Source organism: Amblyraja radiata, chromosome 45 (assembly GCF_010909765.2).
Source record: "Amblyraja radiata isolate CabotCenter1 chromosome 45, sAmbRad1.1.pri, whole genome shotgun sequence".
NCBI classification, from domain to species: Eukaryota; Metazoa; Chordata; class Chondrichthyes; order Rajiformes; family Rajidae; genus Amblyraja; species Amblyraja radiata.
The window spans coordinates 1,332,277-1,620,634 of record NC_046000.1 but is presented as its reverse complement, the minus strand read 5'-3'; the positions used below and the strand labels follow the sequence as shown (position 1 = coordinate 1,620,634).

The window sequence follows — 288,358 nt, the reverse complement described above, 5'->3', positions numbered from 1 at the left end:
AAGAGAGGGAAACATAGAAACATAAGATTCTATAAGATTCCCCCCTCAATCTTGTAAATTCTAGCGAGTACAAACCGAGTCTATCCAGTCTTTCTTCATATGAAAGTCCTGACATCCCAGGAATCAGTCTGGTTAACCTTCTCTGTACTCCCTCTATGGCATGAATGTCTTTGGGCATTGGGCATTGTGACATCACACGATGGAACGTTCACCAGGTGCTGGTGCTGGTGCTGGTGCAAAGGCATATGTAAATGAATCCATTCCGATTGGACATATGTGAACATTGGGCATTGTGACATCACACGATGGAACGTTCACCAGGGGCTGGGGCTGGGGCTGGGGCTGCTTCTATGGATGAGAAGCCATTTTTTTTGAAATATTGGGGTGGGGGGAGAAGGATTTGATTAAAAATGTGTACATAAACACGACGAAATGTAATCAGGAGTGGATACTTAGAAAGAAAAGTGAAATCTCTACCGAAATGGAAAAGATTCTGCGTCCGGTTTCGGCGTAGCAAGGAATCAAAGGAAGAAAGGCGGCCGGCAGCCGGACGGACGGACGCCGGACTCCGGACGCCGGCAGGCACACAGTTTTATATAAAGATAGATAGATAGATAGATAGATAGATAGATAGATAGATAGATAGATAGATAGATAGATAGATAGATAGATAGATAGATAGATTTTATTTGTTTCCAAGTTCTAATTGTAGTATGTATAATTGGATTTTTATTGTATTTTGTGTTATTCAGGTTCATTGGTGAGAGGAGGATCGCTCCAATATTGCAAGGGGAGCAGTCCTCTCTCTCCAATACAACCCAATCCACCTGTTGGGCAGAATTGTCCAGCAGGTGAATCATATTTTTGATATTCACTGCCCAGTAATAGTACATAAATTTAGGGAGTGCTAAACCGCCCAATTCTTTGGGTTTGCTCAAGTGTGTTCTTTGTATTTTGTGGGATACCAGGGACAATTTATGATAACTAATTAACCTACCACCGTATCTCTAGGATGTGAGAGGAAGCCAGTGTATCAAGGTCACAGGAGAACATTAATATCCAACACAGATATCACTCCTGGCCAGGATTAAACATGGATGGATGTCCAGTTCCAGCAGCACTAACTGCTGTATGAGAAGGCCACGACTGCTAAAGCTCTAAAGTCCCTAGATAAACCAACACTATTTGTTTCCTTTCCACTTCTACACACTCTTTAAGTCCAAGTATTTTATTAATCTGCCATCACACCTTCTGTAATCAAATTGCAGCCTGATAGAAGTGCCCAGCAAGGTTCCACAAGAAGTGGCTGTGGTGATAATGTTTCGGGTTACAAACATGACAGAGTTTTCCAGCTTCAGGCCTCAAAGCTAAGTGTTGGTTGCCCCACTGCACACCGATTTCTTGATGTGGCTTTCCTGGTAACTTCCTGAGCAAAGATATTTAGCAATGACGACCATCAACATAAATAAATAAGTCAAAGCATTAAAGCTCTGCTGTAATATATGACATGATAATGGGTACCAGCAAGACTTAACGCTTCCTTGGAAATAATATGTGAGCCATATCTCAAATGCAACTTGTGTACATATTAAGACACTATGTGCTTGATAGATCATGTGACATCCCTGGAGATGGATAGGTAACATTTCGGGCCGAAACCCTTCTTCAGAATGATTATGTGACACAAAACTTCGGGACGACAGATGGCACAATGGGCTAAGTGTTCGGCTGGCAACCGGAAGGTAGCCGGTTCGAATCCCGCTTGGAGTGCATACTGTCGTTGTGTCCTTGGGCAAGACACTTCACCCACCTTTGCCTGTGTCTGAATGTGTGTGAATGTGTGTGAGTGATTGGTGGTGGTCGGAGGGGCCGTAGGCGCAGATTGGCAGCCACGCTTCCGTCAGTCTGCCCCAGGGCAGCTGTGGCTACAGAAGTAGCTTACCACCACCGAGTGTGACTGAGGAGTGAATGAATAATGCGATGTAAAGCGCCTTGAGTATTAGAAAGGCGCTATATAAATCCCATCCATTATTATTATTAAAACTTGGCAAGTGAAAGGTGGAGATGACAATAGAATAAAATGACAATAAACAATAGACAATAGGTGTAGGCGTAGGCCATTCGGCCCTTCAAGCCACCACCGCCATTTAATGTGATCATGACTGATCATCCACAATCAGTACCCCGTTCCTGCCTTCTCCCCATTCCCCTGACTCCGCTATCTTTAAGAGCCCTATCGAGCTATCCCTTGAAAGTGTCCAGAGAACCAGCCTCCACCACCCACTGAGGTAGAGAATTCCACAGACTCACAACTCCCTGTGTGAAAAAGTGTTTCCTTGTCTCCGTTCTAAATGGCTTACCCCTTAATCTTAAACTGTGGCCCCTGGTTCTGGACTGCCCCAACATCGGGAACATGTTTCCTGCCTCTAGCGTGTCAAAACCTTTAATAATCTTATCTGTTTCAATAAGATATCCTCTCATCCTTCTAAACTCCAGAGTATACAAGCACAGCCGCTACAAAATGCTGGAGTAACTCAGCGGGTCATGTAGCCTCGTTAGAGAAAAGGAATGGGTGACGTTTCCGGTCGGAATCCTTCGGGGAAAGGAGGAGAACTTCTACAAATTAGGCATACCTTGAGGAGATTTCACAGTGGAGCAGACAAAATGTGTAGGAATAATTGCAGCTGCTGGTTTACACGAATGATAGACACTCTGTGCTGGAGTAACAGCGGGTCAGGCAGCATCTCTCGAGAAAAGGAATACGAGACATTTCAGGTCGAGACCCTTCTTCAAGGTGATTAAATGGTATAAAACCTGGTAAGTGATAGATGGACACAGGTGAAGGGGGGGGGGGGCTTTGATTGGCAGATGAGTGGACAACATCCAGAAGTGAAAAGAAGACACATGTCTGTGCAAAAATAGAGAAGAGGTGAGAAAATGTGAAGCCATTGGAAGGGAACTAGTTGGAACTGGTCAGGGCGTATGAGAAAAATGGGTGCACATCTTGGCGGGGCTCCCAAGGGAGAGGGGCAAATAAAGGGAGGCGGGGGGTTGTTGGCTAGTTACTTGACATTTAAGAATTCATACCGATGGGTTGTGGGCTAACCGAGTAGAATATGAGGTGCTGTTCCTCCAGTTTGCATGTGGCATCACTCTGGTGATGGAAGAAGCCCAGGATAGAAAGGTCAGTGAGGGAATAGGGATGGGAGTTAAAATGGTTAACAACCTAGAGATGCAGCAGGCCTTGGTGGACCAAGTGCAAATGTTTAGCATGTTATTTTCAGGTCAAGACTCTTCTCCAGACTGATTATAGTTGTGGGGGGTGGAGTGGGGAGGAGGCTGGAAGAAAGGAGAGGCAGGACAAAGCATGGCAAGTGATTGGTGGTTAGCAAGTCTGGATCAGAACACAGTCGTAGAGCAGGAGAGGAGCAGGAATTGCAGAGGGGGTCCCATCAGACAGAGGGGTCCTATCAGACAGAGGGGTCCTATCAGACAGAGGGGGTCCCATCATTCAGAAGGGGTCCCATCAGACAGAGGGGTCCCATCAGACAGAGGGGTCCCATCAGACAGAGAGGTCCCATCAGACAGAGGGGTCCTATCAGACAGAGGGGGTCAATAGACAATAGACAATAGGTGCAGGAGTAGACTTTTCGGCCCTTCGAGCCAGCACCGCCATTCAATGTGATCATGGCGATCATCCCCAATCAGTATCCCGTTCATGCCTTCTCCCCATATTCCCTGACCTCTATTTTTAAGAGCCCTATCTAGATCTCTCTTAAAAGCATCCAGAGAACCTGCCTCCACCACCCTCTGAGGCAGAGAATTCCATAGACTCACCACTCTCTGTAAGAAAAAATGTTTCCTCGTCTCCGTTCTAATTGGCTTATCCTTATTCTTAAACTGTGGCCCCTGGCTCTGGATTCCCCCAACATCGGAAACATGTTCCATGCCTCTAGCATGTCCAAACCCTTAACAATCTTATATGTTTCAATGAGATTGCCTCTCATCCTTCTAAACTCCAGAGTGTACAAGCCCAGCTGCTCCATTCTCTCAGCATATGACAGTCCCGCCATCCCGGGATTTTACCTTGTAAACCTACGCTGCACTCCCTCAATAGCAAGAATGTCCTTCCTCAAATTAGGGGACCAAAACTGCACACAACACTCCAGGTGTGGTCTCACTAGGGCTTTGTACAACTGCAGAAGGACCTCTTTGCTCTTATATTTAATTCCTCTTGTTATAGAAGCCAACATGTCATTCGATGTCTTCACTGCCTGCTGTACCTGCATGCTTACTTTCATAGACTGATGTACAAGGACCCCCAGAACCCGTTGTGCTTCCCCTTTTCCCAACTTGACGCCATTTAGATAGATATCTGCCTTCCTGTTTTTGCTACCAAAGTGGATAACCTCACATTTACCCACATTAAACTTCATCTGCCATGCATCTGCCCACTCCCCCAACCTGTCCAAGTCACCCTGCATTCTCATATGATCCTCCTCACAGTTTACACTGCCACCCAGCTTTGTGTCATCTGCAAATGTGTCCCATCAGACAGAGGGGATCCCATCAGACAGAGGGGGTCCCATCTTCAAAGTGGGATTTCACAGTGGAGCAGTAAAATGCAGTCACAAGGAACTGCAGATGCTGGTTTATAATAAAAGACATAGAACTGAAATAACTCAGTGGATCGTGTAGCATCTCTGGGGAACATGGATAGGTGATGTTTTGGGTAATGTCCCTACTTCAGATTGATTGTGGTGGAGGTGGGTGGAAGGGGGGGGGGGGGGAGCTGGAAGAGAAGAGGGGCAGGACAAAGCCTGGTGAGTGACTGATAGAGGTAGGTATGAGGAGGTGTCCAAACGTGACACATGGACTTGGCACAGTGGAGGTTAGACTGCTAGACTACTTTCTAGGGCACCTACCTTGTTGGCGGGTTTGATAACAATATATGGATTGAGCGAAGGGTGTGAGCTTGGGTAAGGGACATGAAAAAGTCCAGATGGTTGATATGGCACTACCAGTTGGAAACATAAAGGTTCAGAGATGGGAGAAGGCTGGCAGGGGGAGTCCATGATGAGGAGATACGTTGGTGACGGAAGAAGGAGTTGTCACTGAAAGGCGAGGACTCCTTGCCAGTGAACATTCCAGAGTTGGAGGCGACGGAAGAGCTTAAAGGGCCTGTCCCACTTACATGACCTTGGCACGCAAATTACGTGACCCCGTGGTCGCGTTGAGGCGCATGGGCATCGTATGGCCATGCGGGGCCGGTCCCACTGAGAAGCGCGGAGGGGTATTTAGTTGTGCGCGACATCGCGCGGGGCTCCGAAATTTTTGTAGTGAACAAAATCTTCACGCGTAACTGACGGCCAAAGTGGGACATCCCCAAGACCCTGGCGTGACGCAACATCTCACCTGCAACAGCAGCAGAAGCAGGCAAACGATCGCCTAACTCGGCCTGGGACTCACGGTCATTGCGGCCCGGATCCGCCCCGACTTCTACTCCCAGAGCGGGGCCAAGAAAATTGAAGATGGATACAAAATGCTGGAGTAACTCATCGGGACCCGCAGCATCTCTGGATAGGAGGAATAGGTGACGTTTCAGGCCGCGACCCTTCTTTCAGACTGAAGTAGAGTCTCGACAAGAAACAACATCCATTCCTTTACTCCAGAGATGCTGCCGGTCCTGCTGAGTTACTCCAGCATTTTGTGTCCATCTTCAAATGACGTCATGCGCTCCAGACGGCTGTGCGGTCGAATGAAATTGCTTGCGACCTTCGCGGGACCGTCGCGGCTCAACGCGACCACGAGTTCGCGTAATTTGCGTGCCAAGGACACGTAAGTGGGACAGGCCCTTAACACCATGTTGGGCTTGGAACTCATGGAGGTGTGGGGATTGGTGCACAAAGGTAAGGTCATTCTGCACTGGAGAGGGGGAGGCTAGGGGATGAGTGAAAACTGTAGGACTGGAGAAACACACAAAAAGCGGGAGTAACTCAGCGGGACAGGCAACATCTCTGGAGAGAAGGAATGGGTGATGTTTCGGGACTGGTCTCAACCCGAAATGCCAACCATTCCTTCTCTCCAGAGAAGTTGCCTGTCCTGCTGACGTACTTCAGCTTTTTGAGTCTTTCTTCGGTTTAAACCAGCATCTGCAGTTCCTTCTTACACGGGGGTTAGGACTAGAATCAGACACAGGCTCTGAGGAGGCAGAGGGGCTAGGGGGGCTCAGGTGAGGGAGAAGATGGGGGCTCAGAGAAGAGGGGGTTGTGAGGGGTGGAGGAGGGGGTAGGAGGTGACCAGGTTGACTTGGGGAAATACAATACAATACAATACAATATTTATTACATGTCATTTGAACCTCAGTGAGGCTCAAACGAAACTCCGTTTCCACAGCCATACAAACAAAGACAATTTCCTACAGACATACACACAATTCAATTTACAGAAACATCCATCACAGTGAACCTCCTCCTCACTGTGATGGAAGGCAAAGTCTTTTCTCTCCCCTGTTCTCCATTTTTTCTCCCGATGTCGAAGCCCCAGGCGGGCGATGATAAGTCCCACGGCCATTTTAGGCCGTGCCGGGCGATGTACGGCCCCGCTCCCGGTCTAAATGTCACAAAGTTGGAGCCCCCGGCGGGCGCTGGAATGTCCCGCGGCCATCAAGCCGCGTCGGGCGATGTACGGCCCCGCTCCGGGTCGTTCCAACCCCGCGGCACGGGCTGGAGAAGTTGTGTTACGGGAGCTCCGGAAAGCGGTCTCCGCCCGGACCCGCGAGCTCCCGATATCCCGACAGTCCACAGAAGCTGCATTGCTGGATCCTCCGAAATCCAGAGTCGGGCCGCAGCAGCGACGGAACCTCATTGAAACATACAGAATAGTGAAATGCGGTTAGAGTGGATGTGGAGAGGACATTTCCACTGGTGGGAGAGTCTGGGCCTAGAGATTATAGCCTCAGAATTAAAGGACATTCTGTTTAGGAAAAAGATGAGGTGAAATCTCTTTGGTCAGAGGGTGGTGAATCTGTGGAATTCTTTGCTACATAAGGCTATGGAGGCCAAATCAGTGGATATGTTTTAGGCAGAGATAGAAAGATTCTTGATTAGTACGGGTGTCAGAGGTTATGGGGAGAAGGGAGGAGAATGGGATTAGGAGGGAGGGATGGAACAGCCATGATTTAATGGCGGAGTAGACTTGATGGGCCAAATGGCCTAATTCTGCTCCTATCATTTATGATCTTATGATCTGTTGTTGAATCTACTTTGAATTCTAGGGCTTAGGAATGACTTAATTTATTGGAAAAAAAGCAGTCTCGTGAAACAGATATAACTTTAGAATCTTAGTGTTAAAGAGTCATACAGCGTGGAAACAGCACTGAGGCCACAACCATCAAGCATCCAGTTATACTAATCCTACACTAATCCAATCATTTAACTTTTGTTTCCCCACTCTCACAGAAAGTCATAGATTCATACAGTATGAAAACAGGACCTTTCGCCCAACTTGCCCATGCCAACAAAATTCTGCTAGTCCCACCTGTCTACATTTGGCCCTTATGCCTCTAAAACTTTCCTATTCAAGTACCTTTCCTATTCACATCTTTTAAATGTTGTACCTGCCTCAACTACCCCCTCTGGCTGCTCATTCTATATATCTATGTGAAATTGTTTCCCCTCAGGTTCCTCTTAAATCTTTCACCTCTCACCTTAACCCCGATTCTTGGTTCCCCTACTCTGGGTAAAAGATAGTGCATTTACACTTTCTATTCCCCTAGTGATCTTGTATGCCTCTATAAGAACACCCCATCATCCTATGCTCCAATGAATAAAGTCCTAGCCTGCTCACCCTCTCCCTATTGTTCACACCCTTGTCCAGGCAACATCCTCGTAAATCTCTACACTCTTTCCAGCTTTACAACAGCCTTCCTATAACAAGATTTCCAGAACTGAACGCAATATTCTAATTGTGGCCTCAACAATGTCTTGTACAACTGTAACATAACATCCCAACTACGATACTCATTAGCCTGTCTGATAAAGCCCAATATAGTGAAGCCCTCAGTCTGAAGAAGGGTCTTGACCTGAAACATCACCCATTCCTTCTCCCCAGAGCTGCTGCCTGTCCCACTGAGTTACTCCAGCAATTTGTGTCTATCCCAATGTACTGAAAGCCTTCGTCATATTCATAATCATAATCATAATTGTAATTTATTAGCCAAGTATGTTTTGCAACATATGATGGATTTGACTTTCCATACAGTCATACCAAAAAAGCAACAAGCCACACAACTACATAAACATTTGACATAAACATCCATCACAGCAGCTCCTCCATATTCCACACAGTGATGGAAGGCAATAAAGTCTTATCTTCTTTCCTCCGTTCCTCTTGCAGTCGGGGGAGTTGAACCATCCACAGCCAGCGATCGAGCTGTCGCGTCGGGGCGGTCTAAGTTCCCGCATCAGGACGGTCGGAACTCCTCCTGCCATTTGGAGTCCCTGAAATTGGCCGCTAACCAGGGACCCAGAGCTTCACAATGTTAAAGTCCGCAGGTCTCGCAGGTTGGAGCACCAAAGGCCGACCCCTGGCAAAGGGATCGCCCGCTCCGAGATGTTAAAGTCCGCAAGCTCCGTGGTTTTGGAGCTCTAGAAGTCCCAGCAAGAAGCTGCGAGCTCCACGATGTTAGGCCGCAGTGTCGACGGAGATACGACACGGAAAAAGTTGCATGTCCGTCGAGCAAAGAGATTATTAAGGCGTCTCATGTTCACACTTCCTTCCATTTATCCTGCACCTTATCATGCAGTTCCTTCCCACCTCCTCTTTCTGCTTAGCCCCCCTACCCACTCTGTGTCCTCAACACCCCAACTCCCCATCTCCCTCTAGTTCAACCATTCCGTGCTCACCAAATTCTTTTTTATTGGATTTCATTATCTGCAGCCATTTGTACTTTGTTTTCTTCTTTTACAACCTCCAGTTTTGGTGACTATCTCCACCTATCTCTCAGCTGACTCATTTGGCATTCAACTCCTAAAATGTATGCGGGGGTGTTCCGAGGAAGGGGACTTCCAGTAGGCCGTGAGGGCTTTCCCCCGATATGAGTACATCTGGAGTCGGGAGGGGGTTTCTCCTCCGACAATATAGAGGGCTTTTCCCTCCGATATGAAAGTTAATCCTGAGATTCCCGTGGAGGGGACCTCCAGTAGGACGGGATATAAATATATATGCCGGGTGTCGGGAGGTTTTTCCCCCGATATACATATAGAGGCTGGGGTTCCTGGGTAGGAGAATCCAGTAATTATGCGCGTTTCAGACCGCAGGGGTCCCCAGGAAAGGGGTTAAACGGACCGGAACGGTCAACCATGGGGCCGGTAGGGGTTTTCCCTCCGGTAATATACAAGGGTGCTGGGATTCCCGGGGGAGGGGAAATCCACCAGCTATGCGGTGCCCAGACCGCAGAGGTCCCCAAGATATGGGGGAAATCGATCCAAGTGGTCAGTCCTGGTGCCGGGAGGGTTCCTTTCCGGTAAAAATAAATAATGTGGCAAGTTGGCAAGGATGGAGTCCTATTGAGAGGAGGCTCAAGATAGATACACCCTAACTTCAGGAGATATGGCAGTGTTGGGCAGATGGGGAGCCCTTGCTAGCAGCGCCTTGTAACAGGGCTGCATAATGGGGATGCCGAATATATGGCAGTGTCAACGTATTGCTCTAAGCCGTGTCAGCAGCGTCTTGTATAGGGCTGTTTAAATGTATGGCAGTAGCACCTGGAGAAGGGCTGCAATGATGTCTCCCTCATGGAGGAGGTGAGCTTACCGGGGCATTTTCTGACCCTGAAGGGTGGACCTTGTGGAGAGGTCATGCCAGCAGCGCCTTGTAGTAGGGCTGCTTAATGTCTCCCTTATGGAAGAGGACAACATGCCGGGTCAGTTTAATCTGATGCCGAGGCTGAGGGTATAGCGTGGAGCATACCTCAAGGAATGAAGGGCACATGTCAGAGGTACGATTCTGGCAGCAAGGTTGTCATTACAACAATGCAGTGAACACCGCTATCAGGGTAGTTAGAGCCTCCCGCCGAATATTCTATTCAGGTGAGATATTCCACAGGTAAAACCTGAAAGGGAAGCACATAGTTTAGGGGGAAAACGAACCCCACGGCTTCATCGGCAGGAAGCGGTTCACTGAAGCTGGTAGCAGCATTAAGCTGACCAGAGTTACTCTACAACTAAGTGACCACGAACAAGTTGGTAAGATTTACAATTGGTTGAGCAACACACAAATAACTGAGACATTGTCATCTACTCAGAGGCATTTTAACCAGGTAACTGGACAATACTAGTATTCCAAGAAGGTTGGAATTTGGCCAGAAGAGTGTTGAGCCAGGTCCAGTAATTTTAGCCAGGTTGCCTTCGAGACAGGCTCGGAGTTATGGGGAATTGTCTTTCAAGGCAAGGTCAGAATAATGGCAAGAGTTGGCTTGGGACATGTGAGAATTATCAGAATCGGGTCAGAGTTGTTGTCAGGGCAGACTCGAAATGATGGCAGGTGTGGCCTGTTCATTAAGAAAGAAGGGTGATCAAACTGATTTCCTAGGTTTTTTTTCCATGTATTGTATTGTATTGTATTGTATATTTTTATTGTTATTTTCCTGAGTACTCGCATACCCAGAGGAAACAAAAAAACGTTACTCAAACCAGTGTCCATTCAGTGTGCAGTAAAAAATAAATAAATAGAAATAAAAATACATATATACAATGATCATAAGAGATGTTTGAAGGCATTGTTATGATGAGACAAATTAAACAGTATGATAACAATAAATCATTCAAAGGACTACCCAGAGTTAAAAAACAATTGTGATGTATTGTCTGGATTATATTTTGATGCTGTATTTGACTAAAATCCAATCAGTTTCAAGCTAATTGAGGAATTGGTTTCTCCTATCCAGTAAATTAGGTTGTTATCAAATGGATAGTTGCCATGTGACTCCGCCCTGGGCAATAAATTGGAATCAATAGAAACCTGGAACAGCTTTGTGGTTATCAAGGAGTTCCTATTAGACTAACTGGCAATGTAATAGATGTGATGCAGCTGTGCATTTGGGAGAACTGATAGCATGCTTAATGACAAACAATAAGAGTCATGAAGATCATTGATAATACAACTTGCTATTGCCAGCTGAAGCTAAGAAAGCCACTATGATGGACAAACAGTATTCAGCATTGTTCCAGTAGTTGATCAATAAATATGTCATTATATTGCAAAAAAGATGCTATGGCTTAAGGTGGGAACATGCAAATGTCATCTCTAGTTGGAGGTGCAGGAGATTTGCAATGAGTTATTAACTCTTCAGTATTGGTATCAACTATCTATCTAAGTGCATTATGGGTTAAAGAGTGATTGAGTGAATATGCATAGGTGCATGCTCAACTTCAGGTTGATGCACTATGATGTGGCATATGATAAGCACGAGGGTGCAATCAGGGAAAAAGATCCTGTAAAAGGTACATAATCTAATTTGCCACTGGAGTATCATTAAGTACAGATCAATGACAACACAGAATGGGTGTTGGACCATGCAGTAATTATGAAATTCTGATTTAATGCAACACCAAATATAGATATATTGTTTTCATGCTAATTAAAGGTTGCAAAAATGTGTGGCATAACAGTGGCGAAAGATACATTCTCACTACAAGCATCCTCCAATTTGCTTTATGAGTCAGGTCTTGAAATAGAATCATCAAGAGTCGCTTTAGGTTCCAGCTGTGGAATTGGTCTATGCAGTTTGATTTCCGATTTGTCGGGAATAATAATAATGCAACATTATATGGTTATTTAAACGTAACTTGCTGATCCAGCTTGCGGCTTGAAAGATCAGCCGTTGCATGATAAAATCAATATATGTTCTACAGATTCTCAATAGACTGCTTACGGCTTGGGGTGTCATGCCTATTTTTTTGTATGTATTCACAGTGCTGGAATGGTACCAAAACGGTACTTTGCTGCTTCAGGAGATGGGAAGCGCTCGTGTTATATTTTAAAATGGTACAGATTCTGAGTTTTTGCAGTTCATTTAAATGGTCTTTGACAATATTGAATTATAGGATCATTAGCTGTGCCAAGGGGCTTCCATCAGACTTACTGCAGCTAACGAGGGCCAAGTTGTTGAGTTCACCTCGGATATCGAGTTAGTAAAGGATATCTGTTACACAGGTATCTCAGGACAAGTACAATGCAGTATGGGAGCTTGACATTGTGTAACACTATTTGAACCAGGGGGTTCCAGCTATATTCTTAGCTTTGATCGGACTTCATTAGGTAGTTATCCTCCTGGCGCTGGTTAGCGCAACAGGTCACTCGCTACATTATTGTAACAGGCGAGGATGATTACATCTGCAAATATATGTTCAGTATTTTATGCTATAATTAATTTAAGCAGAGCAGCAGAGGTGTCGGGTTTCAAAATAACTCAAGACATACCCAGGGATTTCTCGTTATGTGGGGACACGCATATACAACAATACGTCAAGGTCACCAAGAGCCTTTGAGACTCTGAGCTAAAACGGAGTTGAGGTATGCAGGAGTACTGATCTGGATCTCGCTCCACCAAGGCTGCTATAACAACAGCAGGAAGGGTTAATTACATTCCGCTTGACCACATCATAACGGCTGTAGTGTGGTCAAACAAACAATATTTCAAACATGTTATAATAAACCGTTGCTAGACCAGAGGTATTCTCAATTTATTTTATGTTGTGTTATAGGTTCCATCCGGATGAGAGGTGTGACTATTGTTATTGTTTATTTAACAGCATAAGCATGTTCAAATCTATGTCATGACTGTGTGCATTATGAATGTTTTCCCTCATTTTGTCAATGAAGCAGTTGTGGTTGTGTAGACTTGTTTTCTCACGGCATGAAATCACAGAGCTTTGAAATCTTCACGTAGTCACTCACGTGACTCCGAAGTAAAATAGTAAGATTAAACGAGAACTTACCAGTTTGAAGTTTGATCTTTATTTTATGAGGAGTTACGATGAGGGAATACGTGCCCTCCGCTCCCAGCCCTCGTTAAGCTCATCTGGTAGTTCTAGTCTTCTTTCATCTTACTATCATACGTCAGTCACTGTTATTATTATCTGTGATTTCACACCGCTGCTTTGAAGATTGACGCACGTGTGGCTGAACGGGCCTTCTTCACGTATTCCCTCACTCCTCATAAAATAAAGATCAAACTTCAAACTGGTAAGTTCTTGTTTAATCTTACTATTATTAGTATCAAAGTTACAATGAACCACTGGCATATGAACATTTAAGGCATTCTACTGAACTTGCTTTCTTTATTTAAAATAAAAACATTAATTTGTTTGAAATAACAAACTAGAGACAACATTTACAAACAGCCAAGTTACATAATCCTTCCTCAGTAGTCAATCAAAAGATGTAAATCAATTTAGTTGTTTTAGTTTAGTTTAGAGATAGTGCGTAAACAGGCCCTTCAGCCCACCGAGCCCGCACTGACGAGGGATCCGTACACATTAACACTCTCCTGCACACACTAGGGACAATTTATACATACACCAAGCCAATTAACCTACATACCTCTGTCTTTGGAGCATGAGAGGAAACTGAAGATCTCGGAAAAACCCATACTGTCACGGGGAGAACGTACAAACTCCATACAAACAGCACCCGTAGTCGGGATCAAACCCAGGTCTGTGGTGCTGCAAGCGCTGGGAGGCTCTTGCCTGCACCACCGTGCCACCCAGAAGTTCCTTACAGAGGTTCTGTGAACCTTAAGGGCCTGTCCCACTTACGCGACTGCCAGCACCCGTCATAGACGCCGAAAATTTTCAACGTGTTGAAAATTCAGTGGCGACCAGAAAGACACTACGACTCTTTGGGTGACTAGGAGACTACTCACGACCATACAGGCGACATTCTGGCGACATGTGAATCCTGTTTGGTCTTGAGTAATCGTGAGTAGTCACTCAAAGAGTCGTATCTTGTTTTAGTTGCCACTGGATTTTCAACATGTTGAAAATTTTTGGCGACCTGTAAAGACCTATGACGGGTGCCGGCAGTCGCCGAAAAAGTCGCGTAAGTGGGACAGACCCTTTAAGTTGAAGACCATGTCCATTTCAACCTTGTTCAGCTTTGCAAGCATTTCCAGGGCCCTGGAATAAAGCAATGTAGAAAGATGTTGTAAAGCACCAAAGGTGTATTGAAGATCATGTTTTCCATTCCTTACACATTAATTGAGGTTAGAAACATGAATAACATTGTAAGTTTAATAGAGTTAACAGTCCTGCTCTGCATAATCAGGCTGGCATGGGATATAATTTCCATTCTTATGCTGTGGCAAGAAGTTGAGCTTTTTTTCAGGCTAACAATAGCTTGAGCCAACTTAAACTAACACACATTTAAACCACACACTCACTGCAATTATATTTGACACCTGTTAATTATAAACTATTTATAGAGTACCAGATGGTCATCATTATGTTCTCTCTGACTCGCCCAATTCATTCATCTGCAGGATTTGACTAGCTTTGACTAGTTTGCTGAAAAAACAAAGCTGTCCCTGAGGAAATATATAATAAAATTGCTCAAATGATAAGTTCTTAAGGAACTTGTGTTAAGTTGCAAGAGAAGGGTTTGGAGTTGGGACTTTCAGAAATACAGGCCTCCACAAAGAAATAAAGAACAAAGAACACACACAGGAGAACAGATGGCTTATCATAACATGGAAAGGTTGATCTGAATAGGCATATCTTTATTTATTGCTTTGAAGCAATAATCATGCTGTGAAAAGTTGTCGTTGGTTTAGGTTGCTGTTTATAATGGAAGTTGTAAATGGGATCTTTCTCCATGACATGGGCACCATCCTTCTTCCTTTGTGACACATCTCAGAGTTTGGCTGTGTCATTTAAGGTGATTTATGGTTGCCTATGTTGGATTGTAGGCACCAAGGGTAGATACTATGTGAGATCGTTTGTGCTGTTTACTTGTGTTTATGTTGGGATAAGAGATAAGGCATAGGTGATGGTTGTGTGACCTTTGCAAAAGGATTTCTTATGGATACCAGAAACTGAGAAAGTAACTCTGTTTTGATACTCTTTCATTTGTTGTGAGGAATGCTTTTAGTGAAGAAGCGTTACATTCTTTTCTTCCAGAGATAGTAGGGGGAGGTTGTAATACAGAATGAAATTAGACCCGAGCTTGGGAAGAAGCAATCAAGTGTGACAATTAATGGCCTTTATGTGTCTGTAGTTGGGAATTGTGTGATTAGAACTTTGTCTTTATCACTTTGTAAGAATGAGGCAAAACTCATCTTTAATCTTTGTAATCCATAAGTAACTGTATTTTAACTATGTGGTTGTAAGGAAATTAATTGTGAAGTGTATTGTGTTTAATTATGATTGTAAGTATTAGACTTTGTTTAAATCAGAAGTTTTAGAAATAACTTTCTCTTCCAAAAGTGAAAATATGTTTTGTGTGTATGTGTTGTGTGATTGCTGTATTATGTATATATTCTGAGAATTAGTTGTATATCTGTGGTTTTGCTTTATTGAAATAAAATGATTTTGAGCAAAGAGGTTGAAGAAACCACAGAGGGGAAGAAGGTTGTAAAGGGGCTGGAAAAGGGAAAATCTTGTGACTATACGTGTTGTCAATCAATGGAAAGGATTTAGTTGATTGGTTAATGCAAATAAGTTAAATGTATGGTAAACCATAATGATTGGTTAATAGTTTGCCACTCCTTTTGTACTATCCTTGTCTTTTACCTATATAACGTGTTACATTTATGCCAAAGTCAGTAATTCTTTCGACCTGCCCCAGAGTTTCTAACTCTGTGTTGGAAGGTTTAAAGAATTCTCCAGCGCTGACAGAGTAAAGAACTGATTTTAGCAGCAATGGTTTGACTCAAGTTTTCTTGAATTAGACTGGAAAAAAGAACTCATTTTAACATCCCCATATGTTCATAGTGGGGGAGCTCACCCACATTCAGATATAATAAGGTAGTTTCTGACTACCTGCAATCACTTTCAAACTGCTTTGCTTCTTATAGCAGCGGGGTTGTTAAATGTATGTTTCTCTTCTGCCCAAGGAAGTAGATATTAATATTCTGTTGTTGAGTTTTTAATTTAAGTTTAGAGAGCGGAAACAGCCCTTTGGCCCATTGCACTGACTAGCGATCCCCGCACATTAATTTACACATACACCAAACCAACCTGGACCTCTTTGGAGTGTAGGAGGAAACTGAAACATAGAAAATAGGTGCAGGAGTAGGCCATTCGGCCCTTCGAGCCTGCACCGCCATTTAATATGATCATGGCTGATCATCCAACTCAGTATCCTGTACCTGCCTTCTCTCCATACCCCCTGATCCCTTTAGCCACAAGGGCCACATCTAACTCCCTCTTAAATATAGCCAATGAACTGGCCTCAACTACATTCTGTGGCAGCGAATTCCAGAGATTCACCACTCTCTGTGTAAAAAATGTTTTTTTCATCTCAGTCCTAAAAGATTTCCCCTTCATCCTTAAACTGTGACCCCTTGTTCTGGACTTCCCCAACATCGGGAACAATCTTCCTGCATCTAGCCTGTCCAAACCCTTAAGAATTTTGTAGGTTTCTATAAGATCCCCCCCTCAATATTCTAAATTCTAGCGAGTACAAGATGAGTCTATCCAGTCTTTCTTCATATGAGCCATACGAGTCATATGAAAGTCAGACTGGATAGACTCGGCTTGTACTCGCTAGAATCTTGGAGATCTTGGAGAAAACCCACGCGGTCGCAGGGAGTACATACAAACTCCGTACAGACAGCACCCATAGACAGGATTGAATCCGGGTCTCTGGCGCTGCAAGTGCTGTAAGGCAGTAACTCTGCCGCTACTCCACCGTGCTGCCCATGATACAAATCAATTTTACATTGCTTTAATGCAACAATGTATTCAATCCTTCATTCTTAAGTGTTTTTATAGTAATCACGATCAAGCTCATGAGGAAACAAGGCTATTAATGCTTGCTGGAAAAAGAACTATTCCGTGTGGTGAATACAAGGAGTTAGCAAAAGGTTAAAATTCAGGTTTTAGAGGCTGGTTATCTCTGGATTACTACCGATGGCACTGTGCTAGTACGGGTAGTAATCGGACAGGTCCGATGAATACATAGCGGAGGAGTTGCTGCAGAGAACAGAGATTCTGATTTTTGGACCACTGGGATCTCTTTTGGGGCAGAGGTGTCCTGTTCAAGGGAGCACTAACATCCTTGCAGGGAGATCTGCGAGTGCAACTCGGGGGCATTGAAACAAGAATGCCAGGGGAGGTGGGAGTCAGAGCAGCGGGTCAGCAAATGGAAAGGCTGTTGTGGTTTTGACAAGTAAGTCTCAAATGAAGGACAGGCAGGGAGAGGTTCATGAACATGGGGATAATGAACAGCTGAAGGAAGGGGCAAGCATATTGTGGGTTCAGCTGATGAACTTTGTGCCTGGATCAGTGCTTGGAATGATGACGTTGTGGCCATTATGGAAACTTAGCTGCAAGAGGGACATGATTTGTCAGCTCAGTGCCGGGGTTTTGATGTTTCACACATGATAGAGAAGGAGACCAACATTGGAGGAGTTACAAACAGTGAGGAAGGCTGTCAGAGGATACAACAGAATATATATCAGCTGCAGGAACAGGCAGAAAAATGGCAAATGGAGTTTAATCCAAACAAGTGTGAGGCGTACGTTGGGAGGTTGAATGCAAGGTGAGAGTATATAGTTAAAAACAAGATCCGTAACTGCATTGATGTGCACAGAGATCTTGGACCCAAGTTCATAGCTCACCGAAGATGGCAGCACGAGTAGAAAGGGTGGTAAAGAAGGCATGTTGTTTGCCTGCCTTCATTGCTAGGAGCATTGAGTTTCAGAGTCAGCAAGTCATGATGTAGCTTTATAAGACTTTGTTTTGGCCGCATTTGGAATATTGCATGCATCCCATTACAGGAAGGAGGTGGAGGCTTTGAAGAAGGTCTAGAGGACATTTACCAGAATGCTGCCCGGACTAGACGGTTTCCCAGGGTGGAAATGTCCAACAGTATAGGGCATAGTCATAAGGTGAAATGTGGAAATCGAGATGTGTGGAGCAGTGTTTTACACAGAGAGCAGTGGGGGCCTGAAACTCATTGCCACAGGTGGTGGTGGAGGCAGATATGATCGGGGCATTTCAGAGGAATTTAGAAAGGTACATGTAAGTGCGAGGACGAGAGGGATATGGATCATGTGCAGGCAGATGAGATCAATTTAACCTGGCATCATAGGAACATATAAAATAGGTGCAGGAGGAGGCCATTTGGCCCTTCAAGCTAACACCGCCATTCATTGTGATCATGGCTGATCGTCCCCAATCAATAACCTGTGCCTTCTCCCCATACCCTTGATTCCACTAGCCCCAAGAGCTCTATCTAACTCTCTCTTAAATCCATCCAGTGATTTGGCCTCCACTGCCCTCTGTGGCAGGGAATTCCATAAATTCACAACTCTCTGCGTGATAAAGTTTTTTTTTCTCACCTCAGTCTTAAATGGCCTCCCCATTATTCTAAAACTGTGGCCCCTGGTTCTGGACTCGCCCAACATTGGGAATATTTTTCTTGCATTTAACTTGTCCAGTCCTTTTATAATTTTATATGTTTGGCGCAAACATTGCCGGACAAAGGCCCCATTCCTGTGCGTACTGTTCGAAAGGTACGTGTTACTTTGCTGAGTGACACCTTGAAGTCTCACAAGACAATCTCTCCATGAGTGGCACTTTGCGAAAAAAATCATTATCCAGCCAGATTATAGAGGAAAGTTTTATAATGTACCTAGAGTAAGTGGGACCCGTTGGGTCCGGGTCACATCGGTGGCCTGGTCCCCCAACGCAACCCATTCCCCAACGCAACCCATTCCCCAACGCAATATTCCACCACTCACCTGTTCGCCCAACGCAATATTCCACCACTCACCCATAGCCCCTAACTGCGCAGGCGCGGCTCATTTGCCCTCATCCACCAGCATTCCCTCCCACTCCCTGTGTGGGAGGGGAGGGAATGGGGGTGTGTGCGGGCAGGGGGTTATAGGAGGGGGGGAGAGCATGGTGTGGGGCAGGCGGGGTGTGGGGGAGGGGGGGGGGGGGTGGTGTGAGGGCGTGGAGTAGGAGGGGAGGTGTGTATGTGTCACGTCTCTTGTCGCGGGGAGGAGAACGGCTTCAGGCGGGGACTGTCGGGGGCTGGTGGGGGAGGGGGGAGCACTGCTGTGGCCTACCGTTTGTAGGACCCTCTCCCCCCCCCCCTGGCCCCCACCGCCCCCCACCAGCCCCGCCTGAAGCTGTCCCCAAATGCAGGATGCTCCCCCCCCCCTAACCCCACACCCAGCCGTTCCCATTCACAGCTGCAGGATGCCCTCCACAGGCTTCAGGAAGGGACCGGTAGGGAGAATCCTGCGGCTGGGGATGGGACGGCTTCAGGCGGGAGCCAGTGGAGCGGGGGAATCCTGCTGCAGGGGAGGGGGATGTCATCAGGCAGGGGCTGTCGAGAGCCAGTGGGGATGGAAGCATTCTACAGGCAGGAGAGGGGGGGACGGTGATGAGCGGGAGCCAGGGGGTGTGGGGTCGTCCTGCACTCACTCCATCCCGCTCAACATGCCCCCCCCCCCCCCCATCCACTCTTCGCAGCAAAGATCCCTGAGCTCCTCTATATATCTTTGCTTCGCAGCTCTCTGGCGGAGCAACCATTCCCACCCATAGGGTTCCCATTGTGACGGAAAACACGCAGACAATTTAACAACTATTTAAACGTTAAAGATGAGATGTATTCAGTCAATTCTTTCTTGTGGCGTCTCTTGTTGCGTTCTGCAGCCAGGGGAGGGCGACGGCTTCAGCAGGGGCTGTTGGGGGCCGGTGGGGGATGAGGGAAGCATCCTGCATCCGGGGAGGGGAATGGCTTCATGCGGGGCCTGTCGGTGGACGGTGTGGAGTGGGGGGAGCACTGCCTTGGCCCAGGGTTTCCTATCGCTGTTGTGGCCAACCGCTGCCGCTCCCCATCGGTCGGGAACAGTGGATCCTGCAGCCGGGTGCGGGATGGCTACAGGAGGGGGCCAGTGGGGGGAGCATCGTGCAGTGGAGGAGGGGACGGCTTTAGGAAGAGGCTGCCAGGAGCCAGCGGGGAAGAGAGAGAAGGGAGAGAGAAGGGAGAGAGAGAGAGCGAAGGAAGAGAGAGAGAGCGAAGGAAGAGAGAGAGAGAGAAAGAAGGGAGAGAGAAAGAAGGGAGAGAGAGAGAGGAGGAAGAGAGAAATGAGAGAGAATGGGGAGAGAGAGAAAGGGGGAGAGAGAGAAAGGGGGAGAGAGAAAGGGGGAGAGAGAGAAAGGGGTAGAGGGAGAGGGAGAGAGGGAGAGAGGGAGAGAGAGAGAGGAACGATGGCACATTATAACCCGTAGCCGTCCCATTCTGACCGCCGGCGAACCCCTCACCGCATCATTGCACCCTTCTTCATGGCGGCCCAATGATGTCTCGGCTCCGATAATTCGAGGATCTAACCGGTAACAACACTATGAGCAGCCTTGGGCCGCCGTGCTCACCGACTCGAATCTGAGCTTACAACATCTTGTGATGGGTTGATGTATCCCTGCGGGCCACATTTTGGAGACTCCTGCCTTACAAGAACAAAAACTAAAATGTACAGAAGTACAAAAATTGATGACTTTATTATTGTGATAAGTATAGATCTATTTAAAAAAATCGACTAACTTTCTAATGTACCGACAAAGTCTACCTTCCCAATGACCGTTTTTTTGCCGAGTGACATATCTTGCTCTGCTCTATGATCTTTGGTCAGCGCCGCCAGCGGTGGAATGTAGTGCTGCGCTGTCGCTGCTGAAGCTAGCTAACGTGGAGGGAGAGTGAGGTAGCGTCAATTATGTGGGCTGAGCCTACCTTCCTCCACTGGGCTCAAGACACGCCCCCTTGTGAGGCAGATGTGATCACTGCCTCCCCTGGTGCATTTTCATTGCAGTTCTATGTGAGACCTGCGAGCACAAATTTAATATATTTATATGTGAAATAAGTTACCTGGACAATGGAAGGAGAAGACATGTAATGAAGGGGTTTACACACATTACATTGGTGACATCCAGAGAGATAGTAACAGGCACACGCTTATTGCCGGCGCTCCATGCAGTTTTTGAGGGGTTGCGCAATCAGAGGGGAGGCTCAGCTCGTCATTGTCTCACTTCTCATCTCTCCCTGTACTTGCGGCGGAGCTGCGCAAATTTTGCAATTTTGACTATAAAAAATGATTAGAATCATATAGGAATGACATTTATAACACAGATCAGTGGAAAAATCTTCATATTTATTTAATGTTATTCTTATTTTTCTTTACTTTTCTTAACAGCTATTTTCATTGGGAGTATGAGAGGTGAGGCTCTGCCTCCCCTGACCGCACGTCCCTGGCTGGGTATGGGTCCTCGTTCAGCTGCAGACAGGCTGGGTCTACCGAGCAATCTTTGGTCATTTATTTCAACTGGCTAATGTCTCAGGTAGAGGGTGGCATTCTACAATTATCCAACCACCAGGTCTCCAATTGGATATCGATTCAACAACTGAAACGGGAGACATATGCACCCTGACTGCCACTTAATATTTGGAGGAAGAAACAGCAGATGCTGGTTTACACCCAAGATAGAAACAATATGCTGAAGCAACTCAGCGGGACAGGCAGCATCTCTGGAGGGAAGGAATAGGCGAGACTTCGGGCTGAGACCCTTCTTCAGACTGAGGTTCAGGAGAGAGGGAAACCAGAGGTATGAAAAGCCACGGAATAGATCAAAACCAACACCAATGGACAAGGCAAGGCGGAGCCCACAATGGATCGTGTATGGTCGTGTGCTGAACGCTTCTCAATAATGAGGCACACCTAACAAGACCTATGCAGCTGATGTATATATTGGCTTTAATAAATATAGATCTCCCTTGCATCTACTTATGAAATCAGCATGATCAACAAAGGATACATAACATTGATTCTGCTTTTCATATTTATTCTGTTTACTTTCAAGGGCCTTAGCGCAGTACTAGGAGGGCCCTGCTCCTGAAGATGTAGCATCAAGGGCCTGTCCCACTGTACGAGGTAATTCAAGAGTTCTCCCAAGTTTCCCCTGATTCGAACTCGGAGAATTACGGTAATGGCCCTTCGTAGGTACTCGGGGCTCTCGTGGACATTTTTCACACTGTCGAAAAAACTTCACGAGCTTACCGCATTTCCCGAGTACCTGCCGTTGGCGTTACTAGCCGCTAAGAGACGTCCCGAGCTAAGACGTACCCGCTACATACATTCTACGTACACCACGAGTTTTTTTTTTAACTCGGGAGAGCTCTTGGGTAAATACGTGTAGTGGGACAGGCCCTTCACTCATCCTAGGCCAGCAGCAACTCTCGAAACTGGAAGCTGCTGCTCCCCAGAGAACAGGATCATTGCATTGTCAATCACCATGTCCAGGTATGCAAGGTTTAATTTAGGAGCGAGAATGTTACAAGTACATTGGCTATTGTAGCGACAAGATCCTACATTTATTCATCAGCAAAGAGGAAGATACCAGTTGATGAACAAGGCAGAAAAGCAAGCCAGCCAACACCAGTGAGCATGCAATCAAATAGCTTACAATAAGAAAATGTTTTGCTCCAACCTACACTGTGCATAGACACCACTGGGTCAAATTCAGTTCATTAGTATCCCTCTGGGACTCACAGCACATTGTATTACTTAAAGGCATTATATAAAGACAGCACCATTCACACAATGACGTTTCTGTCCTGGGCCTCCTCCATTGCCAGAGTGAGGTCAAATGCAATTTTGGGAAACAGCATCTCATATTTTGCTTTGGCAGCTTACAACTCAATGGTATTGTAATTATGCTCCTAGAGCTAACCCCCCTTAGTCTAGTTCAGTAAAACACTGAGTCAAGCACTGGACCACTAAACTTTATTTTATGAAACAATAATGAACTCCCTATACAATACCTAACAACCGTGGGAACAATCCTTGTCTCTGTTTGTCCAAGCCCTTCAGCCTTGTGCACGCAGATACCTCCGAAAGGTTACGCAGTTCCAAGCGCCCCTCCAGAAGATCGACAACGATTCTAGTGGGGATCACTTTTTATAGGCCATCGGACCCCGCGGGGCACAACTACAATGGGGTGGCAGCCCCTAAAAGCCAATCACACATATCGATCACCTTATGCAGTGATTGACAGTTCCCCAACCCAATTACAAAACACCCCAAATCAATGTATCTACAGAAGCTTCTGGAAAGAAGTCAGTTGACCCAAGTATTGCAACATTCTCCCAGGGAGTATAAACAATTCCAACAAGGCTCCATTCTACAGCCAATCATCAAACGGTAACACAAACACCTTGCAACATTAGTAACAGTATTTACAACCCTTCTGGAGTCGACCAATCTTGATAATGCATCTGCAACACCTCTGAGCTTCTCTGCAAAGTCCTCATATATTTTAACAATGGGGAGGACATCTGGAGCTCACCTTATCTGATATTTCAATCTAGGACCTAGACTTTCTGGCACTGACTCACAGCTTGTAGCTTTACACAGAAAAAGACCAAGCAGGCCCTGCAGATGCAAAGATCCTCCATTATATAATTTAGTCAATATTAATATTATGAATATTGATTTCTCTAGCTTCAAGTAACTATTGTATTCCCTCTCTCTACATCCCTCCCCTATCCCAGTCATCTTACTAGTTTCACTGTCGTCCTGTTGAGTTTCATTGTCTGTTTTACTCATTATCACTTAGCCCACAGCCAACAATGGACCATTGTGCGCTCCACCATTCCTTGATCATTGTGGCTTTTTCCACATGTTCCATTCCACTGTACCTTATATCTCTGATTTCCCTTTCCCCTGACTCAGTCTGAAGAAGAGTTTCGACCCCAACCTCCCCTATTGCTTTTCTCCAGAGATGCTGCCTTACCTGCTGAATTACTCCAGCATTTTGTGTCTGTCTTCAATGTAATCCAGCAACTGCAGTTGCTTCCTACACTTGTTAGGATGGCCTCATGGTTTCAGCACACAACCATAGATCTGATCATCCATCCAGGCCTATCAATCTTAGTTCCACATGACTGGCATGGACAAAGGGATCATTGTTTGAGCAGTGCAGTCTTCTCTTTGGTGACATTTCTGGTGAGAATGACTTGCTACCTGGCACTGGGTACTGAACTGCAGGATGTGCTGCCTGTGGTTAGAAATAAACTGAACGTTGAGTGAATGGAATTCTTTGTGCTAGTAAAGAGTGTCACGACCGTGATGGTGAACACTCTCAGATAAATCTAAAGCATCTTACACCTTGGAGACGACCCAAGGTGCTTTATTCTTGCCCTCTGATCCCACTTCACTTTGTCCATTAGGAAATAATTGTTGATTCTCCTGATGTAGAGACCTTGGTGGCCTTCCAGTTACAACAGCATGTTCCAAATTGTGAGGCATCACTACTGACACTTGAAGCCTGAAATTAGCACTGCACACTAATTAGGAGTCTCAGGAAGGTTAACCGTGGTTCAAATACCATCAGTTACAATTGTTTCCTCAGTGAAATGATGGCAGCTTAACCAATGTTTTTTTTATCATAGTTTAGAAGGAGAAATGATCCCTGAAGAGCTACTATGTTTAAGATGGAACTGCGGATGCTGAAAAATCCAAGGTAGACAAAAATGCTGGAGAAACTCAGCGGATGAGGCAGCATCTATGGAGCGAAGGAAATAGACGACATATCGGGTCGAGACCCTCCTTCAGACTGAAGAAGGCTCGACCAGAAACGTTTTCTATTTCCTTCGCTGCATAGATGCTGCCTCATCTGCTGAGATTCTCCCGCATTTTTGTCTACCTGAAGAGCTACTACATGCCTTGATTCCTACATAGTACCCGACAATTCCCTCACTCCCAGTTGCTACGTCTCCCTCTTGCCAGGTGCTCAGGCAACACTAACTCGTACCACTGTTCCACATCAGAGGTGTGCCTTTAGAATAGGATCAGTTATGGTTACCTTCAACTGATGTAGATTTGGGAGCAACAACAGCAGCAGGAGTTAAGCAAGAGATACGACTGATTGGCTCTAGCCCAAGTGGGAGGAGAGAAGTGAAAACAGTTAAAGTACAGGTCAAGGACAGGCAGACTTGACTCAGAACTGCTGTAGATTTGGGAGCAACAACAGCAGCAGGAGTTTAGCAAGAGATACGACTGATTGGCGCTAGCCCAAGTGGGAGGAGAGAAGTGAAAACAGTTTCAGTGCTGGGAAAACAGTTGAAAACTGAGGAATTTGGTTTGTAAATTGGTAAATCAGGCAATTTATCAGTCAATTTACGCAAGACTGCTCTTAGCGAGCGGCAGTGAGTGAGCGGCCTTGTGAGGGAAGTGCCCTGTGAGAAAAGTGTGAGTCTTCGGCAAGGAGACGAAAGAAGGAGATGTCAGGCAAGCTGATTCAGTGCGATGCTTGCAGTATGTGGGAGGTCAAGGACACCGCCGGTGCCTCTGGCTGCTACAAATGCGAGAAGTGCATCCAGGTAGAGCTCCTGAAGGGCCGTGTTGGGGAACTTGAGAAGCAAGTGGATGACCTTCGGTTCGTCCGAGAAACGGAGTCATTCCTCGACAAGTCCTACAGTACGATTGTTACACCTAAGGTACTGGAAGAGAGAAGGTGGGAGACAGTGAGAACGGGAGGGAAGCATGGAATGCCAACTTCCCCGGGTGTTGTACCTCTTGTGAACAGGTTCACCCACTTAGAAGCTGTCGGGACAGAAGAGGTGTTTACACTGGGCGACGGACTAGCTTGTGATGCGAATAGGGCTGTTGAACCAAAAAGGCCTAAGGCAGGCAACGCCATTGTAGTGGGAGACTCCATTGTGAGAGGTACGGACAGGGGTTTCTGCGGCAACAGACGGGATGCGAGGATGGTGTGCTGCCTTCCTGGTGCCAGGATCCAGGATGTCACGGACAGAGTGCAGAAAATCCTCAAGGGCGAAGGTGAACATCTGGAAGTGGTAGTGCATGTCGGCACAAACGATGTCGGAAAGAAGGGGATGAATATTCTGCAGCGTGACTTTAGAGAGCTCGGAAAAATGCTGAAAAGCAGGACCTCCAGGGTTGTTATCTTCGGTTTGCTTCCAGTTCCTCGTGCTGACGAGAGCAGGAACAGGGAGATACGGGACCTGAACGTGTGGCTGAGGAACTGGTGCACGGGGCAGGGATTTAGATTCTTAGATCACTGGGATCTGTTTTGGGGTAAGGGGGAACTGTACAAAAGGGACGGATTGCATCTTAACAGGTGTGGGACCAGCATTCTGGCAGGCAGGTTTGCCACTGCTACACGGGTGGTTTTAAACTGAATAAGGGGGGTGGGGTGTCGAATGGGCTAGTGGAGGATGGAGTTAAAGGGAAAGGGTTTCTTAAATGTGTGAGCGTAGAGACAGAGGGGTGTAAAATGAGGGTAGAAGCAATAGGTAGCAAGGTGAAAAGTAAAAGTGGCAGGCCGGAAAATCCAGGGCAAAAATCAAAAAGGGCCATTTTTCAACAAAATTGTATAAGGGGTAAGAGTGTTGTAAAAACAAGCCTGAAGGCTTTGTATCTCAATGCAAGGAGCATTCGTAATAAGGTGGATGAGTTGAATGTGCAGATAGCTATTAATGACTATGATATAGTTGGGATCACGGAGACATGGCTCCAGGGTGACCAAGGCTGGGAGCTGAACATCCAGGGATATTCAATATTCAGGAGGGATAGAGAGAAAGGAAAAGGAGGTGGGGTAGCGTTGCTGATTAGAGAGGAGATTAACGCAATGGAAAGGAAGGACATTAGTTTGGAGGATGTGGAATCAGTATGGGTAGAGCTGCGAAACACTAAGGGGCAGAAAACGCTGGTGGGTGTTGTGTACAGGCCACCTAACAGTAGTAGTGAAGTTGGAGATGGTATCAAACAGGAAATTAGAAATGCATGCGACAAAGGCAAAACCGTTATAATGGGTGACTTCAATCTACATATACATTGGGTGAATCAAATTGGCAGGGGTGCTGAGGAAGAGGATTTTTTGGAATCTATGCGGGATAGTTATCTAAATCAACATGTAGAGGAACCAACGAGAGAGCAGACTATTTTAGACTGGGTATTAAGTAATGAGGAAGGGTTAGTTAGCAATCTTGTTGTACGTGCCCCCTTGGGCAAGAGTGACCATAATATGGTTGAGTTCTTCATTAGGATGGAGAGTGACATTGTTAATTCAGAAACAATGGTTCTGAACTTAAAGAAAGGTAACTTTGAGGGTATGAGACATGAATTGGCCAAGATTGACTGGCAATTAATTCTAAAAGGGTTGACGGTGGATATGCAATGGAAGACATTTAAAGACTGCATGGATGAACTACAAAAATTGTTCATCCCAGTTTGGCAAAAGAATAAATCAGGGAAGGTAGTGCATCCGTGGATAACAAGGGAAATCAGGGATAGTATCAACGCGAAGGATGATGCGTACAAATTAGCCAGAAAAAGCAGCATACCGGAGGACTGGGAGAAATTCCGAGACCAGCAGAGGAGGACAAAGGGCTTAATTAGGAAAGGAAAAATAGATTATGAAAGAAAACTGGCAGGGAACATAAAAACTGACTGCAAAAGTTTTTATAGATATGTGAAAAGAAAGAGATTAGTTAAAACAAATGTAGGTCCCTTGCAGTCAGAAACAGGTGAGTTGATCATGGGGAACAAGGATATGGCGGACCAATTGAATAACTACTTTGGTTCCGTCTTCACTAAGGAAGACATAAATAATCTGCCAGAAATAGCAGGGGTCCACGGGTCAAAGGAGTTGGAGGAATTGAGTGAAATCCAGGTTAGCCGGGAAGTGGTGTTGGGTAAATTAAATGGATTAAAGGCCGATAAATCCCCAGGGCCAGATAGGCTGCATCCCAGAGTACTTAAGGAAGTAGCTCCAGAAATAGTGGATGCATTAGTAATAATCTTTCAAACTCTTTAGATTCTGGAGTAGTTCCTGAGGATTGGCGGGTAGCAAACGTAACCCCACTTTTTAAGAAGGGAGGGAGAGAGAAAACGGGGAATTACAGACCAGTTAGTCTAACATCGGTAGTGGGGAAACTGCTAGAGTCAGTTATTAAAGATGGGATAGCAGCACATTTGGAAAGTGGTGAAATCATTGGACAAAGTCAGCATGGATTTACAAAAGGTAAATCATGTCTGACGAATCTTATAGAATTTTTTGAGGATGTAACTAGTAGCGTGGATAGTGGAGAACCAGTGGATGTGGTGTATCTGGACTTCCAGAAGGCTTTCGACAAGGTCCCACATAAGAGATTAGTATACAAACTTAAAGCACACGGCATTGGGGGTTCAGTATTGATGTGGATAGAGAACTGGCTGGCAAACAGGAAGCAAAGAGTAGGAGTAAACGGGTCCTTTTCACAATGGCAGGCAGTGACTAGTGGGGTACCGCAAGGCTCAGTGCTGGGACCCCAGCTATTTACAATATATATTAATGATCTGGATGAGGGAATTGAAGGCAATATCTCCAAGTTTGCGGATGACACTAAGCTGGGGGGCAGTGTTAGCTGTGAGGAGGATGCTAGGAGACTGCAAGGTGACTTGGATAGGCTGGGTGAGTGGGCAAATGTTTGGCAGATGCAGTATAATGTGGATAAATGTGAGGTTATCCATTTTGGTGGCAAAAACAGGAAAGCAGACTATTATCTAAATGGTGGCCGATTAGGAAAAGGGGAGATGCAGCGAGACCTGGGTGTCATGGTACACCAGTCATTGAAAGTGGGCATGCAGGTGCAGCAGGCAGTGAAGAAAGCGAATGGTATGTTAGCTTTCATAGCAAAAGGATTTGAGTATAGGAGTAGGGAGGTTCTACTGCAGTTGTACAGGGTCTTGGTGAGAACACACCTGGAGTATTGCGTACAGTTTTTGGTCTCCAAATCTGAGGAAGGACATTATTGCCATAGAGGGAGTGCTGAGAAGGTTCACCAGACTGATTCCTGGGATGTCAGGACTGTCTTATGAAGAAAGACTGGATAGACTTGGTTTATACTCTCTAGAATTTAGGAGATTGAGAGGGGATCTTATAGAAACTTACAAAATTCTTAAGGGGTTGGACAGGCTAGATGCAGGAAGATTGCTCCCGATGTTGGGGAAGTCCAGGACAAGGGGTCACAGCTTAAGGATAAGGGGGAAATCCTTTAAAACCGAGATGAGAAGAACTTTTGTCACACAGAGAGTGGTGAATCTCTGGAACTCCCTGCCACAGAGGGTAGTCGAGGCCAGTTCATTGGCTATATTTAAGAGGGAGTTAGATGTGGCCCTTGTGGCTAAGGGGATCAGAGGGTATGGAGAGAAGGCAGGTACGGGATACTGAGTTGGATGATCAGCCATGATCATATTGAATGGCGGTGCAGGCTCGAAGGGCCGAATGGCCTACTCCTGCACCTAATTTCTATGTTTCTATGTTTCAACTCCAGCACCAGACTAAACTTCAAAAGCAAACATTAAATATTTTAGACATGTACGAGTTAGAAAAAAATCTCTAAAATAATGTAGGAATCAGATATATACAATGTTAGATCTGAAATATATATAAGATAAAATAAATAGAGTTTAATTCATATTGAAGGATATCTTGCCAATTTTTACAATAACATTGGTCAGAGGCACCTGGAGTTCATCCACATATTTAACATTTCCATTAACGGTGGTGCAGTGGTAGAGTTGCTGCCTTACAGCACTTGCAGCATCGGAGACCCCCAGTTAGATCCCAAGTATAGGTGCTGTCTGTACGGAGTTGGTACGTTCTCCCCGTGACCTCGTGGGTTTTCACAGAGATCTTCCATTTCCTCACACACTCCAAAGATATACAGATTTGTAGGTTGATTGGCTTGGTGTAAGTTTAAATTGTCTCTAATGTGTGTACGATAGTGTGAATGTGCGGGTATTGTTGGCCGTGTGCTCGGTGGGCCGAAGGGCCAGTTTCAGCCTTGTATCTCTAAACTAAATTAAACTAATGAAATAGACATATTTTAACGAAATAAATCCCAGGAAATAAAATACTAAATGCTTGCACTCCCCACAGACACTGGAACCTATACATTCATACTTCACAATTATACTTGCTTTAATAAATCGCTCCTTTATTGATAGTCTAATTATCGGTTGCTAAATAGCACTTTGGTTTGGAGGAGTGCCGTTGTGGTAGTACAGTTAATCGCCTGCTTCCAACTGGCATATTATTATGCCTGATGGAAGACAAATGCAATGTTGTTGTCTAATTAGCTGGCATTATTTTCTGCTGCATAACCTGACATGGATAAACAAAGATAATTATACGGCATCCTTTCTCCATTTGTCAAGACGTAGAAATTGCTGCAAAATATACACTTTGCACAGACATCATTTTTCTTGCGGTAATTTTTCTATTAAAATCTTTGGAAAATATTTATTAAATATGCCTCATCAACATTCCATTAAAATACCTGCCAGAGATAGCATTGATAATCATGCTCTATGACAAGAACAGCTAAAAGTTTCTGCATGTAGGATTTAAAGCTTTACATAAGCAACTTTCTTCAGCATATTGGTTTTAAATAAACATCATTAGCTTCAGCATTGTTAGTTGTGACAGGTTCCGATGATATTTATTTGAACAGAGGCTTCGTCTGAAGTGAGATACAGCTTGGTTGGATCTTTCCACGGTTCAAAAGTATTATTTTGTAAAAGGACACAAATAAACCCGTAACCATTCCACATCGCCATGATTTAACCAACAGATGAAAAAGTTCACTTAAAGGATAGACAAAGTACAAATTCTTAAGACCATACAAAGCTTTAATTTAACGTCTGACGGGTGTGAACTGAGAGACTCAGAGGCAACAATTTCACGTCTGAATCTCCAGCAGCAAACACAAAGAAATACCAGAACACGCAAGTTTATATACATACTGAAATAAAATCAAATGCATGATGTAATGTACAAAAACCATCATCCACCTCCAAATATGGAGTTGTTTTTCACTCTTTGCCAAAAGCCAGTCACCCCAATGGAATCCTCTGGGCCCCTTCTTATCTGATTAACCTCTTCAACTTACATTAAAGAACCTTGCAAGAGAGCTGCGAACTTTTCACCTTAAGTAAATAAAATATCTTGTCACAATGGAAGTTGTCCAAATCCCATCATGCATTACAATTGGCCTTTTACAACAGGAAAGCTTAAATATGACAACAATCAATTAATAACTAACTATTTCATTCCTCCCTTTTATCATATAAATGATAACACTACAGTCCTTGGTTAGTACATAGTAAAGGCTTCAGATATTTCAGTACATAGATTAATATAATGATCAGCAGTATAATAGATCCATAATGTATTATCATTCCCCCATATTCCTCCAAACATGCAAAATGGCCACCATTCTACACCTTTATTAAAGTTATGCATTTCCTCCCCAACCTCTGTAATCTTCTTTATTTCTGCAGTAAGATGTGCTGCTAAATCTATAATGTTAGAAGATTCATCAGGGATGTAAGTGCAGCATTCACACCCTAAATAGCACTCCATATTATCCTATAGGGATATATGACAAAGTGCATCCATTTCAGCCATAATGGATGAAAGGGCCTTTTACTTGTAGATAAAGATGTCCACTATTTAATTAAACAATTTCTCTAATCCAGGGGACATATTAATTAATTTCCGTGATAGACAGGCTATCCCATACAGTGGGAAAGCAATCATCCAGAATTGCTCTGACTCTGATATACATCATTTAGCCCTCATCGGGAACATACAATTCAGTTAGATGTTACACAGTTCTCACGTGAGGGACAACAAATAACAACATCCCCTTCAGTTATAGGTTGACCTAATCAACCTTTCCCAGTTCTTCTCATCCCCAGGTACATACCAGGTAACTATGGGTATGCCCAGAATCCACATACAAAATGCGTCCCATTTATTGGACTCAGCGGCCATTAACACTAACCTTGGTGCAGGTGCTGTTCCTCAAGTATACTCCGTTGCTTCTTCTGTCACAATAACAGGTAGTATTAACTGGGCTCTGGGGCAACTCACTAATTTAAGCCATGGTATATCCCAAACCCTGGTCTCATTTACCTTCCATCCTGTCTTAAAAGAGGCCACATACTTTGGTGCCACCTCCTGCACCCACACACAACTGACTGACTTCATCCACTTCACCACCAACTTCCATCCGGCACTCCAATACACCTGGACGATTTCCGACACTTCCCTACCATTCCTTGACCTCACCATCTCCATCGCAGGGGACAGACTCCTGACCGACATACATTATAAACCCACTGACTCACATGGCTATCTGGACTACACGTCTTCCCACCCTGCCCCCTGTAAAGACTCCATCCCCTACTCCCAATTCCTCCGCCTACGCCGCATCTGTTCCCAGGATGAGACATTTCATACTAGGGCATCGGAAATGTCCTCGTTCTTCAGGGAACGGGGATTCCCCTCCGCCACCATAGATGAGGCTCACACCAGGGTCTCATCCATACCCCGCAACACTGCTCTCTCTCCCCATCCCCGCACACGCAACAAGGGCAGAGTCCCTCTGGTCCTCACCTTTCACCCCACCAGCCGACAAATACAACACATAATCCTCCGCCATTTCCGCCACCTCCAACGTGACCCCACCACTCGCCACATCTTCCCATCTCCCCCCATGTCTGCCTTCCGCAAAGACCGCTCCCTCCGCAACTCCCTCGTCAATTCTTCCCTTCCCTCCCGCACCACCCCCTCCCCGGGCACTTTCCGTTGCAACCGCAAGAAATGCAACACCTGTCCCTTCACCTCCCCCCTCGACTCCATTCAAGGTCCCAAGCAGTCGTTCCAGGTGCGACAAAGGTTCACCTGTATCTCCTCCAACCTCATCTACTGCATCCGCTGCACTAGATGTCAGCTAATTTACATCGGTGAGACCAAGCGTAGGTTGGGCGACCGTTTCGCCGAACACCTCCGCTCAGTCCGCCTTAACCTACATGACCTCCCGGTGGCTCAGCACTTCAACTCCCCCTCCCATTCCCAATCCGACCTCTCTGTCCTGGGTCTCCTCCATTGCCAGAGTGAGCAACAGCGGAAATTGGAGGAACAGCACCTCATATTCCGTCTGGGATCCTTGCGCCCTTATGGCATCAACATTGAATTCCCCCAATTTGGCTAGCCTGTGCTGTCCCCTCCCCTTCCTTCACCCTCTAGCTGTCTCCTCCCATCCGCCCGCCCTCGGGCTCCTCCTCCTCCCTTTTTCCTTCTTTCTTTCCCCACCCCCCATCAGTCTGAAGAAGGGTTTCGGCCCGAAACGTCGCCTATTTCCTTCGCTCCATAGATGCTGCTGCACCCGCTGAGTTCCTCCAGCAATTTTGTGTACATTCTTTAAATATATATCCTTGACTTTGCCGTTCTGAACGCACCCATTAGTTGCTTTTTTTTAAATTGCGAAAACTGTGCAAGGCCAGAATCTCAGTAAGGTTAAGGAGTATTGTTATAACCATATAACCATATAACGATTACAGCACGGAAAGAGGCCATCTCGACCCTTCTAGTCCGTGCCGAACACGTATTCTCCCCTAGTCCCATCTACCTGCGCTCAGACCATAACACTCCATTCCTTTCCCGTCCATATAACTATCCAATTTATTTTTAAATGATAAAAACGAACCTGCCTCCACCACCTTCCCTGGAAGTTCATTCCACACAGCTACCACTCTCTGAGTAAAGAAGTTCCCCCTCATGTTACCCCTAAACTTCTGTCCCTTAATTCTCAAGTCATGTCCCCTTGTTTGAATCTTCCCTACTCTCAGTGGGAAAAGCTTATCCACGTCAACTCTGTCTATCCCTCTCATCATATTAAATACCTCTATCAAGTCCCCCCTTAACCTTCTGCGCTCCAAAGAATAAAGCCCTAACTTGTTCAACCTTTCTCTGTAACTTAGTTGCTGAAACCCAGGCGACATTCTAGTAAATCTCCTCTGTACTCTCTCTATTTTGTTGACATCCTTCCTATAATTAGGCGACCAAAATTGAACCCCATACTCCAGAATTGGCCTCACCAATGCCTTGTACAATTTTAACATTACATCCCAACTTCTATACTCAATGCTCTGATTTATAAAGGCCAGCACACCAAAAGCTTTCTTTACCACCCTATCTACATGAGATTCCACTTTCAGGGAACTGTGCACAGTTATTCCCAGATCCCTCTGTTCACCTGCATTCTTCAATTCCCTACCATTTACCATGTACGTCCTATTTTGATTTGTCCTGCCAAGATGTAGCACCTCACACTTATCAGCATTAAACTCCATCTGCCATATTTCAGTCCACTCTTCCAACTGGTATAAATCTCTCTGTAGACTTTGAAAATCTACTTCATTATCCACAACCCCACCTATCTTAGTATCATCTGCATACTTACTAATCCAATTTACCACACCATCATCCAGATCATTGATGTACATGACAAACAACAGTGGACCCAACACAGATCCCTGTGGCACCCCACTAGTCACTACCCTCCAACCTGACAAACAACCATCCACCATTACTCTCTGGCATCTCCCATTCAGCCACTGTTGAATCCATCTTGCTAATCCACCATTAATACCCAACAATTGAACCTTCTTAACCAACCTTCCATGAGGAACCTTGTCAAAGGCCTTACTGAAGTCCATATATACAACATCCACTGCTTTACCCTCATCAATTTCCCGAGTAACCTCTTCAAAAAATTCAAGAAGATTAGTCAAACATGACCTTCCAGGCACAAGATCCTTCTCGAGTTGGCCAATGACATTAGTGGTGTCACAACAATCAGGGTTGGGGCACAAACGTCTTACAAGTAATGTCACCGACTCCTCTGAATATTTAATTACTGAACATTGATGATGCAAAGAGAAGTTGTAAAGTACATCGTGAAGGGGACTTAAGGATACAATGGAGTGTATCTAGGTTAGGTAAGTGGGCAGAGATCTGGCATATTTTATCCTCGATTTTGCTGTATGTTCATTCTCTATCAGACAATCTTCAGTTCAAACGAGCTTGTCATCTCACAAACACTGAACTTTAATTTTCCACAAAAACTTTAATATGAATCTAACCAAATGCCTAATGTATATCTGTGTGCTTTCTCCTGTGCTGCAATACATGTTACATCAAAAAATTAGGGCACATTGTATTGGGCGTAGAGTGCTGACATAGAAACATCGAAACATAGAAAATAGGTGCAGGAGTAGGCCATTCGTCCCTTCGAGCCTGCACCGCCATTCAATATGATCATGGCTGATCATCCAACTCAGTATCCTGTACCTGCCTTCTCTACATAGCTTTAGCCACAAGGGCCACAACTAATTCCCTCTTTAATATAGCCAATGAACTGGCCTCAACTACATTCTGTGGCAGAGAATTCCAGAGATTCACCACTCTCCGTGTAAAAAATGTTTTTCTCATCTCAGTCCTAAAAGATTTCCCCTTTATCCTTAAACTTTGACCCCTTGTTCTGGACTTCACCAACATCGGGAACAATCTTCCTGCATCTAGCCTGTCCAACCCCTTAATAATTTTGTACGTTTCTATAAGATCCCCCCTCAATCTTCTAAATTCTAGCGAGTACAATCCGAGTCTATCCAGTCTTTCTTCATATGAAAATCCTGACATCCCAGGAATCAGTCTGGTGAACCTTCTCTGTACTCCCTCTATGGCAAGAATGTCCTTCCTCAGATTAGGAGACCAAAACTGTACGCAATACTCCAGGTGTGGTCTCACGAAGACGCTGTACAACTGCAGTAGAACCTCCCTGCTCCTATACTCCAATCCTTTTGCTATGAATGCTAACATACCATTCACTTTCTTCACTGCCTGCTGCACCTGCATGCCTACTTTCAATGACTGGTGTACCATGACACCCAGGTCTTGTTGTATCTCCCCTTTTCCTAATCGGCCACCATTCAGATAATAGTCTACTTTCCCGTTTTTGCCACCAAAGTGGATAATCTCACATTTATCCACATTATACTGCATTTGCCCACTCACCCAGCCTATCCAAGTCACCTTGCAGCTTCCTAGCATCCTCGTCACAGCTAACACTGCCCCCCAGCTTCGTGTCATCCGCAAACTTGGGGATGTTGCATTCAATCCCCTCGTCCAAATCATTAATATATATTATAAATAGCTGGGGTCCCAGCACTGAGTCTTGCGGTACCCCACTAGTCACTGCCTGCCATTCTGAAAAGGACCCGTTTACTCCTACTCTTTGCTGATGCTGGCTTGGAGAGGAACGGCCACCACCCTCCTCTGCACTCCCCCATCGACGATGACCTCCACCCTCATCTCTCCCATAGCCATAACAACACCAGCTCCACTGTTTCCTCCCATTATGATTTTCCCTATGAATTGAAGAAACAGGAAAAAGGTGGCATTAAACTTGCATCTGTGTCTATGATGCCCTGCCCACGCCCCATATCAGTACCATCGCCACGTCACGGCCGCAGGGAGATAACAACCAAGCCGAGGGCGCCACAGCCCCCCTCCTGTATTGATAGCAGTCCTGAATATTACTGAGACAAGAAAGGGTTCAGCCGTAGACACATTACGAAGGAAGTTCCGCATAATCAGCTGAACCCAAGGTCGCCTACGTCAAACTATGGCATCTTCTGCATTCCTGTTGTGACTACTAAGAGAGTAAACAAAGGGAAACTTAGACACACTGCTAACCTAACAAACCTAATACCTATTACCTCCAAACCAAAACCAACCATAAAGCCTATCAATAATACCATCAGGATGGGTCTGCTTAATGTTAGGTCTCTTAATAACAATTAATTTTTAGTCAACGATTTTATTACTAGCAATGTTACAAAATTTTGAGATTTTAAAAATCAAGTCTATAATTTATCCCATCAGATAAAGCATAAAAATAAGTTTAATTTGACACCTAATTCACTTTCATATCTCAAGTATTTAAAAAGTTATGGCCATTTTCATACTCGGAAATGAGCATCTTGTTCCCTATTGATTTTCTATGGACATAACAAAAAAGCTGTGATCGTGAACAGTCAAAAGCCCATAACTTTCTTAAAAATTAAGAGAACTGAATGAAATTTTCAGTTATCATAGATTGAAGCATTCTGAAACAAATATAAAATAATCTTACTTGGATGACCTGAAATTAAAGCATATAATTAGTTAGTTACCTAATTGTAGCTAATTTCAGACTTCAATTACTAGATCTAAACATCTATCCATTTCTTAATAAATGATTAACATTTTTAAATAGCCTAAATGTCCAAATAATATTCACAAATAATTCACAATAAAACATGATTTTTAAATCTCATTTACATTAATTTATAGACCAAATGGAAGGAATTTAGTGCTCAATTGCTGTAAATAAATGCCCATTTAAATCAGCTTTCTAGTGGGTCCCTGTGGAACGCGCTGGTTTAGAACGTTCACATTGCGGTAGATTTGTGCCCCAAATGCCCAGAAAAATACTGCGCGATATAATGGGCCCAAAATGAGCTACTCGCAATATTAAACTTTGTATAAAGGGATCTTTAGAAGCCCTTTTTAATGTAAAAATATACAGCATACCTTCAGCTGTCTGCTTTATGAGACCCTGCGGTTGCTGGCGGTCGCGGGTTTAGAGATTGATTTTTAAACTACTATAACTATTATACGAGGCCTTTAAAACTAATAATAGCTTTTGCGACGGGGTCTTCCAGCGATTTTTCGTTAATAATTAACTAGGCTGAACATCTTCGATTTGAACAGCCTAGAGAAAATCGCGTTTTAAACCCGCCCCCTCTAAACGGCGCCAAAATCGCGCACACCCGTAACGGCAGATTTTCAACGACGCTTCAGGTAGGCTTTGCAACATACCTATTATTACCACCTCTAAACTGGATTTTATGTTTTTAACTGAAACATGGCTAGAACAAAATAACAGTGCAACCATTCTGATCGAGACAGCTCCTCCCAACTATAACTTTTTTGATGTATGTAGATCTGGAAAAAGAGGTGGAGGGGTTGCTGCTATATTTTAAAATGTATTTCAGGGGAAACAGATGTCACTTGGTGATTTTCCATCATTCGAATACCTTTGTGCTGTATTGAAATGTTCCCCCAGAGTTCTCCTATTAATTATTTACAGGCCACCTAAATATTAAGCACATTTTTTCGATGACTATACAGAATTATTGTCTAGCATCTCCACTGACTTTGACTGTCTAGTTATAACTGGTGATTTTAATTTTCATACTGATGATTTGAATGACAAGGGTGCAAAATAATGTTTTACTATTTTAGACACATTTGAACTGGCTCAACATGTGAAAGAGGCTACTCATTGTAAGGGGCACACCCTGGACTTGATTATCACAAAGGGTCTCATTGTTTCTGATATGTTCGTGACTGATCCTTCATTGTCTGACCACTTCTGTGTTTTCTTTAATATATCTTTTATTCCCGACATACAGACACAATCAAATACTGTCAAAAAAACGGTATATATATGAACATTTTAATGTTCTCTTTAAAAATGCCATCTCCTTGTTACCACCTCTAAACCCATGTTCTGCTGATGATCTTGTAGATAACTTTAATTACAAAATTGTGAAAGTTATAGATGTCATTGCACCTGTTACGGTTAAAACGATTTCTGGTAAGCAAAAGGCACCCTGGAGAAAAGCTGCTTTTGTAACAGCCCAGAAAAGAGAATGCCGGAAGGCTGAACGCATCTGGCGGAAAACAAAACTTCATATTCACCATGACATCTATAAAGAGAGCCTCCGTGCCTACAATTTAGACTTAAAAAGTGCTAGAGAAACATTTTTCTCCAATATCATTAACAACAACACTAATAAGGCAAAAACCCTATTTGCAACTGTTGACAGACTGACCAACCCCCCAACACAAATACCACCTGAACTCCATTCCACGCAGAAATGCAATGAGTTTGCATTCTTTTATACTGATAAAATTGAAGGCATCAGACGTGCCATCAATATCTTCGCTTCAAACAAAAATGTTGGATCACCACCCTGTTTAGGCAAAAGTAACGTGGCAATGATGACATGCTTTAATGTCATAGACTCTAAAACTCTTGTGGAAACGGTGACACAACTAAGGCCATCCACCTGCTGCCTTGATGCTTTACCTACCAACTTCTTTAAGAATGTTTTTGACTGCCTAGCAATAGACATACTGCAAATAGTTAACAGCTCTCTTCAATCAGGTAATTTCCCAAAAGCCTTGAAAACTGCAATTATTAAACCTCTTTTAAAAAAGCAGAGCCTAGATGCCTCTATTATTAACAACTATAGACCAATATCAAACCTATCTTTCATAAGTAAAATCATTGAGAAAGTTGTCCTCCAGCAACTTAATCACTTCCTGGCTTCAACTGGCTGCTACGACAACTTCCAGTCAGGATTTCGACCTCCTCATAGCACCGAGACCGCCTTTATTAAAGTTGTAAACGACATCCGTCTTAACACAGACTCTGGCAAAGTTTCAATATTAATGCTATTAGACCTCAGTGCTGCATTCGACACTGTTGATCACTCAATACTTTTGGACAGGTTGGAAAAATGGGTGGGGCTTTCAGGCACAGTCTTAAGTTGGTTCAGGTCATATCCACAAGATAGGAACTATTTTGTTTCCATTGGCGACTTTGTATCAGAACCAACCAACGTGACGTGTGGAGTACCGCAAGGTTCGATCTTAGGGCCCTCTTTATTCAGCATCTACATGCTCCCACTAGGGCAAATCATGCGAAATAATAATATTGACCACCACTGCTATGCCGATGACACTCAAATCTATGTAGCGCTATCACCAAATGACTATCGCCCCATAGATCTGCTGTGCCAGTGCATTGAGCAAGTCAAAGACTGGATGTGCCAAAATTTCCTCCAACTAAATAAGGACAAAACGGAGATAATTGTTTTTGGTGCTATAAAAGAAAGGCTTAAAGTAACCCAACACCTTCACTCTCTGTCCCTGAAAACTTCAAACAAAGCCAGAAATCTTGGGGTTATTATGGATTCAGATTTACATTTCGACAGTCACATCAAATCAGTAACAAAATCGGCCTACTATCACCTCAAAAACATAGCAAGACTAAGAGGACTCATGTCAGCTCAAGATTTAGAAACGTTTGTACATGCCTTTATTACTAGTAGGCTAGATTATTGTAACGGTCTCCTTGCAGGTCTTCCAAAAAAAAAACTGTCAGGCAGCTACAGCTTGTTCAGAACGCTGTTGCTAGAGTTCTAACAAAGACCAAAAAATTTGAACACATTACACCAATTCTTAAATCCTTACATTGGCTCCCTGTATGTCAGAGAATTGATTTCAAAATCCTGCTGCTCACCTATAAATCACTACATGGTTTAGGACCAAAGTATATCACTGACATGCTTCCACTATATAAGCCTTCTAGACCGCTAAGATCTTCTGAAACCAATCTGTTAGTGATTCCCAGAGTAAATACAAAACATGGGAAAGCAGGATTTAGTTACTATGCAACAAATAGCTGGAATAAACTTCCTGAAGATTTAAGACTTGCCTCAACTTTGACCACTTTTAAAATAAGACTGAAAACTTTTATGTTTACTTTAGCTTTCAGCTAAATCTTAACTACATTGCACTTTTAACTTTTGCACTTTTTATAATGCATTTTTAATTTTGCTTTTCTTTTCTTTTAATTCTTCTATTTTATTTCATTTTATTATTTCATTTTATTGTATGACATGTTTTTATGTGAAGCACTTTGAGTCTGCCTCGTGTATGAAATGTGCTATATAAATAAAGTTGCCTTGCCTTGCCTTGCCTTCCTGTCTGCCAGCCAGTTCTCTATCCACATCAATACTGAAACCCCGATACCGTGTGCTTTAATTTTGTATACTAATCTCTTATGTGGGACCTTGTCAAACGCCTTCTGAAAGTCCAGATATAACACACCCACTGGTTCTCCCTTATCCACTCTACTAGTTACATCCTCGAAAAATTCTATAAGATTTGTCAGACATGATTTACCTTTCATAAATCCATGCAGACTTTGTCCAATGATTTCACCACTTTCCAAATGTGCTGCTATCCCATCTTTAATAACTGACTCTAGCAGTTTCCTCACTACCGATGTTAGACTAACTGGTCTGTAATTCCCCATTTTCTCTCTCCCTCCCTTTTTAAAAAGTGGGGTTACATTAGCTACCCTCCAATCCTCAGGAACTACTTCAGAATCTAAAGAGTTTTAAAAATTATCACTAATGCATCCACTATTTCTGGGGCTACTTCCTTAAGTACTCTGGGATGCAGCCTATCTGGCCCTGGGGATTTATCGGCCTTTAATCCATTCAATTTTCCTAACACCACTTCCCGGCTAACCTGGATTTCGTTCAGTTCCTCCTTTTCATTTGACCCCCGGTCTCCTGCTATGTCCGGCAGATTATTTAAGTCTTCCTTAGTGAAGACAGAACCAAAGTAGTTACTCAATTGGTCTGCCATGTCCTTATCCCCATGATCAATTCACCTGATCACACATTTTTCTCTTCACATATCTATAAAAACTTTTGCAGTCAGTGTTTATGTTCCCTGCCAGTTTTCTTTCCTAATCTATTTTCCCTTTCCTAATTAAGCCCTTTCTCCTCCTCTGCTGGACACTGAATTTCTCCCAGTCCTCTGGTGGGCTGCTTTTTCTGGCTAGGGGGAATACATTTTGATGATCTCACATATCAGTGGAAATTACAGCCCTATACTTTCATGTGGTTCATAGTCAATCTCCTTCGCTGCTTGGGAACAAAACAAGAATCTGAATTTATTTCTCACAACTGAATGTCTCCAGTCCAGGCAAGATGCTGGTGAATCACCTCTGCACTCACTCCAACCCAACCACGTTCTTCCCATAGTGTGGTGACTAGAACGGTACACAATGCTGCAGATGTGGATGAACTAGTGTTATGTAAAGTTTCAATTAAACGTACCATTACTTATATTCCTGCTCTAACCTCGATAGGGAAGCATGCCATAGACCTTCAGCAGCCTGTCTACTCAATGCAACGTTCAGGGAACTGTATACTTTAACCTAGATATACTCCATTGCATCCTTAAGTCCCCTTCACAATGTACTTTCCAACTTCTCTTTGCATTATCAATGTTCAGTAATCAAATATTCAGTCTTCAGAGGTGTCGGTGACATTAATTTTAAGGAGTTTGGGCCACCAAATTCAATTTCATAGCATTTCAAGCAGAGTGTAGGCCACCAAATTCTATTTCATAGCATTTTGTGCAGAGTGCGGGCCACCAAATTCAATTTCATAGCATTTCAAGCAGAGTGCGGGCCACCAAATTCAGTTTCAGTGCATTTCATAGCATTTCAAGCAGTGTGCGGGCCACCAAATTCAATTTCATGGCATCTGAAGCAGAGTGCAGGCCACCAAATTCAATTTCATAGCATCTCCAGCAGAGTGCAGGCCACCTAATTTAATTTTGTAGCATTTCAAGCAGTGTTCGGGCCACAAAATTCAATTTCATAGCATCTCATGCAGAATGCAGGCCACCTAATTTAATTTCATAGCATTTCAAGCAGAGCTTAGGCGACCAAATTCAATTTCATAGCATTCTCGTACACGACCCGGACCTGGCTGTAGGCCCAGGCTTGTCCTTGGTTCAAGTGGCAGTCTCCAGCCGTCAGCTCAGCCGCCGCCTGGGCTCCATTGAAGGTTCCGACTTCACCGTCCCTGACCATGAATAGACCCAGGCTCGTCCTTGGTTCCACCGGCCGCTTCTTTCTCGGTCCCGGTCACTGCCCCATCCCAAGCCCTGGGCTCGGCCCTCACTCCAGCTCCAGGCTCGGCTCCAGCCCAGGTCCAGTCGCCGGGCTTGGCCCGCGGCAGCAGCCTCCATAGCCCAGGCTGGCATCCGCCGCCACTCCTCGTTCACCTCGAGCGCTGGAATGCCTCTCCCTCCCGGAGTCTCCCTACCTGCCTTATCAGTGCATTGTGACGTCTCTCGGGCGTAGGGCACCGGCCCGTGAGCGCTGGAGTGACCCTCCGTCCTGGAGTGTCCCGACCTGCCTTGCCAGTGCATTGTCACATCGGTCGGATTTTTTTTTCTAAAAAAGTGTGAGATTGAGCTGTTTTTAATATTTCAAGGATCAAAAAGTTCAGAAATATAGGTGGAAATTCGACGGGAAGATCGCCTCCAGGGGGAAAATGTAAGATTTGTGAAAATGGGTAGACTGTAGCCCAGCGTTTGGAAGAAAGTAGGAATTAACCAGATTGTGCTCAAATCACACACACACACACACACACACACACACACACACACACACACACACACACACACACACACACACACACACACACACACACACACACACACACACACACACACACACAAAGATTTCTGGTAATATACATTTTCTCAATGGCAGGATCACAATCAAGCACATGACTAAGCAGTGACATTTCTGGAGTTTCAATAACCCTACGACCTTGCTACAGGCTAATCTACAGTCAGCAACCTGTAAAGTTACTGTACTGACACTTGGTCTGCAAACCTACTTTGGCAGGCTTGTATTGGTTGTCGGAGAGGAATTTGCTCGGACTGCTAGCTGATGAAGAAAAATCGTTCCCGCTTCCGTTCCAGGGTTTTTTTTTTAATTTGCTGGACTGAAGTTAAAAGTGACTTCTAATGTCTTCAACAGCTTCAACATCACGGATCGCAATATCAGGACAAAACAAAAGGTATGTCGATTATTTTACATATTGTCTTTTTGGTGTGGCTTCTGAGCGAAAATTTTTATTTAGGCCCACATTCGAATCGGCCGTGTCTTGCCTGCCGATACGGGCTTAAAATGAATGGCAACGGCAACATTCCAATCGATCACATTTCAGAAACATCCACTCTCAAGGTAATCAAATTCTTTTTTTTTCGCACAATCATGTCATAAGAACATCTAAATCATCTATATGTTGTGTTATTGTTTATCCATGATCAATATTTTCATACTAAATATCCACAGCACAGTTTTAGTCAGATGTATTGTTCAAAAAATATTGATTTTAATTTTCTTGAGAGTGGATGTTTCTGGATTAATTTATGGGAATTAAACATTAAATTCCTTCCATTTGGCATATAAATTCATGACAAAGTGAGATTTAAAAATCATATTATATTGTGAATTCTTGTGTGAATGGGATCATTTTGTTATTTGTTATTTGGATACATAGGCTATTTAAAAATGTTAGCCTTTTAAATGGATAGATGTTTAGATCTAGTACGTAATTGAATTTAGATGAATTTGATGATTGATTAGATGAATTTAAATGAATTGATTTGATGAAACTGATGAATATGAATTTTTCTTGAGTATTTATCATTTGTTTTAGCGTTTAACTTTATCGGTTCTACCTTTTTTTTCTAAAACTGAAAATAATAAATTGTTTCTGTTAATGCTGTTCAGTGTTTTATTTTTTACATTTTAAGCAGATGTCTCCTCTTAAAGGGAACAAGATGCTAATTTCCGAGTATGAAAATGACCATAACTTTTCAATACTGAAGATATTAAAGTGAATTAGGTATCAAATTAAAGTTCTGTTTATGCTTTATCTGATGGGATAAATTGCAGGCTTTCTTTTTTAAATCTCAAAATGTTGTAACATTCCTACACACAGCGCTCCAGCTGTGGCCTCAGCAACGTTTTAAGGTTCACTCAAAATACCTCGCACCCACTCTGGTGTAATTCTCCATTATTAGGTTCACTTTACACAGTATAGGCGCTCACTTTCTTTACATGTTTCTGCCATTTAATCTCAGCAGAACCGATTACTGTCAGCAAAATTCCAATGTATTTCTTTGTAAATTATTTTATGAATTCCTCGTTGATTTTAGGTGTCGATGAATTATTTTGCTTCTTTATTTGCAAATTTTACACCGAAATGTCCCTGTGAACTAAGCCCCTGTGCGGCTCCTCTGATTGACAGCTCCATCTGCCTCTCGCCCGGGATCACGAGACGCCCTCACCGTGCCAATTGCGATCTGACGTCACAGAGATCTGGCTGCGTCGCTGACGTCGTTCCCACGGCAACGGACAGCGAGGCCTACGGAGGAGGATCGGCCTGGCCCGGGGTGGACACGAGAGTTGTCGAGGCTTCGGTGCCCGAGCGCGATTCCAGCGGTGGAGAAGAGAAGAGAAGAGAAGCGAGCGGACTGGAGCCGGATTCAAACATGGGTCCGGCCGCAGCTGTCCCAGGATGGACGTGAGTGTGGGACCTGGTCCTGATCTTCGGCCCGAGGATGCAGGAGTCACCGTGGGGTTTATTCCACATCCTGAGACCAGGGGTCGTGGGCTGGGAAGGAGAAGCATTGACTCGACTGAACTGAAGCTGTCGATGCAGAGAAACTATTCCCTGCAGCAGGTAAGTCTGCGAGCGGTCGACAGGCGCTCCCACTGAGAAATAAAGGGAGAACATGTTAGAAACACTCGCCAGGCCGGTCAGCATCTCTTGGAGAAAAACATAGTTTCGGTTCCAGGTCTCAGCTCTGTTTCTCTCACCACAGTTGCTGCCTGGGCTGCTGAGAGTTCTCAGCACGTGTTATGTTTATCTTGGACTTCTACAGATTTTATTTTCTTCCCATCAAATGGAAGCTGAGGTTAAGGACTGAACTGAACTGGGGTTGGTCTGTACTGCTAAAGTTTAGAAGAATGAGATGTGATCTCACGGCTTCTCTTGTGGTTTGTAGACTGACCCGGAGGGATGAACGAGATGTCGATTGCATCAAACGTGCCATTCCCATGTGGATCTGGGACCTGACTATTGGATTCTTGTGGATCTTTGGACATGAGCGCTCCTCCACTGTAGACATCGGGGTCTTCTCTTCTTGACTGCCGGTGAGTGAACAGTGAGTGTGTGTTGGTACCTTACTCCACCAGTCCCTGCTTCAGGTTTAACAATGCCATCCTCGTGTTCAAATCCCTTCTTTGCCCTCACCCTTTCTGTAATCCCCTCCGCTCTTCTGGCCCTCTGAAATCTATGCTCTCCTCCACCTGTGGCAATGTCATGTCCCTTCTCTTTTCAGATTGGGGGTCTCTGACCAGTGGTGTGCTGCAGGAATTATTACTTGGTCTTTTCTTGTGTGTAAAGAACTTAATTCCCCTGCTCCAATCCCGACCTGAAACATTCCCTCCACAAATGCAGCATATTCCTGTTGAGTTCATCCAGCACAGCACGTAAAGGTAGAACTGTTGGTTCATAAGTTCGGAGACAACACCAAAAGGGGTCAGTGAAGATAGTTGTGAAAGTATACAGCAGGATACAGATCACTCAGAAATGGATGGAGAAATGGCAGATGGTGTTTGATTGGAGCAAATGAAAAGGGTTGCACTTTGGAAGGTCTAATGTAAGGGGAAAGTATATAGTTAATGTCTGGACCCTCGACAATATTGACGTGTAGGGGGATTTTGGGGTCTACTACAGCAACTTAAAAGTGGGATCACAAGTAGATAGTGTGGTAAAGACAGCACTTAATATACTTTGTCAGTCGGTGTATTGCGTAAAAGGGTCAGGAAGACAAGTTGCAGCCTTGGTGTATTGTCTGGTCACCCCATTACAGGAATGTTGGGGAGAGTGCAGAAGAAGTTTACCAGAATGTTGCCTGGATTAGAAGGCAAGGTTGCATAAAAATGGATTGTTTTCTCTGGAGCAACGAAGCCTGAGGTTGAAGTAGATATAATTAGGAGGGGCATATACTATGGATAGTCTGATCCATTTTATCTGGCTGGAATTGTCAAAAACTAAATAGCTTAGCTTTTAGGCATATAACATATAATAACCATATAACAATTGGTTATATGGTTATTATATGTTATATAATACTAATAGCTTAGCTTTTAGGCATGAGACACAAAGTTTAAAAGAGATGTGTGTGACCGCTGATTTACACAGGATGGCATGGGTGCCTGGAATATGTTGTCTGGAATGTGCTGCCTGGGAGATGGTGCAGGCAGATAGAATATTGGCATTTGAGGCTTTTGGATAGACACATGGATATAGAGGGATATGAATCACATGCAGGCAGAGGGGATTAATTAAACTTGGCATCGTGTTTGTTTAGTTTAGTTTAGAGATACAGCACGGAAACAGGTCCTTCGGCCCATCGAGTCTGCTCCGACCAACGATCCCCGCACATTAACACTATCCTACACACACAAGGGACAATTTACACATACACCAAGACAAGCCAATTAACCTACATACCTGTACGTCTTTGGACTGTGGCAGGAAACTGAAAATCTCAGAGAAAACCCACACGGTCATGGGGAGAACGGACCACAGAAGTCCACATTGTTCCAGCTGTGGCCTCATCAAAGTTTTAAAAAGTTCTAGTAAGACGTGTGTTCTGACTAATAAAGACAAGTATCCCACAGGCCTTCTTCACCACCCATCCTAACTGCTGCCACCTTCAGGAGTATTTTGCATGTCCATCAACATCTCTCTATTCCACAATATCTCCTCAGCCCATGGTACATCTGACTCTTCTTTAACCCTGCCAAATGCTTCACCTCACATGTATCAGGACTATGTTCCATTTGTCATTTTACCAGCTAATCCATATCATTCTATAGTCCAAGACTGCACTCCTCACTGTGTTATCTGTAAACCTGTCAACCATACCTCTAGAATTCACATCTGAATTGTTAAATAAGATGGCAAACAGCAAGTGACCCAACACTGATCCCTGTGACACCACTGCTGACAGGATTTCAATCACAAAGGTAACCTTCCACCATCACCTTCGATCTCTTATCACCAAGCTACCTTTGGATACTTATGGCCACATTGCTTTGAATACCATGGGTCTAACGTTTTGGACCAGCCTTCTGTGTGGGACCTTGTCAAAGGCCTGTCTGAGGTCCATGTGAACCACATCTACCAAACAGCCATCATCAATATATTTAGTTACTTTGTCATAAATCTCAATTACATTCGTCAGATTGGATCTCCCACCAACAAATCAGTGTTATCTGAACAATCCCTGCCTTTCCAAATGCAGATTATTCCCGTCACTCAAAGCTTTTTCTAAGAATTCCCACACAAGTGCCCCTAAACTAACTATCTGGTTATTGTCTGGCTTATCCCTGTTGCCCTTCCTGAATAAAGGTGCCTCATTTGTTGTCTTCCAGTCAACCAGCATCTCAGCTGTGGCCAGTAAAGATATAAATATCCCCGTCACTCCATGCCCAACAAAGTAGCCTGGGATATTTTTCATCAGTCCTGGGGAATTATCCACCTTTCTGCCTGCTACGATATGTGAGTGATCTTGAGAAATTCAATTAACACTTAAAATCTCCAGCCACAATGAATTATAAATGAACACAGGTGAGAACAAACACATAATCCTCCGCCATTTCCGCCACCTCCAACGTGACCCCACCACTCGCCACATCTTCCCATCTCCCCCCATGTCTGCCTTCCGCAAAGACCGCTCCCTCCGCAACTCCCTCGTCAATTCTTCCCTTCCCTCCCGCACCACCCCCTCCCCGGGCACTTTCCGTTGCAACCGCAAGAAATGCAACACCTGTCCCTTCACCTCCCCCTTCGACTCCATTCAAGGTCCCAAGCAGTCGTTCCAGGTGCAACAAAGGTTCACCTGTATCTCCTCCAACCTCATCTACTGCATCCGCTGCTCTAGATGTCAGCTGATTTACATCGGTGAGACCAAGCGTAGGTTGGGCGATCGTTTCGCCGAACACCTCCGCTCAGTCCGCAATAACCTACCTGACCTCCCGGTGGCTCAGCACTTCAACTCCCCCTCCCATTCCCAATCCGACCTCTCTGTCCTGGGTCTCCTCCATTGCCAGAGTGAGCAACAGCGGAAATTGGAGGAACAGCACCTCATATTCCGTCTGAGGTCCTTGCGTCCTTATGGCATTAACATTGAATTCTCCCAATTTGGCCAGCCCGTGCTGTCTCCTCCCCTTCCTTAACCCTCTAGCTGTCTCCTCCCACCCTCCCATCCGCCCGCCCTCGGGCTCCTCCTCCTCCTCCCCTTTTCCTTCTTTCTTTCCCCACCCCCCATCAGTCTGAAGAAGGGTTTCGGCCCGAAACGTCGCCTATTTCCTTCGCTCCATAGATGCTGCTGCACCCGCTGAGTTTCCCCAGCAATTGTGTGTACCTTCGATATTCCAGCATCTGCAGTTCCCTTTTGAAGACCTGATTCTTTCCCTGGTAACACTTTTGCTCTTAATCTATTTAGCAATCTTCCTGAGATTTTCCTTGATCTGAGCTGCCACGAATTTTCCTGATTCCTCTTTCCCTCCTGAATTTATTTCACAACTACCACCTTCTCCCCCCAGCCCCCTCTCTCTATTCATGAAGTCTCTGCGTGGGACCTTGTCAAAGGTTGTTTGATGTCCATGTGAACCACATCTCTCTTTACTACTTTCCTTAATTTATCTAATCAATCCCTCAACATCCCTCGAGATTCAGGAATCCCTGGACTTTCTGCCCTAATGGAGCACGTTGGACATGAACTCTGAAATAACTCCAACTTCCCTGTACATGTACATTTCCCTGCAAGTCACATCTCCCCATCCACATTTGCCAGGTTGTTTGTAATGATCATGAAGATTCAGATTCAGATTCAATCTTTATTGTCATTGTGCACTGTACAGTACAGAGACAACGAAATGCAGTTAGAATCTCCCCAGAAGAGCGAACATAGAATAATGAGCAATAAATATATATACGTACATACAGTAGTAGTAGTGCAATTTTTCTGGGGGAAGGAGTGTCCGGGGGGGGGGTGACTGGCAATCACCGAGGTACAGAGTTAAGTAATGTAACAGCCGCAGGGAAGCAGCTGTTCCTGGACCGCAACGGAGAGACCTGTAGCGCCTCCCGGATGGGAGATGGGTAAACAGACTGGCTGGGGTGAGAGCAGTCCTTGACGATGCTGAGCGCCCTTCGCAGACATCGCTTGCTTTGGACAGACTCAATGGAGGGGAGTGAGGAACCAGTGATGCGTTGGGCAGTTTTCACCACCCTCTGCAGTGCTTTCCGGTCGGAGTCAGAGCAGTTGCCATACCATACTGTGATACAGTTGGTAAGGATGCTCTCGATGGTGCAGCGGTAGAAGTTCACCAGAATCTGAGGAGACAGATGGACCTTATTTAGTCTCCTCAGGAAGAAGAGACGCTGGTGAGCCTTCTTGACCAGTGTTGAAGTATTGTGGGTCCAAGAGGTCATCGGAGATGTTGAACCCCAGAAACCTGAAGCTGGAGACATGTTCCACCTCCGTCCCGTTAATATGGATGGGGGTGTGCGTGCCGCCCCTAGACCTTCTGAAGTCTCATAGAAACATAGAAAATAGGTGCAGGAGTAGGCCATTCGGCCCTTCGAGCCTGCACCACCATTCAATATGATCATGGCTGATCATCCAACTCGGTATCCTGTACATGCCTTCTCTCCATACCCCCTGATCCCTTTTGCCACAAGGGCCACATCTAACTCCCTCTTAAATATAGCCAATGAACTGGCCTCAACTACCTTCTGTGGCAGAGAGTTCCAGAGACTCACCAATCTGCGTGAAAAATGTTTTTCTCATCTCGGTTGTAAAGGATTTCCCCTTTATCCTTAAACTGTGACCCCTTGTCCTGGACTTCCCCAACATCGGGAACAATCTTCCTGCATCTAGCCTGTCCAACCCCCTAAGAATTCTGTAAGTTTCTATAATATCCCCCCTCAATCTTCTAATTTCTAGCAAGTACAAGCCGAGTCTATCCAGTCTTTCTTCATATGAAAGTTCTGCCTTCCCAGGAATCAGTCTGGTGAACCTTCTCTGTACTCCCTCTAAGGTAAGAATGTCTTTCCTCAGATTTGGAGACCAAAACTGTACACAATACTCCAGGTGTGGTCTCACCAATACCCTATACAACTGCAGTAGAACCTCCCTGCTCCTAGAATCAAGTCATTTTGCTATGAATGCTAACATACCATTCGCTTTCTTCACTGCCTGCTGCACCTGCATGCCTACTTTCAATAACTGGTGTACCATGACACCCAGGATTCGTTCTATCTCCCCTTTTCCTAATCGGCCACCATTCAGATATAGTCTACTTTCCTGTTTTGCCACCAAAGTGGATAATCTCACATTTATCCACATTATACTGCATCTGCCATGCATTTGCCCACTCACCCAGCCTATCCAAGTCACCTTGCAGCCTCCTAGCATCCTCCTCACAGCTAACACTGCCTCCCAGCTTCGTGTCATCCACAAACTTGGAGATGTTGCATTCAATTCCCTCGTCCAAATCATTAATATGTATTGTAAATAGCTGGGGACCCAGCACTGAGCCTTGCGGTACCCCACTAGTCACTCCCTGCCATTCTGAAAAGGACCCGTTTACTCCTTCTCTTTGCTTCCTGTTTGCTAGCCATTTCTCTATCCACATCAATACTGAACCCCCAATACCGTGTGCTTTAAGTTTGTATACTAATCTCTTATGTGGGACCTTGTCGAAAGCCTTCTGAAAGTCCAGATATAACACATGCACTGGTTCTCCCTTATCCACTCTACTAGTTACACCCTCGAAAAATTCTATAAGATTCGTCAGACATGATTTACCTTTCGTAAATCCATGCTGACTTTGTCCAATGATTTCACCACTTTCCAAATGTGCTGCTATCCCATCTTTAATAACTGACTCTAGCAGTTTCCCCACTACCGATGTTAGACTAACTGGTCTGTAATTCCCCATTTTCACTCTCCCTCCCTTTTTAAAAATTGGGGTTACGTTAGCTACCCTCCAATCCTCAGGAACTACTCCAGAATCTAAAGAGTTTTGAAAAATTATCACTAATGCATCCACTCCACTCCTTGGTTTGCTTGGAGTTAAGGGCCAGGTTGTTATCAGCGCACCATGCTGCTAGGAGCTGGACCTCCTCCCTATAGGCCGACTGATCGTTGTTGCTCATGAGGCCAATCACTGTTGTATCATCTGCATATTTGATGATGGTGTTAGTGCCATATACAGGTGTGCAGTCGTAGGTGAAGAGGGAGTAGAGGAGGGGGCTCAGCACACAGCCTTGTGGAACGCCGGTGTTCAGGGTGAGGGTTGAAGAGGTGTGCTTGTCTAACCTAACAGACTGGAGTCTGTTGGTTAGAAAGTCCAGTATCCAGTTGCAGTGGGAGGGGTCAATGCCCAGGTCGCAGAGTTTGGTGATCAGTTTTGAGGGGATGATGGTGTTAAATGCTGAGCTATAATCGATGAACAGCATTCTTATGTAGGTGTTTCTGTTGTAGAGGTGGGAGAGGGTGGAGTGAAGTGCCGTTGAGATGGCATCCTCCGACTTCCTGTTCTTGCGGTAGACGAACTGATAGGGATCCAATGTGGGTGGTAGGCAGCCTTTGAGGTGTGCCAGGACCAGCCTCTCAAAGCACTTGGTGATGATGGGAGTAAGTGCAACTGGGCGGAAGTCGTTGAGGCTTGCCGCAGTGGAGTGTTTTGGCACCGGCACGATGGAGGTGGTTTTAAGGCACGTGGGGACAACTGCTTGGGCAAGTGACAGGTTGAAGATGTCAGTCCAGACGTCTGTCAGCTGCGCAGCACAGGCCCTGAGGACGCGCCAGGGGATGCCGTCAGGGCCAGCAGCCTTGCGTGCATTAATCCTGCTCAATGCTACGTATACGTCGTAGGGTGTGAGTGTGATGGGCTGGTGATCAGCAGGGAGCACAGCCTTGATGGCTGTCTCTAGATTGTCCCTGTCAAAGCGGCCATAAAAGTGGTTCTCCTCAAGGAAGGAGGCGTCGCTGGATGTGGGGGTGGTGTTGGTGGGTCTATAGTCCGTGATGGCCTGGATGCCTTGCCACATGCGTCGGGGGTCGGAGTTGTTATTGAAGTGCTCCTCAATCCTTAGCTTATGGCAGTGCTTGGCCTTCTTGATGCCCCTCTTCATGTTAGCCCTGGATGAACTGTAGGCTCGAGCATTGCCTGACCTGAAAGCGGTGTCTCGTGCTTCCAACAGTAGCCTGATCTCGCTGTTCATCCATGGCTTCTGATTCGGGAATATGGTCACCCGTTTGAGGGAGGTGACACTGTTGATGGTGGAGTTGATAAAGTCCAAAACAGAGGATGTATAAGAGTCAATGTTCGTGTGGGAGTCAATGGTGGCCTGGGCTGCAAACGCCTTCCAGTCAGTGTTTCCAAAACGCTGCTGAAGTGTGGAGTCCGCCTCCTCTGACCAGACTTTAACTGTCCACACTGTGGGTTTAACACGTCTGATGAGTGGGTAGTACTTTGGGAGCAGGAACAATGAGAGGTGATCAGACTGTCCAAGGTGGGGGAGGGGGATGGCTTTGTAAGCTTCAGCCATGTTTGTGTAAACTTTGTCCAGTATCTTGTCTTCTCTAGTGGCGAAGGAGACATGTTGGTGGAATTTGGGGAGTACAGTCTTCAGGTTGGTTCCTCAAAATGGTTCTTTCTCCAATTCAGACATTTAAGGTCCAGAAAACACTTCTCATTTTTCCATAACTACTTTGTAACTTTGAGTTGCTCTCACTATCCCAAAAGTGATTGCACACTGACACTTTATCCACTTGCCCAGCCTCATTGCCTGGGATTGGGTCCAGCATTGCCCCATCCCTAGTGATTGCACACTGTCAAGTCAAACTGTAATGAAAGGACTAATGCTAAATTAAAATCACAAGCGCACGATAGTAGGAAAAGAGCATATACCGTACAGGTGAAATTTGGAAACAAGTGGAACAGCACCAAGCAAATGGTTTTGAATTGGCGCCAAAAAGAAAAAAGGTAGGAACGGGAAGCAATAGCTCAGGGAAGAGCTAGGAAAACAAGCAGGGGCAGTAAGGGTCACCAAGCACGGTGTCAGCTTACCTGGAATGTATCCAGGGCTGTGCAGCCCACAGCCAAGCCCAAGCAGCAGCCACAGACGTCGGGTGGGGGCCTAGTACCGTGAAGGCCACGGACAGGTCCAGAGAAGCCACCGACAAGAGGACAGTGGAAAGGAAGTGCTTGGTCATTGAGTGAAATCCAGTTCATCATTTCGGGGTGGATAAATCAGATCCCTTTCAAGCGGGGAATCTGCACAAAAACATTAGAAGACTTGACAGTGAAAAACCGCTGTAACCAGGAGATCTGGAAACCTGGAAAAGAGACAGTTAAGTCAAGATAAATCATGGCTGATGAAGTTACTGGAAAGTCAGCTGAGCAGCTCAAGGTGGAGAGGACAACAGCAAAACGGGCATTTTCTTGCCTTGTTAACAGCGTCATTAGGAACCATAAAGAAATGTCTGAAGAGGAGCTCAGGAACAATTTCAACAAACTCATGCAGGTGGCCGAAAAAGTAATGGAAGCCAATGACGATGTGGAGGCTGGACTCATTGCAGAGCTGGAGGCGGAGCTGGACGCAGATGAGGAAACTGTGTTAACTGAACAGCAAAAAGCCGACCTGGCAAAGACTGCAAAGGAGTGCGAGTCGAAACTAAAAGAGGTCAAAGGGCTCATCCAGGACTCCATGGGCAAACTTTGGAAATGTTGAATTATCCACCTCACTACAGACAGCAGATGGTGCATGTGAACTTGCTGCTGCCACCGTACCATCAAATAGCAACCAAAAAGCATATGAATTCATGCTTAACCACCTGCAGAAACTGGTAGAGACTGCAAAGGAGACGTACAGTCGGTGGAAACGTTGGGTCCCTCTGGATGAGCAAGAGAGCTTCCAGAAACACCTAAGAACACTCGAGCTTCTCGTCCCCAAGCTGGTTTCCAGGAAGGCTGACTTCATACAGGCAAGAATAAAGAAGGACGCTGAAGGATTAGCACAAGCGGCGAATGCTTTCAATTATCCTTCACCAGCCATCAGGCTGAGACCCACGGCCCTTCCTAAGTTTACTGGAAACAAGCGTGACTTTTATAGATGGAGGAAGGATTGGGAAGCACTGCAAAAGCAAGGTGAACCCACTGGATCAAATGAGGTGAAGAAGGTTCAATTGCTGGACAGTCTGGAGGACAAAATTACAAGAGACCTCCGCCTCACAAGTTATAACACTGCAGATGATATCTTTCGTGTCCTAGAGAACCGGTTTGGAAATCAAACAGCTATTGCTATTGAGATAGTGGAGGAGCTTCAGAGAATCCCACCTGTCAGAGAACATCAGCCACGTAAAATAGTGGAATTAATTCAAGCTGTGGAAAAGGCGCTTAATGACTTGAGCGATCTCGGAGACACAGGCGCTATTAAAAATCCACTGATGACAAAATAAATTGATAAATCAGATCCCTTTCAAGCGGGGAATCTGCACAAAAACATTAGAAGACTTGACACACACTGACACTTTATCCACTTGCCCAGCCCCATTGCCTGGGATTGGGTCCAGCAATGCCCCATCCCTAGTGAGACTAATAATGTACTGAAACAAAGATTCTCCTTGATGCACTTTAAAAAATCCTACCTCTGATCCTTCATATACCAAATGCAACGTCTCTTATTTGTTAAAGTTAAATTCCATCTGCCCTTCCTTGTCCCACCTTCCCAACTGCTCTAGATCTTGTTGCAAACGTGTGGCCAAGGATGGTGCTATCCCAAGAGGGATACAATGGGGTAAACTGTGGATCTGGTTGAACGACTAATGCGTGATGAGGGCAAAGGGAGAGGGAGGAGAGTGCTGGTGGAAGTTATTTAAACACAGAGAATCACTGTTCATACCGCTTCACAAGCTAAACATCGAGTGCTGTTCCTCCAATGTCCAGGCGGAAAGGTAAATTGTTGCCGGCCCTGATATGACCCGGTCTATTCTCGCCTCCAACTTTCCACGCCCTCCCCACCCCACCCTCAATTTCCCCACTCCCCCTCCACAATTTCAGGCTGAAGAAGGGTCCCGAGCAAAAACATCACCTATCCCTTTTATCCTGAGATGCTGGTTACTCCAGCACTTTGTATGAACCAACATCTTATCTTGTGTCTGAACCAGCATCTTCAGGTCCTTATTTCGACCAATTCAACACAGGGATTAGCGGGGGAGCTAAATTTAAATTCTATTGTTGATTGATGGTTGAGAATGGGCAGTTGCAGAAAACCAAGTGCGGAGCTAGAAAATGAGAGGCGTCCCTCTTTCTGTCTGTCACTCTGATTCTCCCTTTTCCCCTCCTCGCCTCTTTCTCTGCGTTTCCCTGGCAGGTCGGGGCGCTGCGTATAAAAGGAGACAACAACAGTTAGATTGTCACTGAGCATCGACTCGAGTAAAGCAGCATCTTGTCTAGCAGCAGGAAACGAGGCAAAGGACAGGGAGAATGCGGAGCAAAGCGGCACCGGAAATTGCTTTGCGATAACATCCAGGGCAATAGACATAGACAACAGGTGCAGGAGTAGGCCATTTGGTCTCTCGAGCAAGCACCTCCTTTCAATGTGATCATGGCTGATCATCCACAATCAGTACCCCATTCCTGCCTTCTCCCCATACCCTTGACTCCGTTATCTTTAAGAGCTCTGTCCAGCTCTCTCTTGAAAGCATCGAGAGAGCCAGCCTGAGTCAGAGAATTCCACAGACTCAAAACTCTCTGTATGAACAAGTTTTTTCTCATCTCCGTTCCAAATGGCTTACCCCTTATTTTTAAACTGTGGCCCCTGGTTCTGGACCCCCCCAACATCGGGAACATATTTCATGCCTTTAGCCTCTCATCCTTCTCAATTCCAGAGTATACAAGCCCAGCCACTCCATTCTATCAAGATATGACAGTCCCGCCATCCCGGGAATTAACCTTGTGAACCTGCGCTGCAAGGAGCTCTTTGTTCCTATACTCAACTGCTCTTGATACGAAGGCCAATTAGCTTTCTTCACAGCCTGCTGTACCTGCATGCTTACTTTTATTGACATGAACAGGGACCCCCAGATCCTGTTCTACATCCCCTTTTCCCAACTTGACTCCATTTAGATAATAATTTGCCTTCCCGTTTTTGCCACCAAAGTGGATAACCTCACATTTATCCACATTAAACTGCATCTGCCCACTCACCCAATCTGTCCAAGTCACTCTGCATCCTCATAGCATCCTCTTCACAGTTCACACTGCCACCCAGCTTTGTGTCATCTGCAAATTTGCTAATTTTACTTTTAACCCCTTCATCTAAATCATTAATGTATATTGTAAATAGCTGCAGTCCCAGCACCGAGCCTTGCGGTACCCCACTAGTCACTGCCTGCTGTTCTGAAAGGGACCCGTCAATCCCTACACTTTGTTCCCTGTCTGCCAACCAATTTTCTATCCATGCCAGCACCCTACCCACCAATATCATGTGCTCTAATTTTGCCCACTAATCTCCTATGTGGGACCTTATCAAATGCTTTCTGAAAGTCCAGGTACACCACATCCACTAGCTCTTCCTTGTTCATTTTCCTTGTTACATCCTCAAAAATTCCAGGAGATTAGTCAAGCATGATTTCCCCATCGTAAATCCATGCTGACACGGACTGATCCTGCAACTCTTATCCAAATGTGCCGCACTTTCATCTTTTCTAATTGACTCCAGCATCTTCCTCACCACCGATGTCTGGCTAACTGGTCTATAATTCAGTTTTCTCTCTCCCGCCCTTCTTAAAAAGTGGGATAACATTAGCTCCCCTCCAACCCACAGGAACTGGTCCTGAATCTACAGAACATTGGAAAATGGTCAACAATACGTCTACAATTTCTAGAGCCACTTCCTTAAGTACCCTGGGATGCAGACCATCAGGTCCTGGGGATTTATCTGCCTTCAGTCTACCCAACACCATTTCCAGTCTGATGTGAATTTCCTTCAGTTCCTCCGTCACCCTAGATCCTCTGGCCATTTGTACATTAGGGAGAGTGTTTGTGCCCGGGCATCACCAAGCCAGCTATCCGCGCCTGGCTCTGGGGTCAAGCGCATCTCGAGTCTGATCTACGAGGAGACCCGCGGGGTGCTGAAGGTTTTCCTGGAGAATGTGATCAGGGACGCGGTCACCTACACCGAGCACGCCAAGCGCAAAGCGGTCACTGCCATGGATGTGGTGTACGCTCTGAAACGACAGGGCCGCACTCTCTACGGGTTCGGCGGCTAAATAACTACCCCCTTTATTCCAACACAACACAAAACAAAGGCTCTTCTAAGAGCCGCCCACAACCTCACAGAGGGAGCAGTGATCAAAGGTCTTATCTTTGGCAGTGATCACGGGAGCTGATTAATTATAATTTGTTATAGGTTAACTGGGGCCGATGAGATTTTCAACAAATTATATTGCATCCTGCAGCAGTAAATGTGTTCCCGGAAATAAACGTTTTGTTCATTGGTGATCGGTTGTAGTTGTGGAGTGGTGGCCCCGCCTGTTAAACACCGGTCTGGTGTCGAACAATCTGAGCGGCATTAGGTCATGAAGAGAGGTGTTGCTACATGGAGACACACAGATACGTGTCGGCGAAATGTCGCCTATTCATTCCCTCCACAGATGTTGTTTGTCCTGTTAAGTTATTTCCAGTACTCTAGAAGTGTCGGCCTTTCTGAAATTCCCCAGCTCCCCCTGCACGGAACCCGTTGGGAGAGAGCTCCATGAAACTGACGGAGAATGTGGACTGTGGAGGAACCCGGACAGCTTTACCCTACACAGATGTTGGCTTTAATCATGGGAGCTGGGGGAACGCAACGGCGAACTTGAGTCATTCCGGATGTTTCATACCAGAGCGGATAAACTGAACGTAACCTCCCTCCCCTCCCACCTAGTACTCAGCCCTCCGACAGACACTGTGGGTGGATCTGAAAAGAGCCTTTGGGTCATTAGATTGATGTATTGGTAATCTACTTGCTCTCAGTGCCAGAGGCTGCGCTGGTTTTCTTGGGCAATAACACAGCCTGGATATTGGGCAGCACGCCGCTCTGAGCGATGGTCACCCCTCTCAGCAGCTTGTTGAGCTCCTCGTCGTTGCGAAGGCCAGCTGCAGGTGTCTGGGGATGATCTGGCGTATTGCGTACAGTTTTGGTCTCCTAATCTGAGGAAAGACCTTCTTGCCATAGAGGGAGTGAAGAGAAGGTTCACCAGACTGATTCCTGGGATGTGAGGACTTTCATATGAAGAAAGACTGGATAGACTCGGCTTGTACTCGCTAGAATTTAGAAGATTGAGGGGGGATCTTATAGAAACAAACAAAATTCTTAAGGGGTTGGACAGGCTAGATGCAGGAAGATTATTCCCGATGTTGGGGAAGTCCAGAACAAGGGGTCACAGTTTAAGGATAAGGGGGAAATCTTTTATAGAATAGAATAGAATATGTTTATTGTCATTGCACAAAACTGAGCAACGAAATTCCATTTGCTTCTCCTCCGTTAAAAGAAATACAACACAACAACCAATACACATATGTACAGTTAATAGTAAAATAATAGATACATTTTTTAAAAAGTTTAAAAAAATTTAGCGGTATTCCGCGAAGTTACTTCTTGCTTCCCAGTGTTCACTATTGGAGTTAAGCTCTTTTACCGCACATAGGTAGAAACTATTTTTTAGTCTACCGGTGCGAGCCTGCAGAGACCTGAGTCGCCTCCCCGAGGGTAGCAGAGTAAAAAGGTGGTTGGCAGGGTGGGATGTGTCCTTCTTGATATTTATGGCCCTGCGCAAGCATCGGGCCTTGTATATGTCATCCAATTTTAGGACCGAGATAAGAAAAACATTTTTCACACAGAGAGTGGTGAATCTCTGGAATTCTCTGCCACTGAAGGTAGTTGAGGCCAGTTCATTGGCTATATTTAAGAGGGAGTTAGATGTGGCTCTTGTGTCTAAAGGTATCATGGAGTATGGAGAGAAGGTAGGTACAGGATACTGAGTTGGATGATCAGCCATGATCATATTGAATGGCGGTGCAGGCTCAAACGGCCGAATGGCCTACTCCTGCACCTATTTTCTATGTTTCTATGATGCGGGTCTTCTTGTCCCGGGCCGCGTTGCCGGCCAGCTCGACGATTTCAGCCGTCAGATACTCGAACACAGCAGCCAGATAGACCGGGGCTCCGGCACCCACCCGCTCATCTTAGTTGCCCTTTCTCAGGAACCGATGATATTTAAGAGGGAGTTAGATGTGGCCCTTGTGGCTAAAGGGATCAGGGGGTATGGAGATAAGGCAGGTACAGGATACTGAGTTGGATGATCAGCCATGATCAAAGATCTTATAGCGGATCCGCTATAAGATCTTTGGCCATGATCATCAAAGATCCTAGATCTTTGATGATCATATTGAATGGCAGTGCAGGCTCGAAGGGCCGAATGGCTTACTCCTGCACCTATTTTCTATGTTTCTATGAACACGGCCCACGGTGAACTGCAGTGCGGCCCGGGACCAGCGTGACTTAGGCTTAGCCTTGGCTTTGCCGCCGGTTTTCCCTCGTCCAGTTATTTCCACAAACCTCTACGCACAAAGAATGAGGAAATCCTCCCGCACTCGCCCTTCTTGTAGCTTCTGGAGGAATGCGGTGGAGCGCTTCCCATTGGTGGCGCAGCGCTTCATATCATTGGTGATTTCAAATAGGCCAATCGTACAGCTGCCTCTTTCTCCAATGACCAGACACCAACAGCGTCTCTGGATACATTCAGGAGTGAGCTGGATAGAGCTATTAAAGATAGCGGAGTCATGGGGATATGGGGATAAGGCAGGAACGGAGTACTGATTGGGGATGATCAGCCATGATAGAAACATAGAAACATAGAAATTAGGTGCAGGAGTAGGCCATTCGGCCCTTCGAGCCTGCACCGCCATTCAATATGATCATGGCTGATCATCCAACTCAGTATCCCGTACCTGCCTTCTCTCCATACCCTCTGATCCCCTTAGCCACAAGGGCCACATCTAACTCCCTCTTAAATATAGCCAATGAACTGGCCTCGACTACCCTCTGTGGCAGGGAGTTCCAGAGATTCACCACTCTCTGTGTGAAAAAAGTTCTTCTCATCTCGGTTTTAAAGGATTTCCCCCTTATCCTTAAGCTGTGACCCCTTGTCCTGGACTTCCCCAACATCGGGAGCAATCTACCTGCATCTAGCCTGTCCAACCCCTTAAGAATTTTGTAAGTTTCTATAAGATCCCCTCTCAATCTCCTAAATTCTAGAGAGTATAAACCAAGTCTATCCAGTCTTTCTTCATAAGACAGTCCTGACATCCCAGGAATCAGTCTGGTGAACCTTCTCTGCACTCCCTCTATGGCAATAATGTCCTTCCTCAGATTTGGAGACCAAAACTGTACGCAATACTCCAGGTGTGGTCTCACCAAGACCCTGTACAACTGCAGTAGAACCTCCCTGCTCCTATACTCAAATCCTTTTGCTATGAAAGCTAACATACCATTCGCTTTCTTCACTGCCTGCTGCACCTGCATGCCCACTTTCAATGACTGGTGTACCATGACACCCAGGTCTCGCTGCATCTCCCCTTTTCCTAGTCGGCCACCATTTAGATAATAGTCTGCTTTCCTGTTTTTGCCACCAAAATGGATAACCTCACATTTATCCACATTATACTGCAATGATCACATTGAATGGCGGTGCTGGCTCGAAAAGGCCAATGGCCTACTCCTGCACCTATTGTCACGAGTCAAGAGAGTTTTATTGTTCAAAAGGGAACTGCAGATGCTGGAATATCGAAGGTACACAAAATTGCTGGGTACCTAAGAGAGTTTTATTGTCATGTGTCCCAGATAGGACAATTAAATTCTTGCTTGCTGCAGAATAACAGAGTATGTAAACATAGTACTGAAAATAACAGTCCCCAAAATAAGTGAAATTTGAAAAGCCCGCACAAAAAGAAAATATATTTTCAACAATACCTTAGACTTTAAAAAAAACGATTACACATCTGTGTGATAATGTATCCCGCATCCCCAGTTATTCTATGTTGAACTACCTACAATACACATCCAGTGTGAATTAGTTCCAAGGTGAGGGATTCCTAGGAATGCGTTCTTACTATTTTAAACCGCTCACCTATCGGGACAAACGCGATTCAAAGAACTTGTTAGAGATCGCTCATTGCATAACGCTCAATAGTCTAATGACTCTCTGAGCCGTCGCAGCAATGTACACTCTTGTACACGCCGCATATTCAGTTAATTTGATCAAATTAGCCGTCCAAACCACAGTATAATCCAAGACGGCGCTCTGCATTCCTGCCCACTGCAATGAAACGGAAGCTTCACCCAACTTCCCCGTTAGTTAGTGTTTCTCAATCTTCATACACTTCTCTCAGTGATCCATCCCTTCAGATTGGACACTCTTAAAGTGCACTCTTAAAGTGTGTTTCTCGGATAGAAAACGGGACTCACTCGTTCAAAACAACAGACTGCAGTCACTAAAAGTCAGTCACTTCACAATTAAAACAGCAGCAGCAACAACGCACAGGCATTTTGTTTACATTAATTTAATCTGAAGGGATGGATCACTGAGAGAAGTGTATGAAGATTGAGAAACACTAACTAACGGGGAAGTTGGGTGAAGCTTCCGTTTCATTGCAGTGGGCAGGAATGCAGAGCGCCGTCTTGGATTATACTGTGGTTTGGACGGCTAATTTGATCAAATTAATTGAATATGCGGCGCGGATTTACAGAACGGATCCCTGTGCAAACGGAATTCAGCTCTGCTCGTGAGTGGAAATAAGCGATTGTTACCCAGGGAACGGTTCCGATACGATCTTGGTCGAGCCGAGTTGCTGCATTATTAATTAAACTGACATCGCCTTGTGTATAATCTTTTACTGTCGGCTGTCGATATTCGTTGCATTTCTAACGACAGCGGTGATCAAGCTACACACTTTTATGTTTAGTGGTAGAACTAGTTTCATAAACATAGAAACATTACAAAACACATTACAATCTACATCTACTCACTCCATAGTCAGCAAAGACCCCATATCTTTGCTAGTCAGTGCTCTCTCTGTGAGGTTGTGGGCGGCTCTTAGAAGAGCCTTTGTTTTGTGTTGGAATAAAGGGGGTAGTTGTTTAGCCGCCGAACCCGTAGAGAGTGCGGCCCTGTCGTTTCAGAGCGTACACCACATCCATGGCAGTGACCGTCTTGCGCTTGGCGTGCTCGGTGTAGGTGACCGCGTCCCTGATCACATTCTCCAGGAAAACCTTCAACACCCCGCGGGTCTCCTCGTAGATCAGACCCGAGATCCGCTTCACCCCACCACGCCGAGCCAGGCGGCGGATAGCTGGCTTGGTGATGCCCTGGATGTTATCGCGAAGCACTTTGCGGTGCCGCTTTGCTCCGCCTTTGCCTAATCCTTTGCCTCCTTTTCCTCGACCAGACATGATGCTGCTTCACTCGATTCGCTGCTCAGTGATAATCTAACTGGTGCCGTCTCTTTTTATACGCAGCTCCCCGACCTGCCCGAGATACGCAGAGAGTGAGAGACGGGGAGAGGAGGAGACAAAGTGACAGACAGCTTCCTCTCATATTCCAGCTCCACGCCCCAGATTCCTGAAAACATTTTTCAAACGGTTTGCCCACAAACCACCCGAAATTTAGCGCTCCGGCCAAACTTTCAGACAGACATTCCGTGGTAAAAGTCAGTCAGTGATATTACCGCTGTCAAATTAATTTGTCTCCTTCCGGTTCATCCTCGGTGCCCGTTCCCTCTGCCGATATCGCCCACCCCACAGCGTTCAGCAGCTTTTAACACGGATGATTTGGCAATATTACTGAGTTGATGCATGGGCTCTGAGGCGGGGATTTTGTCAGTGTTATTGTCTCACTGACAAGGAAACGGCTTTGAACTCAGCTTGAAGCCAAACGTATGCCCAGTCCGAGTGAGGTTTAGCCGGGACATACCATTTAGTTGTATTCCATATACTGGATACCGGGGGGAGGGGTGGGGGGTACAGCGAATGTCAGTGAGTTACAAGGAACCCCCGGTAATTTAAACGAGTCCCCACTGGCACTGAGCTTGTCTTGGGACAGGGATCGCTTGGGTCTGGATCAGCTCTTTCCTGAGAGATGTGGGTGGCTCTGAGAAGAGCCGTTGGGTTCAGGTCTTTACAATGTGCGCTTTATAATTCACTTTTTGGTCACTGCCTTCTTGGGTTTCGCCGATTTGGTCTTCGCCTGGCCTTTTACCGGCTTCTTGGCCGCCTTCGCCTTTTTGACTACGGCCTTTTTTTGTTTTTTCGGCGCCGCCTTCTTGGGCGATGATTTCTTCGCCGCCATTTGTTTAAGCGCTGGTTTCTTGGCCACAACTTTCTTGTAGGGAGATCTCGATGATCTTTTGGTGGTATATTTTTTTGCCAGTAATTTCTTGGTCGGGGTTTTCCTGGACGTTGATTTCTTGTTCTTGGAGGTTTTGGCTGCTGGAACCGTTTTCTTTGCCGACTTCACAGCACCTTCTCCCTGACCGGTCTTGAAAGAACCCGAGGCGCCCACGCCCTTGATCTGAACCAGGGAACCGTTTACTAATTTCCTCTTGATGCCCGCCTTGATCAGGTGGCGGCACTTCTCCACATCCACACCCTTGGCGGCCAGTCCCTTCTTTATCGCATAGAAAGACATCCCTCGGCGATCGTGGCAATCCGCCACAATGTTGTCGATCTGGTCGCTCAGCTTCGGACCGGCTGCCTTCTTCCGGGCGGGCGCTTTCTTCTTCTTGGGAGCCTTGGTTTGGGCGGCGGGGACGGCTTGAGGAGCCGCTTCAGCGGCTGCGGTCTCGGTCATGTCGGTGACTCTGCACAAACTCTCTCTGACACTCAGGACCAAAGATCTTATCGCTATAAGATCTTTGCTCAGGACTGAGTGAGAAATGAAGCGAGTGGCGGCGGCACAGCGCAACTTAAAGGCAGCGAGCGGACGGGGCGGAGACATCCTGCTCTCAGATCACGGCCCCTTCGCCTCGCTGTGTTTCTCTGTCTTCAAAAACTCTCCGATTCCAATTAAAATCAGATATCTCGGAGACCTAAACTGGCCTCGGTACATCTCTGAGACCGGAATGTTTATTGTCCAGTAGATTTGATAGGAATTAAAGGCATCGCTTTCCATTTCGCCCGGTTTCACTGCTGCACTGAGGGCGTTCTCTGCCCCGATCGCTGACATGCCCGCTGCTTATCGTCAGAAATATCGAAACCAACGTAAACTATCCGGTTAATTCCAACTTCAGGACTGAGCTGGGAAATGGGGCGATCGCGTGCCACTGATAGCTTTACATTTTTCACCAGTGGGGCTGGGAAATCCGGCAAAGTGTTCGGACCCACAAACACATTGACATCAGCCTGAGCCGCCCGCCCCTTCAACACACTCTCTGACACAATGTTCACGTCTGCACATTCACAGCTCAGACAGGTGGCCCGTTGCACAGTTCCCAGGGTGGAATTACCTTGACGATCGACCCGTGCTGTGGATTCTCGGGGGTTACGTGTAGTTTCCCAGCTCAGTAACTGTTAAACTCGCTGACTCCGCCGCTCCTCAGAGTCTCTGATCCCTGGAATCGGATTCGCCTCTTTCATACATGAGCGACCCTGTATTTTTAAACAGTCCAACACCCGACACAGACTCCAGTTGTGGTATCAACTCACTATATGTCTGAAATATAATGTATTTACTTGTTTTTTATTAAAACTGATATAATTATGGTCACTGGCTCCGCACTGACACTTCAGTCACTTGCTCTGCCTCATTTACCAATAGGAGGCCCAGTGTCGCCTCCTCTCTGTCAGGCCCTTCCACATATTACTTGAGAAATCGTTCCTGGACGCATTTAACAAATTCCACCCCGTCCACATAGCCTTGAATCTATGGCAGACCCAGTCAGTGTAACGGCAGTTGAAATCACCTACCTGTTATACATACAGCCTTCTGCAACCCCACCCCCTTACATCAGGTAACGTGTTAAGTTCCCATGTATATTAATCCCATTTGCTAGCATTGGGACTTCATCTTCTATGCCTTACATATTTATCCATCTGTCTAAATGTTTCTTAAACACGGTGACTGTATCCGATTCCACCACCTTCTCTGGCACATGATTCAGATATCAATCAATCCCTTTGTAAAAAGAACCCTTCGATTTCCTTTAAAACTCCATGTGCCTTACCTCAAACCTATCGCCTCATGTTTTTGAAACACAGACCATGCTTCTCCAAGCTCCACCCATGGCTAAAGTCCTCCAGTCCAGGCAACATCCTGCTGAATTTCCTTTGTGCATTCTTCCAACAGTCTGGTGACATTTACTGTTCAGCCAAAATGAAAAACTATGCACTTGTTCAAGTTAAGTTCCACCTGCCATTCCTTGGGCCTCTGTCCCAGCTGATTTAAATCCTGTGGCAGTCTTAGTTAACCTTATTCGCTGTCGACTGTACCACTAATTTATTATTCATCAACTTACTAACCAAGGCAATCGCATACTCATGCAAATCATGGACATAGATGATAATCAACAGTGGACCCAGCACTGATCCCTGCAGCACACCACTGGTCATAGGCCAAACTCTGAAACATCTCGACACAAACACGTCTATAGCCAGTTTTCTATCGATTGAATAGCTCACCCTGGATCCCTTATGGTCTAAATTTTGGACCTGTGTACCATACATGACCATTTCAAAGGTCTTGCTAAAGTCCATGTGGCAACATCTACTGCCCTTCCCTCGCCAATTTCCATGGTACCTTTTTTGAAAAACCCAGTCAAATTCTTGAGGCATGATTTCTCATCCACAGAGCCATCATAACTGTTCCTCCTCAGTCTTTGCCTTTCCAAGTGCAAGTGGATCCTCTCATAATCCCCACCAGTGACTTCCCCACCACTAACATTAGGCTCACTGGTCTGTAGTTCCCTGCCTTTCCTGAACAGTCTTTCTTAAGTAAAGGCACCACATTAGTCTTCCGGTATCTCAGCCACGCCTAACAGTAATACAAATATCTCTGCAGAGCCTCTGCATTTTCTTCCCTGGTTTCACACAATGTCCAAAGATAGCCTTGATCAGGCCCCTGGGATTTACTCTTCTTTTTGCACTATAAAACCACCAGTACCTCTTTCCAGATTAAACGTAGAACAGTACGAGTCCTTCAGCCCATAATGTTTGTGCCAAACATGATGCCTGATTTCATCTGCCGATGCATGATCCATACTTCTCTATTCCCTGCACATCCGTCTGCCTATCTAAAAGCCTCTTATACACCACTATTGTATCTGCCACCACCAACGCAGGCAATGCAAACAAGACCCCCACTATGCTTAGTAAAGAACCTGTCCCACATAGTCCTTTATGCTTTATCCCTCTCATCTTACAGCTATGCCCGCTGGTACAGGACATTTGCAACCTGCAAAAATGTTTTAACTGTCTACCTTATCTATGCCTCTCAACGTTGATATGTTACCAGACATCGTAGTTCTCTTCACTGAATCCCTCAGTTCATGTAACATTCTCCATGGCTCTAAATATAGACATCCACATTGATCCTTCAGTGACCCTAATCTCTCCTGAGTTACCTTTAGCTCTTAACATACACAAATCCACCCCTTTTGTAACCTTCTCTGCCAAAGATATCTAGTGTCCTCTTTTTGGTCTTTTGCTTTTCCACTTAAGTTACTAGATTTGCTTCATCTCAGCTGTCTACACATGATATATACCTATTTTTTCCTTCCTCTATTTCCTAAAAGGATTGATCAATTCAGTTTGTTGACAAATACTTTATTTAACTTTTACAGGTGTACAGTTGCATCACGGTCTGGTTTGGCAACTCAAATGCCCTTGAACAAAGAAAACTACGGGGGAGACACGACCAGGTCACTCACAGGTAAAACCTCTCCAACATCTGAGCGATCTGTAGAAGGCAATGCTTTAATTCAAATTCAAATTCAAATTCAAAGCACTTTATTCGTCCCCGAGGGGCAATTTAAAAGGGCGCATTACAGTAGCTTTTAAAAAAAAAAGGGGGACACAATCAACAAACATAAGCAGCACGCATACTGCACAATCACACAACACGCATACTGCACAATCACACAACACGCATACTGCACAATCACACAACACACGCATACTGCACAATCACACAACACACGCATACTGCACAATCACACAACACACGCATACTGCACAATCACACAACACACGCATACTGCACAATCACACAACACACGCATACTGCACAATCAACCAACACACGCATACTGCACAATCACACAACACACGCATACTGCACAATCAACCAACACGCGCATACTGCACAATCACACAACACACGCATACTGCACAATCACACAACACACGCATACTGCACAATCACACAACACACGCATACTGCACAATCACACAACACACGCATACTGCACAATCACACAACACACGCATACTGCACAATCACACAACACACGCATACTGCACAATCAACCAACACGCATACTGCACAATCAACCAACACGCATACTGCACAATCAACCAACACACGCATACTGCACAATCAACCAACACGCATACTGCACAATCAACCAGCACACGCATACTGCACAATCAACCAACACGCATACTGCACAATCAACCAACACGCGCATACTGCACAATCAACCAACACGCATACTGCACAATCAACCAACACGCGCATACTGCACAATCACACAACACACGCACACTGCACAATCAACCAGCACGCATACTGCACAATCAACCAACACACGCATACTGCACAATCACACAACACGCGCATACTGCACAATCAACCAACACGCATACTGCACAATCAACCAACACACGCATACTGCACAATCAACCAACACACGCATACTGCACAATCAACCAACACACGCATACTGCACAATCAACCAACACGCATACTGCACAATCAACCAACACGCATACTGCACAATCAACCAACACGCATACTGCACAATCAACCAACACGCATACTGCACAATCAACCAACACGCATACTGCACAATCAACCAACACGCATACTGCACAATCAACCAACACGCATACTGCACAATCAACCAACACGCATACTGCACAATCAACCAACACGCATACTGCACAATCAACCAACACGCATACTGCACAATCAACCAACACGCATACTGCACAATCAACCAGCACGCATACTGCACAATCAACCAACACGCATACTGCACAATCAACCAACACGCATACTGCACAATCAACCAGCACGCATACTGCACAATCAACCAACACGCATACTGCACAATCACACAACACACGCATACTGCACAATCAACCAACACACGCATACTGCACAATCAACCAGCACGCATACTGCACAATCAACCAACACGCATACTGCACAATCAACCAACACGCGCATACTGCACAATCAACCAACACACGCATACTGCACAATCAACCAACACGCATACTGCACAATCAACCAACACACGCATACTGCACAATCAACCAGCACGCATACTGCACAATCAACCAACACACGCATACTGCACAATCAACCAACACACGCATACTGCACAATCAACCAACACGCATACTGCACAATCAACCAACACACGCATACTGCACAATCACACAACACGCATACTGCACAATCAACCAACACACGCATACTGCACAATCAACCAACACGCACACTGCACAATCAACCAACACACGCATACTGCACAATCAACCAACACACGCATACTGCACAATCAACCAACACACGCATACTGCACAATCAACCAACACGCATACTGCACAATCAACCAACACGCATACTGCACAATCAACCAACACACGCATACTGCACAATCAACCAACACACGCATACTGCACAATCAACCAACACACGCATACTGCACAATCAACCAACACGCATACTGCACAATCAACCAACACACGCATACTGCACAATCAACCAACACACGCATACTGCACAATCAACCAACACACGCATACTGCACAATCAACCAACACGCATACTGCACAATCAACCAACACACGCATACTGCACAATCAACCAACACACGCATACTGCACAATCAACCAACACACGCATACTGCACAATCAACCAACACACGCATACTGCACAATCAACCAACACACGCATACTGCACAATCAACCAACACACGCATACTGCACAATCAACCAACACGCATACTGCACAATCAACCAACACGCATACTGCACAATCAACCAACACGCGTACTGCACAATCAACCAACACGCATACTGCACAATCAACCAACACGCATACTGCACAATCAACCAACACGCATACTGCACAATCAACCAACACGCATACTGCACAATCAACCAACACGCATACTGCACAATCAACCAACACACGCATACTGCACAATCAACCAACACGCATACTGCACAATCAACCAACACGCATACTGCACAATCAACCAACACACGCATACTGCACAATCAACCAACACGCATACTGCACAATCAACCAACACGCATACTGCACAATCAACCAACACGCATACTGCACAATCAACCAACACACGCATACTGCACAATCAACCAACACGCATACTGCACAATCAACCAACACACGCATACTGCACAATCAACCAACACGCATACTGCACAATCAACCAACACACGCATACTGCACAATCAACCAACACGCATACTGCACAATCAACCAACACACGCATACTGCACAATCAACCAACACACGCATACTGCACAATCAACCAACACACGCATACTGCACAATCAACCAACACGCATACTGCACAATCAACCAACACACGCATACTGCACAATCAACCAGCACGCATACTGCACAATCAACCAACACGCATACTGCACAATCAACCAACACGCATACTGCACAATCAACCAACACGCATACTGCACAATCAACCAACACGCATACTGCACAATCAACCAACACACGCATACTGCACAATCAACCAGCACGCATACTGCACAATCAACCAACACGCATACTGCACAATCAACCAACACGCATACTGCACAATCAACCAACACACGCATACTGCACAATCAACCAACACGCATACTGCACAATCAACCAACACGCATACTGCACAATCAACCAACACGCATACTGCACAATCAACCAACACACGCATACTGCACAATCAACCAACACACGCATACTGCACAATCAACCAACACGCATACTGCACAATCAACCAACACGCGCATACTGCACAATCAACCAACACACGCATACTGCACAATCAACCAACACACGCATACTGCACAATCAACCAACACGCATACTGCACAATCAACCAACACGCATACTGCACAATCAACCAACACGCATACTGCACAATCAACCAACACGCATACTGCACAATCAACCAGCACGCATACTGCACAATCAACCAACACGCATACTGCACAATCAACCAGCACGCATACTGCACAATCAACCAGCACGCATACTGCACAATCAACCAACACACGCATACTGCACAATCAACCAACACGCATACTGCACAATCAACCAACACGCATACTGCACAATCAACCAACACGCATACTGCACAATCAACCAACACGCATACTGCACAATCAACCAACACACGCATACTGCACAATCAACCAACACGCATACTGCACAATCAACCAACACGCATACTGCACAATCAACCAACACGCATACTGCACAATCAACCAACACACGCATTTCACAGACACACTGCACAATCACACAACACACACCGCACATCAACATTCAACACATAGTAATAGTTTTTAAAGTGCTTCCTTAGTGCTTCAATTAAAAAGTGCATATAGAAGGTTATTTCATCTCATATGTTCATGAGTCAGTGATCAGCATTAAGAAGCTGGACAGCCCTGGGGATGAAGGTTGCCTTCCTCCTCTGTGTCCTGAGGGGAGCCACTCATACTCAGGAAACAGGATGTGAGAGGGGTCATGAAGAATCCTGCGTGTTAACTTTACAGACTGTTGGTCGCATAGGGCAGTGAGAGTTCGGACGGGCTGCTCAATGATTTTTGAGCAGACCTTGACCACATTCAACAGGCGGTTTCTGTTTTGCAGGGTGATGGAGTGGAACCAGCTAGTGAAAGAGAAGGTTATTACAATTTCAATGAATGCGTAGTAGAATGTGGTGAGAATGTCTTTGTTAATCCCAAATGACTTCAGCTTCCTGAGTAGGTACTGTCTCTGATGGCACTTTTTAAGGATTTCCTCTGTGTTAGAGGAAAACCTTAGCAGGTTGTCGAAGGCTGTTCCCAGGTATTTGTATACCTCCACTATCTCCACTGGCTCCTGCTGGATGATAGTGATGGCTGCCTCAGCCATCTGTCTCTGTTGGGGGGAAAAGGTCACAATCATGTCCTTGGTTTAAAAGGCAGCTAATATTGCTAAAACCCACTACACCCTGGTTGTGAACACATTTTGCTCCTACCAACAGAATGAAAGTTGACGAATCTGAAAATCATGGTCACCAGTTTCAAGAACAGCTTCTTTCCAGTAATTATAGTGCTTTTAAACATGACACAACCTCAGTGATTTCCTGTTCACCAAGTTTTTGGCAGCACTATGGATTTCAGTTGTTGCACAATTTTGGTTACCTCGTAATGTGGTTACTAATTTAATGTACGTTTAATTATTAATTATGATCTGCGTGCTACTATGTCATTTTTCCATTGCGGATACATATGACAATTAAACGTTCTTGAGTCTTGAGAGCCCAAATATCCCTTGTGGACCCATGTTCCCTCATCCCGATGGCCTTTAATGAACTGATAAATTAATCAAAATGGTCAAAACTGGATTCCCTTTCAGCATATGTTGTTATATTCCACATTTCAATCACCTTCTGAGTATAATACAACCCTTAGTTGCCTTCTGACCCTTGCCTTCCTCACCTGATTTTGACTTTCTGTAGGGACATTTCTCACTATATAATAATAATAATAATAATAATAATAATAATAATAATAATAATAATAATAATAATAATTATAATAATAATAATAATAATAATAATAATAATAATAATAATAATAATAATAATAATAATAATAATAATATCTTATATTGTCATTGCACATCAGTGCAACGAGATTTAGTATGCAGCTTCCAACCGATGTCACAAAAATAAAATAAATAAATTAACTGTGACGTGACCATCTGAGGGAGACAGTCCAGGGGGGATGGGGGGCACTCAGCAGGGCCGGTTCAGAGCCGCTATAGCTCTGGGAATAAAGCTGTTTCTGAGTCTGGAGGTTCGGGCGTAGAAGGCCTTGTAACGTCTGCCGGAGGGAAGTAGTTCGAACAGTCCGTTACAAGGGTGTGAGGAGTCTTTATGGATGCTGACGGCCTTCCTGAGGCACCGTGTGTGGTCGATGCCCTCCAAGGCTGGTAGCTGTGTCCCAATAATCCTCTGCGCTCTGTGGACGACGCGCTGAAGAGCTCTCCTCTCCGCCTCCGTGCAGCTGAGATACCACACAGAGATGCCATACGTTAATATGCTCTCTGTGGTGCAGCGGTAGAAGGTAGTCAGCAGCTGTTGGGGCAGACCAGTCTTTTTTAATGTTCTCAGGAAGAACAGTCATTGCTTTGCCTTCTTGACCAGCGCATCGGTGTTGGTGGACCATGTGAGATCCTCTGAAATGTGAGTGCCCAGAAACTTAAAGCTGGACACTCTCTCCACACTTTCCCCATAAATGGAGATTGTGGCGTATTCTCCATTATGGGACCTCCTGAAGTCAATAATCAGCTCCTTGGTCTTGGAGGTGTTTAGTGACAAGTTGTTACGTGCGCACCAATCCGCCAGGTTCTGCACCTCCGCTCTGTATTTTGTTTCATCACCGTTGGTGATCAGCCCAATCACTGTTGTGTCGTTTGCAAACTTCACGATGGTGTTGGTGTCGAATGCAGGAACACAGTCGTGAGTGAAGAGGGAGTAGAGCATGGAGCTTAGTACACAGCCCTGTGGTGTGCCGGTGCTCAGGGTGATAGTGGAGGACAGGTGCGGGCCCAGTCTCACTGCCTGCAGTCGCTCCGTCAGAAAGTTCAGGATCCAATCGCATATCGGCGAGCTGAGGCCTAGCTGATGGAGTTTGCTGGTGGAGCTTGGTGGGGGTGACCGTATTGAATGCAGAGCTATAGTCAATGAAGAGCATCCTCACGTAAGTGCCCTGTCTGTCCAGGTGAGTCAGGACAGTGTGAAGAGCCAGAGATGGCATCCTCTGTCGATCTATTTGCCCTGTATGCAAATAGATGAGAGTCCAGTGAGGCAGGGATGCTGGATTTGATGTGGGAGAGGACCAGCCTTTCGAAGCACTTCATTGGGATTGGAGTTAGGGCAACCGGGCGGTAGTCATTCAGGTTGGTGACTTTAGACTTTTTCGGCACCGGCACTATGGTGGCTGTTTTCAGGCACTTGGGGACCGTTGCCAGAGATAGAGACAGATTAAAGATTCTCGTGAATACCTCCGCCAGCTGTACAGCACAGTCCTTTAGTACCCTTCCCTGGACTCCATCCGGGCCTACAGCCTTGCGTGGATTGATCCTACGCAGATCGCACTGTACCTCCTGAGTGCTCAGTGTTAAGGCCTGTCCCTCTGCCATGGCCGGGGTTATTCCACTCCTGGTGGTGTTGCCAGTTTCGAAGCGGGCAAAGAAGGTGTTAAGTTCGTTGGCCAGTCTGATATCTCCGTGGGGGAAGGCGGGGCTGCTCTTGTAGTCAGTTATGTCCCTGACACCCTGCCACATGCTTCTGGTGTCCGCGGTATTGAAGTGGTCTTCCACCCTTTGCCTGTGGATGCCTTTGGCCTTTTTTATGCCTTTGTTCAGGTTTGACCTGGCAGCACTTCAGGCAGAAGTGTCCCTGGATTTAAAGACATTGTTGCGTGCCCTTAGCAGATTCTGAACCTCCTTGTTCATCCAGGGTTTCCGGTTTGGGAACATCTTTATTTGCTTGTCCACTGTGACAGTCTCCACACAGCAGTTGATGTAGGAGAGCACAGTGGATGTGAACTCCTCCAAGTGTACCTCTGTACCACTGGTTGCCTGTTGTGCAAACAGGTCCCAGTCTGTGCGATCAAAGCAGTACTGGAGTTGTAGGGTGGCATCCTTGGGCCATATTTTGACCGTCCTTATTGCAGGTTTGGTCTTGCGGATGAGGGGTTTGTATGCAGGCAGAAGAAACAGTGAGAGGTGATCAGATTGTCCCAGGGATGGGCAGGGGAGAGCTCTGTAAGCGTCCTTGATGTTGGTGTACACTTTATCCAGCGTGTTTGAGCCCCTGGTAGGGCACTGCACATGCTAGTGGAATTTGCGGAGTGCAGCTCGTAGGTCGACCTGATTAAAGTCCCCTGCAACAAGAAAAGGCACCGTCAGGATGAGCATCCTGCTGCTTACTGATGGCCGAGTGAAGCTGTGCTCGCGCTAGGTTAGCATTAGCCTGTGGTGGGATGTATATGGCCATGATGATAACCACAGTAAACCCCCGAGGCAGGTAAAACGGCCTACATTTAATCACTAGGTATTCCAGGTCTGGGGAACAGTAGCTCTCTACTGTAGCGTGGTTGGTGCACCAGTCATTGTTGATATAGATACAGAGCCAGCCGCCCTTGTCTTTGTTCTATCAGCACGATGCAATGACCGTTTGGTTAGATCCACAGCCCCATCGGGAACCAGCGCGCTGAGCCAGGTCTCTGTGAAGATCAGCACACAGCAGTCTTTCAGGGATCGCTGGGTGTTGATCCAGAGCCTTACCTCATCCAGCTTGTTGGTGAGTGACCGGACATTTGCGAGAAAGACGCTTGGGAGCGATGGTCTATGTGGAGCCCTCCGTAGCTTGTCCTGCACCCCCGCTCGCCTTCCACGTTTCTGCTTTCGCTCCCGGCGCTTGTTCCGTCTCCTGCCCTCCGGGGTGGTGATCCAGGGGGCTGTTCTGCCCAGCTCCATCGGGATTTTGGTGAGGGTGCTGTAGTACTCACAAGCCAGTTTCTCGCAGCCACGTCCGATAATGAGCAGTTCCGTGCGGCTCCATGTGCGACCCATCGGGATTGCAATGTGGGTCCTGGATTTCCTCGTCCTGGAGGTGAGTTTCTTACTATGGTTTCTAGGGGTGCTGGGGTTTCTAGGGGTTCTAGGGGTTCTGAGGTTTTTAAATACCTTATTTTCACAGCCGCGTTCGGTACCGGGCTGCTCCGAATTGACTCGGACTTGGGAGCGCAAAGCCGCTGCGTCTGAACGCGCCGCCATCTTGCATCTACATTAACTCTGCCCCCATAATCAGATCAGTTTTATTTTATCTCACGTTTACTGTTTACACAATTCTGACTGGCTGCATCTCTCACCTCTTTCATTGTTCTTTATCTCTATCATGAATTTTCGTTGATCTTTTCCATTGCTTCTGGCTCGGAAACGATATTATATTTTGTTCACTTTTCTTTTTTTTTTCTTTTTTTTAAAATTTTTCTTTTTTTATTAGAAGTACGGTAAGTTACAATAATACACAACACATATGTCTGAATACATTTTTTGTACCGCTTCATTTTTTGAGCTTTAAGAAAAAGATAGAAGTAAAGGAAGTAAGGAAAGTGCGCAAGAGTCGTGAAGGTGCAGGAGAGTGTTAAGAAAAGAAAGCCCCTTAGAAAAGAAGTTAGAGAAGGAAGTAAAGAAAGAAAGTAGACCCTAGAAAAGAAGGAAACAGAAAGGAGAAACAATCGCTCTATTATAACATTAAACTCCGCAGAAAGGGGACTACCAACCACGTCTGTTTTTGTTGTTTTACCCCCCGTTGCCAGATCCCGGTACCATTTATTTATTTATTTATTTATTTTTAAAATTACTATTGCACCTTATGCTTGTAATAGTTCCAAAAACATAGACCACGTCTTTTGGAAGTGGTCTGCTTTGCCTGCTAAGAGGAATCTCATCTCTTCCAGGTGTAGTGTTTCAAACATATTTGATAGCCACATTTTTATTGTTGGTGTAGGCGCATTTTTCCAGAATTTAAGTATGAGCTTTTTTCCCCATTATTAGCCCGTAATTGAGTAAATTCTTCTGAAACACGTTTAGTTCAGGGTTACCTTCCGATATTCCAAAAATAATCCATTCTGGTTTTGGTACCAGTTTTATTTTAATTAATTTTGTAAAGATATCAAATATTTCATACCAGAATTTTTGTACAAAAAACAAAAGAATGCACTATGGTAGCTTCTTGACACAGGCATTTATCACAGATGGGTGAGACGTTAGGGAAGAGTTTATTTATTTTAGTTTTTGAATAATATAGTCTGTGTAATGTTTTGAATTGGATGAGAGTATGTCGTACGTTGATCGAACATTTATGCACCTGTAGTAAGTGATTATCCCAGCTCTCTTTTGAAATTTTTATAGCTAATTCTTGTTCCCAGTCTCTTCTAATTCCATCAGTTGTGGGTATTTCAATGTTTAAGATGATGTTATATAGGTACGATATTAGATTCGCTGATTCCGCCTTTGTCTTCATTGCTTCATCCAGTAAGTCGGTAGGCATATTATGATAATCTTTTGTATATTTTTTCTGATAATCACGAATTTGAAGATATTTAAAATATTGATTATTTTTCAAATTATATTTCAGTTGTAGTTGTTGAAATTATAGTAATTTTCCCAATTCATACAGATCTCCGAGCGTTTTGATTCCCATTCTTTCCCATTGTATAAATTATTTGTCTATAATTGATGGTTTAAACGATGGATTATTAACTATTGGTATTAAAAGAGATAGGTTTCTTAATTTTAGATTCTATTTTATTTGTTTCCATGTTCTAATTGTGCTATGTATAATTGGATTTTTATTATAATTTTTGTTATTCAGATGTATTGGTGAGAGGAGAGTCGCTCCTATATTACACGGAGAGCAGTCCTCTCTTTCCATTACAATCCAGTCCGCCTGCTGGGCAGAATTGTCCAGCAGGTGAATCATATTTTTAATATTTACTGCCCAATTATAATACATAAAATTAGGGAGCGCTAGACCACCCAACTCTTTTCGTTTATTAAGGTGTGCTCATTGTATTCTATGGGATTTATAATCCCATATAAAATTTGTAATGTCTGAGTCCAATTTTTTGAAAAAAAATTTTGGGAGATATATATGTATTGATTGAAATAGGTATAGGATTTGTGGTAAAAATATCATTCTTATAGCATTTATTCTGCCTATTAGGGACATCGGAAGTGATTTCCAGAATTTAATCAAATTATTTAGTTTCTTAAGTAAAGGATTATAATTGGCTTTAAACATATCATGGTAGTTTCTAGTAATTTCAATTCCCAAATATTTGAATTTTTCTGTAGCTATTTTAAAGGGGAATTTCCGGAGGTGTATTGATTCTTTTGGTTTTATCGACATAATTTCACTTTTGTTCCAATTTATTCTATATCCTGAGAAGGATCCAAAGTCCTCAATTAAATTTAATATGTTTGGTATACTAATTTGTGGTTTTGTGATGTACAGTAGTACATCATCGGCGTATAAGGATATTTTGTTATTTGAACATTTTGTATTATAACCATAAATATCTGGGTGTGTTCTTATTTTTTCAGCAAAGGGTTCAATTACCAAAGCAAATAACAGCGGTGATAGTGAATATCCTTGTCTATTGCCCCTTGATAATTCAAATTTCGAGGATAGTATATTATTAGTTAGTATTCTAGCCGTGGGTTTGTTATATAATAATTTTATCCATGCGATGAAGTTCTCTCCCATTTGGAATTTTTGCAATACTTTAATCATAAAAACCCAAATCTACTTGATCAAACACTTTTTCTGCGTCCAGTGAGATGATAGATAACTCTTGGTCATGAGATTTATGTGAGTGCATTATGTTAAGCAAGCGTCTCAAATTATTGAATGAATGTCTCTTAGGTATAAATCCTGTTTGATCCTCATTTATCAATCTACTAACATATCTGCTTAGTCTTCTGGCCAATGTTTTCGCTATTATTTTTTGATCCGTATTTAACAAAGCAATAGCTCTATATGATCCTGGTTCTTCTATATTTTTATCTTTTTTAAGTATTAACGTGATCGTTGATTCTGCTAATGTTTCAGGTAAGCTTTGCTCTTTAAAAGCATATGTATACATTTTCTGTAAGCGTGGAGTAACTATGTCGTAAAAGGCTTTATAGAATTCATTACTGAATCCGTCTGGTCCTGGTGTTTTTCCGTTCTTTAGTGTGTTTATTGTGTCTTCTATCTCCTTAGAAGTAATTTGTGCTCCCAGTTCCTCTTGTTCCCTCAATTCTAATTGAGGGAGGTTACAATTATCCAGAAATTCTGAAACTTTATTATTGTCTATTGACGTTTTAGATGTGTATAGATTCTGGTAAAATTGAGCAAATCTTTTATTGATATCCTTGGGTAGTGTTAATAATTCCCCTCTATCTGATTTAATCTTTAGTATTGCATTCTCTTTTTCCCGTTTTTTCAATTGGCGTGCTAGAAGTTTGTGGGGTTTGTCCCCGAATTCGAAATGTTCTTGTTTTGTAATTTGAAATAGTGTTATAACTTTCTCTGACAATAATTTATTTAGCTTGAATTTCAATAGTAGAATTTTATTATGTTTATCCATAGTTGGATCTTTAGCATTATCTGTATCTAATTGTTTTATTTGTTCTTCTAAATGTCTTTGTTCTTTCTTATTCTTTTTATTTTGAAAAGCTTGAAATGTAATAATGACTCCTCTAATAAATGCTTTGAAGAATTCCCATAATAGCATGGGGGATATATCTGGTGTATCATTTATCTCAAAAAATAGGTCTATCTGTTTTTTTAGATACATACTCCCTTGTGGGTCTTTTAAAATTTGCGAGTTAAACCTCCAGAATGATTTATTCATAGACATTCCTTCTAATTTTAAAACAAAAGTTAACGGAGAGTGGTCTGAGATCGCATTGATGTGGTATTTAGGGTTCATAGTATGCCGAATTAATTTTGTATCCACTAGGAAATAGTCTATACGTGAGTATGTTTTGTGTACCGTTGAATAAAACGAATAATCCCTTCCCGTCGGGTTTGCAATCCTCCAAACGTCTGCTATATTTGTGTTTTTCATATATGTATGTAAGAGTTCACTGGTTTTAGATTTCATATTACCTCTTTGTTTTTGCATCGATTTATCTAGATAAGGGTCTAAAACACAGTTGAAGTCTCCTCCAATTATAACATTTTGATATTTAAATTCTGCAATTATATTCAGAATTTTATTGAAAAATTGAGGGTTATCAAAATTGGGCGCATAAATGTTTACCAGCGTAATTGGCGTAGTATTGATCTCTCCTGTTACTATAAGGTATCTCCCTTCCTTATCTGATATAATATTCTTTGATTTAAATGGTATTCCTTTACGAATAATGATTGCAGTGCCTCTAGATTTGGAAGCGAATGAAGAGTGACATGTTTGGCCTATCCAGTTCGCCCTCAGTCTCGTCTGATCTTGATGTTTAAGATGCATTTCTTGTAGAAACGAAATGTCCGTGTTGTATGATTTCAACTGAGCTAGTATCTTGCCCCTTTTAATAGGTTCATTAATACCCCTTATATTCCAGCTACATAGTGTGATTCCTCCCATTTTTTTTTGATTGTCGTCATGCATTTTTACCAATTTTAATGACCTTATTTATTGCGGTGCATCCATACCTCAGGACTCTGGTTATTTGGGGGCGTTTATATTATAGACTTCCTTGGTAGTTCCCTTCTGCGATTGTCCTTGAAAAAAAACCACATAGATGTGACATATTGTGATTAAAAAAAAATAGAACAAGGAAATTTACAGTGTCTGAGTTTTCGACACCGTAGTGAGTGTTCCACTCGTCTGTGGGATTCGACATCGATACAGCTTCCGGTGTAGATGTTATGAGGTTAGCCCAGCTGCATTTATTACCCTAAACCTAGGGGGTCGGTACCATTTCCAAATCAGTTCTATTTCACCCAGTTGCAGTATATATATGTTTCATTCTGACTTATCAAATCTAATCATATATTCAATTACATATATTCCTCACTCTTTATCTATTAACTATTTATAATTGGTTTTAGCTTTGTTAATAGTGAGCTGTACGCTGAAAGGGTTAACCAGAGTCAGGCTCTTGGAATTATGCCAGGTGCCTGAGTCTCCTCCCCTCCCCACTCGGGCTGCGGAACACACGAGATTACAGTGTTGTCTGCGTTATATAGCAGGCAACGCATTTTTACAATTTTTACCATTATATACCTCAAGTCAGTTTCCATTGCTGTTTCTATATTAGTATTGTTAGTTATTAATTATTATTAATTCTCTATATTTTGTGAAACTATGTAAGCCTTGTAATGTTTTCCACTTTCAGCTCAGCAGATCGTCACTCCCTTGTTTATCAGTCTTTCCTCGTTTGAACACAGAGTGTCCTTGAGTTGGATTCCACAATGTCCGAGGGGAGATAATAATGTCTAGACACGTCTCGTGGAAAAGCTGTTGCTTTTAATAATTTTTAAAGATTGGTGTTATTTCACTTTACTTCTAATATTCTCGTTGGGGGAATAAGCAAATTAGTATGTTCATAACGTCCTGGTGGCGTGATAATCTTCTGTTCCTACCCTGTGAGTTCTGCCACGATTTCTTGAGCATATTTAAGAGATTCTACCGAATTAGTGAATGTTTTTGAAACTCCCTTGAAAGTAATACGCATCCTGGCCGGATAATACACTCCGCATATGGCTTCCTTGACACCGTAAAGAGCTTCTCTTGTTTGTGAGAACTTGCTTCTCTTTTGCACAATCTCGTAAGGGTAGTCCCATAGGAGTTTAATAGAATAATTTCTGTACATCCTCTTCTCTCCGTGTTTAATTTTTTTCATCAGCTCTTCTATATTTTGTTCACTTTTCTATCGCAGTTACAGTTTCTAGTTCATTGCTCCAGTTGCAGATTTTATAGCGAAACGTATCTGTGATTTGTCTGTGCGCAATGACTGCCCGTGCCTGTGCCTCTGATGGACAGCTCTCTCTGCCCCTCCCCCCGGGCTGCGGCCGCGCCTGTCATGGAATGAGAGACAATTTCACTGAAGAATCCAAGACGTAGCTCTGGGCACCCGCATGGGCCCCAGCTATGCCTGTCTCTTTGTAGGGTACGTTGAACAATCCTTGCTCAAGGCGTGCACTGGCCCTGTCCTCGAACTCTGTCTCCGTTACATTGATGACTGCATCGGTGCTATCCCCTGCATCCAGGCAGAACTCATGGACTTCATCAACTTCACCACCAATTTTTATCCTGCACTCAAATTCACTTGGACCATCTCAGACATCTCCCTCCCCTTTCTTGATCTCACAGACTCCATCACAAGAAATAGACTATTGACTAACATCTATTACAAACCCACTGACTCCCACAACTATCTTGACTATTCTTCTTCCCACCATGCTTCCTGCAAAGACTCTATCCTTTACTCTCAATTCATCCGTCTACACCACATTTGTGCTCAAGATGAGGTGTTCCATACTAGAACATGTGAGATGTCCTCATTCTTTAGGGAATGGGGGTTCCCCTCTCCCATCATAAACGAGGCCCTCATTCCTGTCTCCTCAGTACCCCTTGCTCCCCCTCTCCTAGTGACAACAGAGACAGAGTACCCCTAGTCCTTACCTTCCAACCCATCAACATTCGCATACAACACATAATCCTCTGAAATTTCCGCCATCTACAACAGGATCCCAGCACTAGCCACATTTTCCCATCTCCACCCCTTTCCGACTTCTGCAGAGACCATTCCCTCTGCAACTCCCTGGTTAACTCATCCCTTCCCACCCAAACCACCCCATTCCCAGGTACCTTCCCATGCAACCACAGTAGATGCAAAACCTGTCGCTATACCTCCTCCGTCGACCCTGTCCAGGGACCCGACAGTCCTCTCAGGTTAGGCAGAGGTTCACTTGCACCTCCTCCATCCTCATCTACTGTATCTGTATTTCAAGATGTGGACTCATATACATAGGCGAGACCAAACGCAGACTGGGCAATCGTTTTGTGGAACACCTTCGCTCAGCTCGCATGAACGAGCTGGTCCTTGCTCTCTGCCATTCACATGTCGATCTGCGGCCTGACTGGCAGTTAAGAATGTCATTAAATTGTAACGGGTGCAGAAGAGATGCACCATATGTTACCTGGGCTTGCATTATAGGGAGAGGATGGATGGGCTGGGCCTTTATACTTTGCAGCATTGAAGGCTAAACAGTGACCTTTTTGATGTGTACCTGAAACTCAAGGGCAGGATAAACTGAATGAACAGTTTTTCCCCCAGGGTAGAGGATTCATAAAAAAGGCACACGGTGAAGGTGAAATCAGATAAACTCAAGAGAAACCTCAAGGCAACACTTTTATTCAGAGTGTCGTCCACATCTGGAATGAGCTTCCAGAAGAATCTATAGGAGTGGATACAATTATGACATTGGACAGATACAAGGCCAGGAAGGTTTTAGAGGGATATGGGCCAAAAGTAGGTAAAAGAGACTAGCCCAATATGTCAACTTAGTTGGTATGGACAAGGTTTCCATGCTGTACAGCTCGATCACTTTATGACTTGTATTTTATACAATGACAGATGACTGGCACTCACTGTGTGAATTTAAAAGATTTAGGTTTATTATTGTCACGTGTACCAACAGGAAACAATAAAACTTCCCTGCACTGTACTGCAAGGAGACAGGCCTGGAAAACACACTATTTGACCATCACACCGCACAATAATGTAATGACATGGACCTCACACTTCCCTGTGGGGCAACAGATTTCCAACACCAACCCCTCGTGTACAGATAAAGACAGGAACACCCCCTGCACTACACTGTGAAGTCACAGCCCAGTACAGACCACACAGCCTGTGGTCTGAGAGATTTGCACCAGCCACTCCCAACACTGTAAGGGCACAGACCTGCACAAACCATTTCAGAACTGCGTGGAGACTGCCCAGTACAGCTCCAGCACTGACAGCAGGGAGATGGACAAAGGGAAATCAGCCACAGTCCAAGACCAAGCTCAGGGAACTGGGTCTCTGCACATCCATATGCAACTGTATCAAATTCCTGGGCATGCATGTTTCTGAAGATCTGTCCTGGCCCCAGCACATTGATGCAATCATAAAGAAAGTGCATCAATGTTTCTACTTCTAAGACTGGGGAAATACAGTATGCCAACAAATACGTTATTTAATTTCTATAATTGCATCATGGCCTGGTTCAGCAACTTGAACGACCAGAATCAAAGATGATTGGACAAATGGATGAACACTGCCCAGTCCATAGACACAAAAAGCTGGAGCAACTCTGTGGCACAGGCAGCATTTCTGGAGAGGTTGACGTTTCAAGTCAAGACCCTTCTTCAGGCTGGTTAGGGAAAAGGGAAACAAGCGATATGGAAAGGTAAAGAACAATGAATGAAAGATATGCAAAATAGAAACAATGATAAAATTAACAGACCATTCCTAGCTAAGAAGCTAGTGCGTCTTGTGTGGGGGAGGGATAGAGCGAGAGAGAATGCCGGGGCTACCTAAAGTGAGAAACATAGAAAAAGGTGCAGCACAAGGCCATTCGGATCTTTGAGCCAGCACCACCATTCATTATGATCACGGCTGATCATCTAAAATCAGTACCCAGTTTCGGCTTTTCCCCCCATATCCCTTAATTATTTCAGCCCTACGAGCAAAATCTAACTCTCTCTTGAAAACATCCAAAAAAGTGGAGTTACAGTGTCTACCCTCCAGTACAAGGAACTGATCCAGAGTCGAGTGAAAATTGGAAAATGATCACCAATGCATCCATGATTTCTGGGGTACACCTCCTTGAGTACGCTGGGATGTCGACCATCAGGCCGTGGGGATTTATTTGCCTCCAGTCCCAACGGTTTACTAACACCATTTCTTGACTAATGTGAATTAGTTTCAGTACCTTCCTCTCATTAAATCCTCGGTCCCCTAGTATTTCTGGGAGATTTTTTGTGTCTTCCATAGTGACGACAGAACTAAAGAACTCATTTAACTGTTCTGTCATTTCCTTGTTTCACCATTATAAATTCATCTGTCTCTGCATGTTAGGGACCTATATTTGTGTTCACTAATCTGATACTATTTACATATCTAAAGAAGCTTTTACAGTCTGTTTTTATATTCCCGCAAGCTTTCATTCATGCTCTTTTTGCACTCTCTTAATTAACCCCTTTGTCCTCCTCCATTGAGTTCTAAATGTTGCGGTTCTTCTCACAGTCCTGGTGTCGCTGTTACGTTCCCGTCCTCTGCACTGACACGGAAACTTTATCTTCTTATTCCCTCTCAGCTTGTCTCTGTCTCCAAATATTTCATCCACAACGTTACATATAGAGCAGACTAATATGAACAAGGTACTGCTGTTGATGTGGTTTAATTGCTGTGGTGAACATGATGTATTAACTGTAACCTCCTGTGTTGTAAGTCCCCTGAAATCTCTTCTGATCAAGATCACTACAAGATCTCGGTCCTTTCACTGAACCAACTTTTACACCTAAGTGAGGATTTGACCCCGGTTTATGAATAATAACCTGTCCATAACCTAATCCCCTTTGCATAAAAATCCAACCGCTGTTATGTTCCATGAATCGTATTTGTTTCGAATGGCTACCTGGTGAAATTAATGGGAGGTTACATTCCCAGAAACTCCTATCAGATAATTAATTCACTCGCAGTCTGTATTGTAAATGGATCGGGATCAAGTGAAGGGTGCAGTGGCTAAACCACAGTCTAGTACATTATAAATGTGTGAATAAGTGGGGCCAGTTGGGCTGGTCACCCAAAGCAATATTCCAGCTCACCACCAATTCCAATATTGCTCGCCAGTGGGGGGGCTTTCTGTTGCACTAGTATGGGTGTTGTGGGCCAAAGGTACTTGTTTCCAGAGGGCTAGTATTGACATTGTGGGCCGAATGGATTCTTGGGCTGGCAGCTCAGTCACTGAGGCCTGGAAGTACAGTCACTCGGACATTCCATGCTGGCAGCTGAGAAACTGCCAGAAATTCTGCCCAAAACAGGTGACAGACTGTGAGAGAGAAGGGGGAGAGGGTGGACTGAATAGATTATTGGGCTGGCAGTTCAGTCACTTATGGCTGGTGGGCTGGCAGTTCAGTCACTTACAGCTGGTGGGCTGGCAGTTCACTTACTCACGACTCGTGGGCTGGCAGTTCACTTACTCATGGCTGGTGGGTTTGCAGTGCAGTCACTAACGCCTGGTACGCTGGCAGTTCATTCAGTTACCCCTCTTCCCTTCATCACCACACTCTGCTCCTTGCCATTCCCTTTCCCCCCACACATTCAGTCCATCTCCCTACAACCTCCCCCCATGCACTCTTAGCGGATCTCCCACAGAGCAGCCATTCCTGCCTATTAGGTTCCCATTGTGATGAAGAACACGCAGGCATGAAAAGTGGAAAAATGATTTATTAAAGTTTAAATTGTGAATTACTCTTAAAATATAAGAACAATTAAAGATGAGAATGATTGTTATGTCTTGTTGTGTTCTGCTGCCCACTGCCTCTTGATGGCTATTTGCTGTTGATTAAAAAAAGAGACAATCTTAATATAGAGAGATTGAGCGGTTGTAATTTGTTGTAATTCTCAATCCTCTGGACTCACTAAAGATTTTGTGCAAAACATTTTTTTGATGCGGGGCTGTCGGGGTGGGGGGTGGCTTCTTCTTTCCTGTTGTGTGCACAGCCTAAAGTTGTAGGACAACTTGTCCTATTTGATCTTCTGTTTGTGCATGTCGAGTTGATTGCATTAGTCGAAACAGGACGGACCACGTGAAGGTTGCAATCTTCCACCCCGGGGGTGGCAAACGTCCTGCAGCAGAGAGGGGAACGGCTTCAGGCGGGGGCTCTCGTGGGCTGATGAGGGAGGGGGTGTCCTGCAGCGAGGGATGGGGGCGGCTTCAGGAGGGGGAGCATCCTATAGCTAGGCGGAGGACAGCGTCTTGAGGTGGGGATGCTAGTGGGGGGGGGGGGGGGGGCAGTGAGTGACCCACTCATGGCCCCTGGACTCACTGCCTTGGGACTAACTCATGGTCTCTGGACTGACTGACCAACTCATGGCCTCTGGACTTTCAGACTGAATCACAGCTTGTGGGCTGACTTATGGCCGACTTCTGGAGTCCGACATTTGTAAACTGAAAACTGTGACATCCACATTGAAGAACAGCTTCTTCCTGACAGCCATCAGGCTATTAAACATAACGAAATACTATATTATTTGTACTATTTGTTTTTTGTTGATTACACACACACCCTCCACTTCACACACACACACACACAGACTCTCACACACACAGACACACACACACACCTAATTCACTAATTTACGGCTAATTAGTAAATTAATTCAACCTGGGCCTTTGGCGCTCTTTTTAAATCTTCTTTCCCTTTGACTCACTTACTTCCAGCCAATACTAGCTCTCGCTGCTTCTCTCCTCTCTCCGGCGGTCGGAGCTCAGTCAATCGGAGAAAAGACTGCAGTGTGATTGCCGGGCAATTTCAGTGCAAACAAGAACAGATGCAAATGTTATCATAATATCGTTTCCATCAATTTATATCGATTTTAATGTCCCCATAAATCGTATGCGGTGCGGATTTACTGATCCACTAGCGAAACTGACGGAGTTCAGCTCTGCCCGAGGCTGGATATTAGTCGCTGTTTTCGGAGAGAAACCTTGAGTCGATGTTAGTGTTGCTGCATTAATTGTTCTGTAGGTGAGAGGGAAACGGAGTTGGTTTCGAGGAGGATCTCTTACTGTAGGTCGCTGCCAATGTTCTGAGGAATATCTGCTTAAATGTATCTTCCCGCATCAGTCAACCGCTGTTTCATGTTGTTTTAAGGTACAACGCGGAAACTGACCCTTCGGACCAGCGAGTCCGCACCGACTAGCGATCCTCACACATGAACACTATCCTACAAATGATTAGTGTTTGAAAAACATATATATTTTAAACATTTATATCAAACCAATTAGCCTACAACCCAGGACGTCTTTAGAGTGAGAGGAAACGGGGAGAACGTACAAATTGTGTACAGGGAAGCGCCCGTAGTCGGGATCGAACCAGGGTCTCTGGCGCTGTGAGGCAGTTGGTCTACCGCTCCGCCACCGTGTAGACAACTCAATGCACAATCGGTTTTCGACAACAAGGAACACTTGTCCCGCACTAAACATAATCGATGATCAGCCCTTCCACAGACATGGTGAGTGGCTCTGAAAAGAGCCTTTGGGTCACTATGTTGAGTTTCTCTCGCTTACTTGTTCGCTGCGCCGGTTTTCTTGGGCAACAGCACGGCCTGGATATTGGGCAACACACCGCCCTGAGCGATGGTCACCCCTCCCAGCAGCTTGTTGAGCTCCTCGTCGTTGCGGACGGCCAGCTGCAGATGTCTGGGGATGATGCGGCTCTTCTTGTTGTCCCGGGCCGCGTTGCCGGCCAGCTCGAGGATTTCAGCCGTCAGATACTCGAGCACAGCAGCCAGATAGACAGGGGCTCCTGCACCCACCCGATGAGCATAGTTGCCTTTCCTCAAGTGCCTGTGAACACGACCGACCGGGAACTGCAGCCCAGCCCGGGACGAGCGAGACTTGGCCTTGGCCCGAGCTTTGCCGCTGGTTTTTCCTCGTCCAGACATCTCCTGATGTTTTGTACACGCAGAATGAGAAAATGATCACAGACTCGCCTTTCTTATACCTGTTTTAGGAATCCAGAGAACCGCTGGTGATTGGTGAAAAAGGACATGATCTCATTGGTGTGAAGAATGACCCAATCACAGAACTGTTTTATCTACCAATCAAAACCCACAACAGAAAAGCGCTGAAAATAACTGCCAGTCCCTCCAAAACTCGAACTTTGAAATCGCCGCCAAACTATAAATCTGTATGTCAATACAATTTGCTACATCACATAATCATTGCTTTTTTGATTATCATTTTATATGTAAGCGCATTGCGTTAAGATATTAATTATACTGCTGCGAGTAAGAATTTCATTGTTCCGTTCACGGTACATATGACAATTAAATACTCTTGATTGTTGACCACCTTGAACCCCGGGCAATACAGCACAACACATTTAATTTACGGTTTATTTGGGCCGGTAACCTCGGCATCAATTAGCGATCGGTCACTATGTAAACGGTGTCGGATTATCGACTGGTTCATTTTCACAAAAATCGGAATATGGGCGACTGTGAAATGTTCCTCCTTGAAAGACTGGACGAATTGCCGAGTGGAAATGCAATTCAGTACACTTATTGAGATGAAGACAATAAAACAGCAACTACAGCACTAATCGGCTGGCCGTGGTCACAACTTATGATGACTGGGTAGACAAAAATGCTGGCGAAATTCAGCGGGTAAAGCAGCATCTGTGGAGCGAAGGAAATAGGCAACGTTTCGGGTCAAAACCCTTCTTCTGACTGGCTTATGATGATTGGGACAAGCTGACGTGAGTTTTATTTCTGTTTGATGGACAGGAACGCAACATGGATACCGGGAATATCCCGCGTACATCGGAAAATTTAATCACTAAACAGAACGCCAAACAAAAATATCCTGAAACAATTTTGCTGCGATTCAATGTCGAAACATTAGTACAACTCTTTCTGCGAAAATGTGGGTGGCTCTTAAAAGAGCCGTTGGGTTTTGGGTGTTTTCTCAACAATGTGTGGATCTTTATTTGGAACTGGTGTACTTGGTCACCGCCTTTGTCCCTTCCGACACGGCGTGTTTGGCCAGCTCCCCGGGAAGAAGCAGGCGCACGGCGGTCTGAATCTCTCGGGAGCTGATGGTCGCCCGCTTGTTATAATGCGCCAGGCGGGAAGCCTCGCCCGCGATACGCTCGAAAATATCGTTCACGAACGAGTTCATGATGCCCATGGCCTTGGAGGAGATGCCGGTGTCCGGGTGAACCTGCTTCATCACTTTGTAGATGTAGATGGAGTAACTCTCCTTCCTCGACCTCCTGCGCTTCTTGCCCCCTTTGCCTGCGGATTTCGGCAAAGCTTTCTTTGCGCCCTTCTTGGCAGCTGTTTCCTTCTTGGCGGCTGTTTTCGGCAAAGATCTTACAGCATCTTTGGTTTTCGCAGGATCAGGCATTTCCTCGGTGGATTTCAAACACGGAAGTGACCAGCTCGGAGTCGGAGCGCGGATTATATAGGCAGCGGCGTCACCCTATGCTAATGAGGGATGGAGCAGGAACGGATCGTCATTGGGTGGTCGGTGACATGAATCACACTTCGCTATAAACCTGCTGATTGGATATCTGCGGTGAAACATTGCAATCCCTCGCTCCCCCAATCAGAAGCCGCTTCCACAGCCTACGGTCGCGTCACACCAAGCTCCAGTATCTGTGGCGTGACACTACATTTACATGGATAGGAAAGGTTTATAGGGATACTAGACGAAGTGGGACCAGTTGGGTCCCATGTTCACACGGGAGGGCTGGTCCCCAAACGCAATATTCCACCTCTCCACCAATTCCAATATTGGTGGCCGGTGGGGAGGGGGCTTTCTGGAACGCTAGTATGGGTGTTTTGGGCCGATGGGACTGGTTACCAGAGGGATAGTATGGACATTGTGGGCCGAATGTATTCTTGGGCTGGCAGCTCAGTCACTCAGGCCTGGTGGGCTTGCAGCTCAGTCACTCAGGCCTGGTGGGTTGGCAGCTCAGTCACTCAGGCCTGGTGGACTGACAGCTCAGTCACTCAGGCCAGGTGGGAAACTGCCAGAAATTCTGCCCAAAACAGGTGAGAGACTCTGTGAGCGAGAAGGGGCATTCTTTTCCGTTGCTGGTTGCTCAAGTTGCCAAACCAGGCAACATGCTCTCTACTGTACACCTTTAGAAGTTCGAGAAATTCCTCTGTCACATACCGACTCTCCGTAATATTCTCAGGAAGTAGAGGCGCTGATGTGCTTTCTTTATTATTTCATCAGTGTGCTGGGACCAGGAAAGATCTTCGGAAATATGCACGCCCACGAATTTGAAGTTCCTGACCCTTTTCACCATCTAGTTGATATAAACGGGATTGTGAGTCCCTATCCTACCCCTAAGTCCACAATCAGTTCGAGGATCCAATTGTAGACGGATGCGCAGAGACCCAGATCTGAGAGCTTGGTAACCAGCATGGAGGGGATGATGGTATTAAATGCCAACTTTAGGCTGTGCACATCATACGCAGGAAGTTTGGTTTGGTGGGGAATGACAAATATAATTTAACTCTGACAAATGTGAGGTGTTGCACACTGATATGCAAATCCAGGGTGGGACTTGCACAATAAATGGTAGAACATTGGAGAATGTTGCAGAACAGAGATCTCGGATTACAGGTGCATGGTTTCTAGAACATCGTAAGATTGGATGGTGTGGTGAAGGCTTTGCCATACTTGCCTTCAATGGGAAGGGTATTGAATACAAATATTTGGATATCATGATGCAGCTTTGTATTGGTTAGACTACACCTGGAATAGTGTGTGTAGTTCTAGTTGCTCAGCTGTAGCAGGATGCCATTATGCTGGAAATGGTGCAGAAGCGGTTTACCAAGATGTTTCGGGGACTTGTGTGTTTGAATTATAAGGAGAGGCTGGATAGGCAAGGATTGATTTGGGAGCATAGGAGGTCGAGGGGTGACCTAAATAAAGTGTGAAAAATCATGAGGGGCATGAATATTCAACACTCAGTTTATTTTCCCCAGGATAAAGGATTCTAAAACAAGAATCCTTGGCCCAAGGTGAGAGAGAGAGAGATTTAAAAGGGACATCAGGGCAACATTTTAACTGAGAGTAGTTCATATCTGGAATGAGCTGCTGAGGAAACAGGTATAATTACAATGTTTAAAATATATTTTGACCAATATTAGGATAGGAAGGGATTAGAAGCTGAGGGTCAAATGTGGGCAAGTGGAACTGACCCAGAATGCAGACATGATTGCCATGGCCAAGGTGGACCAGGCGGCCTGTTTCTGTGCTATAAAGCTCTATGACTTATTAAATCTAGAAATGTTCCACAGCTCAAGGGACAACACATCATCTATCACCTGTGCACAATGCAGCATGTAGGACTCTATGCTGAATCCTCGTGTTGATATCAGTCTGACCAAGTTTGCCTGCCATCTATCTTCCTTACACTTTCAGTTGTATTGTCTGACCCATTCAGAATGTACCAGTCGACCAGACTACAACAGATTAGGTGCGTTGGAAGGAACTGCAGATGCAGGTTTACATCAAAGATAGACATTAATTTTGGAGCTACTACGTAGGTCAGACAGCATGTCTGGAGAGAAAGGATGCGTGATGTTTCAGCTCATGACCCTTCTTCAGACTGAAGGTCAGGGGAAAGGGAGTCTGGAGATATCGTGGGGTAAAATTATAGTTCAAAGCAGACGATGATAAGGAAATGTAGAATGGTTCATTGTTAGCTAAGGTGACAAGGAATCATAAGGAAGGGGGAGGGATGGAGAGAGAGTTAGAACTAAACCAAGGTAAGCACATTTGCTTATTTATCTCAGGGGGACCTGCTGACTCCGACCTCGTACTCCCTCACTGTTTATGCTTCCCACACACCAGATCGTTTCCCCTTGTAGAAGAGTCAAGAGTGTTTTATTGTCATCCTAAGTGGGACCCGTTGGGTCCCATGTTCACATGGGAGAGCTGGTCCCCCAACGCAATATTCCACCTCTCCACCAATTCCAATATTGGTGGCCAGTGGGGAGGGGGCTTTCTGGAGCTCTAGTATGGGTGTTGTGGGCTGAAGGGACAGGTTTCCAGAAGGCTTGTATGGACATTGTGGGCCGAATGGATTCTTGGGCTGGCAGCTCAGTCACTCAGGCCTGGTGGGCTGGCAGCTCAGTCACTCAGGCCTGGTGGGCTGGCAGCTCATTTACTCAGGTGTGCGTGTGTGTGTGTGTGCCACGGCTGGCAGTTCACTCACTTACGGCTGGTGGGCTCATACACACACCCCAATCTCACACACACCCTCCATCTCTCACACACACTCATACCCTCCATCACTCACACACACACACACACACACAACATATATATGACAGTAAAACTCTCTTGAATCTACTCATGTGGTTGAGCGTGGCTTCCAGAATGACCGCAACCTCTCCACTGAGCAGGAATTCTGGAGTGAGCGGGACTTCCAAAATGAGCGTGACCTTTGGAGCAAGCACAGTGCAGGCCAGCAACTGAGTTCAAGCACGGTGCAGGCCAACAACTGAGTTCAAGCACAGAGCAGGCCAACAACTCATTTCATTTCCATTTCAAGCACAGAGCAGGCCAACAACCCATTTCATTTCCATTTCAAGTACAGTGCAGGCCAACAACTCATTTTGAGAATTTTAGTAATAGTATAGATGTCGCAGAAAGAACAATGAATTTTTTACTTGCTGCAGCACAACAGAATAACTATATAACTTTGGCTTGTGGGGCAGTTCTGTGTTTTTACATAACTGTATTAACACAAATAGAACTAAAGTGCCTCCCCACCTACATTTCAGACACTTGCCCTATTTCACAAGAATAGTTTAAGCTTTGCCCACCCCCTCTAAGGCTCGATCCTAGTCTATATCCAGAAACGTAAAATCCACTTCACAGCCTTTGTTATTCTTGGAACTTTCTCCAATCTTTCTGCATTTTGCTCTAATTCCCAATAAGATCACCCCCATATTTCAATGTTCCATTCATAAATCCTCAATACTTTCATCTTAGATAACTGCGTGATGTTCCCCCTCATCAAAAACTCAACTACCTCTCCTCTCTTTCTCCTGCTCCATCTCGCCTATCGCACTGGTACCCTGGAACATTAAGCTACCAGCCCGACCCTCCATTAACTATATTTCTGCAGCGGCTGTAATATCCCAATCCCATGTACTTATTCACGTCCAGTGTTCGACGATCTTATTTGTCCGGCCACATTTACTGAAATAAATGTGATTTCATCTTCCCTGGTATCGTGAGCAAATCTGCCCGCCAGAATATTGGTCACCCTCCAGTTCAGGTGTAACACGTCCCTCTTGTGCAGGTCACTGCTGCTGCAGAAAAGATCCCTTTAATCCAATAATCTGACTCCCTGCTCCAACTTTTCAGTTATGCATTCATCAGTCCCATCTCCCTCTTCCTATCCTCACAGAATTTCCTTCTTTTCCCCTGACTATCAAGTATCCTATCACTGTCGCCTGACTGGTCTCATTCATCCCCACTGTGCCACAGAGCCAGTCCTAGTAGCACAGACCTGGATGTTGCTTTCTGTTGCAACATCATTGCTTTTCCCCACTCAACAGTTAAAATTACCCACGACTACAAACACATTGATTTCACATCCTTCCTCATTCAGCCTACATGTCTGGTCTCCTCATGCATGCTGACTATTGAGAGGCAGATAGTATAATCCCATCATAGTGATTGTCCATTTCTTATTCCCAAGTTTTAACCATAAAGTTCCATGAGTCGATCCCTCCAGGATATCCCAGCTCACCCATCTTACCCGTGAGACTCCTTTCATTCAAGTAAATGCAGTTAACCCCACCGGCCCTTCACGAGATTCCCCTCCTGTCTCTGTCTACTCATCCCACTGGATTTTACTGTCCCATTTTCTACATAGCCCACCTGATCAGAGTCACTGTGGATCCCAGCCCCCTGCATCACTAGATTAACTACTGAGTAGTCCTGGTGCAACTATCAGCGAACTTCACTCTGTTCCACCCACTGCCCTCCCAGCCCTCTCTGCTGCTGAGACACATTTCTTTCTTCCTCTGTTCCAATCAAGCATGTCAGAGTTAAAATGTCAACCATTTCTCTTTCCACAGATGCTGTCTGACCTGCTGAGTTTTCCACCATGTCCTACATTTCTTCACATTCACATCAGAGTTGCTGCTTCTCATCAACAGCACGGCCATGACACAAGTTCCCAGTGAGTCCCACTGCCAGCAGCCGTCGGGCACTAAAGCATTTGTCAACAATTGTACTCAATCCTGTCACTGACACAGTCTTGGGATAAACTTGCACGTCACACAGATGCCATGTTTTCACTCCTCAGATCAACCTGATTTGTCACACTATGCGCCAATGTGCAAATCAACCATCTTGGATGCACAAACATCATAAAATATTCAGATCTCGATAAAGCAGTGCGTAGAAGAGCTGAATTACCTTAGCTTCGGCAGTAAATCCGCAACGCATATGATTTATATAGAGGGGGGAGAATTAAAGTGGATTTAATATAAAGTTGAAAGAAACTGATTATTCAGAATAATAAGGAAATGGGTGTAGAGGTAGATCGCTTGCAGCGCCGGAGACCTGGGTTCGATCACGACTACGGGAGCTGTCTGTCGGAGTTTGTACCTTCTCCCCGTGACCGTGTGGGATTTTTTCCGAAAACTTTCCGAGAGAACTGAAAACGTTCAGCAGGTCAGGCAGCATTTACTGGAGTTGTGAAGCACAGAAACCGGTTCTTCAGCCCAACGTCCATACTGAGCAAGGGCCTTCGTGAGAGTGTCACATTTGCCAACCTTTGGCCCTTAATTCTACTTGCCTCTATCGTCTCATCTGTCAGCTTGTCTCATAAACCCACATCCCTTTCTGTTGAAAAATCTTGCCCCTCACGTGTCCCTTAACTCTGTCCCCTCTCACCTTAAACCTTTGCCTAATACTTTTAGATTCTGAAACCCTCGGACAAAGACTGTGTATCCACATTCCCTCCGACCCTCATGATTTTCTGTAACTTTGAGGTCAGCCCTTCAGTCTGCATAGTTTCTGGGGAAGCAGTCCTTGTGAAAGATTAAACAGTGTTAATGATTCAGGCCAGAGATCCTTCATCAGATAACATTCTGTTTGGTTTCCAGATTGGTTCTGTACCTGGCGAATGAGCCGTTGAAAATCAGGCACCAGGAACCCAAGAACTCTCTGAATCCCAGATCTCTGTCATGTCTCACAATTCAGACAACATGCTTCTGTTTTCCAAAAATGGACAATTGCAGAGCGATAGAGTGCTACAGCCCAGAAATAGGAACTTCAGCCCTCTCCGTCCATCCCCACATCTTTGTCCATCTACACAAATCCCATCTGACTGTGCCCTGTAGGTCTTGCCTATTTAACTGTCTAAGGTAGACAAAAAACTGGAGAAACTCAGCGGGTGAGTCAGAATCTATGGAGCGAAGGAATGGGTGATGTTTTGGGTCAAGACCCTTCTTCAGACTGCCTGTCTAAATGCCTCTTCAACATACAGACCGTGCCTGATTCCACAACCTCTCTGGTGCCATGATTCAAATGTCAACCTTTCCCTGTCTAGAAAACCTCTGCTCTCTTGTTTTTGACACACCTGGCATGGGAAATAGATTTTGATGTTCTACCCTGTCATTGCCTCTCACTGGTTTATATACTTTTATCTGGTTAGTAATCAATCTCCTTCACTGCAGGGAAATCAAGACCAGCGGCTCCAATAATTCCTCATAGATAAGGTTCTCCAGTCCATGCCAGATCGTGGGGAATGTCCTCTACACTCTCTCCAGTACAACCACATCCTTTCTCGTGCCACAGATGGAGAAGAGAGGCAGAATGGCACAAATACTCCAAATGTGGATTAACTAGTGTTTTGTAAAGTTGCTGCATAACATCCTATCCATTATATTCTATGCCATGACATAGGAAGGCAGGGATGCCATATACTTTCTTCATCAGCCTATCTACTGCATTGGAATTTTCAAGGAACTTTGGATTTTAACCCCTCGGTCTGTCTATGCATCAACATAACTTAGCATCCTGCCAATGACCCATCTTTATTTTACATCCTAAAATGCATTTGTCAGGATTTCATTCCATCTGCCAATGCTCTACCCATGTTCCAACGGAAATATATCAATGTCTGGGCTCAAACCTCTTGCAATTCCTCTCAATTACTTCACTGAAGAATGAAGGTTGGATTACTGAATTTTACGGATGGTACAAAGTAGGAAAGTACGTAGTGAAGGGGACGTGGGGATGATAAAATATGCCAGATCTCTGCCCATTTACTTGACACATATATAGATCATCGTATCCTCCTTATGTACCCTTCACAAAGTACTTTCCTAGCTCTCTTTATATTATCAGTAATTCAGTTATCAAAACTTTGGTTGTCAGAGAAGTCATTCACATTAATTGTAAGAAGTTTGGGCCTGGGCATTAATCACTGTGACATACCACTCATGTCAGTGGGCAACCAGTGAAAGATTAATTCATGTCCACTCGCTTCTGTTCACACCCACGTCATCTCCCAATCTCTGAACTTTTATTTTCCACAATAACCTTTGATCTGGCATCTGATCAAATGCCTGCTGAGTACACCCACTGCTGCCTCATGAACGACAATACATGTTGCTTATCAAAGAATTGATGAAGTTGATCAAACATGTATTGCCTTTCAGAAAACCTAGGTAACATTGTCCTCCTTCATTATCTTAAGGGGGGAAACCTTCCCCCAATCTGTGTACGCTTGGTTATTTAAAAAAACAAGGCACCCATCTACTCACCAGGCGCTTCTTGTACACCACTGGGATGAAGAGAAGATGACCCAATCACCTGTCAGCGTCAGCTCCAATATGGGGTTTGTAAACAATTCCCTTGGTTCTTGGTTCTTGGTTTCTTGGTCCTCCAAAATATTCCAAATGGAATTTTAACTGGAGGTGCTGGAGGGAGGACTTAAGCCAGAAAGTGTTATTGGGAAGAAAAAGCTACTTTAAATTTAGTTGCATCTGGTTGGGTAACTATAGTAGGGTGGAGATTATTCCATGCTTTAATTGTGCGGGGGAAGAACAAATTGCTGTACACATCTGTCTTTGTAGCTGGGATCACAAATTGGATTGAATGCCCTTGTCTGCTCCTAATTGGTTTGGGTTTGGTGTAGGTCTTGTAGTCTATGTCGAGCTGACCATTTAACATTTTGTAAAAACAGGTCAAACGGTGAGCTTCATGTCTGTCTTGGAGAGTGTTCCACCCCAGAGAATTCAGAAGTTTGGTGACACTTGCTTCTCTCTCATAGGTGTTAGTAACAAATCGAGCTGCCTGTCTTTGGACACGTTCGATGGAAGAAATGTTTTTATTTGTGTATGGGTCCCATGCTGCAACTGCGTAATCCAAATGAGGTCTAACGAGGGTGAAGTGCAGCTTCTCCTTGACAGAAGTTGAACAATGATGAAAGTTGCGCCTCAGAAAATTTAGGACACCTGTTGCTTTCACCGTTGCATGATGAGTCTGACCATTCCAACGCAGATCATCCTGCAATTTGTTTGGATTCTTCAAGGGTGGCACCAAGTATATTGTAAGATGTTTCGCCTGGATTCCTCTTTCTGGTGACACGCATGGTTTCACATTTGGAAGGGTTGAACTGCATGCCCCATTTTTGTGACCATAGTATCGAGATCCTTTTGGAGAGCATCTTCATCATCAGCTGACTTAATTGGACGGTACAGCAAACAATCATCAGCGAATAGTCTGGTCGTACATGCGACTTTTTCATGGATGTCATTTATGTATAGCAAAAATAGATGTGGGCCAAGTACTGTGCCCTGAGGTGTACCACTCAACACTGGATGCCAATTGGAACTCTTTCTGTTCACACACACATGCTAAAGACGTTTTGTCAGGAAACCGGAAATCCATTGTTTCGTGTTGGAACGAATACCATAGAAGTCAAGCTTCCGAAGCAGTCTCTGGTGTGGGATGACATCAAATGCTTTAGAAAAGTCCAGCACAACTAAATCCGTGATTACGTTACTATCAAGGTGCTTGGCCAGGTCATTTGTCGTCAGGATAAGCTAAGACTCACATGATCTATGCCTCCTAAATGCATGTTGGTTGTCAGCAAGAATGTTATGTTTGCTCATGTGTCGCATCAGATTACTATCAATTAAATGATTAGTGTAATTTTCCTGAATTCCCCTCACTTCCAGTTCCTGATCAACAGCCATTTTAAGAGGCTCCTTGCATCCTCTGTAATGACATCTGATGGAGTTGTACAGCACAGAGACAGTCTGTGTGGCCCAGTATGCTGGCCATCAAGGACCCTCTGCACCAATCCCATTTATCATCTGTTGTTTTGTAACAATCTACACCGTAATGCTTCAATCACTCATCCAGATACTTCACACATGTTTAAAGTGTACCTGCATCCCCCACATTCTCAGGCAGTGTCTCACATTGCAATCAGCCAATGGATGAAAATAAAATCCTCACGTACCCTCTAAACCTCTCCGTCCTCCCATGGAAGCGATGCTCACTAGTTTCACATTAGATTAGATTAGATTATTCCTTTAATAATCCTTTTCAGGAAATTACAGTGCCACGACAGCTTCAAGACAAACATAACACCACGCTTTCATACATAACAAGTTAAAATACGTTAAAATACAAGTTAAAATACAATTAATTTAAAATAAGTGCAGTTATTTATGCTCATTATAAAGTCTTATAGCAGCTGGTAAACAGGACTTCCTGTATCTCTCCGTTTTGCACATTGGTGCAATCAGCCTCTGGCTGAAGATGCTGCTCTTGATCACCTTCAGGGCATGGAGTGGGTGAGTGGGGTTTGTCATTATAGAACCTAGTTTATTTAGAGTTCTGGCCTCTGCCACCTGCTGGACCGTTCGTTGCTCAGCCCCGACCACTGAGCCGGCCTTCCTGATTAGTTTGTCCAGTCTGTTTTTATCCGCTATACGGGCGCCATCTCCCCAACAGGCCACAACAAAAAACAGAGCACTGGCCACCACTGAATGGTAGACACTGCACAGTAGGGGTTGGCAGATATTAAATGACCTCAGCCTCCTTAAAAAATACAGTCGGCTTTGTCCCTTCCTGTACACCGCCTCCATATGACACTTCCAGTTCAGCTCACTGTCAAGCTGCACCCCAAGGTACCTGTGATTAGCGACCACCTCCACCTCAGTGCCCTTAATGGTGATCGGCGTTGCTTGAGTCCTCCTCCTCCCCCTCCTGAAGTCCACCACTATCTCCTTTGTTTTTTTGGTGTTAAGATGGAGGTTATTGTGTGCGCTCCACTCCACAAAGTTACTTATAATGTCTCTGTATTCCTCCTCATTGCCCCCTTTAATGAGGCCGACAACAGCTGTATCATCCGAAAACTTCTGCAAAAAGCAGCTGTTGGTGTTCCATTGGAGATCCGCTGTGTAGATGGTAAACAGGAACGGAGCCAGCACAGTTCCTTGTGGAGCCCCTGTGCTGCTCAAGATGGTGCCCGAGACACTGTTCTGTAGGCGCACGTACTGTGGTCTGAGGGCAAGGTAATCCAAACACCACAGTACCAGTGATGGATCCACTTTCATCTTCTCCATCTTCTCCCCTAGCAATCGGGGCTGAATAGTGTTGAAGGCGCTTGAAAAGTCAAAAAAAGTAATCCTTACAGATGCATCAGTAGTGTCCAAATGTGTGTACACCCTCTGCAGCATGTAAATGAGGGCATCATCGACACTGATGTTAGGCTGATATGCAAACTGTAAAGGATCCATGTGATTTGACACACTAGTCCTGATGTAGGAAAGGACAAGTCTCTCAAATGTCTTCATTATGTGAGAAGTGAGCGCTACTGGTCTGTAGTCATTGTAGAGAGTGGGATGGGTCTTCTTTGGAACAGGTACCAGGCAAGATGTTTTCCACAGCCTTGGAACCCTCTGTAGACGCAAGCTCAGGTTGAACAGGTGTGTTAGAATACCACACAGCTCTGAAGAGCAAGTCTTCAGTAGCCTTGGGCTGGTGTCATCAGGCCCCACTGCCTTCCCTGGCTTCAGTCTGTCCAGCATCACCTTGACCTGAGCAGTATGAAGAGTCATGGGTGGGGCTGCCGGTGGAGTGGGAGGTGGAAAGAGGGGACTCCGTACAGGTGACATCTCAGGAGTGATGGAGAGAGGGATGGGAGGTGGAGAGGAAGCAGCAATGGTCAGCAGACCAGGTGGGGGAGGCTGGGGTGGTGTGGAGCCGTCGAATCTGTTGAAGAATCTGTTCAGATCATCAGCCAGACTCTGTTCACCATCAGGCAGTGTACCACCGTTCTGCTTCATGCCCGTGATCTTTCGCATTCCAGCCCATACCTGCTTCACACCATCTTGCTGCAGCTGTCGTTCCAATTTGAACCTATAGGCTTCTTTCCCCTCCTTAATCCTCACCTTCAGTTCCTTTTGAAGTTCTTTGATTTTATTCCTGTCGCCCTCCCTGAAAGCCTTTTTCTTCTCATTTAGTAAGGCCTTCAGGCTGCTGGTAATCCAGGGTTTGTTATTAGGGTAGCAACGAATTACCCTGGGTGGCATGATGTCATCATAACAGAAATTGATGTAATGGGTAATGCATTCTGTTAGGCCGTCAATGTCTTCCCCATACTCCTCACAGAACGCATCCCAATCTGTTGTCTCAAAACAATACCTCAGGGCTTCATCTGCCTCAGGATACCAGTCTCTTGATGTTCTGATGGTGACAGGCAACCTCTTGGCAGCTGGTGTGTAGGAGGGAGAGAGATGTAGCATGTCGTGGTCTGATCGACCAAGAGGGGGCAGTGCAGTACATTTGTATGCATTTTTGACATTTGCATACAAGAGATCCAGCGTTTTATCACCTCTGGTTGTACAGTCAATATACTGTTTAAAAGTGGGCAAAGTCTTAGAGAGACAGACATGGTTATAATCTCCAGACACAACAATGAACGCCTCTGGGTACTTGGACTGGAGTCCCGCTATAGTGGTGTGCAGCACGTCACACGCGACTTCCGCCTTGGCAGATGGAGGAATATAAACAACAATGGCTACCACCACAGTGAACTCCCTGGGTAGGTAATAAGGTCTTAAACTAACCGCTAAGAGTTCAATGTCCTTGTTGCATATCCGTTCTTTGATAGTAGCGTGATTAGGGTTACACCACTTGTTATTGACGAGCAGTAAAAGCCCCCCACCTTTCTGCTTACCGCTCGCTCCGGTGTCCCTGTCCGCACGTATCGACCTGAAGCCGGTGAAACTGATCAAAGAATCGGGCGTGTGTTCCGTCAGCCACGTCTCTGTCAGGCTAACAATGCTGCTCTCCCGATACACTTTCTGGTACCTGACCAGGGTTTCTAATTCGTCTAATTTGTTCGTTAGACAGCGAACATTTCCCATGGTGATAGATGGAAGGGCTGGTTTAAAAGTCTCTCTCCATGTTCTCGTCAACCTCCTCTTGTTTCTCTTCACTCCCGCACGCGTTCCCCGATGTCTCCTCCGTAAGAGTTCCCTCGATATGTCATGTCGAGTCCCGAATATTGAGCCATGTACCAGGCTTAGCAGTTCCTGACGGGTATATATCACGGCAGTTTGCTCCGCCCGTCTGGCCGATATCAGGCACATATTTCCACTCCACTCCCGTTCCCCAGAAAGTATGGTTAAGTCTTGAATACGAACTCAACAACACGCAATAGTTGTAGCTATAACACTTATAAGTAGTCTACTAAAATACTAACTAAGCATACATACTAATAATCCTATATAATACTAAATAAATAAACACTACACACAGCTGCTCGCGACAGGCTGCCGTCTCACCGGCGCCATTTTCCTGGGGGAACACATGCCTTTGTTTATGTCATAGCAGCAGAATTAAACAGCCACATTGAGACTATTCCACCATTCAATCCTTGCTGATCTACCTTTCCTTCTCAGCCACATTCTCCTGCTTTCTCCCCATAATCTTTGACATCCTAACTAATCAGGAAAGGCTTGGAAAGGTTTCTCACTATCCATGCTATCTCTGTCCCTATAATCTTTTACTATATCTTTATCAGGTTCCGCCTCATCCCAGGCAACAATCTCCCCTGGTGAATCTCCCCTGCGTATTCCAGTTCCTCCTGTAGTCTGATGACCAGAACAGCACATAACGATTCCAACTCCATACACAGGAGGGAGGGATTACACTAGATTGGCAGGGGGGTGGGATCTCATGCAGGACAGAGGCACAGGAGAGGCTATAGTTTGGTATGGATGGTGGTGTGGGAAAGGTTAATGGACAGAATAGGCAAAAATCTGGAGAGCGAGGAAGGAGGGTTGGTTTAAAATGCAGGTATTTTAATGCAAGGGGCTTGACGGGTAAGGCAGATGAGCTTAGGGCGTGGATACGTACGGGCGACTGGGACGTTGGAGCCATAACTGAAACCAGGTTGAAGGAGGGGCAGGACTGGTAGCTCAATGTTGCGGGGTACAGGAACTTCAGGAGAGACGGATGAGGAAAAAAGAGTTGGGGGAGTTGCATTGTTGGTTAAGGAGGATGTCACAGTTAGTGTTCAGAGGTGACATTATGGACATTTTGTCTAGTGAGGCTATATGGATGGAGCTGAGGAACAGGAAAGGGATGATCACCATGTTGGGGGTGTATTACTGACCCTCAAATAGTCAACGGGAATTAGAAGAACATATGTGCCGGGCAGCTGGGATCAAGTACATCCTTGTAGGAGTTTCGGGAACTAAAAACTCTGTATTTACCGAGGAGAAAGACAGTAGGACGGAGGAAATTGGAGCAGTAACTGGTAGTGTCATGAGAGCAGTCAGGGTTACTGTCAATAGACAATAGGTGCAGGAGTAGGCCATTCAGCCCTTCGAGCCAGCACCGCCATTCAATGTGATCATGGCTGATCATCCCTAATCAGTACCCCGTTCCTGCCTTCTCCCCATATCCCCTGACTCTGATATCTTTAAGAGCCCTATCTAGCTCTCTATTGAAAGTATCCAGAGAACCGATTTCCACCGCCCTCTGAGGCAGACAATTCCACAGACTCACAACTCTCTGTGTGAAGAAGTGTTTCCTCGTCTACGTTCTAAATGGCTTACCCCTTATTCTTAAACTATGGCCCCTGGTTCTGGACATCCCCAACATCAGGAACATGTTTCCTGCCTCTAGCGTGTCCAAACACTTAATAATCGTATATGTTTCAATAAGATCCCCTCTCACCCTACTAAACTCCTGAGTATACAAGCCCAGCCGCTCCATTCTCTCAGCCTATGACAGTCCCGCCATCCCAGCAATTAACCTTGTAAACCTACGCTGCACTCCCTCAATAGCAATAATGTATTTCCTCAAGTTAGGGGACCAAAACTGCACACAATACTCCAGGTAATGTCGAGGAAGTACTGAAGGTACTGTCGTGTTTGAAAGTAGACAAATCTCCGAGGCCTGATCAGATATAGTCGAGGACATTGCAGGAAACTAGAGAGGAAATTGCGGGAGGCCCAGTTGAAATGTATGAGTCGTATTTAAATACAGGAGCGGTACCAGAGGATTGGAGGGTGGCAAATATTGTGCCTCTTTTCAAGAATAACAGCAGTGAAAATGCTCGGAACTCTAGGCCAGTGAGCTTAACATCTGTAGTTGGTAACTTACTGGAGAGTATTCTGAGGTATAGGATATACAGGCATTTGGATGGGCAAGGGCTGATTAGGGACAGTCAGCATGGTTTTGTACGTGAGAGGTCGTGTCTCACAAATATGATTGATTTTTTTGAAGACGTGAGCAAAAAGGTTGATGAAGGCTGAGCTGAAGATGTTGTGTACATGGTCTTTAGTAAGGCATTCGAAAAAGGTGGTAGGCTTCTCTGGAAGGTTAGATCTATAGGGATCCAAGGAGAGATAGCTGAATGGATAGCACATTGGCTCCATGGAAGGAAGCAGAGGGTGATTGTGGAAGGTTGCTTCTCAGAATGGAGGCCTGTGACTAGTGGTGTGCCACAGGGTTCGGTGCTGGGCTCGTTACTGTTTGTCATCTACATCAATGATTTGGATGAGAACATACAGGGCAAGATTAGCAAGTTTGCTGATGATCGAGTGGCCAGGTGGGCAGAGGAATGGTTGATGGAATTTAATACAGAGAAGTGTGAGGTGTTGCATTTTGGGAGTCGAACAAGTGCAGGACCTATACAGTAAATGGTAGGCCTCTGGGTAGTGTTGTAGACCAGAGAGATCTCGGAGTACAAGTGCATGGTTCCTTGAAGGTCGAGTTGCAGGTAGATAAGGTGGTCAAAAAGGCTTTTGGCACTTTGGCCTTCATCAGTCAGAGTATTGAGTACTTGGCGTTGTAACATAGATTACTGTAGATTTTACTTCGGAGTCACGTGAGTGACTACGTGAAGAAGCACGCCAGGCGCATGCGTGACATTGCGCTACACGCATTGCAACTCGTCATTGTCGGGTGGAAGGACGTTCCTCCCGAACGGCAGGGTTTCGAACCTGCAACGGTAAGGTAAGGGAACATCGTTCTATACTTACCTTTTTTCTACAGAAGGCTGTGAAAGCTGGCGGGGGAGGAGTCTGCAAGCAGCAGGCAGCCAGCAACAGCCGGTGGCACGACAGTCTCCCTTAGCGGGAGTCTGTGCGAATTCAGCTCCGATAGAGAACGCCGACAAGGGAGCCTCCGGAGCCGTCAGTCCGACAAACTCGGACAACAGCCCCTAGGACCGATGCTACAGGGGTCTGTGGGCTGCGGAAATCACAGCGGGAGGAAGGACGTTCCTCCCGAACGGCAGGTTGAAAACCAGCAACAACAGGTAAGAGATTTCCTTACCTTTTTCTTGATTGCAGGAAGGCTCCCGAGCTGCCGCTGAACAGCAGCAGGCAGCCAACAACGGACGTCGGCACCACTATCTCCCATAACGGGAGCGAGTGCCAAACTTCACCCCAAACGGGTGGAGGAAATCGGAGCCAACAACCCACAAAGACAGTGGGTTGTATTTATGCTCTGTCCCCTTTTTAATATTAGGGGACAAAAGGAGATTGCGCTCCTGCCGTGGCTAAGCCAGGCGGAGTAAGCGCAACAGGGGATTACAGCTGCGGCCGGAGTCGGCTCCCGTAATGGGAATAGCTGTGCCCGACTTTCGCTCCCGACTCGCTCCTGCACCGGGCCGGGCGGGAGAGGGAGCAAAACTAATGTTTCCCCGCGCTAGGTCTGTACAGGAGGGGAAGCTGGACAAAGGAGTGTCCACAGTGCTGCTAGTGAAGCTGGCTCGGGGAGACAGCAGCCAAAGGCACGTTTATCTCCCGTTATAAGGAGAGCAGTGCCGACTTTTGGTCCCACGCGGGCCAGAACACCACGGCCGGGTGGGAGACCATTCAAATGGGGCCGTTGACTTTGACAGTCATTAACGGCAGCAGACGGGTTAGAATGACGCTCATCCGTAGCAATGGACCTGCAGGTAAGAGCTGCGGTCTTTTTTTTTGCATTTCTATGCTGATTACAGGTGCAGAAAAAACGGGCTGAGACAAAGCTGGTGGCTAGATGGAATCAGCTGTGCACAGATGTCCTCCACACCGGCCATATCCACTCCACGGAAGGACAGTAAGGACAAAGCTGGAGAAGGAGGACCGTGGAGCAGCGGGCAGCCAGCAGCAGCCAGCGGCACTTGGATCACCCGTAGTGGGATCAGCTGTGCCCGATGTCGCCTCCGCACCGGCCAGATCCACGCGGCCAGGCGGAAAGGCTAGACACAAAACAAACAAGGTCATGGACTCAGAGGATTCCGACTTTGAATCACCGCCGGCGGCCAGCGCCCGAGAGCGCTGGAGCGGGAAGAAGCGGTGTATGGAGCTTTGCTCCAACGTGACAGACTCCAGGACATGGAGTCGGGTCACTGTGGGCCCTATGATAACCCACAGCAGTACCTCTTTGAGGGCTGCACAGTGCTTCTACCTCATCAGAGGGAAACACTGCGGGTCAGTTCTGGGCTGACCTGGAAGAGGGGTCCGCAGAAGAAAGTGTGCAAGGGGTGCAGGAACAAGAGAACCTACTGGAACCTAGCACCCCCACGCACCCACCAGCAAAACTGGTGAAAGCTCGAAGGACCGGTACTCAAAAACATGAGTCTTTTAGGCCATGGCCCAGACCGGCCTTCTCAGAAGATGTGGGACCTCCAACGCCAACTAAACCGTAAATCCAGACCCCAGCGCTACAACAGCGAAGAACCTACAAAAAGGTAAACCTGCCACTGGTAACTATGGAGGTAGGTGGGTCTGGTTCCCTACAAACAGTGGGCACGGAGATTGGGTGGAGATAACACTCTCTTCTGAATGCATGGAGCATGATAACAACCGATATCTACATCTTAAGCAGTATCCATGGATATACAACAGAGTTTATACACAAGTACAGCCCTCCAGTTCAACATATACTGAACCGAATGTTCGTGCTTTCTGATAAAGGAAATCAAAAGCGCAAGCTGAACTGAAGCGGCTTTACATAAAAGGTGTAATTGAGAAAACTCAACACGAACCATTAAAATCCGTGTCCAATATATAAACAAAAAGATGATGGTCATCGCATCATCATAGATCTAACAAAATAGATACCTTTGTTACTGCTTAACAATTAATTCCCAAAGGTTACTTCAATGGCCAGCATCATTTTAAAAGATGCTTACTATTCAGTGCCTATACGAGGTGACCACAGATGTTACTTAAATTCAACTGGATGGGACAACTCTAGCAGTATAAAGCACTGCCAAATGGGTTATCATCAGCCCAGGCTGTTCACAAAAAATTTTGAAACCAGCCCAAGCGTTTCTACGGAAACGTATACACATGGTCATGGCATATTTAGATGACATACTCATTATGTGCAAAAACTTTGGAATTGGCAAAACTAACTAACAGCCACAAAAAAGTTATTTGGGGAACTGGGATTCATTTCATCCAGTTAAATCTAAACTGACGTCTCCCACTACTATGGACTACCTGGGGTTTCGCCATTGACTCAGTTCACATGTCGGTGACTCTGCCTAAGGGAAAGGCTACAGATTTAATAGAGGCTTATAAAAACCTCACTGACATCAGCAAACCATCCATCAGATTGTTAGCCAAAGTAATTGGCATAAAGATGGCTGCCTTTCCAGCCACATAATTTGGACCTCTACATTACCAAAACATACAGAGAGCAAAAAACAAGCACTCTAAATTATGCAGGTCACTTTGACAGATCTGTGAAACTACCAATCATGCTAAAATGGAACTAAAATGGTGGATAGATAACTCTGGCCTTGTTCCTATCCAAGCATCGTCAGTAACCTTTTCCATGGTACTACAAACTGATGCCAGTACAATTGGTGCGGAGCCACCAATACCAATACCACCGTGGTAGCATACATTAACCACAGGGTGGAAACAAATCGACATCATGTGACAATCTGGCCACACAAATTGGCAATGGTGTCTCCAGAAAGATATTTGGATATCAACCATTTATCTACCAGGAAGACTAAATTCAGTGGCAGACACCAGGTCCCAGTTATCAAGTTATGTTACACAGGAACCAGACCCTGGGGCAGCGGCGACAGATGCATTTTTCGCTGCATTGGAGGGGAGGGGAAATTGTTTATTTACGCATTCCCTCCTTTCCTGCCTCATCAGTCGGGTATTAAGGAAATACAACAGACTCTGCATCTGGAATTGGTAGTACCCGATTGGCCTACACAACCATGGTTCCCAGTGATATCAAACATGGAATCAGAGACATGAACATCCCACCTGTTCTGGAATATCTGGCAGGCCTCCACTACGATGAGGGGCTCAGTTACAGCGCCATCAACTGCGCCAGAAGTGCCCTACGACTTACCTATGGCAGGGGACAGACCATTACACTGTTGGAACTGACCCACTGGTACAAAGCCTTTGAGGAGTACCAGATACTCCCATATATGGGATGTGAGTATAATCCTGAAGATGCTCAGGAATTGTTCTCCAGCAACAGTTCTGTCCTTACACAGACCGACATTAAAACTGTCATGCTAATGGTATTGGTCACGGCACAGAGGATACAGTCACTGCAAAACAAGACTGGACAACATGACTTTCTCAACGGAAAATATTACGTTTCATATTTATGAGATAGTAAGCAGAACAGAAAAAGGGATCAGCAGGCCTCTATCTACAATTAGGTCATACCCAACAGATGACCGCCTGTGTATAATAAAACATCTGTGGTTACACATGGAGAAAACGAATATCCTAAGAGGCAATGAAAAGGCACATTTTTTATCAGCCACTAGCAACCACACCAAGAGTGACGGTCCAGACCATCTCAAGATGGCTGAAACAGTTGCTAAACACAGGCTGGGGTGGATACTAAAATTTTAAAAATCTCTTTCCACCAGGGCTGCAGCTACATCGGCAGCGATACAGTTGGATGTACCAATGGACCAAATCCTCAAGGCAGCAGGATGGTCTGGAGGGGAAAAACATTCCAATTATTTGTAATAAACCAGTAATGAAACCTGTAACATTTGCAGAAACAATTTAAGTTCTGTAAATTAATTTAAACCCATATAAAGGGGTTATAAACTTGTGTTAAAAATTTAATGATTTCAATGTCGAATTCATGTCCAAATTATGTTAACACAATCCTCCCAACAGTCAAGGCAGACGTGATGCATGGACTCGTTCCACGGCATTAAATCACAGAGCTTTAAAATCTTCACGTAGTCACTCACGTGACTCCGAAGTAAAATAGTAAGATTAAATGAGAACTTACCAGTTTGAAGTTTGATCTGTATTTTATGAGGAGTTACGATGAGGGATTACGTGCCCTCCGATCCCACCCAGATCATATACTTAACTGGTACCTCTTCTCTAATCTTACTATGTTTAGTCATTACAGTTATCTGTGATTCCACACCGCTGCTTTGAAGAATGACACGCATGCGCCTGGCGGGCTTCTTGACGTAATCCCTCATCGTAACTCCTCATAAAATACAGATCAAACTGCAAACTGGTAAATTCTCGTTTAATCTTACTATTAAATGTTAACTCTCTGCGGATTGATAGTCTGGAAAAGCAATAAAGTAATCAATCAAATCAATCGAACTGTCGGCCTTTCTGAAATTCCCCAGTTCCCCACTCGGGCCCCATTGAACCCGTTGGGAGAGAACATGATACTGGCTGTCCCGTTGAGTTACTCCAGCATTTTGTGTCCATCTTCGGTGTAAACCAGCATATGTTGTGCCTTCCTACATTAATTCCGTAAAATGTGTAAATTGTCCGTAGTGAGTGTAGGCTTGTGTTAGTGTACGGGGATCACTGGTCGGCGTGGAAACTGTATTCAACTGTTTCTGCGCTGTATCTCTGAACTAAACATGTAATTGGCGAACATGAGAATGGGGGACAGTGGAGGAACCCGGACAGTAGTGGATCGTTGTTTGCTGTAGATGATGCTTTTATTCATGAGGACGTAACGGGGAGTGAGAGTTAGCCCGGGTGGTTTATAACAAGACGCGCGAGTGGAGGCGCGTCCACACAAGACATACGAATCGGTCCTCTGAACGGAAATACCCAGCCGGTGCTCAGCCCTTTGATAGACACTGTAGGTGGCTCTGAAAAGAGCCTTTTGGTCGTTAGATTGAGGTTTCGATGATACTTGCTCTTGGTGCCAGAGGCTGCGCTGGTTTTCTTGGGCAACAGCACGGCCTGGATATTGGGCAGCACCCCGCCTTGAGCGACGGTCACCCCTCCCAGTAGCTTGTTGAGCTCCTCGTCGTTGCGGACGGCCAGTTGCAGGTGTCTGGGGATGATGCGGCTCTTCTTGTTGTCCCGGGCCGCGTTGCCGGCCAGCTCGAGGATTTCAGCCGTCAGATACTCGAGCACAGCAGACAGATAGACCGGGGCTCCGGCACCCACCCGCTCACCATAGTTGCCCTTTCTCAGGAGCCGATGAACACGACCCACCGGGAACTGCAGTCCGGCCCGGGACGAGCGTGACCTGGGCTTAGCCTTGGCCAAAGATCCTATAGCGCTCCGCAATAGGATCTTTGGCCTTGGCTTTGCCGCCGGTTTTCCCTCGTCCAGTCATTTCCACCAACTTCTACGCACAAAGAATGAGGAAATCCTCCCGCACTCGCCCTTCTTGTAGCTTCTAGAGGAATGCGGTGGAGCGCTTCCCATTGGTGGCGCAGCGCTTTATCTCATTGGTGATTTCAAATAGGCCAATCGTACAGCTGCCTCTTTCTCCAATGAGCAGACAACAACCGGAGATGCGCGGAAAATAACCGCCTGGCCCCAAAATAACAGGTGGATGGAGCAGAGATGTCACTCACGGTGACCCATCCCTGCGAGTGGCTACAGGTCTGTCAGCACCAGGCGGCTGTTTCAGAAGGTCTGAGGCCGGCCGGGTGGGGTGGGGAAAGCTCGGCCAACCAGAAAGCCTGCCCAAAAAGAAAATGTATTTTCAGTCAAAAAAATAAAAATAATTGCACATATGTGTGTGATACTGGATCCCCGCATCCCAATTATTCTATCCTAACCCACCAACAAGACACACCGAATGTGAATGAATTACCTGAGAGATTTTTAAGAATGCATTCTTACCATTTTAAACTGCTAACTTATGGGTACAAACACTATTCATAGAACATGTTAGAGATCGCTCTTTGCATAAAGGACATTAGACTATTGACGATCGATTGTCTAATGACTCTCGGAGCCGTCGCAGCAATGTTTCTCGAATAGAAACCGGGACGCACACGTTCAAAACAACAGAATGCAGTCACTAAAAGTCAGTCACGTCACAACTAAAACAGCAGCAGCAACAAACACACAAACATCTTGTTTACGTTAATTCAATCTGAAGGGATGGATCACTGAGAGAAGTGTATGAAGATTGAAACAAACTAACGAGAAAGGCGAGGGTGAAGTTTCTGTTTCAATGAGGTGGGCAGGAATGTACTCGCATGTAGATTATACCGTGGTTTCGACGGCTAATTTGATCAAATTACACAGAATGAGTACTATCGCCTGCGAATGAAATATCGAACCAGTTGCATCAATGCGGTGTCCAAATATCAACACAACACTTTCAGTGAGACGGTGCGTGAGCAGAGCCATTAGGATTTCCGTCAGCAGCGTCAGCGCTGTGTGGGTCGTTACTTGGAGTTGGAGTATGTGGTCGCCGCCTTTGTCCCTCCAACCGGCCTCATCAATGCAATACAATACAATATTTATTACATGTCATTTGAACCTCAGTGAGGCTCAAACGAAACTCCGTTTCCACAGCCATACAAACAAAGACAATTTCCAACAGACATACACACAATTCAATTTACTCCTCACTGGAGGCAAAGTCTTTTCTCTCCCCTGTTCTCCATTTTTCTCCCGATGTCGATGCCCCAGGCGGCCGATGATAAGTCCCACGGCCATTTTAAGCCGTGCCGGGCGATGTACGGCCCCGCTCCGGGTCGTTCCAACCCCGCGACACGGGCTGGAGAAGTTGCGTTGTGGGAGCTCCGGAAAGCGGTCTCCACCCGGACCCGCGAGCTCCCGCTATCCCGACAGTCCACAGAAGCTGCATTGCTGGAGCCTCCGAGATCCAGAGTCGGGCCGCAGCAGCGAGTCACCACCGCTCCCCACGCACCGAGGCCGGCCAGCCCCACGATGGTAATTCCGCAGCTCCGCCGCCTCCGTGACTGGAGCCCCCAGGTCGTTCCGGCTGGAGGCCGCTCCACGCTGCTAGGCCCCAACTACAACAGAGACCCGACAGGGAAAAGGTCGGGTCTCCCGTGCAGGGAAGAGATTTTTTTTAAGTTTCCCCCGCCCCCCACATATACACAGTTAAAAACACTATTAAAAACACGAACAACTACATTTAACTTGACAAAAAATAAAAAAAAAGACATAAGACAGTAGGGGCCGCTGCAACAGGTGAGTCGCGCCGCCCGCCGATCACTATGGAGATGGTGTAACTCAGTGTCTGTGGAAGGACTGATCAGCGACTGAGGGGCGCGCGTGGAAAGTGCGTAATAAAGGCGTTTATTGTCCTTGAACCCGGAGCGCGTGAGAAAAGGGGGCGCAGAGCGAACAGGGGCTGGTCGTGTACACACCATTATGAGCCGTGTTGGCATTTACATCGAAACCAGTTACACTTGAATGACTGAAGTCAGACTCCACTCAGCAACAGTGTCTGCGGCATCAATTCAGATAAAAGCCCGCAGAAAGAAGAGAACATTGATGTAAAAGGACATTAGAAAGTCCCAGCTCTTTCTTCTGCCGGATTAGTGGCTCTTAAAAGAGCCGTTTGTTGTTGGTGGAGAGGTGGAGTTTAGGCGCGCTCCCCGCGGATGCGGCGGGCCAGCTGGATGTCTTTGGGCATGATGGTGACTCGCTTGGCGTGGATTGCGCACAGGTTGGTGTCCTCAAAGAGCCCCACCAGGTAAGCCTCGCTGGCCTCCTGCAGGGCCATGACGGCCGAGCTCTGGAAGCGCAGGTCTGTCTTGAAGTCTTGAGCGATCTCCCGCACCAGGCGCTGGAAGGGCAGTTTGCGGATGAGCAACTCGGTGGATTTCTGGTAGCGCCGGATTTCCCTCAGAGCCACGGTGCCGGGCCTGTAGCGATGAGGCTTCTTCACTCCGCCCGTGGCTGGAGCGCTCTTCCGCGCCGCTTTGGTCGCCAGCTGTTTGCGAGGAGCTTTCCCTCCGGTCGATTTACGCGCTGTCTGCTTGGTCCGGGCCATTCTCCTTCAACAGTGGAAGCACAGTGTGAAATACAGGGACTGAATGACGGAGCCGGCTCTGGGGCCCGCTTTTAAAGCGTCGGTGAAGGGCCGGCCCACAGCCTCTGAATGGATGGAGCAGAGATGTCACTCACGGTGTCCCATCCCTGCGAGTGGCTGCAGGTTTGTCAGCACCAGGCGGCTGTTTCAGAAGGTCTGAGGCCGGCCGGGTGGGGTGGGGAAAGCTCGGCCAACCAGAGAGCACGGACTGCAGTATCATTGGTTGTGGGTTGAATTTCAACTTGAATTCAGTTTCTGTCAACTTAATATCAAATCCACTTTAACTTCTCGCTTAAATCATGACTGAATATGCGGCGCGGATTTACAGACCGGATCCCTGTGCAGACGGAATTCAGCTCTGCTCGTGACTGGAAATAAGCGACTTACCCAGGGAACGGTTTGGAGTCGACCCTCCTGTTGCTGCATTAATCATGAGGTATATCGGTAAAAGGGAAACTGACATCGCCTTGTCTTGTTTATGATCTTTTACTATCGGCTTTGCATTCTAATGACCGCGGTGATTAAGCTAAAAACTTATGTTCATTGGTGGAATAACTAGTTTAATAAAACACATTTCTATCTGCATCTACTCTAATTCCCTAGACTGTGCTCTTTCTGTGAGGTTGTGGGCGGCTCTTAAAAGAGCCTTTGTTTTGTGTTGGAATAAAGGGGGTAGTTATTTAGCCGCCGAACCCGTAGAGAGTGCGGCCCTGTCGTTTCAGAGCGTACACCACATCCATGGCAGTGACCGTCTTGCGCTTGGCGTGCTCGGTGTAGGTGACCGCGTCCCTGATCACATTCTCCAGGAAAACCTTTAGCACCCCGCGGGTCTCCTCGTAGATCAAACCCGAGATCCGCTTGACCCCACCACGCCGAGCCAGGCGGCGGATAGCTGGCTTGGTGATGCCCTGGATGTTATCGCGAAGCACTTTGCGGTGCCGCTTTGCTCCGCCTTTGCCTAATCCTTTGCCTCCTTTCCCTCGACCAGACATGATGCTGTTTCACTCGAATCGCTGCTCAGTGATAATCCAACTGGTGCTGCCTCTTTTTATACGCAGCGCCCCGACCTGCCCGAGATACGCAGAGAGTGAGAGGCGGGGAGAGGAGGAGACAAAGTGACAGACAGCTTCCTCTCATATTCCAGCTCCACGTCCTAGATTCCTGAAAACATTTTTCAAACGGTTTGCCCACAAACCACCCGAAATTTAGCGCTCCGGCCAAACTTTCAGACAGACATTCCGTGGTAAAAGTCAGTCAGTGATATTATCGTTGTCAAATTAAATTGTCTCCTTCCGGTTCATCCTCGGAGCCCGTTCCCTCTGCCGATATCGCCCACCCCACAGCGTTCAGCAGCTTTTAACACGGATGATTTGGCAATATTACTGAGTTGATGCATGGGCTCTGAGGCGGGGATTTTGTCAGTGTTATTGTCTCACCGACAAGGAAACGGCTTTGAACTCAGCTTGAAGCCAAACGTATGCCCAGTCCGAGTGAGGTTTAGCCGGGACATACCATTTAGTTGTATTCCATATACTGGATACCGGGGGGAGGGGTGGGTGGTGCAGCGAGTTACAAGGAACCCCCGGTAATTTAAACGAGTCCCCACTGGCACTGAGCTTGTCTTGGGACAGGGATAGCTTGAGTCTGGATCAGCTCTTTCCTGAGAGATGTAGGTGGCTCTGAGAAGAGCCGTTGGGTTCAGGTCTTTACAATGTGCGCTTTATAATTCACTTTTTGGTCACTGCCTTCTTGGGTTTCGCCGATTTGGTCTTCGCCTGGCCTTTTACCGGCTTCTTGGCCGCCTTCGCCTTTTTGACTACGGCCTTTTTTTGTTTTTTCGGCGCCGCCTTCTTGGGCGATGATTTCTTCGCCGCCATTTGTTTAAGCGCTGGTTTCTTGGCCACAACTTTCTTAGAGGGAGATTTCGATGATCTTTTGGTGGTAGATTTTTTTGCCAGTAATTTCTTGGTCGGGGTTTTCCTGGACGTTGATTTCTTGTTCTTCGAGGTTTTGGCTGCTGGAACCGCTTTCTTTGCCAATTTCACGGCGCCTTCTCCCTGACCGGTCTTGAAAGAACCCGAGGCGCCCACGCCCTTGATCTGAACCAGGGAACCGTTTACTAATTTCCTCTTGATGCCCGTCTTGATCAGGTGGCGGCACTTCTCCACATCCACACCCTTGGCGGCCAATCCCTTCTTTATTGCATAGAAAGACATCCCTCGGCGATCGTGGCAATCCGCCACAATGTTGTCGATCTGGTCGCCCAGCTTCGGACCGGCTGCCTTCTTCCGGGCGGGCGCCTTCTTCTTCTTGGGAGCCTTGGTTTGGGCGGCGGGGACGGCTTGAGGAGCCGCTTCGGCGGCTGCGGTATCGGTCATGTCGGTGACTCTGCACAGATTCTCTCCGACACTCAGGACTGAGTGAGAAATGAAGCGAGTGGCGGCGGCACAGCGCAACTTAAAGGCAGCGAGCGGACGGGGCGGAGACATCCTGCTCTCAGATCACGGCCCCTTCGCCTCGCTGTGTTTCTCTGTCCTCAAAAACTCTCCGATTCCAATTAAAATCAGATAGCTCGGAGACCTAAACTGGTCTCGGTACATCTCTGAGACCGGAATGTTTATTGTCCAGTAGATTTGATAGGAATTAAAGGCAGCGCTTTCCATTTCGCCCGGTTTCACTGCTGCACTGAGGGCGTTCTCTGCCCCGATCGCTCACATGCTCGCTGCTTATCGTCAGAAATATCGAAACCAACGTAAACTATCCGGTTAATTCCAACTTCAGGACTGAGCTGGGAAGTGGGGCGATCGTGTGCCACTGATAGCTTTACATTTTTCACCAGTGGGGCTGGGAAATCCGGCAAAGTGTTCGGACCCACAAACACATTGACATCAGCCTGAGCCGCCCGCCCCTTCAACACACTCTCTGACACAATGTTCACGTCTGCACATTCACAGCTCAGACAGGTGGCCCGTTGCACAGTTCCCAGGGTGGAATTACCTCGACGATCGACCCGTGCTGTGGATTCTCGGGGGTTACGTGTAGTTTCCCAGCTCAGTAACTGTTAAACTCGCTGACTCCGCCGCTCCTCAGAGTCTCTGATCCCTGGAATCGGATTCGCCTCTTTCATACATGAGCGACCCTCTATTTTAAACAGTCCAACCACCGACACAGACTCCAGTTGTGGTATCAACTCACTGTATGTCTGAAATATAATGTATTTACTTGTTTTTTATTAAACTGATATAATTATGGTCACTGGCTCCCCACTGACACTTCAGTCACTTGCTCTGCCTGATTTACCAATAGGAGGCCCAGTGTCGCCTCCTCTCTGTCAGGCCCTTCCACATATTACTTGAGAAATCGTTCCTGGACGCATTTAACAAATTCCACCCCGTCCACATAGCCTCGAATCTATAGCAGACCCAGTCAGTGTAACGGAAGTTGAAATCACCTACATGTTATGCATACAGCCTTCTGCAACCCCACTCCCTTACATCAGGTAACCTGTTAAGTTCACTAATTCTGTCTGCGTCTGCATGCGAGAATCATGCACCAGGACCCTAAGATCTGTGTGAACCTCAGGCCTTTGTCATCTCTTGGTTTTTGGAGTAGATTTATTATTGTCAAATGTAGCAATGTACAGTGACAAAGTTATTTTGCATGTAATGCTGGGAGATCGTTCACTCATAAAATACATTAGTGCAAAAATAAAATTAAGTGCAAGGGGCCACACCGAGGTGAATTGGAAGATTGGAAACATATGAAAGGTGTCAACAGTCTGATAACAGCGGGCAAATAGCTGTTCTTGAATCTGTTGCTACGTGATTTGAAACTGTCATATTTTCTACCTGACAGCAGAGGAGAGGAAATAGAATGACCAGGTTGTGAGTGGTCCTTGGATTATGTTGGGTGCTTTCCTGAGGTAGCATGAGCTGTAGATTAAGTTGATGGAGCAGGCTGGTTTGTGTTGGACTGGACCGTTTCCACAACTCTTTGCATTTTTTGCGATACCGGACAGACCAGCAAGCTATGATGCTGCTGGATAAATGATTTCTATAGTGGTGCATGAGCAGAAATTGATAGTCACTGGAGAGCTGCTAAAATGCTTTGTTATTCTGAAGAAGTAGAGGCGCTGTTGTGGCACCTTAGCCCTAGTAACAATGTGGTTGTACCAGGACAAATAGTTGGTGATATGTTTGGAGAATCTGCTACTTTTCCCCACCAAATATGATCATTTTATATTCAGATGGACAGAGTCATCCAGCCAATAAATGGAGCCTTTGGCCCACCGCATTCATGCTGATCTTTTTGCCCATGTATATTAATCCCATTTTCTAGCATTGGGACTTCATCGTTTATGCCTTACTTACTTACTTAGTTATCCATCTGTCTAAATGTCTCTTAAACACGGTGACTGTATCCGAGTCCACCTTCTCTGGCACATGATTCAGACATCAATCAATCCCCGTGTAAAAAAACCCTTCAGATTTCCTTTAAAATCCACGTGCCTTACCTCAAACCTGTCCCCTCATGTTTTTGAAACACCGGCCATGGGAAAACAATATTGACTATTTACCTATTGAACTATTTACCCTTCCATGTGTTTCATAACCTCATATACATACAGCCATCAGGTTATTCCTCAGTCTCCTTCGCTGCAAGGACAACAAGACCAGCCTCTCCAAGCTCCCCCCATGGCTCAAGTCCTCCAGTCCAGGCAACATCCTGCTGAATTTCCTTTGTACTCTCTCCAGCAAAACCACATCCCTCCTGCAGTCTAGTGACATTTACTGTTCAGCCAAAATAAAACACTGTGCACTTGTCCAAGTTAAGTTCCATCTGCCATTCCTCGGGCCCCTGTCCCAGCTGATTTAAATCCTGTGGCAATCTTAGATAACCTTATTCACAGTCGACTGTAACACTAATTTATTATTCATCAACCAAGGCAATCGCATACTCATGCAAATCAGTGGACCCAGCACTGACCCCTGCAGCACCCCACTGGTCATAGGCCAAACTCTAAAACAGCTCGACACAACCACGTCTATAGCCAATTTTCTATTGATTGAATAGCTCACCCTGGATCCCTTATGGTCTAACTTCTGGACCTGTGTACCATACATGACCATGTCAAAGGCCTTGATGAAGTCCACGTGGCAACATCTACTGCCCTTCCCTCGCCAATTTCCATGGTACCTTTTTCGAAAAACTCAGTCAAATTCTTGAGGCATGATTTCTCATGCAAAGAACCATCATGACTGTTCCTCCTCAGTCCATGCCTTCCCAAGTGCAAGTGGATCCTCTCATAATCCCCACCAGTAACTTTCCCACCACTAACATTAGGCTCACTGGTCTGTAGTTCCCTGCCTTTCCCGAACTGTCTTTATAACCATATAACAACTACAGCACGGAAACAGGCCATCTCGGCCCTACAAGTCCGTGCCGAACAATTATTTTCCCCTAGTCCCATCTACCTGCACTCAGACCATAACCCTCCATTCCTTTCGCATCCATATACCTATCCAATTTATTTTAAATGATAACATTGAACCTGCCTCCACCACTTCCACTGGAAGCTCATTCCACACAGCTACCACTCTCTGAGTAAAGAAGTTCCCCCTCATGTTACCCGTAAACTTCTGTCCCTTAATTCTGAAGTCATGTCCTCTTGTTTGAATCTTCCCTACTCTCAATGGGAAAAGCTTGTCCACGTCAACTCTGTCTATCCCTGTCATTTTAAATACCTCTATCAAGTCCCCCCCTTAACCTTCTGCGCTCCATAGAATAAAGACCTAACTTATTCAACCTTTCTCTGTAACTTAGTTGCTGAAACCCAGGCAACATTCTAGTAAATCTCCTCTGTACTCTCTCTATTTTGTTGACATCCTTCCTATAATTGGGCTACCAAAATTGTACACCATACTCCAGAATTGGTCTCACCGATGCCTTGTACAATTTTAACATTACATCCCAACTTCTATAATCAATGCTCTGATTTATAAAGGCTAGCATACTAAAAGCATTCTTTACCACCCTATCTACATGAGATTCCACCTTCAGGGAACTATGCACAGTTATTCCTAGGTCCCTCTGTTCAACTGCATTCCTCAATTCACTACCATTTACCATGTACGTCCTATTTTGATTTGTCCTGCCAAGATGTAGCACCTCACACTTATCAACATTAAACTACATCTGCCATCTTTCAGCCCATTCTTCCAAATGGCCTAAATCTCTCTGTAGACTTTGGAAATCTACTTCATTATCCACAACACCACCTAACTTAGTATCATCTGCATACTTACTAATCCAATTTACCACACCTTCATCCAGATCATTGATGTACATGACAAACAACAGTGGACCCAACACAGATCCCTGAGGCACCCCACTAGTCACCTGCCTCCAACCTGACAAACAGCCATCCACCATTACTCTCTGGCATCTCCCATTCAGCCACTGTTGAATCCATCTTGCTACTCCTGCATTTATACCCAACAATTGAAGCTTCTTAACCAACCTTCAATGAGGAACCTTGTCAAAGGCCTCATTAAAGTCCATATAGACAACATCCACTGCTTTACCCTCATCAATTTCCCTAGTAACCTCTTCAAAAAATTCAAGAAGATTAGTCAATCATGAACTTCCAGGCACAAATCCATGTTGACTGTTCCTAATCAGACCCTGTTTATCCAGATGCTTATATATATTATCTCTAAATATCTTTTCCATTAATTTGCCCACCACTGAAGTCAAACTAACAGGTCTATAATTGCTAGGTTTACTCTTAGAACCCTTTTTAAACAATGGAACAACATGCGCAGTACGCCAATCCTCGGGCACTATTCTCGTTTCTAATGACATTTGAAATATTTCTGTCGTAGCCTCTGCTATTTCTACACTAACTTCCCTCAATGTCCTAGGGAATATCCTGTCAGGACCTGGAGACTTATCCACTTTTATATTTTTCAAAAGTGTCAGTACTTCTTTTTCTTTGAATCTCATAGTATCCATAGCTACTCTACTTGTTTCCCTTACCTCACATAATTCAATATCCTTCTCCTTGGTGAATACCGAAGAGAATAAATTGTTCAATATCTCCCCCATCTCTTTTGGATCTGCAGATAGCTGTCCACTCTGTCTCCCTAATGGACCAATTTTATCCCTTGTTATCCTTTTGCTATTAATATAGCTGTAGAAACCCTTTGGATTTACTTTCACCTTACTTGCCAAAGCAACCTCATATCTTCTTTTAGCTTTTCTAATTTCTTTCTTAAGATTCTTTTTACATTCTTTATACTCCTCAAGCACCTCATTCACTCCATGCTGCCTATAATTATTGTAGATCTCTCTTTTTCCGAACCAAGTGTCCAATTTCCCTTGAAAACCAGGGCTCTTTCCAATTTTTACTATTTCCTTTCAACCGAACAGGGACATAAAGATTCTGTACTCTTAAAATTTCCCCTTTAAATGTCCTCCATTTCCCTTCTACATCCTTCCCATAAAACAAAATGTCCCAATTCACTCCTTTTAAATCATTTCGCATCTCATCAAAGTTAGCCTTTCTCCAATCAAAAATCTCAACCCTAGGTCCAGTTCTGACCCTCTCCATAATTATATTGAAACTAATGGTATTGTGATCACTGGACCCGAAGTGCTCCCCAACGCATACCTCCGCCACCTGACCCATCTCATTTCCTAACAGGAGGTCCAGCACTGCCCCTTCTCTCGTAGGTACCTCTATATATTGCTGCAAAAAACTATCCTGCACACATTTTACAAACTCCAAACCATCCAGCCCATTTACAGAATGTGTTACCCAGTCTATGTGTGGAAAATTGAAATCTCCCACAATCACTACCATGTGCTTACTACTAATATCTGCTATCTCCTTACATATTTGCTCTTCCAATTCTCATTCCCCATTTGGCGGTCTATAATACACCCCTACAAGTGTTGCTACACCTTTCTCACTTCTCAGTTCCACTCAAATAGCCTCCCTAGACAAGGCCTCCAATCTATCCTGCCAAAGCACTGCTGTAATATCTTCCCTGACAAGCAAGGCAACACCTCCACCTCTTGCCCCTCCAATTCTATCACACCTGAAGCAACGAAATCCTGGAATATTTAGTTTCCAATCACAGCCCTCCTGCAACCATGTTTCACTGATCGCCACAATATCATACTTCCAGGTGTCAATCCAGGCTCTAAGCTCATCCACCTTTCTTACAATGCTCCTAGCATTAAAATATGCACATTTAAGAAACCCACCGCCTCTTATTCTTTGTTTATTTTCTTTTTCTTCTTTCTCCCCTAGATTTTGGGTCCAAGTGCTTCCCTTCTCTGCCTCCTGCCTCACATTCTGTCTACTAGCTTTCTCAATTTGAGTCCCTCCCCCCAATTATTCTAGTTTAAAGTCTCCCCAGTAGCCTTTGCAAATCTCCCCGCCAGGATATTGGTCCCCCTCGTGTTCAAGTGCAACCCGTCCTTTCTGTACAGGTCACACCTTCCCCAAAAGAAGTCCCAGTGATCCAGAAACTTGAATCCATACCCACTGCACCAGTCCTTCAGCCACGCATTTATCCTCCACCTCGCTCCATTCTTACTCTCACTGTCGCGTGGCACAGGCAGTAATCCTGAGATTGTTACTTTTTTGGTCCTTTTCCTTAACTCTCCTCCCAACTCCTTAAATTCTCCCTTCAGGACCTCTTCTCTTTTTTTACCTATGTCATTGGTACCTATATGTACCACGACCTCAGGCTCCTCTCCCTCTGATTTCAGGATATCTTGGACGCGTTGAGACACATCCGAGACCCTGGCACCAGGGAGGCTGACTACCATCAGGGTCTCCCGACTGCATCCACAGAATCGCCTATCCGACCCCCTAACTATAGAGTCCCCAATTACTATTGCCGTCCTCTTTTTTTCCCTACCTTTCTGAGCAACAGGGCCGGTCTCCGTGCCGGAGGCCCGGCCGCTGTCGCTACCCCTGGGCAGGCTGTCCCCCTCAACCGTACTCAAACAGGAGTACTTATTTTCAAGGTGTACAGACACTGGAGTACTCATTTGTCCCTGCCTCTGCCCCTTCCCTTCCTAAGCGTGACCCACATGTCTGTCTCCCATGGTTTTGGAGTGACCACCTCCCTATAACTCCTCTCTATGACCTCCTCACTCTCCCTGACCAGACAGACATCATCGAGCTGCTGCTCCAGGATCCTAATACGGTCCCTTAGGAGCCCCATCTCGATGCACCTGGCGCAGATGTGGACATCTGGAGGGCTATCCGACTCCATGACCTCCCACATCTGACATTCAGAACAGTAAACTGCCCTGGCCCTCACTCTTAAGTAAAGGCACCACATTAGTCTTCCGGTACCTCAGCCTTGCCTAACAGTGATACAAATATCTCTGCAGAGCCTTTGGATTTTCTTCCCAGGTTTCACACAATGTTCAAAGATACCCTTGATCAGATCCCAGGGATTTACTCTTCTTTATGCAGTATAAGACCACCAGTGCCTCTTTCCAGATTGAACGTAGAACAGTACGGGTCCTTCAGCCCACAATGTTTGTGCCAAACATGATGCCTAATTAAACTGATTTCATCTGCCTGTACATGATCCACACTTCTCTATTCCCTGCACATCCGTGTGCCTATCTAAAATCGTCTTATACACCACTATTGTATCTGCCACCACCAACCCAGGCAATGGGAACAAGACCCCCACTATTCTTAGTAAAAAACTTGTCCCACATAGTCCTTTATGCTTTCTCCCTCATTCTCAGGTGACTTTGTCTGTAGGGTTATTTCTCACTATCTACACTAACTCTACTCCCATAATCAGTTTTATTTAATCTCACGTTTACTGTTTACACAATTCTGACTGGCTGCATCTCTCACCTCTCTCTTTGTTCTTTATCTCTTTCATGAATTTTCGTTGTTCTTTTTCCATTGCTTCTGCCTCAGAAACGATATTATATTTTGTTCACTTTTCTATCGCTGTTACCATTTCTAGTTCATTTCTCCAGTTGCAGATTTTACAGCGAAACGTCTCTGTGATTTGCTTGTGCGCAGTGACTGCCCGCGGCTGCGTCTCTGATGGACAGCTCTCTCTGCCCCTCCCCCCGGGCTGCGGCCGCCCCTGTCACGTGATGCAAGACAACTTCACTGAAGAATCCAAGTCCAAGGTGTAGCTATGGGCACCCGCATTGGCCCCAGCTATGCCTGTCTCTTTGCAGGGTACGTTGAACAATCCCTGTTCAAGGCATACACTGGCCCTATCCCTGAACTCTATCTCTGTTACATTGATGACTGCATCGGTGCTACCTCCTGTATTCATCCAGAACTCATGGACCAACTTCACCACCAATTTTTATCCTGCACTAAAATGTACTTGGAACATCTCCGACACCTCCCTCCCCTTTCTTGATCTCACAGTCTCCATCACAAGAAATAGACTGACTGACATCTATTACAAACCCACTGACTCTCACAACCATTTCGACTACACTTCTTCCCACCCAGCTTCCTGCAAAGACTCTATCTCTTACTCCCAATTCCTCTGTCTATGCCCGCCCATGCATCTGTGCCCAAGATGAGATGTTCCATATTAGAACATCCGAGATGTCCTCATTCTTCAGGGAATGGGGGTTCCCCTCTCCCATCATAAACAACGTTCTCACTCGTGTCTCCTCGCTACCCCTTGCTCTGACCTTCCTCCCCCTCCCCTAGTCACAACCGAGACAGAGTACCCCTAGTCCTTACCTTCCACCCCATCAACCGTCGCATACAACACATAATCCTCTGAAATTTCCGCCACCTCCAACGGGATCCTAGCACTAGCCACATTTTCCCATTTCCATCCCTTTCCGACTCATGCAGACACCATTCCCTCTGCAACTCCCTGGTTAACTCATCCCTTCTCACCCAAAACACCCCATCCCCAGGTACCTTCGCATGCAACCGCAGAAGATTCAACACCTGTCGCTAAAGCTCCTCTGTCGACCCTGTCCAGGGACCCTGACAGTCCTTTCAGGTTAGGCAGTGGTTCATTTGCACCAACTCCATCCTCATCTACTATACCCGTATTTCAAGATGTGGACTTACAGGCGAGACCAAACACAGACTGGGCGATCGTTTCGCGGAACACATTTGCTCAGCTCACATGAACCAACCTGATCTCTCGATTGCTGGACACTTTAATTCTCCTTCCCATTCCTACACAGACCTTTCTGTCCTCTGTCTCCTCCATTGTCAGAGTGAGGCTAAACGCAAATTGGAGGAGCAGCATCTCATATTCCTCTTAGGAAGCTTACAGCCCAGTGGTATGAATATTGATTTATCTCACTTCAGGAAGCCCCGACATTCCCTCTCTATATGGGGGTTGCACGCAAGGTCATCGGGTCAAAGCGCGTGACACACGGAGCAGCTCAATCCATCTGGAGGACATGGCAGCTTCCGGCATACACTGTTTACACATGAAACCGTACTTTCTTACCTGTTAAAAACCGCCGAAATGGCCAATTTTCCGCTGAAAATAATTGTGAAAGGTGACTGAGCGCTCTGAACCAAATGCTCTAGTATTTTTGCTCTAAACCCGAGCACCAAGGTGCAAGCGGCTGAAGGAGCGCATCCCTCGGGACAGCCCCCACTCTCCCCCCCGGTCAGCGTTGTCCGGCTACCGTCGCCTTCCACCCACCCTCCCCCCACACCGGGTGGAGCGGGGCCGCGGCTCCGGGCAGTGGACGCAGGGGGACAAAAACCTGGCAACGTCCCCGTCACCTGCAGCAGAGTTGGGGACAGCCTGGTCTCTCTACCCACCCAGAGTCACTGACCCCCCCCCCCCCCCAACTACCCACCCTCCGCCACGCAGTCCTGACCACACTGCAATGTCACGCTGGCCGCCCCCCCGACCACTCCCCGTCCTCCCCCAGACCATCCCCCCCACCCCCCAACAATCCCCCCCCCCGCGGCCACCTGGCAACGTCCCCGTCAGCTGCAGCAGAGTTGTGGACAGTCTGGTCCCTCCGCCACCCAGTCGCTGTATCGGCACCCCACCCCCCCCGGCCGCGGGGATAGACGACCGGGATCCGCGAGTGTGGAACCAGTCAGCGTGGAGTCTGGATGCTGGGACAGAAGACGTGCCCGCTGCACCCTTCAATCCATGGCAAGTGCTTACCTGCAGTTCTCCGCGTGTCCTCCAGTTGGCGTTCCGTGGCAACAATACTGGTCATGGGTCGTGAACCGACTGCCGTGCAACCTCTCTATTCCTCCACCACCCAAGTCCACACTAGCTTCTCATTTTCACCCTACAAACAGCTTACAATGACCTGTTTCCTTTATCATCGTAACTTTTTTGCATATCTTTCATTCGTTGTTCTTTATCTCTCCACATCACCGACTATATCTCACGTTTCCCTTATCCCCAACTAGTCTGAAGAAGGGTCTCGACCCGAAACGTCCCCCATAGGGGGCGCTGACCTGTGCGCGCTGCACTGCCAGCAGTTGTCTGTCTTTTCACCGTTTTATTTTTATTTTTAGTTAGTTAAAGTGTTTTGTTTGGAGGTCTAGACCTCGGCTTCGGCGGCGGCACAGCGCTGGAGCGCTATCGCGGAGCGGGCGATGCCTTGCCCGGGTCGCCGCGCTGGAGCTCCGGTGAGCTGGACCGGCGAATAAACATCGCGGAGCTGCGGGTCTGAGGAACGACCAGCTGCGGGCGGCGGCGCTGAACTGTACATCGGGAGCCTGGGATCTCGCGATGAGATTGCCAGTAGTGGAGCTCCAAACGGCGCGGCCTTGTCGGCTTCTGAAGCCGCGGCCTCCAGTACGGAAGCGGCCGTTCCAGGGTTCCCAAGCCGCTGAGAGGACTCTCCCGACGCCGGACGAACATCACCCCGTGAGAACGGCCTGGAACATCGGGCTTCTGTAGAGGCAACTGTGGAGGCCTCAATAGGCCCGACTATGGGTGGACATGGGGATGGGGATGGGACTGGAATCTGTGCCTTCCCTCATAATGGGAACCATTGTGGGGGGATGTTTTTATGTTTAAATGTCTTTATTACTGTTATGTCTGTATTCTTTCTTTATGTGCTGCATGGCAAGAAGCATTTCACTACACCTAGGTGTATGTGACAATAAAATAACCATTGAACCATATCCCTTCCCTACAGAGATGCTGCTGCCTGTCCCACTGAGTTGCTACATCTTTTTGTGTCCACATTCACTAAGCAATTTGCGCGTTGACGTCACTTACAGAGGCCGCGTCCCGTCACTGACGTCGTTGCCACGGCAACCGGCCGGTCCGGGCGCGGGTCGGCGACGAGGCCCATGGAGGGGGAGCGGCCTGGGCCCGGGGATGGAGCCTGAGGTTAAGGACGGAACTGAAGTGGGGTCGCTCGCTCGCTCGCTCGCTCGGTACTTGTGGTGTTTAGACGAATGAGAGGTGATCGCACGGATGCTCTTGTGGTTTGCAGAGATAGAGAAGGCGGCGATTGTATCAGACGAGCTGGTCCTTGCTCTCTGCCATTCTCGTGTGGATCTGCGGCCTGACTGGTGGAGTCTTGTGGGCCTAACTGCTCCTCCACTGTGGACATCCATCGGGGTCTTCTCTTCCTCCTTGCCGGGCAGTGAACAGTGAGTGTGTGTTAGTGCCTCACTCTATCGGCTCCCTCCCTCCCTCACTCACTTTTACCATTCTCATCCTTGTGCAGCAACCCCTCCTTCACCCTCTCCCCTCACTCTGCCTGTAATCTCCTCCATTTCTAGTGACCCCCTGAAATCTCTGCTCGTTGATGTTGATGTTGCTGTTGTTCACAATGTTGGTGGCGCTGCATATGTATTGTGTTCAGATTTAGTCACCAAGGTGAATGAAAGATGCCAGTAAAATGGAAAGAGTGCAGAGGAGATTTACATGGATGTTGTCTGAACCTGAAGTTATGGGGTGAGATTGGACAGGAACTTTATTCCTTAGATCGTGGAAATCTGAGAATTGGTCTTCGAGGTTTATAAAATTCTGAGGGACGTAGAGAGGGTGATCCCACATAGTCCTTTTGCCAGGGTATGGGAATCAGCAACTGGAGGGCATGGATTTGAGGTGAGACAGGAAAGATTTAATAGACACCCAAGGGCCATTGTTTTCACATGGAGGGTGATGGTATATGGAACGAGTTAACTGAGGAAATAGTTCAGGCAGGCACGATCACAATATTTAAAGACATTAGGACATTTCCTATTTTGAGGAAGGACATTCTTGCTATTGAGGGAGTGCCACGTAGGTTCACAAGATTAATTCCCGGGATGGCGGGACTGTCATCTGATGAAAGAATTGAGCAACAGGGCTTGTATTCACTGGAATTTAGAAGGATTAGAGGGGATGTTATAGAAGCATATAAAATTATTAAGGGATTGGACAAGTTAGATGCAGGAAACATGTTCTCGATGTTGGAGGATTCCAGAACCAGGGGCACAGTTTAAGAATAAGGGGTAGGCCATTTTGAACTGAGATGAGGAAAAATCTTTTCACACAGATAGTTGTGAATTTCTGGAATGTTGTGCCTCGGAAGGCAGTGGAGATCGATACACTGGATGCATTCAAAAGAGAGGTAGATGGAGCTCTTAGGGCTAGCAGAAAGAATCAAGGGGTATGGGGAGAAACATAGAAACATAGAAATTAGGTGCAGGAGTAGGCCATTCGGCCCTTCGAGCCTGCACCGCCATTCAATATGATCATGGCTGATCATCCAACTCAGTATCCCGTACCTGCCTTCTCTCCATACCCTCTGATCCCCTTAGCCACAAGGGCCACATCCGAGAAGGCAGGAACTGACTGTGGATGATCAGCCATGATCACATTGAATGGCAGTGCTGGCTCGAAGGGCCAAATGGCCTACTCCTCCATCTATTGTCTATGTATCTATATGTATTTGGATGTGTACATGGATGGGAATGGTTTAGAGGGATATCGGTCAAATAAGTGGAAATGGGATTTGCTTGGATGATATTCTTAATCAGCATGGTGAGTTGGGCCAAAGGACCTGTTTTCCAGTTGGATCAAGTCAAGTCAAGTCACTTTTATTTCTATAGCACATTTAAAAAACAACTCTCGTTGACAAAAGTGCTTTACATTGGTGGGGTTACTAACGTTATACAACATTGGTTCATAGATTAAGTACATACATCAATACATACATAATACGCCCTCCCTAAGAGGACATCAAGAAAGGCTTGAGAGTAAAGATGAGTTTTAAGTCTCGACTTAAAAAAGTCGATGGAGGGGGCAGTTCTGATGGGAAGAGGGATGCTGTTCCATAGTCTAGGAGCTGCAAAGGCGCGGTCACCCTGAGCTTATGCCTAGACCGCGGGATGTTCAGTAACCCCAAGTCGGCCGATCTGAGGGACCTGGAGGTGGTGTGGTGGGTAAGCAGACTTTTGATGTAGGTGGGGGCAAGCCCGTTAAGGGCTTTCTAAACATAAAGAAGGATCTTGAAATTTATTCGGAACCGCACAGGGAGCCAGTGGAGAGAGGCCAGAATCGGGGTGATATGGTCCCTTTTTCGGATGCCCGTCAGGAGTCTTGCTGCGGCGTTTTGGACCAGTTGCAGGCAGGACAGGGAAGATTGGCTGATGCCATTGTAAAAGGGAGTTGCAGTATGTTGATCATTCAATACTATACTATACTATATCCTATACTCAACTCCTCTTGTTATGAAGGCCAACTAGGAAAATGGACAAGGGAGAACCAGTGGACCTGCAGAGAGCATTTGATAAGGTCCCACATAGGAGATTAAAGGGCAAGTGGGGGTTGGGGGTAGAGTGCTGACATGGATAGGGCCGTGGTTGGAAGACGGGATACAGAGTAGTGATTAACGGGTCACTTTCAGAATGGCAGGCAGTGACTAGTGGGGTACCGCAAGGCTCGGTGCTGGGACCTCAGCTATTTACAATATACATAAATGATTTGGATGAAGGGATTCAAGGTAACATTAGCAAATTTGCGGATGACACAAAGCTGGGTGGCAGTGTGAACTGTGAGGAGGATGCTATGAGACTTAAGGGTGACTTGGACAGGTTGGGGAGTGGGCAGATGCATGGCAGATGAAGTTTAATGCGGATAAATGTGAGGCTATCCACTTTGGTAGCAAAAACAGGAAGGCAGATTACTATCTAAATGGCGTCAAGTTGGGAAAAGGGGAAGTACAACAGGATCTCAGGGTCCTTGTACATCAGTCTATGAAAGTAAGCATGCAGGTGCAGCAGGCAGTGAAGAAAGCGAATGGCATTTTGGCCTTTATAACAAGAGGAATCGAATATAGGAGCAAAGAGGTCCTTCTGCAGTTGTACAAAGCCCTAGTGAGACCACACCTGGAGTGTTGTGTGCAGTTTAGGTCCCCTAATTTGAGGAAGGACATTCTTGCTATTGAGGGAGTGCAGCGTAAGTTTACAAGGTTAATTCCTGGGATCGCGGGACTGTCATATGCTGAGAGAATGGAGCAGCTGGGCTTGTACACCCTGGAGTTTAGAAGGATGAGAGGGTATCTCATTGAAACATATAAGATTGTTAAGGGATTGGACACGCTAGAGGCAGGAAACATGTTCCCGATGTTGGTGGAGTCCAGAACCAGGGGCCACAGTTTTAGAATAAGGAGTAGGCCATTTAGAACCGAGACGAGGAAACACTTTTTCTCACAAAGAGTGGTGAGTCTGTGGAATTCTCTGCCTCAGAGGGCGGTGGAGGCGGGTTCTCTGGATGCTTTCAAGAGAGAGCTAAATAGGGCTCTTAAAAATAGCGGAGTCAGGGGATATGGGGAGAAGGCAGGAACGGGGTACTGATTGGGGATGATCAGCCATGATCACATTGAATGGCGGTGCTGGCTCGAAGGGCCGAATGGGCTACTCGTGCACCTATTGTCTATTGTCAATAACATGCCATTAGCTTTCTTCATTGCCTGCTGTACCTGCATGCTTACTTTCAGTGAGTGATGAACAAGGACTTCCCCTTTTCCCAACGACACCATTCAGATAATAATCTCCCTTCCTGTTTTTGCAATCAAAATGGATAACCTCACATTTATGCACATTAAACTGCTTCTGCCATGCATCCGCCCACTCCCCCAACCTGTCCAAGTCACCCTGCATCCTCATAGCATCCTCCTCACAGTTCACATTGCCACCCAGCTTTGTGTCATCTGCAAACTTGCTGATGTTACTTTGAATCCCTTCATCTAAATCATTGATGCATATTGTAAATAGCTACAGACACAGCATTTCCCCAGGTCAAATGTCTGGAATCAACGTTCAGAGTAAGGAGCAGGCATTTTTGACTGGTGCAAAATCTCCTCACTACGAGTGCACTGATTTACCCCACAGAGATTGGTGAGGACTTGCATAGGAAGTGTCAGGGACAATAACAACTTTAAAAAATACACTTGGACAGGTATATTGGTCAGGACAGTTCAGAGTGATAGGGACCAAATGCAGTAATAGAGCTGCTCCATGCCTTGGTGCCAAATCCGGCTCATATTTTAGCTTTGATTCCAGCGGAAGCTAAGATCTTTTCTATTGTGGACCTGCAACATGCCTTCTTCTCATTACCTCTGGACAAGAACAGCCAGTATCTATTTGCCTTTACTCACAGGGGACAATGATATATGTGGACAAGACTACCGCAGGGATTTATTAATTTGCCTACCTTGTTTTCTCGATGTTTTCAAGAACAGTTAAGCACTTTGAGTTTTAAAAGGAAACCCACATTAGTACAGTATGTGGACGATTTGCTGGTGGCTGATGTAGATCAGCAGAGCATCGTGAGGACACTGCTCAATTATTGAATCATCTGGCAAATGTAGGATATGTGGTCTCTCAGTCCAAACTATTGATGGCTCAACAAAAATAACGTTTCTCGGAGTAATAATTTAGGCTACGGAGAGAAGCTTAGAAAAGAGCAAACTGGAACCAATTAGCGAATTTCCTATTCCAAAAGAGGCGAAGCAAATGTTACAGTGGCTCGGTATGGTGAACTACTGCCGACCCTGGATCCCTAATAATTGTGCTGAAGGGCCTGTTTCTTTTATGATTCTTTGACTCTTTCAATCTTTACGACTGTCCACCTTGGGAGTGTGGAGCCTCTGTCACTGATGTCACTGGATGCCCAGCTCAATAGATCTTCTTCTTATCGAGTCCACACACAAGATTAGAAGTTGTTCAGGGGGAGGGGTCACTCGGGAGGGGACGGGGATGTTCCAGTGGAGGTTTGGCAGAGATTGCGGCGCCGGAGGCCCGGGATCGATCCTGGCTGCGGATGCCGAGAATGTTTTCCTCTTGTGACCTATGACCTGGGCACGTGCAGTCAGAATACTGAAATCGCTTATAGTTGAAGGGAATCAAGGCTGGATGTGAGAAGTGAGAAGGATCTGAAGAGGATTCGCTGATACAGTGGGCAGGAACACCTTCATCAGCCGAGGCACTGTACAAGGATTGGGACGCCATGTTACAGTTGTACTAATGGTCCGTTAGGCTGCACTTGGAGTATTGTGTGCAGTGATGGTCATCACACCACAGAGAACATGTGATTAAGCTGGAGAGGGTGAAGAAAAGATTCACTAGGATGTTGCCTGCATCGGATGGTTTGAGTTATCAGGAGAGATTGGACAGGCTGTATTCTATATCCTCTGGAGTAAAGGAGGCTGACATGACATGATAGAAGCATGTAAAATTATGAGGCATAAACAAACTAGATGGCCAGGATCTGCCTCCTATGGTAGGTCTAAACGTGCATCAGTTTAAAGTGAGAGAGAGGAGGATTAAATGAAACATTTTTCACATAAAGGTTAATTGGCATCTGGAATGAGCTGCCAGGGCGGAGCCAGAACTGTAACAACATTTCAGATGCATTTACAAAACGATACGATATAAATTTATTCATCCCAGGAAGGAAATTGATCTGCCACTAGTCATAGAATTATAATATACTTGAAACATGAAATTAAAATTACGAGTGGAAATGATTGGGGATGTGCAGGTTGTCTACACAGTGGTACAGTGGTAGACCTACTGCCGTACAGCGCCAGAGACCTGGGTTCGATCCCAACTACGGGTACTTATCTGTACGCTGTTTGTTCGTCCTCCCCATTTCCTCCCACGCTCAAAAGATGTCCAACGTTGTAGGTTAATTGGTTTGATAAGAAGGTACAAAAAAATCCTTTGTGTGTTGGATAGTGTTCATGTGTTGGGATCTCTGTTCCGTGTGGAATCGCTGGCCCGAAGGGCCTGTTTCCACGCTGTACCTCTAAACTAAACTAAATTGATGTACATGTTTGTCATGTCCATCAATGACCTGGATGATGGTGTGGTAAATTGGATTAGTAAGTATGCAGATGATACTAAGATAGGTGGTGTTGTGGTTAATGAAGTAGATTTTCAAAGTCTACAGAGAGATTTAGGCTATTTGGAAGAGTGGGCTGAAAGATGGCAGATGGAGTTTAATGCTGATAAGTGTGAGGTGCTTCATCTTGGCCGGACAAATCAAAATAGGACGTACATGGTAAATGGTAGCGAATTGAGGAATGCAGTTGAACAGAGGGATCTATGAATAACTGCATAGTTCCCTGAAGGTGGAATCTCATGTAGATAGGGTGGTAAAGAAAACTTTTGGTGTGCTGGCTTTTATAAATCAGAGCATTGAGTATAGAAGTTGGGATGTAATGTTAAAATTGTACAAGGCATTGGTGAGGCCAATTCTGGAGTTTGGTGTACAATTTAAGTCGCCTAATTATAGGAAGGATGTCAACAAAATAGAGAGAGTACAGAGGAGATTTACTAGAATGTTGCCTGGGTTTCAGCAACTAAGTTACAGAGAAAGGTTGAATAAGTTAGGTCTTTATTCTCTGGAGCGCAGAAGGTTAAGGGGGGACTTGATCGAGGTCTTTAAAATGATGAAAGGGATAGACAGAGTTGACGTGGATAAGCTTTTCCCATTGAGAGCAGGGAAGATTCAAACAAGAGGAGATGACTTGAGAATTAAGGGACAGAAGTTTAGGGGTGACATGAGGGGGAACTTCTTTACTCAGAGAGTGGTAGCTGTGTGGAATGAGCTTCCAGTGGAAGTGGTGGAGGCAGGTTCAATTTTATCATTTAAAAATAAATTGGATAGTTATATGAACGGGAAAGGAATGAAGGGTTATGGTCTGAGTGCAGGTAGATGGGACTAGGGGAGAATAAGTGTTCTGCACGGACTAGAAGGGCCGAGATGGCCTGTTTCCGTGCTGTAATTATTATACGGTTATATGAGGGGGAACTTCTTTACTCAGAGAGTGGTAGCTGTGTGGAATGAGCTTCCAGTGGAAGTAGTGGAGGCAGGTTCGATTTTATCATTCAAAAATAAATTGGATAGGTATATAGACGGGAAAGGAATGAAGGGTTATGGTCTGAGTGCAGGTAGATGGGACTAGGGGAGAATAAGTGTTTGGCACGGACTTGAAGGGCCGAGATGGCCTGTTTCCGTGCTATAATCGTTATATGGTTATATAAACATGAAACAGCAGATGACTGATGCGGAAGGGTAAGTTTAGGCAGATATTCCTCGAAACAAAGATTGGCGACGACTTACAGTAAGAGATCCTCCTTGAAACCAACTCCGTTTCCCTCTCACCTACAGAACAATTAACGCAGCAACACTAAATTTGACTCGAGGCTTCTCTGCTGTTGGAGAAGTCCAGAACAAGGGGCCACACATAGTTTAAGAATAAGGGGTCAGCCATTTAGGACTGAGATGAGGACAAACTTTCTTCACCCAGATAGTTGTGAATCTGTCGAATTCTCTGCCACAGAAGGCAGTGGAGGCCAATTCGCTGGATATTGGGGTTAGCTAAATCAAGGGCTACAAGCCCCCCCCCCCGCTGCGGATATGCCAAAACGACCCCTCTCTACCAGATGAACTGAACGAGTTTTACGCACGTTTTGAGGTTAAAAATACCACCCAGATACAAGCACTCCTGCCATCACCCAGCGACCAGTCACTCAGGCTGTCCACAGCCGGAGTTAAAAAGGCCTTTGCCAGCGTCAATCCACGCAAAGCTGCAGGGCCGGATAACATCCCTGGATGCGTTTTAAGGGATTGTGGTGAGCAACTAAAAGATGTCTTTACAGACATTTTTAACATCTCACTCAGCCAGGCAGTAGTGCCCAACTGTCTCAAAAGTGCCACCATCGTTCCTGTCCCGAAGAAACCCAACCCAGCCTGTCTCAATGACTTTCGTCCAGTGGTTCTCACACCCACACTAATGAAGTGTTTTGAGTGGCTGGTCATGCAGCACATTAAAAATTGTCTCCCTGCTGACCTAGACCCACTGCAGTTCGCTTATAGAGCCAACCGGTCCACAGAGGACGCAGTCTCTACAACACTCAACCTTGCACTATCACATCTCGACCGGAAGAATACCTATGCCAGGATCCTCTTTATAGACTTCAGCTCCGCTTTTAACACAATCATCCCACAGCAGCTGGTGCAGAAGCTGAAGCTGTTAAAGGTGGACACTGGCACTTGCAACTGGGTCCTTAACGTTTTGACACAACGGCAGCAGACAGTCAGGGTGGGCAGTCGGACATCAAGAACCATCGCTGTGAGCACTGGCTCACCCCAAGGCTGTGTCCTAAGCCCCCTGCTGTTCAGTTTGCTTACTCATGACTGTACTGCCAGACTCAGCAATAATTATATCAATAAGTTCGCTGATGACACAACAGTGGTGGGTCTCATCAGCGACAACAATGAGTCGGCGTACAGGATGGAGGTGGAGCTGCTTACAGAGTGGTGTAGATCTCACAATCTCATCCTCAATGTGGAAAAGACCAAGGAAATGGTGATCGACTTCAGGAGGGCTGGAAAACACCATCACACTCCACTGCATATTGATGGAGCTGCTGTGGAGAGGGTCAGCAGTGTGAAGTTCTTGGGACTCCACCTGGCGGATGACCTGACCTCTACGACCAACACCACAGCAGTGATCAAAAGAGCTCAGCAGCGGCTCCATCCTCTCCGGAGACTAAGGAAAGCAGGTCGCCCTACTGTTCATCTAAGGACCTTCTACAGGGGCACCATCGAGAGTATATTGACCTACGGCATCACTTCCTGGTTTGGGAGCTGCAAGGCTTATGAGCAAAATCAACTCAACAGGATAGTGAAGACAGCCAGCAGGATCATTGGTGCCCCACTCCCTTTCCTGTTGGAGATCTATAAGAAGCGGAACATCAGCAGAGCCATCTCCATTATCAAGGACCCTTATCATCCATGACACCACATCTTCTCCATTCTGCCATCTGGGAAGAGGTACAGGAGCATCAGCTGCAAAACCAGCAGGATGCTACACAGCTTCTTCCCACAGGCAATAAGACTGGTTAACGGACTGTGTCCCCTCCCCATATATCGTTCACCAACACATTCAACCTCGCCCATACTTTGACAGCTAGGCACCTGTCAAAGCCAAGCCACTGTCAGTCGGAATGTCTGTTTTTATTTTATTGTAATTTTTAGGCCTACTTTTTGTTTTTAGATATGGTCATTTTAATTTTTTAAAGCTCTGTGTATTTATCCTGTTTTTATTAACTACACTGAATGGAAACTGATCGAGAAACGTTTTTATCGTTTCATCTGTGTATGCAAGTACTCAGTTAAAATGATATTAAATAAATACTGAATACTGAATACTGAAAGGCTATGGGGAAGGAAAGAGGTACTAATTTTGGATGAACAGCCATGATCATATTGAATGGCCGTGCTGGCTCGAAGGGCCAAATGGCCTATTCCTGCACCTACTTTCTATGTTTCTTTGCTTGAGTATATGGCAATAAAACTCGACCACTTGATTTTGAAGCATTCATGCATGGTGGAGGTATAATGTAGTCATAGAGTGATACAGTGTGAAAACAGGCCCTTTGGCACAACTTGCCCACACCCACCAACATGTCCCAGCCACACTACCTGCTTTTGGTCCATATCCCTCCAAACCTATCCTATCCATGTATCAGTCTAACTGTTTCTTAAATGTTGGGATAGTCCCTGCCTCAACTACCTCCTCTGGCAACTTGTGCCATACCCCCACAATCCTTTGTGTGGAAAAAGTTACCCCTTAAAAAGTTACCTCTTAAAAATGCTTTAAACACAACATTGAAATCATACTTCTACAATTCACAAAAACAAGAGTTTAATACATCAAATTTCAAAAAGCACCCTCCTCCCACATGCAACTGGGAACTGATGACGGGTTAGTTACCCTTCCTTCATAATTTTTCCTATGTCTGACTCACTCTCTGTGTCCCGAGGGACTACTTTACCCTCGATGTATCATCCTCATCACTAGGGGGAAGGCGGTATTTTTTAAAGGCATATCTTGTCTCTCTAGGTGGTCGTTTTTGTCTCCTAGGTTTAGGTTCGTAAAATGGTTCTGGTGATCGCACTCTGTCTTTAAACACGGGAGCTATTTTCTTTGTCTTGCTCCTTGTACTGAGCACTACTGGAATATCTGTTAGTGCTGGAGCTGTTGGGGTCAAAGAACTCAGTGCTGGTGCTGCTGTCTGGTGAGCAGGTGATACTATAGGATCAGTAGGGAATGTGAGTGGTGTTGCAGGCACAGGAGTTGGTCTGTGAGGCACATGAGGTGTTGGATGTGGAGGTGGCATATAGGGAGTGCAAGGGGAGTTACGTGGAGGCTGCAAACTTCTCTTAATTCAAATACTCTCCCAAGCTTCCAAATATTCTTCATCTCCCAAACCAAAGCTAACCAACTTACAATGGAAACAATAGCTCAAGCTATTCACACTTCACTCCCAAAATTTTACAAATTTAACACATGACTGAACAAGTTCGCTCACAAAACAATGGCCAAAAGTTCTTCAACGCAGCAGTATGTCTCTCGCACAATCAATCTACCTCCTTTCAAACCGGGTACCGAAGAATTTTTCACGCAAATCTCACACACAGAAATCACACAAGCTTTGGAGAGAGAAAACAGGGAATTACAGACCAGTTAGTCTAACATTGGTAGTGGAGAAACTGCTAGAGTCAGTTATTAAAGATGGGATAGCAGCACATTTGGAAAGTGGTGAAATCATTGGACAAAGTCAGCATGGATTTACAAAAGGTAAATCATGTCTGACGAATCTTATAGAATTTTTCGAGGATGTAACTAGTAGCGTGGATAGGGGAGAACCAGTGGATGTGGTGTATCTGGACTTCCAGAAGGCTTTCGACAAGGTCCCACATAAGAGATTAGTATACAAACTTAAAGCACACGGCATTGGGGGTTCAGTATTGATGTGGATAGAGAACTGGCTGGCAAACAGGAAGCAAAGAGTAGGAGTAAACGGGTCCTTTTCACAATGGCAGACAGTGACTAGTGGGGTACCGCAAGGCTCAGTGCTGGGACCCCAGCTATTTACAATATATATTAATGATCTGGATGAGGGAACTGAAGGCAATATCTCCAAGTTTGCGGATGACACTAAGCTGGGGGGCAGTGTTAGCTGTGAGGAGGATGCTAGGAGACTGCAAGGTGACTTGGATAGGCTGGGTGAGTGGGCAAATGTTTGGCAGATGCAGTATAATATGGATAAATGTGAGGTTATCCATTTTGGTGGCAAAAACAGGAAAGCAGACTATTATCTAAATGGTGGCCGACTAGGAAAAGGGGAGATGCAGCGAGGCCTGGGTGTCATGGTACACCAGTCATTGAAAGTAGGCATGCAGGTGCAGCAGGCAGTGAAGAAAGCAAATGGTATGTTAGCTTTCATAGCAAAAGGATTTGAGTATAGGAGCAGGGAGGTTCTACTGCAGTTGTACAGGGTCTTGGTGAGACCACACCTGGAGTATTGCGTACAGTTTTGGTCTCCAAATCTGAGGAAGGACATTATTGCCATAGAGGGAGTGCAGAGAAGGTTCACCAGACTGATTCCTGGGATGTCAGGACTCTTATGAAGAAAGACTGGATAGACTTGGTTTATACTCTCTAGAATTTAGGAGATTGAGAGGGGATCTTATAGAAACTTATAAAATTCTTAAGGGGTTGGACAGGCTAGATGCAGGAAGAATGCTCCCGATGTTGGGGAAGTCCAGAACAAGGGGTCACAGCTTAAGGATAAGGGGGAAATCCTTTAAAACCGAGATGAGAAGAACTTTTTTCACACAGAGAGTGGTGAATCTCTGGAAATCTCTGCCACAGAGGGTTCGAGGCCAGTTCATTGGCTATATTTAAGAGGGTTAGATGTGGCCCTTGTGGCTAAGGGGATCAGAGGGTATGGAGAGAAGGCAGGTACGGGATACTGAGTTGGATGATCAGCCATGATCATATTGAATGGCGGTGCAGGCTCGAAGGGCCGAATGGCCTACTCCTGCACCTAATTTCTATGTTTCTATGTTTCTAAATCGGTAAACACTCTCAGCTCTCCACCCTCTCCCTTGAGCCTCACATCCGCCATGTCATTAAAACCTCCTTCTTTCAGCTCCGCAACATCACCTAACTCAGACCCTCTCTCACACCTCCCGCTGCTGAAAGACTCATCCATGCCTTCATCTCCTCCCGACTGGACTATTGCAACTCACTTCTCCTTGGCATCAGCTCCACCTACATCAACCGACTCCAACTGGTCCAGAACGCAGCCGCCCGACTCATCACCCACACCAAATCCTGGCATCACATCACTCCAGTCCTCAAACAACTTCACTGGCTTCCCATCTCCCACCGGATCACCTACAAAATCCTGGTCCTCACCTACAAAGCCCTCCACCATCTGGTCCCCCCATATCTCACTGACCTCCTCTCCCCCTACCAACCCTCACGGTCCCTCAGATCCACATCAGCCGGTCTCCTCTCCATCCACAAGTCCAACCTCTGCAGTTTTGGGGACAGAGCCTTCTCCAGGGCAGCTCCCAGGCTCTGGAACTCCCTCCCCCAACTGATCCGCAATTCCGTGTCCCTCACCATCTTCCAGTCCCGCCTCAAGACCCATCTCTTCACCTCTGCCTATCCTTAGCCCCACGTCCCCCTCCCGTTTCATCTGTGCATTAATTGCCTCATATTGTGTTTTGAATTGAATTCTGTCTTTACTTTGTGTACTAGTCATGTCTCTACTATTTATTTCATTCCCCTTACATGTTTTTCCTCTACCTGCTAAATTTTTGTAAGGTGTCCTTGAGACTCTTGAAAGGCGCCCATAAATAAAATGTATTATTATTATTATTATCATGCAAAACACACTGCAATATAAAATACAAACATTCAATTAATAAGCATTTGATACAATACAGTTCTAAAGTATATCACAATATTCTAAATTATGCTCTCGCCCGGACTGCGGCCGCGCCTGTCACGTAACGCGAGACGACCTCACCCAGCCAATTGCGATCTGACGTCACGAAGATCTTGCAGCATCGCTGACGTCGTTCCCTCGGCAACCGATGGCGAGGCCCACAGAAGAGGACCGGCCTGGGGCCGGGGGTGGACGAGAGTTCCCCCAGGCCGGAGGTGTTTGAACGACCGGGGGCCCGTGTCCTCGGTGCCCAAGCGCGGGTCCAGCTTGTCCCGGGGCCGCACTGAAGGGAGCAAGGGTGAGAAGGGGCGGATGGAGCCTGGACATTAGCGCGCAGGAGAAGAGAAGAGCTGCGAGGGGACTGGAGCCAAATTGGACAATAGACAACAGACAATAGGTGCAGGAGTAGGCCATTCGGCCCTTCGAGCCAGAACGATATTCACTGTGATCATGGCTGATCATCCATAATCAGTACCCCTGTCCTGCCTTCTCCCCATATCCCTTGACTCTGTTATCTTTAAGAGCTCTATCTAACTCTCTCTTGAAAGCCTCCAGAGAATTGTCTTCCGCTGCCTTCTGAGGCAGAGAATTCCACAGATTCACAACTCTCTGTGTAAAAAAGTTTTTCCTCATCTCCATTCTGAATGGCATGCCCCTTATTCTTAAACTGTGGCTACTGGTACTGGACTATCCCAACATCGGGAACATGTTTCCTTCCTCTAGCGTGTCCAATCCCTTAATAATCATTTATGTTTAATTAAGATGCCCTCTCATCCTTCTAAATTCCAGAGTGTACAAGCCCAGCCGCTCCATTATATCAATATATGATGGTCCCGCCATCCGGGAATTAACCGTGTGAACCTACACTGCACTGCTTCAATGGCAAGAATGTCCTTCCTCAAATTTGGAGACCAAAACTGCACACAGTACTCCAGGTGTGGTCTCACTAGGGCCCTGTACAACTGCAGAATTGTTAAAGTTATTTTTGATTATAATAGATAACAACACAAAAGTTAGTAATACAATAACGACTTTACTTCGCCAGTCGGGTGTGGGAGTCAACTCTCACAGTATGTAAAATACACACTACAGAGTTTCTCTCTACACACACAGAGGTAATGTTCAATCAGATATATTTACACCCTAATAATCAGCAATTCAGCAATTCTTTATCTTACTTAGCATTGTACAGCCTCTTGCCTTGTCCATACATGGATAAAATCAGAAGATTGACAGGTTCTTCCAATAGAGGAAAGGTTAACCCATATATGGTTATGCTGAAGGTGCTATTTTTTGCAGATTCAAGCACTCTTGTTTTTTTCACCTTGTTGATTAATTGTTTGTACATTGCAATCTATAGAGCAGAGGGAAAGAACTTGTCTGAACATCTCGCTTGTGCAATAGAAGGGCAAAACATTCATGTTATTGTGCTGTAATGTCGCTAGTGTAGTAGGAGAAAGGTTAGGTTTTCATTTTCTAACTTCTAAATCTACAGCAGAATCCATTTTGTGACTTCTAAATCTTTAAATTATTTGAGAAGGACTACTTTGCTCCTATACTCAACTCCTCTTGGATGAAGGCCAACATGCCGCTCGCTTTCTTCACTGCCTGCAGCACCTGCATGCTAACTTTCAGTGACTGATGATCAAGGACCCCCAGATGTCTCCTTGTACTTCCCCTTTTCCCAACTTGACACCATTCAGATAATAATCTGCCTTCCTGTTTCTGCTACCAAAGTGGATAACCTCACATTTATCCACATTAAATTGCATCTGCCGTGCATCTGCCCACTCACCCAAACTGTCCAACTCACCCTGGCTCCTCATAGCATCCTCCTCACAATTCACACTGCCACCCAGCTTTGTGTCATCTGCAAATTTGCTAATGTTGGTTTTAATCCCTTCATCTAAATCATTAATGTATATTGTAAATAGCTGATGTCCCAGCACCGAGCCTTGCAGTACCCCACTAGTCACTGCCTGCCATTCTGAAAGGGACCCGTTAATCCCTACTCTTTGCTTATGTCTGCAAACCAATTTTCTATTAATCTCAATACCCTACCCCAATACCATGTACTCTAATTTTGCCCACTAATCTCAGGTTATGTGGGACCTTATCATGCTTTCTGTGAGTCCAGGTACACCACATCCACTAGCTCTTCCATGTCCATTTTCCTAGTAACATCCTCAAAAAATTCCAGAAGATTAGTCAAGCATGATTTCCCCCTTCGTAAATCCATGCTGACTCGGACCGATCCTGCTACTGCTATCCAAATGTGCCACTATTTCATCTTTTATAATTGACGCCAGCATCATCCCCACCACCGATGTCAGGCTAACTGGTCTATAATTGGAAAATGATCACCAATGCTTCCACAATTTCTAGAGCTACTTCCTTAAGTACTCTGGGATGCAGACCATCAGGCCCAGGGGATTTATCAGCCTTCAGTCGCATCAGTCTACCCAACACCATTTCCTAAATTTCCTTCAGTTCCTCCCTCACCCTAGATCCTCTGGCCACAAGTACGTCAGGGAGATTGTTTGTGTCTTCCTTAGTGAAGACAGATCCAAAGTACCTGTTCAACCCGTCTGCCATTTCCATGTTCCCTACAAAAAAAATCACCTTTTTCAGTCTTCAAGGGTCCAACTTTGGTCTTAACTAATTTTTCCCTCTTCACATCCCTAAAGATCCTGACACACATCCGATATTCCCTTCTCCCTCTCAAATTGTAGATTAAAACTTATCATATTATGGTCACTACCTCCTGATGGCTCCTTTACCTTGAGTTATCATTGAGGTAAAACATGGGTCCGGCCGCAGCTGTCCCAGGATGGAAGTGTGGGCCCTGGTCCTGATCTTCGGCCAGAGGATGCAGGACCATGAGGTTTATTCCACGTCCTGGGACCAGGGGTCGTGGGATGGGAAGGGGAAGTATTGACTTGACTGAACTGAAACGGTCGATGCAGAGAAACTGCTCCCTGCAGCAGGTAAGTCTAAGAATGGTCGACAGGCGCTCCCACTGAGAAATAAAAGTAGAACATTTTGGAAACATTAGGCGGGTCGGTCAGCACCTACGGGGAGAAAAGCAGAGTTTTGGTTCCAGGTCTCAGCTCTGTTTCTATCACCGCAGTCACTGCCTGAGCTGCTGAGAACTCCCAGCATGTGTTATGTTTATCTTGGACTTCCAGCATCTACAGATTTTATTTTTTGTTCATCTAAAAAATGGAAGCTGAGGTTAAAGACTGAAATGAACTGGGGTTGGTCTGTACTGCTAAAGTTTAGAAGAATGAGATGTGATCTCACGGCTTCTCTTGTGGTTTGTAGACTGACCCGTAGGGATGAACAAGATGACGATTGCATCGAACGTGCCATCCCATGTGGATCTGGGACCTGCCTAGTGGAATCTTGTGGACATGAGCGCTTCTCTACCATAGACATTGGGGCCTTCCCTTCTTGATTATCGGTGAGTGAACAGTGAGTGTGTGTTTGTACCTTACTCCACCAGTCCCTGCCTCAGGTTTAACAATGCCATCCTCGTGTTCAAATCCCTTCTTTGCCCTCACCCTTTCTGTAACCTCCTCCACTCTTCTTGCCCTCTGAAATCTATGCTCTCTTCCACCTATGTCAATGTCATGTCCCTTCCCTTTTCAGATTGGAGGACTCTGACCAGTGGTGTGCTGCAGGAATTATTACTTGGTCTTTTCTTGAGTGTAAATAACTTAATTCCCCTGCTCCAATCCCGACCTGAAACATTCCCTCCATAAATGCAGCATATACGTGTTGAGTTCATCCCGCACAGCGCGTAAATGTAGAACTGTTGGTTTGTAAGTTCGTTGACAACCCCAAAATTGGTGAAGTTACGGTCAGTGAAGAAGGTTGTGAAAGTATACAACAGGATACAGATCAGCCTCAGAAATGGAATGAGAAATGGGAGATGGTGTTTGATTGGAGCAAATGAAAGGAGTTGCACTTTGGAAGGTCTAATGTAAGGGGAAAGTATATAGTTAATGTCCGGATTCTCAACAGCATTGACGTGTAGGGGGATTTTGGGGTCTACTACAGCAACTTAAAAGTGGGATCACAAGTAAAGAGTGTGGTAAAGATGGCAGTTAATGAGATAATTACATCATCTTACGATGAGGGACTACGTGCCCTCCGCTCCCACCCTCATAAAGATCAGCTGGAAGTTATGTTTGTCTCACGTATCTTACTATTATGCTTCGGTAATTATTGTCTGTGATTTCACACCGCTGCTTTGAAGATTGATGCGCATGCGCACGGACGGGGTCTTCTTCACGTAGTCCCTCATCGTACCTCCTCATAAAATAAAGATCAAACTTCAAACTGGTAAGCTCGTTTAATCTTACTATTTTACTTCGGAGTCACGTGAGTGACTACGTGAAGATTTCAAAGCTCTGTGATTTTCATGCCGTGAGAAACGAGTCTACACAACCACAACTGCTTTATGACAATGAGGGAAAACCTTCATAATGCATACAGTCATGACATTAATTTAAACATGCTGATGCTGTTGTTAAAATGAGTTATTTTTCCAGTCTAATTCAAGAAAACTTGAGTCAAACCATTGCTGCTAAAATCAATTCTTTATTCTGTCAGCGCTGGATAATTCTTTAAACCTTCCAACACAGAGTTAGAAACTCTGGAGCAGGTCGAAAGAACTACTGACTTTGGCATAAATGTAACACGTTATATAGGTAAAAGACAAGGATAGTACAAAAGGAGTGGAAAACTATTAACCAATCATTATGGTTTACCATACATTTAACTTATTTGCATTAACCAATCAACTAAATCCTTTCTATTGATTGACAACACGTATAGTCACATGATTTTCCCTTTTCCAGCCCCTTTACAACCTTCTTCCCCTCTGGTTTCTTCAACCTCTGCTCAAAATCATTTTATTTCAATAAAGCAAAACCACAGATATACAACTAATTCTCAGAATATATACATAATACAGCAATCACACAACACATACATACAAAACATATTTTCACTTTTGGAAGAGAAAGTTATTTCTAAAACTTCCGATTTAAACAAAGTCTAATACTTACAATCGTAATTAAACACAATACACTTCACAATTAATTTCCTTACAACCACATAGTTAAAATACAGTTACTTATGGATTACAAAGATTAAAGATGAGTTTTGCCTCATTCTTACAAAGTGATAAAGACAAAGTTCTAATCACACAATTCCCAACTACAGACACATAAAGGTCATTAATTGTCACACTTGATTGCTTCTTCCCAAGCTCGGGTCCAATTTCATTCTGTATTACAACCTCCCCTTACTATCTCTGGAAGAAAAGAATGTAAAAGCCTCTTCACTAAAAGCATTCCTCACAACAAATGAAAGATTATCAAAACAGAGTTACTTTCTCAGTTTCTGGTAACCATAAGAAATCCTTTTGCAAAGGTCACACAACCATCACCTATGCCTTATCTCTTATCCCAACATAAACATATGTAAACAGCACAAACGATCTCACAGACTAGTATCTACCCTTGGTGCCTACAATCCAACATAGGCAACCATAAATCGCCTTAAATGACACAGCCAAACTCTGAGATGTGTCACAAAGGAAGAAGGATGGTGCCCATGTCATGGAGAAAGATTCCATTTACAACTTCCATTATAAACAGCAACCTAAACCAACTACAACTTCTCACAGCATGATTATTGCTTCAAAGCAATAAATAAAGATATGCCTATTCAGATCAACCTTTCCATGTTATGATAAGCCATCTGTTCTCCTGTGTGTTCTTTGTTCTTTATTTCTTTGTGGAGGCATGTATTTCTGAAAGCCCTAACTCCAAACCCTTCTCTTGCAACTTAACACAAGTTCCTTAAGAACTTATCATTTGAGCAATTTTATTATATATTTCCTCACTGTTAATGAAGTAATAATCATAGTAACACCTCCCGGGTGGTTCTATAAATAAGGCATGTAAATAGAGTTGCCAAATACCTTTGGTCTGGCATTGGGTTATTATAAATGTTTGGAAAAAACGAACCTATTCATTTTTTACCATGCTCCAGCTGTTAGGATGTGATCCAACGGAACGTAAACAACCCTTGCTGCTGATGTTGTAGCAGCCCTGGTGCAGTGAGATCTGAAATCAGTACCTACTCCTGCATAGATGAACCCGTTTTATCCCTGGACATCATCTGACCGGATACGGTTTTTCTCTCTTTTTTTTTTTAATAACAAGCATAGCAAGTTCAGAGCCTTAAAACTCTTGGTAACCTTAACATATAGTTGTATATGTGTGCCCTCATATAGCCAAAGGTCCCTGGGTATGCCTTGAACTATTTTCAGACTTGACACCCCTTCTGCTGTGCTGAAGTAATTATAAACATAAAATATTATATTTTATTTACAGATGTAATCATCCTGTACCTTCGCAATATGTAGCAACAGCACCTGTTGCGCTCCCTGCGCCAGTAGGATAACTACTTTATGAGAGCCGGCCAGACTAAGCATGTAACTGGAGCTCTCTTATGAAACAGTGTTAACAGTTTCAGTATCCCTTACTGTCTTGTTGTTGTCCTGGGAACTTTTTGTTAAAGATATCTTTACAATCTTGATATCCGAGTTGAACCAACAGAGTAAGTCCCATTTGCTACAGTAAATATGATAGAAACATAGAAAATAGGTGCAGGAGTAGGCCATTCGGCCCTTCGAGCCTGCACCGCCATTCAATATGATCATGGCTGATCATCCAACTCAGTATCCTTTCCCTGCCTTCTCTCCATACCCCCTGATCCCTTTAGCCACAAGGGCCACATCTAACTCCCTCTTAAATATAGCCAATGAACTGGCCTCAACTACCTTCTGCGGGAGATAATTCCAGAGATTCACCACTCTCTGTGTGAAAAAAGTTTTCCTCATCTCGGTCCTAAAAGATTTCCCCCTTATCCTTAAACTGTGACCCCTTGTTCTGGACTTCCCTAACATCGGGAACAAACTTCCCCAACATCGGGAACAATGGGAAACATGATGGGGAACACATTGACACAATTAATGGCCTTATCACTTAAATTATTGTCAAAAGACCAATTAACAATAAACTCCAAGACGTCTATACCATTTTAAATGGAACAGTAGCATTAAACAACACTTCCCATTTCCTGCAAAGAAATGTACTGTTTTTTGGTGCTATATCAGCACTTTGGAGTGAACCCATACTTGGGTAAGTGTGCCAACTCCAGCCGTAGGGCAGTCTAATTCAGATACTGCAGAGCATAAATTGATTTTAACATGCAACGGCTGATTTCCCTAGCCATAGCCTCTTATAAGGTTGTCTTATTATCCCCGCCAATTGGGAATTTAAGCTGCATAGACCAATCAGACAGTAGGAAATCTAAAGCGGGATCTTGATGACTTTACTTGAAGACCCGACTGGTCAGGCAAAATGGAAGAAAATAAACCATTCCTCCTCCTTGTAGCGAGAATGTATTTTTTGCCATTCTTATGCCGCATATTTTTTTATTTTTTTCCCCAACCTGTAAATAAGCATGACAGCAACATATCAGTATACGGTGTTCCATTGAACCCAAATCATCAATACTGTGTGATCCAATACCCATTCTGTGTTGTCATGATCTGTACTTGATAATACACCTGTGGCAAACAAAATTAGTTAAACCACTACAGGTTATTTTATTTTTACTTGATTGCACCCATGTGACCAACATATGCCACCATCATAGTGTATCAACCTGAAATTGAAGACGCAGAATAAGCTTATTTGCTCAATCACTCTTCCCATCGAATGCATGTAGGATCTATAAATAGTTATACAAATAGCTCAAGAATTGATAATCATGCAAATCTCCTCCACATCCAAACTGGAGATGACCTTTGCAATATCCTACGTTAGGCCATAGTACTGTAATATTTTCTGACCAACTGCTAGAATAATGCTGCATACTGTTTGTACATCATAGTGGCTTTGGTAGCTTCAGCTAGTACAATACAATACAATGCAATATAATACAGTTTTATTCCTCACGTTGCACATAGGTGCAAGTGAAATGAATTTATCAGCAGCAGCAGTAGTAATAGTGTCAGTATATTAACCATGATTTACATGGCACTTTTAGAATTTGCCATTTAACATGATGTCAATTTTCCCACTTGCACAGCTGAATCACAGCTATATATTGCCAATTAGTCTAATGACTAGCGGCTGATACTAACCACAGGGCTATTACAGATTTCTATAACTGTAATATGTTTCCCAGAGCTGTGTCATGGGCCAATTAATAGCTAAAGCTAAAGCTAAATTCCAATGGCCAACCAGTCTATTTGGTAACAACTGAATTTAACTGTAGAGAAGAGACCAACCTCTTAAATAGTTTGAGACTCCAAACGATCCCTGTAAATGGGAACACCTTATAAAATCAGTTGTTAATTAGCCATTTTTCATAATGACCAGGCCACTCCTTACATCTGGCCCAATTTTCGAGACTGTCTCTAGCCCCGACCTGCGTTGCAAACAACTCTGGCCATTTTACCAGGCCTGTTTTGAAGGCAATCCTGGCCATAATAATGAGCCTGCCTTAAACACAATTCTGGCCCAATTCCAACCTTCTTTACATGGTTAGATGCATCTAAGGAGATGATTATATTTTAATCATTCGTGAATTGTGCAATCAAGTATAAATCTTACCAACTTGTAAGTTCTTTAGTTGCAGAATATATGGAGCTTCTGGCTGCATTAATGCTGCCTCTAGCTTCAGTGAAGCACTTACTGATGATGCAAATGAGGTTTTGCCCATTGTTGACCTTGACTGGTCCAACAGCTTGTGCTTTGTCCTCCTGGTTTTCCCTGTTGAATGGGTTTTACCTGAATAGTAGATTTAGCGGCTGTCTTTAATCACTGCATGTGTTGGATGGCAACCTTTGTGCCAGGCATGGTACTTTAGACACATGCCCTGTCCCTTGGATATGCTCCATAGCTCAACCTCAAACTCTGCATCAGATTTGTACTGACCCGGCATGCTCCTTGCTCTATAAAAGAGACACATTAAGTAGCCCTATTACAAGGTGCTACTGGCATGGGCTTTTCCATAAACCCTTGCTCCTTCCCCTAGAGGGAAACATAAAACGGTTGCTGGTGCTGGCTCTAACATAAGCCTATACCACCATAGAATAAGCATGTATTTAAAGCAGCCCTGTTATAAGGCACTGCTGGTGCTGGCTCTCCTATAGGCCAACGCTGTCTTTAGCCTAGGCATCAACAATGAAACAGCTCTGTCCAAAGATGCTGCTGGCGCTGGCTCTCTCCCATAGGCCTGCACTGCCATAGACTATGCATGCATTTTTAAGCAGCCCTATCTCAAGGTGCTGCTGGCGTGGGCACTCCTTTAGGCCTGCGCTGCCATAGACTAGGCATCAAACAGCCCTGTCTCAAGGTGCTGCTGGCACTAGCTCTCCCATAGCCCACGCTGCCATAGACTAAGCTTCAAGCAAATCTGTTCCAAGGCGCTGCTGGTGCGGGCTCTACCATAGGCCCACGCTGCCATATACTAGGCGTCAAACAGCCCTGTTCCAAGGTGCTGCCGGCGCGGGCTCTCCCATAGGCCCATGCTGCCATAGACTAGGCATTCAAATAAGCAGCCCTGTTCCAAAGGTGCAGCCACGCTGACACACTTCCTAGTGTGTCTAGATGGAGTATCTTCTCCATTATTATTCTCCCAACCAACCTCAAAAGATTTTTATAACTTACTGGAGGGGAACCCTCCCAGCACTAATGCTGACCTTTGAGGTTTAGTTTTGAACCCATATCCTGGGGACCACTGTAGTCTGGAAACCGTATTGCTACTGGATTTCCCTACCCTAGGAACCCCAGCATCTGTATATTTTACCGGAGGGGAACCCTGCCGGTACTGGGGCTGACCATCTAATGGGTTTTACCTCGCCATATCGGGGAACCCCACATCTATCTCTATTACCGGAGGGAAACCCTGCCGGTATTAGGGTTAGCCGTCTAAACAGTTTTACCCCACTATCTCGGGGAACCCCACCATCTATCTCTATTACCGGAGGGGAACTCTCACGGCAATAGGGCTATCCGTTCTTTAAACGGAGCCTCCAGAGGAATCCACTCCTCTGAGAATAACTCTTTAATTTAAAAAGCACCCATAATTACCCGGGTCTCTGGCACTGCAAATCAGCAATTTCTTAAAACATTAAAAATTGCAGACCCGACTTACCAGCTATACTGGTTCCCTCGTCAGCCTCGCGAAGTACCAGCAGGAAACCTCTATAAAATAGGTTCCTGCACGAAATCTAAGAAAAGGTATGAAATAAAAACCTTACCTTCTTAGTTTAACTTACCGCTGGCAAGCAGGCGACATGCTTGTCAAACCGGTGCATCTGCCATGTGAACGACAATATGACGCGCATGCGCACGGACGGGGTCTTCACGTAGTCACTCACGTGACTCTGAAGTAAAATGTACTTTGTCAGTCGGTGTATTGCGTAAAAGGGTCAGGAAGCCAAGTTGCAGCCTTGGTGTATTGTCCATTACAGGAATGTTGGAGAGAGTGCAGAATAAGTTTAACAGAACGTTGCCTGGATTAGACGGCATTTGCTATAAGGCAAGGTTGCATAAAATTGGATTGTTTTCACTGGAGCCTGAGGTAGAAGTAGATAGAATTAGGAGGGCATATATAGTGTGGATAGTCTGATCCTTTTTCTCTGGCTGAAATTGTCAAAAACGAGATGGCTTAGCTTTTGGGTTTGAGACACAAAGTTTAAAAGAGATGTGTGTGACCACTGATTTACACAAGGGGGCAGGATGCCTGGAATGTGTTGTCTGGAATGTGCTGGCAGATAGAATAGTGGCATTTAAGAGGCTTTGGATAGACACATGGATATAGAGGGATATGAATCACATGCAGGCAGAGGGGATTAATTAAACTTGGCATCGTGTTTGTTTAGTTTAGTTTGGAGATACAGCGTGGAAACAGACCCTTCAGCCCACCGAGTCTGCACCAACCAGCAATCCCCGCACATTAACACTATCCTACACACACGAGGGACAATTTATACTTACACCAAGACAAGCCAATAACCTACATACCTGTACGTCTTTCGAGAGTGGGAGGAAACCGAAAATCCCACAGAAAACCCACACGGTCATGTGGAGAACGGACAAATTCCGTATAGACAGCACCCGTAGTCGGATTCATTTGGGCCTGTTCCTGCGATGTTCTATGTTCTTCTGTTTTTAGATGCTGCAGGGATCAGTGTTGGTTGCTGTTGTGTGTCATGTATATTTACATAAATAAGTGGCATAATTATAAAGTTTACAGATTACTCCACAGTTAGTGGTAGAGTGGAGAGTGAAGAGGGGTATCTAAGTTTACACTGAATACTGATCAACTGGGAAAGCGGGCATGGGAATGGCAATGTAACTTAATTTGGACAAGTGTGTAGTGATGCATTTTGAAAGTTAAACCACGTAGGAGTATACAATGACCACACACAATCTTATACGTCTTAACCTGGTCAGTCTCCACTGCTCCAAGGAAATCAAGCCCAGCCTATCCAGTCTCTCCATATAACTGAATGATTGTCCCTCAGGATACATTCTGGTGAATCTCCTCTCCAGTGTAATCTCGTCCTTCCTACAATATGGCACCAGAGAAGTCCACATTGTTCCAGCTGTGTCCTCACCAAAGTTTTAAAAGGTTCTTGTAAGACGTGTGTTCTGACCAATAAAGACAAATATCCCACAGGCCTTCTTCACCACCCATCCTAACTGTGCCGCCACGTTCAGGAGTATTTTGCATGTCCATCAACATCTCTCTGTTCCACAATATCTCCTCAGCCCATGGTACATCTGACTCTTGTTTAACCCTGCAAATAAGTCCAGGTACACTACATCACTGACTCTCCCTTGTCCATTTTCCTAGTTGCATCCTCAAAAAATTCCAGAAGATTAGTCAAGCATGATTTCCCCATCGTAAATCCATGCTGACTCGGACGGATCCTGCAACTCTTATCCAATTGTGCCGCTATTTCATCTTTTATATTTGACTCTGGCATCTTCCTCACCACCGATGTCTGGCTAATTGGTCTATAATTCCCTGTTTTCTCTCTCTCGCCCTCCTTAAAATAAGGGATAACATTAGCTCCCCTCCAATCCACAGGAACTTATCCTGAATCTACAGAACATTGGAAAATACGTCTACAATTTCTAGAGCCACTTCCTTAAGTACCCTGGGATGCAGACCATCAAGCCCTGGGATGCAGACCATCAGGATTTATCTGCCTTCAGTCCAACACCATTTCCAGTCTAATGTAAATTTCCTTCAGTTCCTCCGTCAACCTAGATCCTCTTACCACTAGTACATCAGGGAGATTGTTTGTGCCCGGGCATCACCAAGCCAGCTATCCGCTGTACGACTCAAGCAGATCTCGGGTCTGATCTACGAGGAGACCCGCGGGGTGTTGAAGGTTTTCCTGGAGAATGTGATCAGGGACGCGGTCACCTACACCGAGCACGCCAAGCGCAAGACGGTCACTGCCGTGGATGTGGTGTACGCTCTGAAACGACAAGGCCGCACTCTCTAGGGGTTCGGCGGCTAAATAACTACCCCCTTTATTCCAACACAAAACAAAGGCTCTTCTGAGAGCCGCCCACAACCTCACAGAGGGAGCAGTGACCACGAGATGTGATTAATTATAATTTATTAAAGGTTAAATGGGGCCAATGAGATTTTCAACTAATTATATTTCATCCTGCAACAGTCAATATGTTCCTGTAAATTAACATTTTGTTACATTGGTGATCGGTTGTACTGTTGCGGAGTGGTGTCTAAACTCATGTCAAAAAAATTCATCCGACATTTTCGGAGGCTATAGGGAGGTTGCACGTAAGGTCACCGGGTCATAGCCCGAGTGGGAGGAGAGAAGTGAGTCAGTGCCGGGAAACCAGTTGAAAACTGATGAATTTGTAAACTGAGGTTTGTAAATTGGTAAATCAGGCAATTTATCAGTCAATTTAAGCAAGACGGCTCTTAGCGAGCGGCAGTGAGTGAGCGATGTGCCCTGTGAGAAAAGTGTGAGTCTTTGGCTCGAGAGTCTTCGCTGAGGAGAGGAGACCACGCAATACGCTTGAGAGGTAGAGACGAAAGAAGGAGATGTCAGGCAAGCTGATTCAGTGCGATGCTTGCAGTATGTGGGAGGTCAAGGACACCGCTGGTGCCTCTGGCTGCTACAAATGCGAGAAGTGCATCCAGGTAGAGCCCCTGAAGGGCCGTGTTGGGGAACTGGAGAAGCAAGTGGATGACTTCCGGTTCGTCCGAGAAACGGAGTCGTTCCCAGACAAGTCCTACAGTACGATTGTTACACCTAAGGTACTGGAAGAGAGAAGGTGGGAGACAGTGAGAAAGGGAGGGAAGCATGGAATGCCAACGTCCCCGGGTGTTGTACCTCTTGTGAACAGGTTCACCCTCTTAGAAGCTGTCGGGACAGAAGACGTGTTTACACTGAGCGGCGGACTGGCTTGCGATGCGAATAGGGCTGTTGAGCCAGAACCAAAAAGGCCTAAGGCAGGCAACGCCATTGTAGTGGGAGACTCCATTGTGAGAGGTACGGACAGGGGTGTCTGCGGCAACAGATGGGATGCGAGGATGGTGTGCTGCCTTCCTGGTGCCAGGATCCAGGATGTCACGGACAGAGTGCAGAAAATCCTCAAGGGCGAAGGTGAACATCCGGAAGTGATAGTACATGTCGGCACAAACGATGTCGGAAAGAAGGGGATGAATATTCTGCAGCGTGACTTTAGAGAGCTCGGAAAAATGCTGAAAAGCAGGACCTCCAGGGTTGTTACCTCCAGTTTGCTTCCAGTTCCTCGTGCTGGCGAGAGCAGGAACAGGGAGATACGGGACCTGAACGTGTGGCTGAGGAACTGGTGCACGGGGCAGGGATTTAGATTCTTAGATCACTGGGATCTGTTTTGGGGTAAGGGGGAACTGTACAAAAGGGACGTATTGCATCTTAACAGGTGTGGGACCAGCATTCTGGCAGACCGGTTTGCCACTGCTACACGGGTGGTTTTAAACTGAATAACGGGGGTGGGGTGTCGAATGGGATAGTGGAGGATGGAATTAAAGGGAAAGGGTTTCTTAAATGTGTGAGCGTAGAGACAGAGGGGTGTAAAATGAGGGTAGAAGCAATAGGTAGCAAGGTGAAAAGTAAAAGTGGCAGGCCGGCAAATCCAGGACAAAAATCAAAAAGGGCCACTTTTCAGCATAATAGTATAATGGGTAAGAGTGTTGTAAAAACAAGTCTGAAGGCTTTGTGTCTCAATACAAGGAGCATTCGTAATAAGGTGGATGAGTTGAATGTGCAGATAGCTATTAACGACTATGATATAGTTGGGATCACGGAGACATGGCTCCAGGGTGACCAAGGCTGGGAGCTCAACATCCAGGGATATTCAATATTCAGGAGGGATAGACAGAAAGGGAAAGGAGGTGGGGTAGCGTTGCTGGTTAGAGAGCAGATTAACGCAATAGAAAGGAAGGACATTAGCTTTGAGGATGTGGAATCGATATGGGTAGAGCTGCGAAACACTAAGGGGCAGAAAACGCTAGTGGGAGTTGTGTACAGGCCACCTAACAGTAGTAGTGGAGTTGGGGATGGCATCAAACAGGAAATTAGAAATGCGTGCAACAAAGGTAAAACAGTTATAATGGGTGACTTCAAGCTACATATAGATTGGGTGAATCAAATTGGCAAGGGTGCTGAGGAAGAGGATTTCTTGGAATGTATGCGGGATAGTTTTCTAAACCAACATGTAGAGGAACCAACGAGAGAGCAGGATATTCTAGACTGGGTATTGAGTAATGAGGAAGGGTTAGTTAGCAGTCTTGTTGTGCGTGGCCCCTTGGGCAAGAGTGACCATAATATGGTTGAGTTCTTCATTAGGATGGAGAGTGACATCGTTAATTCAGAAACAAGGGTCCTGAACTTAAAGAAAGGTAACTTTGAGGGTATGAAACGTGAATTGGCCAAGATAGACTGGCGATTGATTCTTAATGGGTTGACGGTGGATATGCAATGGAAGGCATTTAAAGACTGCATGGATGAACTACAACAATTGTTCATCCCAGTTTGGCAAAAAAATAAATCAGGGAAGGTAGTGCATCCATGGATAACAAGGGAAATCAGGGATAGTATCAAAACAAAAGATGAGCGTACAAATTAGCTAGAAAAAGCAGCCTACCAGAGGACTGGGAGAAATTCAGAGACCAGCAGAGGAGGACAAAGGGCTTAATTAGGAAAGGAAAATAGATTATGAAAGAAAACTGGCAGGGAACATAAAAACTGACTGCAAAAGCTTTTATAGATATGTGAAGAGAAAAAGATTAGTTAAAACAAATGTAGGTCCCTTGCAGTCAGAAACGGGTGAATTGACAAGGACATGGCAGACCAATTGAATAACTACTTTGGTTCTGTCTTCACTAAGTAAGACATAAATAATCTGCCAGAAATAGCAGGGGACCGGGGGTCAAATGAGATGGAGGAACTGAGTGAAATCCAGGTTAGCCGGGAAGTGGTGTTGGGTAAATTGAATGGATTAAAGCCGATAAATCCCCAGGGCCAGATAGGCTGCATCCTAGAGTACTTAAGGAAGTAGCCCTAGAAATAGTGGATGCATTAGTGATACTTTTTCAAAACTCTTTAGATTCTGGAGTAGTTCCTGAGGATTGGAGGGTAGCTAATGTAACACCACTTTTTAAAAAGGGAGGGAGAGAGAAAACGGGGAATTACAGACCAGTTAGTCTAACGTCGGTAGTGGGGAAACTGCTAGAATCAGTTATTAAAGATGGGATAGCAGCACATTTGGAAAGTGGTGAAATCATTGGACAAAGTCAGCATGGATTTATGAAGGGTAAATCATGGTTGGCAAACAGGAAGTAGGCATGCAGGTGCAGCAGGCAGTGAAGAAAGCGAATGGTATGTTAGCTTTCATAGCAAAAGGATTTGATTATAGGAGCAGGGAGGTTCTACTGCAGTTGAACAGGGTCTTGGTGAGACCACACCTGGAGTATTGCGTACAGTTTTGGTCTCCAAATCTGAGGAAGGACATTATTGCCATAGACGGAGTGCAGAGAAGGTTCACCAGACTGATTCCTGGGGTGTCAGGACTGTCTTATGAAGAAAGACTGGATAGACTTGGTTTATACTCTCTAGAATTTAGGAGATTGAGAGGGGATCTTATAGAAACTTATAAAATTCTTAAGGGGTTGGACAGGCTAGATGCAGGAAGATTGCTCCCGATGTTGGGGAAGTCCAGGACAAGGGGTCACAGCTTAAGGATAAGGGGGAAATCCTTTAAAACCGAGATGAGAAGAACTTTTTTCACACAGAGAGTGGTGAATCTCTGGAACTCTCTGCCACAGAGGGTAGTCGAGGCCAGTTCATTGGCTATATTTAAGAGGGAGTTAGATGTGGCCCTTGTGGCTAAGGGGATCAGAGGGTATGGAGAGAAGGCAGGTACGGGATACTGAGTTGGATGATCAGCCATGATCATATTGAATGGCGGTGCAGGCTCGAAGGGTCGAATGGCCTACTCCTGCACTTAATTTCTATGTTTCTATGATGAGGCCGGTTGGAGGGACAAAGGCGGCGACCACATACTCCAACTCCAAGTAATGACCCACACAGCGCTGACGCTGCTAACGGAAATCCTAATGGCTCTGCTCACGCACGGTCTCACTGAAAGTGTTGTGTTGATATTTGGACACCGCATTGATGCAACTGGTACGATATTTCATTCGCAGGCGATAGTTCCCATTCTGTTTAATTTGGACAAATTAGCCGTCCAAACCCGGTATAATGTATCCCGCATCCCCCTGCAGTTCCCTTTTGAACACTTTGTCTACTCCACTGCGATATCTCCTCAAGGTATGCCTACTTTGAAGAAGTTCTCCTCCTCTCTCCGGAGACAGTTCCTATTTCCTTCGCTCCATAGATGCTGCTGCACCCGCTGAGTTTCCCCAGCAATTTTGTGTACCACCGGTATAATCCAAGACGGCGCTCTGCATTCCTGCCCACTGCATTGAAACGGAAGCTTCACCCAACTTCCCCGTTAATTTGTCTCAATCTTCATACACTTCTCTCAGTGATCCATCCCTTCAGATTGAATTAATTTAAACAAGATGCCTGTGCGTTGTTGCTGCTGCTGTTTTAATTGTGAAGTGACTGACTTTTAGTGACTGCAGTCTGTTGTTTTGAACGAGTGAGTCCGGTTTTCTATCCGAGAAACAAACTTTAAGAGTACACATTGCTGCGACGGCTCCGAGAGTCATTAGACTATTGAGCTTTATGCAATGAGCGATCTCTAACAAGTTCTGTGGATCGCGTTTGTCCCGATAGGTGAGCTGTTTAAAATAGTAAGAACGCATTCCTAGGAATCTCTCACCTTGGAACTAATTCACACTGGATGTGCATTGTAGGTAGTTCAACATAGAATAACTGGGGATGCGGGATACATTATCACACACAGATTTGTCGTTAATTTTTTTTAAAGTCTAAGGTATTGTTGAAAATATATATACTTTTTGTGCGGGCTTTTCAAATTTCACTTATTTTGGGGACTGTTATTTTCAGCATTATGTTGACATATTCTGTTATGCTGCAGCAAGCAAGAATTTCATTGTCCTATCTGGGACACATGACAATAAAACTCTCTTGACTCGTGACAATAGATGCAAGAGAAGGCCATTGGCCTTTTCGAGCCAGCACCGCCATTCAATGTGATCATGGCCAAAGATCTTATAGGTATAGGATCCTTGATCATGGCTGATCATCCCCAATCAGTACTCTTTTCCTGCCTTCTCCCCATATCCCCATGACTCCGCTATCTTTAATAGCTCTATCCAGCTCTCTCCTGAATGTATCCAGAGACGCTGTTGGCGGCTGGTCATTGGAGAAAGAGGCAGCTGTACGATTGGCCTAGTTCATATTACAAATCAGTAGAAGCGCTGCGCCACCAATGGTAAGCGTCCCATCGCATTCCTCCAGAAGTTACAAGAAGGGCGAGTGCAGGAGGATTTCCTCATTCTTTGTGCCCTTTATCTAGCAATGTTACAAAATTTTGAGATTTTAAAAATCAAGTCTGTAATTTATCCCATCAGATAAAGCATAAAAATAAGTTTAATTTGACACCTAATTCACTTTCATATCTCAAGTATTTAAAAAGTTATGGCAATTTTCATACTCGGAAATGAGCATCTTGTTCCCTATTGATTTTCTATGGACATAACAAAAAAGTTGTGATCGTGAACAGTCAAAAGCCCATAACTTTCTTAAAAATTAAGAGAACTGAATGAAATTTTCAGTTATCATAGATTGAAGCATTCTGAAACAAATATAAAATAATCTTACTTGGATGACCTGAAATTAAAGCATATAATTAGTTAGTTACCTAATTGTAGCTAATTTCAGACTTCAATTACTAGATCTAAACATCTATCCATTTCTTAATAAATGATTAACATTTTTAAATAGCCTAAATGTCCAAATAATATTCACAAATAATTCACAATAAAACATGATTTTTAAATCTCATTTACATTAATTTATAGGCCAAATGGAAGGAATTCAGTGTTCAATTGCTGTAAATAAATGTCCATTTAAATCAGCTTTCCAGTGGGTTCCTGTGGAACGCGCTGGTTTAGAACGTTCACATTGCGGTAGATTTGTGCCCCCAAATGCCCAGAAAAATACTGCGCGATATAATGGGCCCAAAATGAGCTACTCGCAATATTAAACTTTGTATAAAGGGATCTTTAGAAGCCCTTTTTAATGTAAAAATATACAACCTACCTTCTGTGGTTTGCTTTATGAGACCCTGCGGTTGCTGGCGGTCGCGGGTTTAGAGATTGATTTTTAAACTACTATAACTATTATTCAAGGCCTTTAAACCTAATAATAGCTTTTGCGACGGGGTCTTCCAGCGATTTTTCGTTAATAATTAACTAGGCTGAACATCTTCGATTTGAACAGCCTAGAGAAAATCGCGTTTTAAACCCGCCCCCTCTAAACGGCGCCAAAATCGCGCACACCCGCAGCGGCAGATTTTCAAAGACGCTTCAGGTAGGCTTTGCAACATACCTACTTTATCCCAAAGATCCTATAGCGGAGCAAGATAGACCACTCCTCCGAAATCCAATGGACTGACGTGTAGTACGTGACGGAACGTCACGGCCGCCATTTCTGAATGCGACACGCGACTTCCGGTATGCCACCCGCTGTGATCCAAAGCAAAGATTATAGCGCTCCTCTATAATCTTTGATCCAAAGCAAAGATCCTCGAGTATCCCCCCCTTTGCGTATTGTGCAGTTTCCCTTGTATTGCTTTAACACACACTGCACAAAATTAAATTTAACGTATCTATATTTTATATATTTATATGAATGTGTGTCTGTGTGTGAGAGGCAAGTTAGAGATAATAAAGTTTATTCTCATGGATCAGAAGCAACTTTGATTTAAATCATCACTATTAATTCATTTGTCTTGTAAGATAATGTGCATAAACCATAAAGGCAATTATATATATAATTATATAGTAATAATAAATATATGCATATATATATATTTATACACATACATATATATACACATACATATATACACATACATACACACGTATACACATACATATGGATACATTTATATGCATACATACACACATATATAAACATATACATACATATATACACACATATACATATACATGCATATATACACATACATGCATATATACACATACATATATATTTATACATATGATCATTTTCCAACGATCAATAGATTTACGATCAGTTCCTGTGGATTGGAGGGTAGCTAATGCTATCCCATTTTTCAAGAAAGGAGCGTGAGAGAAAACAGGGAATTACAGACCAGTTAGCCCGACTGGTGGTGTGAAAGATGCTGGAGTCAATTATTAAAGATGTAATAATGGGGCATTTGGATAGCAGTAAAAGAATTAGTCCAAGTCAACATGGATTTATGAAAGGGAAATCATGTTTGACTAATCTTCTGGATTTTTTTGCCGCAAGGCTTGGTGTTGGGGCCGCAACTGTTTACCATATATATTAATGATTTGGAAAAGGGAATTAGGAGCAAAACTAATGCATACATACCTACATATTTAAATTCATCTGATAAGTTGGTCAAATAACATGGGCACCTTCTTGCTTTTTTTGAGACATGGATTTTTTAAATGTGAATGTCTCATAGCAACACATTTGTGGGTCAGAAGTATTTTGTACCAACCCCCACAATTTCAAATAATTCTAAATTGAACTTCTTAAACAAGGAAAACAATTTTTATTTACATCATTTTGTGTGGCTGTCAAGGTGGCTGTGTTGACTGTAATTATGAGACTGCCGGGCAGTATCACTGTGAATGGCGGTGGCTGTGTGTTTTAATGCAAGTGTGAAAAGGAGAGTAAATTTAAAGAGACAATGTGAGACCCATCAGGGTTTCATCCAAGAACCAATTTAAAGGCAAGGTTCCATCAATTACAGTATTTTAATTGAAAATCTTACTCTTAATATTCTTCCTAATTAGGCTTTTTGTGTTCCCTCTTGAACTTTGTGTCTCCCAGAGCCTCTGGGGAGGTTCTGGAGATACAACAATCCAATCTTGAGGCAAATAACCATCTTTAAAACTGGCATTGCCTCTGCCTTTAATTCTACATTCTCCGAGGATGCTGGATGCCGCGACAATCTCTTGCAACAAGTACAGAAAGGCAGTCAACTGCAAAAAGATCAAAGAGAGGAAAGAGTATGGAAGGGAAAGGCTTTTCAGAATCAGAATCAGATTTTATTTGCCAAGTATGTTTTGCAACATACGGGGAATTTCATTGGCCAGGTCAGTCATACAATTAAAAGCAACAGCACTCAAAAACACATTTTAATACGGACATTCACCAGTGACTCCTACACATTCCTCACTGTGATGGAAGGCGAAATAAAGTTCAAGTCCCTTCCTATTGTTCTTCCTCGGTCGGGGGCATCAAGCCCCCCGTTCAAACTCCGTTCAATGGTGAACTCCTCTTGGTCTCCAGGCCTATAGTGCTGCACAAATCACTGCACCACATGCATCTATTTATTCCCTTTTCCCATGGTTCATGCAGCTGGATATTAACTTGCCGACATGGAAAGAGATGCAGTGAGCATTCAATAGTTCAGACTTCTGGGTGAATTAAGGGGCTGCTTGATGGGCTGAGGGTAATCGAGATTGTATGATTGTCATTCTTTTGGAAGAACTGATGGAAGTTCTTATGGAAAAGCTGATGAATTGACTACGGGATGAGCTGGTGGGCTCGAGGATTGCTGGATGAGTGTTCTAGAAACATAGAAAATAGGTGCAGGAGGAGGCCATTTGGCCCTTCGAGCCAGCACCGCCATTCATTGTGATCATGGCTGATCAGCCGTAATCGATAACCCGTGCCTGCCTTCTCCCCATATCCCTTGATTCCACTAGCCCCTAGAGATCTATCTAACTCTCTCTTAAATCCACCCAGTGATTTGGCCTCCACTGCCCTCTGTGGCAGGGAATTCCACAAATTCACAACTCTCTGGGTGAAAACGTTTTTTCTCACGTGTCTTAAATGGCCTCCCATTTGTTCTAAGACTGTGGCCCCTGGTTCTGGACTCGCCCAACATTGGGAACATTTTTCCTGTATCTAGCTTGTTCAGTCTTTTTATTCATTTATATGTTTCTATAAGATCCCCTTGCATCTAACAAGTGTTTTATTGTCATGTAGAACAATTTCCTGCATCTAGCTTGTCCCAGATAGAACAATTAAATTCTTACTTTCAGCAGCACAACAGAATCTGTAAACATAGTACACTGTAAACAATATGATAAGATCCCCCTCATCCTTCTAAACTCCAGTGAATACAAGCCTAGTCTTTTAAATCTTTCCTCATATGACAGTTCTTTTAGGTTATTTGATGGTTAGGACAGGTTTAGAGGTGTATGGGCCAAATGCAGGCATGTGGAACTAGTGTAGATGGGACATGTTGGCCAGCGTGGGCAAGTTGAGCTGAAGGGCCTGCTTCTACGCTGTGAGACTCTATGACTAGGTGATCTGTTGAGGCTGGTGGTATGCCATGAGGAACAATGGGCATGGACCTTTGTAAACCACCACCTGGTTGAGTCTCCTTGAGTCACCATCGGCATTGATAACATCAGTCAGGGGTTGATGATCTGCAAAAAACAAGTTGGTCTCATTCTTGTTCTCTCATGCGATACAGGCAGCAGCTCTGAACTGCCTGTGTTTGCCCTCTTGGCTGTCTTGTCAAATTACGCTGGAGATTAGTCACCACTGAAACAAACAGTGCCTTGTGATCCACAGGGGAAAAAATAAAATCTAAATGCAGAACAATGGATGGTTTAAATCAAAGAAAATGATACAAAGAGGCCATTAGAGCAATACCGATCTAGGAAACTGAGAGCAGATTTTGCAATGCATTTAAACCTCTCCCATTTTATGAGATGCATTCCTGGAATATGTAGGAAGTTTATTGTAACCTAGTGCCCTAGTGGATTAAGGACGGCATGGTGGTGCAGCGGTAAAGTTGCTGCCTTACAGTGGGTGATGTCTGTACAGAGTTCGTACATTCTCCCCGTGACTGAATGGGTGTTCTCCGAGATCTTCGGTTTCTTCCCACACTCCAAAGACATACAGGTTTGTAGGCTTGGTATAAGTGTAAATTGTCCCTAGTGTGTGTAGGATGGTGTTAGTGTGCGGGGATCGCTGGTCAATGCGGACGCGGTGGGCCAAAGGGCCTGTTTCCGCGCTGTATCTCTGTAAGAAATAGAAGCAAGGATAAGCCATCTAAGTTCACACCACCATCAGTAAGATTATTGTTGATCCTGCAACTCAACACCTTATTCCCACATTCTCTCCATTATCCTTCATCCTTTTCGTATTTGTAAAAAATATCTCTCCTTTCAAGGACTCGACTTCCACCATCTCACGCGATAAAGAATTCCAAGATTCCCAGCCCTTGAGTGAAGAAACTGCTCCTTGTCTCATTACTAAATATCATGACCCATATTCTGAGACTTTGGCCCTCGTTCTAGATCACCAGACCAACCGCAATCTCCACCCACGAGCCCAATCTAAACAGAGATAGACACAAAATGCTGGAGTAACTCAGTGGGTCAGACAGCATCTCTGGAGAAAAGGAATAGGTGACGTTGCAGGTCGGAAGCCTTCTTCAGACTGCGTTCTGACACTTCTTCTTCTTCTTGCGTATGGCGTGCACAGCCTAAAGTTGTAGGACAACTTGTTCTATTTGATCTTATTTGACTGTGCACACCAGGTTGATTGGATTTGTCGAAACAGGGCGGACCACATGAAGGTTGCAATCTCCCACCCCGCGTTCTGACACCAAAGAGCAAAATGTCCAACGTAGATACAATAATAAATATATTGCCATTTGCATTAGTTTTGTGCAGTTAACAAATCACAATTTCTCACAATGTACATAAGACAGCAGTTATTTGACAAATACTCTGCAGTTCGGTGCAGGAGATCTTGTCGACGAATATTCTGGACCCACTGTTGACATCTGAAATTACAGGAGCTATCATTTAGGATTAACTAATAAGAAAAAAGATGATCATAACTACATGCCTGAACAATGGATGATATGTCACTTAAATGCAATTGTTTTCAGTTGTGTGGAGAGACCTGTATGTTGAAGATGCTTTTTGCCTCTAATATGTCAATTTACCTTAAATGTAGAAGAGCTTATTAAAATCTTCTTACAAAGACCATTAAGTATTTTCTTTCTATCCTCTTTTGGACCCAAGGCATAGCAGAGCTGCCAACTCTCACGAAGAGGAAAGGGAGGGAGAGAGGGAAGGGAGGGAGAGAGGGAGAAGAGAGGGAGAGAGAAGAGAGGGAGAGAGAGAGAGATCGAGAGAAGAGAGGGGAGAGAGAGATCGAGAGAAGAGAGGGAGAAGGGGAGAGGGAGATGGGGGGAGAGGAAGAAGGGGGTGAGGGAGAAGGGGAAAAGGGGGGAGAGGGAGAAGGGGGACAGGGAGAAGGGGGAGAGGGAGTGGAACGATAACACATTATAACGCGTAGCTGTCCCATTCCGACCAAAGATTATAGAGCAGATCTCCTCTCGTATCTTTGATTGCGGCCGCAGCCGAACCCCCCGGCCCACCATTGCACCCAATGTGTCCCGCGGGCCATATTTTGGAGACCAATCCCTTACAAGAACAAAACCAAAAACGTACAGAAGTGTTAAAATTGTCTTTATTATTATGGTAAGTAAAGATCTATTAAAAATAAGTCTAATAACTTTCTAATGTACCGACAAACCTAGTTTCCCAATGGCCGTTGATGGGAGAACAGAAAATAACATTTTCACGACAGAATATCGACTGAAAATAATAATAATATTTTCTCACCTTTCTTTTTTATTGGGGAACCTAAAGATTGACAGGTCGGGTCGTTTAGATTTACGATTAGAACAATTGATAGCAGAGCAGTGATGTGAAGATTTAGATAAGGACGCCATGACAGTGTGGGGGGAAGCCCAACAAAATGCCTCAAAAAATGGCGTCGACAATCACACACGTCATACTACGCGTTTTTCGAGGAGTGGTCTATCTTGCTCCTCTATGATCTTTGCTTTATCCCCGAACAGCTCCGTCACAGAGGACTCTGGGATTTACGGACTGTTCCCAGGGACACATTCAGAGACTGACATCGAGTGCTGCTGGAAGGTCATCAACTCGGTGAAAGACGCTGTTGTTCACCACCCAGCAGAGCGAGATGTCCGTCAGGGAATGTTGCCGACTTGCCCGCTGCAGACTGAAGGAGTACGTGCTGAGGGACTCACTGAAGCTCGATGCAGCCAACGCCAAGGCTCTGTGGGGGAGGACCACAGTCTAGGGTCCTTCCGCTGCTGGACATGGGGGGCACGGTATGGTGGAGACACCTCTCAAAATAAGGGAAGGTATCCCACGCCAGGGGGCCACATGAGTGGCACGGGTGGGGGACAAGTTTGAGAAATGTATAGACTGTATTGAACAATTTGTATAGGGAGGTTTCACGGCAATCAGGTCACGACCCATGACCCTTACTGTCGCTACACTACTCCAAATGGATTACACGCGATGAACTGCAGGTAGGCACTTACCATTGTTTCCAGCGTAGCGGGCCCGTTAAAACCCGCTGAAATTGTCAATTTTTGCGCTGTAAATAATTATGGAAATCGGGATAAGCGTGTGAGACATTTAGCCTACTTCACAATTCCAAAAGTGAGGAAAAATGACGGTAGATAGAAGCGAGAGCTGAAGGGACAACAACAGCCAGAGTGCTTGGCGAACATTGGCCGTTTGCTCACTGCATTTCATCAACTAAGGCATTATTTGTGTTTTTTCTTGATTCCTTTGGCATCTAAAAAGTTTAGCTGCTGTAGTCCCTTCAGTTCTCGCTTCTCTATACCTTCATTTCACTTCACGTTCGGAATTCTAAAGTTGGGTACATGTCTCTCACACTTACCCCGACTCCCACAATTTTTTTCAGCGCAAATATTCAACATTTTGGCGGTTTTTAACAGATAGGAAAGTACGCGTTTCTAGCATTAATAACATATACCGGAAGTGACGGATGTCTTCCAGTTGGATTTAGCGGCTCCGTGCGTCGAGCCCTATAGAAACATAGAAACAGAAAATAGGTGCAGGAGTAGGCCATTCGGCCCTTCGAGCCTGCACCACCATTCAATATGATCATGGCTGATCATCCAACTCAGTATCCTGTACCTGCCTTCTCTCCATACCCCCTGATCCCTTTAGCCACAAGGGCCACATCTAACTCCCTCTTAAATATAGCCAATGAACTGGCCTCAACTACCTTCTGCGGGAGAGAATTCCACAGATTCACCACTCTCTGTGTGAAAAAGGTTTTCCTCATCTCGGTCCTAAAAGATTTCCCCTTTATTCTTAAACTGTGACCCCTTGTTCTGGCCGAATAGCCAACGTTCATGCTATTCGGACGCAAGCAACCCAGGCGGAATATGAGGTGCTGTTCCTCCAATTTCCGGTGTTGTTCACTCTGGCAATGGCGGAGACCCAGGACAGAGAGGTCGGATTGGGAATGGGAGGGGGAGTTGAAGTGCTGAGCCACCGGGAGTTCAGGTAGGTTATTGCGGACTGAGCGGAGGTGTTCGGCGAAACGATCGCCCAACCTCCGCTTAGTCTCCCCGATGTAAATCAGCTGACATCTAGAGCAGCAGATGCAGTAGATGAGGTTGGAGGAGATGCAGGTGAACCTTTGTCGCACCTGGAACGACTGCTTGGGTCCTTGAATGGAGTCGAGGGGGGAGGTGAAGGGACAGGTGTTGCATTTCTTGCGGTTGCAACGGAAAGTGCCCGGGGATGGGGTGGTACGGGAGGGAAGGGAAGAATTGACAAGGGAGTTGCGGAGGGAGCGGTCTTTGCGGAAGGCAGACATGGGGGGAGATGGGAAGATGTGGCGAGTGGTGGGGCCACGTTGGAGGTGGCGGAAATGGCGGAGGATTATTTGTTGTATTTTCCGGCTGGTTTGGTGAAAGGTGAGGACTAGGGGGACTCTGCCCTTGTTGCGAGTGCGGGGATGGGGAGAGAGAGCAGTGTTGCGGGGTATGGAAGAGACCCTGGTGCGAGCCTCATCTATGGTGGCGGAGGGGAATCCCCGTTCCCTGAAGAGCGAGGACATTTCCGATGCCCTGGTGTGGAACGTCTCATCCTGGGAACAGATGCGGCGTAGGCGGAGGAATTGGGAGTAGGGGATGGAGTCTTTACAGGGGGCAGGGTGGGAAGACGTGTAGTCCAGATAGCCATGTGAGTCAGTGGGTTTGTAGTGTATGTCGGTCAGAAGTCTGTCCCCTACGATGGGGACAGACCTAGATGTTGCCGATGACATTGCACTACTAGCAGAGTCCAGACCAAAGATCCGAATCTCATAAATAAAGTGAATCAATGTTTCTACTTCTAAGATTGGGGAAATCCAGAATGCCAACAAATACGTGATTTAACTTCTACAGGTTTACAGTGGAGAACATAGTGACTGGTTGTTTCATGGCGAACGTACCCCCGGTCACGTGACCGTCCCGACCAGTGACGAGGGTTGTGAATACACAGCTTCACCACTAGGTGCCGCTACAAAGTGATGTCGACTGGGAAATTCAGGGAAGTGAACAATGAAGATGGACACAAAATGCCAAAGTAACTCAGTGGGACAGGCAGCATTTCTGGATAGAGGAATGGGTGATGATTCAGGTCGAGATCCTTCTTCCGACTGGGAATCAGGAGACACAGAGATAAAGAAGGGTAAGATGTGAGATGCAGTTCAAGAAAAAAGTGCATGCAGTTGTAGAATAGATCATTGTTAGCTAGGAAACGTTGACAACGAAGCAAACAGAGATGATAGATCATGTACTGGCAGTCTGATGAAGACTGATGAAGTCATGTACTTCATTAGTCTGAAGAAGGGTCTCGACCCGAGACGTCGCCCATTCCTTCTCTCCATAGATGCTGCCTCACCTGCTGAGTTTCTCCAGCATTTTTGATATACATTAGGCATTTGGTTAGATTCAGATCAAAGTTTTATGGAAAATTTGGGAGATGACAAGCTGGTGTGAACCGAAGATTGTCTGATAGAGAATGAACATACGGTAAATTGATCCTTGTCTGGTTGGCCACTGACATTAGTGGTGTGTCACAGCAATCAGGGACTGGGCCCAAACTTCTTACACGTAATGTCACTGACTCCTCTGAAGACTGAATATTTGGTTACTGAACATTGATGATGCAAAGAGAAGTTGTAAAGTACATCATGAAGGGGACTTAAGGATACAATGGAGTGTATCTAGGTTAGGTAAGTGCGCAGAGATCTGGCATATTTTATCCTCGATGCGTCAACATACCTATGGAGTAAAGTACACAGTTCCATGAAAGTTACATTGAGTAGATAGGCTGGTGCAGAAGGTCTGTGGCATGCTTCCCTTCCGAGGTTAGGGCAGGAATATAAGTAATGGTATGTTATATTGCAACTTCACTTAACACTGGTTCATCCACATCTGCAGTATTGTGTACCGTTCTAGTCACCACACTATGGGAAGAATGTGGTTGGGTTGGAGTGAGTGCAGAGGTGATTCACTCTGGACTGGAGACATTCAGTTGTGAGAAAACATTTCAGATTCTTGTTTTGTTTTCCCTGCAGTGAAGGAGATTGATTATTAACCAGATGAAAGTATATAGGGCTGTAATATCCACTGATAGATGAGATCATCAACATTTATTCCCCCTTCCATGTGTATTAAAAACAAGAGAGCAGAGTTGTGTTTTGATGGTTGACACTTGAATCATGTTGCCAGAGGAGATGGTGGAATCAGGTGCCATCACCGTGTTTGAGGCAATTAGACTGTTAAATAGGAAGGTCCTATAGGCCACAGTCCTAAAGAAGGCAGATGGGATTAATATAGATGAGGAAAAGAGATGGACATGGAGGGCAAAGTTCCCCTTTCTGGGCTGCAGCCTTCTGTCGCTCTGAATGTAGAAATGTCCTTGTTGGGAAAAACAGAAGCACGTTTGGACAGCTAGATCGTTAGGAAATGGCCAAGGGTACACAAATGCGACTCGCTCAGGTAGTCCCTTGGTCAGCATGAACGTTGGGATGAAAGGCCTATTTCCACACTGACTAACAATGATTCCATAATATGCTGCCTGACCCACTCAATCTTTTTATGGTTTTCTATTTTTAGTTCAGATTTCTGGATTTTGCATTTTGTTTTTTTATTTTCAGAGTGTTATATATTAGTCTGCGGGGAGGGAGCAGGGAATATTATAGTCATAGAGTGAAACATTGTGGGAAACAGGCCCTTTGGCCCAATTCGCCGACACCGGCCAAAAATGTCCCAGCTACACTAGTCCCACTTGCCTGCGCTTGGTCCATATCCCTCCAAAGCTGTCCTATCCATGTATCTGTCTAACTGTTTCATAAATGAAGGGATAGTCCCAATCTCAACTACCTCCTCTGGCAGCTTGCTCCATACATATACTGTGTGAAAAAAATTACCTCTTGGATTTCCATTAAATATCTTCCCCTTCACCTTGAACCTACGTCCTCTGGTCCTCGATTCCCCTACTCTGGGCGAAAGACTCTGTGCATCTACCCAATCTATTCCTCTCATGATTTTGTATAGCGCTATAAGATTTCCTCTCATCCTCCTGCGATCCATGGAATAGAGGCCCAGCCCACTCAACCTCTCCCTAAAGCTCACACCCTCTAGTCCAGGCAACATCCTCGTAAATCTTTTCTGAACCCTTTCAAGCTTGACAATATCTTTCCAATAACATGGTGCCCTGAACTGAACACAATACTCTTATTGCAGTCTCACCTACGTCTTATACAACTGCAATATGACCACCCAACTCCATACTTTGACTGATGAAGGCCAGAGTGCAAAAAGCCTTTTTGACCACTTTATCTACCTGCCACTCGACCTTCAAGGAATCATGCACCTGTACTCCTAGAACCCTCTGCTCTACAACACCACCCATAGGCCTGCCATTTACTGTGTAGGTCCTACCCTTGTTCGACTTCCCAAAATGCAACACCTCACACTTCTCTGTATTAAATTCCATCCATCATTCCTGGCCAATCGATCCAGATCCTGTTGCAATCGTTCACAACCATCTTCACTATCTGCAAAACCACTAACTTTTGTATCATCAGCAAACTTGCTAATCTTGCCGTGTATGTTCTCATCCAAATCCTTGACATGGATGACAAACAACAATGGGCCCAGCACCGTATTCTGAGGCACATCACTCGCCACAGGCAACCAGTCTGAGAAGCAACCTTCCACTATTACCCTCTGCTTCCTTCCAATGAGCCAATTTGCTATCCATTCAGCTATCTCTCCTTGGATCACATGCGATCTAACCTTCCAGAGCAGTCTATCATATGGAACCTTGTCGAACATCTTACTGACGTCCATGTACACAACATCTACTGCTCTGCCCTCATCAAACTTTTTGGTCATGTCTTCAAAAATGTCAATCAGATTTGAGAGACATAACCTCCCAGGTACAAACCATGTCTACTATCCCTAATCAGCCCCTGCCCATCCAAATGCCTGTATATCCTATCCGTTAGAATACTCTCCAGTAACTAAGCAACTACAGATGTTCAGCTCACCGGCCTATAGTTCCCAGCATTTTCCCCGCAGCCTTTTCTTGAAAAGAGACACAACATTTTTCCACACTCCAGTCTTACGGCACCTGTCCTGTATTGAAGGACGACTCATAAATTTCAACCACAGCTCCAGCAATTTCCTCTCTAGTTTCCCTCAATGTCCTCGGATAGATCAGATCAGGCCCTGGAGATTTGTCTACCTTCAAACACGACAGTATCTTCGGTACTTCTTCGACAGTAACCCTGACTGTTCTAGACATTTCCAGTGCCTGCTCCAATTTCCTCCGTCCTACTGTCTTTCTCCTCGGTAAATACAGAGAAGAAATACTCTTTTAGGACCTTGCCCATGTCCTGTGGTTCCACACAGAGGTGACCACTTTTATTCCCAACGTCTCACTCTCCCTCTAGTTGCCCTTTCCCCCCTTATGTATTGATAAAATATTTTGGGATTGTCCTTAATGCTAACCACCAGAGCCATCTCCTGGCCCCTTTTTGCATTTCTGATTTATTTTTTTAGTTTACTCCTAAGTTCCCAAAACTCCTCCAGGGATCCACTTGATTCCAGCTGCCTATACCTGTCCCATGCATCCTTCGTGTTTTTTACTAACGTCTCAATTTCCCTCGTCAGCCAAGCTTCCTTACACTTGTCTGCTTTGACCTTCACTCTAACGGGGACGTAAACATCCTGAGCTTTCTTCAGTACACTTTTAAAAACATCCCACTTGGCCGATCTTCCTTTCCCCTCTAACAACCTGCTTCAGTCAACTTGAGCGAGACCTTCTCTCAGACCCTCAAAGTTGGGCTTACCCCAGTTGAGCATTTTAATACTTGGACCCTCTCCGTCCCTATCCATAACTATCTTAAACCTAATCTAACTGTGGTCACTGGTCCCAACAGGTTACTTCACACACACTTCATTAACTTGCCCTTCCCAGTTTTCCCTATTTCCCAATACTAGATCCAGCGTTGCCCTCCCACAATAGCCAATAGTTGCAGGACTAGGCCATTCGGCCATTTCAGCCACCACATTGACTGTGATCATGGCTGATCATCCACAATCAGTACCCCTTCCCTGCTTTCTCCCCATATCCCTTGACTCCGCTATCTTTAAGAGCTCTATCTCACTCTCTCTTGAAAGCATCCAGAGAATTGGCCTCCACTGCCTTCTGAGGTAGAGAATTACACAGATTCACAACTCTCTGGCTGAAAAGGTTTTTCCTCATCTCTGTTTTAAATGGCCTACCCCTTATTTTTAAACTGTGGCCCCTGATTCTGGACTCCCCCAACATCGGGAACACGTTTCCTGCCTCTAGCGTGTACAATTCCTTAATAACCTGATAGGTTTCAATAAGATCCCCTCCCATTCTTCTGAATTCCAGTGTATACAAACCCAGTCCTTCCATTCTTTCAACATATGACAGTCCCGCCATCCTGGGAATTAACCTCGTGAACCTACGCTTCCTCAAATTTGGGGACCAAAACTGCACCAATACTCCAGGTGTGGTCTCACTAGGGCCCTGTACAACTGTAGAAGGACCTCTTTGCTCCCATACTCAACCCCTCTTGTTATGAAGGCCATTAGCTTTTTTCACTGCATACTGTACCTGCATGCTTACTTTCAGTGACCGCTGAATAAGGACACCCAGATCTCGGTGTACTTCCCCTTTTCCTAACTTGAGATCATTCAGATAATAATCTGCCTTCGTGGGGTTCTTGCCACCAAAGTGGATAACCTCACATTTATCCACATTAAACTGCATCTGCCATGCATCCGCCCACTCACCCAACCTGCATCCTCCCCTCAGTTAACACTGCCACCCAGCTTTGTGTCATCTGCTAATTTGCTAATGTTACTTTTAATCCCTTCATCTACTAAATCATTAATGTATATTGTAAATAGCTGTGGTCCTGTTACTGCTATCCAAATGTGCCTCTATGTCATAATTTATAATTGACTCCAGCTTCTTCCCCACCATCGATGTCAGGCTAACTGGTCTATAATTCCCTGTTTTCTCTCTCCCTACTTTCGTCAAAAGTGGGATAACATTAGCTACCTTCCAATCCACAGGAACTGATCCTGAATCTATAGAACATTTGAAAATGATCACCAATGCGTCCACGGTTTCCAGAGCCACTTACTTAAGTACCATGGGATGCAGACCATCAGGCCGTGGGGATTTATCAGCCTTCAGTACCATCAGTCCTGCCTAATAGTCAACAGGCCTGCCTAATAGTCCAGTCCCATAGTCAACACCATTTGCTGCCTAATGTGAATTTCCCTCATTTCATCCATCACCCTGGATCCTCTGGCCACCAGTACATCTGGGAGATTGTTTGTGTCTTCCTTAGTGAAGTACCATGTTCAACTCATCTGCCATTTCCCTGTTCTCCAGTATAAATTCACCTGTTTCTGTCTGCAAGGGACCCAGTTGTCTTAACTAATTCTTTCCTCCTCACATACCGAAAGAAGCTTTTACTATCCTTCTATATATTCCTGGCGAGCTTACCTTCGTGCCTCATCCTTTCTCCCCGTATTGCCTTTTTAGTTATCTCCTGTTGCTCTTTAAACATTACCCAATACTCTTGCTTCCCGCTCATCTTTGCTACATTGTACTTCTTCTCTTTTATATTTATACTGTCCTTGACTTACTTTGTCAGCCACGGTCACCTCATAGTCCCCTCAGATTCTTTCTTCCGCTCTGGAATGAACTGATCCTTCTGAATTGTTCCCAGAAATACCTGCCATCGTTGTTCCACTGTCATCCCTGCTAGGGTCTCTTTCCAGTCTACTTTGGCCAGCTTGTCCCTGTTGCCTCCATGGCTCCCTTTGCTCAACTGTAATACTGACACTTCTGATTTTCCGTTCTCCCTCTCAAATTGTAGATTAAAACTTATCATATTACGGTCACTATCTCCTAATGGCTACTTTACCTTGTGTTCCCCAATCAAATCCGGTTCATTACACAACACTAAATCCACAATTGCCTTCTCCCAGGTAGGCTCCAGTACAAGCTGCTCTAAGAATCCGTCTCGGAGGTAATCCACAAACTCCCTTTCTTGGAGTCCAGTATGAACCCGATTTTCCCAGTCTCCCTGCATGTTAAAATCACCCATAACCACCGTAGCATTACCTTTGCTCCATGCCAATTTTAACACTTGATTCAGCTTGCACCCTATATCCAGCTTACTGTTTGGGGGCCTGTAGATAACTCCCATCAGGGACTTTTTACCCTTACAATTCCTCAGTTATATCCATACTGATTCTACATCTCCTGATTCTATGTCACCCCTCGCAAGCGACTGAATTTCATTCCTCACCAACAGAGTTGCCCCACCCCCTCTGCCCACCTGTCTCTCTTTTCGATAGAGCGTATACACCTGAATATTCAGTTCCCTGCCCTGTACGTCCTGCAGCTATGCCTCTGTAATCCCCACTTGCCAATTTCTAATTGAGCCTCAAAACTCATCCACTTTATTTTTTATACTTCGCGCATTCATATTCAACAATTTAACTTCGGTATTCACCTCCCCTCTCACACCGGTCACTGTTATCCCTGACCTTACTCTCTTAACCCTTCTCGAACTTTCCTCCCATTAATTTGGGAGTCTTTTGTAACTTTTCCTGAACTCACTTCCCCTTTAACTTCATCTGTATACTACCAATTTGTCGACCACTTTCCCTTCCCCCCTCCCCCCTCCCCCCTCCCCTCGCTATTTAGTATAAGACCACACGTGTAGCACTAGCATACCTGCCTGCCAGAACATTGGTACCTCTCCAGTTAAGGTGTAGCCGTCCCTTTTGTATAGGTCACCCCTACCCCTTGGTACCTTGGTGAGACCACACCTGGAGTATTGCGTATAGTTTTGGTCTCCTAATCTGAGGAAAGACATTCTTGCCATAGAGGGAGAACAGAGAAAGCTCACCACACTAATTCCTGGGATGGCAGGACTTTCATATGAGGAAAGACTGGATAGACTCGGCTTGTACTCGCTGAAATTTAGAAGATTGAGGGGGGGATCTTATAGAAACTTACAAAATTCTTAAGGGGTTGGACAGGCTAGATGCAAGAAGATTGTTCTCAATGTTGTGAAAGTCCAGAACAAGGGGTCACCATTTAACGATATGGGGAAGTCTTTTAGGACCGAGATGACAATTTTTTTTCCACACGGAGTGGTGAATCTGTGGAATTCTCTGCCACAGAAGGTAGTTAAGGCCAGTTCATCGGCTATATTTAAGAGGGAGTTAGATGTGGCCCTTGTGGCTAAAGGGATCAGGGGGTATGGAGAGAAGGCAGGTACAGGATACTGAGTTGGATGATCAGCCATGATCAAAGATCTTATAGCGGATCCGCTATAAGATCTTTGGCCATGATCATCAAAGATCCTAGATCTTTGATGATCATATTGAATGGCAGTGCAGGCTCGAAGGGCCGAATGGCTTACTCCTGCACCTATTTTCTATGTTTCTAAACGGAGTTGGTTTCGAGGAGGATCTCTTACTGTAGGTCGATGCCAATGTTCTGAGGAATATCTGCCTAAATGTATCTTTCCGCATCAGCCAACCGCTATTTCATGTTTAGTTTTGAGGTACAAGGCGGAAACTGACCCTTCGGACCAGCGAGTCCGCACCGACTAGCGATCCTCACACATGAACACTATCCTACAAATGATAAAGTGTTTGAAAAACATATTTTTTAACATTTATATCAAACCAATTAACCTACAACCCAGGACGTATTTTGAGTGCGGGAGGAAACGGGGAGAACGTACAAATTGCGTACAGGGAAGCGCCCGTAGTCAGGATCGAACCAGGGTCTCTGGTGCTGTGAGGCAGTTGGTCTACCGCTCCGCCACCGTGTAGACAACTCAATGTACAGTCGGTTTTCGACAACAAGGAACACTTGTCCCGCACTAAACATAATCGATGATCTGCCCTTCCACAGACATGGTGAGTGGCTCTGAAAAGAGCCTTTGAGTCACTTTGTTGAGTTTCTCTCGCTTACTTGTTCGCTGCGCCGGTTTTCTTGGGCAACAGCACGGCCTGGATATTGGGCAACACACCGCCCTGAGCGATGGTCACCCCTCCCAGCAGCTTGTTGAGCTCCTCGTCGTTGCGGACGGCCAGCTGCAGATGTCTGGGGATGATGCGGCTCTTCTTGTTGTCCCGGGCCGCGTTGCCGGCCAGCTCGAGGATTTCAGCCGTCAGATACTCGAGCACAGCAGCCAGATAGACAGGGGCTCCTGCACCCACCCGCTTAGCATAGTTGCCTTTCCTCAAGTGCCTATGAACACGACCGACCGGGAACTGCAGACCAGCCCGGGACGAGCGAGACTTGGCCTTGGCCCGAGCTTTGCCGCTGGTTTTTCCTCGTCCAGACATCTCCTGATGTTTTGTACACGCAGAATGAGAAAATGATCACAGACTCGCCTTTCTTATACCTGTTTGAGGAATCCAGAGAACCGCTGGTGATTGGTGAAAAAGGACATAATCTCATTGGTGTGAAGAATGACCCAATCACAGAACTGTTTTATCTACCAATCAAAACCCACAACAGAAAAGCGCTGAAAATAACTGCCAGTCCCTCCAAAACTCGAACTTTGAAATAGCCGCCAAACTATAAATCTGTATGTCAATACAATTTGCTACATCACATAATCATTGCTTTTTTCATTATCATTTTCTATGTAAGCGCATTGCGTTAAGATGTTAATTATACTGCTGCGAGTAAGAATTTCATTCACGGAATACCGTTCACGGTACACATGACAATTAAATACTCAATGATTGTTGACCACCTTGAACCCCGGGCAATACAGCACAACACATTTAATTTACGATTTATTTGGGCCGGTAACCGATTACAATAAAAATCGATCCTCGGCATCAATTAGCGATCGGTCACTATGTAAACAGTCTCGGATTATAGTCTTGTTTATATGTTCATGTTTATAAAAGTCGGAGTTTGGGCGACAGTGTGAAATGTTCCTGCTTGGAAAAATTGGACGAATTGCCGAGTAGAAATGCAATTCAGAACAGGTACAGAGATGAAGACAGGAGTTCATAAACCCCAATACCCACAGGAAATAAAACAGTAACGGCAGCACTAGTCGACTGGCCGTGGGCACAATTTATGATGACTGGGACAAGCTGACGTGAAGGGAAAGGAGTTTTACTTCTGTTTGATGGACAGGAATGCAACATGGATACCGGGAATATCCCGCGTATATTGGAATTTAATTTAATCACTAAACAGAATGTGAACTAAATTCGCCAAACAGAAATATCCTGAAACAATTCTGCTGCGATTTAATGTCGAAACATTAGTACAACTCTTTCTGCGAAAATGTGGGTGGCTCTTATAAGAGCCGTTGGGTTTTGGGTGTTTTTTCAACAATGTGTGGATCTTTATTTGGAACTGGTGTACTTGGTCACCGCCTTTGTCCCTTCCGACACGGCGTGTTTGGCCAGCTCCCCGGGAAGAAGCAGGCGCACGGCGGTCTGAATCTCTCGGGAGCTGATGGTCGCCCGCTTGTTATAATGCGCCAGGCGGGAAGCCTCGCCCGCGATACGCTCGAAAATATCGTTCACGAACGAGTTCATGATGCCCATGGCCTTGGAGGAGATGCCGGTATCCGGGTGAACCTGCTTCATCACTTTGTAGATGTAGATGGAGTAACTCTCCTTCCTCGACCTCCTGCGCTTCTTGCCCCCTTTGCCTGCGGATTTCGGCAAAGCTTTTTTTGCGCCCTTCTTGGCGGCTGTTTTCGGCAAAGATCCTACAGCATCTTTGGTTTTCGGCAAAGATCCTACAGCATCTTTGGTTTTCGGCAAAGATCCTACAGCATCTTTGGTTTTCGGCAAAGATCCTACAGCATCTTTGGTTTTCGGCGGATCGGGCATTTCCTCGGTGGATTTCAAAGACAAAAACAAAACACGATCTTTACACAGAAGTGACCAGAAACCGCTCGGTGCGCGGATTAAATAGACAGTGACGTCACCCTATGCTAATGAGGGATGGAGCAGGAGCGGATCGTCATTGGACGGTCGGTGAGATGTTTAATGACACTTCTCCTGTAAACGCTCTGATTAGATATCTAATCATAATCGCTCGCTCCGCCAATCAGAAGCCGCTCTCACTCACTGTTCGTGTCCTGTCCGGTCCCAGAAAGCTGTCGTTTGTCATCCTTTAGTTTTAGAGACACAGCGCGGAAACAGGCCCTTCTGCCCACCGAATACTCGCCGACCAGCGATCCCCCTACACGAGCACTATCCTACACACTGGGGACAATTTACAATTGTACCAAGCCAATTAACCTACCAACCTGAACGTCTTGAATGTGATAGGTAACCCGAGCACCCACAGAAAACCCACACAGGTCACGGGGAGAACGTACAAAGATCCGTAGTCAGGATCGATCCCATATCTCTGGCGCTGTAAGACAGCACATCTACCGGACACCACGGACAGACGATGTTTTCGGGTGGGAGCATTCTTCAGATTTTCATTTATCATAGTTGATTCGATTAATTGAGGAGATAGTGTAGAGTGTTGGCGAACACTTCAGCATCACTGATAGGTCCCAGAAGCTAAAACTGTCAAATACCGTGGGAGCAAATGAAGACGGGTAAATCGGTTTCAGAATCATTTCACCTGTTTCACCATTTCCAGGGACCCCGACTGTCCTTTCAGACGCCTCCTATATATATCAGGCCCGTAGGAAGCTTTTCAAAAAGGGGGGTGGCATGACAGGATTTGCGGAACCAGAGTTGGTTTACAGGGCAAGGCCAACGAATGCTCTTGCATTAGTAGAAGTAGTGGTAAATGTCAATATACATTCAGGAGCACCTGTTCCGTTGTTTTGCACAATCCGCAGGCATTGCCACTTTCATTTTACTGCACATCTTGAATGTGTATGTGACAAATAGACTTAACTTACCTTGACTTGACGACAAGTGATTTCCTGTTGTTGGGGGGCAGTGTTAGCTGTGAGGAGGATGCTAGGAGGCTGCAAGGTGACTTGGATAGGCTGGGTGAGTGGGCTAATGCATGGCAGATGCAGTATAATGTGGATAAATGTGAGGTTATCCACTTTGGTAGCAAAAACAGGAAAGAAGACTATTATCTAAATGGTGGCTGATTAGGAAAAGGGGAGATGCAACGAGACCTGGGTGTCATGGTACACCAGTCATTGAAAGTAGGCATGCAGGTGCAGCAGGCAGTGAAGAAAGCGAATGGTATGTTAGCATTCATAGCAAAAGGATTTGAGTATAGGAGCAGGGAGGTTCTACTGCAGTTGTAAAGGTTGTTGGTGAGACCACACCTTGAGTATTGCGTACAGTTTTGGTCTCCAAATCTGAGGAAGGACATTATTGCCATAGTGCAGAGAAGGTTCAACAGACTGATTCCTGGGATGTTAGGACTTTCATATGAAAAAAGACTGGATAGACTCGGTTTGTACTCGCTAGAATTTAGGAGATTGAGGGGGGATCTTATTGAAACGTACAAAAATTCTTAATGGGTTGGACAGGCTAGATGCAGGAAGATTGTTCCCGATGTTGGGGAAGTCCAGGTCAAGGGGGTCATAGCTTAAGGATAAGGGGGAAATCCTTTAGGACCGAGATGAGAAAAGCATTTTTCACACAGAGTGGTGAATCTCTGGAACTCTCTGCCACAGAGGGTAGTTGAGGCCAGTTCATTGGCTATATTTAAGAGGGAGTTAGATGTGGCCCTTGTGGCTAGGGGGAGCAGGGGGTATGGAGAGAAGGCAGGTACGGGATACTGAGTTGGATGATCAGCCATGATCATATTGAATGGCGGTGCAGGCTCGAAGAGCCGAATGGCCTACTCCTGCACCTATTTTCTATGGTTCTATGTAGGCAAAAGACGCCATCCAAATGATCGCTATATACATGCCAGGGGTATGCTCTTAACCAGTCAGGGTTAAATCTTCGCCAGCACCCATTCTTATAGAAGGCACAATATTTGTATGTTGGACCCAGTTTAAAGCGATTCTATATGAGCTTCTGATCATCTGAGAGGTTGGCAATAGCTTTAGCAGCTTCTTCTTTGGTTGTGGTAGGAGGGGGAGAGAGAGACAGGAGGGGGAGAGAGACAGGAGGGGGAGAGAGAGAGGTGGGGGGAGAGAGAGGTGGGGGAGAGAGAGAGGTGGGGGGAGAGAGAGGTGGGGGAGAGAGAGAGGTGGGGGAGAGAGAGAGAGAGAAGGGAGAGAAAGAGAGGGGAGAGAAAGAGGGGGGAGAGAGAGGGGGGGAGAGAGAGAGAGAGAGAGACAGAAGGGGGGGGAGAGACAGGAGGGGGGAGAGAGAGAGACAGGAGGGGGGAGAGAGACAGGAGGTGGGAGAGAGAGAGACAGGAGGGGGAGAGAGAGACAGGAGGTGGGAGAGAGAGAGACAGGAGGGGGAGAGAGAGACAGGAGGGGGAGAGAGAGACAGGAGGGGGAGAGAGAGACAGGAGGGGGAGAGAGAGAGGAGGGGGAGAGAGAGAGGAGGGGGAGAGAGAGACAGGAGGGGGAGAGAGAGAGGAGGGGGAGAGAGAGAGGAGGGGGAGAGAGAGACAGGAGGGGGGAGAGAGACAGGAGGTGGGAGAGAGAGAGACAGGAGGGGGGAGAGAGACAGGAGGTGGGAGAGAGAGACAGGAGGGGGAGAGAGAGAGACAGGAGGGGGAGAGAGAGAGGAGGGGGAGAGAGAGACAGGAGGGGGAGAGAGAGACAGGAGGGGGAGAGAGAGACAGGAGGGGGAGAGAGAGGAGGGGGAGAGAGAGAGGAGGGGGAGAGAGAGAGGAGGGGGAGAGAGGAGGGGGAGAGAGACAGGAGGGGGAGAGAGAGAGGAGGGGGAGAGAGGAGGGGGAGAGAGAGAGGAGGGGGAGAGAGAGAGGAGGGGGAGAGAGAGAGGAGGGGGAGAGAGAGGTGGGACAGAGAGAGGTGTCCTCTCACAGAGAGGGAGAGGTGTCCTCTCGGAGAGAGAGAGAGAGAGAGGAGGTGGGACAGAGCGAGATGGGACAGAGAGGGGTGCGACAGAGGGGGGTGGGGGAGAGAGGGTTGGGGGAGAGAGTGGGGTGGGGGAGAGAGAGGGATGGGGAGAGAGGTGGGGGAGAGGAGAGGTGGGGTGGGGAGGGGGGGTGGGGGAGAGAGAGAGAGAGGGAGTCCAGCTGTGGGAGGTGTGCGGGCGGCGTACTTGAGCGGGTGGCGGGCCAGGTGGGCCTCGATTGGTGGTCAGTAAAACACCGAGTCCAGCACTGGATCAACTAAAGGGCCTGTCCCACTGCGGGGACCTAATTTGCGAGTTTAGAAGAGTTTGCACTCGACTCAAACTCGCAGCATGGTCGACACATGGTCCTAGCAGGTCTATGTAACTCTCCTTCATGCTCGAAAGAAGTTCGAGCAAGAATTTAATTGTCCTATCTGGGACACATGACAATAAACTCTCTTGAATCTTGATTAGATTATAGCTATTGACAGTTCCCGAACCCAATCACAAAATTCACCATTACATTGTTTCGACAGAAAGTTCTAGCAGGAAGACAGTTTACAAAATGAATAGAAATATTTCTCCAGGTACTATAAACAATTTGAACAAGGCTTCACACTTCACAAGATAACAGCACAAACACTCTGCAACATAATTAACAGTACTTTACAACTGTTGGGCGGGGATGAGCTGGGGTGGCGCGGGCGGAAGAAGGTTTGGGCCCCGCCGCAGCGGCGTCTGGTGTTGAGGTCACAGCCGCTGCCGCCCGGCGACGGGAGGACAATCTCCTGGTCGCCAGGCTGGCCGATAGCGAGGCTCCGGTGCCGCGGATGGAGACATTGGACCGGGCGGGTAGACACCCCCACACCACACCCCCCCCATTCCACTACTTACCTGGAGTAGACGCTCAATGGGTGAAATCCAAATGGCAGTCTGATCCCGCCCGGGCCCACTGCGCACGCGCGGATAGACGGCGCCATTTTATGTCGCTTCCCCAACTGCGCAGGCGCATTTGTTTCTCCCCCAGCGGCCGGAGCCAGAATTTCGGGCGATTTCCAACAAAGTGGAAACGCTGATTGTGCTCCGATTTAAAAAAATAATTCTGGGGATTTTTTCTTACTCTGGGGGGAAAAAAGGGGGGTGCGGTCGCACCCAGCGCACCCCCCCCTTCGGACGGCCATGTATATCGTTTGAATAAGGGCCTTGACCCAAAACGTCACCTATTCATTTTCTCCAGAGAAGCTGCCTGACGCGCTGAGTTACTGCAGCTTTTAATAGCTGTCTTTATTTTATGATGGGCACCCTGCTACCAGTGGGAAGTAAAGAACCAAAGAACAGAGATGCATAATTAATAGATGGGGGGGGGGGGGGGGGCGGAGAAGTGGCGAGAATAGAAATGTTACCCAGAAGACGGTGGGGTCAGGAAGTCACTGAATAGGTGGGAGAGGGTGGGACCCTCATCACATTGACTTGTTGGAAAGATTCCACAGCAAGGGTTCCCAACCTGGGGTAAATTTACCCCAAGGGGGTACATTTGTTGATTCTGGATCTGTACATATTTTTCTCATTGACTAACTGTGTTTGGTTCTGGTATACAATTGTTGTTCACCATTAGTTGTTAATAAATAACTGAAATAACATTGTTATGTGCAATTAAAGTTGGAGGGGTAAACGGGACGAAAAAGGTTGGGAACCCCTGGTCCACAAGATAACTGGAGGGTTGTATTTTGTAATCAGTGCTGTGCTGCAGGTGTCGGTGCAGAATTCAATGTTGTTTGTTACCTACATTACTGTTTTGGATGACAATGCAGGTAACATTGTGAGTAAATCTGCAGATGACACCAACATTGTTGATCTAGATCAGTTGGTTTGGTGGGGCAAGGAATGACAAATATAATTTAACTCTGACAAATGTGAGGTGTTGCAAACTGATATGCAAATCCAGGGTAGGACTTGCACAGTAAATGGTAGAACATTGGAGAGTGTTGCAGAACAGAGATCTCGGATTACAGGTGCATGGTTTCTAGAACATCGTAAGATGGATGGTGTGGTGAAATCTTTTGACCAACATTGGGATAGGAAGGGATTAGAAGCTAAGGGTCAAATGTGGGCAAGTGGAACTGACCCAGAATGCATACATGGTCACCATGGCCAAGGTGAACCAGGTGGCCTGTTTCTGTGCTATAAAGCTCCATGAAATTCTAGAGATGTTCCACCAGTGTTAATATCCCGGGCCCAGCGCATTGTTAGCTAAGATGACATGGAGGCATAAAATCAGTAAAATGATCCGAACAACAGTGCAACTAGTCGGAGAATTAGGGTGGGGGAGGGATGGAGAGAGTCAGAACTAAACCAAGGTCAGCACATTTGCTTATTTATCTCACAGGGACCTGCTGACTCTGACCTCGTACTCCCTCACTGTTTAATGCGTCCCACACACCAGATCGTTTCCCCCTCTAGCCGTTGCTCCCAATCCACTTCCACTGGTCTTTGACATAACAATTCCCTTTGACACCAAATCTCCGTAATCTTCTCAGAAAGTGGAGGCGCCAATGTTTAAGAAAGAACTGCAGATGCTGGAAAAATCGAAGGTAGACAAAAAATCAAAAAATGCTGGAGAAACTCAGCAGGTGAGGCAGCATCTATGGAGGGAAGGAATAGGTGATGTTTCGGGTCGAGACCCTTCTTCAGCCCAATGTCGGTGAGCGGGGGGGGGGGGGGCATTGAAAGGAACGGGCGGAGACAGTAGACTTTGTGGGAGAGCTGGGAAGGGGTAGGGGAAGGAGGGAGATTGCAAGGGCTATCTAAAATTAGAGAGTAGAGTACGACTATGGAGTAGAGGCACTGATGTGCTTTCTTTATAATTGCATTAGTGTGCTGGGTCCAGGAAAGATCTTCGGAAATATGCATGCCCAGGAATTTGAATTTTTTTACTCTCTCCACGATCGTCCCATTGATACTATATAAGCAGGATTGTGGGTCCTCATCCTTGCTCTTCCAAAGTCCACAACCAGTTCCTTGGTTTTACTGGTATTGGGAGCCAGGTTATTGTGCTGGTACCATCTGGTCAATTTGTCGATCTCACTTCTATACTCTGACATAGCAGAGCTGCAAACATTGGGTGAGAGTTGGGAGTGAGAAATTGCGAGAGACCAAGCCCAAGCATGCTCGTGAGTGGGGGGAGGGGGGGGGGGGTGGGGTTAGACTGTGGGAGGGGGGGGGGGGGGGTGGGGTTAGACTGTGGGAGGGGGTGTTCCCCGTCCATTGGTATGGAGCTTTTGCATTTTTCAGCTTGAAATTGTGCAATCTGATGCATACTGTAGCCAGTCTTTTAACCAACACTTGAATGCAATATTTATGCTTTGTTGGATTAGCTATGAATAAGGTTAGGCTAAATTACATTCCTAATTACATTCCACAGTAGAGCCAGGCTGTGATCCAACAGGTGCAGCACATGAATGATCTTAGTGTATTCATGTATGGAAATCAGATTATAATCAAGCACTGGCCCAAGTTGACCATCCTGGGTCTCACTACACACCTGGTACTACTCCTGATCCTGACTCCAGTTGCATACCTTCTCTCATTCCTGACCCTGAGTTCAGCCTTGCACCTGGCCCCTTATTCTACCCTGATCATATCTGCTTACCTGCTTAGGTTCCCAGTGCTGAACACTCCCATTGTCCGAGCTTTGACTGCACACCTAGTACTATTCCAGACCTTGACTCTGGATGCACACTTGTCCTTGCACCAAGCCCCTCTGCACTGACAATATATCTGGCCCACGCATAAAGCTTACTAGGGCCCTATACAACTGCAGAAGGACCTCTTAGCCCCTATACTCAACTCCTCTTGTTATGAAGGCCAGCATGCCATTCACTTTCTTCACTGCCTGCTGTACCTGCATGCTTACTTTCATTGACTAATGAACAAGGACCTCTAGATCCCGTTGTACCTTTTCCCAACTTGACACCAGCATCCAGTGTCCCAGTACCTCACCCGTGTGGAATCATGATCGATAAATCTCAGCTAGGGTTCATGTCATTTCTTCCCCAGCTTTGCACAGTATCGTTGAATATGGCTGATCAGTCCATCAGTCTGAAGAAGGGTCTCGATCCGAAATGGCGCCTATTCCTTCGACCCATAGATGCTGCCTCACCTGCTGTTTCTCCAGCATTTTTGTCTACCTTCGATTTTTCCACCAACTGCAGTTCTTTCTGAAAGTCCTTAAAGAATGATCTGCTTCATACATCCAGCACCTGCTCTACCATATTGAAGACTTCCCCGTGAATTCTTCAAGTTCCGTCACCTTCATGGGCTTAATTAGGAAAGAGAAAATAGATTATGAAAGAAAACTGGCATGGAACATAAAAACTGACTGCCAAAGTTTTTATAGATATGTGAAGGAAAAGAGATTAGTTAAAACAAATGTAGGTCCCTTGCAGTCAGAAACAGGTGAATTGATCATGGAGAACAAGGATATGGCGGACCAATTGAATAACTACTTTTGTTCCGTCTTCACTAAGGAAGACATAAATAATCTTCCGGAAATAGCAGGGGATCAAAGGAGATGGAGGAACTGAGTGAAATCCAGGTTAGTCGGGAAGTGGTGTTGGGTAAATTGAATGGATTAAAGGCCGATAAGTCCCTAGGGCCAGATAGGCTGCATCCCAGAGTACTTAAGGAAGTAGCTCCAGAAATAGTGGACGCATTAGTGATAATTTTTCAAAACTCTTTAGATTCTGGAGTAGTTCCTGAGGACTGGAGGGTAGCTAACGTAACTGCACTTTTTAAGACGGGATGGAGAGAGAAAACGGGGAATTACAGAACAGTTAGTCTAACATCGGTAGTGGGGAAACTGCTAGAGTCAGTTATTAAAGATGGGATAGCAGCACATTTGGAAAGTGGTGAAATCATTGGACAAAGTCAGCATGGATTTACGAAAGGTAAATCATGTCTGACGAATCTTATAGAATTTTTCGAGGATGTAACTGGTAGAGTGGAAAGGGGAGAACCAGTGGATGTGTTGTATCTGACCTTTCAGAAGGCTTTCGACAAGGTCCCACATAAGAGATTAGTATACAAACTTAAAGCACATGGTATTGGGAGTTCAGTATTGATGTGGATAGAGAACTGTCTGGCAAACAGGAAGCAAAGAGTAGGAGTAAACGGGTCCTTTTCACAATGGCAGGCAGGAGCCTCGGCATCGGCATCGGCGGCACCGGCATCGGCGGCGGCGGCACCGGCATCGGCTGCGGCGGCATCAGCGGCGGCGGCACCGTCATCGGCGGCGGCGGAGCTGCGGGTGTGAGGACGGCGGTGCAGCGCTGGAGCGCCATTGCGGGGCGGGCGGTGCCTTGCCTGGGTCGCCGCGCTGGAACTCCGGTGAGCTAGGACCGGCGTTAAAAACATCGCGGAGCTGCGGGCGGCGGCGCTGAAACTTACATCGGGAGTCTAGGATCTCGCGACGAGATCGCCAGTTGAGCTCCATTCGGTGCGGCCTTGTCGGCTCCGGAAGCCACGGTCTCGAGTAGGGAGGCGGCCGTTCCCGGGATCCCATGCTGCTGAGAGGACTCTCCCGACGCCGGAACATCATCACCCGGCGAGGACGGCCTGGAACATCGGGCCTCCGTAGAGGCAACTGTGGAGGCCTCAATAGGCCCAACTATGGGTGGACATTGGGGATGGGACTGGACTTTGTGCCTTCCCCCATAATGGGAACCATTGTGGGGGGATGTTTTTATGTTAAAGCTACTTATTATTGTTATGTTTGTATTCTTTTTTATGTGCTGCATTGGCAAAAGGAATTTCACTACATCTAGGTGTATGTGACAATAAATCAACCTTTGAACCTTTGAAACTTTGACTAGTGGGGTACCGCAAGGCTCAGTGCTGGGACCCCAGCTATTTACGATATATATTAATGATCTGGATGAGGGAATTGGAGGCAACATCTCCAAGTTTGCGGATGACACTAAGCTGGGGGGCAGTGTTAGCTGTGAGGAGGATGCTAGGAGACTGCAAGGTGACTTGGATAGGCTGGGTGAGTGGGCAAATGTTTGGCAGATGCAGTATAATGTGAATAAATGTGAGGTTATCCACTTTGGTGGCAAACACAGGAAAGCAGACTATTATCTAAATGGTGGCCGATTAGGAAAAAAGAGATGCAACGAGACCTGGGTGTCATGGTACACCAGTCATTGAAAGTAGGCATGCAGGTGCTGCAGGCAGTGAAGAAAGCGAATGGTATGTTAGCTTTCATAGCAAAAGGATTTGAGTATAGGAGCAGGGAGGTTCTACTGCAGTTGTACAGGGTCTTGGTGAGACCACACCTGGAGTATTGCGTATAGTTTTGGTCTCCAAATCTGAGGAAGGACATTATTGCCATAGAGGGAGTGCAGAGAAGGTTCACCAGACTGATTACTGGGATGACAGGACTTTCATATGAAGAAAGACTGGATAGACTCGGCTTTGCCCGCTAGAATTTAGAAGATTGAGGGGGGATCTTATAGAAACTTACAAAATTCTTAAGGGGTTGGACAGGCTAGATGCAGGAAGATTGTTCCCGATGTTGGGGAAGTCCAGGACAAGGGGTCACAGCTTAAGGATAAGGGGGAAATCCTTTAAGACCGAGATGAGAAAAACATTTTTCACACAGAGAGTGGTGAATCTCTGGAACTCTCTGCCACAGAGGGTAGTTGAGGCCAGTTCATAGGCTATATTTAAGAGGGAGTTAGATGTGGCCCTTGTGGCTAAGGGGATCAGGGGGTATGGAGAGAAGGCAGGTACAGGATACTGAGTTGGATGATCAGCCATGATCATATTGAATGGCGGTGCAGGCTCGAAGGGCCGAATGGCCTACTCCTGCACCTATTTTCTATGTATTTTTATATATATTCAAAACAGAGGAGAAATACTCTCCAAGGCCCTTGCCAACCTCTTGCAGCTCCACACATAGACTGGTCTTTGACGGAGCCATATTCTCTCCAGTTACTTTTTCCATTTTTCACCTTAAACTTCTATGCCAAAGCCATCTCATTCCCCCATTTTTAACCTCCTTATTGCTTCCCATGCATACTTCTGCATCTCCTGTACATATCCAGGGATCACTTGATAGCAGCTGGCTGTACCTGAACACACCTTCCTTTTTTCTGACCAGAGCCTCCATACCTCTTGTGACCCAGAGCTCCCTCCTCCTGCTGGCCCTGCCCTTCACACCAACAGGAATATTCAGAACTTGACCGCTCACTATCTCACTTGCTGGACGTTCCTTTATACTCAAACAACATACTCCTGTCATTTTTGTAAGATTCTGTCATATACTGTTAACATTTGTCTAGTTGCAGTTTATAACTTTAGCTTGAGGAGCAGTTCTGCATTTTACCATAACTGCATCAACACAAATAGAACTAAAGTGCCTCCCCATCTATAGTTTTAACAAGAATAGGTTAAGCTTTGCTGACCCCATCTGAGCCCTTTGCACCATGGCTGTCCAGGTCTATATCCAGAAACGTAAAATCCACTTCACAGCCTTTGTTATTCTTGCAACTTTCTCCAATCATACTGTATCTTTGCTCCTCTAATTCCCAACAAGATCACTCCTATATTTCAATGCTCCATTCATTAATCCTCAATACTTTCATTTTAGATGACTGCGTGATGTTCCCCCTCATCAAAAACTCAACTACCTCTCCTCTCTTTCTCCTGCTCCATCTAGCCTGTCGCACTGGTACCCTGGAACATTAAGCTACCAACCTGACCCTCCATTAACTATATTTCTGCAGGAGCTATAATATCCCAATCCCATGTACTTATTCACGTCCAGTGTTCGATGACCTCACCTGTCCGGCCACTTTTACTGAAATAAATGTCATTTAATCTGACACCCTTTGCTCACTCCCTGCCCTGTTGCTGCATGACACATATACTGAACTTGGTGTTGCTGACTTTGCAATCAACTTGCAGCTTCCACTTGCCTCACTACTGCTTTGGATCCCACACCACTGCCAATCAATTGAAAATCTTCCCTGGTATCGTGAGCAAATCTGTCCGCCAGAATATTGGTCACCCTCCAGTTCAGGTGTAACCCGTCCCTCTTGTGCAGGTCACTGCTGCCGCAGAAAAGATCCCTATAATCCAATTCCAGCATCTGCAGTTCCTACTTAAATGCTATAATCCAATAATCTGACTTCCTGCTCCAACTTTTCCACCATGCATTCATCTGTCCCATCCTCACAGAATTTCCTTCTTTTCCCCTGACTATCAAGTATCCTATCACTGTCGCCTGACTGGTCTCATTCATCCCCACTGTGTCACAGAGCCAGTCCTAGTAGCACAGACCTGGATGTTGCTTTCTGTTGCAACATCACTGGTTCTCTCTCCCCAACAGTTAAAATGACCCACGACTACAAACACATTGATTTCACATCCTTCCTCATTCAGCCTACATGTCTGGTCTCCTCATGCATGCTGACTATTGAGAGGCAGATCCCATCATAGAGATTGTCCATTTCTTATTCCTAAATTGTAACCATACAGTCCCATGAGTCGATCCCTCCAGGATATCCCCAGTACTGCTCTAATGCTCTCCCTGATTAGAAATGCAAAGCTTCTGCCCTTTTGCACCCGGCTCTGAATTCACCCGGGGAGAATTTAACTTCTCCTCAAAGGGACATGGAGCTGCCAGTCCTGCCCTTCATTCAGTCATGTTTCTGTGATTGTAACAACAGTATTCTCCCATGTGCTGATCCATAAACTCTCAGCTCACACATCTTACCCGTGAGACTCCTTTCATTCAAGTAAATGCAGTTAACCCCACCGGCCCTTCACGAGATTCCCCTCCTGTCTCTGTCTACTCATCCCACTTGATTTTACTGTCCCATTTTCTACATAGCCCACCTGATCAGAGTCACTGTGGATCCCAGCCCCCTGCATCACTAGATTAACTACTGAGTAGCCCTGGTGCAACTATCAGCGAACTTCACTCTGTTCCACCCACTGCCCTCCCAGCCCTCTCTGCTGCTGAGACACATTTCTTTCTTCCTCTGTTCCAATCAAGCATGTCAGAGTTAAAATGTCAACCATTTCCCTTTCCACAGATGCTGTCTGACCTGCTGAGTTTTCCACCATGTCCAACATTTCTTCACATTGACATCAGAGTTGTCGCATCTCATCAACAGCACGGCCATGACACAAGTTCCCAGTGAGTCCCACTGCCAGCAGCCGTCGGGCACTAAAGCATTTGTCAACAACTGTACTCAATCCTGTCACTGACACAGTCTTGGGATAAACTTGCAGGTCACACAGATGCCATGTTTTCACTCCTCAGATCAACCTGATTTGTCACACTATGCGCCAATGTGCAAATCAACCATCTTGGATGCACAAACATCATAAAATATTCAGATTTCTTCAGATCAACTGTCCTTCAAACCCCTTCAATTTCCAACCCCACAGACCAGACACACTGTGTGAACAGTCACTCCACTCCCTCTATTGCACATACATTCTTCCTATGATAGACCTGGACATAACATACAAGATGCGTCTTACCGGGTCTCCACGTGATCCCAATGAGATATCTCTACACTGATCACAAATCCTAGTCACTGGGCAAAATACAAATGTTCTCCTGAACTACTTGCTGAGCCTGCATGTTAACTTTCATCACTTTGTTAACAAGGACTCTTAACATCTCACTCTGTTCCCATATAAAAGTTCTTGTCTTTACTATTTTCCCTCTCAGAGTGGACAAGCTTACATTTTATCCCTACTCTGTTCCATTTGTCACATTCACCTCTCGTGTCCTTGTCCCCCAAACCCTCTCTGCAATCTTCTCACCACTGCCACTGCCACCCAGCTCTGTAACACCAGCGGACTTGGATATATTACACTGAGTCTCTCATCCACATCACTGATGTGGTGCCGCTTCTTCCAGCCTATTGAGCAGCAGTTGAAGAACGCACCCCCGGACGTGAGGATTGTACAGAGCTGGTCGGGGTGGGGGTGAGGGGTGAGGGGCAGAGGAACAACTCCAGGACTGTTTGGAGTCTGTAGACTGGGCAATGTTCAGGGACTTGGCAATGGACCTGAATGAATACGCCACAGTCGTCACAGACTTCATAAATAAATGTGTGGAGGACTGCATCCCAACAAAAACCTTCTGAGTGTTTCCTAACCAGAAGCCTTGGATGAACCATGACATCCGCACTCTTCTGAAGTCCAGATCCCGGGCATTCAGGTCTGGAGATGCAGAGGTCTACAAGATGTCCAGATATGACCTTGGTAAGACCATCAAAAAGGCCAAAATGGACTTCTGCTCCAAGCTGGAGGATGAGACGGATGTTCGGCAACTGTGGCAGGGCTTGAATGCCATCACCTTCTATAAGGCAAAATCAGGAGGCAGCTCAATTGTCAGCGAAGCATCACTCCCTGATGAGCTCAATGCGTTTTACGCACGGATTGATAGGGAGAACACTGATGTGCCTTCCCGAGCCCCCATTCGCAGTGGTGGTGTTTCAGTCACAGTCACAGAGGCCGATGTCAGAAGATCCTTCAGGGGGGTGAACCCTCGGAAAGCGCCTGGGCCTGATGGCATATCCGGTCGTGTTCTAAAAACCTGTACGGACCAACTGCCTGGAGTTTTGACGGACATTTTCAACCTCTCACTTCTGGGGTCTGAGGTTCCCACCTGCTTTAAAAGGGCATCAATAATACCGGTGCCCAAGAAGATTAATTGATGTGCCTCAATGACTATCGACCAGTGGCACTAACGTGTGTGGTGATGAAGTGCTTTGAGAGGTTGATTATTGTGCACATCAACTCCTACCTCAACAAGAACCAGGACCCACTGCAGTTCGCTTACCGCCACAACATATCAACGGTAGATGCGATATCACTGGCTCTCCACTCCGCTCTGGACCACTTGGACAACCAGAACTCATATGTCAGGCTGTTAGTCATTGACTACAGCTCGGCATTTAATACCATCATCCCTTCCAAGCTGGTTACCAAGCTCTCAGATCTGGGTCTCTGCGCATCCCTCTACAATTGGATCCTCGACTTCCTCATCCACAGACCACGGAATGTCCATATTGGTGGAAATGTGTCATCCTCGATAACAATCAGCATGGGAGCACCTCAAGGCTGCGTGCTCAGCCGCTGCTTTACTCACGACTGCGTAGCCGGACATAGTGCGAACTGCATCATCAAGTTCGCCGATGACACCACTGTTGTGGAAGGAATCACCGATATTGACGAGTCAGAGTATAGAAGTGAGATCAACCTATTGACCAAATGGTGCCAGCACAATAACCTGGCTCTCAACACCAGCAAAACCAAGGAACTGATTGTGGAGTTAGGGAGGGGTAGGATAGGGACCCACAATCCCGTTTATATCAACGGGACGATGGTGAAAAGGGTCAACAACTTCAAATTCGTAGGCGTGCATATTTCCGAAGATCTTTCCTGTTCCCAGCACACTGATGCAATTATAAAGAAAGCACATCAGCACTCCTACTTCCTGAGAATATTACGGAGAGTCGGTATGTGACAGAGGACTCTCTCTAACATCTAAACGTGTGCAGTAGAGAGCATGCCGACTGGTTACATCGTGACCTGGTTCGGCAACTTGAGCATCCAGCAGCGGAAAAGAATGCCCCTTCTCTCTCAGAGTCTCTCACCTGTTTTGGGCAGAATTTCCAGCAGTTTCCCACCAGGCCTGAGTGACTGAGCTGCCAGCCCACCAGGCCTGAGTGACTGAGCTGCCAGCACAATAATACATTCGGCCCACAATGACCATACTAGCCCTCTGGAAACCAGTCCCTTCGTCCCACAACACCCATACTAGCGCTCCAGAAAGTCCCCTCGCCACTGGCCACCAATATTAGAATTGGTGGAGAGGTGGAATATTGCGTTGGGGGACCAGCCCCCCCGTGTGAACATGGGACCCAACGGGTCCCACTTCGTCTAGTATCCCTATAAACCTTTCCTATCCATGTAAATGTAGTGTCACGCCAAAGATACTGGAGCTTGGTGTGACGCATACGGGGCAGTGTAAGCGGCTTCTGATTGGGGGAGCGAGGGATTGCAATGTTTCACCGCAGATATCCAATCAGAAGGTTTATAGCGAAGTGTGATTCATGTCACCGACCACCCAATGACGATCCGTTCCTGCTCCATCCCTCATTAGCATAGGGTGACGCCGCTGCCTATTTAATTCGCGCTCCGAACGGCTTCTGGTCACTTCATAGAGGATCATAGAGCGAAGTATCTTTGGTTACTTATCTTTGGTTACTTTTGTGTTTGAAATTCACCGAGGAAATGCCTGAACCGAAACCAACAGCCAAGAAGGGCGCCAAGAAAGCATTGGCGAAACCGGCTGCAGGCAAGGCGGGCAAGAAGCGCAGGAGGTCAAGGAAGGAGAGTTACTCCATCTACATCTACAAAGTGATGAAGCAGGTTCACCCTGACACTGGCATCTCCTCCAAGGCCATGGGCATCATGAACTCGTTCGTGAACGATATTTTCGAGCGCATCGCGGGCGAGGCTTCCCGCCTGGCGCATTATAACAAGCGGGCGACTATCAGTTCCAGGGAGATTCAGACCGCCGTGCGCCTGCTTCTGCCCGGGGAACTGGCTAAGCACGCGGTGTCGGAAGGGACAAAGGCTGTAACCAAGTACACCAGCTCCAAGTAAACATCCACTCAATGCTGACGAAACACCGAAAACCCAAAGGCTCTTTTAAGAGCCACTCATATTTTCACTTAAAATTGCTGCAGTAATATTTCGACATTGAATTACAGCAGAATACTTTCTGAATGGTATCTTAGTTATTTCAGATGCTGTTTACTGATTAAATGTGGTTTCAGTACCCCGGACATTCCTGGTGTCTCGGTTACATTCCCGGCCATCAACCAGACATGAAGCTTCATCCCCTTCGAATCAGTTTGTGCCAGTCATCATTAGTTGTGTCCACGGGGAGCCGATTAGTGCTATTGTTGCTGTTTTATTTGTTGAAGGGATTGCGGTTTATTAACTTCTGTCCTCATTTCTTTAACCGTTCTGAATCACATAAGTACTGACATCGGAACAGGAGTATTATGTAAAATAATGTGTGTTATGATTGCGTTTATAGTTTGTCTTTTGCACAAAAGTCCGCGAGCATTGTCACTTTCATTTCACTGCACATCTCGTATGTGTATGTGACAAATAAACTTGACTTGACTTAATAAGGCTCTAAACAGAATATCAAACAATAAACACATATCTATACATCTGTGATTCTGGAACCCGGACAGTAGTGGGTCGTTGTTTGCTGTAGATGTGGGATTTGTTCATGAGGGAGTAACGGGGGGAGTGAGAGCTAGCCCGGGTGGTTTATAACAAGACGCGCGAGTGCAGGCGCGTCCACACAAGACATAAGAAGCGGTCCTCTGAACGGAAATACCCAGCCGCTGCTCAGCCCTTTGATAGACACTGTAGGTGGCTCTGAAAATAGCCTTTGGGTCGTTAGATTGAGGTTTCGCTGAACTACTTGCTCTTGGTGCCAGAGGCTGCGCTGGTTTTCTTGGGCAACAGCACGGCCTGGATATTGGGCAGCACCCCGCCTTGAGCGATGGTCACCCCATCCCAGCAGCTTGTTGAGCTCCTCGTAGAAACATAGAAATTAGGTGCAGTAGGCCATTCGGCCCTTCGAGCCAGCACCGCCATTCAATATGATCATGGCTGATCATGGTGCAGCAGGCAGTGAAGAAAGCGAATGGTATGTTAGCTTTCATAGCAAAAGGATTTGAGTATAGGAGCAGGGAGGTTCTACTGCAGTTGTACAGGGTCTTGGTGAGACCACACCTGGAGTATTGCGTACAGTTTTGGTCTCCAAATCTGAGGAAGGACATTATTGCCATAGAGGGAGTGCAGAGAAGGTTCACCAGACTGATTCCTGGGATGTCAGGACTGTCTTATGAAGAAAGACTGGATAGACTTGGTTTATACTCTCTAGAATTTAGGAGATTGAGAGGGGATCTTATAGAAACTTACAAAATTCTTAAGGGGTTGGACAGGCTAGATGCAGGAAGATTGCTCCCGATGTTGGGGAAGTCCAGGACAAGGGGTCACAGCTTAAGGATAAGGGGGAAATCCTTTAAAACCGAGATGAGAAGAACTTTTTTCACAGAGAGTGGTGAATCTCTGGAACTCTCTGCCACAGAGGGTAGTTGAGGCCAGTTCATTGGCTATATTTAAGAGGGAGTTAGATGTGGCTAAGGGGAACAGAGGGTATGGAGAGAAGGCAGGTACGGGATACTGAGTTGGATGATCAGCCATGATCATATTGAATGGCGGTGCAGGCTCGAAGGGCCGAATGGCCTACTCCTGCACCTAATTTCTATGTTTCTATTTCTATGTTTCTATGGCTCGTCGTTGCGCACGGCCAGTTGCAGGTGTCTGGGGATGATGCGGATCTTCTTGTTGTCCCGGGCCGCGTTGCCGGCCAGCTCGAGGATTTCAGCCGTCAGATACTCGAGCACAGCACCCACCGGCTGAGCATAGTTGCGCTTTCTCAGGAGCCGATGAACACGGCCCACCGGGAACTGCAGTGCGGCCCGGGACGAGCGTGACTTAGGCTTAGCCTTGGCTTTGCCGCCGGTTTTCCCTCTTCCAGTCATTTCCACCAACTTCTACGCACAAAGAATGAGGAAATCCTCCCGCACTCGCCCTTCTTGTAGCTTCTAGAGGAATGCGGTGGAGCGCTTCCCATTGGTGACGCAGAGCTTCATCTCATTGGTGATTTCAAATAGGCCAATCGTACAGCTGCCTCTTTCTCCAATGAGCAGACAATAACCGGAGTTGCGCGGAAAATAACCGCCTGGCCCTAAAATAACAGGTTTGAAAAGCCCGCCCAAAAAGAAAATGTTATTTCAGGCAAAAAAATCAAAATAATCACACATCTGTGTGCGATACTGCATCCCCGCATCGCAATTATTCCATCCTAACCCACCAACAAGACACACCCAATGTGAATTAATTACATGAGAGATTCTTAAGAACGCATTCTTACCATTTTAAACTCCTAACTTATGGGTACAAACTCTATTCATAGAAATGTTAGAGATCGCTCTTTGCATAAAGGACATTAGACTATTGACGATCAACAGTGGTGGGTTACTCCATTGTCAGGAGCGGACAGGAGATTCTGTGGTGACAGGCGAGACTCGAGGATGGTATGTTGTCTCCCTGGTGCCACCTCCAAAGGGATCACACTACTGGCTATATCTTCCCATCTCCACACCTGTCTACATTCCACCGCTCCTCCGTAACTCCTTGGTGAACTTGTCCCTTCCCACCCTAACCACCCCCTCCCCAGGTACTATCCCCTGCAACCACAGGAGCTGCAACACCTGCCGCTTTACCTCCCCCTTCGACTCCATCCAAGGACCCAACCAGTCTTTCCAGGTGAGGCAGAGGTTCACTTGCACCTCCTCCAAGCTCATCTACTGCAACCGCTGTTCCAAGTGTCAACTTCTCTACATCGGCGAGACCAAGCGCAGGCTCGGCGATCATTTCGCTGAACACCTCCGCTCAGTCCGTCTCAACCAAGCTGATCTCCCGGTTGCCCAGCACTTCAACTCCCCCTCCCATTCCTAATCCGACCTTCCTGTCCTGGGCCTCCTCCATTGTCAGAGTGAGGCCCAGTGCAAATTGGAGGACCAGCACATATTTTGCTTGGGTAATTTAAAACCAGCGGTATGAACGTTGGCTACCTGAAGTTAGAGAACTTCAGGTAGCCCTTGCTCTCTCTCTCCTTCCCAATCCTCCCACTAGTCCCATTGTCTCAGCCAACTTTGTTTCTTTGTCCTACCCCCTCCCCTGACATCAGTCTGAAGAAGGGTCTCGACCCAAAATGTCGCTTATTCCTTCTCTCCATACATGCGGCCTCACCCACTGTGTGTCTCCAGCATTTTGTATCTACCTTCGATTTTACCAGCATCTGCGGTTCTTTCTTAAACAGGGAGAAGGAGTTGGTGCAGGGGGCAGGAATTTGGATTTCTAGACCACTGAGATATCTTCATGGGGCATGGGTGACCTGTACAAAAGGGATGGGTTGTACCTTAATGAAGGTATGGACCAACATTCTGGCGGGCAGGTTTGCTAGTGCTACACGGGTGAGTTTAAACTAAACAGTGGGGGGGTCAACAACGTGCAGCGTATGAGTGCTGTTAACGAGAATAAGTACAGTAAAAGTCACGTTTAAACTAACAGGGCAGGGGGATGGGAACCAATGCAAGGAGACAGAGGGCCTTAAAAGGAGGACAGCAGCAAAATGTAGATGGGAGATAAGAAAAACAAACCTGAAAGCTTTGTTTGTTAATGCGAGGAGCATTCGTAATAAGGTGGATGAATTGGATGCGCAGTTAGTAGTTAAGGGATATGATATAGTTGGAATTACAGAGACATGGCTCCATGGTGAACAAGGTTGGGAGCTAAACATCCAGGGGTATTCAATATTCAGGAAGGAAAGACAGAAAGGAAGAGGGGGTGGGGTGCTACTACTTGTTAAAGAGGAGATTAATGCACTAGCAAGGAGAGACATTAGCTTGGATGCTGTAGAATCGGTATGGGTAGAACTGTGAAATAGCCAAGGGCAGAAAGCGCTTGTTGGAGTTGTATACAGACCACCAAACAGCAGTACAGAGGTTGGGGATAGCATCAATCAGGAAATTAGGGATACATGTAGTAAAGGTACTGAAGTTATCATGGATGACTTTAATCTACATACAGTTTGAGCCAACCAAATTGGTACTGAGCTGAGGAGGAGATTTCCTGGAATGTATACGGGATGATTTTCTAAAACAATATGTTGAGGAACCGAAAAGAGGGCAGGGCATCCTGGACTGGGTATTGTGTAATGAGGAATTATTAGTTAGTGATCTTGTTGTGCAAAGCCCCTTGGGCAACAGTGACCATAATATGGTGGAATTCTGCATTAGGATGGAGAGTGACACGGTTAATTCACACTATGGTCCTGAACTTAAAGAAAGGAGACTTTGAAGGTATGAGACGGGAATTGGCTAGGATAGATTTGCAAATTATACTTAACGGGTTGACGGTGGAGATGCAATGGCAAAGATTTAAAGACCGCATGGATGAACTCCAAAAATTGTTCAACACTATCAGGCAAAAAAATAAAACTGGGATGGGGTCTCAACTGTGGCTTATGAGGGAATTCAAGGATAGTGTTAAAACAAGGAAGAAGTAGAGAATTGGCCAGAGGAAGCTGCAAACTGGAGGACTGGGAGAAATTATAGAACTCAACAACGGATAAAGGGGTTAATTAAGAAGGGTAAAAATAAGAGCATGAAAGAAACCTTGTGGGGAAATAAAAATGGACTAAAAGCATCTTTAGATATGGAAAAAGGAAAAGATTAATGAAGACAAATATCAGAGTTACAATCAGTCAGATAACTTGAAAATGGGAAACAATGAAAAGGCAGAACTATTAAACGAGTATTTAAACTCCGCTATCTTTAAGTGCCCTGTCTAGCTCTCTCTTGAAAGTATCCAGAGAACTGGCCTCCACAGAACTATCCATTGAGGCAGAGAATTCCAGACTCACAACTCTCTGTGAGAAAAAGTGTTTCCTCGTCTCCGTTCTAAATGGCCCCTATTCTTAAACTGTGGCCTCTGGTTCTGGACTCCCCCAACATTGGGAACATGTTTCCTGCCTCCAGCGTTTCCAAACCCTTGACACTGTTATATGTTTCAATAAGAACTCCTCTCATCCTTCTAAACTCCAGAGTCCACAAGCCCAGCGTCAGCGCTGTGTGGGTCGTTACTTGGAGTTGGAGTATGTGGTCGCCGCCTTTGTCCCTCCAACCGGCCTCATCATTATGGAGATAGTGTAACTCAGTGTCTGTGGAAGGACTGATCAGCGACTGAGGGGCGCGCGTGGAAAGTGCGTAATAAAGGCGTTTGTTGACCTTGAACCCGGAGCGCGTGAGAAAAGGGGGCGCAGAGCGAACAGGGGCTGGTCGTGTACACACCATTATGAGCCGTGTTGGCATTTACATCGAAACCAGTTACACTTGAATGACTGAAGTCAGACTCCACTCAGCAGCAGTGTCTGCGGCATCAATTCAGATAAAAGCCCGCAGAAAGAAGTGAACATTGATGTAAAAGGACATTAGAAAGTCCCAGCTCTTTCTTCTGCCGGATTAGTGGCTCTTAAAAGAGCCGTTTGTTGTTGGTGGAGAGGTGGGAGTTTAGGCGCTGGAAGGGCAGTTTGCGGATGAGCAACTCGGTGGATTTCTGGTAGCGCCGGATCTCCCTCAGAGCCACGGTGCCGGGCCTGTAACGATGAGGCTTCTTCACTCCGCCCGTGGCTGGAGCGCTCTTCCGCGCCGCTTTGGTCGCCAGCTGTTTGCGAGGAGCTTTCCCTCCGGTCGATTTATGCGCTGTCTGCTTGGTCCGGGCCATTCTCCTTCAACAGTGGGAGTACAGTGTGAAATACAGGGACTGAATGACGGTGCTGGCTCTGGGACCTGCTTTTGCAGCGTTGGTGAAGGGCCGGAGCAGAGATGTCACTCATGGTGTCCAATTCTTGCGAGTGGCTGCAGGTTTGTCAGCATCAAAGATCTTATAGCAGGATCTTTGGTCAGCATCAGGCGGCGGTTTCAGAAGGTCTGGGGTCGGTGGGGTGGGATACAGAGATGTGTGACCAGCATGTGGCGTGGGGGAAGCTCGGCCAACCAGAGAGCACGGACTGCAATATCATTGGTTGCGGGTTGAATTTCAAATTACCCGCCGGTGCAGACGGAATTCAGCTCTGCTCGTGTCTGGAAATAAGCGACTGTTACCCGGGGAACGGTTTGGAGTCGACCCTCCTGTTGCTGCATTAATCATAGAAACATAGAAAATAGTTGCAGGAGTAGGCCATTCGGCCCTTCGAGCCTGCACCGCCATTCAATATGATCATGGCTGATCATCCAACTCAGTATCCTGTACCTGCCTTCTCTCTATACCCCCTGATCCCTTTAGCTACAAGGGCCACATCTAACTCCCTCTTAAATATAGCCAATAAACTGGCCTCAACTACCTTCTGTGGCAGAGAATTCCAGAGCTTCACCACTCTCTGTGTGAAAAATGTTTTCCTCATCTCGGTCCAAAAAGATTTCACCCTTATCCTTAAACTGTGACCTCTTGTTCTGGAGGTATATAGGTAAAAGGAAAAGGTAAAAGGGAAACTGTCATCGCCTTGTGTATGATCTTTTACTGTCGGCTTTGCATTCTAATGACCGCGGTGATCAAGCTAAAAACTGCTATGTTCAGTGGTGGATTAACTAGTTTAATAAAACGCATTTCAATCTGTTACCTAACCACTGCTCTTTCTGTGAGGTTGTGGGTGGCTCTTAAAAGAGCCTGTTTTGTGTTGGAATAAAGGGGGTAGTTATTTAGCCACCGAACCCGTAGAGAGTGCGGCACTGTCGTTTCAGAGCGTACACCACATCCATGGCAGTGATCGTCTTGCGCTTGCTCCAGGAAAACCTTCAGCACCCCGCGAGTCTCCTCGTAGATCAGACCCGAGATCCGCTTGACCCCACCACGCCGAGCCAGGCGGTGGATAGCTGGCTTGGTGATGGCCTGGATGTTATAGCGAAGCACTTTGCGGTGCGCTTTGCTCAGCCTTTGCCTAATCCTTTGCCTCCTTTCCCTCGACCACACATGATGCTGCTTCACTCGAGTCGCTGCTCAGTGATAATCTAACTGGTGCTGTCTCTTTTTATACGCAGCGCCCCGACCTGCCCGAGATACGCAGAGAGTGCGAGGCGGGGAGAGGTGGAGACAAAGTGACAGACAGCTTCCTCTCATATTCCAGCTCCACGCCCCAGTTTCCTGAAAACATTTTTCAAACGGTTTGCCCACAAACCACCCGAAATTTAGCGCACCGGCCAAACTTTCAGACAGACATTCCGTGGTAAAAGTCAGTCAGTGATATTGTCGCTGTCAAATTAAATTGTCTCCTTCCGGTTCATCCTCGGAGCCCGTTCCCTCTGCCGATATCGCCCACCCCACAGAGTTCAGCAGCTTTTAACACGGATGATTGGGCAATATTACTGAGTTGATGCATGGGCTCTGAGGCGGGGATTTTGTCAGTGTTATTGTCTCACTGACAAGGAAACGGCTTTGAACTCAGCTTGAAGCCAAACGTATGCCCAGTCCGAGTGAGGTTTAGCCGGGACATACCATTTAGTTGTATTCCATATACTGGATACCGGGGGGTGCAGCGAATGTCAGCGAGTTACAAGGAACCCCCGGTAATTTAAACGAGTCCCCAATGGCACTGAGCTTGTCCTGGGACAGGGATCGCTTGAGTCTGGATCAGCTCTTTCCTGAGAGATGTGGGTGGCTCTGAGAAGAGCCGTTGGGTTCAGGTCTTTACCATGTGCGCTTTATAATTCACTTTTTGCTCACTGCCTTCTTGGGTTTCGCCGATTTGGTCTTCGCCTGGCCTTTTACCGGCTTCTTGGCCGCCTTCGCCTTTTTGACTACGGCCTTTTTTTGTTTTTTCGGCGCCGCCTTCTTGGGCGATGATTTCTTCGCCGCCATTTGTTTAAGCGCTGGTTTCTTGGCCACAACTTTCTTGTAGGGAGATCTCGATGATCTTTTGGTGGTAGATTTTTTTGCCAGTAATTTCTTGATCGGGGTTTTCCTGGACGTTGATTTCTTGTTCTTGGAGGTTTTGGCTGCTGGAACCGTTTTCTTTGCCGACTTCACGGCGCCTTCTCCCTGGCCGGTCTTGAAAGAACCAGAGGCGCCCACGCCCTTGATCTGAACCAGGGAACCGTTTGCTAATTTCCTCTTGATGCCCGTCTTGATCAGGTGGCGGCACTTCTCCACATCCACACCCTTGGCGGCCAATCCCTTCTTTATCGCATAGAAAGACATCCCTCGGCGATCGTGGCAATCCGCCACAATGTTGTCGATCTGGTCGCCCAGCTTCGGACCGGCTGCCTTCTTCCGGGCGGGCGCCCTCTTCTTCTTGGGAGCCTTGGTTTGGGCGGCGGGGACGGCTTGAGGAGCCGCTTCAGCGGCTGCGGTCTCGGTCATGTCGGTGACTCTGCACAAACTCTCTCTGACACTCAGGACTGAGTGAGAAATGAAGCGAGTGGCGGCGGCACAGCGCAACTTAAAGGCAGCGAGCGGACGCGGCGGAGACATCCTGCTCTCAGATCACGGCCCCTTCGCCTCGCTGTGTTTCTCTGTCCTCAAAAATTCTCCGATTCCAATTAAAATCAGATAGCTCGGAGACCTAAACTGGCCTCGGTACATCTCTGAGACCGGAATGTTTATTGTCCAGTAGATTTGATACGAATTAAAGGCAGCGCTTTCCATTTCGCCCGGTTTCACTGCTGCACTGAGGGCGTTCTCTGCCCCGATCGCTCACATGCTCGCTGCTTATTGTCAGAAATATCGAAACCAACGTAAACTATCCGGTTAATTCCAACTTCAGGACTGAGCTGGGAAGTGGGGCGATCGCGTGCCACTGATAGCTTTACATTTTTCACCAGTGGGGCTGAGAAATCCGGCAAAGTGTTCGGACCCACAAACACATTGACATCAGCCTGAGCCGCCCGCCCCTTCAACACACTCTTTAACACAATGTTCACGTCTGCACATTCACAGCTCAGACAGGTGGCCCGTTGCACAGTTCCCAGTGTGGAATTACCTCGACGATCGACCCGTGCTGTGGATTCTCGGGGGTTACGTGTAGTTTCCCAGCTCAGTAACTGTTAAACTCGCTGACTCCGCCGCTCCTCAGAGTCTCTGATCCCTGGAATCGGATTCGCCTCTTTCATACATGAGCGACCCTGTATTTTTAAACAGTCCAACACCCGACACAGACTCCAGTTGCGGTATCAACTCACTGTATGTCTGAAATATAATGTATTTACTTGTTTTTTATTAAAACTGATATAATTATGGTCACTGGCTCCGCACTGACACTTCAGTCACTTGCTCTGCCTGATTTACCAATAGGAGGCCCAGTGTCGCCTCCTCTCTGTCAGGCCCTTCCACATATTACTTGAAGAATCGTTCCTGGACGCATTTAACAAATTCCACCCCGTCTACATAGCCTCGAATCTATAGCAGACCCACTCATTGTAATGGAAGTTGAAATCACCTACCTGTTATGCATACAGCCTTCTGCAACCCCACTCCCTTACATAGAAACATAGAAAATAGGTGCAGGAGTAGGCCATTCGGCCCTTCGCGCCTGCACCGTCATTCAATATGATCATGGCTGATCATCCAACTCAGTATCCTGTACCTGCCTTCTATCCATACCCCCTGATTCCTTTAGCCACAAGGGCCACATCTACCTCCCTCTTAAATATAGTCAACGAATTGGCCTCAATTACCTTCTGTGGCAGAGAATTCCAGAGATTCACCACTCTCTGTGTGAAAAATGTTTTCCTCATCTCGGACCTAAAAGATTTCCCCCTTATCCTTAAACTGTGACCCCTTGTTCTGGACTTCCCCAACATCGGGAACAATCTTCCTGCATCTTGCCTGTCCAACCCCTTAAGAATTTTGTAAGTTTCTATAAGATCCCCCCTCAATCTTCTAAATTCTAGCGAGTACAAACCGAGTCTATCCAATCTTTCTTCATATGAAATTCCTGACATCCCAGTAATCAGTCAGGTGAACCTTCTCTGTACTCCCTCTATGGCAAGAATGTATTTCCTCAGATTAGGAGACCAAAACGGTACGCAATACTCCAGGTGTGGTCTCACCAAGACCCTGTACAACTGCAGTAGAACCTCCCTGCTCCTATACTCAAATCCTTTTTCTATGAATGCTAACTTACCATTCGCCTTCTTCACTGCCTGCTGCACCTGCATGCCTACTTTTAATGACTGGTGTACCATGACACCCAGGTCTCGTTGCATCTCCCCCTTTCCTAATCGGCCACCATTCAGATAATAACCTGAATACATCAGGTAACCTGTTAAGTTCACTAATTCTGTCTGCGTCTGCATGCGAGTTATTACAAATCATGCAACATGACCCTAAGATCTCTGTGAACCTCAGGCCTTTGTCATCTCTTAGTTTTTGGAGTTGATTTATTATAGTCAAATGTAGCAATGTACAGTGACAACGTTTATTTTGCATGTAATGCTGGGAGATCGTTCACTCATACAATACATTAGTGCGAAAAGAAAACAAAGTGCAAAGGGCCACAACGAGGTGGATTGGAAGATTGGAAACATATGAAAGGTGTCAACAGTCTGATAACAGCGGGCAAATAGCTGTTTTTGAATCCGTTGGTACGTGATTTCAAACTGTCATATTTTCTACCTGACAGCAGAGGAGAGGAAATAGAATGACCAGGTTGTGAGTGGTCCTTGGATTATGTTGGGTGCTTTCCTGAGGTATCATGAAGTGTAGATGAAGTTGATGGAGCAGGCTGGTATGTGTTGGACTGGGCTATTTCCACAACTCTCCACATTTTTTGAGATCCCGGACAGACCAGCAAGCTATGATGCTGCTGGATAAATGATTTCTATAGTGGTGCATAAGCAGAAATTGATAGTCACTGGAGAGCTGCTAAAATGCTTTGTTATTCTGAAGAAGTAGTGGCGCTGGTGTGGCACCTTAGCCCTAGTAACAATGTGGTTGTACCAGGACAAATAGTTGGTGATATGTTTGGAGAATCTGCTTCTTTTCCCCACTAAATATGATCATTTTATATTCAGATGGACAGAGTCGTCCAGCCAATAAATGGGGCCTTTGGCCCACCGCATTCATGCTGATCTTTTTGCCCACGTATATTAATCCCATTTGCTTGCATTGGGACTTCATCTTCTATGCCTTACATATTTATCTATCTGTCTAAATGTTTCTTAAACACGGTGACTGTATCCGATTCCACCACCTTCTCTGGCACATGATTCAGATATCAATCAATCCCTTTGTAAAAAGAACCCTTCGATTTCCTTTAAAACTCCATGTGCCTTACCTCAAACCTATCCCCTCATGTTTTTGAAACACAGACCATGCTTCTCCAAGCTCCACCCATGGCTAAAGTCCTCCAGTCCAGGCAACATCCTGCTGAATTTCCTTTGTACTCTCTCTAGCAAAACCACATCCTTCCAACAGTCTGGTGACATTTACTGTTCAGCCAAAATGAAAAACTATGCACTTGTTCAAGTTAAGTTCCATCTGCCATTCCTTGGGCCTCTGTCCCAGCTGATTTAAATCTTGTGGCAATCTTAGATAACCTTATTCACTGTCGACTGTACCACTAATTTATTATTCATCAACTTACTAACCAAGGCAATCGCATACTCATGCAAATCATGGACATAGATGATAATCAACAGTAGACCCAGCACTGATCCCTGCAGCACACCACTGGTCATAGGCCAAACTCTAAAACAGCTCGACACAAACACGTCTATAGCCAGTTTTCTATCGATTGAATAGCTCACCCTGGATCCCTTATGGTCTAAATTTTGGACCTGTGTGCCATACATGACCATGTCAAAGGCCTTGCTAAAGTCCATGTGGCAATATCTACTGCCCTTCCCTCGCCAATTTCCATGGTCCCTTTTTTGAAAAACCCAGTCAAATTCCTGAGGCATGATTTCTCATCCACAGAGCCATCATGACTGTTCCTCCTCAGTCCTTGCCTTTCCAAGTGCAAGTTGATCCTCTCATAATCCCCACCAGTAACTTCCCCACCGCTAACATTAGGCTCACTGGTCTGTAGTTCCCTGCCTTTCCTGAACTGTCTTTCTTAAGTAAAGGGACCACATTAGTCTTCCGGTATCTCAGCCATGCCTAACAGTAATACAAATATCTCTGCAGAGCCTCTGCATTTTCTTCCCTGGTTTCACACAATGTCCAAAGATAGCCTTGATCAGGCCCCTGGGATTTACTCTTAGAGTAGTGTAGTCTATGTAAGACCTTGAATTGTATTAAAGTATGTCTAGCATTTAATGAACATTGATGTATTTGTTGTAAACTTTCGTCCCACATATCTTTCGTGATAGGGTGACCTATTTCATTTTCCCATTTGTATCTATATGGTTCGGTCGGTGGTACCTCGTTGTTTAGTAGGGTGTTATAAGTATAAGCTATTAGTTTTTCAGTATTAGGATGCTTGTTCAAACATTCATCAAGAATTTCTGATTCCCTATTCCTGTAGGCTTGTGTATTAGATTTAACATAATCTCTAATTTGTAGATATCTGAAGAAATTATTTGAGTGCAGTCCATAATTCTGTTGTAACTCTTGAAATGAAGGAAAAGTACCTTTCCCATAAAGATGTCCTATATTTTTGATTCCATAATTTTTCCATTGTGTGAAACCTTTGTCCATAAAGGATGATTTGAATAAAGGATTATTTACAATGGGAAGGCAGAGTGGTATATTATTCAATTTTAAATCTTTTTTTATTTGTTTCCAAATTCGTATTCCACTATGTATTATGGGGTTTTCTTTATAGGTTTTTTTTGTGCAGTTTTGTGGGGGCAAATATGATCGGTCCAATTTCAAAAGGTAGACAGTCTTCCTTTTCCATCATTAACCAATCTGGTTGTTGATCCATTTCTTCCAGCCAGAAATTCATGTTTTTAATATGGACTGCCCAAAAATAAAATAAGAAATTTGGCAAAGCCAAACCTCCATTTATCTTTGACTTACATAAATGTTTTTTACTTATTCTATGATTCTTATAATCCCAGACAAAACTTGTAACAATGGAGTCGACTTTTTTGAAAAAGGTTTTGGGATATGTATCGGAATTAATTGAAGTAGGTACAGCAGTTGCGGTAAAAAAAATCATTTTTATAGCATTTATTCTCCCAAGCATAGAAATGGGGAGTGTTTTCCAGTATTGAATATTCTTATGTAGTTTATTCAGTAAGAGTGGGAAATTTAGTTTAAATAAGGAGGTATATGTCTTATTTACATAGATTCCTAAGTATTTAAATTTATCTTTAACTATTTTAAAAGGAGATTGTTGTATTGTATGTAAATTGAATTTTGTTATTGGCATGATTTCGCTTTTATTCCAATTAATTCTATATCCCGAAAACTGACCAAATCGAGTTATTAGATTTAATAGGTTTGGAATACTAGTTTCTAATTTTGTAATATATATTAGTATATCATCTGCATATAAGGAGATTTTATTCCTTGTGTCTCTAGTATTGTATCCAAATATTCCTGGATGGTTTCTAACGCTTTCTGCTAGGGGTTCGATTGCAAGGGCAAATAATAGTGGGGATAGTGGGCATCCTTGTCTACAGCCTCTAGAGAGATTAAATTTAGTTGATAACATTTTGTTTGTTAATATTCTAGCTGTTGGATTAGAATATAACAATTTAACCCATGTACAGTACGTCTCTCCTAATTGAAATTTTTCCATCACCGAAAATAAATATGGCCATTCTACCTGGTCAAATGCTTTTCAGCATCTAACGAGATAATTGCTAGCTCTGCGTTAGGGATTCTATTGGAGTATATAATATTAAATAATCTTCTCAGATTATAAAATGAATACCGTTTGGGGATAAACCCTGTTAGGTCGGGATGTATTAATTTGCTGATCACTAAACTCAATCTATTAGATAGAATTTTAGTTAATATTTTCTGATCAGTATTTAAGAGGGCTATAGCTCTGTATGAACCTGGGTCTTCAAGATCCTTGTCCGTTTTTGGTATGAGTATGATTGTAGATTCATTTAGTTTCTGGGAGTTTCTGTTGAGTATAGGCGTATTTGTACATTGTCTGTAGGCGTGGGGAAAGCAAATCATAATTTTTTTAATAAAATTCAGAATTTAGACCATCGGGTCCTGCAGACTTTCCGTTTTTTAACGATTTGATTGACTCTTCGATGTCTTTTATCGTAATTTCAGCCCCTAGTAATTCTCTCTCTTTCTGATCTAGATCCGCAAACTTACAATTCTGTAAAAATGTTTCCATTCCCGTTGATTGTTCTGTTATTTTAGATGAATACAATTTTTGGTAGTATTGTAGAAATCTATCATTAATATCTTTAGGCAGTGTTAATGTTTCTCCCTTGTCTGTTCTAATTTTGTATATTGTTTTTTCCCCACCCAATTTGCGAAGTTGACGCGCTAATAGTTTTTGTGGTTTGTCACCAAATTCAAAATTTAATTGTTTTGTATGTTGATAAAGTTTTATAACTTGGTCTGAATATATCTTGTTTAATTTATATTTCAATACTGCAATTTTATTGTGTTTTATCGTGGATGGTGCTGCTGCATTTTCTGTGTCTAATTGCTTTATTTCCATTTCCAGTTTCTGTTGTTTGGCCCTATTCTCTTTATTAAAAAATGATTGGGATGAAATTAATGCTCCTCGGACAAATGCTTTAAATGTTTCCCAAAGAAGGGAAGCAGAGATTTCAGGGCTGTCGTTAGCCTCAAAAAACATTTAAATCTGTTTTACTATGTATTCATTACATGACTTATCTTTTAAGATTTGAGGATTAAATCTCCATTGTGGCTGTGTCTCTGCCATTCCGTTTACTTTGATCATAAATGTTAATGGAGCGTGGTCTGAGATACTTTATTTAACTTTTACAGGTGTACAGTTGCATCACGGTCTGGTTTGGCAACTCAAATGCCCTTGGACAAAGAAAACTACAGGGGAGACACTAACAGGTCAGTCACAGGTATAACCTCTCCAACATCTGAGCGATCTGTAGAAGGCAATGCTTTAAAAGGCAGCTAATATTGCTAAAACCCACTACACCCTGGTTGTGAACACATTTTGCTCCTACCAACAGAATGAAAGTTGACGAATCTGAAAATCATGGTCACCAGTTTCAAGAACAGCTTCTTTCCAGTAATTGAATTGAATTGAATTGAATCCTTTATTTGTCATTCAGACCTTTCGGTCTGAACGAAATGCTGTTGCCTGCAGCCATACATGTAATAATAACAAAACACAATAAACACAAATTAACATCCACCACAGTGAGTTCACCAAACACCTCCTCACTGTGATGGAGGCAAAAGTCTTAGAGTTACTGTCTCTTTACAGTGCTTTTAAACATGACACAACCTCAGTGATTTCCTGTTCACCATGTTTTTGGCAGCACTATGGATTTCAGTTGTTGCACAATTTTGGTTACCTCGTAATGTGGTTACTAATTTAATGTACGTTTAATTATTAATTATGATCTGCGTGCTACTGTGTAGCTGCAGCAAGTGTCAATGTCTTTTTTCCATTGCAGATACATATGACAATTAAACGTTCTTGAGTCTTGAGAGCCCAAATATCCCTTGTGGACCCATGTTCCCTCATCCCGATGGCCTTTAATGAACTGATAAATTAATCAAAATGGTCAAAACTGGATTCCCTTTCAGCATATGTTGTTATATTCCACATTTCAATCACCTTCTGAGTATAATACAACCCTTAGTTGCCTTCTGACCCTTGCCTTCCTCACCTGATTTTGACTGTCTGTAGGGACATTTCTCACTATCTAATAATAATAATAATAATAATAATAATAATAATAATAATAATAATAATAATAATAATAATAATAATAATAATAATAATAATAATAATAATAATAATAATAATAATAATAATAATATCTTATATTGTCATTGCACATCAGTGCAACGAGATTTAGTATGCAGCTTCCAACCGATGTCAAAAAAATAAAAGAAAGAAATTAACTGCGACGTGACCATCTGAGGGAGACAGTCCAGGGGGGATGGGGGGCTCTCAGCAGGGCCGGTTCAGAGCCGCTATAGCTCTGGGAATAAAGCTGTTTCTGAGTCTGGAGGTTCGGGTGTAGAAGGCCTTGTAACATCTGCCGGAGGGAAGTAGGTCGAAAAGTCCGTTACAAGGGTGTGAGGAGTCTTTATGGATGCTGACGGCCTTCCTGAGGCACCGTGTGTGGTAGTTGCCCTCCAAGGCTGGTAGCTGTGTCCCAATAATCCTCTGCGCTCTGTGGACGATGCACTCAAGAGCTCTGCTCTCCGCCTCCGTGCAGCTGAGATACCACACAGAGATGCCATACGTTAATAAGCTCTCTGTGGTGCAGCGGTAGAAGGTTGTCAGCAGCTGTTGGGGCAGACCAGTCTTTTTTAATGTCCTCAGGAAGAACAGTCATTGCTGTGCCTTCTTGACCAGCGCAGCGGTGTTGGTGGACCATGTGAGATCCTCTGAAATGTGAATGCCCAGAAACTTAAAGCTGGACACTCTCTCCACACTTTCCCCGTAAATGGAGATTGGGGCGTATTCTCCATTATGGGACCTCCTGAAGTCAATAATCAGCTCCTTGGTCTTGGAGGTGTTTAGTGACAAGTTGTTACGTGCGCACCAATCCGCCAGGTTCTGCACCTCCGCTCTGTATTTTGTTTCATCACCGTTGGTGATCAGCCCAATCACTGTTGTGTCGTCTGCAAACTTCACGATGGTGTTGGTGTCAAATGCAGGAACACAGTCGTGAGTGAAGAGGGAGTAGAGCATGGGGCTTAGTACACAGCCCTGTGGTGTGCCGGTGCTCAGGGTGATAGTGGAGGACAGGTGCGGGCCCAGTCTCACTGCCTGCTGTCGCTCCGTCAGTAAGTTCAGGATCCAATCGCATATCGGCGAGCTGAGGCCTAGCTGGTGGAGTTTGGTGGTGAGCTTGGTGGGGATGACCGTATTGAATGCAGAGCTATAGTCAATGAAGAGCATCCTCACGTAACTGCCCTGTCTATCCAGGTGAGTCAGGACAGTGTGAAGAGCCAGAGAGATGGCGTCCTCTGTCGATCTATTTGCCCTGTATGCAAATTGATGAGAGTCCAGTGAGGCAGGGATGCTGGATTTGATGTGGGAGAGGACCAGCCTTTCGAAGCACTTCATTGGTACTGGAGCTAGGGCAACCGGGCGGTAGTCGTTCAGGTTGGTGACTTTAGACTTTTTCGGCACCGGCACTATGGTGGCTGTTTTCAGGCACTTGGGGACCGTTGCCAGAGATAGAGATAGATTAAAGATTCTCGTGAATACCTCCGCCAGCTGTACAGCACAGTCCTTTAGTACCCTTCCCTGGACTCCATCCGGGCCTGCAGCCTTGCGTGGATTGATCCTACGCAGAGCGCACTGTACCTCCTGAGTGCTCAGTGTTAAGGCCTGTCCCTCCGCCATAGCCGGGGTTATTCCACTCCTGGTGGTGTTGCTAGTTTCGAAGCGGGCAAAGAAGGTGTTTAGTTCGTTGGCCAATCTGATATCACCGTGGAGGAAGGCGGGGCTGCTCTTGTAGTCAGTGATGTCCCTGACACCCTGTCACATGCTTCTGGTGTCCGCGGTATTGAAGTGGTCTTCCACCTTTTGCCTGTGGATGTCTTTGGCCTTTTTTATGCCTTTGTTCAGGTTTGACCTGGCAGCACATTAGGCAGAAGTGTCCCTGGATTTAAAGACATTGTTACATAGAAACATAGAAAGTAGGTGCGAGAGTAGACCACCAGGTCCGTCGAGCCCGCACCGCCATTCGCTCATGGCTGAACACTAAACAGACACACTTACCCACAAACAGTAGACACAAGACACAGAACACAAGACACTACCCTCCCCTTTATACCGCTATCACCCCTCTCCACCCCAAGAACCTCGTGATCTCCTGGGGGAGGCAAAAAACCGGATAAAAACCCAGGTCCAATTCGGGAAAAAAATCCGGGAAATTCCTCTCCGACCCCAATCCAGGCGATCGACACTTGTCCAGGAGATCACTCAGGTCTTACTATACTAACCATACCTAGGTCCATATCCCTGCCCTCTCCCCGTAGCCCCTTATCCCCTTGGCAGCTAAAAAACCATCTATTTTAGTCTTAAATATATTTAAAGTTTCTGCTTCCACTGCTCCCGGGGCAGTGAATTCCATAAATTAACCACCCTCTGGGTGAAGAAGTTCTTCCTCATCTCAGTTTTAAAAGAGCCCCCCCTTATTCTGCAACTATGTCCTCTAGTTCTAGTTTCCCCGATCATTGGGAACATCCTCGGTGCATCCACCCGATCAAGGCCCCTCACGATCTTATATGTTTCAATGAGATCGCCTCTCATTCTTCTAAACTCCAAAGAGTAGAGTTCCAGCCTACTTAACCTTTCCTCATATGTCAATCCCCTCATTGCAGGAATTAATCTTGTAAACCTTCGCAGCACTGCCTCCAGGGCTAGTACATCCTTTCTTAAGTATGGACCCCAGAACTGTACACAGTATTCCAAATGTGGTCTCACTAATACTGTGTACAGCTGCAGCAAGACCTCCGTGTTTTTATACTCAATCCCCCTAGCAATAAAGGCCAAAACTCCATTGGCCTTCCTGATTGCTTGCTGCACCTGCATACTAACTTTTAGTGATTCATGTACTAATACCCCTAGATCCCTTTGCGTTGCATTACAACGCAGCTCCTCCTCATTTAGAAAATAACTTGCCCTATCATTTTTTTTCCCAAAGTGAATGACTTCACATTTATTAGTATTAAATTTCATCTGCCAAGTTGTTGCCCACTCACCTAGCTTATCTATATCCTTTTGCAGACCCTTCCTATCCTCCTCATCCCCTACTTTTCCTCCCATTTTTGTATCGTCCGCAAATTTTGATATATTACACTTGGTTCCCTCCTCCAAATCATTTATATAAATTGTGAACAACTGGGGTCCCAGCACCGACCCTTGCGGAACCCCGCTAGTTACCGGTTGCCATCCCGAGTATGAACCATTTATCCCCACTCTCTGCTTCCTATTTGTTAGCCAATCCTCTACCCATGCTAATATATTACCCCCAATCCCATAATTTTTTATTTTTAGCAATAGTCTCTTATGTGGCACCTTGTCAAAAGCCTTTTGGAAGTCCAAGTATACCACATCCACCGGTTCCCCTTTATCCACCCGGGTTGTTACTTCCTCAAAGAATTCGAGCAGATTCGTTAAACAGGACTTCCCCTTCACAAAACCATGCTGGTTCTGTCCGATGAAGTCATGTTTATCCAAGTGCCCCGTTAGTGTTTCTTTAATAATTGTCTCTAACATTTTACCCACCACCGATGTTAGACTAACCGGTCTATAGTTACCCGCCTTCTGTTTACTTCCTTTTTTAAATATAGGTGTTACATTGGCCATTTTCCAATCCACTGGGACCGTTCCTGCCTCCAGGGAGTTTTGGAAAATTATCACCAATGCATCCACAATCCCCACCGCTATCTCCCTCAAGACCCTTGGATGTAATCCATCAGGCCCAGGGGATTTATCCTCCTTCAGTCTCATTAATTTCCCTAATACCACCTCCTTGGTGATCTTAATAGTATTTAGCTCCTCCATTCCTACCGCCCCCTGTTTATCCAGCGTTGGAATATTTTTTGTGTCTTCTATGGTGAAGACTGATACAAAATACTCGTTTAATGCCTTTGCCATTTCCATGTTCCCCACCAACAACTCTCCAGTCTCACCCTCCAATGGACCAACGTTCACCTTAGCCACCCTTTTTCTTTTTATATAGCTATAAAAACTCTTACTATTAGTTTTTATGTTGTTCGCTAAATTCCTTTCATAGTCTATTTTCCCCGTCTTAATTAATCTCTTAGTTATTTTTTGCTGACCTTTAAATGCTTCCCAATCCTCTACCCTCCCACTATCTCTGGCTACCTTATATGCCCTTGCCTTCAGCCGAATACTATCCTTTATAGTTTTACTGAGCCATGGCTGACTGTTCTTACCCTTACCCCTTTTTTTCTTCATAGGAATAAATTTTTCTTGAAGGTTATACAGTATACCCTTAAACGTACACCACTGCTCATGTACCGTCTTATTCTTGAGTCTGCTATCCCAGTCAACTTTGATCAGCTCAGTCCTCATACCTTCATAATCCCCCTTATATAGACTAAGCACCCTAGCCTGAGTTTCAACCTGCTCCCCTTCTATTTGAATATGGAATTCGACCATATTGTGGTCACTTGTTCCCAACGAGTCCCTAACTATGACATTTTTAATTAATCCTGCTTCATTACACAGGACCAGATCCAAGATTACCTCCCCCCTTGTCGGTTCTGTGACATACTGTTCTAGGAACCCGTCTCTAATACATTCTATAAACTCTTCCTCTAGTCTACCCTGCCCAGTTTGGTTTGCCCAATTAATATGAAAATTGAAGTCCCCCATGATTACAGCAGTTCCCTTTTTACATGCGTCAACTATTTGCAGATTTATGTTCTGACTAACAGCGTCACAGCTATTTGGAGGTCTATAAATTACACCCACTAGTGTTTTTTTCCCCTTATTATTCTCTATCTGTACCCAAGCTGTTTCACTATCCTGATCCTTCAACGCAATATCCTTCCTCTCTATTGCCGTTATTCCCTCCCTTATTAAAAGGGCCACCCCTCCTCCCTTTCTTTCCTGTCTATCTTTCCTAATTGTCGAGTACCCCTCTATATTTAACTCCCAGTCCTGATCCCCTTGCAGCCATGTCTCCGTAATGGCCACGATATCATAACTATATATACTTAATTGCACCGTTAATTCATTTATCTTATTACGAATACTCCGTGCATTTAGATAAAGCACTTTCAGATGATTTTTACTACCCTTCCTTTCCGTTTTTGCCCCTTTTACATCTAGAGCTTTATCTTCACACATTCTGTCTCCTGTCTCATTTTGACTTACCGCTTCCCCACTGATACCCTGCTCTATTTCCTCTACCCCTGCCGTTATTACCCCCCTTGATACCTCCCCCCCGCTACTTAGTTTAAAGACCTCTCTACTGCCCTAGTTATATGATTTGCCAGGACCCCAGTCCCAGCACCGTTCAGGTGAAGTCCGTCCTTACAGAACAGATCCCCCCTGTCCCAGTACTGGTGCCAGTGGCCCAAGAAACCAAACCCATTATTCCCACACCAGTCTTTGAGCCACGCATTTAGCTTTTTAATTTTACGTACCCTCGCCGATTTGGCCCGTGGCTCAGGTAGCAATCCGGAGATCAGTACCCTCGAGGTTCTGCTTTTTAATTTATTCCCTAACTGCTCAAACTCCTTCAGCAGATCCTCCTTCCTCGTCCTTCCTATGTCATTGGTCCCCACATGGACCACGACCACTGGATCCTCCCCCTCCCACTGCAAATTTCTCTCCAGCATCGCAGAGATATCCTTAACCCTAGCACCGGGTAGGCAACACAGCCTTCGGGACATGTTCTGCTGGCCGCAGAGAACCTTATCTACCCCCCGAATAATACTATCCCCTATCACTACGGCATTTCTTCTAACTCCCCCCTCTTGAATGGCCTCCTGATCCACGGTGCTGCAGCCAGGTTGCTCATCCCTCCCACAGCCCCTGATCCCGTCCTTACATTGAGTAAGAGCCTCGGTCATGCTCGTCAGGGACAAGGGCTGTGGCTCCTGCCGCATCTCCTCCTGGTTCCCCCTACCTGCCTCGCTTATGGCCACACCTTCCTTTCCTTGCTCTCTGCCTACTGAATTAGTTAAACTGGTCGGTGTGACCATCCCCTGGCACAAAACATCCAGGTAATACTCCCCCTCCCTGATGTACCGCAGCGTATGAAGTTGGGTCTCCAGCTCATCAATGCGGAGCTGGAGTTCCTCTAGCCTCAAACACTTACTGCAGCTGTAGGGATCTTCTACATCAATGGTGTCGACAAATTCCCACATCTCGCAGTATTGGCACATCTCCTGACCGCCCATCTTATATAAGTAATTAACTGGTCCTATTTAAGAATCCCCTACTGTATTGATACACCCCTTATTTATATAATCCTACCTCCTATAAATGGGAAAGTACTCACCCCAGCCGTAAATTACCTACTGGTTTGGCTGTCTAGTGGTAATTCCTTCCGCTCTTCCTATCTGGTCCACTGCTCCCTTGCAGTGCGTGGCAAACCTCTTTGCCTCTGTTAGTCTCTGTTAGTCTCTCGAGTCTCTCGAGCCGCGGCTCCGTCCGTCCTCCCTCGGCGACAGCACCTGTGGCACCGCGGTCGTGACGTCCCTTCCGTTCCTGCAGAGCCTTCCTGTCCTGGGCGGAGTCTGCAGCTAACTGTGTGCTCACGTCCGGTAGGTCAGCCTTTAGCAGATTCTGAACCTCCTTGTTCATCCAGGGTTTCCCGTTTGGGAACATCTTTATTTGCTTGTCCACTGTGACAGTCTCCACACAGCAGTTGATGTAGGAGAGCACAGTGGATGTGGACTCCTCCAAGTCTACCTCTGTACCACTGGTTGCCTGTTGTGCAAACAGGTCCCAGTCGGTGCGATCAAAGCAGTCCTGGAGTTGTAGGGTGAGCGTGCGTAGAGGCGGCAAGGCGGCAGTGCGGAGAGCGGGCGCCGACTTTTTCATCTGGAGCCTGGGAGCGCCAAACCGGCGCGGCCTTGTCGGCTTCGGCAGCCGCGGGCTCCAACCAAGAAGCTACCGTTCCAAGTGGCCCAGCCGCCGAAAGGACTCTCCCGACGCCGGGGCAAGACCACCCGGTGAGAACGGCCAGGGACATCGGGCCTCCGTACAGGCAATTGCGGTGGCCTCAATAGGCCTGACTTTGGGGTGAACATGGGGTGGGGACTGGACATTGTGCCTTCCTCCACAGTGCTATCCACTGTGGGGGGATGATTTTTTTTTGTCAAATTGTAGTCCTGTAGGTCTGTGTCCAAGATGGCTGCCGTGAAGAGAGAGTGGACGCTGGCGCGCTTTGGCTGCCGCTGCTCTCTTTTCACACTGTGTTTTTGATTTTCTGTTTTTGGATTGAATTCTGTTTTTAATTTGTGTCACTGTGATGTCTTTAATTACTTGTTTTATTCCGATTATATGTTTTTATTCCGATTACTATGTAAGGTGTCCTTGAGATGTATGAAAGGCGCCCATTAAATAAAATTTATTATTATTATTATTATCCTTGGGCCATATTTTGACCGTCCTTATTGCAGGTTTGGTCTTGCGGATGAGGGGTTTGTATGCAGGCAGTAGAAACAGTGAGAGGTGATCGGATTGTCCCAGGGATGGGCAGGGGAGAGCTCTGTAAGCGTCCTTGATGTTGGTGTACACTTTATCCAGCGTGTTTGAGCCCCTGGTAGGGCACTGTACATGCTAGTGGAATTTGCGGAGTGCAGCTCGTAGGTCGACCTGATTAAAGTCCCCTGCAACAAGAAGGCACCGTCGGGGTGAGCATCCTGCTGCTTACTGATGGCCGAGTGCAGCTGTGCTCGCGCTAGGTTAGCATTAGCCTGTGGTGGGATGTATATGGCCATGATGATAACCACAGTAAACCCCCGAGGCAGGTAAAACGGCCTACATTTAATCACTAGGTATTCCAGGTCTGGGGAACAGTAGCTCTCTACTGTAGTGTGGTTGGTGCACCAGTCATTGTTGATATAGATACAGAGCCAGCCGCCCTTGCTCTTACCGGAGTCTTTGTTCTATCAGCACGATGCAGTGACCGTTTAGTTAGATCCACAGCCCCATCGGGAACCAACGCGCTGAGCCAGGTCTCTGTGAAGATCAGCACACATCAGTCTTTCAGGGATCGCTGGTGTTGATCCAGAGCCTTACCTCATCCAGCTTGTTGGTGAGTGACCGGACATTTGCGAGAAAGACGCTTGGGAGCGATGGTCTTTGTGGAGCCCTCCGTAGCCTGTCCTGCACCCCCACTGGCCTGCCACGTTTCTGCTTTCGCTCCCGGCGCTTGCTCCGTCTCCTGCCCTCCGGGGTGGTGATCCAGGGGGCTGTTCTGCCCAGCTCCATCGGGATTTTGGTGAGGGTGCTGTAGTACTCACAAGCCAGTTTCTCGCAGCCACGTCCGATATTGAGCAGTTCCGTGCGGCTCCATGTGCGACCCGTCGGGATTGCCATGTGGGTCCTGGATTTCCTCGTCCTGGAGGTGAGTTTCTTACTATGGTTTCTGGGGGTACTGGGGTTTCTAGGGGTTCTAGGGGTTCTGAGGTTTTTAAATACCTTATTTTCACAGCCGCGTTCGGTACCGGGCTGCTCCGAATTGACTCAGACTTGGGAGCGCAAAGCCGCTGCGTCTGAACGCGCCGCCATCTTGCATCTACATTAACTCTGCCCCTATAATCAGATCAGTTTTATTTTATCTCACGTTTACTGTTTACACAATTCTGACTGGCTGCATCTCTCACCTCTTTCATTGTTCTTTATCTCTATCATGAATTTTCGTTGATCTTTTTCATTGCTTCTGGCTCGGAAACGATATTATATTTTGTTCACTTTTCTATCGCAGTTACAGTTTCTAGTTCATTTCTCCGGTTGCAGATTTTATAGCGAAACGTCTCTGTGATTTCCCTGTGCGCAGTGACTGCCCGTGCCTGTGCCTCTGATGGACAGCTCTCTCTGCCCCACCCCCCTGGGCAGCGGCCGCGCCTGTCACGGAATGAGAGACAATTTCACTGAAGAATCCAAGTCCAAGACGTTGCTCTGGGCACCCGCATGGGCCCCAGCTATGCCTGTCTCTTTGTAGGGTACGTTGAACAATCCTTGCTCAAGGCGTGCACTGGCCCTGTCCTCGAACTCTGTCTCCGTTACATTGATGACTGCATCGGTGCTATTCCCTGCATCCAGGCAGAACTCATGGACTTCATCAACTTCACCACCAATTTTTATCCTGCACTCAAATTCACTTGGACCATCTCAGACATCTCCCTCCCCTTTCTTGATCTCACAGACTCCATCACAAGAAATAGATCACATTAATACTTAAAAAAGATAAAGATATAGAAGAACCAGGCTCATATAGAGCTATTGCTTTGTTAAATACGGATCAAAAAATATTAGCGAAAACACTAGCTAGAAGACTGAGTCAATATGTTAGTAAATTAATAAATGAGGATCAAACGCGATTTATACCTAAGTCATTCATTTAATAACCTGAGACATCTGCTTAACATAATGCACTCTCACAAACCTCAAGAACAAGAGTTATCTATCATTTATTTATTTATTTATTAGAAGTAGACATATTATAAAATGTAGTTACATATTATTGTAAAAAAACTTTTCATATACATCAGTCATACATTATTAAAATGTTTCATTATCAATTACTTCTGCTTCTAGTGTTTTTATTTTTTATAGAAAGAGGGAAAAAGAGAGGGTAGAAAGTTACAAATAAAAAAGAAAGGAAAAAAAAAAAAAACACAACAGAAAAACAAGGGAGGTGGAATGGGTTACCTGTAATACGTCACTGGAGATAGGTTCGTAGGTTATAAAGTATAGCTTTTCAGCTGTTCCAGAGTTCAAGTTTCAGTTGGGTCCTCGTGCTGTGCCAATCTATCCCTTCAGATAGTTAATGAATGGAGCCCAAATTTTATGGAAAAGATCTTGTTTGTCCATTAAGACAAGTCTAATTCTTTCTAAGTATAGGGTCTCCGACATTTCCGTAATCCACATTTTAATTGTGGGGGTTGTAGGGCCTTTCCAAAATTTTAATATTAATTTTTTCCCGGTTATTATACTGTAGTTGAGGAAATTTCTTTGGTTTGTTGTGAGTGTTAAGCTTTGTTCTAATATTCCAAGTATTATTAATTTTGTGTCTGGGTCCAGTTTTGTATTAATAACTTCTGAAGTTATTTCAAAAATATCAGTCCAGAAATGTTTAAGTTTTATACAGTTTGCAAACGTATGTGTTAAATTAGCATCTAGATGTAGACATTTATCACAAATTGGAGAGATTTGTGGGAAGATTCTATTTAGTTTTATTTTAGAGTAGTGTAGTCTATGTAAGACCTTGAATTGTATTAAAGTATGTCTGGCATTTAATGAACATTGATGTATTTGTTGTAAACTTTCGTCCCACATATCTTTCGTGATAGGGTGACCTATTTCATTTTCCCATTTGTATCTATATGGTTCGGTCGGTGGTACCTCGTTGTTTAGTAGGGTGTTATAAATATAAGCTATTAGTTTTTCAGTATTAGGATGCTTGTTCAAACATTCATCAAGAATTTCTGATTCCCTATTCCTGTAGACTTGTGTATTAGATTTAACATAATCTCTAATTTGTAGATATCTGAAGAAATTATTTGAGTGCAGTCCATAATTCTGTTGTAACTCTTGAAATGAAAGAAAAGTACCTTTCCCATAAAGATGTCCTATATTTTTGATTCCATAATTTTTCCATTGTGTGAAACCTTTGTCCATAAAGGATGATTTGAATAAAGGATTATTTACAATGGGAAGGCAGAGTGGTATATTATTCAATTTTAAATCTTTTTTTATTTGTTTCCAAATTCGTATTCCACTATGTATTATGGGGTTTTCTTTTTAGGTTTTTTTGTGCAGTTTTGTGGGGGCAAATATGATCGGTCCAATTTCAAAAGGTAGACAGTCTTCCTTTTCCATCATTAGCCAATCTGGTTGTTGATCCATTTCTTCCAGCCAGAAATTCATGTTTTTAATATGGATTGCCCAAAAATAAAATAAGAAATTTGGCAAAGCCAAACCTCCATTTATCTTTGATTTACATAAATGTTTTTTACTTATTCTATGATTCTTATAATCCCAGACAAAACTTGTAACAATGGAATCGACTTTTTTGAAAAAAGTTTTTGGGATATATATCGGAATTAAGTGAAGTAGGTACAGCAGTTGCGGTTAAAAAATCATTTTTATAGCATTAATTCTCCCAAGCATAGAAATGGGGAGTGTTTTCCAGTATTGAATATTCTTATGTAGTTTATTCAGTAAGGGTGGGAAATATAGTTTAAATAAAGAGGTATATGTCTTAGTTACATAGATTCCTAAGTATTTAAATTTATCTTTAACTATTTTAAAAGGGGATTGTTGTATTGTATGTAAATTGAATTTTGTTATTGGCATGATTTCGCTTTTATTCCAATTAATTCTATATCCCGAAAACTGACCAAATTTAGTTATTAGATTTAATAGGTTTGGAATACAAGTTTCTAATTTTGTAATATATATTAGTATATCATCTGCATATAAGGAGATTTTATTCCTTGTGTCTCTAGTATTGTATCCAAATATTCCTGGATGGTTTCTAACGCTTTCTGCTAGGGGTTCGATTGCAAGAGCAAATAATAGTGGGGATAGTGAGCATCCTTGTCTACAGCCTCTAGAGAGATTAAATTTAGTTGATAACATTTTGTTTGTTAATATTCTAGCTGTTGGATTAGAATATAACAATTTAACCCATGTACAGTACTTCTCTCCTAGTTGAAATTTTTCCATCACCGAAAATAAATATGGCCATTCTACCTGGTCAAATGCTTTTTCAGCATCTAACGAGATAATTGCTAGCTCTGCGTTAGGGATTCTATTGGAGTATATAATATTAAATAATCTTCTCAGATTATAAAATGAATACCGTTTGGGGATAAACCCTGTTTGGTCGGGATGTATTAATTTGCTGATCACTAAGTTCAATCTATTAGATAGAATTTTAGTTAATATTTTCTGATCAGTATTTAAGAGGGCTATAGCTCTGTATGAACCTGGGTCTTCAAGATCCTTGTCCGTTTTTGGTATAAGTATGATTGTAGATTCATTTAGAGTTTCTGGGAGTTTCTGTTGAGTATAGGCGTATTTGTACATTGTCTGTAGGCGTGGGGAAAGCAAATCATAATTTTTTTTATAAAATTCCGAATTTAGACCATCGGGTCCTGCAGACTTTCCGTTTTTTAAGGATTTTATTGATTCTTCAATGTCTTTTATCGTAATTTCAGCCCCTAGCAATTTTCTCTCTTTCTGATCTAGATCCGCAAACTTACAATTCTGTAAAAATGTTTCCATTCCCGTTGATTGTTCTGTTATTTTAGATGAATACAATTTTTGGTAGTATTGTAGAAATCTATCATTAATATCTTTAGGCAGTGTTAATGTTTCTCCCTTGTCTGTTCTAATTTTGTATATTGTTTTTTCCCCATCCAATTTGCGAAGTTGACGCGCTAATAGTTTTTGTGGTTTGTCACCAAATTCAAAATTTAATTGTTTTGTATGTTGATAAAGTTTTATAACTTGGTCTGAATAAATCTTGTTTAATTTATATTTCAATACTGCAATTTTATTGTGTTTTATCGTGGATGGTGCTGCTGCATTTTCTGTGTCTAATTGCTTTATTTCCATTTCCAGTTTCTGTTGTTTGGCCCTATTCTCTTTATTAAAAAATGATTGGGAAGAAATTAATGCTCCTCGTACAAATGCTTTAAATGTTTCCCAAAGAAGGGAAGCAGAGATTTCAGGGCTATCGTTAGCCTCAAAAAACATTTTAATCTGTTTTACTAGGTATTCATTACATGACTTATCTTTTAAGATTTGAGGATTAAATCTCCATTGTGACTGTGTCTCTGCCATTCCGTTTACTTTGATCATAAATGTTAATGGAGCGTGGTATGAGATTATGATGTTATGATATTGTGAGTTATAGGTAAATGGGATAAGTTTTGAATCTACTAAAAAATAGTCTATCCTTGAGTAAGTTTTATGTACTGGTGAGTAAAATGAATATTCTCGGCCCGATGGATTTTCAATTATCCAAACGACCTTAATATTAGTAGTATTAATGTATGAGTTTAAAAATTCACTTGATCGAGATTTTTGTTTTCTTTGAGTTGATGATCTATCCAAACAAGCATCCAAAGTGCAATTTAAATCTCCACCGATTATTAAGTTTTGTTGTGTACCTTCCGGGATATTGTTAAGAATTCTCTTAAAAAACAGAGGGCTATCAAAATTTGGTCCATACACATTGAGGAGAGTCACCTTTTTTAAGTATAACTCCCCTATTATTACAATATATCTGCCTTCAATGTCTTCTATCGTTGATATATGTTTAAAGGGTATACCTTTACAAATTAATATTGCAACACCTCTAGATTTATGTGAGAATGAAGAGTGGTATGCTTTAGCAATCCATTTTGCTTTCAATCTGTGTTGTGCTTCCTTTTTAAGATGTGTCTCCTGGAGAAATATTATATCTGTTTTCAATGATTTTAAATGAGCTAACACTTTGCCTCTCTTGATAGGTTCATTAATTGATTCAGCACACTCAACCCTACCTTATACTTGAACATCAGGTAGATGACTTTTAGGTCACGTCTGTTTTCCATCCGAACATATCTCCTTAAATAAAATATGCAATTCCATTCCAAATACAAAATATAATATGATATAAGATAAAAAAGGTGATAGCAAATAGGGTTAGTAAAGTGTGGAAAGTAAAAAAGAAAAACAACTACAACTACAATTAGTGCAGTTATTGATAGCCACCCTAATGTGGCTAAGCATCTATGGACTTCCGTAGCTTTTGGTTTATAAAAATACTAGCTCCGTACTTTCCTTGAAAGGAAAGTTTCCAATTCGATGCATACAATTTGTGGGGGGGAAAGAAATATTGATTATATTCCATTAATGGTATAATTAGTAGTCTCAAATTGAAATGTTAGTTTTGTATAATATAAACATTTATCAAAGAATAATCAAAAACGAAAACATCAGAGAGAGAGCCACCAAACATTTCTCATTATAAAATACCTGAATCACACTTTACTTATATTTCATACTTTTAGTTAATTCTTAAATAATCTAAATAATCTTATTATCATTAGTTAGTGTTAGTTAATATTCTTGATTATTAATAGTTGTTAAAGGTTTGTACTAGAATGTTAGTATTATATATCCGTTGCAGGAAATATACCCAATTCTTATTGCGAATTTTAGGCAACTCTTAAATATAATAGTTTAAAGTTTAGAGTTCCATATCTTCTCTGCGAGATAGCAGTATCCAGGTAGATGTTAAGTGTTGAATATTTTTCAATCTTCGATCTTGTCCTCGATGTTCTTGGCAAATTCAAATGCTTCCGTGTGCTTGATGAAGAAGTATTCCTTCTTTTCGTAACTGACTCTTAGTGTTGCGGGGTATAACAGTCCATATCTCAGATTCTTTATGTTCTTCAGTATTCTTCTTGTTTCTGTGAACAACGCTCTTTTCTTAGCAACTTCCACAGGGTAATCTCTGAATACGCTAATCTTGTCTCCTTCATATACAAGATTTCTACTTTTGCCAATTTTCCTCATCATGTCATCCAATACATGGTCATATTGGACTTTTACTATCATTATTCTTGGTCGGTCGCCCACCTTTGGGGGACGTCTCGGCACTCTGTGCGCTCGGGCAAGTAATGGCGCCTGGTCCAGGTTCAAAATTGTTTTCAGTACTTCTGCAGCAAATTCACGGGGGTCACGAGTCCCCTCTCTGCCTTCCTGGATGCCCACGATTCTTAAGTTCTGACGCCTCTGTCGTCCCTCCAAGTCTGTACATTTTTCAATTATTTGATGCAATAACTTTGATAGGCGTTGGTTCTCAGTGATGAGTTGTTTTGTAGTTGCGGTGCTTGTCTCAGCAAGTTCCTCAAGTTCTTTTACAATCTTGTGGTGTTGGTTTAATGTCAGGAGAATAGGTTCAAGTTTAGGATCAAATCTGGATTCCATCTTATTCAGTTTTTCATTTACTTCTTCAACATTTTGAGTCATATTTCTTTCCATATCTAATTTCCAGTCTTCAAGGACTTCGTGTACAATCTCTGTAACATCTTCTTTAATTTGTTCTTTAATTTCTTTTTTAAAAGATGTCAGCTCCTCTTTAAACTCTTTAAAGTTCTGTCTAAGATTTTTAAGTTCCTCCTTAAGAAACGTTTTTAATTCTTCCATCTCAGTCTTTTTCTTCTTCTTTCAGATGTCTTCTCGGGATGCTGTTAAATATTCAAATAACAAAATATCCTTATACGCAGACGGTGTATTACTGTATATCACAAAACCCCAAATCAGTATACCAAACATATTAAATCTAATTGAGGACTTTGGATCTTTCTCAGGATACAGAATAAACTGGAACAAAAGTGAAATTATGTCGATAATACCCGAAAGACTCAACACATCTCTTGAAATTCCCCTTTAAAATAGCCACAGAAAAATTTAAATATTTAGGGATTGAAATCACTAGAAACTATCACGCTATGTTTAATGCCAATTATAGCCCCTTACTTAAGAAACTCTCATTGGATCGATGTCCGGGCGCAACGGGGAGCTGGGGGAGTCAAGAAGGCTACTCCAAAAAAAGCCGCCCTAATAGTAAAATGCATGATATAAAGGTGAAGACTGGGGGTGATGGAGTAACCTTCTGCAGTTGGAATGTAAAAGGAATTAATGAACCAATTAAAAGGGGAAAGGTGTTAGCTCAGTTGAACAGATTGAAGACAGATGTCATTTTCCTTCAAGAGACTCATCTTAAAAAAGATGCTCAACATAGATTAACAGCTAAATGGATTTCTAAGGTGTATCATTCTACATTTATACATAAATCTAGAGGAGTTGCAATAATTATTCGCAAAGGTATACCTTTCATACAAAGTTCTATTATAGAGGATAAAGAAGGCAGATATGTAATAATTACAGGGGAATTATATTCAAAAAAGGTAATTTTAATGAATATATATGCCCCTAATTTTGATAATCCACTATTTTTTAAGAAAATATTTAATAATATTCCTATATCCACTCAACACAATTTAATAATTGGAGGTGATTTAAATTGTACTTTAGATAACTATCTAGATAGATCATCTGCAAAAAGGAAAGCTGCCTCGAAATCAAGTAAATTCATAAATGCTTTTATCAATACATCTAATATTAAAGACATCTGGAGGTTAGATAATCCATCCGGACGAGAATATTCTTTTTTCTCGCCCGTACATGGAACCTATTCGAGGATAGATTATTTTTTAATAGATTCTAAATTACTTCCTTTTACGTATGACGCAAAATATCATAATATTATCATCTCGGATCATGCGCCATTAACATTTAAGATAAAATTAAAAGATATATCTAATAAAACTACTACCTGGAGATTTAACCCTCAGATATTAAAGGACAATGACTGTTGTAAATATGTGATGGATCAGATTAAATTATTTTTTAAAACTAATGATAATCCTGAAATTTCCCCATCACTATTTTGGGACACATTTAAGGCATTCATGCGTGGCGCAATAATATCCGCACAAGCACATCTCAATAAAGAAAATCGAAAAATAGAACAAAATTTAGAAAATGAGATAAAACGTCTAGATAATGAAAATATAAAACAGCCTTCCAAAGAGTTAAGTAATAAAATTGCATCAGTAAAATATAGATTAAATAAAATATATTCTAATCAAGTTATTAAACTTTTTCAACAAACTAAACAAGTGTATTTTGAATTTGGAGATAAACCTCAAAAATTACTAGCACGACAGCTTAGAAAATTAGAAGATGAGAAGATGATACACGGAATTAGATCTGAGTATGGAAATATACTGACTACTCCAAAAGATATTAATGATAGATTTTTACAATATTATAAAAATCTTTATTTGTCAAAACTAACAGGACAAACAGATAGTATGGAAATATTTTTACAAGAATGTCAAATCAATAGCTTAGATCAGGAAGGTAGAGAATTGTTAAATGCTGAAATAACAGTAAAAGACATTATAGAATCAATTAGTTCGCTAAAGAACGGAAAAGCAGCGGGCCCGGATGGCCTGAGTGCAGAATTTTATAAAAAATTTCAAGATCTGATTTCTCCAAGATTACAAATAATGTATAGATATGCATATGACCAAGGAAAATTACCAGAATCTCTAAATGAATCCACAATTACACTCATCCCTAAAGTAGATAAGGATTTGGAAGATCCTGGATCATATAGAGCGATTGCCCTTTTAAATACAGACCAAAAAATATTAACTAAGGTCTTATCTAGGAGATTAAGTTTAGTGATCTCTAAATTAATACATTATGATCAAACAGGTTTTATCCCAAAACGTTATTCATCCCATAATCTCAGACGCTTGTTTAATATTATATATTCAAAAAGAATACGAGATACGGAACTAGCGGTTATATCATTAGATGCAGAAAAAGCGTTTGATCAGGTGGAATGGATGTATTTATTTAATATAATGGAAAAGTTTCAATTGGGGGATAGATTTTGTAAATGGGTAAGAATTTTATACTCGAATCCTATTGCAAGAATTTTGACTAACCAAATTTTATCAGCCAAATTCAAACTCTCTAGGGGATGCAGACAGGGATGTCCGTTATCACCCTTATTGTTCGCATTGGTGATAGAACCATTGGCGGAAAAAATTAGATCTGAACCTGAAATATATGGCTATAATACTGATACAACAATTAATAAAATTTCTTTATATGCAGATGATGTTTTGATTTATATTACAAAACCGGAAATTAGTATTCCCAACCTGCTAAACATTATAACTAAGTTTGGTGCATTTTCTGGGTATAGGATTAATTGGGATAAAAGCGAGATTATGCCAATAACAGGAATAAATCTAAATACATTACAACAATACCCATTAAAAGTAGTTACAGACAAACTTAAATATTTAGGGATTAACGTAACTAAAACTCATAACTCATTAATAAAATCCAACTATCCTCAACTATTAGATAAACTTAGAAAAAATATTTTATATTGGAAAACACTTCCTATATCCATGATTGGTAGAATAAGTGCCATAAAGATGGTATTTCTACCACAGTTGTTATATTTGTTTCAGGCTATTCCTTTTTTTCTTCCGAAAACTTTTTTTAAAAAAATTGATAATATTGTTAATAGTTTTATTTGGGATTATAAAAATCACAGAATAAATAAAAAAACATCTATGCAAAGCTAAGATAAATGGAGGATTAGCACTTCCAAACTTTTTATATTATTTTTGGGCTGTTCAGATTAAGAATATGAATTTCTGGTGGGTAAATATGGATCATGAACCGACATGGTTAAATATTGAAAAGGAAGACTGTCTACCTTTCAATGTGGGTTCGATAATTTTTGCACCAACGGAAGTACAAAAAAAAAATTATAAAGACAACCTAATAATATATAATAATAGACGTATTTGGAAACAAATAGTTAAGACTCTACATTTGGATAATCTCTCATTTAGATTACCAATTATGAATAACCCATTGTTTAAACCTGCTATATTAGATGGGGGGTTTAAACAATGGGATGATTTAGGAATTACAAGGATAGAACACCTTTATAGAAAAGGAAAATTTCTCTTATTCCAGGAGTTACAAGATATTTATGGATTGTCTCCACAACATTTGTTTAGGTATTTACAAATTAGAGATTATATTAAATCCAATACACAAGATTATAAAAATAAAGAAGCAGGACTGTTAGACGAACTGTTTAATTTATATCCAAATACAGAAAAATTAATAGCCTATATATATAACATCATTTTGGATAAGGAGAATCCAATAACGGAAATATATCGTCAAGCATGGGAAAATGAAATGGGATTGGCTATAACAAAAGAAAACTGGGAAGAAAGTCTACAACGAATACACCGGTGTTCATTAAACGCCAGACATATATTGATACAATTTAAAGTATTATATAGGTTACATTATTCGAAAACTAAATTAAATAGTATTTTTCCGAATCTCTCCGCTATTTGTGATAAGTGCAAGAAAGCAGAGGCAAATTTAATACATAGTTTCGTTACATGTCCTAAATTGAATTATTACTGGACAGAAATTTTTAAAGTTATTTCTGAAGTCATCAAAGTTAAATTGGACCCTAACCCAAAGCTAATAATATTTGGAATTCCGGATTTACATCTATCACTTACAGTAAATCAAAGAAATTTCTTTGATTACTGTTTGATAATTGGGAAAAAAATCATATTGAAATTTTGGAAGGGAACATTATCCCCCACAACCAAAATGTGGGCAGCAGAGATGATGGAGACGTTACATCTGGAAAGAATTAGATTGTCCTATTGGACAAGTATAATTCTTTTGAACAGATATGGTCTCCATATATACAGTATTTAGAGAAGTAGCTGTTCTTGGCAACACAGCTCGGCGTGCACCCTGCGGGATTTGGTGAGAATAATTCATTTTTATATTGGAATTAACATATATGTCTTTATTGATACTATCACTTGTAGTAGTGTTATTAACAATACATATTGTGGTTTTTCATTTTTTTTTTTTTTTTTTTCGTTTCTCTTTTCTTTCTTATATATAATCAATTTATTATTTAATCACTTTCTTAATGATTTATAACTGTTCTATTCTTTTTCTATCATTATTTCTAAAAAAAAAATAGTAGATAAGTATTATTAGTGTTTTACTTAATGCAAATTGAATTAATTTGATATAAAGTTGTTTGAAGCATTGTAATTGATTACCTTTAATAAAAAGATATTTAAAAAAAAAAAAAAAGAAACTAAATAATCTAATCAAATTCTGGAAAACGCTCCCGATGTCTTTAATAGGTCGAATAAATGCTAAAAAAATGATCTGGTAACGGGGGGTATAAAATAAAGTTAAAAAAAAAAAAATACGTTTGGTATATCCTTGTTTGCGGAGTTTTGTGTTACAATAGAGCGATTGTTTTTCCTTTTTTTTTCTTTTCTTTCTAGGGTCTAATTTCCTTTCTTTACTTCCTTCTCTAACTTCTTCCCTAAGGAGCTTTCTTTTCCCAACACTTTCCTGCACCTTCACGATTCTTGCTCACTTTCCTTACTTCCTTTATTTCTATCTTTTCTAAAGCTCGAAAAACGAAGTGGTACAACAAATGTATTATGATATATGTGATGTGTATTATTGTAATTTACTGTACTAATAAAAAAAATAATAAAAAATGAAATAAAAATAAAAATAAAAAAAAATAAAAAAATAAAACAATTATTTAGGGAATGCGGGTTCCTCTCTCCCATCATAAACGAGGCCCTCATTCCTGTCTCCTCAGTACCCCTTGCTCCCCCTCTCCTAGTGACAACAGAGACAGAGTACCCCTAGTCCTTACCTTCCAACCCATCAACATTCGCATACAACACATAATCCTCTGAAATTTCCACCACCTACAACAGGATCCCAGCACTAGCCACGTTTTCCCATCTCCACCCCTTTCCGACTTCTGCAGAGACCATTCCCTCTGCAACTCCCTGGTTAACTCATCCCTTCCCACCCAAACCACCCCATTCCCAGGTACCTTCCCATGCAACCACAGTAGATGCAAAACCTGTCGCTATACCTCCTCCGTCGACCCTGTCCAGGGACCCGACAGTCCTCTCAGGTTAGGCAGAGGTTCACTTGCACCTCCTCCATCCTCATCTACTGTATCTGTATTTCAAGATGTGGACTCATATACATAGGCGAGACCAAACGCAGACTGGGCAATCGTTTTGTGGAACACCTTCGCACAGCTCGCATGAACGAGCTGGTCCTTGCTCTCTGCCATTCTCGTGTGGATCTGCGGCCTGACTGGCAGTTAAGAATGTCATTAAATTGGAACGGGTGCAGAAGAGATGCACCATATGTTACCTGGGCTTGCATTATAGGGAGAGGATGGATGGGCTGGGCCTTTTAACTTTGCAGCATTGAAGGCTAAACAGTGACCTTTTTGATGTGTACCTGAAACTGATGGGCAGGATAAACTGAATGAACAGTTTTTTTCCCCCAGGGTAGAGGATTCATAAAAAAAGGCACACAGTGAAGGTGGAATGAGATACATTTAACCATATAACCATATAACAATTACAGCACAGAAACAGGCCATCTCGGCCCTGCAAGTCCGTTCCGAACAATTATTTTCCCTTAGCCCCACCTGCCTGCACACATACCATAACCCTCCATTCCCTTCTCATCCATATGCCTATCCAATTTATTTTTAAATGATACCAACGAACCTGCCTCCACCACTTCCACTGGAAGCTCATTCCACACCGCTACCACTCTCTGAGTAAAGAAGTTTCCCCTCATGTTACCCCTAAACTTCTGTCCCTTAATTCTGAAGTCATGTCCTCTTGTTTGAACTTCCCTATTCTCAAAAGGGAAAAGCTTGTCCACATCAACTCTGTCTATCCTTCTCATCATTTTAAAGACCTCTATCAAGTCCCCCCTTAACCTTCTGCGCTCCAGAGAATAAAGACCTAACTTATTCAACCTTTCTCTGTAACTTAATTGTTGAAACCCAGGCAACATTCTAATAAATCTCCTCTGTACTCTCTCTATTTTGTTGACATCCTTCCTATAATTTGGCGACCAAAATTGTACACCATACTCTAGATTTGGTCTCACCAATGCCTTGTACAATTTTAACATTACATCCCAGCTTCTATACTCAATGCTCTGATTTATAAAGGCTAGCATATCAAAAGCTTTCTTTACCACCCTATCTATATGAGATTCCACCTTCAAGGAACTACGCACGGTTATTCCCAGATCCCTCTGTTCAACTGCATTCTTCAATTCCCTACCATTTACCATGTACGTCCTATTTTGATTTGTCTTGCCAAGGTGTAGCACCTCACATTTATCAGCATTAAACTCCATCTGCCATCTTTCAGCCCATTCTTCCAAATGGCCTAAATCACTCTGTCGACTTTGGAAATCCTCTTCATTATCCACAACACCCCCTATCTTGGTATCTGCATACTTACTAATGCAATTTACCACACCTTCATCCAGATCATTGATGTACATGACAAACAACAAAGGACCCAACACAGATCCCTGAGGCACCCCACTAGTCACCTGCCTCCAACCCGACAAACAACCATCCACCATTACCCTCTGGCGTCTCCCATTCAGCCACTGTTGAGTCCATCTTGCTACTCCTGCATTTATACCCAACAGTTGAACCTTCTTAACCAACCTTCCATGAGGAACCTTGTCAAAGGCCTTACTAAAGTCCATATAGACAACATCCACTGCTTTACCCTCGTCAATTTCCCTAGTAACCTCTTCAAAAAATTCAAGAAGATTAGTCAAACATGACCTTCCAGGCACAAATCCAATGTTGACTGTTCCTAATCATAAGAGAAACCTCAGGGCAACACTTTTATTCAGAGTGTCGTCCACATCTGGAATGAGCTTCCAGAAGAATCTATAGGAGCGGATACAATTATGACATTTGGACAGATACAAGGCCAGGAAGGTTTTAGAGGGATATGGGCCAAAAGTAGGTAAAAGAGACTAGCCCGATATGTCAACTTAGTTGGTATGGACAAGGTTTCCATGCTGTACAGCTCTATCAGTTTATGACTTGTATTTTATACAATGACAGATGACTGGCACTCACTGTGTGAATTAAAAAGATTTAGGTTTATTATTGTCACGTGTACCAACAGGAAACAATAAAACTTCCCTGCACTGTACTGCAAGGAGACAGGCCTGGAAAACACACTATTTGACCATCACACCGCACAATAATGTAATGACATGGACCTCACACTTCCCTGTGGGGCAACAGATTTCCAACACCAACCCCTCGTGTACAGATAAAGACAGGAACACCCCCTGCACTACACTGTGAAGTCACAGCCCAGTACAGACCACACAGCCTGTGGTCTGAGAGATTTGCACCAGTCACTCCCAACACTGTAAGGGCACAGACCTGCACAAACCATTTCAGAACTGCATGGAGACTGCCCAGTACAGCTCCAGCACTGACAGCAGGGAGATGGACAACGGGAAATCAGCCACAGTCCAAGACCAAGCTCAGGGAACTGGGTCTCTGCACATCCATATGCAACTGTATCAAATTCCTGGGCATGCATATTTCTGAAGATCTGTCCTGGCCCCAGCACATTGATGCAATCAGAAAGAAAGTGCATCAATGTTTCTACTTCTAAGTCTGGGTAAATTCAGTATGCCAACAAATACGTTATTTAATTTCTATAATTGCATCATGGCCTGGTTCAGCGACTTGAACGACCAGAATCAAAGATGATTGGACAAATGGATGAACACTGCCCAGTCCATAGACACAAAAAGCTGGAGCAACTCAGTGGCACAGGCAGCATTTCTGGAGAGGTTGTCGTTTCAAGTCAAAGACATAGAAGACATAGAAATATAAATTAGGTGCAGGAGTAGGCCATTCGGCCCTTCGAGCCTGCACCGCCATTCAATATGATCATGGCTGATCACCCAACTCAGTATCCCGTACCTGCCTTCTCTCCATACCCTCTGATCCCCTTAGCCACAAGGGCCACATCTAACTCCCTCTTAAATATAGCCAATGAACTGGCCTCGACTACCCTCTGTGGCAGAGAGTTCCAGAGATTCACCACTCTCTGTGTGAAAAAAGTTCTTCTCAGTCAAGACCCTTCTTCAGGCTGGTTAGGGAAAAGGGAAACAAGCGATATGGAAAGGTAAAGAACAATGAATGAAAGATATGCAAAATAGAAACAATGATAAAATTAACAGGCCATTCCTAGCTAAGAAGCTAGTGCGTCTTGTGTGGGGGAGGGATAGAGCGAGAGAGAATGCCGGAGCTACCTAAAGTGAGAAACATAGAAAAAGGTGCAGCACAAGGCCATTCGGCTCTTCGAGCCAGCACCACCATTCATTATGATCACGGCTGATCACCTAAAATCAGTACCCAGTTTCGGCTTTTTCCCCCATATCCCTTAATTATTTCAGCCCTACGAGCAAAATCTAACTCTCTCTTGAAAACATCCAAAAAAGTGGAGTTACAGTGTCTACCCTCCAGTACAAGGAACTGATCCAAAGTCGAGTGAAAATTGTAAAATGATCACCAATGCATCCATGATTTCTGGGGTACACCTCCTTGAGTACGCTGGGATGTCGACCATCAGGCCGTGGGGATTTATTTGCCTCCAGTCCCAACAGTTTACTAACACCATTTCTTGACTAATGTGAATTAGTTTCAGTTCCTTCCTCTCATTAAATCCTCGGTCCCCTAGTATTTCTGGGAGATTGTTTGTGTCTTCCATAGTGAGGACAGAACTAAAGAACTCATTTAACTGTTCTGTCATTTCCTTGTTTCACCATTATAAATTCATCTGTCCCTGCATGTTAGGGACCTATATTTGTGTTCACTAATCTGATACTATTTACATATCTAAAGAAGCTTTTACAGTCTGTTTTTATATTCCCGCAAGCTTTCATTCATGCTCTTTTTGCACCCTCTTAATTAACCCCTTTGTCCTCCTCCATTGAGTTCTAAATGTTGCTGTTCTTCTCACAGTCCTGGTGTCGCTGTTACGTTCCCGTCCTCTGCACTGACACGGAAACTTTTTCTTCTTATTCCCTCTCAGCTTGTCTCTGTCTCCAAATATTTCACCCACAACGTTACATATAGAGCAGACTAATATGAACAAGGTACTGCTGTTGATGTGGTTTAATTGCCGTGGTGAACATGATGTATTAACTGTAACCTCCTCTGTTGTAAGTCCCCTGAAATCTCTTCTTATCAAGATCACTACAAGTTCTCGGTCCTTTCACTGAACCAACTTTTACACCTAAGTGAGGATTTGACCCCGGTTTATGAATAATAACCTGTCCATAACCTAATCCACTTTGCATAAAAATCCAACCGCTGTTATGTTCCATGAATCGTATTTGTTTCGAATGGCTACCAGGTGAAATTAATGGGAGGTTACATTCCCAGAAACTCCTATCAGATAATTAATTCACTCGCAGTCTGTATTGTAAATGGATCGGGATCAAGTGAAGGGTGCAGTGGCTATACCACATTCACACATTTATAATGTACTAGACTAGGTGGGACCAGTTGGGCTGGTCACCCAAAGCAATATTCCAGCTTACCACCAATTCCAATATTGCTCGCCAGTGGGGGGGGGGGGGGGCTTACTGTTGCACTAGTATGGGTGTTGTGGGCCGAAGGTATTTGTTTCCAGAGGGCTAGTATTGACATTGTGGGTCGAATGGATTATTGGGCTAGCAGCTCAGTCACTGAGGCCTGGCAGTACAGTCACTCAGACCTGCCAGGCTGGCAGCTGAGAAACTGCCAGAAATTCTGCCCAAAACAGGTGACAGACTGTGAGAGAGAAGGGGGAGAGGGTGGACTGAATAGATTATTGGGCTGGCAGCTCAATCACTTACGGCTGGTGGGCTGGCAGTTCAGTCACTTACAGCTGGTGGGCTAACAGTTCACTTACTCACGACTCGTGGGCTGGCAATTCACTTACTCATGGCTGGTGGGCTTGCAGTGCAGTCACTGACGCCTGGTACGCTGGCAGTTTATTCAGTCACCCCTCTTCCCTTCATCCCCCCACTCTGCTCCTTGCCATTCCCCTTCCCCCCACACATTTAGTCCATCTCCCTACAACCTCCCCCCATGCACTCTTAGCGGATCTCCCACAGAGCAGCCATTCCTGCCTATTAGGTTCCCATTGTGATGAAGAACACGCATGCATGAAAAGTGGAAAAATGATTTATTAAAGTTTAAATTGTGAATTACTCTTAAAATATAAGAACAATTAAAGATGAGAATCATAGAATCATAGAATCATAGAAAGTAGGTGCGAGAGTAGACCTCCAGGTCCGTCGAGCCCGCACCGCCATTCACTCATGGCTGAACACTAAACAGACACACTTACCCACAAACAGTAGACACAAGACACAGAACACAAGACACTACCCTCCCCTTTATACCGCTATCACCCCTCTCCACCCCAAGAACCGCGTGATCTCCTGGGGGAGGCAAAAAACCGGATAAAAACCCAGGTCCAATTCGGGAAAAAAATCCGGGAAATTCCTCTCCGACCCCAATCCAGGCGATCGACACTTGTCCAGGAGATCACTCAGGTCTACTATACTAACCATACCTAGGTCCATATCCCTGCCCTCTCCCCGTAGCCCCTTATCCCCTTGGCAGCTAAAAAACCATCTATTTTTGACTTAAATATATTTAACGTTTCTGCTTCCACTGCTCCCTGGGGCAGTGAATTCCACAAACTAACCACCCTCTGGGTGAAGAAGTTCTTCCTCATCTCAGTTTTAAAAGAGCCCCCCCTCACTCTGCAACTATGTCCCCTAGTTCTAGCCTCCCCGATCATTGGGAACATCCTCGGTGCATCCACCCGATCAAGGCCCCTAACGATCTTATACGTTTCAATGAGATCGCCTCTCATTCTTCTAAACTCCAAAGAGTAGAGTCCCAGCTTACTTAACCTTTCCTCATATGTCAATCCCCTCATTGCAGGAATTAATCTTGTAAACCTTCGCTGCACTGCCTCCAGTGCTAGTACATCCTTTCTTAAGTATGGACCCCAGAACTGTACACAGTATTCCAAATGTTGTCTCACTAATACCGTGTACAGCTGCAGCAAGACCTCCGTGTTTTTATACTCAATCCCCCTAGCAATAAAGGCCAAAACTCCATTGGCCTTCCTGATTGCTTGCTGCACCTGCATACTGACTTTTAGTGATTCATGTACTAATACCCCTAGATCCCTTTGCGTTGCATTACAACACAGCTCCTCCTCATTTAGAAAATAACTTGCCCTATCATTTATTTCCCCAAAGTGAATGACTTCACATTTATTAGTATTAAATTTCATCTGCCAAGTTGTTGCCCACTCACCTAGCTTATCTATATCCTTTTGCAGACTCTTCCTATCCTCCTCATCCCCTACTTTCCCTCCCATTTTCGTATCGTCCGCAAATTTTGATATATTACACTTGGTTCCCTCCTCCAAATCATTTATATAAATTGTGAACAACTGGGGTCCCAGCACCGACCCTTGCGGAACCCCGCTAGTTACCGGTTGCCATCCCGAGTATGAACCATTTATCCCCACTCTCTGCTTCCTATTCGTTAGCCAATCCTCTACCCATGCTAATATATTACCCCCAATCCCATAATTTTTTATTTTTAGCAATAGTCTCTTATGTGGCACCTTGTCAAAAGCCTTTTGGAAGTCCAAGTATACCACATCCACCGGTTCCCCTTTATCCACCCGGGTTGTTACTTCCTCAAAGAATTCGAGCAGATTCGTTAAACACGATTTCCCCTTCACAAAACCATGCTGGTTCTGTCTGATGAAGTCATGATTATCCAAGTGGCCCGTTAGTGTTTCTTTAATAATTGTCTCCAACATTTTACCCACCACCGATGTTAGACTAACCGGTCTATAGTTACCCGCCTTCTGTTTACTTCCTTTTTTAAATATAGGTGTTACATTGGCCATTTTCCAATCCACTGGGACCGTTCCTGCCTCCAGGGAGTTTTGGAAAATTATCACCAATGCATCCACAATCCCCACTGCTATCTCCCTCAAGACCCTTGGATGTAATCCATCAGGCCCAGGGGATTTATCCTCCTTCAGTCTCATTAATTTCCCTAATACCACCTCCTTGGTGATCTTAATAGTATTTAGCTCCTCCATTCCTACCGCCTCCTGTTTATCCAGCGTTGGAATATTTTCTGTGTCTTCTATGGTGAAGACTGATACAAAATACTCGTTTAATGCCTTTGCCATTTCCATGTTCCCCACCAACAACTCTCCAGTCTCACCCTCCAATGGACCAACGTTCACCTTAGCCACCCTTTTTCTTCTTATATAGCTATAAAAACTCTTACTATTAGTTTTTATGTTGTTCGCTAAATTCCTTTCATAGCCTATTTTCCCCGTCTTAATTAATCTCTTAGTTACTTTTTGCTGACCTTTAAATGCTTCCCAATCCTCTACCCTCCCACTACCTCTGGCTACCTTATATGCCCTTGCCTTCAGCCGAATACTATCCTTTATAGTTTTACTGAGCCATGGCTGACTGTTCTTACCCTTACCCCTTTTTTTCTTCATAGGAATAAATTTTTCTTGAAGGTTATACAGTAGATCCTTAAACGTACACCACTGCTCATGTACCGTCTTATTCTTGAGTCTGCTATCCCAGTCAACTTTGATCAGCTCAGTCCTCATACCTTCATAATCCCCCTTATTTAGACTAAGCACCCTAGCCTGAGTTTCAACCTGCTCCCCTTCTATTTGAATATGGAATTCGACCATATTGTGGTCACTTGTTCCCAACGAGTCCCTAACTATGACATTTTTAATTAATCCTGCTTCATTACACAGGACCAGATCTAAGATTGCCTCCCCCCTTGTCGGTTCCGTGACATACTGTTCTAGGAACCCGTCTCTAATACATTCTATAAACTCTTCCTCTAGTCTACCCTGCCCAGTTTGGTTTGCCCAATTAATATGAAAATTGAAGTCCCCCATGATTACAGCAGTTCCCTTTTTACATGCGTCAACTATTTGCAGATTTATGTTCTGACTAACAGCGTCACAGCTATTTGGAGGTCTATAAATTACACCCACTAGTGTTTTTTTTAGAATGATTGTTATTTCTTGTTGTGTTCTGCTGCCTCTTGATGGCTATTTGCTGTTGATTAAAAAAATAGAGACAATTTTAATATAGAGAGATTGAGCGTTTGTAATTTGTTGTAATTCTCAATCCTCTGGACTCACTGAAGATTTTGTGCAAAACATTTTTTTGAGGCGGGGCTGTCGGGGTGGGGTGGGGGGTGGCTTCTTCTTTCCTGTTGTGTGCACAGCCTAAAGTTGTAGGACAACTTGTCCTATTTGATCTTCTGTTTGTGCACATCGAGTTGATTGCATTAGTCGAAACAGGGCGGACCACGTGAAGGTTGCAATCTTCCACCCCGGGGGTGGCAAACGTCCTGCAGCCGAGGAGAGGGGAACGGCTTCAGGCGGGGGCTCTCGTGGGCTGATGAGGGAGGGGGTGTCCTGCAGCGAGGGATGGGGGCGGCTTCAGGAGGGGGAGCATCCTATAGATAGGCGGAGGGCAGCGTCTTGAGGTGGGGATGCTAGTGGTGGGGGGGGGGGGGGGGGCAGTGATTGACCCACTCATGGCCTCTGGACTCACTGCCTTGGGACTAACTCATGGTCTCTGGACTGACTGACCAACTCATGGCCTCTGGACTTTCAGACTGAATCACAGCTTGTGGGCTGACTTATGCCCGACTTCTGGAGTCCAACTTTTGTAAACTGAAAACTGTAACATCCACATTGAAGAACAGCTTCTCCCTGACAGCCATCAGGCTATTAAACATAACGAAATACTATATTATTTGTACTATTTGTTGATTACACACACACCCTCCACTTCACACAGACTCTCACACACACACACACACACCTAATTCACTAATTTACGGCTAATTAGTAAATTACTTGAAACTGGGCCTTTGGCGCTCTTTTTAAAGCTTCTTTCCCTTTGACTCACTTACTTCCAGCCAATACTAGCTCTCGCTGCTTCTCTCCTCTCTCCGGCGGTCAGAGCTCAGTCAATCGGAGAAAAGACTGCAGTGTGATTGCCGGTCAATTTCAGTGCAAACAAGAACAGAGGCAAATGTTATCATAATATCATTTCCATCAATTTATATCGATTTTAATGTCCCCATAAATCGTATGCGGTGCGGTTTTACTGATCCACTAGCGAAACTGACGGAGTTCAGCTCTGCCCGAGGCTGGATATTAGTCGCTGTTTTCGGAGAAACCTTGAGTCGATGTTAGTGTTGCTGCATTAATTGTTCTGTAGGTGAGAGGGAAACGGAGTTGGTTTCGAGGAGGATCTCTTACTGTAGGTCGCTGCCAATGTTCTGAGGAATATCTGCTTAAATGTAACTTCCCGCATCGGCCAACCGCTGTTTCATGTTTAGTTTTGAGGTACAACGCGGAAACTGACCCTTCGGACCAGTGAGTCCGCACCGACTAGCGATCCTCACACAAAACACTATTCTACAAATGATTAGTGTTTGAAAAACATATATTTTTAAACATTTATATCAAACCAATTAGCCTACAACCCAGGACGTCTTTTGACTGTGGGAGGGAACGGGGAGAACGTACACATTGTGTACAGGGAAGCGCCCGTAGTCGGGAGCGAACAAGTGTCTCTGGCGCTGTAAGGCAGTTGGTCTACCGCTCCGCCACCGTGTAGACAACTCAATGTGCAGTCGGTTTTCGACAACAAGGAACACTTGTCCCGCACTAAACATAATCGATGATCTGCCCTTCCACAGACATGGTGAGTGGCTCTGAAAAGAGCCTTTGGGTCACTATGTTGAGTTTCTCTCGCTTACTTGCCCGCTGCGCCGGTTTTCTTGGGCAACAGCACGGCCTGGATATTGGGCAACACACCGCCCTGAGCGATGGTCACCCCTCCCAGCAGTTTGTTGAGCTCCTCGTCGTTGCGGACGGCCAGCTGCAGATGTCTGGGGATGATGCGGCTCTTCTTGTTGTCCCGGGCCGCGTTGCCGGCCAGCTCGAGGATTTCAGCCGTCAGATACTCGAGCACAGCAGCCAGATAGACAGGGGCTCCTGCACCCACCCGCTGAGCATAGTTGCCTTTTCTCAAGTGCCTATGAACACGACCGACCGGGAACTGCAGTCCAGCCCGGGACGAGCGAGACTTGGCCTTGGCCCGAGCTTTGCCGCTGGTTTTTCCTCGTCCAGACATCTCCTGATGTTTTGTACACGCAGAATGAGAAAATGATCACAGACTCGCCTTTCTTATACCTGTTTGAGGAATCCAGAGAACCGCTGGTGATTGGTGAAAAATTACATAATCTCATTGGTGTGAAGAATGACCCAATCACAGAACTGTTTTATCTACCAATCAAAACCCACAACAGAAAAGTGCTGAAAATAACTGCCAGTCCCTCCAAAACTCGAACTTTGAAATAGCCGCCAAACTATAAATCTGTATGTCAATACAATTTGCTACATCACATAATCATTGCTTTTTTGATTATCATTTTTTATGTAAGCGCATTGCGTTAAGATGTTAATTATACTGCTGCGAGTAAGAATTTCATTGTTCCGCACACGGTACATAGGACAATTAAATACTCTTGATTGTTGACCACCTTGAACCCTGGCCAATACAGCACAACACATTTAATTTACGATTTATTTGGGCCGGTAACCGATTACAAAAAATGATCCTCGGCATCAATTAGCGATCGGTCACTATGTAAACGGTGTCGGATTATCGTCTGGTTCATTTTCACAAAAATCGGAATATGGGCGACTGAAATGTTCCTCCTTGAAAGACTGGACGAATTGCCGAGTGGAAATGCAATTCAGTACACTTACAGAGATGAAGACAATAAAACAGCAACTACAGCACTAATCGGCTGGCCGTGGGCATAACTTATGATGGCTGGGTAGACAAAAATGCTGGAGAAACTCAGCGGGTGAAGCAACATCTGTGGAGCGAAGGAAATAGGCAACGTTTCGGGTCGAAACCCTTCTTCTGACTCTGGCTTATGATGACTGGGACAAGCTGACGTGAGTTTTACTTGTTTGATGGACAGGAACGCAACATGGATACCGGGAATATCCCGCGTACATCGGAACATTTAATTACTAAACAGAATGTGAAATAATTCGCCAAACAAAAATATCCTGAAACAATTCTGCTGCGATTCAATGTCGAAACATTAGTACAACTCTTTCTGCGAAAATGTGGGTGGCTCTTAAAAGAGCCGTTGGGTTTTGGGTGTTTTCTCAACAATGTGTGGATCTTTATTTGGAACTGGTGTACTTGGTCACCGCCTTTGTCCCTTCCGACACGGCGTGTTTGGCCAGCTCCCCGGGAAGAAGCAGGCGCACGGCGGTCTGAATCTCTCGGGAGCTGATGGTCGCCCGCTTGTTATAATGCGCCAGGCGGGAAGCCTCACCCGCGATACGCTCGAAAATATCGTTCACGAACGAGTTCATGATGCCCATGGCCTTGGAGGAGATGCCGGTATCCGGGTGAACCTGCTTCATCACTTTGTAGATGTAGATGGAGTAACTCTCCTTCCTCGACCTCCTGCGCTTCTTGCCCCCTTTGACTGCGGATTTCGGCAAAGCTTTCTTTGCGCCCTTCTTGGCGGCTGTTTCCTTCTTGGCGGCTGTTTTCGGCAAAGATCCTACAGCATCTTTGGTTTTCGCAGGATCAGGCATTTCCTCGGTGGATTTCAAACACGGAAGTGACCAGCGCGGAGTCGGAGCGCGGATTATATAGGCAGCGGCGTCACCCTATGCTAATGAGGGATGGAGCAGGAGCGGATCGTCATTGGGTGGTCGGTGACATGAATCACACTTCGCTATAAACCTTCTGATTGGATATCTGCGGTCAAACATTGCAATCCCTCGCTCCCCCAATCAGAAGCCGCTTCCACTGGTTACGTTCGCGTCACACCAAGCTCCAGTATCTTTGGCGTGACACTACATTTACATGGTTAGGAAAGGTTTATAGGGATACTAGACGAAGTGGGACCCGTTGGGTCCCATGTTCACACGGGAGGGCTGGTCCCCAAACGCTATATTCCACCTCTCCACCAATTCCAATATTGGTGGCCAGTGGGGAGGGGGCTTTCTGGAACGCTAGTATGGGTGTTTTGGGCCGAATGTATTCTTGGGCTGGCAGCTCAGTCACTCAGGCCTGGTGGGCTTGCAGCTCAGTCACTCAGGTCCGGTAGACTGACAGCTCAGTCACTCAGGCCTGGTAGGAAACTGCCAGAAATTCTGCCCAAAACAGATGAGAGACTCTGTGAGCGAGAAGGGGCATTCTTTTCCGTTGCTGGCTGCTCAAGTTGCCGAACCAGGCAACATGCTCTCTACTGTACACCTTTAGAAGTTCGAGAGAGTCCTCTTTCACATACCGACTCTCCGTAATATTCTCAGGAAGTAGAGGCGCTGATGTAGAGGCGCTAACCCTTTCTTTATTATTTCATCAGTGTGCTGGGACCATGAAAGATCTTCGGAAATATGCACGCCCACGAATTTGAAGTTCTTGACCCTTTTCACCATCGTCCCGTTGATATAAACGGGATTGTGAGTCCCTATCCTACCCCTCCCTAAGTCCACAATCAGTTCGAGGATCCAATTGTAGACGGATGCGCAGAGACCCAGATCTGAGAGCTTGGTAACCAGCATGGAGGGGATGATGGTATTAAATGCCAACTTTAGGCTGTGCACATCATACGCAGGAAGTTTGATTTGGTGGGGAATGACAAATATAATTTAACTCTGACAAATGTGAGGTGTTGCACACTGATATGCAAATCCAGGGTAGGACTTGCACAATAAATGGTAGAACATTGGAGAATGTTGCAGAACAGAGATCTCGGATTACAGGTGCATGGTTTCTAGAACATCGTAAGATGGATGGTGTGGTGAAGGTTTTGTCATACTTGCCTTCAATGGGAAGGGTATTGAATACAAATATTTGGATATCATGATGCAGCTTTGTATTGGTGAGACTACACCTGGAATAGTGTATGTAGTTCTAGTTGCTCAGCTGTAGCAGGATGCCATTATGCTGGAAATGGTGCAGAAGAGGTTTACCAAGATGTTTCGGGGACTTGTGTGTTTGAATTATAAGGAGAGGCTGGATAGGCAAGGATTGATTTGGGAGAATAGGAGGTCGAGGGGTGACCTAAATAAAGTGTGAAAAATCATGAGGGGCATGAATATTGAACACTCAGTTTATTTTCCCCAGGATAAAGGATTCTAAAACAAGAATCATCGGCCCAAGGTGAGAGAGAGAGATTTAAAAGGGACATCAGGGCAACATTTTTTTTTTTAATATATTTTTTTATTAAAGGTAATCAATTACAATGCTTCAAACCACTTTATATCAAATTAATTCAATTTGCATTAAGTAAAACACTAGTAATACTTATCTACTATTTTTTTTAGAAATAATGATAGAGAAAGAATAGAACAGTTATAAATCATTAAGAGAGTGATTAAATAATAATTTGATTATATATAAGAAAGAAAAGAGAAACGAAAAAAAAAAAAAAAAAAAAAAAAAAAAATTGAGAAACCACAATATGTATTATTAGTAACACTACTACAAGTGATAGTATCAATAAAGACATATATGTTAATTCCAATATAAAAATGAATTATTCTCACCAAATCCCGCAGGGTGCACGCCGAGCTGTGTTGCCAAGAACAGCTACTTCTCTAAATACTGTGTATATGGAGACCATATCTGTTCAAAAGAATTATACTTGTCCAATAGGACAAATCTAATTCTTTCCAGATGTAACGTCTCCATCATCTCTGTTGCCCACATTTTGGTTGTGGGGGATAATGTTCCCTTCCAAAATTTCAATATGATTTTTTTCCCAATTATCAAACAGTAATCAAAGAAATTTCTTTGATTTACTGTAAGTGATAGATGTAAATCCGGAATTCCAAATATTATTAGCTTTGGGTTAGGGTCCAATTTAACTTTGATGACTTCAGAAATAACTTTAAAAATTTCTGTCCAGTAATAATTCAATTTAGGACATGTAACGAAACTATGTATTAAATTTGCCTCTGCTTTCTTGCACTTATCACAAATAGCGGAGAGATTCGGAAAAATACTATTTAATTTAGTTTTCGAATAATGTAACCTCATCAGGGCAACATTTTAACTGAGAGTAGTTCATATCTGGAATGAGCTGCTGAGGAAACAGGTATAATTACAATGTTTAAAATATATTTTGACCAATATTGGGATAGGAAGGGATTAGAAGTTGAGGGTCAAATGTGGGCAAGTGGAACTGACCCAGAATGCAGACATGATTGCCATGGCCAAGGTGGACCAGGCGGCCTGTTTCTGTGCTATAAAGCTCTATGACTCATTAATTCTAGAAATGTTACACAGCTCAAGGGACAACACATCATCTTTCACCTGTGCACAATGCAGCATGTAGGACTCTATGCTGAATCCTCGTGTTGATATCAGTCTGACCAAGTTTGCCTGCCATCTATCTTCCTTACATAGAAACATAGAAATCAGGTGCAGGAATAGGCCATTCGCCCTTCGAGCCTGCACCGCCATTCAATATGATCATGGCTGATCATCCAACTCAGTATCCCGTACCTGCCTTCTCTCCATACCCTCTGATCCCTTTAGCCACAAGGGCCACATCTAACTCCCTCTTAAATATAGCCAATGAACTGGCCTCAACTACCCTCTGTGGCAGAGAGTTCCAGAGATCCACCACTCTCTGTGTGAAAAAAGTTTTTCTCATCTCGGTTTTAAAGGATTTCCCCCTGATCCTTAAGCTGTGACCCCTTGTCATGGACTTCCCCAACATCGGGAACAATCTTCCTGCATCTAGCCTGTCCAACCCATTAAGAATTTTGTAAGTTTCTATAAGATCCTCTCTCAATCTCCTAAATTCTAGAGAGTATAAACCAAGTCTATCCAGTCTTTCTTCATAAGACAGTCCTGACATCCAAGGAATCAGTCTGGTGAACCTTCTCTACACTCCCTCTATGGCAATAATGTCCTTCCTCATATTTGGAGACCAAAACTGTACGCAATACTCCAGGTGTGGTCTCACCAAGACTCTGTACAACTGCAGTAGAACCTCCCTGCTCCTATACTCAAATCCTTTTGCTATGAAAGCTAACATACCATTCGCATTCTTCACTGCCTGCTGCACCTGCATGCCTACTTTCAATGACTGGTGTACCATGACACCCAGGTCTCGCTGCATCTCCCCTTTTCCTAATCGGCCACCATTTAGATAAAAGTCTGCTTTCCTGTTTTTGCCACCAAAATGGATAACCTCACATTTATCCACATTATACTGCATCTGCCAAACATTTGCCCACTCACCCAGCCTATCCAAGTCACCTTGCAGTCTCCTAGCATCCTCCTCACAGCTAACACTGCCCCCCAGCTTAGTGTAATCCGCAAACTTGAAGATATTGCCTTCAATTCCCTCATCCAGATCATTAATATATATTCTAAATAGCTGGGGTCCCAGCACTGAGCCTTGCGGTACCCCACTAGTCACTGCCTGCCATTCTGAAAAGGACCCGTTTACTCCTACTCGTTGCTTCCTGTCTGCCAGCCAGTTCGCTATCCACATCAATACTGAACCCCCAATACCGTGTGCTTTAAGTTTGTATACTAATCTCTTATGTGGGACCTTGTCGAAAGCCTTCTGAAAGTCCAGATATAACACATCCACTGGTTCTCCCTTATCCACTCTACTAGTTACATCCTCGAAAAATTCTATAAGATTCGTCAGACATGATTTACCTTTCGTAAATCCATGCTGAATTTGTCCAATGATTTCACCACTTTCCAAATGTGCTGCTATCCCATCTTTAATAACTGACTCTAGCAGTTTCCCCACCACCGATGTTAGACTAACTGGTCTGTAATTCCCCGTTTTCTCTCTCCCTCCCTTCTTAAAAAGTGGGGTTACGTTTGCTACCCGCCACTCCTCAGGAACTAATCCAGAATCTAAAGAGTTTTGAAAGATTATTACTAATGCATCCACTATTTCTGGAGCTACTTCCTTAAGTACTCTGGGATGCAGCCTATCTGGCCCTGGGGATTTATCGGCCTTTAATCCATTCAATTTACCCAACACCACTTCCCGACTAACCTGGATTTCACTCAATTCCTCCAACTCCTTTGACCCGCGGTCCCCTGCTATTACTCTTTCAGTTGTATTGTCTGGCCCATTCAGAATGTACCAGTCGACCAGACTACAGCAGATTAGGTGCGTTGGAAGGAACTGCAGATGCAGGTTTACATCAAAGATAGACACTAAATTTTGGAGCTACTAAGTAGGTCAGACAGCATGTCTGGAGAGAAAGGATGGGTGATGTTTCAGCTCATGACCCTTCTTCAGACTGAAGGTCAGGGGAAAGGGAGTCTGGAGATGTCGTGGGGTAAAATTATAGTTCAAAGCAGACGATGATAAGGAAATGTAGAATGGTTCATTGTTAGCTAAGGTGACAAGGAATCATAAGGAAGGGGGAGGGATGGAGAGAGAGTTGGAACTAAACCAAGGTAAGTACATTTGCTTATTTATCTCACGGGGACCTGCTGACTCCGACCTCGTACTCCCTCACTGTTTATGCTTCCCACACACCAGATCGTTTCCCCCTCTAGCCGCTGCTCCCAATCCACTTTCACTGGTCTTGTTGAAGAGTCAAGAGTGTTTTATTGTCATCCTAAATGGGACCCATTGGGTCCCATGTTCACATGGGAGGGCTGGTCCCCCAACGCAATATTCCACCTCTCCACCAATTCCAATATTGGTGGCCAGTGGGGAGGGGGCTTTCTGGAGCTCTAGTATGGGTGTTGTAGGCTGAAGGGACAGGTTTCCAGAAGGCTTGTATGGACATTGTGGGCCGAATGGATTCTTGGGCTGGCAGCTCAGTCACTCAGGCCTGGTGGGCTGGCAGCTCATTTACTCAGGCCTGGTGGACTGGCAGCTCATTCGCTCAGGCGTGCGTGTGTGCGTGTGCGCGCGCGCCAGCCCACCACGGCTGGTAGGCTGGCAGTTCACTCACTCACGGCTGGTGGGCTCACACACACACCCCAATCTCACACACACCCACCATCTCTCACACACACTCACACCCTCCATCACTCACACACACACACACACTCACTCACACACAACATATATATGACAGTAAAACTCTCTTGAATCTACTCATGTGGTTGAGCGTGGCCTCTCCACTGAGCAGGACTTCCTGAATGACCGCAACCTCTGGACTGAGCAGGAAGTCGGGAGTGAGCGGGACTTCCGAAATGAGCGTGACCTTTGGAGCAAGCACAGTGCAGGCCAACAACTGAGTTGAAGCACGATGCAGGCCAACAACTGAGTTCAAGCACAGAGCAGGCCAACAACTGTTTTCAAGCACAGTGTAGGCCAACAAATGTTTTCAAGCACAGTGCAAGGCCAACAACTCATTTCATTTCATTTCCATTTCAAGCACAGTGCAAGGCCAACAACTCATTTAATTTCCATTTTGAGCACAGTGCAAGGCCAACAACTCATTTTACTTCGGAGTCACGTGAGTGACTACGTGAAGAAGCCCGCCACGACGCATGCGTGTCAAAACGCTTTCACGCTTGCGAAACGACAGGCGGGGTGGAGCGTTCCCCCGCAGCGGTAAGTTTTAAACCGCGACCTGCAGGTAAGTGATTTACTCTGCGGTAGTGTTTGTCCCCGCGCTGTTTTACACAGGGGGGGAAGCTGGACAAAATAGTGTCCACAAGTGCTGCGAGTGAAGCTGGTTGGGGAGGACCGCTAAGTTGCGGGAGCCTGCAGCAGCTGAAGGCACAAGCCCCGTAAGGGATCATCTGTGCCGATTTCTGATCCCGCGCCGGCCAGAACACCACGGCCGGGCGGGAGACTATTCAGAATGGGGCCGTCGACTTTTGACAAGTCGATAACGGCAGGAGGCGGGGTGGAACGACGTTCCCCCATAGCGACAATTTAAACCAGGACCTGCAGGTAAGAACTGCGGTCTTTTTGTGTTTTCCCATGCTGATTACAGGTGGACAAACCAACGGGAAACAAAGAAGACAAGGTCTGCGACAAAGCTGGTGAGGGAGGACCGCGGAGCAGCGGGCAGCCAGCAGCACTCGGATCACCGATAGTGGGATCAGCTGTGCCCGATGTCGCCTCCGCACCGGCCAGATCCACGCGGCCGGGCGGTAAGGCTAGACACAAAAACAAACAAGGTCGTGGACTCAGAGAAGTCCGACTTTGAACAACCGCGGGTGGCCAGCGACCGAGAAGGCTGGAGCCGGATGGAGCGGTGTGTGGAGCATTTGCTCCAATGTGACAGACTCCGGGAGATGGAGTCGGGTCACTGTGGGCCCTATGATAAACCCACAGCAGTACCTCTTGAAGGGCTGCACAGTGCTTCTACCTCATCAGAGGGGAGCACTGCGGGTCAGTTCTGGGCTGACCTGGAAGAGGGGTCTGCAGAAGGAAAGACAAGTGTGCAAGGGGTGCAGGAACGAGAGAACCTACTGGACTAATAAAAGGTACTCCAACAAAAACCCACTACAGCCAAAGACAGCACCCCTACACACCCACCAGCAGAACTGGTGAAAGCTCGAAGGCCCGGTACTCAAAACATGTCTTTTTTAGGCCATGGCCCAGGCCGGCCTTCTTGGAAGATGCGGGGACCTCCAACGCCAACCAAACCGAAAATCCAGACACCAGCGCAACAACAGCAGCGAAGAACCTACAAAAAGAAGTAAACCTGCCACTGGTAACTATGGAGGTAGGTGGGTCTGGTTCCCTACAAAATACAGGGAGCATGGAGGTTGGGGGGAGATTACACTCTTTTCTGAATGCATGGAGCATGTTAACAACCGATACTTACATCTTAAGCAGTATCCAGGGATATACAATAGAGTTTATACACAAGTACAGCCCTCCAGTTCAACATATACCGAACCCAGCACTAGCCACATTTTCCCATCTCCACCCCTTTCCGACTTCTGCAGAGACCATTCCCTCTGCAACTCCTTGGTTAACTCATCCCTTCCCACCCAAACCACCCCATTCCCAGGTACCTTCCCATGCAACCACAGTAGATGCAAAACCTGTCGCTATACCTCCTCCGTCGACCCTGTCCAGGGACCCGACAGTCCTCTCAGGTTAGGCAGAGGTTCACTTGCACCTCCTCCATCCTCATCTACTGTATCTGTATTTCAAGATGTGGACTCATATACATAGGCGAGACCAAACGCAGACTGGGCGATCGTTTTGTGGAACACCTTCGCTCAGCTCACATGAACGAGCTGGTCCTTGCTCTCTGCCATTCTCGTGTGGATCTGCGGCCTGACTGGCAGTTAAGAATGTCATTAAATTGGAACGGGTGCAGAAGAGATGCATCATATGTTACCTGGGCTTGCATTATAGGGAGAGGATGGATGGGCTGGGACTTTTAACTTTGCAGCATTGAAGGCTAAACAGTGACCTTTTTGATGTGTACCTGAAACTGATGGGCAGGATAAACTGAATGAACAGTTTTTTCCCCCCAGGGTAGAGGATTCATAAAAAAAAGGCACACAATGAAGGTGAAATGTGATACATTTAACCATATAACCATATAACAATTACAGCACAGAAACAGGCCATCTCGGCCCTACAAGTCAGTGCCGAACAATTATTTTCCCTTAGCCCCACCTGCCTGCACTCATACCATAACCCTCCATTCCCTTCTCATCCATATGCCTATCCAATTTATTTTTAAATGATACCAACGAACCTGCCTCCACCACTTGCACTGGAAGCTCATTCCACACCGCTACCACTCTCTGAGTAAAGAAGTTTCCCCTCATGTTACCCCTAAACTTCTGTCCCTTAATTCTGAAGTCATGTCCTCTTGTTTGAATCTTCCCTATTCTCAAAGGGAAAAGCTTGTCCACATCAACTCTGTCTATCCTTCTCATCATTTTAAAGACCTCTATCAAGTCCCCCCTTAACCTTCTGCGCTCCAGAGAATAAAGACCTAACTTATTCAACCTTTCTCTGTAACTTAATTGTTGAAACCAAGGCAACATTCTAATAAATCTCCTCTGTACTCTCTCTATTTTGTTGACATCCTTCCTATAATTTGGCGACCAAAATTGTACACCATACTCCAGATTTGGTCTCACCAATGCCTTCTACAATTTTAACATTACATCCCAGCTTCTATACTCAATGGTCTGATTTATAAAGGCTAGCATATCAAAAGCTTTCTTTACCACCCTATCTATATGAGATTCCACCTTCAAGGAACTATGCACGGTTATTCCCAGATCCCTCTGTTCAACTGCATTCTTCAATTCCCTACCATTTACCATGTACGTCCTATTTTGATTTGTCCTGCCAAGGTGTAGCACCTCACATTTATCAGCATTAAACTCCATCTGCCATCTTTCAGCCCATTCTTCCAAATGGCCTAAATCACTCTGTCGACTTTGGAAATCCTCTTCATTATCCACAACACCCCCTATCTTGGTATCTGCATACTTACTAATGCAATTTACCACACCTTCATCCAGATCATTGATGTACATGACAAAGAACAAAGGACCCAACACAGATCCCTGAGGCACCGCCACTAGTCACCTGCCTCCAACCCGACAAACAACCATCCACCATTACCCTCTGGCGTCTCCCATTCAGCCACTGTTGAATCCATCTTGCTACTCCTGCATTTATACCCAACAGTTGAATCTTCTTAACCAACCTTCCATGAGGAACCTTGTCAAAGGCCTTACTAAAGTCCATATAGACAACATCCACTGCTTTACCCTCGTCAATTTCCCCAGTAACCTCTTCAAAAAATTCAAGAAGATTAGTCAAACATGACCTTCCAGGCACAAATCCAATGTTGACTGTTCCTAATCATAAGAGAAACCTCAGGGCAACACTTTTATTCAGAGTGTCGTCCACAAACTTGAATGAGCTTCCAGAAGAATCTATAGGAGCGGATACAATTATGACATTTGGACAGATACAAGGCCAGGAAGGTTTTAGAGGGATATGGGCCAAAAGTAGGTAAAAGAGACTAGCCCAATATGTCAACTTAGTTGGTATGGACAAGGTTTCCATGCTGTACAGCTCTATCACTTTATGACTTGTATTTTATACAATGACAGATGACTGGCACTCACTGTGTGAATTAAAAAGATTTAGGTTTATTATTGTCACGTGTACCAACAGGAAACAATAAAACTTCCCTGCACTGTACTGCAAGGAGACAGGCCTGGAAAACACACTATTTGACCATCACACCGCACAATAATGTAATTACATGGACCTCACACTTCCCTGTGGGGCAACAGATTTCCAACACCAACCCCTCGTGTACAGATAAAGACAGGAACACCCCCTGCACTACACTGTGAAGTCACAGCCCAGTACAGACCACACAGCCTGTGGTCTGAGAGATTTGCACCAGCCACTCCCAACACTGTAAGGGCACAGACCTGCACAAACCATCTCAGAACTGCATGGAGACTGCCCAGTACAGCTCCAGCACTGACAGCAAGGAGATGGACAAAGGGAAATCAGCCACAGTCCAAGACCAAGCTCAGGGAACTGAGTCTCTGCACATCCATATGCAACTGTATCAAATTCCTGGGCATGCATATTTCTGAAGATCTGTCCTGGCCCCAGCACATTGATGCAATCAGAAAGAAAGTGCATCAATGTTTCTACTTCTAAGTCTGGGGAAATTCTGTATGCCAACAAATACGTTATTTAATTTCTATAATCGCATCATGGCCTGGTTCAGCAACTTGAACGACCAGAATCAAAGATGATTGGACAAATGGATGAACACTGCCCAGTCCATAGACACAAAAAGCTGGAGCAACTCAGTGGCACAGGCAGCATTTCTGGAGAGGTTGACGTTTCAAGTCAAGACCCTTCTTCAGGCTGGTTAGGGAAAAGGGAAACAAGCGATATGGAAAGGTAAAGAACAATGAATGAAAGATATGCAAAATAGAAACAATGATAAAAGTAACAGGCCATTCCTAGCTAAGAAGCTAGTGCGTCTTGTGTGGGGGAGGGATAGAGAGAAAGAGAAGCCGGGGCTACCTAAAGTGAGAAACATAGAAAAAGGTGCAGCACAAGGCCATTCGGATCTTCGAGCCAGCACCACCATTCATTATGATCACGGCTGATCATCTAAAATCAGTACCCAGTTTCGGCTTTTTCCCCCATATCCCTTAATTATTTCAGCCCTACGAGCAAAATCTAACTCTCTCTTGAAAACATCCAAAAAAGTGTAGTTACAGTGTCTACCCTCCAGTACAAGGAACTGATTCAGAGTCGAGTGAAAATTGTAAAATGATCACCAATGCATCCATGATTTCTGGGGAACACCTCCTTGAGTACGCTGGGATGTCGACCATCAGGCCGTGGGGATTTATTTGCTTCCAGTCCCAACAGTTTACTAACACCATTTCTTGACTAATGTGAATTAGTTTCAGTTCCTTCCTCTCATTAAATCCTCGGTCCCCTAGTATTTCTGGGAGATTGTTTGTGTCTTCCATAGTGACGACAGAACTAAAGAACTCATTTAACTGTTCAGTCATTTCCTTGTTTCACCATTATAAATTCATCTGTCTCTGCATGTTAGGGACCTATATTTGTGTTCACTAATCTGATACTATTTACATATCTCAAGAAGCTTTTACAGTCTGTTTTTATATTCCCGCAAGCTTTCATTCATGCTCTTTTTGCACCCTCTTAATTAACCCCTTTGTCCTCCTCCATTGAGTTCTAAATGTTGCGGTTTTTCTCACAGTCCTGGTGTCGCTGTTACGTTCCCGTCCTCTACACTGACACGGAAACTTTATCTTCTTATTCCCTCTCAGCTTGTCTCTGTCTCCAAATATTTCACCCACAACGTTACATATAGAGCAGACTAATATGAACAAGGTACTGCTGTTGATGTGGTTTAATTGCTGTGGTGAACATGATGTATTAACTGTAACCTCCTGTGTTGTAAGTCCCCTGAAATCTCTTCTTATCAAGATCACTACAGGTTCTCGGTCCTTTCACTGAACCAACTTTTACACCTAAGTGAGGATTTGACCCCGGTTTATGAATAATAACCTGTCCATAACCTAATCCCCTTTGCATAAAAATCCAACCGCTGTTATGTTCCATGAATCGTATTTGTTTCGAATGGCTACCAGGTGAAATTAATGGGAGGTTACATTCCCAGAAACTCCTATCAGATAATTAATTCACTCGCAGTCTGTATTGTAAATGGATCGGGATCAAGTGAAGGGTGCAGTGGCTAAACCACATTCACACATTTATAATGTACTAGACTAAGTGGGACCAGTTGGGCTGGTCACCCAAAGCAATATTCCGGCTCACCACCAATTCCAATATTGCTCGCCAGTGTGGGGGGGGGGGGGGGGGGGGGGGGGGGGGGGCTTTCTGTTGCACTAGTATGGGTGTTGTGGGCCGAAGGTATTTGTTTCCAGAGGGCTAGTATTGACATTGTGGGTCGAATGGATTATTGGGCTAGCAGCTCAGTCACTGAGGCCTGGCAGTACAGTCACTCAGACCTGCCAGGCTGGCAGCTGAGAAACTGCCAGAAATTCTGCCCAAAACGGGTGACAGACTGTGAGAGAGAAGGGGGAGAGGGTGGACTGAATAGATTATTGGGCTGGCAGTTCAATCATTTACGGCTGGTGGGCTGGCAGTTCAGTCACTTACAGCTGGTGGGCTAACAGTTCACTTACTCACGACTCGTGGGCTGGCAGTTCACTTACTCATGGCTGGTGGGCTTGCAGTGCAGTTACTGACGCCTGGTACGCTGGCAGTTTATTCAGTCACCCCTCTTCCCTTCATCCCCCACTCTGCTCCTTGCCATTCCCCTTCCCCCCACACATTCAGTCCATCTCCCTACAACCTCCCCCCATGCACTCTTAGCGGATCTCCCACAGAGCAGCCATTCCTGCCTATTAGGTTCCCATTGTGATGAAGAACACGCATGCATGAAAAGTGGAAAAATGATTTATTAAAGTTTAAATTGTGAATTACTCTTAAAATATAAGAACAATTAAAGATGAGAATGATTGTTATTTCTTGTTGTGTTCTGCTGCCTCTTGATGGCTATTTGCTGTTGATTAAAAAAATAGAGACAATTTTAATATAGAGAGATTGAGCGGTTGTAATTTGTTGTAATTCTCAATCCTCTGGACTCACTGAAGATTTTGTGCAAAACATTTTTTTGAGGCGGGGCTGTCGGGGTGGGGTGGGGGATGGCTTCTTCTTTCCTGTTGTGTGCACAGCCTAAAGTTGTAGGACAACTTGTCCTATTTGATCTTCTGTTTGTGCACGTCGAGTTGATTGCATTAGTCGAAACAGGGCGGACCACGTGAAGGTTGCAATCTTCCACCCCGGGGGTGGCAAACGTCCTGCAGCCGAGGAGAGGGGAACGGCTTCAGGCGGGGGCTCTCGTGGGCTGATGAGGGAGGGGGTGTCCTGCAGCGAGAGATGGGGGCGGCTTCAAGAGGGGGAGCATCCTATAGCTAGGCGGAGGGCAGCGTCTTGAGGTGGGGATGCTAGTGGGGGGGGGGGGGGCAGTGAGTGACCCACTCATGGCCTCTGGACTCACTGCCTTGGGACTAACTCATGGTCTCTGGACTGACTGACCAACTCATGGCCTCTGGACTTTCAGACTGAATCACAGCTTGTGGGCTGACTTATGCCCGACTTCTGGAGTCCAACTTTTGTAAACTGAAAACTGTAACATCCACATTGAAGAACAGCTTCTCCCTGACAGCCATCAGGCTATTAAACATAACGAAATACTATATTATTTGTACTATTTGTTGATTACACACACACCCTCCACTTCAGACAGACAGACAGACAGACACACACACCTAATTCACTAATTTACGGCTAATTAGTAAATAACTTGAACCTGGGCCTTTGGCGCTCTTTTTAAATCTTCTTTCCCTTTGACTCACTTACTTCCAGCCAATACTAGCTCTCGCTGCTTCTCTCCTCTCTCCGGCGGTCAGAGCTCAGTCAATCGGAGAAAAGACTGCAGTGTGATTGCCGGTCAATTTCAGTGCAAACAAGAACAGAGGCAAATGTTATCATAATATCATTTCCATCAATTTATATCGATTTTAATGTCCCCATAAATCGTATGCGGTGCGGATTTACTGATCCTCTAGCGAAACTGACGGAGTTCAGCACTGCCCGAGGCTGGATATTAGTACTGTTTTCGGAGAAACCTTGAGTCGATGTTAGTGTTGCTGCATTAATTGTTCTGTAGGTGAGAGGGAAACGGAGTTGGTTTCGAGGAGGATCTCTTACTGTAGGTCGCTGCCAATGTTCTGAGGAATATCTGCTTAAATGTATCTTCCCGCATCAGCCAACCGCTGTTTCATGTTTAGTTTTGAGGTACAACGCGGAAACTGACCCTTCGGTCCAGCGAGTCCGCACCGACTAGCGATCCTCACACAAAAACACTATTCTACAAATGATTAGTGTTTGAAAAACATATATTTTTAAACATTTATATCAAACCAATTAACCTACAACCCAGGACGTCTTTTGAGTGCGGGAGGAAACGGGGAGAACGTACACATTGTGTACAGGGAAGCGCCCGTAGTCGGGATCGAACAAGGGTCTCTGGCATTGTAAGGCAGTTGGTCTACCGCTCCGCCACCGTGTAGACAACTCAATGTGCAGTCGGTTTTCGACAACAAGAAACAATTGTCCCGCACTAAACATAATCGATGAACAGCCCTTCCACAGACATGGTGAGTGGCTCTGAAAAGAGCCTTTGGGTCACTATGTTGAGTTTCTCTCGCTTACTTGCCCGCTGCGCCGGTTTTCTTGGGCAACAGCACGGCCTGGATATTGGGCAACACACCGCCCTGAGCGATGGTCACCCCTCCCAGCAGCTTGTTGAGCTCCTCGTCGTTGCGAACGGCCAGCTGCAGATGTCTGGGGATGATGCGGCTCTTCTTGTTGTCCCGGGCCGCGTTGCCGGCCAGCTCGAGGATTTCAGCCGTCAGATACTCGAGCACAGCAGCCAGATAGACAGGGGCTCCTGCACCCACCCGCTGAGCATAGTTGCCTTTCCTCAAGTGCCTATGAACACGACCGACCGGGAACTGCAGACCAGCCCGGGACGAGCGAGACTTGGCCTTGGCCCGAGCTTTGCCGCTGGTTTTTCCTCGTCCAGACATCTCCTGATGTTTTGTACACGCAGAATGAGAAAATGATCACAGACTCGCCTTTCTTATACCTGTTTGAGGAATCCAGAGACCCGCTGGTGATTGGTGAAAAAGGACATGATCTCATTGGTGTGAAGAATGACCCAATCACAGAAATGTTTTATCTACCAATCATAACCCACAACAGAAAAGCGCTGAAAATAACTGCCAGTCCCTCCAAAACTCGAACTTTGAAATAGCCGCCAAACTATAAATCTGTATGTCAATACAATTTGCTACATCACATAATCATTGCTTTTTTGATTATCATTTTTTATGTAAGCGCATTGCGTTAAGATGTTAATTATACTGCTGCGAGTAAGAATTTCATTGTTCCGCACACGATACATAGGACAATTAAATACTCTTGATTGTTGACCACCTTGAACCCCGGGCAATACAGCACAACACATTTAATTTACGATTTATTTGGGCCGGTAACCGATTACAAAAAATGATCCTCGGCATCAATTAGCGATCGGTCACTATGTAAACGGTGTCGGATTATCGTCTGGTTCATTTTCACAAAAATCGGAATATGGGCGACTGAAATGTTCCTCCTTGAAAGACTGGACGAATTGCCGAGTGGAAATGCAATTCAGTACACTTAGAGATGAAGACAATAAAACAGCAACTACAGCACTAATCGGCTGGCCGTGGGCATAACTTATGATGGCTGGGTAGACAAAAATGCTGGAGAAACTCAGCGGGTGAAGCAACATCTGTGGAGCGAAGGAAATAGGCAACGTTTCGGGTCGAAACCCTTCTTCTGACTCTGGCTTATGATGACTGGGACAAGCTGACGTGAGTTTTACTTGTTTGATGGACAGGAACGCAACATGGATACCGGGAATATCCCGCGTACATCGGAACATTTAATCACTAAACAGAATGTGAAATAATTCGCCAAACAAAAATATCCTGAAACAATTCTGCTGCGATTCAATGTCGAAACATTAGTACAACTCTTTCTGCGAAAATGTGGGTGGCTCTTAAAAGAGCCGTTGGGTTTTGGGTGTTTTCTCAACAATGTGTGGATCTTTATTTGGAACTGGTGTACTTGGTCACCGCCTTTGTCCCTTCTGACACGGCGTGTTTGGCCAGCTCCCCGGGAAGAAGCAGTCGCACGGCGGTCTGAATCTCTCGGGAGCTGATGGTCGCCCGCTTGTTATAATGCGCCAGGCGGGAAGCCTCGCCCGCGATACGCTCGAAAATATCGTTCACGAACGAGTTCATGATGCCCATGGCCTTGGAGGAGATGCCGGTATCCGGGTGAACCTGCTTCATCACTTTGTAGATGTAGATGGAGTAACTCTCCTTCCTTGACCTCCTGCGCTTCTTGCCCCCTTTGACTGCGGATTTCGGCAAAGCTTTCTTTGCGCCCTTCTTGGCGGCTGTTTCCTTCTTGGCGGCTGTTTTCGGCAAAGCTCCTACAGCATCTTTGGTTTTCGCAGGATCAGGCATTTCCTCGGTGGATTTCAAACACGGAAGTGACCAGCGTGGAGTCGGAGCGCGGATTATATAGGGAGCGGCGTCACCCTATGCTAATGAGGGATGGAGCAGGAGCGGATCGTCATTGGGTGGTCGGTGACATGAATCACACTTCGCTATAAACCTTCTGATTGGATATCTGCGGTGAAACATTGCAATCCCTCGCTCCCCCAATCAGAAGCCGCTTCCACTGGTTACGTACGCGTCACACCAAGCTCCAGTATCTTTGGCGTGACACTACATTTACATGGATAGGAAAGGTTTATAGGGATACTAGACGAAGTGGGACCCGTTGGGTCCCATGTTCACACGGGAGGGCTGGTCCCCAAACGCAATATTCCACCTCTCCACCAATTTCAATATTGGTGGACAGTGGGGAGGGGGCTTTCTGGAACGCTAGTATGGGTGTTTTGGGCCGAAGGGACTGGTTACCAGAGGGATAGTATGGACATTGTGGGCCGAATGTATTCTTGGGCTGGCAGCTGTCACTCAGGCCTGGTGGGCTTGCAGCTCAGTCACTCAGGCCTGGTGGGTTGGCAGCTCAGTCACTCAGGCCTGGTGGACTGACAGCTCAGTCACTCAGGCCTGGTGGGTTGGCAGCTCAGTCACTCAGGCCTGGTGGACTGACAGCTCAGTCACTCAGGCCCGGTTGGTTGGCAGCTCAGTCACTCAGGTCCGGTAGACTGACAGCTCAGTCACTCAGGCCTGGTAGGAAACTGCCAGAAATTCTGCCCAAAACAGGTGAGAGACTCTGTGAGCGAGAAGGGGCATTCTTTTCCGTTGCTGATTGCTCAAGTTGCCGAACCAGGCAACATGCTCTCTACTGTACACCTTTAGAAGTTCGAGAGAGTCCTCTTTCACATACCGACTCTCCGTAATATTCTCAGGAAGTAGAGGCGCTGATGTGCTTTCTTTATTATTTCATCAGTGTGCTGGGACCATGAAAGATCTTCGGAAATATGCACGCCCACGAATTTGAAGTTCTTGACCCTTTTCACCATCGTCCCGTTGATATAAACGGGATTGTGAGTCCCTATCCTACCCCTCCCTAAGTCCACAATCAGTTCGAGGATCCAATTGTAGACGGATGCGCAGAGACCCAGATCTGAGAGCTTGGTAACCAGCATGGAGGGGGTGATGGTATTAAATGCCAACTTTAGGCTGTGCACATCATACGCAGGAAGTTTGATTTGGTGGGGAATGACAAATATAATTTAACTCTGACAAATGTGAGGTGTTGCACATTGATATGCAAATCCAGGGTAGGACTTGCACAATAAATGGTAGAACATTGGAGAATGTTGCAGAACAGAGATCTCGGATTACAGGTGCATGGTTTCTAGAACATCGTAAGATGGATGGTGTGGCGAAGGCTTTGCCATACTTGCCTTCAATGGGAAGGGTATTGAATACAAATATTTGGATATCATGATGCAGCTTTGTATTGGTGAGACTACACCTGGAATAGTGTGTGTAGTTCTAGTTGCTCAGCTGTAGCAGGATGCCATTATGCTGGAAATGGTGCAGAAGCGGTTTACCAAGATGTTTCGGGGACTTGTGTGTTTGAATTATAAGGAGAGGCTGGATAGGCAAGGATTGATTTGGGAGCATAGGAGGTCGAGGGGTGACCTAAATAAAGTGTGAAAAATCATGAGGGGCATGGATATTGAACACTCAGTTTATTTTCCCCAGGATAAAGGATTCTAAAACAAGAATCATTGGCCCAAGGTGAGAGAGAGAGATTTAAAAGGGACATCAGGGCAACATTTTAACTGAGAGTAGTTCATATCTGGAATGAGCTGCTGAGGAAACAGGTATAATTACAATGTTTAAAATATATTTTGACCAATATTGGGATATGAAGGGATTAGAAGCTGAGGGTCAAATGTGGGCAAGTGGAACTGACCCAGAATGCAGACATGATTGCCATGGCCAAGGTGGACCAGGCGGCCTGTTTCTGTGCTATAAAGCTCTATGACTCATTAATTCTAGAAATGTTCCACAGCTCAAGGGACAACACATCATCTTTCACCTGTGCACAATGCAGCATGTAGGACTCTATGCTCAATCCTCGTGTTGATATCAGTCTGACCAAGTTTGCCTGCCATCTATCTTCCTTACATAGAAACATAGAAACATAGAAATCAGGTGCAGGAGTAGGCCATTCGCCCTTCGAGCCTGCACCGCCATTCAATATGATCATGGCTGATCATCCAACTCAGTATCCCGTACCTGCCTTCTCTCCATACCCTCTGATCCCTTTAGCCACAAGGGCCACATCTAACTCCCTCTTAAATATAGCCAATGAACTGGCCTCAACTACCCTCTGTGGCAGAGAGTTCCAGAGATTCACCACTCTCTGTGTGAAAAAAGTTTTTCTCATCTCGGTTTTAAAGGATTTCCCCCTGATCCTTAAGCTGTGACCCCTTGTCATGGACTTCCCCAACATCGGGAACAATCTTCCTGCATCTAGCCTGTCCAACCCATTAAGAATTTTGTAAGTTTCTATAAGATCCCCTCTCAATCTCCTAAATTCTAGAGAGTATAAACCAAGTCTATCCAGTCTTTCTTCATAAGACAGTCCTGACATCCAAGGAATCAGTCTGGTGAACCTTCTCTACACTCCCTCTATGGCAACAATGTCCTTCCTCATATTTGGAGACCAAAACTGTACGCAATACTCCAGGTGTGGTCTCACCAAGACTCTGTACAACTGCAGTAGAACCTCCCTGCTCCTATACTCAAATCCTTTTGCTATGAAAGCTAACATACCATTCGCTTTCTTCACTGCCTGCTGCACCTGCATGCCTACTTTCAATGACTGGTGTACCATGACACCCAGGTCTCGCTGCATCTCCCCTTTTCCTAATCGGCCACCATTTAGATAAAAGTCTGCTTTCCTGTTTTTGCCACCAAAATGGATAACCTCGCATTCATCCACATTATACTGCATCTGCCAAACATTTGCCCACTCACCCAGCCTTTCCAAGTCACCTTGCAGTCTCCTAGCATCTTCCTCACAGCTAACACTGCCCCCCAGCTTAGTGTCATCCGCAAACTTGGAGATATTGCCTTCAATTCCCTCATCCAGATCATTAATATATATTGTAAATAGCTGGGGTCCCAGCACTGAGCCTTGCGGTACCCCACTAGTCACTGCCTGCCATTCTGAAAAGGACCCGTTTACTCCTACTCGTTGCTTCCTGTCTGCCAGCCAGTTCGCTATCCACATCAATACTGAACCCCCAATACCGTGTGCTTTAAGTTTGTATACTAATCTCTTATGTGGGACCTTGTCGAAAGCCTTCTGAAAGTCCAGATATAACACATCCACTGGTTCTCCCTTATCCACTCTACTAGTTACATCCTCGAAAAATTCTATAAGATTCGTCAGACATGATTTACCTTTCGTAAATCCATGCTGACTTTGTCCAATGATTTCACCACTTTCCAAATGTGCTGCTATCCCATCTTTAATAACTGACTCTAGCAGTTTCCCCACCACCGATGTTAGACTAACTGGTCTGTAATTCCCCGTTTTCTCTCTCCTTCCCTTCTTAAAAAGTGGGGTTACGTTTGCTACCCGCCAATCCTCAGGAACTACTCCAGAATCTAAAGAGTTTTGAAAGATTATTACTAATGCATCCACTATTTCTGGAGCTACTTCCTTAAGTACTCTGGGATGCAGCCTATCTGGCCCTGGGGATTTATCGGCCTTTAATCCATTCAATTTACCCAACACCACTTCCCGACTAACCTGGATTTCACTCAATTCCTCCAACTCCTTTGACCCGCGGTCCCCTGCTATTACTCTTTCAGTTGTATTGTCTGGCCCATTCAGAATGTACCAGTCGACCAGACTACAGCAGATTAGGTGCGTTGGAAGGAACTGCAGATGCAGGTTTACATCAAAGATAGACATTAATTTTGGAGCTACTAAGTAGGTCAGACAGCATGTCTGGAGAGAAAGGATGGGTGATGTTTCAGCTCATGACCCTTCTTCAGACTGAAGGTCAGGGGAAAGGGAGTCTGGAGATATCGTGGGGTAAAATTATAGTTCAAAGCAGACGATGATAAGGAAATGTAGAATGGTTCGTTGTTAGCTAAGGTGACAAGGAATCATAAGGAAGGGGGAGGGATGGAGAGAGAGTCAGAACTAAACCAAGGTAAGTACATTTGCTTATTTATCTCACGGGGACCTGCTGACTCCGACCTCGTACTCCCTCACTGTTTATGCTTCCCACACACCAGATCGTTTCCCCCTCTAGCCGCTGCTCCCAATCCACTTTCACTGGTCTTGTTGAAGAGTCAAGAGTGTTTTATTGTCATCCTAAATGGGACCCGTTGGGTCCCATGTTCACATGGGAGGGCTGGTCCCCCAACGCAATATTCCACCTCTCCACCAATTCCAATATTGGTGGCCAGTGGGGTGGGGGCTTTCTGGAGCTCTAGTATGGGTGTTGTGGGCTGAAGGGACAGGTTTCCAGAAGGCTTGTATGGACATTGTGGGCCAAATGAATTCTTGGGCTGGCAGCTCAGTCACTCAGGCCTGGTGGGCTGGCAGCTCATTTACTCAGGCCTGGTGGGCTGGCAGCTCATTCGCTTAGGCGTGCGTGTGTGCGTGCGCCAGCCCACCACGGCTGGTAGGCTGGCAGTTCACTCACTCACGGCTGGTGGGCTCACACACACACCCCAATCTCACACACACCCTCCATCTCTCACACACACTCACACCCTCCATCACTCACACACACACACACTCACTCACTCACAACATATATATTACAGTAAAACTCTCTTGAATCTACTCATGTGGTTGAGCGTGGCCTCTCCACTGAGCAGGGCTTCTGGAATGACCGCAACCTCTGCACTGAGCAGGAAGTCTGGAGTGAGTGGGACTTCCGAAATGAGCGTGACCTTTGGAACAATCACAGTGCAGGCCAACAACTGAGTTGAAGCACGATGCAGGCCAACAACTGAGTTCAAGCACAGAGCAGGCCAACAACTGTTTTCAAGCACAGTGTAGGCCAGCAACTGTTTTCAAGCACAGTGCAAGGCCAACAACTCATTTCATTTCCATTTTGAGCACAGTGCAAGGCCAACAACTCATTTAATTTCCATTTTGAGCACAGTGCAAGGCCAACAACTCATTTTACTTCGGAGTCACGTGAGTGACTACGTGAAGAAGCCCGCCACGACGCATGCGTGTCATATCGCTTTCACGCTTGCGAAACGACAGGCGGGGTGGAGCGTTCCCCCGCAGCGGTAAGTTTTAAACCGCGACCTGCAGGTAAGTGATTTACTCTGCGGTAGTGTTTGTCCCCGCGCTGTTTTACACAGGGGGGGAAACTGGACAAAATAGTGTCCACAAGTGCTGCGAGTGAAGCTGGCTGGGGAGGACCACTAAGTTGCGGGAGCCTGCAGCAGCTGAAGGCACAAGCCCCGTAAGGGATCAGCTGTGCCGATTTATGATCCCGCGCCGGCCAGAACACCACGGCCGGGCGGGAGACTATTCAGAATGGGGCCGTCGACTTTTGACAAGTCGATAACGGCAGGAGGCGGGGTGGAACGACGTTCCCCCATAGCGACAATTTAAACCAGGACCTGCAGGTAAGAACTGCGGTCTTTTTGTGTTTTCCCATGCTGATTACAGGTGGAGAAACCAACGGGAAACAAAGAAGACAAGGTCTGCGACAAAGCTGGTGAGGGAGGACCGCGGAGCAGCGGGCAGCCAGCAGCAGCCAGCGGCACTCGGATCACCGATAGTGGGATCAGCTGTGCCCGATGTCGCCTCCGCACCGGCCAGATCGACGCGGCCGGTCGGTAAGGCTAGACACAAAAACAAACAAGATCGTGGACTCAGAGAAGTCCGACTTTGAACAACCGCGGGTGGCCAGCGACCGAGAGCGCTGGAGCCGGATGGAGCGGTGTGTGGAGCATTTGCTCCAATGTGACAGACTCCGGGAGATGGAGTCGGGTCACTGTGGGCCCTATGATAAACCCACAGCAGTACCTCTTGAAGGGCTGCACAGTGCTTCTACCTCATCAGAGGGGAGCACTGCGGGTCAGTTCTGGGCTGACCTGGAAGAGGGATCCGCAGAAGGAAAGACAAGTGTGCAAGGGGTGCAGGAACGAGAGAACCTACTGGACTAATAAAAGGTACTCCAACAAAAACCCACTACAGCCAAAGACAGCACCCCTACACACCCACCAGCAGAACTGGTGAAAGCTCGAAGGCCCAGTACTCAAAACATGAGTCTTTTTTAGGCCATGGCCCAGGCCGGCCTTCTTGGAAGATGCGGGGACCTCCAACGCCAACCAAACCGAAAATCCAGACACCAGCGCAACAACAGCAGCGAAGAACCTACAAAAAGAAGTAAACCTGCCACTGGTAACTATGGAGGTAGGTGGGTCTGGTTCCCTACAAAATACAGGGAGCATGGAGGTTGGGGGGAGATTACACTCTTTTCTGAATGCATGGAGCATGTTAACAACCGATACTTACATCTTAAGCAGTATCCAGGGATATCCAATAGAGTTTATACACAAGTACAGCCCTCCAGTTCAACATATACCGAACCGAATGTTCGTGTTTTCTGATCCCGAAAGAAAATCAAAAGCGCAAGCTGAACTGGAGCGGCTTTACGTAAAAGGTGTAATTGAGAAAACTCAACACGAACCATTAGAATTCGTGTCCAATATATTTACCAAAAACCAAAAAGATGGTGGTTGTCGCTTCATCATAGATCTGACAAAATTGAATACATTTGTACAATATATTCACTTCAAAATGGAAACCTTTGTTACTGCAAAACAATTAATTTCCAAAGGTTACTTCATGGCCAGCATCGATTTAAAAGATGCTTACTATTCAGTGCCTATATGAGGTGACCACAGACGTTACTTAAAATTCAACTGGATGGGACAACAATGGCAGTATAAAGCACTGCCAAATGGTTTATCATCAGCCCCAGGCTGTTCATAAAAATTTTGAAACCAGCCCTTGCGTTTCTACGGAAACGTAAACACATGGTCATGGCATATTTAGATGACATACTCATTGTGGGCAAAACTTTGGAATTGGCCAAACAAACTGTAACAGCCACAAAACTGTTATTTGAAAAACTGGGATTTATTATCCATCCAGTTAAATCTAAACTAACGCCTTCCACTACTATGGACTATTTGGGGTTCACCATTGACTCAGTTCACATGTCGGTGACTCTGCCTAAGGGAAAGGCTAGAGATTTAATAGAGGCTTGCAATAACCTCATTTACATCAGCAAACCATCCATCAGATTGGTAGCAAAAGTAATTGACAAAATGGTGGCTGCCTTTCCAGCCACACAATTTGGACCTCTACATTACCAAAACTTACAGAGAGCAAAAATACAAGCACTCTATATTAATGCAGGTCACTTTGACAGACCTATGAAACTACCAATCAAAGCTAAAATGGAACTAAAATGGTGGATAGATAACATCTGGCTTTGTTCCAATCCAATCATTGTCAGTAACCCTTCCATGGTACTACAAACTGATGCCAGTGCACTTGGGTGGGGAGCCACCAATATCATCACCAGCTGTGGCGGTAGATGGACTGCTCAGGAGGCATCATTATTACTCACACTGGGCATAAACTACCTGGAAATGTTGGATGCATTCCATGACCTAAAGTCATATTGTTCTGGGTCATATCACCAGCATGTTAGACTACAGATAGACAATACCACCGTGGTAGCATACATTAACCACATGGGTGGAAACAAATCGACATCATGTGACAATCTGGCTAATACAATTTGGCAATGGTGTATCCAGAGAGATATTTGGATATCAGCCACTTACCTACCAGGAAGACTAAAATTAGTGGCAGACACCAGGTCACGCAAATTTAATGAAAACACCGAATGGATGTTGAATAAAAAAGTATTTGCTGATATTACAGCAAAATATGGAACACCAGATATCGATCTATTCGCATCCAGACTTAACCACCAGTTATCAAATTATGTTTCATGGGAACCAGACCCTGGGGCAGCGGCGACCGATGCATTTTCGCTGCATTGGGGATAAATTGTTTATTTACGCATTCCCTCCTTTCTGCCTCATCAGTCGGGTATTAAGGAAAATACAACAAGACTCTGCGTCTGGTATTTTGGTAGTACCCGATTGGCCTACTCAACCATGGTTCCCAGTGGTATTAAACATGGTATTAGAACCATGTATCACCATCCCACATAGACCAGATTTATTGCTACATCCCATAACAAGGGATAGCCACCCATGCCATAAACATTTGAACTTATTAATTTGTAGAGTTTAAAAACACCTCTACTACAACTGGGACTGACGGACCGAACAGTGAACATGATCTCGGCGGCCCAAAGACAGTCAACCAAAAAACAGTATCTGGTCTATATCAGGAAGTGGGAGATGTACTGCCATAAAAACAACATCACCTACAGAGACATGAACATCCCGTCTGTTCTGGAATATCTGGCAGGCCTCCACTATGATGAGGGGCTCAGTTACAGTGCCATCAACTGCGCCAGAAGTGCCCTATCGACTTACCTATGGCAGGGGACAGAGCGTTACTCTGTTGGGACTCACCCACTGGTAACAAAACTTATGAGGGGAATTTTTAATACTAATCCCCCAAGAACCAGGTACTCCCAAATATGGGATGTAAGTATTGTCCTGAAGATGCTCAGGAATTGGTCTCCAGCAACAGCTCTGTCCCTACACAGATTGACATTAAAAACAGTCATGCTAATGGCATTGGTCACGGCACAGAGGGTACAGTCACTGCAAAAACTAAGACTGGACAACATGACTTCCTCAACAGAAAATATTACGTTTCATATCTATGAGTTAGTAAAGCAGAACAGACAGGGATCAGCAGGCCTCAATATACAATTTAGGTCATACCCAACAGATGACCGTCTGTGTATAGTAAGACATCTGGTGGAGCAATACATGGAGCAAACGAAAATCCTAAGAGGCAATGAGAAGGCACTTTTTGGTCAGCCACAAGCAACCACACCAAAGAGTGACAGTCCAGACCATCTCAAGATGGCTGAAACAGGTGCTAACATAGGCTGGGGTGGATACTAATATTTTTAAATCTCATTCGACCAGGGCTGCAGCTACATCGGCAGCGATACAGTTGGATGTACCAATGGACCAAATCCTCAAGGCAGCAGGATGGTCTGGGGAAAAAACATTCCAATTATTTTACAACAAACCAGTAATGAAACCTGGAACGTTTGCAGAAACAATTTTAAGTTCTGTAAATTAATTTAAACCCATAAAAAGGGGTTATAATTTTGTGTTAATAAATTTAATGATTTCAATGTCGAATTCATGTCCAAATTATGTTAACACAATTCCTCCTACAGTCATCAAGGCAGACGTGATGCATGGACTCGTTTCCACGGCATGAAATCACAGAGCTTTAAAATCTTCACGTAGTCACTCACGTGACTCCGAAGTAAAATAGTAAGATTAAACGAGAACTTACCAGTTTGAAGTTTGATCTGTATTTTATGAGGAGTTACGATGAGAGATTACGTGCCCTCCGCTCCCACCCCTGATCATATACTTAACTGGTATCTCTTCTCTAATCTTACTATGTTTAGTCATTACAGTTATCTATGATTTCACACCGCTGCTTTGAAGAATGACACGCATGCGTCGTGCGGGCTTCTTCACGTAATCCCTCATCGTAACTCCTCATAAAATACAAATCAAACTTCAATCTGGTAAGTTCTCGTTTAATCTTACTATTTCATTTCCATTTCAAGCACAGCGCAGGCCAACAACCCATTTCATTTCCATTTCAACTACAGTGCAGGCCAACAACTCATTTTGAGAATTTTAGTAATAGTATAGATGTCGCAGAAAGAACAATGAATTTCTTACTTGCTGCAGCACAACAGAATAACTATATAACTTTAGCTTGTGGAGCAGTTCTGTGTTTTTACATAACTGTATTAACACAAATAGAACTAAAGTGCCTCCCCACCTACATTTCAGACACTTGCCCTATTTCACAAGAATAGTTTAAGCTTTGCCCACCCCCTCTAAGCCTCAATCCTAGTCTATATCCAGAAACATAAAATCCACTTCACAGCCTTTGTTATTCTTGGAACTTTCTCCAATCTTTCTGCATTTGCTGTAATTCCCAACAAGATCACCCCCATATTTCAATGTTCCATTCATAAATCCTCAATACTTTCATCTTAGATAACTGCGTGATGTTCCCCCTCATCAAAAACTCAACTACCTCTCCTCTCTTTCTCCTGCTCCATCTCGCCTATCGCACTGGTACCCTGGAACATTAAGCTACCAGCCCAACCCTCTATTAACTATATTTCTGCAGCGGCTGTAATATCCCAATCCCATGTACTTATTCACGTCCAGTGTTCGACGATCTTATTTGTCCGGCCACATTTACTGAAATAAATGTGATTTAATCTTCCCTGGTATCGTGAGCAAATCTGCCCACCAGAATATTGGTCACCCTCCAGTTCAGGTGTAATGCGTCCCTCTTGTGCATGTCACTGCTGCCGCAGAAAAGATCCCTATAATCCAATAATCTGACTCCCTGCTCCAACTTTTCAGTTATGCATTCATCAGTCCCATCTTCCTCTTCCTATCCTCACAGAATTTCCTTCTTTTCCCCTGACTATCAAGTATCCTATCACTGTCGCCTGACTGGTCTCATTCATCCCCACTGTGCCACAGAGCCAGTCCTAGTAGCACAGACCTGGATGTTGCTTTCTGTTGCAACATCACTGCTTTTCCCCACCCAACAGTTAAAATTACCCACGACTACAAACACATTGATTTCACATCCTTCCTCATTCAGCCTACATGTCTGGTCTCCTCATGCATGCTGACTATTGAGAGGCAGACAGTGTAATCCTATCATAGTGATTGTCCATTTCTTATTCCCAAGTTTTAACCACAAAGTTCCATGAGTCGATCCCTCCAGGATATCCCAGCTCACCCATCTTACCCGTGAGACTCCTTTCATTCAAGTAAATGCAGTTAACCCCACCGGCCCTTCGCGAGATTCCCCTCCTGTCTCTGTCTACTCATCCCACTGGATTTTACTGTCCCATTTTCTACATAGCCCACCTGATCAGAGTCACTGTGGATCCCAGCCCCCTGCATCACTAGATTAACTACTGAGTAGCCCTGTTGCAACTATCAGCGAACTTCACTCTGTTCCACCCACTGCCCTCCCCAGCCCTCTCTGCTGCTGAGACACATTTCTTTCTTCCTCTGTTCCAATCAAGCATGTCAGAGTTAAAATGTCAGCCATTTCTCTTTCCACAGATGCTGTCTGACCTGCTGAGTTTTCCACCATGTCCTACAATTCACATTCACATCAGAGTTGCCGCTTCTCATCAACAGCACGGCCATGACACAAGTTCCCAGTGAGTCCCACTGCCAGCAGCCGTCGGGCACTAAAGCATTTGTCAACAACTGTACTCAATCCTGTCACTGACACAGTCTTGGGATAAACTTGCACGTCACACAGATGCCATGTTTTCACTCCTCAGATCAACCTGATTTGTCACACTATGCGCCAATGTGCAAATCAACCATCTTGGATGCACTAACATCATAAAATATTCAGATCTCGATAAAGCAGTGTGTAGAAGAGCTGAATTACCTTAGCTTCGGCAGTAAATCCGCACCGCATATGATTTATATAGAGGGGGGAGAATTAAAGTGGATTTAATATAAAGTTGAAAGAAACTGATTATTCAGAATAATAAGTAAATGGGTGTAGAGGTAGATCGCTTGCAGCGCCGGAGACCTGGGTTCGATCACGACTACGGGAGCTGTCTGTCGGAGTTTGTACCTTCTCCCCGTGACCGTGTGGGATTTTTTCCGAAAACTTTCCGAGAGAACTGAAAACGTTCAGCAGGTCAGGCAGCATTTACTGGAGTTGTGAAGCACAGAAACCGGTTCTTCAGCCCAACGTCCATACTGAGCAAGGGCCTTCGTGAGGGTGTCACATTTGCCAACCTTTGGCCCTTAATTCTACTTGCCTCTATCGTCTCATCTGTCAGCTTGTCTCGTACGCCCACATCCCTTTCTGTTGAAAAATCTTGCCCCTCACGTGTCCCTTAACTCTGTCCCCTCTCACCTTAAACCTTTGCCTAATACTTTTAGATTCTGAAACCCTCGGACAAAGACTGTGTATCCACATTCCCTCCGACCCTCATGATTTTCTGTAACTTTGAGGTCAGCCCTTCAGTCTGCATAGTTTCTGGGGAAGCAGTCATTGTGAAAGATTAAACAGTGTTAATGATTCAGGCCAGAGATCCTTCATCAGATAACATTCTGTTTGGTTTCCAGATTGGTTCTGTACCTGGCGAATGAGCCGTTGAAAATCAGGCACCAGGAACCCAAGAACTCTCTGAATCTCAGATCTCTGTCATGTCTCACAATTCGGACAACATGCTTCCGTTTTCCAAAAATGGACAATTGCAGAGCGATAGAGTGCTGCAGCCCAGAAATAGGAACTTCAACCCTCTCCGTCCATCCCCACATCTTTGCCCATCTACACAAATCCCATCTGACTGTGCCCTGTATGTCTTGCCTATTTAACTATCTGTCTAAGGTAGACAAAAAGCTGGAGAAACTCAGCGGGTGAGTCAGAATCTATGGAGCAAAGGAATGGGTGACGTTTTGGGTCGAGACCCTTCTTCAGACTGCCTGTCTAAATGCCTCTTCAACATGCAGACCGTGCCTGATTCCACATCCTCTCTGGTGCCATGATTCAAATGTCAACCTTTCCCTGTCTAGAAAACCTCTGCTCTCTTGTTTTTGACACACCTGGCATGGGAAATAGATTTTGATGTTCTACCCTGTCATTGCCTCTCACTGGTTTATATACTTTCATCTGGTTAGTAATCAATCTCCTTCACTGCAGGGAAAACAAGACCAGCGGCTCCAATAATTCCCCATAGATAAGGTTCTCCAGTCCATGCCAGATCGTGGGGAATGTCCTCTACACTCTCTCCAGTACAACCACATCCTTTCTCGTGCCACAGATGGAGAAGAGAGGCAGAATGGCACAAATACTCCAAATGTGGATTAACTAGTGTTTTGTAAAGTTGCTGCATAACATCCTATCCATTATATTCTATGCCATGACATAGGAAGGCAGGGATGCCATATACTTTCTTCATCAGCCTATCTACTGCATTGGAATTTTCAAGGAACTTTGGATTTTAACCCCTCGGTCTGTCTATGCATCAACATAACTTAGCATCCTGCCAATGACCCATCTTTATTTTACATCCTAAAATGCATTTGTCAGGATTTCATTCCATCTGCCAATGCTCTACCCATGTTCCAACGGAAATATATCAATGTCTGGGCTCAAACCTCTTGCAATTCCTCTCAATTACTTCACTGAAGAATGAAGGTTGGATTACTGAATTTACGGATGGTACAAAGTAGGAAAGTACGTAGTGAAGGGGACGTGGGGATGATAAAATATGCCAGATCTCTGCCCATTTACCTGACACATATTTAGATCATTGTATTCTCCTTATGTACCCTTCACAAAGTACTTTCCTAGCTCTCTTTATATTATCAGTAATTTAGTTATCAGAACTTTGGTTGTCAGAGAAGTCATTCACATTAATTGTAAGAAGTTTGGGCCTGGGCATTAATCACTGTGAGATACCACTCATGTCAGTATGCAACCAGAGAAAGATTAATTCATGTCCACTCGCTTCTGTTCACACCCACGTCATCTCCCAATCTCTGAACTTTTATTTTTCACAATAACCTTTGATCTGGCATCTGATCAAATGCCTGCTGAGTACACCCACTGCTGCCTCATGAACGACAATACATGTTGCTTATCAAAGAATTGATGAAGTTGATCAAACATGTATTGCCTTTCAGAAAACCTAGGTAACATTGTCCTCCTTCATTATCTTAAGGCGGGAAACCTTCCCCCAATCTGTGTACGCTTGGTTATTTTAAAAAAACAAGGCACCCATCTACTCACCAGGTGCTTCTTGTACACCACTGGGATGAAGAGAAGATGATCCAATCACCTGTCAGTGTCAGCTCCAATATGGGGTTTGTAAACAATTCCCTTGGTTCTTGGATCTTGGTTTCTTGGTCCTCCAAAATATTCCAAATGGAATTTAAACTGGAGGTGGTGGAGGGAGGACTTAAGCCAGAAAGGGTTATTGGGAAGAAAGAGCTACTTTAAATTTAGTTGCATCTGGTTGGGTAACTATAGTAGGGTGGAGATTATTCCATGCTTTAATTGTGCGGGGGAAGAACAAATTGCTGTACACATCTGTCTTTGTAGCTGGGATCACAAATTGGATTGAATGCCCTCGTCTGCTCCTAATTGGTTTGGGTTTGGTGTAGATCTTATAATCTATGTCGAGCTGACCATTTAACATTTTGTAAAAACAGGTCAAACGGTGAGCTTCATGTCTGTCTTGGAGAGTGTTCCACCCCAGAGAATTCAGAAGTTTGGTGACAATTGCTTCTCTCTCATAGGCGTTAGTAACAAATCGAGCTGCCTGTCTTTGGACACGTTCGATGGAAGAAATGGTTTTATTTGTGTATGGGTCCCATGCTGCAACTGCGTAATCCAAATGAGGTCTAACGAGGGTGAAGTGCAGCTTCTCCTTGACAGAAGTTGAACAATGATGAAAGTTGCGCCTCAGAAAATTTAGGACACCTGTTGCTTTCACCGTTGCATGATGAGTCTGAGCATTCCAACGCAGATCATTCTGCAATTTGTTTGGATTCTTCAAGGGTGGCCCCAAGTATATTGTAAGATGTTTCGCCTGGATTCCTCTTTCTGGTGACACGCATGGTTTCACATTTGGAAGGGTTGAACTGCATGCCCCATTATTGTGACCATAGTATCGAGATCCTTTTGGAGAGCATCTTCATCATCAGATGACTTAATTGGACGGTACAGCAAACAATCATCAGCGAATAGTCTGGTCGTACATGCGACTTTTTCATGGATGTCATTTATGTAAAGCAAAAATAGATGTGGGCCAAGTACTGTGCCCTGAGGTGTACCACGCAACACTGGATGCCAATTGGAGCTCTTTCTGTTCACACACACACGCTGAAGACGTTTGTCAGGAAACTGGAAATCCATCGTTTCGTGTTGGAACGAATACCATAGAAGTCAAGCTTCCGAAGCAGTCTCTGGTGCGGGATGACATTAAATGCTTTAGAAAAGTCCAGCACAACTAAATCCGTGATTACGTTACTATCAAGGTGCTTGGCCAGGTCATTTGTCGTCAGGATAAGCTAAGACTCACATGATCTATGCCTCCTAAATGCATGTTGGTTGTCAGCAAGAATGTTATGTTTGCTAATGTGTCGCATCAGATTACTATCAATTAAATGATTAGTGTAATTTTCCTGAATTCCCCTCACTTCCAGTTCCTGATCAACAGCCATTTTAAGAGGTTCCTTGCATCCTCTGTAATGACATCTGATGGAGTTGTACAGCACAGAGACAGTCTGTGTGGCCCAGTATGCTGGCCATCAAGGACCCTCTGCACCAATCCCATTTATCATCTGTTGTTTTGTAACAATCTACACCGTAATGCTTCAAGCACTCATCCAGATACTTTACACATGTTTAAAGTGTACCTGCATCCCCCACATTCTCAGGCACTGTCTCACATTGCAATCAGCCAATGGATGAAAATATAATCCTCACGTACCCTCTAAACCTCTCCGTCCTCCCATGGAAGCGATGCTCACTAGTTTCACATGCCTTTGTTTATGTCATAGCAGCAGAATTAAAACATTCAGCCCATTGAGACTATTCCACCATTCAATCCTTGCTGATCTACCTTTCCTTCTCAGCCACATTCTCCTGCTTTCTCCCCATAATCTTTGACATCCTAACTAATCAGGAAAGGCTTGGAAAGGTTTCTCACTATCCATGCTATCTCTGTCCCTATAATCTTTTACTATATCTTTATCAGGTTCCGCCTCATCCCTGGCAACAATCTCCCCTGGTGAATCTCCCCTGCGTATTCCAGTTCCTCCTGTAGTCTGATGACCAGAACAGCACATAACGATTCCAACTCCATACACAGGAGGGAGGGATTACACTAGATTGGCAGGGGGGTGGGATCTCATGCAGGACAGAGGCACAGGAGAGGCTATAGTTTGGTATGGATGGTGGTGTGGGAAAGGTTAATGGACAGAATAGGCAAAAATCTGGAGAGCGAGGAAGGAGGGTTGGTTTAAACTGCAGGTATTTTAATGCAAGGGGCTTGACGGGTAAGGCAGGTGAGCTTAGGGCGTGGATACGTACGGGCGACTGGGACGTTGGAGCCATGACTGAAACCTGGTTGAGGGAGGGGCAGGACTGGTAGCTCAATGTTGCGGGGTACAGGAACTTCAGGAGAGACGGATGAGGAAAAAAGAGTTGGGGGAGTTGCATTGTTGGTTAAGGAGGATGTCACAGTTGTGTTCAGAGGTGACATTATGGACATTTTGTCTAGTGAGGCTATATGGATGGAGCTGAGGAACAAGAAAGGGATGACCACCATGTTGGGGGTGTATTACTGACCCTCAAATAGTCAACGGGAATTAGAAGAACATATATGCCGGGCAGCTGGGATCAAGTGCATCCTTGTAGGAGTTTCGGGAACTAAAAACTCTGTATTTACCGAGGAGAAAGACAGTAGGACGGAGGAAATTGGAGCAGTCACTGGAAGTGTCATGAGAGCAGTCAGGGTTACTGTCAATAGACAATAGGTGCAGGAGTAGGCCATTCAGCCCTTCGAGCCAGCACCGCCATTCAATGTGATCATGGCTGATCATCCCTAATCAGTACCCCGTTCCTGCCTTCTCCCCATATCCCCTGACTCTGATATCTTTAAGAGCCCTATCTAGCTCTCTATTGAAAGTATCCAGAGAACCGATCTCCACCTGAGGTCTGAGGCAGACAATTCCACAGACTCACTACTCTCTGTGTGAAGAAGTGTTTCCTCGTCTACGTTCTAAATAGCTTACCCCTTATTCTTAAACTATGGCCCCTGGTTCTGGACATCCCCAACATCAGGAACATGTTTCCTGCCTCTAGCGTGTCCAAACACTTAATAATCATATATGTTTCAATAAGATCCCCTCTCACCCTACTAAACTCCAGAATATACAAGCTCAGCCGCTCCATTCTCTCAGCCTATGACAGTCCCGCCATCCCAGCAATTAACCTTGTAAACCTACGCTGCACTCCCTCAATAGCAATAATGTATTTCCTCAAATTAGGGGACCAAAACTGCACACAATACTCCAGGTAATGTCGAGGAAGTACTGAAGGTACTGTCGTGTTTGAAAGTAGACAAATCTCCGAGGCCTGATCAGATATAGTCGAGGACATTGCAGGAAACTAGAGAAGAAATTGCGGGAGGCCCAGTTGAAATGTATGAGTCGTACTTAAATACTGGAGAGGTACCAGAGGATTGGAGGGTGGCAAATGTTGTGCCTCTTTTCAAGAATAACAGCAGTGAAAATTTTCGGAACTTTAGGCCAGTGAGCTTAACATCTGTAGTTGGTAAATTACTGGAGAGTATTCTGAGGTATAGGATATACAGGCATTTGGATGGGCAAGGGCTGATTAGGGACAGTCAGCATGGTTTAGTACGTGAGAGGTCGTGTCTCACAAATATGATTGATTTTTTTGAAGACGTGAGCAAAAAGGTTGATGAAGGCTGAGCTGAAGATGTTGTGTACATGGTCTTTCGTAAGGCATTCGAAAAAGGTGGTAGGCTTCTCTGGAAGGTTAGATCTATAGGGATCCAAGGAGAGATAGCTGAATTGATAGCACATTGGCTCCATGGAAGGAAGCAGAGGGCAGGGCCGGCATTAAGCCGATTTGACCGATCGCTCCCAATTGGGCCCCGCGCCTAAGCGGGGCCCCGCACTAATGTTCAGTATTTCGTACGGAAATACGAATTCTCTTTGTTAAATAAAGATTTTTTTTAATTCGCCATCCGGATTTTTTTTAAACGAACATGTATAACAACCGCTGCATGGCCATCATACACAAACGATTTGTTAACTAGTGCTGTTAGCACTTCTTAATGGTAAGTACTTAACACCTTGTTATGCAATGTCATGAATCTGCATCTATCCGCATTCCTCAGTAAATGTTATAGTGTTTTGAACAAGTATTAATGACGCCGTGTTTGAATAAAATTCACGCGGCGTCATTAATACTTGTTTAAAACACAATTACATTTACTGAGGAATGTAGATCGATGACACGTTGAGAATTTCATTTAACTCACCATCATGAGTGAGGGCCCCGGACCGCGAGAAGGGGCTTCTTCCTGGTGTGCAGGTTTGCCATTCACCTACCGACCCACGTTGTGTCCAAAGATCTTATAGCGGATCTTTGGTTGTGTCTCTCTGTCTTTTGCTCACTCCCTCCCTCCCTCCCTCTTTCTCTCGCGCTCTCTCTCCCGCTCCCCATATTGTCTCTCTCTAGCTCTCCCACTCCTTCTCTATCACCCTGTCCCCTCAGCATTCCCGGAATCATTGACGTTTTGCAGTAGACAAAAATGCTGGAGAAACCCTGCGGGTGAGGCAGCCGCCTGGCCCGCTGAGTTCCTCCAGCACTCTGTGTTTTTTGTTTGGCTCTGAAGTTGAAGTTGGCTCAGCGGGACGGGCAGCGGCTCTGGGGAGAGGGTTGTGTTTCTGGTCGAGACCCTTCTTCAGACAATCACAAGTACTCTCATCGACGCGAGTTCAGTTCGGTCTGAAGAAGGGTCTTCTCTCCAGAGTCGCTGCGCTGCCTGTCCTGCTGAGTTACTCCAGATTTATGTCTATCTACAATTTCAGAGAATTACAATTTCTCACGGGGGGCTTATAACGTCTCTAAACCCCTCTGGGACCCTCTGAACACCTCTAAACCCCCTCTAGCCCCCCTATTTCCCTCTATTCCCCTCTAAACAATTGTAAACACACCTGAACCCATCTGAAGCCCTCTAAACCGTTTAAACCCCTCTAAACTTGGAGGCTGCAAGTTGACTTGGATAGGCTGGGTGAGTGGGCAAATGCATGGGAGATGCAGTATAATGTGGATAAATGTGAGGTTATCCACTTTGGTGGCAAAAACAGGAAAGTAGACTATTATCTGAATTGTGGCCGATTAGGAAAAGGGGAGATGCAACGAGATGCAACGAAAAATGCTCACGGCAGACCAAACGTGTTAAACAGAAATTGGTCAGATATTGAGCTTTACACAGTGAGAAATCATGTGAAATAATCACTGAATTTAATTTTAAATGAATGTACCTGCATGTTATACTGTTTAGTTTGGAGATACCACCAGATAGTCTGGTTGATACAACCAGATTAGTTTGGAGATACAACCAGATTAGTTTGGAGATACAACCAGATAGTCCACTGAGTTCGCACCGACCAGCGATTTTTGTTACAGATTTGACAAATTTATTTGGCGGCCAATCAAACGCTGTCTCTAAGGGGGTTGCATCCAATCACCAACCAACTTGCCTTAAAATTCCCGAAACTACACGAAATATAAACATACATAAATTTTTACTAGAGTAGGGGCCCCGCCATCAGTTTTCTAATTGGGCCCCGCAATTCCTAGCACCGGCCCTGGCAGAGGGTGATTGTGGAAGGTTGCTTCTCAGAATGGAGGCCTGTGACTAGTGGTGTGCCACAGGGTTCGGTGCTGGGCTCGTTACTGTTTGTCATCTACATCAATGATTTGGATGAGAACATACAGGGCAAGATTAGTAAGTTTGCTGATGATCGATTGGCCAGGTGGGCAGAGGAATGGTTGATGGAATTTAATACAGAGAAGTGTGAGGTGTTGCATTTTGGGAGTCGAACAAGGGCAGGACCTACACAGTAAATGGTAGGCCTCTGGGTAGTGTTGTAGACCAGAGGGATCTCGGAGTACAAGTGCATGGTTCCTTGAAGGTCTAGTTGCAGGTAGATAAGGTGGTCAAAAAGGCTTTTGGCACTTAGGCCTTCATCAGTCAGAGTATTGAGTACTTGGCGTTGTAACATAGATTACTGTAGATTAAATGTTAACTCTCTGCGGATTGATAGTCGGCCTTTCTGAAATTCCCCAGTTCCCCACTCGGGCCCCATTGAACCCGTTGGGAGAGAACATGATACTGGCTGAAGAAATGTCTCCACCTGAAACGTCACCCGTTTCTTCGATCCAGAGATGCTACCTGTCCCGTTGAGTTACTCCAGCGTTTTGTGTCTATCTTCGGTGTAAACCAGCATATGTTGTGCCTTCCTACATTAATTCCGCAAAATGTGTAAATTGTCCGTAGTGAGTGTAGGCTTGTGTTAGTGTACGGGGATCACTGGTCAGCGGGGAATCGCCAGGCCGAATGGCCTGTTTCTGCGCTGTATCTCTGAACTAAACATGTAATTGGCGAACATGAGAATGGGGGACAGTGGAGGAACCCGGACAGTAGTGGATCGTTGTTTGCTGTAGCTTATGGTTTTATTCATGAGGACGTAACGGGGAGTGGGTGTTAACCCGGGTGGTTTATAACAAGACGCGCGTCCACACAAGACATATGAAGCGGTCCTCTGAACGGAAATACTTAGCCGGTGCTCAGCCCTGTAGGTGGCTCTGAAAAGAGCCTTTGGGTCGTTTGATTGAGGTTTCGCTGATCTACTTGCTCTTGGTGCCAGAGGCTGCGCTGGTTTTCTTGGGCAACCAACAACACGGTCTGGATATTGGGCAGCACCCCGCCTTGAGCGATGGTCACCCCTCCCAGTAGCTTGTTCAGCTCATCGTCGTTGCGGACGGCCAGTTGCAGGTGTCTGGGGATGATGCGGCTCTTCTTGTTGTCCCGGGCCGCGTTGCAGGCCAGCTCGAGGATTTTAGCCGTCATATACTCGAGCACAGCAGCCAGATAGACCGGGGCTCCTGCACCCACCCGCTGAGCATAGTTGCCCTTTCTCAGGAGCCGATGAACACGACCCACCGGGAACTGCAGTCCGGCCCGGGACGAGCGTGACTTGGGCTTTGCTGCCAGTTTTCCCTCGTCCAGTCATTTCCACCAACTTCTACGCACAAATTAGGAAATACTCCCGCACTCGCCCTTCTTGTAGCTTCTAGAGGAATGCGGTGGAGCGCTTCCCATTGGTGGCGCAGCGCTTCATCTCGTTGGTGATTTCAAATAGGCCAATCGTACAGCTGCCTCTTTCTACAATGAGCAGACACCAACCGGAGGTGCGCGGAAAATAACCGCCTGGCCCCAAAATAACAGGTTTGAAAAGCCCGCCCAAAAAGAAAATGTCTTTTCAGGCAAAAAAATAAAAATAATGACACATATGTGTGTGATACTGGATCCCCGCATCCCAATTATTCTATCCTAACCCACCAACAAGACACACCGAATGTGAATTAATTACCTGAGAGATTTTTAAGACTAAAACAGCAGCAGCAACAAACACACAAACATATTGTTTACGTTAATTCAATCTCAAGGGATGGATCACTGAGAGAAGTGTATGAAGATTGAAACAAACTAACGAGAAAGGCGAGGGTGAAGTTTCTGTTTCAATGAGGTGGGCAGGAATGTACTCGCATGTAGATTATACCGTGGTTTGGACGGCTAATTTGATCAAATTACACAGAATGAGAACTATCGCCTGCGAATGAAATATCGAACCAGTTGCATCAAAGCGATGTCCAAATATCAACACAACACTTTCAGTGAGACGGTGCGTGAGCAGAGCCATGAGGATTTCCGTCAGCAGCGTCAGCGCTGGGTGGATCGTTACTTGGAGTTGGAGTATCTGGTCGCCGCCTTTGTCCCTCCAACCGACCTCATCAATACAATATAATACAATACAATATTTATTACATGTCATTTGAACCTCAGTGAGGCTCAAACGAAACTCCATTTCCACAACCATACAAACAAAGCCAATTTCCTACAGACATACATACAATTCAATTTACAAAAACATCCATCACAGTGAACCTCCTCCTCACTGTGATGGAAGGCAAAGTATTTTCTCTCCCCTGTTCTCCATTTTTCTCCCGATGTCGAAGCCCCAGGCGGGCGATGATAAGGCCCACTGCCATTTTAGGCCGTGCCGGGCGATGTACGGCCCCGCTCCGGGTCGTTCCAACCCCGCGACACGAGCTGGAGAAGTTGCGTTGCGGGAGCTCCGGAAAGCGGTCTCCACCCGGACCCGCGAGCTCCCGACAGTCCACAGAAGCTGCATAGCTGGAGCCTCCGTGATCCAGAGTCGGGCCGCAGCAGCGAGTCACCACCGCTCCCCACGCGCCGAGGCCGGCCAGCCCCACGATGGTAAGTCCGCTGCTCCGCAGGCTTCGTGACTGGAGCCCCCAGGTCGTTCCGGCTGGAGGCCGCTCCACGGTGCTAGGCCCCAACTACAACGGAGACCCGACAGGGAAAAGGTCGGGTCTCCCGTGCAGGGAAGATATTTTTTTTTAAGTTCCACCCGCCCCCCACATATACACAGTTAAAAACACTATTAAAAACACGAACAACTACATTTAACTAGACAAAAAATTAAAAAAAGACAGACAGGTGAGTCGCGCCGCCCGCCGATCACTATGGAGATGGTGTAACTCAGTGTCTGTGGAAGGACTGATCAGCGACTGAGGGGCGCGAGTGGAAAGTGCGTAATAAAGGCGTTTGTTGTCCTTGAAACCGGAGCGCGTGAGAAAAGGGGGCGCAGAGCGAACAGGGGCTGGTCGTGTACACACCATTATGAGCCGTGTTGGCATTTACATCGAAACCAGTTACACTTGAATGACTGAAGTCAGACTCCACTCAGCAGCAGTGTCTCGGCATCAATTCAGATAAAACCCCGCAGAAAGAAGAGAACATTGATGTAAAAGGACGTTAGAAAGCCACAGCTCTTTCTTCTGCCGGATTAGTGGCTCTTAAAAGAGCCGTTTATTTTTGGGTGAGAGGTGGAGTTTAGGCGCGCTCCCCGCGGATGCGGCGGGCCAGCTGGATGTCTTTGGGCATGATGGTGACTCGCTTGGCGTGGATTGCGCACAGGTTGGTGTCCTCAAAGAGCCCCACCAGGTAAGCCTCGCTGGCCTCCTGCAGGGCCATGACGGCCGAGCTCTGGAAGCGCAGGTCTGTCTTGAAGTCCTGAGCGATCTCCCGCACCAGGCGCTGGAAGGGCAGTTTGCGGATGAGCAACTCTGTGGATTTCTGGTAGCGCCGGATCTCCCTCAGAGCCACGGTGCCGGGCCTGTAGCGATGAGGCTTCTTCACTCCGCCCGTGGCTGGAGCGCTCTTCCGCGCCGCTTTGGTCGCCAGCTGTTTGCGAGGAGCTTTCCCTCCGGTCGATTTGCGCGCTGTCTGCTTGGTCCGGGCCATTCTCCTCCAACAGTGGTAGCGCAGTGTGAAATACAGGGACTGAATGACGGAGCCGGCTCTGGGACCCACTTTTAAAGCGTTGGTGAAGGGCCGGCCCACAGCCTCTGAATGGATGGAGCAGAGATGTCACTCACGGTGTCCCATCCCTGCGAGTGGCTGCAGGTCTGTCAGCACCAGGCGGCTGTTTCAGAAGGTCTGAGGGGGGCCGGCCGGGTGGGGTGGGGAAAGCTCGGCCAACCAGAGAGCACGGACTGCAATATCATTGGTTGTGGGTTGAATTTCAACTTGAATTCAGTTTCGGTCAACTTAATATCAAATCCACTTTAACTTCTCGCTTAAATCATGACTGAATATGCGGCGCGGATTTACAGGCCGGATCCCTGTGCAGACGGAATTCAGCTCTGCTCGTGCCTGGAAATAAGCGACTGTTACCCAGGGAACGGTTTGGAGTCAACCCTCCCGTTGCTGCATTAATCATGAGGTATATCGGTAAAAGTGAAACTGACATCGCCTTGTCTTGTTTATGATCTTTTACTGTCGGCTTTGCATTCTAATGACCGCGGTGATCAACCTAAAATCTGTTATGTTCAGTGGTGGAATAACTAGTTTAATAAAACACATTTCTATCTGCATCTACTCTAATTCCCTAGCCCCTGCTCTTTCTGTGAGGTTGTGGGCGGCTCTTAAAACAGCCTTTGTTTTGTGTTGGAATGAAGGGGGTAGTTATTTAGCCGCCGAAGCCGTAGAGTTCAGCCCTGTCGTTTCAGAGCTTACACCACATCCATGGCAGTGACCGTCTTGCGCTTGGCGTGCTCGGTGTAGGTGACCGCGGCCCTGATCACATTCTCTTGGAAAACCTTCAGCACCCCGCGGGTCTCCTCGTAGATCAGACCCGAGATCCGCTTGACCCCACCACGCCGAGCCAGGCGGCGGATAGCTGGCTTGGTGATGCCCTGGATGGTATCGCGAAGCACTTTGCTGTGCCGCTTTGCTCCGCCTTTGCCTAATCCTTTGCCTCGACCACACATGATGCTGCTTCACTCGAGTCGCTGCTCAGTGATAATCCAACTGGTGCTGTCTCTTTTTATACGCAGCGCCCCTACCTGCCCGAGATACGCAGAGAGTGAGAGGCGGGGAGAGGAGGAGACAAAGTGACAGACAGCTTCCTCTCATATTCCAGCTCCACGCCCCAGATTCCTGAAAACATTTTTCAAACGGTTTGCCCACAAACCATCCGAAATTTAGCGCTCCGGCCAAACTTTCAGACAGACATTCCGTGGTAAAAGTCAGTCAGTGATATTATCGCTGTCAAATTAAATTGTCTCCTTCCGGTTCATCCTCGGTGCCCGTTACCTCTGCCGATATCGCCCACCCCACTGCGTTCAGCAGCTTTTAACACGAATGATTTGGCAATATTACTGAGTTGATGCATGGGCTCTGAGGCGGGGATTTTGTCAGTGTTATTGTCTCACTGACAAGGAAACGGCTTTGAACTCAGCTTGAAGCCAAACGTATGCCCAGTCCGAGTGAGGTTTAGCCGGGACATACCATTTAGTTGTATTCCATATACTGGATACCGGGGGGAGGGTTGGGGGGTGCAGCGAATTACAAGGAACCCCCGGTAATTTAAACGAGTCCCCACTGGCACTGAGCTTATCTTGGGACAGGGATAGCTTGAGTCTGGATCAGCTCTTTCCTGAGAGATGTGGGTGGCTCTGAGAAGAGCCGTTGGTTTCAGGTCTTTACAATGTGCGCTTTATAATTCACTTTTTGCTCACTGCCTTCTTGGGTTTCGCCGATTTGGTCTTCGCCTGGCCTTTTACCGGCTTCTTGGCCGCCTTCGCCTTTTTGACTACGGCCTTTTTTGTTTTTTCGGCGCCGCCTTCTTGGGCGATGATTTCTTCGCCGCCATTTGTTTAAGCGCTGGTTTCTTGGCCACAACTTTCTTGGAGGGAGATTTCTTCATCAATGATATTTTGATGGTTGATTTTTTTGCCAGTAATTTCTTGGTCGGGGTTTTTTTGGACGTTGATTTCTTGTTCTTGGAGGTTTTGGCTGCTGGAACCGCTTTCTTTGCCGACTTCACGGCGCCTTCTCCCTGACCGGTCTTGAAAGAACCCGAGGCGCCCACGCCCTTGATCTGAACCAGGGAACCGTTTACTAATTTCCTCTTGATGCCCGTCTTGATCAGGTGGCGGCACTTCTCCACATCCACACCCTTGGCGGCCAGTCCCTTCTTTATCGCATAGAAAGACATCCCTCGGCGATCGTGGCAATCCGCCACAATGTTGTCGATCTGGTCGCTCAGCTTCGGACCGGCTGCCTTCTTCCGGGCGGGCGCCTTCTTCTTCTTGGGAGCCTTGGTTTGGGCGGCGGGGACGGCTTGAGGAGCCGCTTCGGCGGCTGCGGTCTCGGTCATTTCGGTGACTCTACACAAACTCTCTCTGACACTCAGGACCAAAGATCTTATCGCTATAAGATCTTTGCTTAGGACTGAGTGAGAAATGATGCGAGAGGCGGCGGCACAGCGCAACTTAAAGGCAGCGAGTGGACGGGGCGGAGACATCCTGCTCTCAGATCACGGCCCCTTCGCCTCGCTGTGTTTCTCTGTCCTCAAAAATTCTCCGATTGCAATTAAAATCAGATAGCTCGGAGACCTAAACTGGTCTCGGTACATCTCTGAGACCGGAATGTTTATTGTCCAGTAGATTTGATACGAATTAAAGGCAGCGCTTTCCATTTCGCCCGGTTTCACTGCTGCACTGAGGGCGTTCTCTGCCGCGATCGCTGACATGCTCGCTGCTTATCGTCAGAAATATCGAAACCAACGTAAACTATCCGGTTAATTCGAACTTCAGGACTGAGCTGGGAAGTAGGGCGATCGTGTGCCACTGATAGCTTCACATTTTTCACTAGAGGGGCTGGGAAATCCGGCAAAGTGTTCGGACCCACAAACACATTGACATCAGCCTGAGCCGCCCGCCCCTTCAACACACTCTCTGACACAATGTTCACGTCTGCATATTCACAGCTCAGACAGGTGGCCCGTTGCATAGTACCCAGTGTGGAATTACCTCGATGATCGACCCGTGCTGTGGATTCTCGGGGGTTACGTGTAGTTTCCCAGCTCAGTAACTGTTAAACTCGCTGACTCCGCCGCTCCTCAGAGTCTCTGATCCCTGGAATCGGATTCGTCTCTTTCATACATGAGCGACCCTGTATTTTAAACAGTCCAACACCCGACACAGACTCCAGTTGCGGTATCAACTCATTGTATGTCTGAAATATAATGTATTTACTTGTTTTTTATTAAAACGGATACAATTATGGTCACTGGCTCCCCACTGACACTTCAGTCACTTGGTCTGCCTGATTTACCAATAGGAGGCCCAGTGTCGCCTCCTCTCTGTCAGGCCCTTCCACATATTACTTGAGAAATCGTTTCTGGACGCATTTAACAAATTCCACCCCGTCCACATAGCCTTGAATCTATAGCAGACCCAGTCAGTGTAACGGAAGTTGAAATCACCTACCTGTTATACATACAGCCTTCTGCAACCCCACTCCCTTATATAGAAACATAGAAAATAGGTGCAGGAGTAGGCCATTCGGCCCTTCGAGCCTGCACCGTCATTCAATATAATCATGGCTGATCATCCAACTCAGTATCCTGTACCTGCCTTCTCTCCATACCCCCTGATCCCTTTAGCCACAAGGGCCACATCTAACTCCCTCTTAAATATAGCCAACGAATTGGCCTCAACTACGTTCTGTGGCAGAGAATTCCAGAGATTCACCACTCTCTGTGTGAAAAATGTTTTCCTCATCTCGGACCTAAAAGATTTCCCCCTTATCCTTAAACTGTGACCCCTTGTTCTGGACTTCCCCAACATCGGGAACAATCTTCCTGCATATAGCCTGTCCAACCCCTTAAGAATTTTGTAAGTTTCTATAAGATCCCCCCTCAACCTTCTAAATTCTAGCGAGTACAAACCGAGTCTATCCAATCTTTCTTCATATGAAATTCCTGACATCCCAGTAATCAGTCTGGTGAACCTTCTCTGTACTCCCTCTATGGCAAGAATGTCTTTCCTCAGATTAGGAGACCAAAACGGTACGCAATACTACAGGTGTGGTCTCACCAAGACCCTGTACAACTGCAGTAGAACCTCCCTGCTCATATACTCAAATACTTTTGCTATGAATGCTAACTTACCATTCGCCTTCTTCACTGCCTGCTGCACCTGCATGCATACTTTTAATGACTGGTGTACCATGACACCCAGGTCTCGTTGCATCTCCCCCTTTCCTAATCGGCCACCATTCAGATAATAACCTGATTACATCAGGTAACCTGTTAAGTTCACTAATTCTGTCTGCGTCTGCATGCGAGTTTTTACAAATCATGCAACATGACCCTAAGATCTCTGTGAACCTCAGGCCTTTGTCATCTCTTGGTTTTTTGAGTTGATTTATTATTGTCAAATGTAGCAATGTACAGTGACAATGTTTATTTTGCATATAATGCAGGGAAATCGTTCACTCATACAATACATTAGTGCAAAAAGAAAACAAAGTGCAAGGGGCCACAATGAGGTGGATTGGAAGATTGGAAACATATGAAAGGTGTCAACAGTCTGATAACAGCGGGCAAATAGCTGTTCTTGAATCTGTTGGTACGTGATTTGAAACTGGCATATTTTCTACCTGACAGCAGAGGAGAGGAAATAGAATGACCAGGTTGTGAGTGGTCCTTGGATTATGTTGGGTGCTTTCCTGAGGTAGCATGAGCTGTAGATGAAGTTGATGGAGCAGGCTGGTTTGTGTTGGACAGGGCTGTTTCCACAACTCTCCACATTTTTTGAGATCCCGGACAGACCAGCAAGCTATGATGCTGCTGGATAAATGATGTCTATAGTGGTGCATAAGCAGACATTGATAGTCACTGGAGAGCTGCTAAAATGCTTTGTTATTCTGAAGAATAGAGGCGCTGGTGTGGCACCTTAGCCCTAGTAACAATGTGGTTGTACCAGGACAAATAGTTGGTGATATGTTTGGAGAATCTGCTTCTTTTCCTCACCAAATATGATCATTTTATATTCAGATGGACAGAGTCATCCAGCCAATAAATGGAGCCTTTGGCCCACCACATTCATGCTGATCTTTTTGCCCACGTATATTTATCCCATTTGCTAGCATTGGGACTTCATCTTCTATGCCTTACATATTTATCCATCTGTCTAAATGTTTCTTAAACACGGTGACTGTATCCGATTCCACCACCTTCTCTGGCACATGATTCAGATATCAATCAATCCCTTTGTAAAAAGAACCCTTCGATTTCCTTTAAAACTCCATGTGCCTTACCTCAAACCTATCCCCTCATGTTTTTGAAACACAGACCATGCTTCTCCAAGCTCCCCCATGGCTAAAGTCCTCCAGTCCAGGTATCATCCTGCTGAATTTCCTTTGTACTCTCTCCAGCAAAACCACATCCTTCCAACAGTCTGGTGACATTTACTGTTCAGCCAAAATGAAAAACGATGCACTTGTTCAAGTTAAGTTCCATCTGCCATTCCTTGGGCCTCTGTCCCAGCTGATTTAAATCTTGTGGCAATCTTAGTTAACCTTATTCGCTGTCGACTGTACCACTCATTTATTATTCATCAACTTACTAACCAAGGCAATCGCATACTCATGCAAATCATGGACATAGATGATAATCAACAGTGGACCCAGCACTGATCCCTGCAGCACACCACTGGTCATAGGCCAAACTCTAAAACATCTCGACACAAACACGTCTATAGCCAGTTTTCTATCGATTGAATAGCTCACCCTGGATCCCTTATGGTCTAACTTCTGGACCTGTGTACCATTCATGACCATGTCAAAGGCCTTGCTAAAGTCCATGTGGCAACATCTACTGCCCTTCCCTCGCCAATTTCCATGCTCCCTTTTTTGAAAAACCCAGTCAAATTCTTGAGGCATGATTTCTCATGCACAGAATCATTATGACTGTTCCTCCTCAGTCCTTGCCTTTCCAAGTGCAAGTGGATCCTCTCATAATCCCCACCAGTGACTTTCCCACCACTAACATTAGGCTCACTGGTCTGTAGTTCCCTGCCTTTCCTGAACTGTCTTTCTTAAGTAAAGGGACCACATTAGTCTTCCGGTATCTCAGCCATGCCTAACGATGATACAAATATCTCTGCAGAGCCTCTGCATTTTCTTCCCTGGTTTCACACAATGTCCAAAGATAGCCTTGATCAGGCCCCTGGGATTTACTCTTCGTTTTGCACTATAAGACCACCAGTACCTCTTTCCAGATTGAACGTAGAACAGTACGGGTCCTTCAGCCCACAATGTGTGCCAAACATGATGCCTGATTTTATCTGTCTATGCATGATCCATACTTCTCTATTCCCTGCACATCCTTGTGCCTATCTAAAAGCCTCTTATACACCACTATTGTATCTGCCACCACCAACGCAGGCAATGCGAACAAGACCTCCACTATGCTTAGTAAAAAACCTGTCCCACATAGTCCTTTATGCTTTCTCCCTCTCATCTTACAGCTATGCCCGCTGGTACAGGACATTTGTAACCTGCAAAAATGTTTTGACTGTCTACCTTATCTCTGCCTCTCAACGTTGATATGTTACCAGACATCGAAGTTCTCTTCACTGAATCCCTCAGTTCATGTAACATTCTCCATGGCTCCAAATATAGACATCCACATTGATCCTTCAGCGACCCTAATCTCTCCTGAGTTACCTTTAGCTCTTAATATACACAAATCCACCCCTTTTATAACCTTCTCTGCCAAAGATATCTAGTGTCCTCTTTTTGGTCTTTTGCTTTTCCACTTAAGTTACTAGATTTGCTTCATCTCAGCTGTCTACACATGATATATACCTATGTTTTCCTTCCTCTATTTCCTAAAAGGATTGATCAATTCAGTTTGTTGACAAATACTTTATTTAACTTTTACAGGTGTACAGTTGCATCACGGTCTGGTTTGGCAACTCAAATGCCCTTGAACAAAGAAAACTACGGGGGAGACACTACCAGGTCACCCGAGGTAAAACCTCTCCAACATCTGAGCGATCTGTAGAAGGCAATGCTTTAAAAGGCAGCTAATATTGCTAAAACCCACTACACCCTGGTTGTGAACACATTTTGCTCCTACCAACAGAATGAAAGTTGACGAATCTGAAAAACATGCTCACCAGTTTCAAGAACAGCTTCTTTCCAGTAATTACAGTGCTTTTAAACATGACACAACCTCAGTGATTTCCTGTGCACCAGGTATTTGGCAGCACTATGGATTTCAGTTGTTGCACAATTTTGGTTACCTCGTAATGTGGTTACTAATTTAATGTACGTTTAATTATTAATTATGATCTGCATGCACCGTGTGTAGTAGATGCCCTCCAAGGCTGGTAGCTGTGTCCCAATAATCCTCTGCGCTCTGTGGACGACGCACTGAAGAGCTCTCCTCTCCGCCTCCGTGCAGCTGAGATACCACACAGAGATGCCATACGTTAATATGCTCTCTGTGGTGCAGCAGTAGAACGTTGTCAGCAGCTGTTGGGGCAGACCAGTCTTTTTTAAGTGCCTTCTTGACCAGCGCAGCGGTGTTGGTGGACCATGTGAGGTCCTCTGAAATGTGAGTGCCCAGAAACTTAAAGCTGGACACTCTCTCCACACTTTCCACGTAAATGGAGATTGGGGCGTATTCTCCATTATGGGACCTCCTGAAGCCAATAATCAGCTCCTTGGTCTTAGAGGTGTTTAGTGACAAGTTGTTACGTGCGCACCAGTCCGCCAGGTTCTGCACCTCCGCT

At 45.2% G+C, this 288,358-nt stretch overlaps 15 protein-coding genes, 1 long non-coding RNA gene and 3 pseudogenes across 16 annotated transcripts; 2 read left to right on the top strand and 17 right to left on the bottom strand.

Annotated features, from left to right (window-relative positions):
• Positions 1-63,088: 63,088 nt before the first annotated feature.
• Positions 63,089-114,639, bottom strand: LOC116968408. The gene is made up of 4 exons (XM_033015184.1): positions 114,320-114,639; positions 113,269-113,603; positions 107,249-107,260; positions 63,089-63,458 (listed from the first exon to the last, which is right to left on the bottom strand). The coding sequence occupies exons 1-4, from the start codon at positions 114,626-114,628 to the stop codon at positions 63,143-63,145; spliced, it is 972 nt and encodes a 323-aa protein (XP_032871075.1). The 5' UTR covers positions 114,629-114,639; the 3' UTR covers positions 63,089-63,142.
• LOC116968499 (histone H1-like) lies at positions 64,046-64,883 on the bottom strand. Its single transcript, XM_033015266.1, has one exon. The coding sequence runs from the start codon at positions 64,848-64,850 to the stop codon at positions 64,200-64,202; it is 651 nt and encodes a 216-aa protein (XP_032871157.1). The 5' UTR covers positions 64,851-64,883; the 3' UTR covers positions 64,046-64,199.
• LOC116968558 (histone H2AX-like) lies at positions 88,273-88,783 on the bottom strand. The gene has a single exon (XM_033015329.1). It carries the CDS (start codon positions 88,754-88,756, stop codon positions 88,376-88,378), a length of 381 nt encoding a protein of 126 aa, XP_032871220.1. The 5' UTR covers positions 88,757-88,783; the 3' UTR covers positions 88,273-88,375.
• Positions 89,740-90,249, bottom strand: LOC116968598 (histone H2B-like). The gene has a single exon (XM_033015364.1). It carries the CDS (start codon positions 90,219-90,221, stop codon positions 89,799-89,801), a length of 423 nt encoding a protein of 140 aa, XP_032871255.1. The 5' UTR covers positions 90,222-90,249; the 3' UTR covers positions 89,740-89,798.
• Positions 114,640-115,363: 724 nt separating the features above from the next.
• On the bottom strand, positions 115,364-116,125 carry LOC116968407 (histone H1-like). Its single transcript, XM_033015183.1, has one exon. The coding sequence runs from the start codon at positions 116,123-116,125 to the stop codon at positions 115,364-115,366; it is 762 nt and encodes a 253-aa protein (XP_032871074.1).
• Positions 116,126-175,160: 59,035 nt separating this feature from the next.
• Positions 175,161-175,610, bottom strand: LOC116968559 (histone H2AX-like). Its single transcript, XM_033015330.1, has one exon. The coding sequence runs from the start codon at positions 175,581-175,583 to the stop codon at positions 175,203-175,205; it is 381 nt and encodes a 126-aa protein (XP_032871221.1). The 5' UTR covers positions 175,584-175,610; the 3' UTR covers positions 175,161-175,202.
• A 940-nt stretch (positions 175,611-176,550) lies between these two features.
• On the bottom strand, positions 176,551-241,027 carry LOC116968571 (histone H2B-like). The gene is made up of 3 exons (XM_033015342.1): positions 241,013-241,027; positions 178,507-178,509; positions 176,551-176,971 (listed from the first exon to the last, which is right to left on the bottom strand). Exons 1-3 carry the CDS (start codon positions 241,020-241,022, stop codon positions 176,610-176,612), a joined length of 375 nt encoding a protein of 124 aa, XP_032871233.1. The 5' UTR covers positions 241,023-241,027; the 3' UTR covers positions 176,551-176,609.
• On the top strand, positions 192,510-192,943 carry LOC116968574 (histone H2B-like). Its single transcript, XM_033015345.1, has one exon. The coding sequence runs from the start codon at positions 192,510-192,512 to the stop codon at positions 192,882-192,884; it is 375 nt and encodes a 124-aa protein (XP_032871236.1). The 3' UTR covers positions 192,885-192,943.
• Positions 199,610-199,918, bottom strand: LOC116968596 (annotated as a pseudogene).
• Positions 200,608-201,340, bottom strand: LOC116968500 (histone H1-like). Its single transcript, XM_033015267.1, has one exon. It carries the CDS (start codon positions 201,288-201,290, stop codon positions 200,640-200,642), a length of 651 nt encoding a protein of 216 aa, XP_032871158.1. The 5' UTR covers positions 201,291-201,340; the 3' UTR covers positions 200,608-200,639.
• LOC116968561 (histone H2AX-like) lies at positions 238,972-239,556 on the bottom strand. The gene has a single exon (XM_033015332.1). The coding sequence runs from the start codon at positions 239,527-239,529 to the stop codon at positions 239,149-239,151; it is 381 nt and encodes a 126-aa protein (XP_032871223.1). The 5' UTR covers positions 239,530-239,556; the 3' UTR covers positions 238,972-239,148.
• LOC116968508 (histone H2B-like) lies at positions 240,541-241,055 on the bottom strand. Its single transcript, XM_033015276.1, has one exon. The coding sequence runs from the start codon at positions 241,020-241,022 to the stop codon at positions 240,600-240,602; it is 423 nt and encodes a 140-aa protein (XP_032871167.1). The 5' UTR covers positions 241,023-241,055; the 3' UTR covers positions 240,541-240,599.
• Positions 241,056-245,232: 4,177 nt separating this feature from the next.
• On the top strand, positions 245,233-251,802 carry LOC116968605. The gene is made up of 3 exons (XR_004410480.1): positions 245,233-245,287; positions 245,750-245,751; positions 251,638-251,802. It is a non-coding gene; the product is annotated as an uncharacterized LOC116968605 (long non-coding RNA).
• Positions 251,803-255,128: 3,326 nt separating this feature from the next.
• On the bottom strand, positions 255,129-255,600 carry LOC116968563 (histone H2AX-like). Its single transcript, XM_033015334.1, has one exon. It carries the CDS (start codon positions 255,571-255,573, stop codon positions 255,193-255,195), a length of 381 nt encoding a protein of 126 aa, XP_032871225.1. The 5' UTR covers positions 255,574-255,600; the 3' UTR covers positions 255,129-255,192.
• A 921-nt stretch (positions 255,601-256,521) lies between these two features.
• LOC116968513 (histone H2B-like) lies at positions 256,522-257,089 on the bottom strand. The gene has a single exon (XM_033015281.1). The coding sequence runs from the start codon at positions 257,062-257,064 to the stop codon at positions 256,642-256,644; it is 423 nt and encodes a 140-aa protein (XP_032871172.1). The 5' UTR covers positions 257,065-257,089; the 3' UTR covers positions 256,522-256,641.
• A 20,672-nt stretch (positions 257,090-277,761) lies between these two features.
• Positions 277,762-278,880, bottom strand: LOC116968406 (annotated as a pseudogene).
• A 1,178-nt stretch (positions 278,881-280,058) lies between these two features.
• On the bottom strand, positions 280,059-280,523 carry LOC116968530 (histone H3). Its single transcript, XM_033015296.1, has one exon. It carries the CDS (start codon positions 280,506-280,508, stop codon positions 280,098-280,100), a length of 411 nt encoding a protein of 136 aa, XP_032871187.1. The 5' UTR covers positions 280,509-280,523; the 3' UTR covers positions 280,059-280,097.
• Positions 280,524-281,213: 690 nt separating this feature from the next.
• On the bottom strand, positions 281,214-281,549 carry LOC116968592 (annotated as a pseudogene).
• Positions 281,550-282,240: 691 nt separating this feature from the next.
• On the bottom strand, positions 282,241-282,953 carry LOC116968498 (histone H1-like). The gene is given in 2 exon segments (XM_033015265.1): positions 282,241-282,387; positions 282,390-282,953. Coding segments are annotated over 2 exon segments (654 nt in total). The 5' UTR covers positions 282,928-282,953; the 3' UTR covers positions 282,241-282,271.
• Positions 282,954-288,358: the final 5,405 nt, after the last annotated feature.

Coding starts and splice junctions, on each gene's coding strand:
- LOC116968499 (XM_033015266.1), bottom strand. CDS start 64,850: ATGACCGAGACCGCAGCCGCTGAAGCGGCTCCTCAAGCCGTCCCCGCC.
- LOC116968558 (XM_033015329.1), bottom strand. CDS start 88,756: ATGTCTGGACGAGGAAAAACCAGCGGCAAAGCTCGGGCCAAGGCCAAG.
- LOC116968598 (XM_033015364.1), bottom strand. CDS start 90,221: ATGCCTGATCCTGCGAAAACCAAAGATGCTGTAAGATCTTTGCCGAAA.
- LOC116968408 (XM_033015184.1), bottom strand. CDS start 114,628: ATGTCTGGTCGAGGGAAAGGAGGCAAAGGATTAGGCAAAGGCGGAGCA. Junction 113,604..114,319: donor CTCTCTACGGGTTCGGCGGC/TAAATAACTACC, acceptor TTCCACTGTTGA/AGGAGAATGGCCCGGACCAA.
- LOC116968407 (XM_033015183.1), bottom strand. CDS start 116,125: ATGTCTCCGCCCCGTCCGCTCGCTGCCTTTAAGTTGCGCTGTGCCGCC.
- LOC116968559 (XM_033015330.1), bottom strand. CDS start 175,583: ATGTCTGGACGAGGAAAAACCAGCGGCAAAGCTCGGGCCAAGGCCAAG.
- LOC116968574 (XM_033015345.1), top strand. CDS start 192,510: ATGCCTGAACCGAAACCAACAGCCAAGAAGGGCGCCAAGAAAGCATTG.
- LOC116968500 (XM_033015267.1), bottom strand. CDS start 201,290: ATGACCGAGACCGCAGCCGCTGAAGCGGCTCCTCAAGCCGTCCCCGCC.
- LOC116968561 (XM_033015332.1), bottom strand. CDS start 239,529: ATGTCTGGACGAGGAAAAACCAGCGGCAAAGCTCGGGCCAAGGCCAAG.
- LOC116968508 (XM_033015276.1), bottom strand. CDS start 241,022: ATGCCTGATCCTGCGAAAACCAAAGATGCTGTAGGATCTTTGCCGAAA.
- LOC116968563 (XM_033015334.1), bottom strand. CDS start 255,573: ATGTCTGGACGAGGAAAAACCAGCGGCAAAGCTCGGGCCAAGGCCAAG.
- LOC116968513 (XM_033015281.1), bottom strand. CDS start 257,064: ATGCCTGATCCTGCGAAAACCAAAGATGCTGTAGGAGCTTTGCCGAAA.
- LOC116968530 (XM_033015296.1), bottom strand. CDS start 280,508: ATGGCCCGGACCAAGCAGACAGCGCGCAAATCGACCGGAGGGAAAGCT.